Here is a 284,891-nt window from a genome sequence, read left to right as displayed (position 1 = left end):
TCTTCCTTAATCAGGAGCTGGTAATTGCCTGCTCCTGTCCTCCTTGGTAAGGATTCCAGGATGCTCCACAGGGTTTCAAAACCCCCAAATCCTGGGAAAATCCCCTGCACTGCTCTCTCTAAATGAGGGTGGCTTATTGGTGCCTCCAATATCTGCATCACAGAAGGGGAAGACTCCAGATCTTCCCAACAAACCTTGGGCAAAACACAGTCCACATTTCTTTAGAGAGAGGCAGAGATTCTCCAGGTCTGGGACTGGAGCATTCCCAACCCTGTAGACAGACAGAAAACCCAGGCAGTAACACAGTGACACGTGTCTAACCTCACAACAGGTGGTGTTACCCGGACTATTCTTTCCAAAGGCAAAAATCCAGGAGAAAAAGCAAATGCAGGGAAGTGCTGGCGTGACTGTGCCCCTGAGAGACAGCCCCGAGCCCGGGAAACACCAACAGCAGCAGAAAAAACAGTGAGAGCTTTTCCAGCAGCACATCCCCGTGTGGGAACGGCTGACCCCAGTGCTCCCTGTCATCGCAGGTTTGTTCGGAGCTCCTGCTCATCCAGCTTGCCAAAACCACTTCATGCAAGGTCACTGAACATCCCCCAGCAGGAAAACCTTGTGCTCGTCACTAACTTGGCTTAAGTTCAGACACAAGACCCGGGGGACAAAAGCATCAGATTTAACTACCTCGAGTGAAATAAATTCAAGCCTAAATCTCATTGTTAGGCATCTGGATCATCCCACTCCCCTCAGCTCTGCAGATGAATCAAACTCCCAAAGGCAGGAAGGGTAAGGAGGTCTGGAGAGCTGCTCCCATGCCATTATCCCTTTGAATCTCTCTGGGATTAAATGAACCTCTCCAATAATACTCCTGAGCACCCTGTCTCTGCATTAAGCCCTCTGCTATTTTCTCACACTCGTGTTTATTTGTTTAGTCCTCCAAACTGAGAACACAAACTTCTGCCCTGGCTCATCCTGTGTCCCCATCCCTGGGACATGGCCATGACAGTGTCCTGCAGAGGAGCAGAGCCAGGAGCTCTCCTGGGGCTCCATCCTGCACCTCTGACAGTTTGCTGTGGTCAAAGTAAGATTTAACCCAGTCCTGCAGAGCAGCTGCTGTGCCCAGGGTGCCACATTTCCTGATTAAGACAAGAAATGGCTCCAAGAAATCTGTTCCAATGCCAGAATTTCCCTTTATTTTTGCATGGAGCACGTGGTAACCCCCAGCCCTGCCCTTCCCAGCCTCCCTCCCCAGTGCCTCTGCCTGTGCAGGTGGCCCAGGGTGGCTGCAGGGTACCCGGAGCAGGCACAGGAGACCCAGGCCATCGACCTGAGCCAGAGAGGAGGTTCAGCTGTACAGCCATTAGCCTGTGTGTACATCCTAATTAATGATACCAGCTGTGATTAATTAATAGTAACTAACGGTGTGTCTCGCAGCAGATGAATCTGTACATTCCCTGGATCTGACCATGCCTCCCCTACACTACAGCAGGTACATGGTGTTATTCCAGAATAATCTGAGTCTTCCCAACACACCCCACCAGCAGCTCTGGTTTCCATCCCCCAGCTGGTCGTGGGCTTCCATCCAAATTTGGATAAATCTGTCCTGTAGCAACAGGATAAGGAATTCTACACTAAACCAGGGTTGATTTAGATAAGGAAGAAGAAGGTTTTTGCAGTGAGGGTGGTGAGGCCTGGCACAGGTTGCCCAGACAGGCAGTGGGTTCCCCATCCTTGGGAGCATTCAAGGTCAGGTTGCTCTGAGCAACCTCACAAATTGAACTTAGCTTTGCTCACTGCAAGGGGGTGAGAGAAGATGGCTCTAAAGGTCCCTCCCAAACCATTTTGTTGTTCCAAATCTCCATCTCTTGCTGGAATGGGGGTGCAGCACAAGTGTGACTTCTCCCCACTTCAGCCCTTGTCCCTCCTCAGGAGAATCCTGGCAGCCCACGCTGGGGCCACAGGGATAATCCCACCCTCCCAAGGCTAATTAGGTAAAAGAACAACATGCAAAGGGTTATTTTGTTACATCCTTAGTCATTTGTGCCATTAATAATGTAAAAGGACACCTCATTAGCTTCTGAGGAGAGGAAAGGTGCAGCAGTCTGTTGAAGGCAGACAACGAGGAGCAGCAGCCTTTCAAAAGGCAGCAGCATTTATCACAATGCATTTGAAGCTGAGCTCTCTGAGACGTGCAATGTTGTTTTACAAAACTCCAAATGAGCATTCCTGCGATTGTAAAACACATCAGGATCTTTGTTCTGCCTTTAATCTGTCAGCTCACCTTCACGAATTTAATGAACTCGTCTAGGTTACAAAATGTTTTATTCAAGACAAAGTCTGATATTATCATTTAAGATGTAAATCCTAAACTAATAGAAGCTGAAGTTGATAGTAAAACAGCAATTAATCCACGTTGAGAGTAACAAAAATTAACAAACTGCTGTTCAAATATTTATAGCAGGAAAGTTCTGTTCCTTGCTCATTGATGTCGGCTGACTTTGAAAGTACAACCCCAGCTTGCTGTGGAGCAGAAGTTTCTCCTGTCAGGAGCTGTCTGGCATTTGCTGCGACAGAAACAGCCCCAGTGACAGCAGAACCCCCTTCCAGGGGGAATCATGGAATATCCTGAGCTGGGAGGGACCCACAGGGATCATCCAGTCCAACACCTCTGCCTGCACAGACACCCCAACAACCCCACCCTGGGCATCCCTGGCAGCGCTGTCCCAACGCTCCTGGAGCTCTGGCAGCCTTTCCATTGACCATTCCCTGGGGAACTTTCATTTCTATTATGGACTCAATTTTCCTCCTGCTGTTTGTTGTCCTGAATATTTAACTTCTTCTCCATTGCAGCTGGAGAGCTGGGGCAGGAGGGGCAGGGAAGGGATTCCTGAAGAGCTGCAGTTGTGCAGCTGGTGGGTTCCACGTCCGCCTCACTGCACTTGCCTGGCCTGATTGAAACGTTTGATGTGCAATGCACTCAGAGCAACTTTCTAACCCTGGGGACAGACTTTTGTGTCTTGACTTTTGCAGACTCTGTGATTTTTGTTCATCTGAATTCCAGCCAGCAGGAGCAGGACAGGACATGGCGAATGATGCAGGTTGAGGGAATGCTCATCTTCCCATCCCATGCTTTTGCAAAGAAAAACAGGCAAGCACAGAGGGAAGGAAGTGTCTGTCCAGCCAGGAGCTGACCCCTGGAATTCACAGCCTCAGCTCATTGTTGAAGGAGAGGCACCAGAAACAGGTGCAGATACTGAAGAAATGGAAATATATGAAGAAGTCCACAAACAGGGAGGGTTAAAAAGGGTCCAGTTTCCATCTGCAAGGCAAAACCCAGGAAGAACATTCTTGCACAGAGCAGTTCCTCTGTTCCTCACCCACGGGCAGTTTCTTCCAGAAACACTGGAGACACAAAGCCTGGGAAGAGCTCCTTGGATACAGAGGTGTGTTGTGATGGCTCACAGCACCAGTAAGGCACTGCACCATTAACAGGGAGGGGAGAGGGGAGGGCATGGCTCCCAAAACTCTCCCCCAACCCTTCCCACCAAACCTGCCCCAAGGATCCAGACCACCAGCCCCAGCTGCTCCCTTTATTCCTTTGTGCCTCCTCCTGGATTATGCACTGCTCAATCCAAATCTCCAAGGCATTAAAAAAATCATCTGTGCACTCCCAGCCCCTTGCCCAAACCCTCTGTGGGAGTCAGACACACGAAAAACATAAGGGGGGGGGGGAAAAAGAGTTGTGTGCAAACATTTGCAGTGGCTGCTCACCAATGCATGCAGTCATTTCAGCCCCACCACTGCTCCCAAGCCAAAGTTAAAATTAAAGCTGGCATGTCACTCTGCAGCCAGATGTGTTTCATAATGCATGGGCAGGGTATATTTTATTAATTCTGTTTTTTTGTAGATCTCTGTTTGCATAAGTTTCATCCTCCCATGAAGCTGCCTGGCTCTGTGTGTTGTGTGTTGTCTTTTTCATTTATATGTTTTCTCCCTGTGGGATGCTCTTACAGGCTGCTGGGAGGGATCTGAGCAGGTCCCACAGTGGGACAGCAGCAGGAGGGTCCTTGGGACAGAGGGAAGAGAGTCCCAGGGTCAAGAATCAGGCGGGGAAGGTTGTTCTTGACATTGTGTGAGGCTTTTAAGCACGGAGTGATCTCTGCTAGACAGCAGCTCACAGCATTCCCTCGACACCAACCCAAAACCTGCTCGGGATATTCAATATTTTCCTTCAATAAGGCTTGTGGAAGTGTCATTTGCTTATGGGATCTGACTGGTGAAGGGGAAACAAAAAGCAGGGAGCTTTCGGTGTTCTCCGTGCTGACGGACGCGTGATGAAAGCCCCGCTCCCAGGAGGCTGCTGCGCTCTCCCCGTCCCCCTGCAGAACACATCCATGGTCCAGGCAGCCTGGCCAGCTTGGGGGCAGGGGAGAAGCAGCCAGGAGGGGCTGGAAAATCTAATGGGGTCAAGGGAGGGAATTTGGATGATGCTCCAGCCCCGTGTGTCCCACATGTGCTGCTCCAGGCCCCGATGGTGCCAAGGTGAGAGCCCACACGGAGAATCCCAGCCTGTCCTCAGGGAAGCTCCACGTTCTCCTGGTTGTTCTCACAGTTTTTTTCTGGCTCCTTCACGCAGTTTCCACCACTCCAATTCACCATCAGCCTTCTCACAGCCCTGGGAAGCTGTGGCTGCCCCTGGATCCCTGGCAGTGCCCAAGGCCAGGCTGGATGGGGCTTGGAGCAGCCTGGGGCAGTGGAAGGTGTCCCTGCCCATGGCAGGGGTGACACTGGATGGGCTTTAAGGTCCCTTCCAACCCAAACAAGTCTGGGATTCTGTGAATTCTGTTTTTTAAGTCTTGGTGAGAAAGATGGAAAAGAACCTTAAATACATCTGATTCACCACAAATCTCCTTTCTGATGTTGAATGACACAGACTAAAATATGTGGGCAAAATGGAAAAGGCAAAAAGCAATGATTACAAAGGAATGATGAATGAATGAAGCAGCACAAGCAGAAAGTTCATACAGAAATAAATATATTTTTTCTTCTATGGAAGTCCATAGATAGAAGGAGATTTGAAAAGAGAGTTTGGGAAATGAACTCTTTACAAAACTCAGGTTTTCCTGCAAAATATTCTCAGGGAATATTCTGGATGCCACACATTGCTGAGGAGCACTTTGGCTGCAAAATTGGAGATTTAACCATATTCCTACACTTTCTCAAACACCAGCGCAGGGAGTCAGGAGCACCAACACCACAAAGCCAATGACAGGAATAAATAAATAAAGCAGAGTGAACATAACATTAATTAAACCTCCAGACAAGTTCATGCAGTGAAATCAATGTCTGCTGTGCAGATGAACTTTAGCTGAGCAAGAAATAGCGGGGTGAAGTGACAACAGGTTACAGAAATCCATAATCCCCCGTGCCGTCCCATCCTTTCCCCCAAAAATGCTCGGAGTGGATGGAAAAATGAAAGTACACCTGTACCTGCCTTCAGCCCTGCATGAGTCAGGGTAGGGAAATGTCCCTTTCTGTCACAATACCATTAAATTCTGGCCCTGAGCACTCACAGGCTGCTCTAATATTTGTTTTCCCAGCGTTTCTGGGCTATTTTTAATGCTATATTTTAAATGCTGCTGGAATATCCAGGCAGCAGCAGCAAGACAAGGTAAAGGAAAACATCATCGTTCACTGCTGGGAGCAGCACACACTCTTCAACGTGCTCATTTTCAGGGCTGAACAGACATTTTTCCTGATTTTTTTTTTTAATGCAGAAAGCTATTAACTGTGCTGGGATGTGCCCTCACATTTAATATCAAAGAGTGAGCCTCACAAGCCAAGATTGTTTCTGATTCCCAGTGCTGGCTGCTCTCTGTATTCCTTCACTTAACAAAGTTCTGATGGAAAATGTCCAGGTAACCAAGTGTTTAGATCAAGAGGCCATTATTTTTTGAGTGACGGAAAAACAAACAAACAAAGGAAAAATCCAAGATAAAATTCTGATTGTTCAGGATAAATTAACATTCAAGATTCCCAGGGGGGAAAAAAAGTGAGGGGAAAAAGGACCCCCTGCTTCTGCACAGGTCCATAGGAGGAAACTTGTCAAGAAAAGAGATCTGTTTGTTCAGAATTCAGCCCTTTTTTGCTGTCACACCACGTACAAATAAATACTGGCTTTGAAAATCCTTGTTCTGGCAAACCCCGTGCCAGGAGATCATTCCCCAAGGCCCAGTCACCCCATCCAGCCACTGGAATTTCACTTTCAGGTTTCAGTAAGACCTTCCCTGGACTCAGCACTGCCCCTGTGTTCTCCACACGGAGCATTTTCAGTGCCTTGGCATTTAACCTGCTCTTTATTGTTACCTGCTCACAAAGACGACCTTCTTCCATGGGAACTCCGTAGGAATAGAAACATCCCCTTTCCCAGCCAGCCTCAGCTGCTCTGCCAGCCACATGCCCACACTAAAACCACCCAGGTTTAATGTACTGAAGGGGGAATAGGAATTGGGCAGCTCCACAGGACTGTTTATGTGGGGATAAATGAGGAATATTGATGCCTGGGGTGTTCCCTCACCAGCTCTCCAAGTGTTTTTCCTGATCCTGTTAAACTTCCATGGCTGTGACCACTCGGGTGGGCTCCGGTGCTGGAGGAGCCCGAGGGGAGCACAGGGGCTGCTGGGGCTTCCACCAGCTCTGGTGCTCAGAGGATTCTGAGGGGAAAACGAGCACAGAATGACAGAATAGTCCAAGCTGGAAGGGACCGGAGGGATCATCCAGTCCAGCTGCTCAGGGGATGGAACAAAACCTCTGACCTTGGCACTTGGACCGGCCGAGCCCATCTTGGGGTCACCTCCTCCTTCTCCCTCTCCTCTGCTCTCTCGGTGTTTCCTGCAGAGCACAGCCTTGTCTCCCTGTCACTTTGCTGCTGACTGGGCACAACACCAGTGGGATCATGGGGGTTTGGGGACAGGAACTGGGTATGGAGGAAAAACAGGAATTTTCTTACCTGCAAAAAGAACCACAGAATCCCAGCAGGGTTTGGGTGGGCAGGGATCTTAAATATCATCCAGTTCCACCCACCCACGGGCAGGGACACCCTCCACTATCCCAGGCTGCTCCAAGCCCTGTCCAGCCTGGCCTGGAGACTCCAGCCTGGCTCCAGCTGATTCCCAGCTCACACCTCCTGCCTGGCTAAGTTAAACAATGTGCAGTCAGCCCTTGGTGGGTACTGACTGAAGGAGATTTTAGCAGCACACAAACAACAGCATCTCCTTGCCCTCACTTTGAGCAGTTTTCCTCGCTGGGCAACTGCTGGGAGGGAGGACAACCTTCCCCAGCCCACTCACTCTTCTTTTCTGATGACAGCAATTGAATCCAGTCAGCTTCATGCTCAATTTGGCATTATTTAAATGACTGCAAGAGGAATAAAATGCTTGGAAATACAAATTCTCATGCACTCATGTGCTAACACACCGTGCAGATCTGACTGCTGCAAACAAAAGGCACATCTAAGTGGCAAGTGTTTATTACAGAAGTTCAACCTTCAGGATCTTCTTTGCTTATTTCCAGCCCCTTTGATTTAATTGCTTTATTTCAGTTTATCCATCAGCAAAGCTGTTGAAAAGCATTTCGTAAAGAGAGTTTTATCTTTAATCTACAGCTCGTGTATTTCTTGATTTGTCCCTTTAAATCTGTGCCCCTTCCTATAATCTCCAGGGTCTTTCTTGCCTGGAAAAGTGAAGGAAGTGATGTGAACTCCCCTAGTAACTGCAAGAACAAGTTACACACCCACCTGGGGATTTGTGCAGAGCAGTTAGGGCACTTTCCTGCTCAATTACACTAATTACCTGCACTGAATTAAAGAGCATCTTCACGTGTAACTGGTTTAGGATGGGGGCCCTCTGAACATCTCCTTCGGTTTCTGTCTATAGATATTTCCCTGGAAAGCCTTCACTGGTATTTGGGGCAGGTTTTTGGGGAGCTAAAGCTTCCTGCAGAGGAATCACAACATTCAATTAAGGAAAATGGACTTGCCTGAAATTTTCTTTTCCTCGAGAAGAGCTGCTTGAAGTTTTGTACAGCAGGTCCCTGTGCTGGTGAGCTGAGGGCAACAAAATATGGTCAAAATGATGACAGTGTCCTGCACCATCAGAGCATCACAGAAACACTGAGGTGGGAAAAGCTGTCTAAGAGTCCAGCCCCTAGGCCAGCACTGCCAGGACCACCACTAAACCTTGTCCCCAAGTGCCACATCCACGTGTTTTTGGAACGCTTCCAAGAGCAGTGACTTCACCACTGCACTGGGCAGCTGTGCCAGTGCCTGACCAGCCTTGCAGGGGAAAAAAAATTCCCAAATATCCAATCTAAACCTTCCCTGGTGAAGTTTGAGAAGGTTTTCTCCCATCCTGTCCCTGTTCCCTGCGAGCAGAGCCTGACCCGACCCCCCCCCGGCTGCCCCCTCCTGTCAGGGACTTGTGCAGAGCCACAAGGTCCCCCCTGAGCCTCCTTTGCTCCAGGCTGAGCCCCTTTCCAGCTCCCTCAGCTTCTCCCCATCCCACCTGTGCTCCAGCCCCTGGGGTTCTTTTCAGTGTCCTGGCTCTGGGAGCACAGGAATGTGAACCCATTTTCTCACACTGAGACATGGAGCCAAAAGTGCTTCAAAGGAAAACACAACGACTCGTCCTTTCAGGGCCTTTACTGCTGAGAAAATGGAAACTTGTGGCTGCCTCATCCCTGGAAGTGCCCAAGGCCAGGTTGGATGGAGCTCTGAGCAGCCTGGGCTAGTGGAAGGTGTCCCTGCCCATGGCAGGGGGTGGGATGGGATGAGCTTTAAGGTTCTTCGCTATCCAAACCATTCTGGGATCTGTGACCTGTCCTAGGAACCTCATAGAGTGTTTCCTCATTTGCTGCCTCCTGATTCATTCCCAGGATGGTTTCTACACAAAAAGAAGAGTCAGCACCAAAATTAAATCCAGCCCCAAGTTGCCCATCACCCCAGCAGCAGTCTCTGGGTGTGGAGGGTCCTCATGAAGACACTTGATGAGAAGCACACCAGTTCCCAACATTGGCATGTGAAGAGCAGAGCCCGAAAAGGAGGGGAAGACAAAGGACTTGGGATAAGAGTTTTGTGCATGCAGGGGAAAACCCTCTGAAAGGGATGGTGTGAGCTGGGGGTGGGTTTAATGCTCCACATCACACGTCTCCTTCCCAGAGCTAAAATAAGGAACTATTAGCGAGGCTGCCAGAACTGGCACAGGCAGGAGCTGCTCGTGGGTGGGAGCAGCTCGGGAGTGAGGAGCAGCTCCAAACTCGTGGCTCAGCCGGGGGACCTCACTGTCCTGTGGGGTTTAGTTCTCTGAAACTGGGAGGGGAGGTCACAGCAGAGCACTAAGGCCCAGCCTGGCTCAGCAGCCACCCTCTGGGAGGGCACACTATTGACTGGCTCCCTCTAATTTAGGTGCTGGGCTTTGGGATCCTTTTTCTCTGCTTCCCTCGACTCTTCTCCCATTCACAGAAAGCCTCATTTGGCTCTTGTTGTGAAAAGGAGAAAATGCATCCAGTGAACACAGGAAATTTAGGGGCACTTGGCCAAGTTTCAGGGTAGGTGTGTGGAAACTCAGTCCTCATTAAGAGCTCTTAAATCCTAAAGAAAAACCTCCCCAGGATCATCCACTGCCCAGGTTTGTCACTGACCTCCCTTCCCCTTTAGTCCACGTTTCACCTCATTGTTTCCTCCCTTCTGAAATACAGCATGACAAGAAATAAATTAATTTCCTTCTTCCTCAGAGTTAGAATTGCTCCCACAGCCCAAAGGAAACTCGGAGCACACACAATATCCAGTGGTAAGGACAAACCCTGGAATTGCAGCTTTTATTCCCCATTCACCTGCAAATGGAAGAAGTGGGGAAGATGGGAACTTACTTGGCCTTTTCAGAGAGGCCTCCCCTGGATGCTCAGGGGCTCCTGTGACCAAAGCCACGCTCCACAGCTGTGCTCCAGGGTGGGTGGCAGACAGTTTGATCCTTGCCTAAAGATTTTGAGGCTGCTGACACCTGGCATGGAAAAGCTGCTTGCACCAAAGATATCCCAAGTAACCAAAGCTCTGGATAATCTCTCACTCCCACTGGGGAATTTCGGTGCCCAGCTGGTGCAGGGATGCAGCAAGGGCAAATGCCAGACCTAGGAAAAGGCATCCCTCTGATCCAAGGTGGCTCTGGGAATGCAGGCTAGAAACCAGCTGAACCAGGGCTCTGCAGGTATTTGGGATTTCCCTCCAGAAGGGCAGTGAGCAGAAAAGCCAGGATGAGTTCTTGATCCCTGGGGAAGCGGGAGATACTAAAAGCAGTGCCAGAAGCAGAGGTAGGACCTGTCCCAGCTTTCAGCAGCTCCTCAGAACTGTTTTGGCTGCGAGCTCCCAGTGAGGCAAAGCACTTTTTTTTGCCACAGGATTCCCAAAAAAACCGAGAGAGAGAGAGAAAGCAATTTCCATGACAACACAATGGGATGAGAGAGGAAACCCTCATTTTCATGGAGAATGGTGCACACAAAAAAATTAGGGTAATATAATAAGAAAGGGGCTCTTCAAATCCAAATCTCCCTTTCAGAAGGAGCAGAGAGGGGTGAAATCAGCAGTCTCCAGTCATTCACACGATGATCCCCAGCTCCTCCTCCACAGAAACATGATTAGCCCATATATCCATGGGCACAAAGCACTGCTGTGAGTGAGGATCTCATGGCCAGCACATGGAACAATCCATTCCTCCCACAAAAGTGACAAATAAGGATAATTCCACCTCATTTACGAGACGGCTCTTTGGCCTGGCTGCAATAAAACTGCAACAATTGTAATGGCACGGGCACACAAATTATCTTTTGTGGAATTACAAACTTTTGAGGAATTGGGCATTTCACTGCATCAGTCTGCCTGGCTTTTATTATGGACTGTGACCCAGGACAGGCAGCACACAGCCCAGGGGAGAGCAGCCACGTTTTCCAGAGGAAGTGACTCAGTGGGGAAAAGGACCCTGGCCACGATTCAGGGTTTATCAATGGCAATGTCAATCTTTCCACCCTGGGAAAGATTTGTGATAAGGTTAAAGATACCTCACACTGTTCTTCCCTTCCCCTCACACAAATTTACAATCCCAAGGACACCTGTTAGGATGAGTGGAGATAAGAAAGGACAGTCATATTTCCTTATCTGGAGCTCTCTGCTTTATAGCCCTTCAGCCTCAGTGGGGAGGAGTGGTTTTATTCCCAGAGAACGTCCCTGGGAAGGTTGTGAACAGCTTTCTAAACACTCAGTGGCCTCCTGAGACAGCAGCTGTGATCCACACCATGAATAAAGGCCTCCTACCCACACAGACACAGACAGAAATCCATGGGAGTTCATCCAGCCCAGCCCCCCTCCAGACAGGGGGTCCCATCCCATAAATACTCCAGGCTTGTTTTGATCTGGGGTACCATCCAAACCCAGATTGCCCACCCTGGCTGTGCTGGAGGCAGTGGGACACTGAGCATCAAGATTTTATCTGTGAGGTTCAACAATCAGAGCCTGCATTAAATAATTAAGGTAATCAGAGAAACATTCCCAGGGCATACAAAGCCACAGGAGTGTCGACATCCTCTGCTACCTCCTTGTCTGGATTTTGAAACAGCTCCTGTTTGACACCCTGCTTAATCTATTGTTAATACATTCTTTCATTGTGACAGCACTTTATGAACAAATTCTTCTATAAAATCTTACAATGATGCAATCTAGTCCTAAGCTCCTCTGAATTTGCTAAATTTGGGCTTGGGATGCGACCGAGAATTTGTACTTAGGCAAGGTTTGAGAAATGCTGGAGCTTTAAAATTAGATGGCAGAAAAGCTGCATTTGTGAGGACAATATCGAAGTCAAAACATGGGAAATGCCGAGATTGTATTCAAACCTTTGTCCAGATTATTATTCTACACAAGGAATTTCTTTTTCCTTGCAACAATGGGCCTGTAATTAGGCTTCCTCCTGTGCTGAGCAGCACACGGCTCAGTGCCCAGGCAGCATGCCCTGCTCTCACAGCAGGATGTGCCAGGCATGGGTGGCAAGGGATTTGTCCTTGTCCACAGGGAAAATCAAGTGCCTTTGATGCCTGAAGAGGCCACCTAAAAACAGAGGCTAGGCAGGAATAAGGGAATGAAGGTAGTATTGATTTGAAGGGCCTTCAAGGTACACCCTGGGCAGGCCAAAGGCTGCACCCAACACAGACCCCAGGTCACGAGTTCTTCACACTTTGATAGGTTTGGTCCATTTGCATATCAGGATCAATTCTCCAATTAAAGCTTCAGTTAATGATGTAACTACCCCAGGTTTGCCCTCCTCCTCAGAGGCCTTAGTTTACACATTTTGGGGCCTGGGACAATCAAGGTGTCCCTTGGAGAGCAGGCCTGGAGAGGCTTTGTTATGTGTACCTGGCACGAGAGAGCAGAAGTGAACAGGCCACACGAAACTCCAGAGTTACACACCAGGCAGTGCAGGAGTTGAAAAATAGAAAAGTTAAAACCTAAGGCATCACCTTCAGGAGGCAGTGCAGGTTTTGGGGGGACTCTCCATGACCCACTGGAGGAGCTTCATGTGCAGGGACTGTGGCAGACGCCGGAGATGGCTCCGCTGATGTCTCAGAGGAATTGCTTGCTGGAAGGAGCTGAGCAGTCCCATTTAGATGATGAAAGCTTGGTGAGACCACTCCTGCCCTGAGGTGACCTGTGCACATCTCTTGGGCTCCTGGTACCATCTGTGCTGTGACCCTGCAGCTCTTGGCCGTGTTGGGCAGGATTCCATCTGCTGGAACACCCCCTTGAGCTCAGCCAACAGCTGTCCTGAGAGTGCCGAGCCTCAGGAGAGGTGGACATCCAGTTCCCAACTGCTCAGGAATTCTCACAGCACTGTGTGTGCAGGGAAATGTTCCTACAGTGCCTTTGGGATTCACAGAGTCATTTAGGTGGGAAAAGGATTCTGAAGCCATCAAGTCCAGCCATTAACCCTGCACTGCCAAGGCCACCACCAAGCCCTGTCCCCAAGTGCCACATCCACAGAGCTTCTGAGCTCCTCCAGGGATGGGGACTCCACCACCTCCCTGGGCAGCTGTGCCAGGGCTAGACAACCCTTTCCATGAAGAAATTTTCCCTATTATCCAATCTAAACCTTCCCTGGGGCAAATTGAGGTCATTCCCTCTCCTCCTGTCCCTGTTCCCTGCGAGCAGAGCCCGACCCCCCCGGCTGCCCCCTCCTGTCAGGGACTTGTGCAGAGCCACAAGGTTCCCCCTGAGCCTCCTTTGCTCCAGCCTGAGCCCCTTTCCCAGCTCCCCCATCCTCTCCTGGGGCTCCAGCCCCTTCCCTGGACACACTCCAACCCCTCAATGTTTTTATTCTTTTCCTGAGGGGCCCAAAACTGCCCCCAGGACTGGAGGTGCCTCAGCAGTGCCAGCACAGGGTCCGGGCACTGCTCTGGCCCTGCCGGCCACACTGGAGCTGGTCCAGGCCAGCAGGAGGTCTCATTCCAGGGTTGTTAAAGACATCCAGACACAGATTCTCCCCGTGTTCAGCCTGTGCCACCCGGCTGTGCTGGCTGACCCTCCACCCCTGCAAAGGCTCTGAGCCAACCTCGCCCCATGCAGCCAAACCACTTTCAACTCACCCGTGCTCCAGGTTTGGAACGTGGGAACAGGAGGAGGAAGAAGGAAGGCAAGAGATGAAGGGGAAATCTCTGCTATTTGATCTGCTGAAATGAAAATGTCTAAAGAGCCCTTCCTTGAAGTGCACGAGGATGAAAGGAGCAGGAGCACAGCTTCATGTGCTTGTTTGCCTGCATTTGAGAATAAAACTGAAATAAAAGCTGAAGAAGAAAACTCCTTTCTCCTCATTTTGTCTGAGGACAGAATGCAGACAGCAGGGTTTGTATTTACCTCTCATTTGGATTCAACAAATGTGTCCTGTGAATACATTTTTAGAAACTATTTTTCTTCAGGAATACATTTTTTATTAGCTGTTATTGCTCAATTTGTGCTGGTTTCTAAAGAAGTCGTGTGGCTGGTAGGGACAGATGAAGAGGAGTGATTCATGACTCACTGCAAGGATCGAAGTTTTTATGAAGCCTCATCACTCATGCATTTCACAGGTTTTTAAGCCCAGGTGAGCACACTGAAGCAGTTGTGGCCTGTCTGGAATGGTACCGGGAGTAGGCACAGGGATACAGATCCAGTTTTTTCCCAAAGGAGAGCCCGGCTGGAGGCTGACAGAGATCTCAGCACACATCCACGGCTTTTCAAATCCTTTCATTGCCTTCAACCCCCAAACCAATGGAGCTTTCCTCCCCTACTCCTCTCTTCCCCCTCCTCTCCCACCACTGTAGCTTACAGGACAAATTTAATCAGGTTGGGATTTCACTTCTTCATTCACAGGGTCATTTGAGTGACAACACCATTTTTTTTGACAGCAGAACAAGTTTTCCCATTAACATCCAAAGGGCAAGGCCAAACTGGGAACACAAGAGGAAAAAAAAGCCCAGAAAATGTGTTCAGGTCCCTGGTGCAGCAGGGTCAGGACATTTCAGGCTGCACAGGATCCCTGAATTCCTCCTGCAGTGATAACAACACCGTCACACTGATGCATAAGTAGATGCTCTGCAATGCACATTCTCCATACAAATATATTTTCTGGGTAGGGATATATGTGGAAAATATTCCATAAGTGGGGAATACATCTCTCTCCATCTAAAGATACCATTTGGGATTTCAGACCCATTTCTTTGGTCGTGCTGAATGACTTACCACTGAAATCAGTCTTCAACTAACCAAAATCCATTCTTTTCTCCCATTATCCACTGGAGGAAAGAAAAACAAGCGACTGGAACAATTGAAAGGGAACAGAAAAGAAAACATCTCCTGCTCTACCTACTCCTGCTTCACCACCTGGAGGCTGGAGGGCTTTTCCAGGTATTTTGTGGACAAACTCGCAGAGCAGGGAGGTCACACCCTGGGCTCCAGCAGCGCCAGGGGACGGGGCCCTGAGTTAAGTGTAAGGTTCCATCAGGAGTGGATGACAGCCTGTGAAGGGAGTGAAGACACGGCACAGATTGCAGGCAGCTCCCCCTCCCACACACGGAGGCTGGAGCAGGGAAGAGCCAGGCAGAGGAAGGCAGAGGATCACTGCTATTTCTCCCAGCCTCTGAATTACAAGGCTGAGAAAAACACCTTTTATTTCCTCTTTTCTTCCTTCTGAAATAATCAACCAAGCCTAGAGACACTCTAACAATAATTCATGTCCTTGCTTCCCTTTCCTGGTCAGCTTACTTGGGAAGTGTTACACAAATTGCATCCCAGGGATGTTCTTTTGTTCTCCTTTGAATTAGCTGGTACAGGGGCATAAACCAGGAGAGTTTTATGCTGAATATTAAGAACAAATCCTTCCCTGTGAGGGTGGGGAGGCCCTGGCACAGGGTGCCCAGAGAAGCTGGGGCTGCCCCTGGATCCCTGGCAGTCCCCAAGGCCAGGCTGGACGAGGCTTGGAGCAACCTGGGACAGTGGAAGGTGTCCCTGCCCATGGCAGGGGTGGGGCTGGATGGGCTTTAAGGGTCCCTTCCAACCCAAACCATTCTGGTTCTTCTATGAAACATCTTCTCATCCTTTTCTGGAGGAAAACCTAAACAAAAAGAGCATTTAGGAAATGATAAACTTGTAGAACACAAAATGCCCTGCATGAGGAAAACTGCAAAAGAGTAATTAAAAAATGATGACAAGGAGGATGTGGCCTTTTGCAGAATTCAGTAATCAAGAAGTTCATCTGCTCAGCACAAACCAAATTATTTTATTGGTAGAAATATCTAAAGTGCTATTGGATTTAAGGAGCCTGCAGAAGTAGGTACACATTTTAATTGCTGGGAAAATAAATTAAAGGCAAGCACAGTGCACTGTGCTGACTGATGGAGTTGGGGTGGAAAGGTGTCATTACATTGTTTTGTAAGAGTTCTATTATCTCAGAGAAGGTGTAATCTAAAAAACTGTGGGTGAAGGTGACAAGGGCTGATTCTTCTGCGCAGACACTTAGTCCTGTAAGGATGAGGAGTGTGTAGGGATGAGGAGAGTGCAGGGAATGAGGAGTGTGTAGGGAATGAGGAGTGTGTAGGGATGAGGAGAGTGTAGGGATGAGGAGAGTGTAGGGAATGAGGAGTGTGTAGGGAATGAGGAGTGTGTAAGAATGAGGAGAGTGTAGGGAATGAGGAGTGTGTAGAGAATGAGGAGTGTGTAGGGATGAGGAGAGTGTAGGGAATGAGGAGTGTGTAGGAATGAGGAGAGTGTAGGAATGAGGAGAGTGTAGGGATGAGGAGAGTGTAGGGAATGAGGAGTGTGTAGGGAATGAGGAGTGTGTAGGGATGAGGAGAGTGTAGGGAATGAGGAGAGTGTAGGGAATGAGGAGTGTGTAGGGAATGAGGAGTGTGCAGGGATGAGGAGTGTGTAGGATGTGTGTAAGGATGAGGAGTGTGTAAGGATGAGGACAGTGTAGGGATGAGGAGTGTGTAGGGATGAGGAGTGTGTAGGATGTGTGTAGGGAATGAGGAGTGTGTAAGGATGAGGAGTGTGCAGGGATGAGGAGTGTGTAGGATGTGTGTAGGGAATGAAGAGTGTGTAGGGATGAGGAGTGTGTAGGATGTGTGTAGGGAATGAGGAGTGTGTAAGGATGAGGAGTGTGTAGGGATGAGGAGTGTGTAGGATGTGTGTAAGGATGAGGAGAGTGTAGGGAATGAGGAGTGTGTAGGGATGAGGAGTGTGTAGGATGTGTGTAAGGATGAGGAGAGTGTAGGGAATGAGGAGTGTGTAGGGATGAGGAGTGTGTAGGATGTGTGTAAGGATGAGGAGAGTGTAGGGAATGAGGAGTGTGTAAGGATGAGGAGTGTGCAGGGAGTGAAGCTCAGCAGGAGCAGTGGTGGGCAGGGGTAGAAGGAGGGGCCCATGTCCAAGCCCCACTCCCCAGTAACACCAGTGCAATCCCCCCTCCTGTTTGGGGAACCTGCTGAAGCAGAACTTGCCCGTTCTCTCCACACCCCACAAATGTAGGAGTTGGGGTGTCTGACCCAGCAGGGCTTTGTTTTATCAGCTCAGCAATCCTTCAGTCAGTTCCTGTGGGGATTCGTGGAAGTTTCCTCCTGCAGTCACTGCAAACACACTGAGAATTTTTCAAGAGTGACAAGAGCACTCTTCAGCAGCAGTGTCATCAGCAAAACAGGCTGAGGAACAGATAAATATTGTGACAATGTCACTTCATCCACACGATGGAGAAAAGAAACCTGTTCCAGGAGCCCAGCATTTCAGAGAATACTGGTGTGTTTTACAAAACATTTTGGTTTTAACTTAGTGCCCATCATGGGATAAAATTGCTAAATCAAGCTTTGAAGCAGCTATTTAAACTATTGAAACACCCTGGGGGAGGTTAAAAGCCCTGCAGATGTGGCACTTGGGGACATGGTTTAGTGGCTTGGCAGTGCTGGGGGAATGGTTGGACTCCATGGTCTTGAAGGTCCTGTCCAACCTAAATAATTTTCAAGATTCTGAAGACAGAAGGGGCCTAGATCTCCCTCCTGGACTCTCAGAATCCTGGAGGGAGCCAAAAATCCATAAATCATCAGGGCTTCATCGAAGCCAAGGGAAACAGGAGACTCTACAGCACTTACAGACCTGCCCTCACAGGTTTAGCTCTTGGTAAGAGCAAGTAAAAAAAAAAATCTGAAATCTGAAATTCCTTTCCCCTGAAATCTGGGAAGAGCAACAGAACCAGAGGGAATTTTACCTTGAATGCTGTCCCTGGGATGAGGCGCACGAGCAAAGCTCCCAGGAGTGGGGTAAGAGCAGGTATCTTCTGAAATGCTCTGCACCAGCAATGGCAGCAAATAGGCTGAGGGGGCTGTCACCTGGGAACAGAGGACATCAAAGTCTGCAGGCAAAAGCTGCTTTTCTTCTGTTTCCCTCAAATATGTTGGGTTTGATGCCAGCCTTGGCAGTGCCACCTATTTATAGCTGTTGGCCAATGACAACAGCAAGATTTGAAACTCAAATGCAGAGCATCCCAGCCCTTTGGGAACAGCTTTTCCTGCACCTTGGGCTCCTTAAACAAAGCTGACTGAGAGGATAAACTGAGCTCTGTAAGGCAGGAAGGGCAGTGATGGTCTCTCATAGGCTGTCATTCACTTTTCTCCAAAAATATCTGAGAAGTCACAGCAAATCAAGAGGAACAGCCCATCAAGGGCGAGGAGGGATGCAAAGCCATCCTGGCTTCCCAAATATCACACTCCAGCTCTACCCTGAGTCACTGCTCATCTCCAGCCCGGTGAGATGAGGGTCTGCAGCATTTGTTAGACAGGAAATCGCTCCAGCAAGGATTCCCTTCATATCCCACAGCGTGGGCTCAGAAATGCTCCTGAAGGGTGCCATGGCTGGCTGTTTCTTTCCACTGAGACTAAAGCCAAGCAGGAGGCTCACGGGATTTGCTCATGGCTGTGCTGAGGCTGTGATTTTCTCCATGGATGCTTTCCTCCACCCATGCACAGCTCTGCCTGTCCTCAGGCTCTGTCAAAGGCCAAGCCTGCCCACACCTTGCATTTGTGTTCTCTTTGTGTCTTATCCTCTTAGGATCTTCTTTGTGTGCCTCTTTGGGGCCTGGCAGTGCTTTAGTGGGGCCTGGGAGAGACCTTTTCCCTGACATTCTCCTGGAAATGCCCTGAACAAGGGAATCTCAGTTCATTTTTCTTTCTTTTGCCGGACACTCCTGCTCTGGGATGGTGGATGCTTTAAAGAGTGCCTGTCACCAGTGCTGCTGCCCATGGCAGGGGGTTGGAACATGAGGATTTGGAAGGGCACAAACCATCCTGGATTCCATGAATTCCACAATGCTGTGCTCTTGGATAGCTCTCCAGGACAAGGCTGTCTCCTGTGTGGCCTCAAAGTGCTTCTCCAGAACCACTGACTCATTGAATGGCACCTTTGGTGTCCGCTGAACCCCGGGTTTTATACCAGTGACCTGTGATCAAAACTCCCAACAGAGGGTCCCTGCCCAGGGGATTTGGTCTTTCTGGGAAGTCCCATGGAAGCTTTTGACACAGGGCTACAAAATCCTTGTGCCAGCTCTGGCCTTTCATCCCTGATGCCAGATGGGCACAGCCACGGGGACCTGGAGGAGGGCAGAGGGGCAGGGGCAGCACAGGCAGCACCCTCAGCCATGCAAACACGCACTGGTGGTGCCAGCAGCAGCTCCAGCAGGGGGAAACACCCGGAGAACCCATCTCCAGTCCCCTGTGAGCACCCCAACCACAGGGATGGGCATGGGGGCAGGGAAGGGGCACAGGGATCTGGCACAAACCCCAGCACAGCCCCTGCTGCGTTCTCAGGCAGCCTCACGTGCAAAGGGGCTCTCAGCACTGCTCTGCTCCTCCTAATGAGATGTGATGGTCCCAGAAGCTCCTCACTCATTTTCTGGTGTTTCTCCACCCTTGTAGCCTCCAGATAGGCTGAGAGATGCTTTCCTTACTTTAATTTTGCTCAGAGACCAGGCAAAACAAGAAGCCAAGGCAAGCCCTGCTGTTCCAAATAAATGACAGAGCGAGGCTGTCCAGAGGCACAGAAGTTATGTGAGTGTGTTGTTTTTCTTGCCAGAGTAGAGTTTAATTTTCCATAAGGACGCTGCTGAGAAATGTTTCTGGGAAGATGTAGGGGATGAAGGATTTATAAAGTCACATTTTTTCTGCTTCAGCTGCTGGATGCCTCCCCACCAACCTCTCCCTTGCTCTCCCCTGGGCCCAGCCCCCCAGATTTACCAGGTTAGCACCGACTTAACATCTCTGATGTGCAGCAGCCGGGAAAAGCAGGAGTTTAACAAGATAGAGCAGGAAAATAAATACATTTCCTGCTGTTAGTGGCACTGCTGGTTTGAGGAGGGATGGGAAGAAGTGCTGTGCAGAGAGAAGACCTTTAGGAACATCCTGTTCTGGGCTGAATGCATTTCAGGAGTCACCAAACAACACGGAGAGTTCAGTGTCCAGCCAGCCAAGATGTCTCACGTGGACTTAGAGAATTCCTGCCCATTTATGCCCAAGGATAACCCATAACCATGCCCCTGTCCTTCAAGGACACACGGTGCTGGGGTCCCTGGTAGCTTTTTGGTTTCTTGTAGCAATTAATTTTCTTCCATAGGTGCAGATGCTGCCCAAAAGATTGGTAAAAGGGTCCTCCTGGCAGGAACTTGAGCTGGTGTGGATCCATTGGCACGAATGGGAGCTCTTAGAGAGCACCCACATGGACACTGGGCTCCTCTCAGCTTTGGGGCTGAAACAATGAGACAGCAGCAGAAGTTTAAACGCAGAGGTACTTTAAAATAAAGGAAATTAACACAAAATATAGAAAAGAAAAATGAAAACCTCTTCTAAACCACTGCATTTTCAGAGAGAGAGGTCCCAGGCTGGTCTTTTCAGCCAGATGACAGATTTCATTTTGAATCCTCCTCTCTCAAGCCTTCTCCTCTCACCATTGCTCTAAAAGATCATCCAGGCTCTTCCTACAACTTTTCCCTGTGCTCCTTCCATTGTCACCCAGCTGACAGTCAAGGATATTGTTCATTTTAGATTTTCCATGCTCTGCTTTGGGTCACTCACCAGAATTAACAGCATGCCCAGTCTCTCTTCCAGCTGCCAGCTCTCCTCACTCCCTGACACAAGATGGGATTTCATCCATCAGGTTCCTTCATTCAGGCAGCACAGAAACAAGCACAGCTGCAAGGAACTCCTCATGGAGAGAGGTGAGACTCTCTGGAAACAAAGGGTGTGGAAATGGCATTCCCATCTTTCCTTGTGCAGCATTTCCATATCCCTGTTGTGTTAAGCTATGGACTCTCCATTTTATTGGTTTGGGGTTTTTTCCTCTCACACATGACACTTTTCTTTAATTGGTTATCACACTTCCTTTCATTGGTTAATTATTCCCTTTCCACTCTATGCACAAGAGGAAACCCACTCATTTCATGGACTAATTGTGCAGGTAATCAGATCACCACCACTCACTAACGGTGTCAGCCCAAATTCCACACCCAGACGTGTCCTGGTCCATCTTCACTGGAAAATTGTCCCTTCCTGAGACCAGAGACCTCCTCTTTCCAGCATTCCCACTGCAAGTGCCTTCCCCAGCCTCCAGCAGGGATTCAACCCCTCAGCTCCATTTGGGGACCAGGAGAGGGACACAGCAGGGCAGGGACAGCTCAGTGACACCACTTCAGCACTTCAGTAGGTCTCAGCCTTGCCTAAAAGCACTTTTTGGCCCACATCCCACCTGCCCTGGGCAGGGCAGCTGATCCAGCACAGGCAGCTCTGGAATTGGGGCGGACACTCCGCTCTTCCTGCTGCTGGAGCAGGGGAAGCCCAGTGGGGGATCCACTGCTGGCAGAAACAAACTCCATCTGACTGCTGAGAAGTTCTGCTCTTCCCTGCCTCACTTTTCTTATCCTTAAATGCCTCCCTCTCTCCTCTCCCACACAGAGAGCATTTCCAGGAGAACTGAGCTCCTGTGGTGTCTCCTTGCAGTCAGCTTCCAGAGCAGCTTGGAATTTCAACACATCCCTCAGAGAACCAGAAGGAAAGGTCACCAGGAGTGGACTTCCTTTGCTTTTTTAACTAATAATTTTTTAGTTTTCAAAGCCAAGCCCTTATCACTTAAAAAAAAAAAAAAAAAAAAGGCAGAGAAGACATCAAAGTCTCCATCAGATTAGGCCTGAAACCTCAGAATTTTATTATAAATAAAAAGAAATCATTTCTCCTTTCTTGAGTGTGCAGATTTAAGAGACTGAATAAACATTTTGGCTTTTAATAAAACATCTCTTTTCCAGTCTTACGGTAGCACAGAGAATTTGGAATCATAGGCAGATTCAAAGCGGGCAACTTCAAGGTTGGATCAGGTCACCAAGAGCCTTGTCTGATTGTGTTCTGAAACCCTCCCAGAATGTTCATCCTTCATATTCATGGACAACCTGTTCTGGTGCCTCCCAACTCCAGGAGCTCAACATCTTCACCCAAGGCTCTATAAAAGGTTTGGAAACCTGCAGGGAAGTAAACGAAAATGGCAGAAGAAATTGCTTTACACAACCTGTATGATTGAGGGAGCCTTCACTGAAATGGAGGTGTAAAGAGAGGTGGCAAACCAGGTCAGGCTGGTTCAGCTTCCCTCTGGTTGTCAGGAAGAACTCCAAAGGGATAAATATCTGGTTGTGTCACCAGTTCAAGTGCTTTAAGGGTTGGTTCTCCTTCGGTGTTTCATTTTATGTTCAACCCATCTTGCCATGGCCAGGTCAAGTGGACACATCTCCATGGGAGCCTTCTGGAATCTCTCAAGTGCATCCTCGCTTTGGAAGAAGCACAGGGAATATTCTGAGGGCCCAGCTTCATTCTGAGAGGTCCCTGTCTGTCCACCCATCACCACAGGGCTGCTGCAGAGGCTCCTGCCCAAAGCCATCTGGTGGAAGGCTCTGCTGCCCTGGGAGACCTCTGGAAAATCCACCGTGGATTCCACCTCGCTGCATCCATTCCATGGTGCAGCTCCACACTCCAGAGCCTGTTTAGATGCTCTTATTAATGGCTTTGTTCTTTCACTTCTCAAGCTGACAGTTTATTTTCCCTCCTCCAGGTTGCTGCCATCACACCAGGGAATATTTACAGCCGTCTCTACCCCCTGGCCATGCATTTTCCAGACAACTGGCTCATGGGATATGCACACTCCCTGAGAGAAGAGGTAGAGAACTCTAAATTGAATTGAGGATGAGTCTCTCAGGGTGCACAGGCTCCTTGTGGCTCCCTTAATTTCCTCCCAAGCTCCCCAGCATATGGAAAATTAAGACCCCACATTAAAAGAGTTCAAAAGCCAACTCTAAAAAGCACCCCACAAGGTGGGGAGGGAATTCAGGGGGAATTTCTTCATGGAATGGGTTGTTAAACATTGGAAATGGCTGCTCAGGAAGGTGGTGGAGTCCCCATCCCTGGAGGTGTTCAAGGAAGGACTGGATGTGGCACTCAGTGCTCTGGGCTGGTGGCAAGGTGGGGATCAGGCACAGCTGGGACTCGATGGTCTGGGAGGTCTTTTCCATCCAGAATGATTCTGGGATTCTGGGAATCTGGGGTTCTGCTCAGAAGAGTCTGGATTCTTCTGACCTCTGAAGTCACTGAGTCCAACCAGCTCTGGCGCAGGTGAAGCTGTATCCTGGTGTTGGGCTGCTGGAAAAGAGCTGGGAGGGCCCTTGTTGGAGCCACCTGCTGTGCTCAAGCCCTTTGATCCCAGCCTGGCCTGACCACAGCTGAGCCTGGGCTTGGTCTTGCTGATCCCGGCTTGGCTTCCCAGCTGGATCCAGGGTCTGTCACCATGAGCCTGTCTGGACATGACTGGCTGAGCCCAGTGGTGGCTGCTGGACCTCTCCTCTCAGCCAGGACCTGGGGGCTGCAGCAGGACATCGCTCCACGCCTGCCTCACTGCTCCCCACTCTGCCTCGTGTTCCCCTTGGAGCAGCCCCCTCCTGCTGCTCCCTGCCAATTTCTATCCAACTGTACTTGTTGGAAAACACGGTGCAGAAAAGCAGGGAGACGTGGGAGAGCATCTTCCTTCCTCTTGTTACAAAACAGAGCCGAGTTGTTTCTGGGTTTGCAGAGCTTGTCGCTGATATTTTCCTTCCTATGCTTTCCCCTCAGGCTCCTCTGCTCCAACTGAAAAAAAAGGAAAAAAAAATTCCCACCATTTCATTGGAAAGGAGCCAGTTGCTGGGTGAATCATCGCTGTGGATTCACACTTTGGGCTGTCTGTCACTCTGCTGTTGGCCTTCTCAGCCAGTAATTGGGATGTGCTCTTTCCAGTGCCAGGCAATCCTGGGAAAGGACAGTTCCCCTGGGAGCTGGGACACCACAGAGCTCTCCATCGTCAGAACACCTCAGCCTGGATCCCAACCTCTGCTGCTGCAGATAGGGAGCCTGAATGGATGCTTTGTGCAAATAGAACATTAATTCTCCTGACAGGGTAATAATAAAGCCACTAAATCAGTACCGGGATGTTTTGCGTTACACACACTATTTAAATGACTTGTCATCCCTACAAATTGTACACTGGATAAATGACTGCTCCAATGTTTACACATGTGACTTGGAATTGAGACTTTTTAGCCATGAAGTGGCATTAGTGAAGAAAAATGTGCTGGGCAGTGATAGTCCTCGAATAATTCACTCTTCCTGAACAGGAACTGTCTCTCCTGAAGTGTTTTAATGCTGAGATCAAAACATGACCTCCTGAGCCACTGTTTAGTCGACATCAAAAGGTGAAAATTAAGGAATATGCTCCAGGATCCTGCCTCTTGCAGGTGCAGGCGCTCACAAAGCTCTGAGCACACAGCCATAAGATGTGAGCTCACGCTCTCCTCACCATCAAGTGTTTACCACAACCAGTGACTGCTCCAAGCAAAGTTCAGCCCCTGCTTCAGCGTGGATGGCTTGGACAGGCTTGCCAAGAGCAGAAGCTGCACAATATGTTCCAGGGAGATGAATTCTGGTATTAGGAGTTGCTCTCCAAGATCCTGAAGCTGTTCTGACCTGTGGCTGGGGTCTGCTTTGCTTCAGAGTGTGTCCTTTGGGAAGCCTCTGCCCTGCTGGAGGCTCAGCAGGGAGCACAGGCAGCACCCACCATGCAGTGCTGTGTTCTTTGGGTACATCTCAGTGTGCAAGGCAAGGACTCCTGGCTTTGGATGAACTGCAGAATCACAGGGTCAGTGAGGTCGGAAAAGACTTCTGAAGTCATTGAGTCCAACCTATGACCCAACACCACCTTGTTAACCAGACCATGGCAGGTCCAGTCTTTCCTTAAACACCTCCAGCCAGAGTGAAAGCAAGCATCCTGCAGGAACAGCTCAGGGCACACACATGAGGACTTATCCCACTCCTTTTGGCAAGGTCACACAGGATTCTTTCATTTTGTCTCCCTGTGGCCAAGTCTAAATTGTGAGCTGGGCTCCCTTGCACTGGAGGATGCCCAGACATGATTTGGACACACCAAACCAGTCCATTTTGGGGGCTGATCCAACCCCATCCATAAGGAACAGTTGGTTTTCCAGAGGAATGGGTCCTTGTGGAGGACTGAAAAGAAAAACTCCCATTCCTCCCAGCCGGCTGGACCAGCAGCTCAGCTAGGTGACAGGGAGTTGAGGATGGACTGACATTTATACCTCTTAATCTCTGCAATGCTCTCACAAAAGATCATGCCCTGAGATCTGTCCTGGTGTATGTGGAGGGCATTGGATGAAAGATTTACAGGGACAATACAAAGTCCTTTTCCATTGAGTGGATTTTCTGTATATTTAGTGTCTGACTCAAGTATTCCAGGAGGAGGTTTGCCTGAAAAAGAGCTGTTTCTTTCAAGCCTCCCATCTTAAGCCATAAGAGAGCAGCAAATGCAGTGAAAAGAGTGCCCTGTCCCAGGAGCACGTGTTTGGTGACAAGGGCCAGAGCTCAAATGGTTTTGGCAGGAAAGGACCTGACCTGCAGCTGGCAGGTCCCTCTCATATCCTGCACAATCACTGTGATTTCAAGATCCTTGTGTGGATAACACCAATTGCTCAGTTTGAAGCACTCAGAGCTGTCACAGGGACTGGAAGGTTTCACTTGTGGGATCAGAAGCTGCTTGCAAACCCTCTGCTGGCTCAGCTGAAAGGAGACTCAGAGTGCAGGGCTGGGCAGGCTGGGGGGAGCAGGTCTGCTCTGGAAATTCCTGAGAATTCAAGGCTTTGCTCCAAGGACAGCACTGGGACGTCAGGATTGGGACGAGGGTGGGCAGACCTGTGTGCCCAAGGATGGATGAGGCAGGAGGAACCCCTCCTTTTGCCCTTCCCTTCCCCACCCTCACAGTTAGGAGCACCCTGCCAGCTTTGGGACAGCCCCATGATGTGAAGTCCCCTCGAGTTTTCTGCCTTGCTCTGCCACCTCTCTGTGTGTGGCCATGAAACAGTCACTGTCCTTCCCTGCACCTTCAGATCCCCTTTCCTATCCCAGCCTGTGGAATATTCACTCACTGGACAAGGACTGCCACAAATATACAGCACCGTGGGGAACAGTCTTACCAGGCACAGCCCTTGACTGAACACAGGCAAATCATCCCTGTGGGAATCACCTCAGGACTCTCCTCTGCCAAATGAAGAAATCCTTACTCAGCTGCCCCTTTGGAGGGAGAGCAGCCATGGAAGTGAGTAATGCTGGGACTTCACACGGGCCCTGCACCTCAGGCCCTGCTCTTTTGCTGCCTGCTCAAAGTTTGTCTCCATATTAAGCTGCACATCTTTGATTCCCCAGCCTTCCTGGGAAGCTTCCAAGGCTTCTTGCTTCGAGGCTCATGCTATGGCAGTGTCCCTATTACCAGCCAGAAAAGTTTGGGAGTTCAGGACAAGGTAAAGTTACACAACCTCTATTAAAATAACACCACAGCAGCAAGCTCTGCTTTCCCCATCTCAGTAGCAACCACTCTGTTGTCCTCCAGAAGAAAGTCCTGCTGAAGTTTTCTGGCTGCACGAGCCTGAGCCCCTGGTGTTAATCCCCAGCCCTCTCCAACCCCCAGTCCCAGCTCCTTGCCATGCCTGGCAGTTCACACAGTTGGGCAGCAATGATTTTTCAGGACCATTCAACCACTGCGCTCAAATTCCCTGGAAAAGCCTGACTGGGAGACGAGCCTGTATTCCTTCACATGGCTGTGTCCCTTCCAAGGTGGGCTGTGGGGTGGTGGTAGTGACAAACCCTGCTCTGGGGTGGCCATGCAGCACAGCAGGGACAGGCTGGGTCTGAGGGGAGCACTTGCCTCCCAGTAAAGCACAAGGAAGCCGGAGCACTTCAGTACCAAAGCATCACAATTAAAAGAAGCAGATTTATCTTGGTGCTGTGCCACAAAACCAATGCAGCCTCTGCACTAAACAGCCAGGAGCGCCCACTGTGTTGGACAAGAGATCACAGAATTTCCTGAGCTGGGAGGGGACCCACAGGGATCACCCAGCCCAGCCCCTGGCCCTGCACAGACACCCCAACAACCCCACCCTGGGCATCCCTGGCAGCGCTGTCCAAACGCTCCTGGAGCTCTGGCAGCCTCGGGGCCGTGCCCATTCCCTGGGGGAAGAACCTTTCCTTGCTCTCCAGCCTGACCCTCCCCTGGCACAGCTCCATGCTATTTCTGCCCCTCTGACTGCCTCGTTTTCTCTTTTTTTTTTCCTTTCTCCTTGTTTTTTTCTTCTCTCGCGTGCAGCTGTTTCCCTTGAACAAACCCTGCACATCTCGTGCCTTCCAAAGCCCCAGCTCAATGCTGGGCTGGGATTTCTGAGCCCTCCCAGCTATGCCAGCTATTCCCTGAGCACACACCAACACATTCCTGGGGCCGGAGGATGAACCAGGCTGTTACTTACGTGAGCATCGTGTTACAGGCATTTGCAAAGGGCCACTGACCCCTCAGCTGTCGCTGGCTTAAAATAAGCAGAGTTGCTGGGTCTGGTGGCTCTGCACCTCACTGTGACTGTGGTGTATTAAAGACAAGGTCCCAACAAGGTTTTGATTCTGCTCTCAGCAAGATGCTGCAGAAGAGCTAAGCTTAGACATCATTTAATCACAGCTTTATAGGCCTCTTAAAGCACCATGAAAGAAATATGTTCCTCAGCCCAGGCAGTGCATTTTATTATACTCATCCAACAGCATAACCTTAGTTTAACTCCAGGTTAATGAAACTTAGGGTAGCACTGAAAGAATAAAAAGTGCCAGGGAGCAACACGAATCCTAAATCTACATTTTTCAGTTGTACAACCTTAGCTTTGACCTCAGGAACAGAGTTGCAAAAGCAAAAGCCATCTGAACTAAAAGTTTTACTGGAGAGGCCAGAATGAGGCTGAATGCTGTGGGAGTTCTTGGGCACGGACTTGTCTTTCAATCTGTCATGAAGGGCTCACAATGAGACTTGTGTTTCCTCTCTTTGCATCACAGTGGTGGGCAACAACTGCCTGCCAGGCTTGGAGCAGCTTTCTAGTGCACCGCTTCAAATAAATACACTCACTCCTTCCCCATTAAAATATGCTGGAGAGACTTTCCATGAGGAAATGCTTCCGTGGGCACTTTTTAGATGAGCAAAGCTCATGGGAACCATAAATTGCTGTGGCAGTGCAGTAAGGGCTGGGAGAAACCTGCCTGTTCTTGCCTGGGCCGGTGGTGATCTGAAGGCTTTTAGTTAAAAGCGTGAAACCACATGGCTTCAGATCCTCCCTGAGTCTCTCTCACCGTTGTCGCTGCTCAGGTACAACACCTGGAGCCCTGTGCCAGAACTCCCAGAGCTGCTGAGCTTCTGGCAGGAGAATAGAGGCACGCAGCTCAGGGAAAGCTGTCCTTCCCCTCATTCTGAGTCCTGAGACACAGAGTGTGTCCAGGGTGTCCTTCCTCTGAGAGGTTACACAATGGTTTGGGTCAGGAGGGACCTCAACCAGTTCAAGGACAGGGATGCCACCCACTAGATCAGCTCCAGTGCCCATCCAACCTGCCTTCCTAATTTCTGCCCACACCCTGTGACTCCTCACGCCTCTCCATCCCCGCCCTCCCTAATCCTCCTCTCAGAGATTCAAAACTCCAGAGTCCTGAGGTACCCCTTGTTCCAGTCCCACATCATCCTCTCCTTGGCCACTGAAGAGCCCCAAATTTATTCTCCAAACCACCTCAGATCCATCCTGGAGCCACCACTGTTCCCAAATCCATATCTGACCCAATGGAACTCCACCCCCAGCCTGGGGCACCAGCACCAGCTCAGCTCCACAGCTGCCCTGTCCTGCTGGGAGCAGAATTCCACGGTTTGCTTAGGCCTTGAGCATGGTTTGTGTGAGAAGGGGACTTGGATTGTGACCCACTTGGCTCGTCACTGATGTCCCCAGCGCTGTGGCTCCCTGGGAATGAGGGCCACTTGGCTGACACTTCTGTGCAGGAGTGCACAGCCCATCTCTGGGTGCAGCTGGTCTCCTCAGGCTGTGCAGGAGCTGGTGGAAGAGGCTGGATTGTGGATTCCTGCAGAAGATGGAAAGGAAAGTGGGGAGCGGCAGGAGTTCCTGCCCAGATCCTGCAGGCAGAGGTGAAAACAGCCCCAGCTTTGCCTTCACAAAACTACCCTGAAGCAGAAAAGGAGCCAGCTCTGGCATGAAAGATGCTGTGCTGGGCTCTGCCCAAGGAGGCAAAAGCCTTTTGCAGACCAGGAAATGCCTGCAGGAATCCTTCTTCCTGCTTAAGTCATACTGATGTGCCTGGAGAGGAGAAGGCTCTGGGGGACTTCACTGAGGCCTTCCAGTTCCTGAAGGGGACTTATGAAAGAGGGAGAGAAACTTTTTGTGTGGACAGGTAGGGATAGGACAAGGGGGAATTAAAATCCTACTATTCTGGTTTAATGAGTAGTTTTGGACTAAAACTGAAGGATTTCTGCTTTTAGGTGAAGTGAAAATGAACTTCTGCCCTAATTCCCTCTACTCTAGCCCTGTTCTTGGAGTATTACAGGACCATTGCCCTCAGAAACTTCCAGTGCCTAAAGGGGCTCCAAGAGAGCTGGAGAGGGACTTTGGACAAGGGCCTGAGGTGACAGGACAAGGGAATGGCTTCTAACTGAGAGAGTAGCTTTAAATTGGATATTAGAAAAAAATTCCTCCCTGTGAGGGTGCTGAGGCCCTGGCACAGGGTGCCCAGAGAAGCTGTGGCTGCCCCTGGATCCCTGGAAGTGCCCAAGGCCAGGTTGGACGGGGCTTGGAGCAACCTGGGACAGTGGGAGGTGTCCCTGTCCATGGCAGGGGGTGGCACTGGATGAGTTTGGAGATGCCCTCCAACCCAAACCATTCTGCAATTCTGGGATTCTACAACAATATCCCTGTTCTTTCACTACCAGTGCAACCCCTACATCCAGGCTAACCCCGACCCTCTTTGGGTGGTTTGATTTTTGCCGTGGATAAATACAAGCCGTGCAAGCCCTTCTGTTCTGTATTCCCACACAGGAGCAGCACAGATTTTGGGAGGCTGGTGCTCACCACCCAGCTGCGTTCCTGTACCTGCAGGGTGCCCACGGGTTCTGTTTGCCTTGAACCCCCAGAATGCCAACCCAAATCAAGGCTCTGCTGTGCTCACAGCCAGGAACAAACCCTGTCATGCAGAGTTTGCAGCCAATATAGGAGAGACAGTGCATTCCCCACGTTATAGACTAGAAACAGAGACTTGAGGAGCCTGTTTACAGCATATTTTAAGCTCCAGGAAAGACTCTCCTTGACTTCCCAAAGGTTTTGGATCACGCTCAGGGAAATTAAGCAAGTTGCCAACATTCACACAGTGAGTCTGTAGAAAAGCCACAACCCAAAAGCTGGATTTGCCAAGCCCCAGCACTCGTGCTCCAGCCAGCCCAATGCTGGAGGTGCTGGAATGGCAACAACAATCTGCTCGAGTGTGAAATCCTCGCTGCCAGCCTGGCAGTGCTCTCAGTTCCCTGACCTGCTCCATTGCTCACATCCAGGATTTTCCTTGAGCAGACGGGAATTACAGAGAAGAGCCAGCACTGCCAGGTCCGTGGTAACTCACTGGCCTCAGGAAAAAGGGGAAGAGGCTTTTTTCAGGGATTGAGATTCCTTGGCATCACCAGGGTGCTTCATGGTGCCCCAAGGAGGCAGCTTTGGGCAGCTCAGGCACCAGATTTCCAGGCTGTGAGCTCCCTGATGGATTTGCCTCCCTGTGGGATGCATCCCAGGGATGTTTGCTTTGCTGCAAGCCAGCCACAAGTCCTGAGGGTCAGCAGACACTCTGCCTGCTCCAATGACCCTCTCCCTCAGTGTGAGACGAGAAGGTGGTGGACACTGCCCAGACAATGCATTCATTTCATCCCACCAATTAAATCCTGAGGTTTTCCCCCTCTCTTTCATCCACGAGTGAGTTTGGCATTGTTTTATTTGTTTGTTAAGCTGCACATTCCAGCCAAGGGGCTTTCCCTAAAGAAAAATAGTTACTGCCTTGGACAATGGATTATTTGAAATCACTTCATCTATCAATAAAGTGCAGCCTTCTCTGCAGGGAAATGCAGCAGCAATTTAACAGCAGGGGCCAGGAATGGAGACAACTGCAAAGAATGAACAACTGCACCAAGGAAAACTGCAAAGAAAACTGAATGTACCTAGGCACAAACAGATGTTTGATTTTGGCTAAGGTCTAACAGGCAATTGTTAGAAAAGTCTCACTTAAGCTCTTCTGACTAAATGCCCCTTAGTTTTGGATCTGATAAAAGCATCTTCTGGAGAGAAGGTGAGATGGTGAATCTATTTGAAGTAACCAATTTGAAAATCAAGTATTCTGAGGGGATTTATTTAAAGATCTTGCCACTGTTCTGGGTTCTGAAGCTCTATTTTTATGCCTTTGTTTTCATTTGAAAGAGAACACATTATTCCAACTGCCCTATGACTAGCAAAGATGATTATGAAAAAGAAAAGAAATGTGCATTTCCTTCTTCTCCTAGCCAAGGAATTTGCATGCTGTAATAATGGATGTGAATTTAACAAAGCAGAAAGCCCAGACATCTGTGGTGGCACCATCCCCCAGCACTTTGCTGTGCGTGGGGGATGCAAGAGACCCCCAGCAGCCCTTGAGAAAGGCACAGATTTGGGGAGTGTGTTGAGGTTTGAAACAAGCAAATGGTCTGGGGTCCCAGCCCTGCTGCATCACAGCAGTGCCTCAGCCCTGGTTTTATAAAGATCTGGGACACACCGTGGGTTTCCTGCACTGCTCAGAGGGCTGTCAATGCTCTGGTTTGGTTGGGGCCGCCCAGGGGAGAGTCCTCTTTAAGAGACAGCCTTGAAATCAGTCGTTTGATGGTTCAGAAGTGCAGCCCAGTGGTATATTACAAGTTTGACTTCAACATTTCATTCCTTGACAGGAATTTGGTGGATGTGAAGAGCAGCGGGTATTACAGAGCAGTACAAGGTTCCAAAGCAAAGCAGCCCCTCAGCCCTGCCAGGACCTGCCTGGTGCCCACCCATGCCCAGGAACAGCTCACACTAGCTTGGCAGAGATTCACACAGCCCCAATGGCAAAGATTTTTTTTCCTCCTCCTACACAGAGAAAGAACAAACCCATGAATTTACCTCAGGAAAGGAATGAGCAGCAGGTTAATCAGAGTCCCGAGGGAGCGATGAAACAGAGAGCAAATACTTGTCTTTGCTGTTTTCCAACACAGGAACAAGTTAAAAAAAACCCCAGTGAAATCCTGAGTGTTGAACTCAGGAGGAGAATATCCTGTCCCAAATTACAGCAGCTCTGTGGGAGTCACAAACTCGGGGTGTCCAAGGTTTTGAACTTCAAACTGATACTTTAATGAAATATGAATTCTGCTCTATGGAGAATTTTTAAAGAATATTAAACCTTGTTTACAAGATGCAAACAGACCTCAGCTTGTAAAATGGAAGGTTGAGGACTTCATGAATTTGGCCAGACTTTCTTCCCTTGCGTAAGAAAAAAAGACAAATTGAGGGAACCTCAGGAGGTTTTTTACCATTTCTGGCAAAACCAGGGAAGAGGTGGAGGAGGTGATGAAACATGAAACTGCTGAGCAGAGTCAATTTTGAACCAGGGTGCAGCACCACAGTTTGTGGCTGCTTGATGTTATCACAAGATCTCTCTAAAAGTTGTTAGATTTGTTTTGCAGGGAGTAAATCATTCTAATAAAGTTTCTCACTGAAGAATTGAGAGCATCTCAATGAAGAATCAATAGCCAGTAATGTGTGTAAGTGTGAGCTTGTCACCAATGCAAAAAAAAGGTTAATATTTGGGAGGAAATAATATTCTCACCAAACACACAGCTTTAGAACACTCAAACTCACGTGGACTTCCACTGCATCAGCAGCTGGTCCTGTAAGAAAAAACAAAGGGGGGTGGATGGGTTGATGAAGCATTTCAAGCTTTTCTAGATTAAACATTTTGATTTTCTCTAAAGTGGATCAAAAAACGTTCTTACATTTGACAGACAGTGTCAGGAACAAAGCTCTGTATCTGCTGCAATTTGAGACGGGTGCTGTTGGTGAGGGAAGAGAGGGACACATCCTGTTTGTCTCCTGCTAAAATACTCCAGGTTTGGGCCACAGAGTGAAAACACCAGGAGCTCCACAGAAATATAGATAAAGGAGTGGTTGGGGAGGGTTTTCAGAAGAGTTGAACACTTAGAATCAGTGAATTATGGAATGGTTTGGGTTGGAAAGAATTTTAAAGCTCGTCCCATTCCAGCCCCTGCCTTGGGCAGGGACACCTTCCACTATCCCAGGGTGCTCCAAGCCCTGTCCAAGCTGGCCTGCCTCTTATTCCCAATGCTTCCTTGGAGGGAGGATCTTCTCTGGACAGGGAAGTGCTTGTAGGCACCCAGAGAACAGCAGGGTAGTTTTTGATTTACAGAAATGCTTTGAAAAAAGTGGAATTCCCGAGCCTACCTCACATTTCCCTACAGCCTTGCTTGTGCCTCCCACAGGAACTCTGCAAGCAGGGAATATCTGTCCCTCCCTGCCAAGCCATCCCCAGCCAACATCCCACATCCTGCCGCTCCCCAGGACCAAGCAGCGCACAATCAGGGTGCTCAATCCTCCTGGTTCTCCCATTTTCCCCGTAGGACAGACAGAACCACACAGGTTTTAGCAGGGCAGAGCCATTCCAGGCCACTGGGAGCTCAGGCCTTGCTACAGCTCAGAGGGAAGTACATTAGAAAGCAGAAAGAAAAGGCTTTCACAACCACCCTGAGGGTGTAACCCATCCCTTCCGAGCTCAGCCATCCTGGAGCCCTCTGGACCCTCCTCTGCTTTCCAGGACAAGGAGTTTGACAGGGAACCTCAGGACTCACCAACTCCTCCTGCAAAGGGCTGGAACCCTCTCTCGACTTTCAAACAGGCTCCTTTGAAAGCAGCAAACTTCAGAAACGCTGGTGAAGCCCAGCTTAGGAGGATTCCTATCTTCCTGCACGTTCATGTCTTCCTGAGGTTGGACCCAGGCTCAAAATGAACCTGCTGCTGCTCTGCTTCCAGCCTCTCCTGCTGTTTCCCAGCTGAAAAACCAGCAGAAACCAAAGCTCAAGGCAGAAATGGTGCTGGGATGGTGAAAGAAATCCATCTAATGATCCACCCATGAAATCCACAAAGGCAAATGTACTTCCAGAGGAGCAAGGAACCCTCTCAGGGGAAAGAGGAAATAGGGACAGATTTAATAAAGTGCATAAATCAGGTGCACGGCAGGAAGGAGCCAGAGCAGAATCTCACAGCAAGAGGAGCAGCAGAGGCAATTCTGGGGACTCAGAGGTCACCCTCCCTCCTGGAGCAGGTCCAGACCCCTCAGGCAATGAACCCCTGAGCCTCAGACACTCCTGCCATGCTCCTTCAGCCACCAGTTCCACAGGGCTGGGACAAGAGAGCAAAATCCATTGGCTCCAGGAATCTGCCATGTCCTTGGACACACAGAGGTCTCCTTTAATACACGGAAGTGTCAGCCTGGCTCAAAGCAGGGGCAGGAGGCAGGGAACAATGAAACACCTCAAAAATGCTCATAAAGGTGAACTAGAGAGAGCAGGATTGGTGCTCAAAAAGAGGCACAAGCAACTAAATTGTAAATAGTTTTGTCTTAAGCAAGGAATGTGACAGTACATTAGGAAAATTGAGGGGTTCTGCTGATTCATATCCAGAAAAGAGAACAGTCCAGGAGGACAAAGGTGGGGATTCTAAAGGATGGAAAAGGAAGCCCAAGTCTCTGTCTCCATACCTTGTCCCAAGCGAGTTCAAGCATAACAACACTCAGCAAGTCAGGCGAAACCTGAAGATTGAAAGCATTTACACTAATAGAGAGCACTTAGAGGTATCAATTACACCAACAGCACTGAGCAAGGGGGATTCTTCTCTGTTCATCAGGCCTGAAACTAAACGTTAATTGTTAAAGATGGGGAAGATACAATGTGTGGGTGAGTCCTGCCATTAAGCTCTCCTACTTTGCTCTGAAGGAGAAGCTATTTTGGTTTTAAATCACAACATAAACCTAAGCAAAAAGGGCCTGGTCCAGCCTGACAGTTCTTATGTTCCTCCACTGCTTATATTAATTCGAAAGCCACCTTTTAAATTTGCATCCTTCTCTCAGGACTGATCCTTTAGGTACAACCATGAAGCAAATTATCCATGCCCAGCCGTCTGTGAGAAGGTCAGCCCTTCAGATCGGCTTAGTTACACGGGGCCCTGTGCACATCTGTCAGGAAACATCTGATTTCAGAACTGCATTGTTTGATTTGAAGGAAAGGGCAATCCAAAACGGGATGGGCACAGAGCTTGGCGAGTGCTGCTCTGCCTCCCATTATTTTTTTTTTTTTCCCCTTTCCAAGCATTTATCCTTCTTTGGTGTCCAGCAAGTCATTTAGGAGAGGGCTGGATTGCGATGGCAGCAGAGAAGTGGGGCCTGGCAGGGGGCAGGGGTGACTGCTCAGCTCTGCAGAGGCTCCCTGAGTGCTGTTTGTTTGCTGTGCACACCGAGGCAGCTCCTGCTCCATCACCACGGCAGAGTATCGACATCCAGGCACCTCCACAGACCCTCTGAGCCACTTCCCAGGACTGCAAATGAGGGGAACAAAGGTGCCAGAAGATATCCTGAGTGAGGAACAGTGCACAGAGGAGCCAATGCAGAGTGGGAATACACCCAAGGGGGAAGCCAGAATTATCTCAGCACCTACAGCGAACCAGACAAGCCCAGGACATGCCACAGGCACCCTAAAATGCCAAGGAATCACAGCATCTTTCCTCTGCTGCATAAATGACATTCAGAGCACGCCTAACTTCTCCAGAGATCAGTGCAAGGGCTTGTCACGATGTGACATCTGTCCCATCACATCCCCAGCACGTCACCCACGGAGAGCAGCGCGGGGACGTGGTGGCTGGGGAAGGATTCCAGCACGGCACTTCCTGACCTTTCCTCTGCACGTCTGCTACCAGGAGATGAGGGAGAAAGTGCCCAGCAGAGCCACAAAGACAGAATCAAGAAAGATCTGTCTCACATTTGCTTCTTTTGAACAGCCCGAGACAGCTGCAGACCTTTCCATTCCTAAAAGCGCAAAATCTACAACCTAGAGAAGGTTTGGTTTTTTTCTGGTGGCACAACAGAAGCCTTTCCAGCTACAGAACTTGATAGGAAAGAACCAACAAAAAAACCCAAAACCCTTGCCCAAGTTTTCAAGTCAAGTCTCCCCATTTTCTAGTAAATCCCAGCTTTATCCTGTCAGGTGCCAACACATCCCAGAATTATGGACGCTAAGGAACGCTTCCAAATGCTGCCCCTTGTCCCCAGTCTGACACATCCCCTGTGCTGCTGGATCTAGCAGAGACAAGGCAGAGCTCCTTCATGAGTTCCCGTGGGATCACCGAGATCCCTGCTCGTCCTGCTGGGTTGTGAGAGGGCAGAGCAGTTGCAGAGAAGGTTATCCATATATCCATTTATCCAAATAAAAGCTAAAGAGCAGCAAACCCTGAGTTTGGAAGGCGTCACCACCTGCTCTTCCGCAGAGGTAAAACAACCAAACACTTCTGTCCCCAAGGCCAGCGAGCCACAGTCACTACAGCAGGTTTTTGGTGTTCTCATGCTTGAGCACAGCTATTTTTAGCAGGTCATTTATTTGAGAGCAGGCCCTGGGAATATCCATTTCCTACTCAGCTGGGCCAGTCAGGCTGTGTTTGCTGCTTGCTGAGTTTCTTTCTACACAGACAAAGCTCGTTGGGGCTTGGAGAAACGTGAGTGAGGCAAAGGGAATCAGCCTCCAGGCCCCAGGGGTGGCCCAGAGCTGTCACGTCGTCACCTAACACACCCACTCGCCTCCAAATGAGTTTCGCATGGCCAGTGACAACACTTTGTGTCTGGGCTGGTGTGGCACACACTGGGAGAGACTCAGCCAGCTGGAGGGACTGGGCTGTGCCAGCAGGAAGGGGGGGCACCATCTACAGCATCTCACCCCAAATCCACGGCTCACTGAGCTCCAACTTGTTGCTTCCCAGTGCAAATCCTCAGCTGGAGGCAGACTGGCAAAGATCCTGCACTGGATCCTGGAGGAGGACCCGACCCAGCTCTGTGGGGAAATCATTCCTGGCTCGCCTGATGCTTCCCCTGAGCACAAACCCAGGGCCCTAGGGGCTGTGCAGTCCCGGCCCTGCACACCCTGCAGCTCCCACCCCCTGGGAACTGCCTCCTGCTCCGAAATCCAAACCTCAGCATCTGCTGTGCTGCCCCAGGGAAGGGACCAACCACGGGACCCTTGGAATCTTGCAGGGCACAGGGACAAATTCCCTGTTCCATGGGCAGCTCCGAGCAGAGCTGGGCTGGGCACACACGGGCTCTGTTCTCTGTGCTGGTTTAACACCTGCAGAGCAGATCTCTGGCAGCACCTTTGGTGAGGTGGAACACATTTGCCTCAGTTTCCCATTTGGGTGCCACCAGGGATTATTGTGCCTGTTCTTTTATTTAGATTTTGATGGCACCCCAGCCATCCCTCTGTCCCTCCCTAAGTTGTCTCTGCTGTCTGAATGCCCCCATCCATCCCTTGTTATTTCCTCTCTCAAGCACATTTTGGCTTCTCCTCCAGGTCCTTCCCATCTCCTCTGAGATTGTCATGAAGGACAAAGAGCTCCCACACCTCAAGGAGCCATCCCTGCATCCTGGGGCTCTTGCTCCTCCTTATCCAGCTGTACCAGGGCCATTTTCTGGGAGCTCCCCCACTATCCCTGAGCAGCAGAAATCCCAGGCCACAGTTCAAGAGAGTTGCTCCTGCTGATCTTCCACTCCCCAGATTCCAGTTTTGCAGCTTATTAGTGTAGTTACTGAGCTAAAATTTGGTGCTGTTTTTCTGAACCTTCTGGGAAGAAAGAAAGAGAGAAGAAAAAGCCCCAAATTTCAGCCATGGTTTCCTGATTCAACACTGAAACCAGAGCAGTCTGGATGTAAAACTCGAGCCACGCTGAGGTTCAGTTTTCCATTTACACTGCTGCTTCTTCTTCCCCAGAATGACCCAGCTCTGAATTTTGACACCCTGAGTTCCCTTTGCTTGGCAAACACGAGCCCTGAATCCCACTGACACCTCTCATTTCACTTATTTCTGTATTTGTTGACACCACAATTAGGGCAACAAAAACCTTTTCAAACTCAGCTGATGGCAGGAGCTGTGAAGAGACAAAACCTCCCTGAGCCTGTGCAAGGCAGAGTCTGCTCCTCAGACACCACAGCTCTTTCCAAAACCCCTTGTCTCTCATGCTTAAAGCTTCTGGGGTCAGTGACATGTTGAAAATAGGGTCAGCTGCCACAAATGCCAAATCCTGCCACTGCCTCCAGACATTTCCCACCCTTTACCGCAACAGAAAACATTTAAGGCAAGCTTTCAAGCAGCCTGTTTGAATAAAACTCCGTGATCCTCCTGGCTTTCAGCACTGCTCACTTTGTTCCTGGCTCTGTGGCACAGCTCATCACCTCGGTGCTCACAGACGAAGAGGCATCATCTGAGCACAGCAGACTAAGGGCTAATTGAGGAGAGATTTTATAGAGATATATAGATAGATACATATTTATATGAACACCCAGGCAAAGGAAAGGATCCCACACAGCATCTGCCTACCCACAGTGGCCAGAAATTGTAAAAAAAATGGACCAAAAAAAAAGAAAAAGAGCAATGTAGAACTTGCAAATTACCAATCAAATGCAACCAAGGCTACTAAAAAGTCCCTTTCAGGAGAGAGAAAATGAAGAGGAAAAGCTGGAATTCATACTTAATCCCATTTCTGCGGGATGGGACATTAAAAGAGAAGATGAGGCTCTGTGCAGAGATGAACAGGGACAAGGACATTCCTACAAAGGTCCTGTACCTGTAGCCCAGGTGTGTTTTGGTCTCTCCTGCAGCAGTGGCAGTGCTGGGCAGTATGTGCCAGCCGTGGAGTCAATTAAAAACTCTCATCAGAACCTTTACAGAACTGTAACTGGACTGTTCTTGCTCCAGCCCAGAAGGGAAGGCTGGAGCTGAGAAATCCATGGGGAGCCAGCACTGCCCAGGGCAGGTCCATGGAGCCCATTCCCAGTGAGGCTCAGGCTGGCAGCTCCCTCAGCCCGTCCCGTGCCACACTCACGGCAGCCACAAACAGCCTGGCTCACCCACTCAGCCAGCCAGAGACAGAAATAGCCCAGAGCACAAAGAACAGGATCAGCAGAAACAGGCCCTGCAAGGGGAGCAGGGCTGGGAATGAGAGGCAGCCCCAGGCAGATCCAAAGGCAGCAGTGGCTGAGCGTGGGCTGGGGGTCTGCAGCTGGGTTTGTCTGCTTGGGACAGCTCTGGTGCAGCCAGGCTTGGCAAATCCCTGTGCCATCCATCCCCTTCCAGGTACCGAGGGCAGTACAGAAGCTTTAAAAAACCCCAACCCATGGGTGTATCACAGAATCCCAGACTGGTTTGGGTTGGATGGACCTTAAAGCCCATCCCGTTCCACCCCCTGCCATGGGCAGGGACGCCTTCCACTGTCCCAGGCTGCTCCAAGACCCATCCAGCCTGGCCTTGGACACTGCCAGGGATCCAGGGGCAGCCACAGCTTCTCTGGGCACCCTGTGCCAGGGCCTCAGCACCCTCACAATTCCCTCCCCATATCCCATCTCACGCTGCCCTCTGGCAGTGGGAAGCCACTCCCCCTTGACCTGTCCCTCCAGCTCCTTGTACTAAGTCCCTCTCCAGTTCTGTTGGAGCCCCTTTAGGCACCAGAAGAGGCTTTAAGGTCCCCTGGAGCTTTTTCATCTCCTGGCTGGACACCCCCAGCTCTCCCAGCCTTTCCTTGGTGGTTCCTACTGTGGGCACTTGGGTCATGGCAGCAGTGGGGGGCAGAAGAAAACTCCTCCAGGTTGGGAAGGGACCCCAGGAGCACGACTTGAGGACAGCCTGTCCTGATTTTGGCACGTAGGCACAAGCTTTGAGTCCATCCATCAGGCACAGCACAGACACAGACAATTGTCCCACAGCCTTTATGGCCCACAGGAGCACCAACAGATGCAGCAGCCCTTATCAGGGAAAGGGTCATTTGTGGCAATTTGTGGCAGCTGACCCTATTTTCAACATGTCAGTGACCCCAGAAGCTTTAAGCATGAGAGACAAGGGATTTTGTAAAGAGTTGTGGTGTCTGAGGAGCAGACTCGGCCTTGCACAGGCTCAGGGAGGTTTTGTCTCTTCCCCCAGAGGCTGCTGGGCACTGCCCAGGCTCCCCAGGGAATGGGCACGGCCCCGAGGCTGCCAGAGCTCCAGGAGCGTTTGGACAGCGCTGCCAGGGATGCCCAGGGTGGGGTTGTTGGGGTGTCAGTGCAGGGCCAGGGGTGGGACTGGATGATCCCTGTGGGTCCCTCCCAGCTCAGGAGATTCCAGGATTCTGTGACTGCCCCGTGCCAATGCTCTCCCACACATCACCCAACCACAGAACTGACACATCCTTCATTCCTGAACCCCTGCACCTACAGCAGACACCTGCAAACCCTGCCCAGCACACGAGGATCTGTTTTGTTCCTTACAGACTCGGCTGTCCCAGCAGGAGGTCAGTGCTGAACCAGCAACTCCCCCTTTTATTTAAATCTTTTGATGAGGAAGGTGCTCGCCTGCAGCTGCCAGTCAGGACATCAGGCTCCTCGTTGTGGTTTAAAATATGAAATAAAGGAATCCACTGAAATGTCAGGCAGAGTCCTCTCAGCCTGCCTGTTGTAAGTGTAAAATAATAAGCAACAATAAAGCCCTGTCATCTCTGGAGTTCTGTAAGGCTGAATGCAATAAGAACTTAGAGAAAGGAAAACCCAGTCAGAGACAACACGGCCTTACCCGTGGCCTTTGGTATTTTTATCACAGAGGGACCTTTGAGCAGCCCCTTATCAGAAGGACAGAGTGCAGAGACCCCCCTGCACCCCTGGGCCTTTGGGGATGTCACTGGAGCCCCTGCTCTGCCTCCGTGGGCTGGCTCAGACCATCCTCCCAAAACTCGTGCCACGTAATTCCAGAGCATGAGGAACTGCCAGCGTCGGGGTGAGATTAAACTGCTCCAACTCCCAGGAGGGGACATTAGGCTGCATGAGGTTTACAAATAGCCACGCTAATTACCAGCCACTGGGACAGTAAATCAAGTCCACCAGCTCCATATTTCAACATTTGTGACAATATAGGCTTGGCAGAAACCCCTTTTCTTTGCTTTTATTCCCATTTAATGAGATGGAAATCCAGCAGCAAGGCCTCAGGGCCTGATCCTGTGCTGTTCAAGAGGGGCACAGGGTGTTTTGCAGGGTTACTTAGTGAACTATCTGTGCTTTGGACATTTATTCCTTCAGATCCAAGCTCTCCTTGTTTAGCCGTGAAAGGAATCAAGGTATTGGAGGTCCTGGGAGCAGATCTGAGCTACCACAAGCACTTCAAGGGCTGTGAATTCAGCACATTAGTCAGGAATCCAAACCCCTAAATACCCTCAAATCGTTCAAATTACCAGAATGTTTAGATCAAACGTCAAAACAAGCAGTGGAGACAATTGAACTTCTTTTATGCTTCATTTCAAAGCGCTGGGTTTTTCGAACTGATAAAATTTGACCATTAGAAATTTCAGCTTTGTGCAGTACAGCAGCAAGGCATGCCAATTAAAAGATGAAAAAAAAGGGGGGGTTGTCATTTTTCTGGAGATATCAGAGTGGCAGCTTTCTAAGGAGAAGATGATTTGAAACAAAAATATTGTCAGAAGAAGCAACGTGGCCAAGCTTCAGCAGAACAGCCTTTGGCTATGGAAGCATCAGAGCTCCCGGGCAGCCCTGCTTTGGGAAGTTTGGAGTTTTAGAGAAGTTCAGCTCCAGCCCAAAGGTCTGCAAGGCCGAGGATCTGACTGACAGATCAGCTTCTCTTTTGAAGTGAATGTCAACATTTCCTGACTCACGGTAGACGTTGACAAGCACAAACCTCAAATTCACCGTTCAGCCGGAGGAGAAGGGACTGCAAATGGGGCATGGAGGTACATCTGTTAATCAGTGTTTCGTGTAAGTGGCTTCTCTCACAGGGATCCCCCAGGTGTCCTGCCTCCAGTGAGAAGATTCAGCCTTTAGTTCAATACTTTATGAGGAAGAAAACCCAGAAAATCAGCAGAACAGGACAGTGCTCCTAGCAGTGACAGATGCCTGCACAAAGCCAAGAAAAGCCTGGTGAGATTCGGCCACACACGACAGTGGTGCAGGTACAGGGGAAGGCAGTGGCTGAAAACAGAGGGGAAATACCATCTTAAAAATTGCTGAGGTTTGCAGCACCACACCTGAAGCTGAAATAAAAAGCACTGCTTGCTACTGGAGTCATTTGAAAGGAGGAATCTGTCAGAGCAAGGAAACATCTCTTTCATTGGGCTTATCTAGCACTGACTGGGCTTTAGCAAAAGGGGAAACATTTTCTTCCCCAATTGTACACATATCCCATGATTTATATTCTTTACAGTGTTTTTATTGAGCTTCTTTAGCACATCATCCAGTGTAATAACAGCATGGTAATTGTGTTGGCTTCATGTCCTGGCACTTAATTATAATCCTGTCATTGTCATTTCCCAGCTTGTCTAACAGAATAACCTTGCCACGTGGCTGACATCCAATTAAGGGAGAGGGGGGAGAAGGCGAGGAAAACCACACAAATATGATATCAGTATAAAAGACAGTTGCTTGATGGCTTTGTGATGAAGTCCTTGAGTTACAACTCTGCACCCAGTGCCCACCTTCACCTGCAGGCTTTTCACACGGGGTTCTGTGCACAAGGACCTCCTGCACTTCAACGTTTTCTTTAAGATGCCTCTTCTTCCTTTCCTTCTGGACCTGCACAAGTCAAGCTCCATCCTAACTCCGGCAAATATTTGCTGTCCTCACATGAGTGGAGATTTCTCCCTTCCCTGGGTACAGCCCCAACATAACAGCCTGAAAACACCCAGTGGATGATGCAGAAGGAGAAGGATGGGTGGAGAATGAAGAGACACCTCAGAGAAGTTTAAAACCGAGTCAGAAGGCAGCAATGAGTTAATCCTTAGTCCTCTGTGTTTTCTAGCCGAGGTTTCTGTTCCACGTCTCCTCTCCTGCTCCTGCTGGCTAGCACAGCTGATGGGGCTGGCACCCTCCTCCAATGCATCCTTACTCACCAGCTCCCACCCAAAATCCAATTGAGAAAATCTGGCAAATCTGCAATGTCTCATCTACCACCTCCAGGATGCTCAGCGTGTTCCAAAACCCAAATCACTCCTCAAGGCAGTGTCTCTTAATCAAAGCACCCGACATGCAGGACTAAATTCATCGTGTTCATCCAGCCTGTCCCTTCCTGCATGGGGGTTTTAGGGCAGTTTGCTCTGGGATCACTCACACAGGCAAGTTCCATTTAATGGTGCATAGACCGTGCTACTACAGCCAGTCATGTGTACTCCAGGTCACACAGGAGCTCCTACAACAGCTCCCAACACTCGTGGTAAATAACTCACTTGTGCTTCCTGTGCAGCCACACAGAGCCAGGGTGTGCTCTCTGGCACAGAGGGATGCAGTTTTTTTATTATCATAGCCAGGTATCAGAAGTTCATCATTAAATGATCATTATCTGATCCCACAGCTCAGCATCACAACAGCTAAGGAGAAACTGCAGCTGCTTCCCAGCTGTAGGAATTCTAGCCCTGGAAAGTTCAGTGAATGCAGGATTGCTGTGTACTCACTGTCCTGTTCTGCAGTGATTATTTATGTAACCAGGATTAGTAGGCAAAAAAAGGAGCTGTTGACAGCAAATACACCTGTAAAACAACAGCCTGCAGTGCTGTGAGGTGTTAGAATCCCTCAGTGCTGGGAGGTCCCTATGCAGAAGTTTGCCCTGAGAAATTTCTGTAGCTTTTCAGGAGAAAATTTCCTCTCCCACACTTGTGTCCTGTATTAACAAGAGATGTGAGTAACGAGGCTCTCCATGGGCTGCTCTTGCCTTGTTCCTGCCAGCAGGGCTGTACCCAGGGTAAGAGCCAGAGCGGTGTGACTCTGCAGTCATGGCTTAACAATTTCCCAAGTTGCTGTGTTTATTCTTCCTTGATTAAGAACAAAACCCTGAAAACCAAAGGAAAACAGGAGCTGGAGTGAGAACTGTGGGGTCTGGGGAGGCTTGCTCAGAGTGCCCATTACAGCTGGCACGTGGAGTCTCAGCAGGTGGAAGCAGGAGCAAAGAAGTGTCCTTCTTTCTTCTTCCCAGGGATGGTCATGGCTTTACTGTGAGTTTTGGAGCACTTGCTTCTCTCCCCAAGGAGCTGTGAGAAGTCCCCCAGTGTGCAGAGCAGGGCTGAGGGGGCTGAGGGAGAAACTCTGTGCGGGGAGGTTTAAGTTAACGGAGGGTGGCACAGAAGAAAGGCTGAGTTTCTCCTTTCCACCCAGAAAGTTTCACAAGGATAAAATCACTGAATCAAAGCTGGACTTACAAGAGACTTGAGGTGAAAGCAGCAGGATTTGGGGAAGAAAGGCAATCTTTGTGCCAAGGCACAGCTGACATGGTCAGGGATTTACACCTGCTTGTAGCTTGTGGGGTGTTACCATGGGATGCTTTGGGGCACGGCCCAACAGCTCCTGTCTCCTCTTGTTCTGCTGCTGAGGCACCTTTGGCTGGCCCAGTCTCTTCCCTAAAAGCAGGCTGTGCTCCTGATTCCACATTCAGCAGCTGCAGCAGCAGCTCCTCGAGAGAACTGCCCATGCTGGAGCACAGTCCTGCATCCCAGGGAGCCTGCAAAGGGTCACCGGGAATTGTTTCCTCTCCGTTCTTGTTTTTGTTTAAAAGGCAGTCTGGCAAAGTGCTGCTTTAATGTAAATTTTCCTACAACTTGCATTTAAATTGATTTATGAGCGAGCACACCGAGGGCTGCACCAGCTTAACCAAGGCAATTAAAAACCTGATGTTAGCTTAATTGGTTTGAGGTTTGCTACCAGCAAAGCTGAACGGCTGAGCTGCCTGTCCAGGGGCACAGTACGCCTGCATTTCCTGCAGTTCCAAAGGCACAGCTTCATGCTGATGTCCTTGGTTGCACATCACAGCAAACCGACCCCAAGGAGACACCTCTGGGGGAGCTGAGACTCCTCCAGGGTGCTCAGGGCTGGGACACTGAATTCAAGTTTTTCAAGCGAGATCCACGTGCCCCAGTTGGAATCAGTTCACCTATAAAATGACCCCAAGTGCCTGCCCTTTCCAGCTGCTCTGGTAAAACCTCAGGGGCTTCCTCAAACACAAACCAGGACACAGTTCAGATCCAAGCTCAGGAATATTCCCAATCTAATGTACAGAGGCTCCGATAAAAGCTTCGGACTCAGCCCATCATTCTTGGTAACTTGATAACCTGATTTTTTTGTTGTTAATCAATTCTTTCTGTCCTGCAAACAACTTTCCCTGCCCCCAGTATAACACAAGCACCTCAGTTAAATGGATCTGAACCTGCTGGGAGGGGTGAGCACACCAAGCTGGGAGAAATCCCATCCCCTGCTCCACTGAGCTCGTGCTCCTTTGCAGGTCTGAACGTGAGCCAAGGCTTTCCCCAACACGCCTTCACTGCTGTTGCACAGAAATTGCTGTGTAGCAGGGCACTCAGTGAAATCAAGCAGGCATTTCCCAACTAAACTACAATATTCTTAGGCAGAAAATGTTTTTATCTGTGTAGCTGATACACAGTCTGCACATGAGAGCACCTCCTACCATGAAATACCATTCTTTGCTGACTAGAAGCACCTTCCTGAAGAAAAAAAAGGTTTTTCAAAGCTAAGGTGGGTAGAAAGAAGCTCTTAGCCTTGGGGAGGGAGGGGGGAAGGGAAGGGAAGGGAAGGGAAGGGAAGGGAAGGGAAGGGAAGGGAAGGGAAGGGAAGGGAAGGGAGGAAGGAAGGGCTTCATTTGAGCCAAATTCAATCTTATTTCTTTAAGAATTCCTCCCTGATCACTGCCTGATGACTATTTCCTGTGTACACATTTCCATTTGATACAAGGATCTCATCTGATTTAATTCTGCTTGGAAAGCTGATGGTTACATGTTAGTGAGAGCAGGGCTTTGTCTCCATCCAGGCAGGCTGAAAAATGAAATAGCTCTGAAGAGGCCACTTCTTGAAGTACTCCTGGAAGTCCTTAAAACCCTCCAGCTCCTGCAAGATTGCCCATCCAAAATGCCAAGCAGCTCCAAAAAAGAATTTGCTTTTTCCATGTCTCATTCCAGGTCTGGATCTACAACACCCATGTCTTCAGGGATCTCACATTCACATCTCCATCCCCCACGTTCTCCTTGCATCAAGCTGCCTGCTTGGCAAGAGCCAACACATTTGCCTCAGTCTCATTTATCTTTGAGCAATCAGGAGAATTAATTAAAACACCAATGACATCAACACGCTCTTTATTGGACCAATTTATGGGCACTGGAACAAGAAGGAGGGAAAAGGACTAAAGCAAGCAAGGAGGGGATAAAGCAGCAGCTCATCTGTCCTCAGGCAGGTGAGGATGTAAACATCCACCACCTCATGGACAGAGCCAGGAAAGCACAATCCACTTGTCCCTAATAAAGAAGTTTTGCCATTATTTTGCATTGTGTCATAGTAAAAGCAGAAATTCAGCTTATACCAAAAGGATTATCAACAGTAATTTGTACATTGCTCATTTCAGCTTTTGCACTGAGGTCTGGTCTCACTCCAGCCCCCATCACCTCAGTGTTTGGGAAGCTCTCCTCACCCTGACCTTGCATTGATGATTTATTGTGTTTTGACCTCTTTGAAGTCAGAAGTTTTACTGTCTCCTACCAGCCTTGTTCTCCTCTTCATCCCATCTTCATCCCATCAACAAAAGGGAACTTCTCCCATCTGATCCAGGCAAAACCCTTTCATTTAGCAGCTGGAGATCAAAGTTAATTTACCCATATCAAAGGGCTTCACAAAAGCACAATTAAAAACACATCCTCCAGCTGGAGGTGCATCCTCAGACCCGCAAACAGGTGAGACAGGAGCAGCACAAGAATCCCCCACACCAGGATCCTGTTGGAAAGGAACAAACAGGAAAGGACAAAGGAAAAAGCAGAGGAGACCTCCATGGGAAAAAAAGTGATGGAGATCTCCCTCTCCACAACACCAACTTTCCTTTCCCTTCCCTTCCCTTCCCTTCCCTTCCCTTCCCTTCCCTTCCCTTCCCTTCCCTTCCCTTCCCTTCCCTTCCTTTCCCTTCCCTTCCCTTCCCTTCCCTTCCCATCCCCCAGATTTGTATTCTCAGTTACGCCATTTCAGACACAATTTTCCATTGAGAAAATCTTTATTTCAGCAGCCCCAGAGCTGACAGCAGCACAGAGGGTTTGCCCATCCTCGGGCACAGCCCACCTGTGTAACCCAAGGCCAGCCCCAGGTGAGGCTTGGCTTTTGGGGGCTGCTGTGGTTGCAGAAATCTGACATGAGATTCCCAGTAAGTGCTACTGAAAAGGGCTCTGTCCAGCCTGTTCTTGTAGCATGGCATTTTATAGAGTGAACCATGTGCTTTTTAAAAATTTTTAATTCAATTTTGTCTTTATTTTCATTTTAAATTAATTTAAATTTAATTTTTAATTTTTATTTTAATTAATTTTGGTTTCATTTTAAATTTTAGTTTCGTCTGATGCTGCCCCACCTGAGAGCAATTTTGGTAGGAAACCTCTGCACTGGAGAGCAGAGAAAATCTTATCAGCTTGCTCATCTTTATCTGCCACAAACCCACAAAGATCTCCATAGTGGGCCCCCTAAGGATGTGGAGACTCGCAGGAAAATGAGGCTGGATTCCTCCCACCTTGCTGTGGCCCCTCAATAATAACCCAAAGCTTTTTGGGGTCCCATGGACTCCAGGACCTGGAGATGTAAGGTACAACAGGGCTCCCCAAGGACAGGCCCTGCCCAGCCTCAGGGATTTGCTTCTGGCCATGATTTTCCTCCTTCTGAGCCTTTCAAATAAAAGAGAAAATGACAAACGCAGCGATTGGCCTTGCACCACCCTCAGGAGAGCATCAGCTCAACATCATGGGAAATGACCCTGCCATAGAATCACGGAATCCCAGCATAGTTTGGGTTGGATGGACCTTAAAGCCCATCCAGTGCCACCCCTGTCATGGCAGGAACACCTTCCACTATCCCAGGCTGCTCCAAGCCCCAGTGTCCAACCTGGCCTTGGACACTGCCAGGGATCCAGGGGCAGCCACAGCTTCTCTGGGCACCCTGTGCCAGGGCCTCCCCACCCTCACAGGGAACAATTTCATCCCAATATCCCATCTCACCCTGCCCTCTGGCAGTGGGAAGCCATTCCCTGTGTCCTGTCCCTCCAGGCCATCATCCAAAGTCCCTCTCCAGCTCTCCTGGAGCCCCTTTAGGCACTGGAAGGGGCTCTCAGGTCTCCCTGGACTCTGCTCTTCTGCTGTACCAGGTTGCCAGCATGTTCCAGGTACTTGCCAAGCACCGAATCCAGGGAATCGAGCACTGGTTTGGGGGATATTGAATGTGGCAGCTGTGTGTGTGTCCCTGGGTGACCCTGAGCAATCCATGCCACTCTTGTGTGCCTCACTTCCCCTACTGGTAACTGGAAGTCATTCCCAAGATCTCCTGAGCTTAGTGCTTACCTTGAGGAAAGCTGGAGGAAATCTGTTCCCACAGGTCCTGGCTGAAGTGAAGCAGCCTAACAGGCTCCAGAACAAACCAGTATAACCAGTCAGGGACAGGCCTGCCACAGCCACCAAACCAGGATGAGCAACACCAGAACCACAGCTCCCAGGGGAGACCCTGCCGATGGTTCGGAGCTGGGATGGCTCCAATCCATCCCCTCACCCTTCCTCATGCTCCAGTTTCCAGCTAAATCCCGGCAGCCCGTTGCTTCAGTGCACCCAGGCCTCCCTCATGAAAATGTTCTTTATGAACATTTTGCATAATCAATACAATTTTCTGTTTCTCTCCAAAGCCTTGACCGGTGTGACAGCGAGGAGTTGAGGTCAGGGCACCGAGTTCACCATCTGTAACAGCAAAGCAGCATCTTCAATAAATCCCAGAGTCCAGGAGTGCTCTGGCAGCCTCTGCTGAGCTGCCCCCAAGTTTACAGCTCGTGGTAATTTGCAGGTTTGTCCCTTTTCCCGTAAGGCTTTTTAAACAGGGATCTGATATTTATATCTGCATCCACTGTGCTTTGCTGGAAGTGATTAAACATTTCTAATGAGACAACAATAAAATGCATTTACTTTATTTGGTGCACTAACTATCTCACTTGGAATGATTCAGTACATGTTGTAATTTCTGTTTCCAAACACTGCTGCCTCCTTAGGAGCTCCCACAAGAGGTTTCTTCATTAATGAGAACAGGTGATCGCCAGGTACAAACAAGGAATCCTGAAATGCTCCCTGTGTGGGGCCAGGAGAAGGAACAAGGCCAAGAGGCTGTTGCAGGGGCTTCTTGGGGAAAAACGATGTTGGTTTATGAAAGTCACAATCCACGCTGTGAGCTTAGATCAGCACAGCTCTGCAGAGGCACCAGCTCTGGGAGAAAATGAAAATGCCCCTTGCCACGAGTTCAACACTGTGTGCACAAACATCTCTGTGCTTCAGCAGGAGAGTGGTGTGGTCACCCTGGGACAGAGGTGGCAAACCTCACCCTGCAGGTGTTTCTGGTGAGAAACTGTTCTGCAAGCAGGAGACCAGAGGGAAGGAGTGGGACCCACCAGGGCCCTGCGTGGAATTGTGACACAGATTGTGCCCACTGGGATCAATCCACTGAGTGAAGGCTGAGAAGGGGCTAAAATAGAAGCAGGAAATGAATGGGCTGGAGGCAGGATGCTCTGGCTTTGATTATCTCGTGGCAGAGAAAAGGAGAAGAAAATAACAAATAACAATGATAATGTTCCATGTAAATGATGTTAAAATCCTACAGGACTTTACAGAAGACAGCCCCATAAATTTTGGGGGTGGTTCTGAAATACTAAAGATTGATTTCATGATGGGTGAAGTCAACCTCCATCTGGGTTTCTTGAGCAAGACATGAGCTCCTAAAAATTGTCCCTTTGCCAGAAGATCCTCACTAAAAAACACTGCTCTGGGCACAGATTTCCACAGATTTCCAAACAACACCGTGCTCCCAGAAAACCTGGATGATCAGGGCTTGGGCTTTACAGGAGCACAGAACACAACAGCTGAGGCTTGGAAATAGATTTCCCACCCTGGTTTTGTATTCAGACAGCATCGTATCGCAATTAGTCATTGTTTCTTTCAGAAAACTCAGGTCAGGAGCCCAAAATACAGATTCTCATGATCACAGGGACCTTGCAAGTCAAGGCCCTGGGCTTCTTCTGGCTGCTCTGACCTCCAAGCCTTTCCTTTCACCACTTTTCCTCTGGATTCTGGCTTGCCAGACGGGATTTTGCAATAATTTCCCTCTCCTCCTCCCAGCTGCTCCTCTCCTCTTCCTGCTCTGGGACACACAGCCAAAGTTCTTGGAATAGCCAGGCCCTGGTGGACACTCCTTGACCCTTGCAGAGGCAAGAACTTGCAGGCAGCTGGCTTTTGGAAAGTGCAGTGAAGGATGCAGCCTCCTCTCTTGGAGGAGAAGGGATTTAGGACAGTGAGTTTCATGGATCTGGAGGAGGGAAAGAGCCAGGAAGGAAGAGGTGACCCCACAAGGCAAGGGCAAGCCAGGAGGAAATGCTTTCTGATAGTGACAGAAATGGGATAGGAGCATCCAGGAGGAAGAACTTTGGCAGGCAGACAGCTGAAGGAAGGGGGGCTCATGAAAAAGGAACTTACAGGGTTGGAAGCAAACACTACTGGAGAAGCCAGGCCAGAATTGTGGGGTTTGCCAGCTGTTCCTGCGGCAGGACAACGGCAGGGAGGAGTCTCAGGCCAAGTCAGGCTGGTGCAATCCCCTCAGTCACCCCCCCAGCAAACCCACCACGTGCATCTGGGTGCCACCCAAAATCCTACCTAGGGCCAGCTCTGCCCTTTCCATCTCTGTCTCACTGTTTCTGTGGCAGCTGCATAGCCCAGCACATGTGGAAACATCATCACAGCCCCTGCAGGAAATGCTGGCAGCAGGAACCTGCCCTGGGCACTTTTTTCCTAAAGAGAGGGCCCTCGGGAGCCAGGCTGCAGGAGCACAGGGTCAGCGTGAGGTGGGAGCTGGCTTTTGTTGAAGTGTCTGTACCGTGATCCCCTCCCTCTGTCCCTGCAGCCAGCCTAGCCCAGCTCCTGCTGCGCTGGAAGAAATATTCCCTTGCAAATGGACAGCAAGGGAGAAGGTTTTTGCAGGCAACCTGCAGTTTGGGACTGGGATCCCAGCACGTGGCAGGAGGAGACGGGCTTGTGATGCTTCTGGGTAGTCCCTGAATTTGCCCTGATGTGATTTCTAAAACATTCTTTTTTCTCAATACCACTTGGCTTTGTTACTTTTCTAAAGGAGCACAGCTCACCAAGAGCAGGCCAAAGGGAACAAACCCACTTCTACTGCTACCCAAGAATTTTTAAACCCACCTTTTTTTTATAGGTTCCAGAGGCACATTAAGACATTTTTCAGGAGAATGTTTTTCAAAGTTACCAGGGAAAACCAAAATCCAACAACTTGTCATTTGAGCAAAGAATCCCAAATATGACAAATAACAGGAGAAAACTGTGTGTTCTACCCAAATCCCCAAAGAAAACTAGGAGTGGGCAGAACAAGGAAGAGTGAAAATGATACCATGGGTGCTGCAGGCACAGCAGAGATAAAAATGCTCAAAGGAGATCCACCACAGAATATCCAAAGAAATAAGAAAAACTAAGAAGTTAGGATGTTCCCTCTATTCCTTGACTCTTGCAGAAAAGCTGGGAGTTGTGAAGGAAAGGAACATCCCCCATTTGGACACTCTCTGGGAGGTACTGCAGGATTCAGCTCCTGGAGTTCTGTGATTTCAACTACCATTGCTGCCAACTCTCATTTTCCAGTGCTTGCAACTGCAAAGAAACCTTCCAAAAGCGTTTCATTTCTCCCAGAATTCTGTGTCTGCCTCACTGCCAGTCCAGAAAGAACTAGAAAAACCCAGGTTTCTGTTTGTGTGGTCAGATTTGTCTGGAGCAGCCCATCCTGCCCACAGGCTCTGGGACCCTTCCAGATGATGAGGATTAAAGAAGCAAGGTAGAGTAGCATCATGATTATTATTATTATTTTCTTCTTTATTTCTTTAATTTAATTTCACGCTTCCCTTTTGTTTTGTTGGTGTTTTGTGCACTGGAACATTTATAATCAGTCATTATTCTGGTTGATAGAGAATGCACAATGTTTTAGGAGTGATACGACATTTACATTCACTTATGAGTTATTAGATGTCTCCTTACGAGCAATGAAGAATGTCAGATCTTGACATCTTGTATTTTGCATATCACTAAGCTTCCTTTGGAGCTACTTCCCAGTTATTCGCTGCAGAATCGGAGAGTGACAGAATCACACAATGGTTTGGGTTGGAAGGAACCTCAAGGCTCATCTCATCCCAACCCCGTGCCACAGGCAGGGAATCTTCCCCTGGAACAGGTTGTTCTCACCCTGGGACTGAGGCAATCACATCTTCCTAGCATGGACAGAAATAATAATTACAGCATCCCCTAACTCACATTGTGCACAATGCAAATGTAAAACGCAGCTCTGCATCTTTGTTCGTGTGACCGATGTCTTTAAAGTCAAGGATTCTCCTCCTGTGAGAAAGAGCTACTCAAGGTTGTGAAAACAGATCTCGGATGCCTTGTAAAGGAGAATTATCGTGGTATTTAATTCTCAGTTACAAGCTGGAGCCTACAGAGTAAAGAAACAGGCACTGTTCTCACTTAATAAAAAATTACTGTCATTACCAGCCTTGGCAATGGTTACTAAAATCCTTTAGGCACCCGCTGCTTCCCTGCATCCTGCTGCTCCCAGCACCAGCAGTCCAGGGATTGCTGCTCACCCCAGCAGCTCCCAGGGAATTCTTCGATGGGGATCAACTCCACACATCCCTGTCTGGTGCTGCACAGGCGCTTTGTGGGGACATCAGCTGTGTCCTGGTGAAAGGAACTCCTCCATCCCACAGGATCCAGTAACGAGGGATTATGGATAGGGAGCCTGCAAGATGGACAGAGACTATTTACAAGAGCATGACAGGACACAGGGAATGGCTTCCCACTGCCAGAGGGCAGGGATGGATGGGATATCGGGAAGGAATTGTTCCCTGGGAGGGTGGGGAGGCCCTGGCACAGGGTGCCCAGAGCAGCTGGGGCTGCCCCTGGATCCCTGGCAGTGCCCAAGGCCAGGCTGGACATTGGGGCTTGGAGCAGCCTGGGACAGTGGGAGGTGCCCCTGCCCATGGCAGAGGTGGCACTGGAGGAGCTTTAAGGTCCATCCAAACCAAACCACTCTGGGATTCTGTGATCCCTGCAGATATTTGAACTTCCAACCTCTCATCCCAGAGTCTGGGAAGTTAAAAGAGTCTTTCTAGATGGCATGTCCCCAAGAAACTTCCTTCCATTTAGGTCCTGTGTCCTTTCAGTAGTGCAAAAAGCCTCAGTGAAAAGAATCTCCTATTGTCTACCGAGTATCTGCCCTCTCCTCGGGGTTAAACCGCACAGAACTTTCATCAGAGGCATTGAAACCCAGAGTGGCAGGAAGGAAAACCACACACAAACGTGATGCACTGTCACTTTATCTCCCTGGGTTGCTGCACAGGGGGAGAAGCAGCGTTCCCAGCCTGGCTGTGTGTAAGCACTGACTCCCAGGTAGGCTGAGAACCCAGCTCAGCTCCCAGCCCTGCTGCACGGTGCCAGCACACACGGAGCACTCTGACAAAAGGCATTTTTCTCCATCAGGCAATTTTCTCCAGCCTGCTCCACTGCTCTGTGGCTTTGATTTAAGCCACTGCTCCTCCTCAGAGGAGCGCTGGAGCATCCTTCCTGCAGGCTGGGAATGCTGGAAGCACTTTGGGGCTGCGTTCCTCATGGGGACAAGCACAACAAACAACTGGGGGAAGAACAGCGGGCAAACAGAGAGCTGGGAGTCGGGAGCAGAGCACGAAGGAGAAGGAGAAGCAGCTCCGGGGATAATGCTCTTGTTACATCCAGGTGATCCCCTCTTGCTGCTGTTTAGGTATGGAAAAGGCTTTTCTCCCCCAAATCAGTCTGGCAAAAGCTCTCCCTAGTTCTGTGCCAAAAGGTGGCAGCCGTCTAAGCAGTTAAAAATTTAAACCAGTCTCACCATGTAAAATTTAATTTGGTTGTCCCTCATCCTGCTTCTATTTCCCAAGGCCCTGCAGAGAAAAGGACATACAAACCCCAGCTTATAAAGCCAAGAAAATACTTCCAAATGTTCCCATGAACTTCCCATTACATCAACTTTGGTCCTTCGGGGGACCCCCTTCAGTTGGGGCTTATTTTTTTATTATTTTTTTTTTTTTTTTTATTTAGAAGCACTTTACAAGCAACCTTCCCCAAGCAGACAGAATGTCAAAATCCACAATATCCACAGACAGCAGATTTGGAGCCTGTAGGTTCAGGAAATACAAGGAGGGTGGACCATGCGAAGGAGGAGCAGAAACAGTAATGGGGACCAGCTGTGAACACTCCTTCAAAATAAAATGAAACAGTTTGAAAGAGTTTGTCATTCAAAATAAGGAAAAGAGGCCAAGGACAAGCACTGGTTAAAAAGGAAACAAACTCTGCCAGAGAAGCTGTGGTTGCCCCATGCCTGGAAGTGTCCAAGTCCAGGTTGGATGGGGCTTGGAGCAACCTGGGACAGTGGAAGGTAGAACAAGATGGTCTTTGAAGTTCCTCCTAATCCAAACCATTCTGGGATTCTCTGATAAGCAAAAACAGGAAAAAAAGCCCTTAGGAAATTCTTTTGAAGAGCTCACTCCAATGGGAACACACACAGATCCAGAACTAGAGAGCAGCCCAGGGCGGTTGAGCAGAGATCTCACTAAAAATTCATCCCTAATTCAGATTTAGGTAGAAACTCAGGAGCAACCCTGTGCAAGATTGGAACTGAAGGCAGAAGGATCAAGAGCACACAAATGAATAGTACAGGCACAAACAGCAGCTCAGGCAGCGTTGGGATGATCACTCCACTGACTGGGGGAGAACGAGAGGGGATGGAAACACCTTGGCATCAGCCCAGCTGAGATCTGCAGCCGTGCAAACCAGGGAGACAATCCCAAATTCTAAACAGTTGATTTTTGTACTTGTATTAATACACAGATCTCTATTCAGAGAGTCACTGCTTTGCCCTGTTTGTGGGTGGGTAATTTTCTCCTTGGAAGCAGCAGACACAGCACTTCCTGGCCCCAGTACAAAACTCTGCACAGTTGCTTGGTCATAGGACTGAGTAATAAATTCAGCTCTATTTTCTTCACAAACTGAGCTCACAAGTTGTGCTTGAAGAGTTTAAGGTGAAAACCTGACCCTGTTGGGGTCAGCAGGTGGGGTTTTCTTCACTGCCTACCCTAATAACTCAGTAACTATTTTATTTATTTGTTTGTTTGTTTGTTTATGAACTAGATGTCGTAGGCAGAAGAGGTCTAAGCCAAGGATTTCCCCAGAGTTCATTCAGTTTGAGTATCAGCTATTTATTGCCCACAGAGCTTGATCAGTCACCTGATCCTACATTTACACCCGCTTTTGTTGCCAGAGATGTTGCAAAACTGTGCAAAGTCTCCCAAGATCACACGCTGGGCGATGGAGAGCTTCTCCTGCAGCTTTTACCCACACAGCTGCATGTCCCTTCTTGTAATTGCCATTAATATTCAAACACTCCTTTTCTCACAGAACTTTTCAGAAACACAATTTACTTCTATGAATGCTGATGAGGAATGGACAGAACGGAGCAGAAAGTGCTGGAAATTTTGTTACTTTGGTTGGAATGAGTGCTCACACACGTTACTTCCTTCATTCAGGCACCCACTTGCAGAAGTCATGGTTTTTATTACTAATTGGCTTTAGTTTCCTGTGTTTACTGAACCCACCTTTGTGCTGAGCACTACAAGCAGCAGAGTCAACATGACACCATTAGCAATAATTACAGCTCAGGTTTGGCGCCGAAATCACTTCTGATTCTGGCAGCTGCAGCAGAATGTGTCAGTCAGAGGGTTTCACCTCCAAAAGTACAGCAGGCAGGACCTGATCCCTGCAAAATCCCTTCCCTGTTCTACACCCCTCTGAGATCATCATCCCGCCGCTTCCAAGCCAGAGGCTCCTCCCAGGTCGCTGAGACACCACCCAAGGCTTCTGAGAGGTCACCCAGGAGGAGAAGAACCTGTGCAGCAGGATGATTGCCTTGGAAGGAAATGGAAGGAAGAAATTAGAGGCTGATTAAGAAAGACCATCAGCACTTCTGGGCAGGGCAGGCTGCGACACCTGCACGGATTCTTCTCAATCATCTGTATAATAACTGTATTTCAACTATTTTACTCACCCTGGAGAATGTTGAATTACATCCCCTGGGGCTCCATCTCGGGACACAGCTCCCAAACGTGCTGAAATAGTCACCACTCAAGAGAAGGTACCTGGAAGCCCAGTGAATCAGCCAGGCAACCTCCTGAAAACAGCTGATAGAAAAGAGCTGATAGCCAAGCACCTGCAGGGACTGTGCTGGCAGGGGCAGGGCAGCTCTTGCACACACAGTTCATTAAAGGGAATTGCATCCCACATAACCAGAGGTGGATTCAGGATGGACAGACAGCGGCCAGCTTCTGAGATCCTGACTTTGCCAACTGACAAATGCCCCCAGGTCCTGGATTCTTATAAAAACTAAAAGCTGAGAAGAAAAAATATCCCACGGTCCAGCAGCACTGATTTCTCACACAGTTAATCAGCAGGATTTGGATGTTCTGACCCACAGCAAGTCCTCCAGCTAAGCTATAATGAGGAGCAGTAGAAAGCTGCTGGAGCTCTCCAGGACCTCCAGGACAGAGGGCTGGAGATGGTGATTACCAGTTGTTTACTAGACAGCAGAGCTAAATGCCTGATTAATGCCTCAGGATACCTCTTGCCATGCCTAGCCTCTCCTGAAGTCCTCTCCAGCCCTTGCCCATGTCCTCTTCTGTCATTCTCAGCAGATCTTCCCAAACCACCTCCCACCTCCCAGCCTCTAGCCCCCAGCTCTTACCTAGCCTCCCTTTCTCTCTACTCCTCCTCAATAATCAAGCCCCAAGAGGCTGATTTTGTTGGCAGCTTCCTGCCCTACCTGGAACAAAATGTGCCTCCAGCCACCCAGAAGCTCCAAGCCTGATATATATATATTTAATCTATTCCTTGTGCTCCCTCTGATGCAAATGCACCCCCTCTGGGGCCGGTGTCAGTGCTCAGGCACCTGTCACCATTGAGTTGCTTTCCCCACGTGCTGAGCACAAGCCCTCACTCAGCTCCTGCTGCATCTCCAAGCTGTATTTGGACTTTTCCCAGCCTGTACATCCTCCTCCCGTAGCACTCCAGGGGGCTGGTTCCAGCTCCCACCAGGCCCTTGCTGGAGAGCAGCCAGGCTGCTCGGGATGCCCTCGGGAAGGAGCTCAGCGTTCCCAGCGCCCAGCTCCCCATCCCGCAGGAATTGGCTGCACATTCCCCAGTCCCGGACCAGCCTCAGCCAAAGGCTAATGGCCCATCCCAACCTGCTGTGTCTTTGTCGCTGATTTGGGTTCTGTCTGCCAGGCAAATGGGGGGGTTTTAACCCTTTCAGCCCTTTGGTCTGGGCTCTGCTTCTTGCCTTGCCTGCACTGGAAGAGGGTGAGAGCACATGCTGCTGCAGAAACAGCACCCAACAGCTGCTTAAGGTCTAGACATCTATTTTAGAGGATTAAAAGCAAGATTCCAACCTGGCCAGGAAATATTTAAAGGCTTCAAACACCTGTTTTACCGCCAGTTTGATGGGGGTGGCATGGGGGGGGGGGGGTCCTGCCATTTCAAGAAGCAGCTGGATCTCTTCACTTCCAACATGAAGCAGGCTCTTGGTTCCCAGTCTGCCTGAGCTCAGCACACACTGAGGACAAGCCCTTCCTTGCCCTGCCTTGCCCACTGTGCTGGGGGCGGGCATGGACTCACAGGGCTGCCTCCTCCTCCTCCTCCTCCTCTTCCCCAGAGCCACAGAGCTTGGGCAGCCCCAGAGTCTCTTTTCATCCAAAAGCAGCTGGGATCCACAAAGCAGGCACGGCTCAGCAGGACATGAGAGGGAAATCCAGGCTCTGTGAATAGATGCACTCCACGGCAGTGGTGTCTGCAAGGTCTCTGCTCCTCATCCTCGCCCAAGGCAGGGCTCTGGGCTCAGCTGGCTCTGCCGAGTCTCCCTGGGCCATCTCCCCCCCTCCCCTGGCAGGTGAGCTCTTCCCAAAGGGAAGTGGGCAGTGTCAGGTGCTGTCCGTGGTGGTTCTGGCCAGGTTACTCGGGTCCCTCACCCCTGTGACCCCACCACATCCAACTGCACCCCCCACCTTCAGGGGTGACAGGATGGCCAGCTCAGAGCTGCCCATGGTGGCCCACACTCTGGGGGGCACAACGAGGGCCAGGGAAAACCTCTTCTAAACCCAGTAAAATCAGAGTTAATGAGCTCTGGCCTCCAGTCCATATTCTGCCTAAGCTGAGAGGCCACTGAGCCCTGCAGAGCCTGTCCTTGGACATTGATGAGACAATGGAATTGATCTGCTCCGGTCTGGTTTGAAGGAAAAACCACAGGATCCAGCCCTGCGATCCTGCTGCCACAGGGATGCAGCGGGACCCCAGGTACTCAGGATATTTTTGCTTTGGCCAACATTGGTTTCAAATGAAAACCACACCACACCTTCCACAAGGGATTGGAAAGCAGGTGGGAGAGCTCTGAAGCCCAGCTCTAGGAACAGGCAGAGTTCAGATTAATGTCCATGAGGAGTACTTTATTTCCTTCCTACCCCGCATATCCAGACGTAAAGCTTCCATGGGAAGTTTGGGGACGTATCTTTCTGTGTGGTGAGGAGAAAGAGACTGGTTTTGGGCTTCATGAGCTCAGGTGAGCTGGGGAGGTCACAAATTCTAAACCACCAAAAATTAAATTCAGGCTAAAATAAAATTCCTTGCAGAGGTGCTGGAGAGCTGGTTACAAGCCAAGATCACAGCAGTGGAGTTTAGCATTTCCCCTACGACTGCATTTACAATAGGTCAGAAAAGGAGGAAATCACTTCCAGCTCCTATTTTGTAATATTTTCATTTGTAACTCTGAATCTTCTCTGGGCTTTCAACCCTGGCCGTGGTTTGTGAGCTGCTCTGGGCTGCTTGGACTTGTCACCTGCACCAGGGCCAAGGCAGAGAGCTCAGAGCTGCCTTTAGACTTCCCTGCAACATCCCAGAGATGCTGAGAAGGACAGCAAAGGACTGAGTAGGACAGACCTGTACTTATCATGGACCCAAAACCAGACTGGAATGATTAAAGTTCTTAGGTCTAATGCCCACTGAGCAAATTATATTTCTTTACATTCTAGGAAATTCACAGATCACTCTGAGGTTTCTCCAAAATCATGGAATCACAGAATATCCTGAGTGGAAGGGACCCACAGGGATCATCCAGTGCAACCCCTGGCCCTGCACAGACACTCCAACAACCCCACCCTGGGCATCCCTGAGAGCATTGCCCAAAATACCAAGAGAAACTGGGTTTGTTGAACTGAGATTCTGCTGCAGGCAGTGATGTCAGAACGTAACAAAAGCGTCAGAGATCCTTTCCATACATATTTAGTCAACAAATTCCTGTGCTCCTCCATCAATCCCTTATTGCTGTGTAGTGATGTCAGCATGTGGAGGGCTCAGAGGGACAAGAAGGTGCCTGTGGAGCAAAACTGTGCCAGGAGAGCACTCCTCCCTCTGGGTTTTGTGCCCAGAAACCTCTCAGAGACTGGGGACAGAGTGACAGAGCAGAGCCATGCTCGCCTCCGGAGGGGCGTGTGCAGGGAAGTGACAAATTCCTGCAGAGCATGTTCCTCTGGCACACTGCTCCTGAAAAATGGAGTCAGCTCCAAGCAGGTGGAAGGAGACAGATTGATGCTCAAAGTTCAGGAGAGACTGTCAGAGGAGCTTGACAAATACAACCCATCAGAGCATCAGTGGCATGTGAATGAAGGATGTAAAACAACGTTGGGTAGAACTCAGCCACCTCGAATGCAGCTGGAGAACTTTATGCAACCCCTGCTCTGTTTTCCACCGGCTGGGTTTCCTTCCCAGTGTGTCCAGTGGAGGAGGGAGAGCAGCTTTCTCATCAGATATTTCACATATCCCCTTATAAGCCCCTTTTCAAGGATCATCTGCTCTCCTGCTCTGCCTAAGGAGCAAGATAGGCAAATTATTTTCCTCTTTGTTTCTGTTTTCCCCCCAATAAGCCTCACTGGGAAAGGTCCCCTGTGCCCAGAATGGTCCTCAGTGCTCAGAGACAGTGCCCAGCCATTGGATTAATCTCAGCTGAGCCCAATAATTAACAATGGCCCATATGGGAGCGTGTCCATCTGTCACCTCCGCACACCCTGAGAGATCCCAGCAAGAGGAGGAGTGGCTGGAATCATGGAATGGTTTGAGTGACTTCAAAGCCCATCTCATCCCACCCCTGCCATGGGCAGGAACACCTTCCACTAGCCCAGGCTGCTCTAAGCCCCGTCCAACCTGGCCTTGGACACTGCCAGGGATCCAGGGGCAGCCACAGCTTCTCTGAGCACCCTGTGCCAGGGCCTCCCCACCCTCACAGGGAACAATTCCTTCCTAACAGTGAATCTAAATCTCTCCTCTTTTAGTTTAAAACCTTTCCTCCCTGTGCTGTCGCTGTCTGCCCGTGTAAGTGTGTCCAGGCAGTTTTCTTCTGAGGTGAGGCTCAGGATCATCCAGCCTGAGAAATGCTCTCTTCACTGAGGACAAAGGTGACTCTTCGTTCCAGGGGTCCATTATCCACAACACTCCTGACTTTGCTGTCCCTGGAACTTAGAAGCTCACCTGATCATGCACTTCCTGAACCTTTTTTTGCCGAAAAAGGTGTTGTCACTTCTCAGGTGAGGCCCAGTGGAGTCCCTGACCCTGGGGGCAAGGAAAGCTTCCCCCCACCCAAATGCAGGGCACCTGGGGATGCCACCATCACAGCATGGGCAGCAGCCACACAGCCAGACTGGCCCAGAGGAGTCCTGGCCATGCTCAGTGCTGCAGAGGAAGGCAGAAAAACCCCAGGGACACTTCCCAGTCCACCCAGTGGGAAAAGAAGCCTTCCTCCTCCCAGTGCAGGGCACAAGGACACCTCTGTGGTGTGTGAGCAGGCAGCAACCTGGCCAAAGGGAGCAGAGACCTGGCAAGTGGGGATGCTCCATGCTGCAGAGGAAGCCAAAAGGCCCAGGGGGCCAGTGCCAATCTGTCCCATGGGAAAATCCCTTCCCGACCCCAAAGCTGGGACCGGTTGTTCCCTGAGCATTGAGCAGGACCTGCCTCCCCAACCCACAGGCTGGTCACACCTCCCAGGAAATGCCCAAGCCCTGTTCCCCCTCAGCCTGGAGCCATCTCAGGACCTTCCAAGTGGCAAAATCCCCACAGTCTGATCGACCTTGGGAGCAAGAACTCCCGCTGTGCCTGGCGGGACACCAGTGGGTGCTCTGAAGCATCACTTGCACATCCCATTTCTCCCGTGGCTCCATGGGGGAGGATGGTGAGTCCCAGGGTGCTGCTCACGGCAGCATTCCCTTGTCTCACCACTGTGACCCAGCTCGAAAGGCTTGACAGCCTCAGGCACCTGCAGGGGCTGAAGTGTCCTCCTCACCCTGTGGGTTCTGCTCGTCTCCCATGGAGCTCCGAGTGTCCCCTGGAGGGTGACAGGACCACAGTCCATGGAGGGGCTTTAAAGCTGGCCCTGCCAGGAGCTGACCTTCCAGCAGAGCACCTCATCCAGCCTCCAGCCCCCCTCCAAGTCATTCCACGGGCTCCTCACAGAACTCCTCTGACAGCCTGTCTCAGGTTGCAGTGTAAGATGTAACCAAAATCGAGCATTCTATCACCAGCTGTTGAAACCAGCTGGGGCAGGGTTCTTTATCTCTTCCATGACACATCCCTGATAACTCCCTCCGGGCCATATCTTCTGCTAATGGGCCACCAAGCCTCACTGCATGGCCCATCAAGTTACATCATCCCACTGGGAGATGCTCCGCCCAGGGGGAGGAACCGAGCGTTCCTGCCTGGCTGTAAGCTGAGGTTTGGAACAGCACAGGCAGCCCTGACCTCCTGGCTTCCCAGAGGACAAGAGCTCCATAAGCAGCACTGGACCTGCAGGGGAACACCAGACCCTTCTACAGGATCACGGCTTCAGCAGAGCCACATCCATCACTTCAGCAGGGCTGCAGCCACCATTTAATGGGGCTGCTCCCAGCGCCCTGCCCGGCAGGTGCCAGGCTGTGTCCTGACTCTGGCAGTGTCTCTGTACCTCTGCATTGATTTTAATTTTCCCATTAAATTGCAGTTCTGACTTGGGATCTCTCCCTGCTTTGCTTTCAGGCAAGTACACAGCCCTCGGGCTGCCCCAGGCTGGCTCTGCCTGAGGGTGAAGTTTCCAGGCTGGCAGTGGAACGTGGGAGCAGATTCCCTTGTCCATGTGTAACCTCCTGCTGGACAGGACCTCTGGCTGCTCCTGCAGGAAGCAACTCCTTAAAGAAGGAAGTGAACCCCCCCTTTCGTCCTGGAGCTGGGGATGCCACAAGTGCGAGCAGCACAACAGGAGCTTCTCCTGCTGCAGTGACATTTCCAGTTCCCCACACCCGCAGGGACTGGGTCTGCTCTGAGCACTGGACAGGTGAACCTGCTCAGAGCCATTGATTTCATGGGAGATCAATGTGCTGAAAATGGAACTATCAGTTCCTGCAAAGGGTGACATACAGTGGCATTTTAAGGCAGAGCTAAGTGGAATTGCTCCTGTTGCATGGCACAGAATGCTAACAGGAATTGATTTCACTCTCTGGAGGCTTGGCTTTGTTTATTCAGTGGCCAAGGGGGTTTGTGATGGTTGTCCTCAATTTTGAATGCTTTGCCTAATCCCATGTTTGAAGCAGATGAGAGGGAGAATCAGGATGCCCTGTGTAAATCCAGCCAAGTTTGCAGGTGAGGAGGATTCAGCTCTAAAGACAGAAGCTGGAGTCCAAAGCAACTTCTACCTTTTCTCTCCCTCTGCCAGCTCAGTGCTGTCTCTGAAGTACGAGCTGCTCCAGTGGGGTGCACACAGCAGAGGACAGCCTTGGTTTATGCAGTCCCCAACACGTGCTCTAGACAGGCTGCTCATAAAGCCACACGCCTGGCCCAGCATGTCCTGAGGACTTCTGGCCTCTCCAGGCTCCTTGTTTGAGGTGGCACTTTCATCCTTGCTGAGAATTTTCCTTCCAGGATGCTGCAGGCAGGGTCTGACAAGCAAAGCCCACATAAAACCTGTCTGAGAGGGATCTTTTGACTCCCCAGCGAGGAGTGGGATAAACAAGTTCACAAAATGAGCAAACCATGGGCAGTGCTGGGCTCAGAGCACGAGGACTGAGCCAGGAAGTCCTCAGCTTTCCCATCTCTGGGTCAGCAAGGGTGGGAGCCCACAGAGCTCCTCCTGGGCATCCCAAAGGATATTGCAGGATGCACCTGTGTTAAAACCCTTACAGATACAATCCAGTGCCCACTGGGGTTGGTGGAGAGGCTCCCAGTGAGTCTCCAGAGTGTTTGCTGACTGCAGATCATTTCCTGGGTGCTCAGCTACCATTCATAGAATCCCAGAATCGTTTGGGCTGAAAGGGATCTTAAATCCCATCCAGTCCCACCCCTGCCACGGGCAGGGACACCTTCCACTGTCCCAGGTTCCTCCAAGCCCCAATGTCCAGCCTGGCCTTGGACACTGCCAGGGATCCAGGGGCAGCCAGAGATTCTCTGGGCACCCTGTGCCAGGGCCCCACTGCCCTCACAGTAAAAAAAGTCTTTCCAAAATCCAACCTAAATTTCCCCATGTTCAGGTGCCAGCCTCCCATTTTGTGGTGGAGATGGTACATTTAGGTCACAGCTGAGGCAAACAGAGTCCAGGTGGGAATTCACACTGCTGCTGTTAACCTGGTAACCAAAAATTGCAACTCTAGCCTCCTAGGCAGGGGGGAGATGTGTCTTGAGGTATTTTTTCTTTTTGCCTAATCTGACGATGATTTGCTCATCCTTTTGTTCAGAGAGCGTTCGTTGAACAGGGGATGGGGCAGGCCACGATCCAGGAGGGACTCGTGTCAGGGAAGTTTGTCTTTCCCTGCACTGTCTCTGTGTCTATTTAGTCACAGCTTTATCTCCTGAGCTGGGCACTGCTGGATCTCACTGGATGGATGTCCTTACCTGTGATTATGCACACATCTCTCTCCTGTGGTGCAAGACAGAGGAAAATGTGGTGTGCATTCCCCGGGCTGGAGGTTCACTTCAGCTGGGCTCAGAGAAGCCTGCAAAGTTTTCCTCGCACTTGAGGTTTTTGGGGAGTTGGTTTGGAGGGGGTTTTTTTGTTTCTTTTTATCCTGGCGCCCTTTAACTTTGGGAGTGATGGCATAGGAGACACGAACAGTGAGGTGGTGGTTCTGGTAAGTGGATGGTTCTGCAGCAAGAACAAAACTGAATACATGTAGGAATTATTGATAAATATCTGAACCCACAGAGGCATCCTAAAACCTTGTTGGGGCATCCTTTACTGACTTTAGGAAAGGAAATCGTTCCAATTCTTACAGTGATGTTGCCTTCAACAGTTAAAGCCTCCAGGGCTTCAGAGAATCTGTGCAAGAAAAGCTCCTCAACGTATTTGTCACTTTCTCCAGAATTAGTTCCACTCATTCCAGCCTGCCCAGGATCCAGGCAGATTCCAGCCTGCCCAGGAAGCCAGGCAGCAGGAGGCGTGGGTGCACACCTCTGCTGTCCCCAGTGGGTCAGAAGCACCCACTCCATCGATCACATCCCCACGGGATGGGAGCCAATATTGCCCGGTGAGCTTGCTGAGCGTTTTCCACAGACTGGGCTGGCTCCGCTGCTGCCGAGTGTTTCCACAGCTCAGCTCTGCAAAAGAAGAGAGACATCAGTGTCAGTGCTGAAAAATTCATCCTCACGCTCTCTGCTTCAGCTTGCCAGGGATTTTAAGGCCAGAATGGACCATTCTGATTATCGAGCCTGATCTCCCCGATAACCCAAAGTTCACCCCAGGATTTCTACATCAAAGCCGGACCTGGCAGGAGAACTGAGTGTTTGAAAAGGACACTGGACCTCAGTTCAAAAGGCTCCATATCCATCTCTCAGTAACCTGGCTCAGTGATTTAAGCACTGCCACTGCTCAAAAGTTCACTTTGTTTCTATTTGAATACATCTAACTTTCACTTTACAGCCAAATCACTCTTATTTACAGATTTTGCAGTGTAACTTCTATTCAGTTGCATCATTTCCTGCAGTAACAAATGGACCCACTGTTTTAGCAGTGATGGATCATCCCTGCTTGTCAAAAATAGGAAATTAGCAGGCATTTTGGCTGACAAAAGATGAGTTAGGGATTGCAGGACGCCTGTGCCAAGTGCAAGGACATTGGTACTTGAAGCAATGGCAAGTGTGGGAACTGTGGTGGCTGTGAAGATCATGATTGATACAGGTGTGATCCAGTGAACGCACAATGATTGATATGTTTATTATTTGAAGTTCAGTTTCATCATTTTGACTCATCCTTAAATGCATCAGGGTTTATTTGCACTTAAGGGAGACAAGCTCAGCTAATTGCTGGAGGCTCTGACTGAGTTTTCAGAAGGTCCAGCTCTGAGAAGCACAAAATAATTCCCAGTCAGGAATTAGTCAGGCTCTACAGCATCCCAGTCTGTTTCTGGAATGAATAATGCTCAAGAATATGCAGCAGCAGTTTCCTCCTAAATGGGATATTGTTTTACAACACAAAAAAAAAGTGAAATAGGAAAATGAAATCTCTTTTTCTACATTTGCAAAGCTTTTTAGCCAAACGATCTACCACAGCCACTACCAAAGGTTTTCTCAGACTAAATCAGATTTTCACAGCGGAAAAAGAAACAGACTTGGGTTAAAAGAGAAGAAATCCCCTTGCAAGGGTTAAACACCCATTTAATTTCTCACTGTTGTGCTCCCGGGGCCACTAAAAGCACAGAGTTAAAGCTGACCTGTTGATTATCCCCAGGGTTCCAACACTGACCTTCCCAGAATTTTAGGACAGTTCTCTAGGAATTCATGATTGATGCGTAATCTTCTTCAGGGAGCAGTTCCTCCCCAACATCCTCACCAGGGTTAGGCAGCTGAGGAGACTTCAGCCCCGAAGCTGGGGGTGGCAGGGAGGAGAGAGCTCCTTCAGGCTGTAAATGACTGCAAACAGAAGGAGGCATGGGCAGCAATTCCTCAGCTGATCTCCTTCTCCAGGAAAAACTGCTCGGTCTCCTTTAAGGATGACATCTCCATGACAGGATTCCTTTTTAAATGCTATTTTGTTTAATAAATCATGTAAATTCCAGCATGTAAACCAGAGCATTACAGACAGGCTGGTAAATAATTAACTGCTCGTTTGCATGAAGGGGGAGAAAATACCCAATTCAGCAAATCAGGCAGGAAGCTGAGTGTTTGCTCTCCCGAGGAATAAAGGGTTGGCTCCTAAAATCCTTGTGAGTGTGCTGGGGTGAGGGGAGAGATGGTTTTTGCTCAGGATATTGGTTGGAGATTGGGAACAGTGTGATTTAACCTGGCTAAATGAGTGCCTCTGTATGTGTGAGCTTTGCAATAAGTTTTCCTTGCACTTGAGGATTTTGGGGAGTTGGTTTGGAGGGTTTTTTTGTTTCTTTTTTTCCTGGCGCCCTTTAACTTTGGGAGTGATGGCATAGGAGACACGAACAGTGAGGTGGTGGTTCTGGTAAGTGGATGGTTCTGCAGCAAGAACAAAACTGAATACATGTAGGAATTATTGATAAATATCTGAACCCACAGAGGCATCCTAAAACCTTGTTGGGGCATCCTTTACTGATTTTAGGAAAAGAGATCATTCCAATTCTTACAGAGATGTTGCCTTCAACAGTTAAAGCCTCCAGGGCTTCAGAGAATCTGTGCAAGAAAAGCTCCTCAATGTATTTATCACTCTCGCAAGAAGCACCAAGGCCTTATGAGGCTTGAATTTCAGGAATGGTGGTGTTTGGTGTTGCTGGGTGAAGTGTTCAATCAATTAATACTAAAGCTACTCAAGATATCTGTGGTGCTGGATGTTCTCTGCCCTTGGGGCTTCCAGCCTTTGAAGCTGTTATTACAGGAGCCTCTTATTTGGGCAATAAAAACAACTAAATAGGGAGTTGGATAAACAGGGAGGAACAGTCTGCCTTGGCTTTGCAGGGCTCTCTGCATCAAGGCCTCTGGACATCCAAAAGTGAGATGTGCCAGCTCCAGGTGCCACCTCTATGGTTAAATCACTGTGATGTGATTTATTTGATGGGATCACAAGGGGCTACCAGGCCACTTACTGGAATGTCTCAGGGAAAATAACAAAATTATCCAGAAGCAGAACACATTAGCCAGAAAAACTTGCTGCTGCCTAAAAAACATCTTTGGCTGCCCCAGCCATCTCTGAGCTGACTCTGTTCCTGCCTCTTGGGCAGCGGCTGATGGCTCTGTGATGCTTGTGCATATTATTTGTACTGCTTGGAAACTGGATGTGGGAATGAAGTGTAGAATCATGCCAGGCTGCCAAGAAAATGGGCTGTTCGTAGGAAAAGCAGCCTCTTCAGTGTATCTGTGGTGGAACAGAGCTGTGGCTGTCGTCAGACAAAGCTTTGCTTCTCTGCAGTGCCAGGTAGCCGAGGGTTGAACAGCAGTGTCTGAACAGGGGTGAGTCTGGGGCTGATCCTGGCTCAGGCTGCTGGTCAGTGCTGCTGGTCAGTGCTGCTGATCAGTGCTGCTGATCAGTGCTGCTGGCTGCTGCCTTCAGGGGACACAAATAGGCCAGGGAGGGCATGTGGGAATGGCTCCCACCTGCTGCCCTGGATGGGATCCATCCCTGCCCTGCACACCTCTGCCCAGAGGGTAAAAGTGCTCCTCTGCCTCCCGGAGCATGTCCCCTGGGACAGGGAAGGTGTCCCTGGCAGGGAGAGCAGCCCCGGGCTGTGCAGGGGCACCTCAAGGTGGGGAGATGAGGTTTGTGCAGAGTCTGTGTGTCCTTAGCCCCCAGCTTGACGCGTCACAGCAGCCTCTGCACTGGATTCCTGGAGAATTCCCTTTCCTTGGGAGCTCTGCCCTGCTGGAGCCTGGCACTCTGCTGACACAAACACTGATATCTGCTTCTCCACGGCATTTCGTGCTTTCTCTGTTCCCTCCTTCCACCTGCTCTTCCAAGGGGACCCCAGTCCTGCCAGTGAGCTCAGTCTGTTGCTATGGAAATTGTTGTCACAAATGAAGACTTCCCAGCACGGCAGTGGTATTAAACCCAGACATTTACATATGCCTCTGGCTCCGGGGGGATTTGGGTCTCCTGGCTGAGCGCTGGGAAGGATGAGGCTGCTTTCCTGTTTCCTGCTGGCCAGGGACACACAAGGTGGTGGAGGGATCCTGTATGGGCAGCCAGGGAGCCCTTCCCAGTGCCTGTCTGCTGGAACGTTGGTCAGCAGACAGTCCTGCAGCATTAATGCCTCCTCCTCCTCCTCCTCCTCCTTCTCCTCCAAACGCTCCAGCTTTCCCTCTGAGTGCTGTGCACAGAGCGGCAGTGCCAGCAGCCAGGAGAGAGAAGTCAGGGAAGAGCACTGGAGATGAATGTGCAGGGAGGGCAGCCGTAGAAGCCAAACCTGCTGCTGGGGCTTGCAGCCTCCTGGGCTCACTGGGGGGATTAAAGCTTCCCCCTGGGAAGGGGTTTAGGGGTAACAGGAGTAATCCAAACATGGCATCTTCACCTTCCTTCCCCCTAAGCATTGCTAAGTTTAGCTGGGTTGCTTCCAAGAAGAACTGCTCAGCCAAATCCCAGGGCCTGGCTTTGAAAATTTCAGCACGTCCCCTGTACTGCAAAATCAAAGCCTCTTCCCTGCTGAATACACCTTTGATCAGAGCTGTGAGAAATATTTGCAACCATGTGAAACTTGAATGATTTGGGGTTTCATTACACACTTGAAACTCAGACCATTTTCATCAAAGGCATTGCTAAAGTTCACCAACCCTCCAACAGAACCTTTGATGCTTTATGGCTCGCATTTTGTGTAAAACTCGCAGGTTTGCTCGACTTTTTATAAGTGAAACTAGCTGAAAGTGGCTTTGACTGCATTTTGAGAACAGACACTCATAGAAAAGGCAGCCAGATGAATTTTATTGCCTTTAGAGGTGCTGCATGCTGTCATCTGGCAATAAAGGGTAATTCTGCTGAACCCAGCAGTCAGGGTTGGGGCTGCAGCTGGGTGAGAAGGTGGCAGAGAATGCTGGTGTGGCTGTCCTCTGCTCTTCCCTCTGGGCTGGACATCCCACGGCAGCAGCAGGGCCTGGAGTCAGCAAGTCTGGCATTTCTCAGTGCCCTGCCCTAGGTCAGCCTTCCATTGGAGCACTTAAGGAGGTGCCAGCTTTCAGAATGTAGGACTCCATGGAGAACAACCTATCCATGTCCAGGTTCTGTCCTCAACAGGGTATTTTATCACCTCCAGTGGTTCTGTTTCCCAGAACAGCACCCACTCCTTACTCTCTCATCTCATCAGTAATTTTTGCACCTCCCTTCCCAGTCTGCCACAGCCAGAATTACACAGAATTAGGTTGGAAAAGACCTTTGAGATCATCGAGTTCAACCTGTGACCCTGTCAGCCAGACCATGGCACTGAGTGCCACATCCAGACTTTCCTTGAACACCTCCAGGGACGCCACCTTCTCTCCCATGGCCCGTGAGCTGTGAGCTGTCCCTGCCTGTTCACAGGCTCCCTCTTCCTCTCTCTGGCAATGAGGTTCCTTCTCAGATTGGCAGCCAGGGCTCTTCTGGACTCTGCTCATACCACAAACAGCCTGGTCCAGGAAGATTGGGTTTTCCCTGTTCCTCTGTCCCTGGAGGGGAAGGGTGACTTCTCACCCAGCACAAAATTCTCCAACTACAGCATTGTATTGGTCCAGCTCAACTCCTGCTGCTAAGGAGCAGTGAGAGGTGTGAGGGGAAAGGAAGTGATTTACACTAAAGGGACACACTCAAAGATACACTAAGGTTGGAAAAGACCTCTAAGATTGAGCCCAGCCATGAAGCAGAAGGATAAATGTTCCTTTTGCCATTTTCCCAGGTGCTGGCAGTGTGTATATTGTATTTGCAAGTCTGTTCTCTCCTGCAGATCACTGGGATGTTCAGAGCACTGTTCCCCACCTGGAGGTTTTTGCAAACCTTCAGAAGCCAGCAGCCAGAGCCTCTGCTACGTGTTTCCATCTCCCCTTTTATTTTACGGATCTAACTTCCCTGTGCAAGAGCTGGAGCTTGGTTAGGGTTAACCCTTGGTCCAAAGGCACCTGATGAAACTGAAATGATCTCTTCTCTTCTGGGTTGGAAAGAGCTGGGAGAGTTACACCTGCATTACATGTGTCTGCCTGAGAAGACTTTGCATGTTTAGATACAAACTTTTGATCCAAATGAAATATAATCCTTGGAAGATCACCTGTGTAGCTGTGATACAACAAATGCTGCCCGGGGCAAGTGCTGCTGGGGTGACACAAGGAATGCCAGAAGTGTCCAGCGCATTGTGTTTTCTGTTCTAGGTGACTGGTAGGCCATGAAATGTGACTTCTGTCAAAATTTCATTCTATTCCATAAGCCAAGTAGCAGGACTTTGATTTAATTATGGGTGTGCTTGGCCTGTCTGAGTATCACGCTTTGAAATGCAGCACTGGGTTTCAAATGTGACCTGAAACAGTACCTCTGGTATTGATGGTGCTGGGAGGGCCCTGCTTGCTTCTTTCCCTACCTTTTCCTCCACTAATTTGACCACCTCACCCCACATGAGGCTTCTTCTCTCAGTGAGAGCAGCAGTGCATTACAGCTGATCTGAGCACTCCTCTGGTGGGAGCACAGCTGTAAAGCCCTAGGGAGAACACCAGCAGGCTGGATGTCCTGGTTTGGGCTCTGGATCACAAAACAGGATCTCTGGCTTGGAGAGGCTCCCTACAATGCCCTTCTCCCATGAGAAAAGGCAGCTGTGGCATGGCCACCATGGCCAGCTCCTCTGAGGAGTCACCCAGCACAGGCTGCAGAAAAAAAGGGAGTCAACAAGGTTCAGGATGAACTGAAACACCTTCACCTGCTCGTGGTGCTGCTGTCCCACCGCTCAGGAGTGCTGGGGTCCTGTCACTAAACCCATCTTCCCCAGATGTGTCTGTGCTGCCAGCCTGCAGCACCCAGGGATTAGGGAGTTGCCTCCGGTGAGGACATCAGGGACGGGACCTCCCTGCTGAGGAGGAGGACACACAAAGGTGAGGACACACAGAGCAGCCTTTTCCTTGTTCCATGGAAGCAAAGCTACACTGATACTGCCCCTAATCCCCTCAGACTGAGCCCTCAGTGCTGTGCTGTGGGTGAGCACGGCTTTGTATGAAGCCAGATGTAGCAAATAAATAGCAAGTGAGAGGGAAGAGATACACCAGGTCTTACAAAAAGCAAATTCAAGGCTGCACTTGTTGAATCATTGCTGGACCAGGAAAGGAATCTCATTCCTACCTTTGTCCACTCAGGGCATTGAATTCCTGGCGGATCCTGAGCTCACCTCCCCAGGACTCAGAGGAGACAGATGGAAGCCAGGCCGATGCTATGTTACGTGGATATGGCCAAGAACTTTTCCTCTGGAGGAAATTACTTTAAAATTACTTTTAAAATGTTGAGAAAAAAATTAAAAATTACTCTTTGGCCACATCTGACCAAGTGCATTCCCAGCTGTGCTTTTGTGTCTTGGAGATACCCCTTCAAGAATGAGGATTTTTGGCAGATGTCTGCACACACACACACAAACAGTGCACAAATATTATTGTGGAGGTGCTTTTTTAATGTGTGGAAGCAGGAGCCAGACTGGGACAAATTGTTCCGCACATCTAAGAGCGTGGGGAAATGCAGGCAGCAAATGTAAAAGGAGAGGGTCAGTCACTGCTGGTCAGGAGTGGGGGGCTGCAGAGGGACAGGGTCACCTCAGGGTGCTCTGGAGTGGCAAGAGCAATGTGAGGGCATGAGGGGATTTCAGCCCAGCAAGAGGGCAGAGAGCACGGTCTGACAGCCCACGGTGGCATTCAGGATGGATCCTGGCATTTAGAATCCACACAAGCCCCTGCTGTCACGGGCTCCTGTGGGTGTGAGCTGAGCTGGTGAGATCAAAGCCAGCAAGGCCTGGCTGCCTGAACTGCATCCCTGCCACATCCCGGCCAAAAGGTGGGATTTGGCCAAGCAGAGGCTGACCAAGGAGGAAAGGAGAATGCAGCTGCGGAGCTGGAGAGGGAGGGAGAAGGCCAGGCATGTGGGAGGCAGCTGGTGAGACCAGAGAGGATCCCAAGACAGCGGCTTCCAAGAAGGGTGCAAAGAGTGATTGGAATCCAGATCTGAAAACCGGGCCCAGGAGAGAATTTGTGAGGGAAGTTCTAGCCCAGAAGTGTTCGCTGACACTTGCAGCCAGGGCTGTGTCCCAGCACAGCGGCCGTGTGTCAGCAGCAGCCGGAGGCAGGGGAAGGCCCTGGCACCACACACGTGTGCAGGCTGGAAAATGGGAGAGGGCAGGGAAACATCTTTTATGCGCTGCTCACACAGTGCTGTGCGATCCCATCTGTGGCGGTTCAGGGTGAGGCCACCCCGAGGGAAGCACAGCTTTGGCTGCGCCAGGTTTTGCGTGGGTGTGCACACAGCGTGAGGGGGGGTGTGCTGGGTGCTAACGAGTGTGTGCAAACCATCCGGCATGTGAGAGCAAGTCAGCAATGCATCGTCGGGAGGGCACCCGCAGACAGCATCCGCCCTCCCCCTGGGAAGGGTTTGTGCCCTACCTTCTGCCAGAGGAAAGAAATTCAGCAGGAGCTCCAGGAAAAGCAGCGGGTCCTTTGGGAGCAGAGCGCCTGTCAGACTTGGAAATTAAATGGAAGCACGACAAATCTGGATTGTTCCTGCCAAAACCAACTTTCATTACTTTATAATTCAACATGTGTTACCAGCTCCTATTATTAGAAAGGCAAACTTCCTCCGCTGTGGGAAGAGGCTGAGATGGAGCTTTCTAGCCCTCTGTAAGTTAATTACAGTACACATGTTAAAAGCAGCATCTGTCTTAGTCAATCTAGTTGATTATTGCAGCACTTTATTTTTAGTTGTTATCAAGGTGGAGGATGACACTGATATAAGTGGGGAGCTTTGCACAGATCTTGCTCAACCGTGTGTTCTCCAAAACCAGATCTGGTGGCTCTCCTCTCCTGGAGCTGGGCCAGGCAAAGCCCTTGATGGAGTTGTAGGAAAAGAGTCCGTGCAAAGTGCTTTGACTGTGGGGTTACAACAAAGATACCGAGGCCTGGCTGTGAAAATCAGCTGTGGAAACACCACGGCTGGTGGCCCTGGGTGCTACTCCAGTGGCCAAAATCTTTGCTGCCTCACTTCTATTCTGAGCTCCCTCTGATGTAAATATTTCTGGCCTCATGACTGAATGCTTTGATTTAACACATCACAGCTCCCTGTTCATGCCCTTATGTCTAATTCTGCTGCTTGTGTTATTTCAACTTCTGCGCAGTGTGTGAGTGTCAGGGTGATGCTGACAGGACCAACAAAAGCATGCCAGGTGAGTTTTCCTTGGGAGTATGGGAAGCTTCTCCTGAACAAATGAGAGGTCTTGAGGTCATGGCTAAAAGTTCAAAGTCTGGCAACAGCTCCCCGCTCCTGCTGTAGGGCCAGTGAGCGCCTGTGGTGTTGGTGTCATGTAGGAGGTGTGGAATTAGCATTTGTGGTGTATTTAAGTGCTCTTGGCCGAGAGGCTGGCACTGACACCATTCCCTGTGGAATGGAGACCTGGGGAAACCTCGGTTTGCTTTCTTTTCACAGCACAAATGAGAAGAATCTGTCTCTTTCCTAAGCTAAAATGAACAGGTAAACAAGGAAGGAGAAACCCTGAAGAAAACCCCCCTTCCCTCTGGGTTTTAGAGCAGCAGCACTTGGAAAGCCCAGGGAATGAGCAGAGTGGAGTCTGGAGGCAATGGCTGTCCCCGGGGATGTTCCTCCTGCACCTGACCTGTGATCCAATGGTCAGGAAACGTGTTCAGTGTGATGGAGAATGGAAGGAGTATTAACAGACCCTCATCAAACCAGTGCTACTCCGTGGTGCTGTGTTTATTCCCAAAGGAGCACTTCCCAGAGGTCCTGGCCTCCTGAGCTTGTATCTGTAAGAGCCTGAAGCGGCTCACAACACTCTGTGTGCGGTTTCACAGAGGTGCTGCCGGTGCCAGCTGAGGATTTTGTGTGACAGACACCTCATGCAGCAGATCTGGTGCCTGTTTACCAGATCAAAAGGAAATCTAAATGGGCTGCCATCTCCGTGTCCTGTAGCAGCACAGCAGGCTGATGCTGTCTGATAAGAGAGCAAACTTCCCTGGGTTTTGTGCAAGGGCCATTACCAGTGTGGGTTTGTCACTCTTCTAATTCCTTTTTTTTTTTTTTTTATTTTGCCTTGCTCTTTATCTTCCCAGAATGACAGAACAAAATGTAGCTGGAAAAGTGCTGCCTGCCTTGTTCCTGTAAGGCTGGATGTGAAGTGTACACGGGTTATCTGAGGGGGGCCGTGATTCCTGGTGCTTCCTCCCCGCCTCAGCAGGAGGAAATCCCCACCATCCCCACTTTTCCAGAGTGTCCTGGGCAGAGTGGGAGCTTCAGACAGAGTTTTTCAGGGAGACCCTCCCACTGAGTCATGAGCAAGGACCGTCCTTGCTTTCCAAACTCCTTCTCAGGGGAGTTTAAAGAATTCTACAGGTGCAATTGAACCTTTGTCCTGCAGGAATAAGGATGGCAAACCAGATCTGTTTATATAAAAATATATTATTAATGATTATAATGATTAGACAAAAAGATCTCAATCAGAATCATTTGCTACTCAGGATAAGAGTTATAACTCTCAGTACAGTACAGTGCACTGGTTTTGAAGCAATTATATTAAAGATAGCAAAGCCAATTATGAAGTCGATTGATGTCCCTCACCCAGACCAACACCCACGGGCAAATCTAACTGTTCTCTCTCACCTGAGAACCCAGCAAGGATTTGTGGTCCATGTGTGATGGAGGGTGTGGTTTGATGTGGTAACAAGGGACCTTCTGCTGGTACCACAACTGAACCTCATCCCCAGGCCCCTCTGCAGAGATGAGAGGGGATAAGCAGGTCAGGTGTGAAGAGAAGCTCTTCGAGTATTTCTGACTCAGCTGGAGCAGTGGCTCTTGAAATACTCTGAGGAGTGATCATGAAACACTTTGAGGAGCCACGGGCTGGTTTCCAGACAAAATGAAAGGAAATTAAGCTGGTTGGGAGGGGGATTAATGTCCTTTGGAACACCAGAAATGTAAGACAAAGCAGCCCTGTCTCCTTTAGTCCTTCTGTTTAAATTGGGCCTGGCCTGCACACAAAGCGTATCTCTGGGATCAGCACCACAGAACAGCTGGAGAAAAGCTGGAGCCGCTGTGTCCAACTCCCACTGACCACTGAGGCAACGTGTTTATTCTGAACCAATAATGGGTGTGTGATTAGAGAGAGCTATTTCTCAGTGGAAGATCACTTCCAAAGGTCACGGTTGCTGTGTATTTACTCCCAGGAGGTCTGTGAAGCCACTCTGGCAGCAGGGATGGAGAACACCATGTCCTGGCTCTCTGGGGGATGCTCCCACAGCCCTGCCCAATGCTCCCCTCACCCCGCTCTCCCTCTGCCTCCAGCCTTGTGCTGGGTGACCTGAGCACCAGGGGAACCTGCTTTTCCCTTGTCTCAGGTGGTCTGTGCTGGCCAGGGCTCCCGGGGTGCCAGGCAGCAGCTGCTGGGGGGCTGTGTTTGTTTATGGGGGCTGTGTTTGGGGGAGTTGTGTTTGGGGACTGTGTTAGAGGGCTGTATTTGGGGGCCTGTGTTTGCAGGGCTGTGTTTGGGGATCTGTGTTTGAGGATCTGTGTTTGGGGGTCTGTGTTTGTTTGGGGATCTGTGCTTGGGGATCTGTGTTTGGGGGTCTGTGCGTGTTTGGGGGTCTGTGCTTGTTTGGGGGTCTGTGTTTGGGGATCTGCGTTTGTTTGGGGATCTGTGTTTGGGGGTCTGTGTTTGTTTGGGGATCTGTGTTTGGGGGTCTGTGTTTGTTTGGGGGTCTGTGTTTGTTTGGGGATCTGTGTTTGGGGGTCTGTGCTTGTTTGGGAGTCTGTGCTTGTTTGGGGGTCTGTGCTTGTTTGGGGGTCTGTGTTTGCACCTGAGCCCAGCACAGGAACTGCCCCGACCCCCTGCCCTGGAAGCTGCAGGCAGTGAGTGACACAGTGAAAACACCTCTGCTCAGCATGAGCCTTTGTAGAGCTGCAGCCCAGGGCTGGAGTGTTCCAGCACACCCTGAGGGAGCCTTTTCCCCCAACACGAGCTGGGGTTGTTTGCAGACACTCCTCTGCATCGCTGCATCCCTGCCCTGCTCCTCCCCGGCACTGCCAGGTGAAGGCAGATGAAAGGTGGCTCCTCACTCAGCAACAAATAACTTCCAAGCTCATCCCACAGACTTTCAACTTAACTCCTCTCTTTGCTCCTTTCATGTCTCCTCTTTATTTGGCGAGTGCACTAATGCAAGCCCCAAATAAGCATCTGCACTCATAAGACAAGAACAAATAGGGGAAGGATAATAATATCCCAAGGTTTTACAGGAGAGGTTAAAAAGGGAGCCAGACTACAGAGACTGCTCAACCAACAGTGGTTTGCTTGACTGATGTTACAAAGGCAAAAGACAAAAAAATCCTTGGAAAATATCTCTGAGCAGTGATTGCTTTCTCAGAAAGCCTCGCAATTAGGCATGAAAGGAGTCCTCCCAAGCTTCTCAGATGCATTAAAGACATTATTATGAAATAATTAGGCTACATGGAATAATTTGAGATCCACTCTGTCCCTTAGCTCCCCATCTGTTGAGGTCTTTATGCAGAGCTGATGTGAAAGGACTTGGCAGCCCTCGGGCCATTCAGCTGCTCCTGGCTCCAGGCTAAACTGGACAGGGGAGGTGACATGGGACTTGTGTGCTTATAACACATTGTAAGGTACAGCCCTGCACAGCCAGAGCCCTGCCAGCACTGACTCCCGGCCTCAGGGTCTGTCTGACACCTCGGGAGGCACCAGAGCTGCCTCCCCTTGCCCAGGGAGTCACACTGCACACGCCAGGTGAGTGTGCTGGCCAACATCGCCGAGCGTCTGCAGGGCAAGGCTGGATGAATTCATTCTTAAATCCATTCAGCAGCCGATTGGTATCTTCTCCAATTCATCTTTGCCATGTTTACTCTGCTGCTGAGAATGGGAAGCCAGTGTTTTCTCAAGCAAATGTTATGTGTGATTGTGTGTTTCTGGGAAGGTGAAAAAGAAAGATTTAGTAGCTCAAAACCCCACGATGGTGTCAGTGCTGAATTCGAGGAGTTTATTAGAGTAAGGCTTTGCTTTTCCTTCCTTTCTGGAAGCTCCATGGGGACCCCCTGCCCATGTCTTCCTGGAGAGGCACAGTCTGTGTAATCCTTCCCACTGTCCCCGTGTCTGCTCAGCTTTTAAATCCCACACAGTCCAGCCAGAACTCTGTAAATGGCCATGTTTGTTGACAAAAGTTGCACTTCACAGGTATAAAAATTACTGAACCTACAGAAGCCCCATAAAATCATGGAACTAACAATTAATATCATTTGACTCCTAAATCCCTTGTGGAAAAAGATCCAGGTGTAGGGCACAGTCCTGCTGGGTACAGAAGGTGAGGGGCAGTTCTGTTCATCCCATGGAGTCTGAGCTCTGGGATTACACTTGTGGCTGCTGCTGTTTCTTAAACCACCAGCCTGTTACAGCCTCTCCTTCTTCTGTCTCCTCCAAGCCCAGTGTCAATTTGCTCCCAGTATGTTCTTATCCTTATCCATATGTTGCTATCCCAGTATTTAGCCTAAATTTCAGTGTGAACCCAGGCATCACCTCCTCCAAAGAACCACAGAGGGAACTGGCAGATGAAGTACCTTATCCACTATCCATCACGTTTGAAAAATTGTGGCAGCCAGGTGAAGTTCCTGATGACTGGAAAAAAAAAAGAAAATATAACCCCCATTTTAAAAAATGGGGAAATGGAAGACCTGGAGAGCTGCAAACAAGCCAGGATCCCAAGGTACCAGTGAGGTATCCAAGCACAACTGCTGTGCTTGAGGAAGAAGTTCTGTGTTGCTTGCTCTGCACTCTGATGTTCTGCATCTCCAGCTGCACTGGAGGATCTTTCCCCAGCGCATTCCAATTAAAAGCAGTGGGGCAGAACCCGGGGTCCTTGCACGGGGTTTTCTCCCTCATGAGCTCAGTGGGCTGAGTTAAAAACAGGGTTTGACACAAAAGATTTGGCTTGAGGGGGAAAACAGAGAAGTTTCTTGCTGAGATTTGCTGCTAAGGAGATCTGTTACGGACCAAAGGAGAAGCGCAGGTTCCCTGATCTGATATTTTCTTTCATTCCTTGAACTCGACTGAACTCTGTGTATTGTCAAGTATTTCTTTTGTAGATGCATGGATTAATTAGCTGCAGGACTTAATAAATGTCCTGAGAAAAACACTGTCTGCCTTCTGACGCTGCCTTTAATGTGAAGTCTGTTTGACGGGAGGTTTCAGGAACATTTGCCTGGTGACTCATCTGAAGCACAGGGGGGAGCCTGCATTCCCATTTACCTCGCTGGAAGATGATCCCTTCCTGTTGGGGTATGAGCTGTGTTTGCTAGCTCCTTTGAAAGGAAACTTCATCCATCCAGAGGATCTTTAGTCTTTAGGGCAGGACTGAGTGGTCTAAACTAGGTCCAGCCTTCTTCAAGGCAGTGGTGATGCTCCCAAGCCTTGGGATGGGAACTGGAATGGGTTTGGCATCCCAAACCCTCCATGGAGCTGCTCAGAGCTGCGGGACCATTGACAGGACTCTGGGTGGTATCAACCCTCCTCTGGGACTGTTCTGCACAGCTTCAGGGGACTTTCTGCATCATCCAGGAGCAGAAGTCTATCTCCAGTTGAGAAAACGGGTCCTGGAGGGAGAACACCCTTTGTCTTCTCTTTAACCCTGCAGAAGTCCAAGCAAAAGGCAGAGAAGCAGCTCAAAGCCCTTCCCACGTTGGAATGGGATGGAATTGAGGACCAGGCACCCCTTGGCTGGGCCCCTTGGGACAGGGACAGTGATGGAGGGGCTCTCCATCTCTATCCTGTTTCCTCTGGATCTCACAGAGTTGGAGGACAGTAGCACAGAGCTCCTCGGTTCTCCTGCTCTGTGTGGGAAATGTCACGAGGATCGAGAGGCTGGCAGGGGCTGGCACTGGAGCCCACAGCAGCAAGGACTGATGTCCAACCTTGGACTTGTTATTCCAAGGTCCCAGATCACCAAGGGACCATTTCAGCAAGAGTCACTCAAGAAAGCTTGGTATTAGTTCAGATGAGGGAAATTAGTTTCATCATCAGAAGGGCAAGAAATCTTTCTCTTTTTCCTCTCTCTGCTTTTTTTTTCTTTCTAATGAAAGCTGCAAGTCTGAAACAAAGAATAAAATCCATGGGGATGCCCTAAACCCTCAAAACTTGTGGATTTTATCCATGCTTGAACATTTTGTGTTCCTCTGCCTGTGCAAAATGAATTAAAGGTTTCAATCCGGCTCCTGGTGGAAAAGGTGCTCCCATCACAACTGGCACTAATTGGCTCCCTTGTTAGCAGCTCGTTGAGAAGGTGAGGAGTGAACTCCACACCACCTGAACCCCCAGCAGCTCCCGGGAAGGCGGGGAAGCAGGTTCTGCTCTTTTGCCTCTTCCAGAGAACGCCAGCCGTCACTTTCCAGGCCTGCCAGCTTAGTGCTAAATTCCCTTAAATCTCGTTTGCGACGGCAGCGTCCCCCAGACGGATTAATTGAGCTGTGAGAGATGCAAAGGAACGTGAAGGAAAGGCTGCAGTGGCATTACCCAGGGTTAATGCAGCAAAGGGACCCAAACCTGCAGTGCTGGATGTCTGGAATGCCGAGGGACCACAGCCCTGCCTGCAGCAAACGAAGAATATTCATGGGGAAAAACCCATCAGTTTAGGCTCCCCTAGAGCTGGAGGAAGGGGAATTGCACCTGGGAAGTGGCTCTGTGGTGACTCCAGTGTTTCATCCATCAGTATTAATAGTAACACATAAAGCTGGGGCTTGTGTATTATCTCCCAATGAACAGGAGCCAGACACTGGGTTCCATGTAATTTAATTTCAATTAGTGCACTGGAGCTTTTTAAAGAATGGACTATATATTCTTCTGCAGTTACTCGCAGACTATTAAGCACAACGCAGAAAAATTTTTATGTAAATGAGAATTATCTTATTGGCTTTAGTGTCTTTCTCCCTTTCCCTTCCCCAGGTAATTGGGTAGGAAGGTGCTGGGGGGAAAAAAAAAAGCAGGTGATGGGAAATGTGAATAATGAAACCTCTGCAGCATTGCCTCCTGTTAGATGCACGAGCCCAAAATATATGTGTGTGTCAGTTTAATTTAATTTGCTGTTAATTAGCTTAAATGGCAGTCTTACCTTCGTGTGCTTTCACTGCGTTTCTGTCCAGGCTCTCATTAGGCAGCGGGATAAAGCAGGTGCTTGTGAAAAATACCAGAAGTGCCTATTTACATTACAAAGCTGCCCCCAGCACTTGAGGTGGAGGAGCTGAAATCTTGTCCCTGGGTACAGCTGGTGGGAGAGGGGAAGCAGCTCCTGTTTTCACAGGTTTCCACACTGGAACAGTAATTCCTGGTATTAATAAGATGGGAATTTAAAATACAAGGTGTAGCAGCAGAGAGTCATGGAATGGTTTGGGTGTGAAGGATCCTCAAAGCTCATCCCATCCCACCCCTGCCATGGGCAGGGACACCTCCCACTATCCCAGGTTGCTCCAAGCCCTGTCCAAGCTGGCCTTGGACACTTCCAGGGATCCAGGGGCAGCCACAGCTTCTCTGGGCACCCTGTGCCAGGGCCTCCCCACCCTCACAGGGAAGGATTCCTTCCCAGTATCTCATCCATCCCTGCCCTCTGGTAGTGGGAAGCCACTCCCCTTTGTCCTGTTATTCCGGACCTTTGTCCAAAGTCCCTCTCCAGCTCTCCTGGAGTCCCTTTAGGCACCAAACGGCCACAATTAGATCACTCTAAAGCCTTCTCTCCTCCAGGCCAGACAAGGCCAATTCTCTCCGCCTTTCCTCATAGGAGAGGTGCCCCATCCCTATAAATCCTGTAAATAAATAGGTGTGTAGCTCTCTCCAAAGCCAGGTGGACAGCAGGCACTCAGAAGAATGCCTGGAGGATTCAGGTGTTCACTTCCCACCTACTTCCAGTTCATGCAGAGGCTGACACCTCTACAGGGATATGGAGATGTCTTCGAATGCAAATCATTCAGAAACAAAGTTCCCAATTATTTAATTCAGGCCAACAAAGGAAATGTAAATTCTAGGTTTGATTTAAATCAGCCTGGATGAACCTGGGAGAGAAAGAAGAGGGAAAGAGGCAGCAGGGATGGAAAAGGGCACGGAGAAAGAATGCAGCGTAGGGGAGTGTGCTTTCAAATATTGATATGGAAAAGGTATAAATAGAAACAAGCACATGCTTGTGGAGCTAATAAAGGGCTTGTTTACAAGTGAGCAGAGAGGTTCATTAAGAACAGGAGCGAGCACCTGCTCTGAAAATAAGGGAAACACTTAATGAAAGCACAGAGAGGATGGAGAAAGGGACTGGAGGCCAAATTTGCTCAAGAAAGAGAAAAGTTCAGCACCTCTCATCGTTCACCTTCAGCATTTGTGTGCAGGGTCCCAGTCCATGGCAGGGGTTCATAGGAGAGCACATAGGGGGCACACAGGGCAGAGCTGTGGGGCTGGCACGAGGAGTTCAGGAGCAGAGGATCTGGTTCTCACTACTTCATTGCAAGAAGTATTAAATCCAAGCAAAGAAAACAAATACCACAGCTCATTTCTTATTTTCAATTCAGCTGCTTCTCCAGGTTTTGGGGTTTTTTTTCACTTTATCTATCTCCAACTGGAAAAAAATACAGGCAGGGAGCAGAGTCTAAATTCCCTTGCAGATGTCCTGCTTCCACTGGCTCCAGCTGATGTCTTTGGCTCTGCAGGGGTGGGGGATTAGGTTGTGGTGCCATCAGGTTAAATCCTTCCTTGTATTCACCTTCACAAGGATGTGTCCTGACTAATCCTTAAGGAGCGGATGCGATGAGGCTGTGAGACTTTAACCCTGGCTGAGGAGGGAGGATGAGGGGCAAATAACCTCAGAGAATCACAGAATATCCCCAGTTGGAAGGGACCCAAAGGGATCATCCTGCACAGGACGCCCCAGGAATTCCACCCTGTGTCCTGAAAATAAGTGTGGAGGTGAACATGGAGAGTGGTGAGAAAGAACATCCATCTCTGTCCTCTGACCTCCCTCCAGAAGAGCTCTCTGGAGCCTGACCTGACATTCATTTTCCTCCTTTTTTGCTTAGTAGGAGTTGGAAAAGACATGTAGGATGTGCCCTGGTATCCCCACAGCATCCCTGCTGTGAGAATTGTCTGCCCAGAGACTTCCTGCCCCTTCCAAGGGCTGTGCCAGCTCTGCAGCACCACTCCAGCACCCCTACACCTCTCACCTGGCAAAGGAGGACTTCTCTGGAGTTTGGTAGCAGTGAAAGACAAGAATGCTTCCCTGTTATATGGAGAAATATGCTTTTTCCTCCCTGCCAGACAGCTCTGCCTGGGACAGACTAAAAAGAATTTGGGAGAGCTGTGGCAGCTCCTGGGAAGGCTTTGCCACTGCTGCTTGGCACAGCAGGCTCTTCCCCAGCTCGCCTGTAAGGTGACATTTGGGGTGAGGCTAAGCAGGGCCCATGGCTGGAGAGCAGCCTAGAGGGAAGCATTTGCTTTCCATGGGGAATGGTTCAGTATTCCTTGGTGGCAGGCACTGCCCTGGGGAGCAAAGTCTGCGTGGGAGGGCTGGTGTCTGAGCCCTCCTTTCTTCCTGCACTGAGGGACAAAGAAGTCCCCTGCCCCAAGGTGACCTCTGCCTGCTTCCTGGCCAGGTACAGCTGTTCCAGCCCATGCTGTTCCCCCAAAGCCTTGAGGACCTTTCCAGCAGATGTATCTGGACAGTGGGTTTAGCACAGCTTGATCCTGCTCCTGGAGCAGAGCATGGAGCCCTGGAGCTCCTGCTCAACTCCTGCCTCAACTGGAGCTCTGCAGAGGGAGGGGAGCCCAGGCTTTGATCCCGGGAGCTGCACTGGCAGCTTGGCAGGGCTTCAAGTAGTCCAGCCCACCTCTCCCGGGCTTGTGCTTCCCCTCCCCGTGCAAATGCCCCCAGCCAGGCCAGCACACACTGTCTGTGTCCCCACTCCTCCTCTCCTGGGCTCTACCAGAGGTGTGTGCCTGCCTTTGGAGAGAGGAGCAGCCCTGCCTGCCCCAGCGCTGGGGCTGGGTGTTCACAGCAGTGGAGAGGGTCCCTTGCAATAACTCTGCCCAGTGTTTAGCACTAAGTGCTCCTGGTCTCATCAATCACCTGTGTCTGCTCAGCAAAGGGATTTTGCTCAGTTGCTGCCACTTTGAGAACTTGGACAGGCTTCAACTTGGTTTAACTTCCAGTGCAGCAGTGGAGGGGAAGGTGCTGATCTCCACTTCCAGGTGATGCCAAACGAGGAGATGGAATGAAGCTGTGTCAGGGGAGGTTCACAATCTGTCACAATCCCTCACAAGCCATGAGGAGGTGAGGGTGGGCTTGGCCTTCCTGCACATTCCCACCGGAATGGGTTTGGAGGGCAAACAGAGAATGAGCTCCCTAAGAGCTGTGCTGGGAGGATGAGGAGTAAAGAGCCCATTTGTTCTGCCAGCATGATCTGATTTCATACTCTGTGTTTAGCAGAGAAGCTGTTTCCCCTTGAGCAGAGTGATGCACTTTGCAGGTCCTTCTCTAAAATGACTTAGTTATACATTTGCTCCATGTTATTCTGAATTCTCTTGAAGATCAAGGACACTACAAAGCCAGCAAGATAAAATTAGCATCCGAGCTGTAGCCTTTGCTTGGTATAAGAAATGCAGATCAGCTTCACTTGCAGTGAATGCTGGAAGGTGAATTTCATTTATGTCTCCCTTCAGCAGACCCAGTTCTGCCATCCCTGTTTGTTTGGAGTGCCACCACAGCCCCTAAGCTGTCCTGGTATTTCCATACAGATGCTGCCAGAGAAAGTATCAGACCATAAAATCGGACCTCCAACTGATAAAAAATCAGTTTGTTCAAAATCAGTTCTTATCTCCTCACATTGTGATCCCTGGGAGCTTCAGCAGGGCAGCAGCCAGGCTCAGTTTGTTTGTGCACAGCTCTCCAAGCAGCAGCAGGTCCAGCACCAATGCTGGGGGATTAAAAGGCTTTTGGAGGGGAGGTTGTGCCTGGAGAAGAGCCCAGGAATGACCTAAAGATGGGAGAAGTGCTCTGAAGTGGGGCTGTAAGGGCCTGTGGGTTTGGGTGGTGCCCATGCTCATGGGGCATCTGGTTGTGGGGAAATGCTCTCACAGGGAAAAGGGGGGTGTTGGAGGCCACTCCAGCACAGCAGAGAGATGAACAATGTCTGGAGGAATCAAGGCACGTGTTTAAAAGGGAGATGAACCATCAGGAGGGTTGGCCAAAGTGGCCTTAAGACCTCTCAATCTCTTCTCCTCAAGGCAGGTTTCTTAGGCAGGTGCTTTTCAGGAGTTTCATAGGATCTCAGATTGTCTCAAGCTGGAAGGGACCCCCAGGGATCAGCAACTCCCTTCTCCTCACAGGAACACCCAGAACTAAACTGAGGATTAAGAGCATTGTCCAGGCGCTCCTTGAGCTCTGGCAAGCTCTGCCATGACCATTTGCCTGGGCAACCTGCTCCAGGAACCAACCAGCCCCTGGAGAAAGAACCTTTCCCCAATGTCCCACCTGAACTTTCCCTGAGGCAGCTTCATTCCATCTCCTCGTTTGGTATCACCTGAAAGAGGAGATCAGCACCTTCCCCTCCACTGCTGCCCTGGAAGCTGAACCAAGCTGAAGCCTGTCCAAGTTCTCAACGTGGCAAAAACTGAGCAAAACCCCACTGAAAGTACCAGAATCCAAGGAGAGAATCTGCCCAGCACCACTTTGGCACAAGCTGACCCCTTCCATGCATTCAGGTGCAGAGTTGGAGCAGAATGGGCCATGAAATCCTGAGCAGAAATTCAAGGTTTAGATCCTCATTTTTTTCCTTTGGCCACCATTAGGGCCTTTACCCATCATCTGTAGCCTTCATCCCTCTTCCTGTGGCCCTGCTGGTGACAGGCCCTGTTATCTCTTTGAAAACAGACCCAGAACTGACAGCCTTCACAGCACTGGCCCTCTTAGGTCTCACAGATGAAGCGTTATCTTCTCAGCCTGGACCAGGAGGTGACTGGAAGCGCAGCCACACGATCCAGACGGGAAATGAACCCTCCAGGCTCGGCAGCCTCCCTTTCCTGCAGCTCAGGACCCCAGAAGCAAAGGTTTCATTTGAATCTGGCACATCCTAATCTTTTATTCATGGTGGGTCATCCATGGTGACAAAGAGTCCAAGCAGGAGGAGGAGGAGGAGAGATTAAAAGAGCTACAAAACTGCCTAAAGATGCAGATGGGATCTCAGAGGGGACAGGCAGGATTAAGAGGCCCAATTGTCAAAACTGGCAAATTGCTTTAAATGCTTTACGTTTACGAATTCTGCACTCAGAACCTGAGGAGCTCCATATTTCCAGCAAATGAATTCCCCTGAAATAAGAGATGTATTTTCTGTCTCTGTGTTTGCAGGTGTTTCAGAGCAGCTCTGAGTTTTTGCACAGAATTTGAGGTGATTTACTAAGATCTAAGTTGGGTTGTCAGTATGCATAACTGGGTGTCAGTCCCTTGATCTTCATTGATTTGTATCCATTTATGCCAGCTCAGGATTACTCTTTCAAGAAGATGGCTCTGAGTACCCAAGCTTTAAAGCCCAAGCTGGTTTAATTGGGCTCTTAGGTAAAGTGTTTCATGTTTCCAGAGTGAATCCTCAGTAGGATGAACACAAAGACACTTTCACAGGGTTACCAATACAAGCTTAAAAGTGGGTGGTTTTCTGGGAATTGTGCTGCTATTTGTGCTCATGGATTCACAGTGAGCCAGCAGGAGACAAGGCAAACATGATCCATGATCCTCCACTCCATCCCAGCAACCAGGCAGATCTGGATTTTAAATAGGATCAAGTTCTTTGTTCAGGAAGTTAATGCTGTGCATGGAACCAAAGATGGATAATGCCACAAACATCCCGATCCAGAACTTGGGTCTTTGCATCCAGATCCTTTTGTTTGCACCATTACAGGAGTAAGACTGACGGTGAATTTTAGCTCTGGAGCCGACTTCTGCAAAGTGTGAAGGAGGTGGGAAGCTGGATCCAGGCTGATGCCTGTCGAATTTGCTGGAGGCACCAGAACACTGTGTCCTCATTCCCAAATCCCAGGCGCTGGCTCGGGGAGGATGCTCTGCTTGTGGAGCAGCCCTGCCCTGCCTGAGAGGGCCCCGAGCAGAGAGGATCCTGCTCAGCCCTGGAACAGAGGAGCTGTCACCAGCAGGGCACTGTCCCAGCACGCAGGGACAAGCAGAGCTGAGGACTGCTGATAGTGGAAGGATTTCTGTTGGTACAGTCAAGTCTCTTTTTTCCCAGGGAAAAGGATAAAGTCCTTATGGACTGTGGATGTCTGTAATTCCCCGAAAGTTGCAGCAGTAGCCAGGAGGTTTCCTGCCTTACTGTTTTATGCTGAGGGCAATATTCCCAAAGAAAAGGCAAGCAAGGGAGGAGCAGGACAAGTCACCTTCCACCATGCAGGACTTTCATTTGTGAAACACATGGAAAATTAAGGATCCTCTAGTTTTCCTGCCATCTCTTCCATGATTAAAACAAAAGAGGACGGATTGTATTTCACCTCTCTAACATCTGTCTAAACCCCCCTGAAACGGTTTGCTGCATCCCCAAGTTACTCTCATTTGAGGCTTCACACTTTTCTTTCTGCTGTTATTTTACATCTCATTATCTCAGTGTTTCCAGACGAAAATAGTCCCACTCCGGCAAATCACCGGATGTTTTTCCTCTGCTGCAAACAGATTGCTTCCCTGCCCCTCCTCAGCATCCAGCCCCTGGATGCAGCAATATCCCTTTCATTGGATGCATCAGGAGCATCCTGCATCCTCCGTATGGGTTTCCCCCCCAGCTGCTGGGATTGATGTGGTGGAAATTTCCATGAGTTCTGTTACCTGTCCTAACACAAAACACAGACACATGTGGGTGCTTTCACACGCTGCATTTCACCTCCTGCTTCCAAGCTGATGTGGAAGCTGTAGGGAAAAGATAAATGGTATTTTCCAGTTAGGTCTACTAATTACAGGACGTGTTTTTGGGAGGAAAAAAAAATTGTTTTCACTTGCAGTCTCTCCAATCTGTTTTGAATTAGGAGACACTTAGGATTAGAAAGTGTTTTCTCATTAGAACAAATGTCACAGATTTAAAAATCTCTTCATTTAAATTCCTCCTAATGTTCTTTGGCTTGAATGAGTGAGCTCTTAATGTTCGTTTTAATTAAAGCATTTCTGTGGGGTTTCAGCCTGGGCACCTAATGACAGCAGCTCTCGGAGAAGTGGATGTGCTCCAGCTGAGAAGGGGAACTCCTGGATGGCAGCTTCAGCAGAAACTCTCCTTTTGGGGCTTTTTAGGGAAAAGTGCTAAAGGACACACAAATTAAGATCTGCCTAAGAAATGATCCCACGCTTCCAGCAGGAAGAAACACCACATGGTTTGGGAGGCACTGGCTGGGTCTGCAAAGGGATTGATCTGTGTTTCCCAAGCCACTTCGAATTTGTCTTTTTTTGCTGCTGTTCTCCTGCCAGGCAGGGTCACTGGGCTCAGGTTTAGCACCCTGACCCTGCTGCCAGACTCCTCCTCTCCCCCACCCACTGCCCCCCATGTTTCTCCTTCCTATTCAGGTGAAGGTTTGGTCCTTCCCCCACTCCCCAGCAGCTCCCATGGTGCTGGATTCATTTATCAATGCACACCCACAGGAGCTGCCAGTGAGCAGCACCTTGACAGCTTTTCTAGGAAAGAAATCCTTTGAAACACCAAGTTTCACTGGGCAGGTGTCTGGTGGTACTGATGCCTTCTGGGGCTACCTAAAAGCAGAGGCCAGACAAAATTAAGAGAGTAAAAGAGGTTATATTTATTGAAGGGCCTTCAGGTACACTCAGGGCAGACAAAGCCCCCCCAGGGGCTGCACCCAGAATGGACCATGGGGTCACTGGTTTTCATACTTTTCTAGCTTTGGTCCGTTTGCATATCGGGGGTTAATCCTCCAATTACAGCTTCAGGTGATGAAGTCGTTCACCCCAAGTTTGTTCCCCCCCAACTCTCTGCTGTTCCCATTTCTCGGGGCCTGAGGCAGTCAGGTGTCCTTGATTCCCAGGCCTGGAGAGGAATTGTTTTGTCTGACCCAGATGGGAGAACAGCAGCTAACACTGCATATGGAGTTTAGAGTTACACACTAAAGAACTGCAGGATCACAAATATATGAGAGATATAAAAGCTAAAATCCTCAGGCATCAGCACAGGAAGGCAGGAAAATGCTGTAGAATAAATCTATCGTTGGATCCACATCCCTCTCCTGGAGCACGGCAGAGGCAGTGGGAAACATCCTGGTGGGGAATTGGATTATCCAGCTCTTCAGTGTTGTTCTTTTCCAGCTTGGACAGCCCCCACTTCTCCATTTTCCCTGGAGCAGCCTGGGACAAGAAGCTGGTCCCTGTCTCTGCCTCACCACAGGACTGCCATCCCAGGGGGATCCAAGAAGAAAAGGATCTGGAGGCCAAGAGCCATCAGATGGTGGGAGGAGCACGTGGACAGAGTTTCCTTATAGGCAGTGTAGGTGTTGAAAAAAACAAACCACAGAGCCAGATCTCACTGGTGGAAATCACACAGCTGGGGAAAGGCAGGAACCTCGCCTGGGCTCATGCCAGTGGTGCCTGGCGCACTCCCCCCCTCCTTCAGTGACAAATAAATCTGGAGACAGTTAATAATGAAAGGCCATTAAGATAAGATTTAGTCTTTATTGTTCTTGTGCTTCCTTCATTTGTCAGGCACTTGAACCAAACAGAGGAAACGTCGATGTGGGAAAGGCTGCTGATACCCAGCCAGTGGCAGATTTATTGGTGCTTGTGCCCAGGCACCATCTGAGGGATGAGGAGCTACCTGGGCAGGGTGGCCCTGTGTGATCAGTGTCCCTGCTCCTTTCCCTCAGGACACTCATTTAAAGCAGTCATCTTCCCTTGGTAGCTCATAAACAGTGTCACTGCTGGAGCTGGGCAGCATTTCTGGGCCAAAAGGTACCTTGACAGACACAGTGTTGTTTTCAGGAAGAAAATCACAGAATTATGGAATGCGTTGTGTTGTGTGAGACCAAAATATCACCTCATTCCAGCCCCACCTTCCACTATCCCAGGGTGCTCCAACCAGGCCTTGGACACTTGCAGGGAGGGGGCAGCCACAGCTGCTCTGGGCACCCTGTGCCAGTGCTGTTTAACCACCACACTTCAGGCAAATTGGTTTATTTTTAATGATCCTTGGAAGTAATATTCTTCATTTGCTCCCCCTTCCCCAACACATGGATTGTTCTTCTGTCTTTTCAGAGAGAATCCTGTTTGTGCTGTCTCCCATTCAGGGCCTGTGAGTCACTGCATACTCTGGTGAGGTGGAGGGAGTGCTTAGGAGCAAATCTTTGATTTCCTCAACATAACAGTAAGAAAAACATACGAAAATAAGCATAGGTTTTGTTTTCAGCACATTTTCAACTGCATGCAGTGTGCAGATCCTGGAAGAAAAGGCACCTGGATATACACAGGGCAGTGGGCACGGCCCAAGGCTGCCAAAGCTCCAGGAGCGTTTGGACAACACTTTGAGGCACAGGGTGGGATTGTTGGGTGTCCTGGACAGGCCTGTCCAAGGGTTGGACTGGATGATCCTGGGGGCTCCTTCCAGCCAGGATATTCTGATCCATGATTCTGTGATTCTTTGGCAGGAGCTCCTGCAGGCAGGAGACTGAGGGGAAACATGCAGCCCTTCCTGAAACAGCAGCGGTACGGATACAGCCACCCGTGAGGCATCTGCTTTTTGAGATCATGTTCCCAGAATTTTCCCTCCTTGCGGGAGCATGAAGTGGATGAGCCCCAGCTCCCCCCCTTCCAACATCCTTTTATTGCTTTTAGACTGATTTTGAGATGGGGTGGAAAAAGAAATCTGAGAGAGGTGAGTTCCAAGGTCAGCACTGCTCACCCGGCTCTGTCATCCCACTGAGCTCATAAATTGGTGTTAACACCTCCTGGAAAGAACAACAAATATAAAAGGAGAACCTTGCTCAGACTGGGAAGCAGACCCATTACTGGGGCAGCCACTGCTGAGCAGGAGTCTGGCATGACAGCAAATCCAGCCCAATTCCAACGCCTCTTGTGTCCAGATGTGATCCCAGCTCCTGGCAGCATCCCGGTCATCTCCCAGGAGACAGAGATGGAGAAAGCTGCCTTTTTAGGCAACTTATTTTCTTTAAACGTCACAAAGCACCTGTGTATTTCTTGTTCCTCTCCGATTAGAAATCTGCTTTGGCAGAGTGCTCTTTTTTATTTGATTTTTTTTTTCTTGTTCTTAAACAGCTCCTTAGAATGGGGTTTCGTGGTGTGGAAAGCACAAATTAGTTCAGAGCCTTTCATCTGCACCCCCCAGCCCTTCCACTTATGATTCCCTTCAGTGGGATTCACAAGATCTATTATTGCTGCTGTAGATTGGCCACGGTGTGATTTTGGAGAAAATTCTTTCTATGTTGACACTGTTGCTTCATTGTTATTCTTTCTGTACCAGTGAAACAAAATGAAAAATTCATTAAAACAGAGGGGGAAAAAAAATAAAGGAGAAAAGAAACCCACTGGTGTTACTCTATCTCCCAGCACAAAATTAAATGTGGAAGATTGAAAACAGGGTGATGGGAAGGGAAGGGTGAGAGGGTTAAATGTCTGAAGGGTCCAGCCACACGCAGTGTCTGGGACAAACATGTCAATAAAAAGAATGAAAAGGACCTGTCATCTTCTCAGAGTCTCACTATCAAATTAGGAGCCAGGGAAGGGTCTCACAGGTGGACATGCTTTCTTTGGGCAGTGACCCCTCAGAGGAGCTCTGGGAGCTGCACCATGGCCCCAGGGAAATCCCCAAGCAGGGGCTCTGCCCTCAGCCCTGCTGTCATGGAATCACAGGATGGAAATCCCGAGCTGGAAAGGACCCACAGGGATCACCCAGTCCCACCCCTGGCCCTGCACAGACACCCCGACAACCCCACCCTGGCCATCCCTGGCAGCGCTGTCCAAACGCTCCTGGAGCTCTGGCAGCCTCGGGGCCGTGCCCATTCCCTGGGGAGCCTGGGCAGTGCCCAGCACCCTCTGGGGGAAGAACCTTTCTTTCCCTGATACCCAGCCTGACCCTCCCCTGGCAGAGCTCCAGCCGTTCCCTGGGTGCTGTCCCTGGTCACAGAGAGCAGAGATCGGAGCTGCCCCTCAGGAGGAGCTGCAGACCCTGTTGAGGTCTGACCTCAGCCTTCTCTTCTCCAGCTGAACAAACCAAGTGATCTCAGCCATCCTCATATGGACCCTCCAGGCTCTCCCAGCCTGGCAGGACCCCACACTCTCCCCTTTCCAGCTGGGCTGGCACCCCCAGCCCCCACATGGTCCCAAGTCCCCACAGACATCACCTCCAGTCTGGTTTGCCCCACTTTCCCAAGCAGGGAGGCAGGGGCAGGAGATGGCAGGGAGGGGACAAACTGAGGGAAAGTGAGGCATAAACAGACTCTGCTGGCAGTGGGGCTCTGCAACCAGCTCCCCACCACATGGATGCTCTTCTGGGGATGGTGTTGGTAATGGGGGACTCTGTGCACAGCCCTGCGTTGACTTTCCCAGGACCTTCCATCAGCCTCAAGGACACCTATTCAGGATTGGAGGGACAGATCCAATGAGAAGGCACAGCCAGAGGAGCTGGGCCATGCTCTGGAGCTCCTCCTCACCACGGGGACCTCAGCAAAACTGTTCTGTGTGGTTCTTCAGCCTCAGAGCAGAGTGTGACTGTTCAGGGCTGATCAAGGGACTTGGAACAGCAGATCCTCAGCTCTGCAGGTTGGAGGTCCCCGTCCACTTTTTCCTGGGATGAGGCTGATAAGGAGCATCTTCTGTGGCTCCTCACATGGAATCCCACACCACCCCAGGGGCCTTGGTGCCGGGAAGGGCTTTGGTGTGGTGTCCCACATGATCCTGGCATTCCAAGTCAGCACCTCACAGTCCAGATGGGTGGCTTTGTAAAGGCTGGATAAGACCTGCGCTCCAGGGAGATTAGGGATGGGTTGGACTCTACCTGGGTGCCAGTTACAAAGGGCTAGACCCCTCAGGGGTCTTTCCTGGGACCTGCCCTAATAGCCATAGCAATGACCTGGGAAGGGGACAAAATGCACCCTCAAAATAAGACCCTGAATGCCCCTTCCAACCTGAGCTTTCCTGGGATCTTGTAGCTCCCCAATCCCCTTCCCAAACCTGCTGCAGGTTTGCTCTGTAGCTGCAGCTTTTTATTCTCATGACAGATTCTCATGGAGATCAGGTCTTGATCTCCACAATTAGCACCACCTTATTTTCCATCCCAGGAAAGGGACACCCCCAAAAATAATCACCTAATAATTTTTTTCAAAATAAAAATGACAAAACATTTCCCAGGATCTCTGCTGAGGAATGTCACAGGGGAAGAAAAACTCTTTTTGTGATCAAGAGACTGAACTTCAAAACACCCAAACTCTCTGCAGGGCACCTTTCTGCGGGGTTATTAATAAGAAATAATTGTTTTAAATGCAGAAAAGTCTGTGTACATTCTATTTCCTTCCAAAAGCCCGGCATCGCTTGTCCTTAATGAATAATGAAAGATGCTTTTGTATTGCTTCCCACCCATAGACTTTCAAGTGATTGTTAAGCAACAATAAATAGGACTCTAAAGAAAATCAGGGCTTGATGAAAACTTATTTCGGACTAAAAGAGAAGCACCTGATATTGCACAAGTTTACAGACATTCCTGGGGCTTTGGTGGGTGGAGAAACTTGGTGAAAGCTCTGAATGTTCCAACACTGGGAAAACATCACTAAATGATTCTGAAATGCTGTTGTGTAGCTCTGTAGGAATTAGAATTTGGAAGGAAACCGGGAGATGCCATGCACAGGAGAGGCACTTTGATGCCCTGATCACAGCACTGCTGTGATGTCCTGTCCTGTCTGATCTCATTCTGAGGGGGGATTTACATGGAAAGCCAAGCCCAAAGAGGACATTGTTCTCCGAGAAGAGAGGGAGAGCAACATCCTGTGTCAGACTGGGGAATTTGGCTTTCATGGAAAAACAGTGTATTCCACCAGGAAGCTGATGTGGCTTTCAATGCTGCCAAGGGAAAGCCCATGGTGTAGGTGAAAAACTGAAGCTTGGAAGGCATATCATGGGATAATGGAATGGGTTGGGTTGGAAGGGATCTTAAAGCTCATCCCATCCCACCCCTGCCATGGGCAGGGACACCTTCCACTATCCCAGGCTGCTCCAAGCCCCGTCCAAGCTGCCCTTGGACACTGCCAGGGATCCAGGGGCAGCCACAGCTGCTCTGGGCACCCTGTGCCAGGGCCTCCCCACCCTCCTAGGGGAAAATTTCTTCCTAATATCCAATCTTATCCTGCCCTCTGTCAGCCATGAGCTGCCCAAGAAAAATTGAGCTGAAAAAGCCAGTTAATTGCTCACATTTGGGTTGGTAGGTACCGAGTTCTTGCCTCCAGCTCACAGCCAGAGAGGTCTTGATGTTGGCAGGAGAGTTCACCTTACTAAGGGGTTTTTACCCAACCTTCAGAGGTATCTTCTGAGCACCTCAACACTCCCACCAGTCCCATCAGGAATCAACACTATGTTGGGTAGTTTTGTGCAACTGGTCACTTAAATACCAATATAATTCTCTTGGGATCAGTGGGGAAAACTTCAGGGGGATTTGCCGTGAGTGTCAATTAATCATTTGTGCTGCGGCACTATCCCAGATATGTAACAGGAATAAATTTCTTCACTGAAAGGGTTATCCAGCCCTGGCACAGCTGCCCAGGGCAGTGGGGGGGAGTCACCATCAATGCAAGGATTTAAAAGCTGTGAGGATGTGGCACTTGGGGACATGGGTTAGTGGTGGGTTTGGCAGTGCTAGGATAATGGCTGGACTTGATGGTGATTCTATGATTTATGCCTCTGTGCTGGGGTCGCTCCTGCTGGTGAGCCCTTGCCCTCCTCTAACAGGCTGTCGAAAGCGGCTGCATTAAATTATTTGCATTGCTGTGACCTGAACACCGCTCCCGTGAGCGGGGAGCACACGGCAGGAGCCTGTGGAACCCGTGTGCCACCTCCAGCTGATGCTGTCCCCAGCACCGCCGGCGCTGCTCCCCGCACACCTCCGCGTGTGCCTGTCCCTCTAGCGCCGGGCCCCTCAGCGTTCGGACACTGACGGGATGCCGGACGTTAATTTCGGTCAGGAAACATCATTTTCCCAAGAGAACCGTTTTCTTCCCGGTGAGTGCCAGGAGCAGGCGGACACAGAATGGAGCAGCCGAGCTGAGCACCGCTCTGCTAGCGACAGCCCCCGGGGCAGAGCGGCCGCGCTCCGCTCCGCGCTCAGCGGGGACGCCGCGGTGCGAACTTCGGCTGCGGCTCCGGTGAACCGGGTGTAGGCAAAGAGCGAGCGGTACCGGTGCGAGCGCTGGGAGCGGCTGCTCTGCAGCTCCCGGGGCCGGGACCCACGCACCAACACCGGGACCCCCGGCACCAGCCCGGCCCCGCCGCGGCCGCCCCGTCGGTCCCACACCGGGACCCGTGCCCGGAGCGGCCCCGCGCGCCGGCCCCGCCCGCGCCCGCCCCGCTCTGGACTCTTCCACCGCTCGGGCAGGCGAGCGGGAGGGAGCGGGCGGTGCGGGACGAGAGGCTCTGCCCCGGGCCGAGCCCCGGCGGCGCGGCCCTGCCCGGCACAGCCTCGTAAGGTGGGATCGGTGCGGGCCGCGCCGCAGCGGCAGCGAGGCCGGGCGGCGAGCGGCGGGGTGGCCTCTCCGCGGCGCGCGTGTCCCCCCCGGCGCGGAGCCGTGGTACGGTCGGCGGGAAGGAGCCGCGGCGCGGGGCGGTGCGCAGCACTGAGCCGGCGGCTCCCGCGGGCGAGGCGGGACGGGACGGGCCTGGCCCTCCGTCCGCACGGCACCGACCTGCCCGGCACCGACCTGCCCGGTGAGTGCCGCCGCCCCTTCCCCCGGGCTGCTCCGGGGGGCCGCTCCCGCCAGCCGGAGCGTGCGGTCCGTGCTGGCAGCGCGGGTCCCCCTGCCAATGACTTAGTGCCGCTTTATTTTTTTTTTTTTTCCTCCTTTCAATCTTCGCTTTCCCCGCCGGTTTTCTTGTGTGTAGTTAGGTTTTTCCGCCCCTGATGCACGTTTTCGCCGTTTAACGGGAAGGGGAGATGCCGGCGCCCGCGGGATGGGGAAGCGCCGCGCCTGGAAGCGGCTGCCAGGCGGGTCCGCCCCCGCCGGGGCTGGCGATGGCTCCGGGGCTGAAGCCCTCCGCGGGTGCCGGACACTTGGGAGGGATGTCCGCGGTGTGACCGCGCGATCGCGGGGTACTTTGTGCCTCCTGCAAACCGGAGATGCTCGACTGCTGTGCCAGAGGGGCCCCGGGCGGCCGGGAGCGGTTTCGTAGCGAGAAAACAGGCGGAATATCGAGCCCGAGCGGCTCTGAGCCGCCCCGCTCGCCGCGGGTCCGTGCGGAGCCCTGCGGGCTGCAGCGCGCGGTGCCGGAGCCTTCGGAGCCTTCTGTGTCGCGATTATGTTGGGGCTGCTGATTTCTGTCGGGAGTTGTATTTGGGAACAGGCTCCCCAGGGAAGCGGTGGAGTCACCATCCTTGGGAATGGTAAAAACGAGCAGATGTGGTACTCGGCCGTACGGTTTAGTGAGCATGCGGGGACTTGGTCAGAGGTAGGAATTTGATGATTTTGGAGATCTCTTCCAACCTTAGGGATTCCATAGATTTGAGGTGATGTATAAAACTCCATGTCTTACTCCAGAGCAGCTCTGGTGGGTGTGAAACATTCAGATCTGGCCGTGCCTTTGGAAGGGTGTCCGACGGCTGATGATTCCCTCGTGAGACAGCCCAGACGGCTGAGACACAAATTGCCGGGATGGAGAACAGGGTGGATGTGCACCTTTATTTTCCTGACTTGCTCCTGAAGAGCAAGAGCCCACCTGCAGGAACGACCCATCGCAGTTGTGCCTGCTGCAGTGCTTCAGCACAGAATCCCAGAATAATTAGCATTATTTAGGTTGGAAGAGCGCTCTAACATCCTAGAGTCCAGCCATTAACCCAGCACTGCCAAGCCCACCACTAACCCATGTCCCCAAGTGCCACTTCTACACCTCTTTTAAATCCCTGCAGAGATGGTGACTCCACCACTTCTGAGTATAATTCTCCCATGGTTTTGGCATGGGGAAGGGCTGGGAACCAGCCCGTGCTACTCTGGAGCTCCGGAGCCTTCCCACACTCCAGCGGCTGCTCAGGTCTCTGGGAGCTTGGGCTTTTGAGGAGACAGAAGTCAGTGGCATCACGACTGGCTTGAGCTGACTTTCAAGGCCAGAAGAAAAGACCCTTTCTTATTTCATATTGAGGAAATAGTTGTCTTTCCCCCACCAGTAAATCTGGTGTGGTGACTGATGGCTGGTGCCAGCGCTGGCCGGGCAGGGAGGGACCAGGGTGGCAGCACAGGTCGGCCACTGCTGCCGGCCCTTCCCGAGCTGGCAGGGGCAGCACAAGCCCTTGGCATTTGCCCTGGATCTCAGCACCCTGGCTGAGCCTGTTTTCCTTGGCCGTGTCATCAGCCAAGGAGGGCTGGGCTGAGTCACAGCGCCTCCGGATCGTCCCTGCTGCGGGGAGCAAGGCTGAGCTCTTCCACAGGTGCCTCCACTCTTGGTCTCCCTTTAGCAGTTAAGTGGGAGATGGTGCTTTCCCTTTCATTTTGCCCTCTCCTTTATTCTCCTGTTTGTTGGGATTTGGGCTCTTGGCACTGTTTTCTTCTAAAGGACAGGGAAGGAGCCTGGTTTCTAAGTGAGCTCCGGGATGAGGAGCCTGCAGGGATGGAGTGGAAAGGGAAGGACTGCTGTTCTCAGGGAGCTGAGGAGCCTGTGCCACGAGCAGAACCTCCGATGGGTGACCCTGCAGCACCCTTTCTGGGCTGCCTGCTGTGGGTGACAGCTTGTCACAAGGTGTATTGCTCCCGTTCCTGGAAGCGTTTTTGTGACTTGTTTTCGGGCGCGTGTGAGAGCTTCCTTCAGGAGGGGGGGTGTTCAGACATTCGTCCAGCTCGCTGTGCCGGGGAGGATTGCTGCTGTTTCACTTCTGTCAGGCTAATATTGGAGATGGATTTCAGGGGAGCGGCAAAGCAGAAGGTGTGTCTCTTAAGAACCACTTTCTTTAGAAAAGGCAGATAATAGGCAGTGAGTTTGGGGAGGATGTTTTATTTAGGGATTGAAAAGAGAGGATTAAAGCTCTTGACAGAGAACAGTTTGTGTGGAATAAGTGATGGGACTTGATCATTCAGAAAAAGACTCTTAACGTGTTCCCATCACCAAGAGAGCTTTCAGCTCTCCTTGTCCCAAATTATTCAATAAAAGCAACAAAACTCCTTTTGATTTGAGCTCTTTACTGGTGGTTGCATAAGGAGTTTTCAGACCTGGCAATAAACTTGTATCTGCTCAAAAAAAACAGCCTATGGGTATAAAAATCTGTGATATGCTAAAGGTACTGTGGATTTATCCAAGGTGTTAATTATAGACATTGCAAGTAGCTGTGTCTGTCTTGGCGAATTGCACCTTTTCCTTCCTTGCCCCCTGCCATTAAGTTGCTGGCACAGGGCTGTGCTCCTGGATTTGCAGAAGCACCAAGTCACTGCTCGTAAAATTACTGAAATAAAAAAGATTTGTGCAGGGGAAAAGAAACAAGAATCAAATTTTAGGCTCAGATTTTGATTCCAAAACAAGTTGCTCTTTCTTCTCACAGCTTGAGGTTTGTGATGGAAAGGTTGAAAATACCCAGCAAGAAAAACAGGCTGGGGAAAAAAAAAATCTGGAATAAGCTGAACAGAGTGAAATTCAGAATAAACTGTCATCAGAGAGTGTTTATAAACCTGCTGGAGAAAAGGGAGGGAGCAACCATTCAGATCAATAACAAGAATAACAAGTTCCTTTTTTATAACTGTAGAGCTTTAATCATATAGTTTAAAAAAATAATTCTAAATGTGTGGGTTTTATACCTGTGCTGGTAGCTGGGGCTAAATCTGCAGAGTTCATGCTGATCTGGGTAATCTCAATCAAGCTGAATAGTAAAGAGGCTCTTAGGAGGATCTGAAACCCAGGAGGCATTTTTCAAACCTGAGTTATGTCACTTTTTTTAGAGGTGCCTCAGGCAATTGCATTTTAAGAAGACAAAGCTTTTGTTTTCAAGCTGGCCTAGAAAAATGCCAAGGATGAAGCCAAAGTAAAGGCTTTCAGAAGTTGTCATTTGTGATTAAGTTGATTTTGCTGTTGTGCACAGAATGCTGCTGCCTTCCTCGGCATGCCGAGAGCTGGGTCTATTTTTATTTTTGCCACTAGTCCTGGTGTACCTGTTTAATTCCAGTGAGTAATAGTAGCCAAGGGGTGTCACCTGAAAGCGTGCATTTAATGAGAAGGTCAGGTGTCTGCCAGCTCCATCTCCAACAGAAAATGCTTTGGAAGTGCTTTATAAAAGGCAGAATTGAGGTGATACCAGGCAGGAGTTGACTTAGATGGGTGCTCTGCAGAATTAACATCTGTTTGTGTCTGGTTTAGTATTTGAGATGTTGGAAATACCAAAACCAAGGCTTCGAACCGTGAGCAAAGACTGTTTCCTTTCACAGAGACCAGCCTGCATGCACATCGTGAATCCAAAGCTTTTCTTGGGGCTTCTCATGTTACTTGCAGCCTGAAACAATCAGAAAGAGGATCCTGGTGTTGCCAGGCTGTGGGCAAACAAGAGGAGCTGCTCCTGTGGAGCCCGAGCTGGGGGAATATTGTGCAGGATGTAACAGATGATGCTGGAGCATGGATGTAGAAAAGTGCTGCCTGCAATCTGGAGTGCTGTGAGCTCCCAGCGAGACACTCCCTGCTAGAGAAAGGTGAAATCCTGCGAGTATTGTAATGACTACGTGTTCTTGACGGAAACGACAGTAGGTTTTGTCTGAAAATGTGACTGTCTGAAAGCAGCTCTGGCTGCACGAGCAGTGCCAGGGCTGTCTCACCTGGGCAGGAGGTGTCCCTGGAGCCCTCCTCTCCCTGGGAGCAGCTGATTCCTTAGCCCTGGCTCTGGGTAGCCAGGGAAGGGCTGTAAGGGCAGCCTGAGTCATCTTTTTGGCGCTTGTATAACACCCAAACAATGCCGTTTGTCCTGCTCACTGAGGGCTCTTGGATTGCCCAGCACAAAGAGATGTGGGACTGGATGGACCCTCTCCAGGGGCACCTCCTGAGCTGCAGCTTTTGGAGCAGCTGGATCCTGCAGTTCTCACCCTGGCACCTCATAATCCTAATACTTTATTATTGTTTTAAAGCGAGCCTTGAGAATGTGTTGCAGATGTATAGAGCAAGTGGTGCTGGCGATCTGAGGCAAGACTTGGCCTTGCCTTTGCAGGGGAGGTCCCCAGCTGATTTCAGGGCTTCTGGGCTTTTCCTTCCCCTCTGTTGCCAGAGCTGCCTGGCAGGATGTGCCCAGCAGGATGCCGAGCTCTGTTCCAGGAGCATCCCTGCACCTGCAGCAGAGAATTTCCTTTACTGAACATGCACAGACTTTGCCAGTGATGTTGCACAACTGTTCTTTCTTTTTTTTTTTTTTTTTTTAATTTGTTCCAAAAGATCTGGTTTAAAATAGAAAACATAATGCCAGGTTGCTGGGTTTTTTTTCTACCAAGAATGAGGTAAATAGATGGGCACCTCTGGGCTATGTCTGTGTGAATTCAGTGACTGCCAGGTGATATCTGCAGCATCACCTCTATGTGGGGATGGTACCAGACAAAAGGAGCTGAGAAGTGCCACGGCTTTATCTGATGCTTTTGCAAGCAGCTTACATTTCAACAAATACAGCCACGCTGGGAATGAATGTGAGCTCATTTTCGGGTTGCTAGGACAGGCAGAATAAGCATGGCCGGGTTAAATGTGTGAGCAGAGTAATAACTGAGGCAGTGCAGCTCCCTCTCCTGCTGGATCAGGGTTCCCGGTGGCTCCTGCTCTGTGCCACCTTCCCTGGAGGGACAGCATCCTTCCCCTGGGGCTCTGCCTGCCGGCACTGAAACACAATTGCTGCAAGATAAGGTGTTGAGGGGAAGGTGGCAATGGACACTTGTTCTGGAACCACTGCTGCTCGTTTTAATGTGTGAATTCCCGAGTTCTCATAGGCTGGCAAAGGTCACAGAGTGGACAGAGGAGGTGGATGCACATCTCCCCTGCCAAGGCTCTTGATGTCTTCATTAGTGTAAATCTTGTGCTGCCCTTCTGTCTTTAGCAAACTTTCTTTTGGAAAACTGTCTTGGGAGCATTTGTGAGGGAAAAGGTTCCTTTGGAAGGATGTGGGGAGCACTGGCTCTGCCAGTTCTCCTGCAGGGGGGTGGCTTTGGCTGTGGCTGCTGTGTCACTGGCACCTGCGTCAGTGCCCTCAGTGTTCACGGTTGCCTTTCACGTGGCCTTCAGTGACATCCTACGCTTGCCAGGACTTCAAGGTGACTCTTCTGGCCCGGGATGTGGCCCCTGTGTAGACGACTGCAGGTGGCTGGTGCTCAAATATAGTTTTTTTTTTCAAATCTAGAAAAATCTCAGTGGTTGCTGTGGGACAGACCTTGCAGAGCTGATGGTGCTGCCTGGCCTGAGCCCTGAGCTGTGTTCCTGCTGAGGGGCAGCACTGGGGGGGTTTGATGGTTCAGTACCTCCTGGTTCCTGTCCCTGGAGCTCTATCTGCTGTCAAACAGGTATTTCTGTTGGTGCTGCAGCAATCTGCAATGCTTGGAGCTCTTACAGCTCCTGAAGCTCCTTCTGGAGTTGGTAAAAGCTGTTAAGCACTGCAGAAATCCTCTTGAGCTCTTCTAGTAATTTAAACTTAATTTTTTTTATTTATAATTGTTAACTTTTGCTCCAAAGCGTGCAGCTCTTAGGCTCACACATTTCAAGAGGCCAGTAAAACCTTGCCCATCTCTGTGATGGCTCTGAGAGAATCCCAGAATCGTTTGGGCTGGAAGGAACCTTAAAGCTCATCCAGTGCCACCCCTGCCATGGGCAGGGACACCTTCCACTATTCCAGCCTGCTCCAAGCCCTGTCCAGCCTGGCCTTGGACACTGCCAGGGATCCAGGGGCAGCCACAGCTTCTCTGGGCACCCTGTGCCAGGGCCTCAGCACCCTCCCAGGGAACAATTCCTGCCCAACATCCCATCCAACCCTGTTTTCTGGCAATGGGAAGCCATTCCCTGTGTCCTGTCCCTCCAGGCCCTTGTCCAGGGTCAAGGAACTGGCTCTGAAGTTTCTGTTTATGATGAAAAACCCTTGGTGCAGCTCACGTCCTGCAGCCAATGTCCATCCTGTATCTCTGGTGGCACCTTGGCACCCTCAAGGCACAGGTGAGTGTGAGGAGGAACACCCCTTGGGAAGTTCCCCTGGCAGGAAATGCTGTGCAGGTGATGCTGTGGAGCATCTCCAGTGCTTGGGGAGTGGCTGCTGCCGCTGCTGCCACTGCTGCACGTCAAAGGTGGGATTTGTGTGTTCCTCCTGTTAATGAGGAGCCGAGTGCTTCCCTGCAGCTGGGCTCCCCAGCCATTTGACTGCAGCATAAACAGCATTTCCAGGGAGGCCACGGTAATAAGGCCAAGTTTGCTGATACCTCCTGTGAGCACAACCACACCTCGTGGCAGGAGAGAGGCAGGGAGGGCTTAGATGATTTTAATTAACGTTGTTGTGAGGAAGAAATTAAATTTGGTCTCTCACCCTGCTCATATTACGAGGGAGTGAGCACAGCCTCTCTGAACTAAGCCATTCTTTGCCTTCTGTTTGCCTTGGAAAAAAGCAATTTCTCTGTCAGCTTTTAGCCTGGCTCCTGGGCCCCAATTGCTTGTTTATCTTCAGCAGCTCCCCAAATCGCTTTGAAGATGGGCTTAAACATTGATCATCTCTTACAGGCCTTCATCTTTGTTCTGCCAGCAGACATTAGGAAAGATATTTTAAATTACCTCTTTCCCTCCAAATGAACGGGCTGTGTGTATGGGCTGGGAGAATTAAAGCTCTTTCAGCCAAAGTATAAATCAGCTGCTCCCAGGTTTTCGCCCAGTTCTCCTGGATTCATCTTCCAGCCCAATCTGCAAAGCAGCAGGGATTCCAGGAAAGATAAAAGCCAAAGTGCAACTTAATTTTGAGGGAGAATCTCTCAGTGTTCCGTTTTGGGGAGCAGGATCCTGTTTTAAAGATGACTTTTTCTCCCCTTACTGCAGCAGTGGGATCTTTCTTCTTGCTGCTCCCTAGGGAAAGGCTGGGGGGCTCCATGGGGTGATGCCATGCAAACCATGGGATGCAGAGGTGAGCTAATCCCTGGCAGGGGAGTTTGGAAAAGAAACTTTGGATCTCTTCCTTTGCCATTTGAGTACTGAGATCTGGGGAAAAAAGTACTCACTAACAGCAGGACATTTATTCTGTGTCAAACAGGCAGCAGACAGCAGAGGTGGTTAATTCAGCATGGAAAAGCCCAGAGCTACAGCTGAACAGGCAGGAAGGTTTAATCAATCATTTGGAGCAGGTTTCTGATGCTCCTTTATGCAGACACAGTTCTTTGTGGGGTGGTGTTAATGCTTTGATGGTAACAGGTCACAGCAGCCTCCTTCCCAAGCAGACCTGGAAGGGAGCAGGTTATTTAGATGCACAATCACCCTTATTCCTGGTGCATGCCCCAAAATGCTGGTGAGAGGAGGTCCTGGAGGGCTTGGCATGAGGAGTTTGGCTCAGTGAAGGGGGATGCAGCAGCCTGAGCTGTGTGTGGGTTCATGATCCAGGCTGGTCTCTGCATTCATTAATTTTATTATCATTTATCATATCCCAGAGTCACAGACTGGTTTGGGTCGGAAGGGGCCTTAAAGCTCATCTCATTCCAATCTCCTGCAGTTCAATTTGCAGATTCCATATCCCCAATCCCTTCTGTATGCTGATGCTCTGCCTTTTCAATGCCTCGTTTGCAAGAGGGGGAAAACTTTATATGTAGCATAAACATCTATATTTTATAATTTGTTGTGAGGCATTGGTGCAGGGAATTCTGGCTCAGCGAGTCTGAGGCTTTTACCCACTCAGTGATGTGAGTAATTTATGGCTTGCCCCAAGTCTGCGCAGCTGGCTTGCCAAACTACAGCATGTTGGGGAGTAAATATTGCATGTTTACACAAAGCCTTTTCTCTACAAGTCCCCAAAAAGAGGATGAACCACTTTAACAGGCTGCTCAGGCTGGGCAGGTGCCATATCTTGAGGCAAAATGCAGTTGGGCAAAGCAGCCCAGCAGCCTTATAAATATAGTGAATTTTGATTTCTTTCCTGGGTTGTAACAGAAGGGGAGCATTCCTGAGCATCTCTGCAGTAATGTGACAGTGATGTGAGAGAGAAAGCTTTGTGCAGTGATGGCAAACAGCCTTTAGAGCCACTGAGTTATTGTTAAAAGAAACTGGTTTTGGAAGCTGATGCCTTTGGAAGTAGATGCCCTCAGCCCATGCTGGAATTGTTGTCTCTGTTGGTCCCAAACAGGCTGATGCAGCTGAGGTGCAGGGAGCCAGGACTTTTGCTGCCAGTGGCTGCTTTATAAATTTCCAGGTTAAATCAGGCAGTAAGTTTGGATTTTATATTTTTTTCTCACCGTGAAGTTCGTCAACTTCTTATTTTACTCTGAGTCTCACAGTCGTGAGCAAGAGGAATCTCTAGCTAATAGACCAGCTGATAAAATTAATGCAAACCAATTAATTTAGTTTATTAGAAATATGAAATACTCCGAACTGAAAGAGCCCCACAAGGATTGAGTCCGACTCCTGGCCCTGCAAAGGACACTCCAACTATCCCACCCTGTGCCTAAGAGCATTGTCCAAGTATCCCCTGAGCCTCTGGCAGGCTTGGTGCTGCGATCACTTCCTTGAATTCTTGTTCATCCCTTGAATTTTGCTTGCTCGAAGTTTTCTAGGGAGAATAAAGGCAACCAGGAGGTATTGATAAGGCTTCCCACCCTCTAGAGTCGCTTTTTGCCCCGTTCCTGAAAAAAAACCCCAAATTTAAACAACTATGAGAAATCTGCAGGACTCGGTAGCCAGCGCTGACATTTCCCCTTGCGGCAGGGTGGTATCAGGAGCTCTGGGCTTGGTGAGAAGCAGTCATGGCTCTGGCGTTGATGCTCTGAATACACAGCAGGTAGGAGGGCATGTGACTTGGCTGGACCTTGGGCAGCAGCAGAGCTGGGAACAAAGCCAGGCCTGGGCTCCCCCAGCCCCTGCAGATCCCTCACCAGCCCCAGAGAGGTGCAGGGTGCCCGAGCCCAGGCGCTGCTGCTCCCGGCCATTCCCACCCCATTCCTGGGGCTTTGCCCTGTCACAGCTGATTTTCTTGGAGGTCCTGGATTTCGGGGAATGCCTGGCATGTGGGGTTTAGCTCGCTGCAGCTGCATAGCAGCCGTGTTTGCCGGGCTTAGTGTTGGCCTGTGAGGAAGGAGCTGGCCCTGCTCTGAGCACCTTCCTTGGCAAATCTGCCTGCAGCACCTGTTTGCTATTGCTGCATCGACTGCTCTTCCTGCCCTTTTTTTGTCTCAGGGTTAAACTCTGGGAGGTAACAGACACCTAAAATTACAGAATCCCTGAGGCTGGAAACGACCTCTAAGACCATCGAGTCCAGCTGCTAACCCAGCACCATGGGTTAACCAGCCACTAACCCATGTCCCCAAGTGCCACATCCACATGGTTTTTGAACACTTCCAGGGATGGGGACTCCACCACTGCCCTGGGCAACCTGTCCAGTGCTTGACCACCCTTTCAGTGATGAAATTTTCCCTAATCTGCAACCTAAATTTTCCCCGATACAACTTGAGGCTGCTTCCTCTTGTCCCATCGCTTGTTCCCTGAGAGAAGAGCCCGACCCCAACCTGTCCTAATGGACTTGGACTTTTGTCAGGTCACCTGGGTGCTGCAGGAGTGTGCAGCTTATTTCAAGAGAAGAGGTTTTGCAGCAGTGCTGGCAGAGCTGTGGTTGTCCCCTGATTCAGCAGCCCCAGGGCTCTGTCCCTGTGCTTGTGCCATTAATCATCCTGTGAAGATCCCTGGGGGATGGATGTCAATCCTTCACACTCCTGCCCAAGGTTACAGGGCTTTCAGTCCTGGGAACAAAAGCTGTGTCCTAATTTTGAAAATCAGAGAATCCTGCCATGGTTTGGGTTGGAGAGACCTTAATGATCATCCCATTCCACCCCCTGCCATGGGCAGGGACACCTTCCACTCTCCCAGGTCGCTCCAAGCCCTGTCCAACCTGGCCTGGGACACTTTCAGGGATGGGCAATCCTGGGAAGTGTATTTAAACAAAAAAAGATGGACATGCTGCTCCCGAGTTCCCATCTGAGTCCTGGTGCAGCACTCCTGTGCACAGCTGCCTTTTGTTCCTGCACATTCCCAGGCAAAGCAGGTGGTGTTTAATTTTTTTTTTTTGCATTAAAAAAAAAATAATCTGTGGCGTGCTGTGCGAGGCTACTCACATCTGTGCACTCTATGTAGGTCAGATGTGTAGTTGCTTCTTTATGAAGACTAAACTTGACAGCGTTTCCTCGCTGCAGCCAGTGAGGGAGGATCACAAAATTCACATGCTGCCTCCATGAGAAATGTCCTTAGGGAAGACCCCCCAGGGGCTGTGTGTGCAGGTGAAGTTTATTGCCTTCCTGGTGTGCTCCAGGTTTGTGACAGTGAGCTTTATTGATGAAAGATTTATCGGAGCTGCGTATCCAGGCTTGATTCAGTGTCGTATCAGATTAGCCTTGCAGCTGGAAATGCTAAATGCTTCCATGCCCTGCTTCCAGCAGCTGCCTCTTGCTCTGCTCTCACTAAAAAGCCTGTTCCCTAATCTCTGCAGCCTGTGTTTCTCTTGCCTTATTTCTTAACATGCAAATGCCTCTCCCTCCTCTTTCTTCCCCCCAGCCAATCCTGTTCTGGGATTCCTTGACCTCTTCTGACTCTGGCAGTGGTGGAGGAGAGAATGAGTTGGGAACAGGCAACCTGTCATGCCCAGAAGCAATTTAGGGACCTGATCCAACACCTTTTAGTTGAGAGTCTCCCTTTGCTCATGGACAGTCTCACATCCAGGTGTGTTTGGTCTTGTGGGAGATGCTCCACTGAGGTGAGACTAATAGGGATGAAGAACACTGTTCCTGCTGATCTACCTCTCATCAGGGTCCTCTGATCTCCTCAGTCTGATCCCACCCCATGACATAGGAGACCTAAACCAGTCTGGCTGGTTTCTGTATGTTGGGGGTTTCTTCTGTCTTCAGTCCTGAGGTTCTGTGGGCAATGTAGGAACTTTGTTTCTCACAGAAGGGGCTTTTTGGAGGGAGAACTTGAAAACATGTCCCTGAACATCCACTAAAAACAGATAGATAAACAGAGGACCTAAAGTTCATTTTAAATCTGAACAGGGAACTGGCTTTGCTGCCCACCTTACTTTTCCTTATCTGAGATGACCTTGGAAGTGACCACGATTGGAGCAGTAGCAGAGGGGGATCAGAGCAGATGAAGATGGATATGTGGATGTCCTTATGCAACCCAGGCAGGGTGGAAGATATTTCCAGTATTAATGTTGTTCTGTCTGCTCCACAAGTCTTACCAAGAAACATTTGAACTGAAAGAAGGGCTCCACCTGCCACCTCCTCCTCTGAAACTGAGCAGCATCTGCAAGCAAAGGAAGGATTGTCTACAAGCATTAACAGCTTTCCAGGAGACTCCAAATAGGATGTGAAGTTGTGTCCTGAAGCAGCTGGATGAGCACCCAGGAGCTTGGGACAGTGGCAATGAGCAGCTCCTGGTGACTGCAGCAGTAAATGGTGGTAGGTGGAGCACTGATCTGGTCATGACTGGTCCATGGATTTGGGAGCATTGCCCTTGGGTTGGAGTAGGCTTTCAGTGTGAGGAAATGACTCTGGAATTCAGAGTCACACAAAGTTTCATGGAAACGAGCAATGTTGGAGTGCTTGAAGGGAAATTGGAGTAACTGAAGATTGTCGTTCTGTTGTGCGAGAATTGCGGCTGCAGTCCTGATCCTCGGTGTGGAAATGAGTGTGAGGACATCCCAGTGCAGACCTCTCTGCTGCAGAGACCACCTTGCTAATTGCTCTGCTGCTGTGTTCAGCAGCAAATCCAGGGATGAGACGTTTCCCATGGCTGCTCCTTCCCTTCTTCCTAAATAAGATGAAGAGTGTCTTGTTAGGGAAGCTCCAGAGTGCAACCAATCTCTTAAGCTCCTGCTGATCAACTGAAACTAAGAGGGAACTAATGAAATCCCTATTGCCACAACACATTTGTTTTGACCTTTGAAAGGAAAATGTGCTGGTGAGTCAGGAGTCCCACCAGGAAATCTGGGCTTGTTTTGGGCAGGAGATGGAGTGGGGACAGTGGGGGTTTAAAGTGGAGGCAGAGAGCAGAGCAGCAGGTGAATTTGCTGTGCTCTGGGTTCTGGTGAGCTCGCAAGTGGAGTCCCCTCAGCTTTTGGGGGTCTCTCAGCTGTTCTGGTTGTGAAGCAGACAGAGGAACTCAGCATTTTGCAGTTTTCTCCGGACTTGATTTTAAAAGCAGGGTGTAAACTCCTTATTTTTAGAGATGAGAAAAGGGAGGGAGGAAGGAAGGATGCTGTGCCGTTCTCTGCATCCACAGCAGAAGTGAAATGGCTGCTTTGGCCAAAACAATGAATCTCAAACATTTTCATGGCAGAAAGTCCTTTTGAGAAAGGACTGGGGGAAGTTTGTGCCTCAAGGGGAGTGAGCCTGGCTGAGCCTCCCAACAGCTCATCAAGGCCTTTATTAATTTGATGTGAACTCAGGTGGGAGAAGATGGGCTAGGGCTGAGTTCAGTGCTCTGAGGAGGTTTTTCCTCCTGAAAGTTCAGAGGTAAAGGGGATTTTGCATTCACCAGGACCTCTCTCCATGGACAAGTGGCCTTGTGAAGGACTGACTCTTCAGCTCTTGGGGCTTCAAGGCAAGCACCTTGAAGGTCTCATTTGCCAAATACACCAAAGCTCAGGTGTTTGGAAGGCACAGGCACACTTGTGGGTCATCTCTCCTTGGCTCTGGTGGGTGTCCTCCTCTGCCTCCAGAGGAGCACATGCAGCCAGTTCCATACTGGTACCAGTGCTGTGGTGGTGGTGGACACAAGCTGTGCTTGCCCTTGAGGTGGTGGGCACCATCCTGCCCCGAGGATCCCAAAAAACAAAGAGCCTCTCCCAGCCCAGGGACTGGGCCCAGCTGCTCCCGTGGTGCCAGGGAAGTGATGTTTGTGTGGCAGCTGGAGGCAGGAGCTCTGCATTCTCGGAATTGTGGGATGGGTTTGCTTCCAGGGCCAGGCTGCTTCTCCCAGCAGCCTGGCTGTTCTCTCCCTCCTTAGAACTGGACTGAAATCGGTCCTCTGCCTGAGCTGTTGGAATGGTTTTTGTGACAACCAAGTGTGACAACTCAGGAGGAGCAAAAAGGGCCACAGAGGTCCTGGGATTGTCAAAAGTCTGCCAAACTCTCTCCCTGACCCTGCCACCACCCTGTGTGCCTCCAGTCCTTTTCTAAGAGGAATTTATTCACGTTCTGCAGTAATTTTCTGTCTGGCTGCTTATTGTCCAAGGCAGGGTGAGGCTGGGGGGAAAGCTGAGGTGGAACTGCCCCTGGGCCTGCTTTTGGGCTGGACTGCACACCCTGTCTGCCTAGAGAGCTTTTCCATAGGGTGCCTCTCCATAGGGAGCCTTGTCCATCCTTGTTGCTGATTCAGTAGCAAACCACCCTGGTCAGAGTCCAGGAGGCACTTCAGGGTCTCCAGCACTCCACTGAGGTTGTCCCCATTAACTCGTGGTGTTAAAAAGGAGTCTGTGGTGCCCAGTTGGGAGGTGCTGCCTGTCCCTGTGCTGCCACCAAGGCTGTGCTTTGATTTGCTTCCATGCACACACGGATTATTTTGATCTTAAATCACCCGGGAATGCCACACAGGAGCTGGGAATCCTGCGTCCCCCGCTTGCTCCAGTTTATTAAAATCCCCCATCCATAAACAATAACTCTTCAAAGCTGTGTGCTGCAGAAGCTGCAGTGCTGGGTCATGTATAAAACATGACCCTGCCAAAACCAGCCTGCTCCTCTGTGGGCAGCTCAGATCTGGCCATCCTTGAAATAATGCTCCAAACAAGGTGTCTCCTGCCTGTTCAGCAGAGCCTGAGACTCCTTTAAATAAAAATGTGACACTGGATTTTGTCAATGGGATCTGATTTGTCCCTTGGAATGGGAATTATTTCCTGCCTGATGTCAGCAGTGCCTCTGGGATGGTGGGATTTAGCTGCAGGTTAGCATGAGTTGCTTGGTTTAAAGGAAGGCAGAAAACATGCCAGCCCAAGCAGTTTGATCAAACTTCATATTTACCTGTGTTGCAGGGATGGTGGGGAGCTCCCCCAGCCCAGGCTGGAGCTGTCAGTGCTGGTGGCTCTGTGTGGCACCCTGTCCCCTTTGGAAAGGGGCTCAGGAGATGGGAGAAGTCACCTTTTATGCCCCTTTCTGGGGGAGAAACGTGATGGTTCCATGGTGACTGAGTGGGGGAATTGGGGAGGGTCAGGAGTCAGGCATGAGCCTCAAGCAGGAGCCCTGCACGTCTGGACTGTCCCATCACTACTGCACATTCCCCTTGGGTGGAATTGCAGCTATTTCAAGGTAAAAACCTGGCACAACCAGCTATAAAAAGTTCAATCAAACCCCTGAGTAAAATACCTTTCATTAAACTTTGGCTCTCCATGTACACATCTTACATTCGTGGTGGCTTTTTGTTACCCTTTTCTGTCCCAAGGTAAATATCCCCCAATGAGTGGTCTCATGATTTCAAATTCTGTATTATTTTGTTGAGTGTTGCACCTTTTCTTTCCTCTCTGCCTTTTGCTGCCTGGCCTCCTCCAGGGATGTTGTTTTCAAGATTTATTCTTGCAGCTATTTCAGCAGGAAGGCCAGCAGCAGGCTTAGGGGGAAAAAACCTCAAAAACCTCAGGATTTTCATGTTGCTTGACCCCAGGAGCCCCAAGTGTCAGGAACCCAATAATAAACACGGCCAAATCTTGGAAGGTGGTGGGAGCTGGTGACCTTGTAGTGCATGTTTGGAGAGACTTGTGCTGCAATTTCAGGTTCCTGATGGTCTCTTCAAAAATGCTGTGCTGCACCTTTGGATCTGATGAAGGCATGGGAGTTTTCTCTTATTATTTTTTAAAATTATATTCTGATTTGGGCGCCAAAAGCCAATGGAAATCCTTGAGGTTCCTTGTGGCTCCCCTGTTGTGAGTGTTTTTTATTTCTGTCTGCTCATTCACTGTTACAGCAATGAACTTGGAAAGGCAGCACAGGAAAGTGATTATGATAGTAAAAAAATTCATAACTGGAGTTTGAGGAGCCTTGGGGTGTTGTGGGGGATACATCCTCAGCCTTGGTCTCTGTAGGACCAATGTGAGGTCTTCTCACACTTCCTGGGCCCTCTCATATCCCTGCTTCCAGCTTAATTCCACTGTGTGCTGTCTGTGAGAAGGTTTGGGCTGGAAGGGACCCTAAAGCCCATCCAGTACCACCCCCTGCCATGGCAGGGACACCTTCCGCTGTCCCAGGCTGCTCCAAGCCCCATCCAACCTGGCCTTGGACACTGCCAGGGATCCAGGGGCAGCCACAGCTTCTCTGGGCACCCTGTGCCAGGGCCTCCCCACCCTCACAGGGAGCAATTCCTTCCTAATATCCCATCTAACCCTGCCCTCTGGCAGTGGGAAGCCATTCCCCTTGTCCTGTCAGTCCAGGCCATTGTCCAAAGTCCCACCCCAGCTCTCTTGAAGCCACTTCAGGACGCTGGCAGGGGCTCTGAGGTCCTAATTTTTGAAGATGTCCTGACTTATCACCTTTATCTTTCTGTCAGTCCAGTTTGTCTTCCAAACTCGCCAAGTTCCTGATCTTTATGCTGGGATCTCTTGGGAGATGCCAGGGATGTTCCACAGAACAAGGTATTTCCTTGTATCAGGAAGATTTTATTCAGTGTGCAGCTTTTCGCTGCCAGAACACTTTTGCAGCTCATGAGCTGAGCTTGGCTTGCTGATATTCTGGTACGAGTTGGGAGTAATTCTGGTTTCACTACAGCTGTTTTGATACACCATAATAGAAGAACAGAGCTCTGTGATAAATGGAGCTTTCACAGGGCAGGACTATTGGCAGACAGCACATGTGGACCCCATGGCTCAAAAGAAACCTTCTTGACCTCAGGAAGTAACCTTAGACTTCATTATTCCTGCAAAGAAATCGGGTTTCTCTTACTCCTTGTGTTCTGCAGACCTGTCTGAAGGTTTCCCTGCAGGGAGCTCGGCCATGTGTTTCAGGGAGTTGGACACAGACCTTGGGGTGCTCCCTGTGCCCTAAGCCTGTGGGGTTTTGTCACCTCGGTGGGTTGTAGGAGGCTGACCCCAGCTCAGTGGTGGCACAGGGACCTCACAGAGGGCATGTGCCCAGGGGGATGCCCAAGCCTGGGCTGTGGGTCAGCTCTTCCCTGGGGGTTGTGCAGGATCAGTCCTGCTGCTGCAGGAGCTCTGTTTGTCACTTGGGTGCTCCATGAGCTCCCCTCTGATGGGCTCATCCTGCTGGTGTTGGACCAGCAGAGCCAAAGGCACTTCCTAAGCCTTTATTTCGCAGGATTATCTAATTCCTTGTTTTGTATGCACTGCAAGTGTGTGAGAGTCCCTCTGATCCAAAGCTGTTGAAGCCTTTGGAGAGTCTCTCCCTGGTTTACTGGTTCTTGGATGGGATTCTAGCTGTTTATGGAAAATTTGAGGATCTTCTGCCAAGCCAGGGCAGACGGGCCCCAAGTCCGGGAGCAGGCGTTCTGCTTTCCCTCTCGGAAGCCTCATCCCCAGCATCCCTGGAAAAGGCAGGACAAATCAAGCCAGTTAGGTTTGACATATTCTGTGTTTTTCAGGAGCAGCTTCTTCCCTTGGGCATCTTGGATATTTTCCATGATGAAGAGGGCCCATCCTCAGTGCCATCAGAGTCTCTGGAATGTGAAATCCAAGAATTAAATCCCCCCACGCTCACAGACACTTCTGCTGCCCATCCAGGGCAGCTCTGCTCACAGCCCTGTCCCTTCTGCTCCTGCTCATGTGTAATGCTGACAATCCAGAGCTATTTTTGCATCTTCAATTCATTAAGGAAGGGTGGTTGATTGTTTTCTAAATATCATCTTTAGGAAGAAGAGACTTCAGTGAAACTTCATTTCCCTGGGTGCCTTTGTCCTGTGGTTGATAATTATTTTTAAACTACCCGTCATGTTGTGAGTGGGGTTGTTGTAGGGTTTTTTTACAGTTGTCAAAATGTCAATTCTAATGAAAATCTCCACAGACACGCTGTACCTAAGTGATTTAAGCCTGTAGGCTAAACAGGCTGCTGGTAAAATGCTGCTCATTTTCAGATGAGTCAGAAAGGTTTGTGCATGTTTTTTTTTTTTAATATATTTTTGTTTGGTTGGAATGTCTTCATCAAAATTGGTTGTTGAAGGGGTTTTTTTTCCCTTTTTAAAGGCTAAGCAGCTGCCTGTCAGCTCACCCCAGAGCTACTTGGAATTCAGCATCTTACACAGCAGTCACATTTGGGAAAAAGGAACTTCCTGTGTAATAACAATAATTGAAAATTAATAGTAGATTAAATTAATACATAATTAGAAAACACTAATGCTCCCTGTGAACAAAGGCTGATTCCTACAGGAGCCTTATGAACTGTAGAGGGAAAGTGTATGATGCTTTCCCTGGGCCCTGTCTATTCCAGCCTGCAGATCATTAAAGCAATTATAATTTCACAGCGGTTTGATCTGGAATTGATTTCTTTATGATAATTCAATTTGGAGCCTTGCTTCCTCTGGGGGAGTGAATGACAGAAGATGAAGTGTGTAATTCCTGAGCTGTGTCCTCAGGGCTGGGGGAGGCTGGAACCCACCCTGGGAGGGACCTGGATGGACCTACCTCTCAGAGCTTAAGGAGGAGATCATCAATGGCAGCTTCCTTTGGGTGGGAGGTGCACAGGGGTGGAAGTGGGGTTTGGGTCCTTAACATCCCTCAGCTGTGCCAGGGGAGGGTCAGGCTGGGTATTGGGAAAGAAAGGCTCTTCCCCCAGAGGGTGCTGGGCACTGCCCAGGCTCCCCAGGGAATGGGCACGGCCCCGAGGCTGCCAGAGCTCCAGGAGCGTTCGGACAGCGCTGCCAGGGATGCCCAGGGTGGGGTTGTTGGGGTGTCTGTGCAGGGCCAGGAGCTGGGCTGGGTGATCCTTGTGGGTCCCTCCCAGCTCAGGATATTCCCTGATTCTCTGAGCCTTGCTAGGGAATGTATCCCTAGAATCTTTGCCCACCCTTTTCACAGCCTATGATGAAAAATTCTTGAGTGTGTTCTACCACGTGAGCGCAACTTGGTGTTTCCAGCCTGTCAGCTGGTTTGGATTCATCCTGATCACCAAAAAGCCTCCATAACCTTGGCTGTAGCTGGTCGAAGCAGGGCCTTTGGCCCTGATGATCATGGAATCATGGAATGGGTTGGGTTGGAAGGGACCTTAAAGCTCCTCCAGTCCCACCCCCTGCCATGGGCAGGGACACCTTCCACTATCCCAGGCTGCTCCAAGCCCTGTCCAGCCTGGCCTTGGGCACTTCCAAGGGTATCCAGGGGCAGCCACAGCTTCTCTGTGCCAGGGCCTCCCAGGGAAGAATTCCTTCCTAATATCCCATTTAACCCTGCCCTGGGCCAGCCATGCCCTGGCCATGGAGGAGCTCTGGGGGATGCAGGAATGTACTGTCCTGCTGTTCCACTCGGGGCACAGGAGGAGATTTGCTGCTGCCAGGCTGTGAGGGGCTTGTGAAGGTTCTTTTTCAGTGGCCAGCCCTGGGGGTTGTGATAAAACAAACAGAAAGAGGAGGAGGAAGAGAGGAAAGAAAACGAAGCACAGGACAGGAAAATACAAAGAGGCAAAGCAAATCCAAGGCAGCAGGGAAAATTGGGACCTCATGAAAAATAATGATAAAGTTTGCTAAGCTGCTGCTGAGCTCCATCCCTTCCCTCCCAATTAGGCTGCATTAGTGGCTTGTGGGAAGCACCACAGCCTGCTGAAACTAATAGAGGCAGAAAGAGCTATTCCTTGGTGAATTTGCTTTCTTCTTGGCCCAACACAACGTTTAACTTTTATTTTTGTAGCTTTGTGCACAAACCCCCGCCATTTCCCTAATCTCTGAGGCTGTGTGTTTGGGAATCCTGGAGGAACAGCTACTCGGGCTGGGGTTTTGTTCCTGATTCTGTTTGTGTGAGTTGTGACTTCAGCTGCTGCTCTGTTCCAGGGCTTCAGAATAAAAAAAGAAAAATTGGAACCTGTTCAGAAAGGAAAGAAATTGAGAGACTTCTAGCTTTAATTACATTCATTAGGCTTGGTTATGATAATAAGGGAATGTCAGGGAAAGATGAAGAAGAAAAACCTATTATTTCAATCAAAGGTAGGCAGGAAGGGTTCATGGCTGGTTCCATAACACTTCTCAGTAGCGAGTGCTTATTCAAGGAGTGTATTTATTTTGATCTATCTTATCTCTGTATTTAGTGAGAGGGGTGAAAAGCCATCTCAGCCCTGCTTAGACAGGTTTGGGTTGGAGGGAACTTACAGCTCATCCCATTCCACCCCTGCTGTGGGCAGGGACAACAACTTCCATTATCCCAGGGTGCTCCAAGCCCCATCCAGCCTGGCCTTGGACACTTGGAGAGTTCCCCCCTGCCTGCTATGGGCACACAGGGGGGTGATATCCCGATTATTTTTCACGTGGTGGGTGCTGTTGATGTGGGGTGCTGGGGTTTCCCCGCTGCAGTTACTGGGGGGACACAAGATGTTTCGAGTCTTGGGGTGATGTGGGAAGCCCTAAGAAGGCATCTCAAGCCCCAAGCCCTGGGATTAGGGGTTATCACTGCTCCCAGTTACCAGAAGAAGGGATGTGACACCTCATAGGGGCTCTGGTTCTCCACAACCCCCTGACATGAGGGTGCAGCCGGGGTGGGGTCTGGCTCTGCTCTCAGGAAATAAGTGACAGGACAAGAGGAGATGCCCTCAGGCTGTACCAGGGGAGGTCTAGATTGGATATTAGGGAAAATTTCTTCCCTGAAAGGATTGTCAAGCGTTGGAACAGCTGACCAGGGCAGGGGTGGAGTCCCCATCTTGGAGGGATTTAAAATCCCTGTGGATGTGGCACTTGGTGACGAGGTTTAGTGTGGCCTCAGCAGTGCTGGGGAATGCTTGAACCTGATGATCCTGGAGGTCTTTTCCAACCTAAATCACTCAAGTGATCCTTTGGCTGTGACACCTCCTCGTTGTGATCCTGCTTGGGGTGTCCTGGTCGTGATCAAACCAAACTGGCTGGACCTGCAGCGAGGAATTTGGGGCTGGGTGGTCTCTAATCAGAGGGGAACCTTTTTAATCACCTCTCCTGGATTCCTTTGAAGGCATCTCCCACAGAGCAGTGCCCCAAGCTGCAGCTGGTGCCAGGTGTGATGAGCGGCTCCCCACTGCTCCCTGTGGAGAGCTTCTGGAACTGGGAATTTGTCTGTAAGAAATTCTAAATGCTTCAGGATGTGACATCTTGACAAGAACATCTGACAGACTGAAAGTAGTGTTCACAGAATAAAAACAAATTTGGAGAATTTGGTGTTTTCCACGTCACTGAGGGGGTTTGCAGTGCCATTCACATAGCTGGGGATGTCAGTAACATGACACATTAAATGGAGGTTGTTTTGATGCTTTGAAATACTGGTTCAAAAAAAAAGTCAAACTTTTTTTTTGCTTTCACGTGTCTCGTTAGAAAAGAACCCCTCTAATTGTACATTTTCTTTCAGGAAAAGGGAAAGTTTTGTTGAGGATTCTTTCATTTTTGTAAAACCCCAGCTGCTGAGGTTGCTGCACACGTGGGTGCTGTGGCTTGGGCTTTCTCTGATCTGCATCTTTCATTCTTCCAGTGAAAAGGGACGGAGCAGGATTAATTCTTTTACAGAATCCCAGACTGGTTTGGGTTGAAGGGACTTAAAGCTCATCCATTTCCACCCCCTGCTATGGGCAGGGACACCTTCCACTATCCCAGCTTGCTCCAAGCCCCATCCAGCCTGGCCTTTCTTTCTGCAAATTAGATGTGTCCAGAAAAGGAATTCTGGTCAACTCCAGGTCCACTGCTGGAGTTAATGTGGTACCAGGGCAGTGGTGGCTCTGTAGCTGTCCCTGCTCGGGCACAAAGTTATTAAACATTAAGTTTAGTGAGTTGTTAATAGCAGGTCCCACGTGGAGCAGGTGGGCTGGCAGGAGGTGGGGGGTGTCTGGACATGTTTTTCCTCAGCAGGCAGTGGACACACAGAGGCTGTTCTGGCTGGAGCAGCTCCGGAGTGCTGGGCTGCAAACACCAGGCCGCTCTCTCCTCCTGGGCTCTCTCCTGTTGTCACCCCCAGAAAGGATTAAAATGTGTCCCAAAGGGTCACACCTGCTCTGACAGCTCATTTTTCACCTGGCACCGAGATGAATCTGTGTGATAACAAGCTCCAATAGACTAGAGAAATGTTGCTTAAAGCAGCTGGGTCAAACTGAGCTAATTGGCTCTGACCTCACTAATTCAAGACCCCAATTAATTGGGTGTGTTTTGAGGGCTGGGCTTTGCTGCTCTCCAGGGCACAGCCTAGTTCTGGATCATGGACAAGCAGCTGGATGCTGGGCAAGGACTTGGGGACCAAAATGGGTGATGGCTTTGTTCCTAGAGCTGCCTTTGGCTGAGGAGTGACTCCATCAGACCTGCTCTTTCATGAAAGGCAAAGTGTTGGTGATCGTCTGAAATAAAAAGTTTGGGAGGCTGTTTGCTCAGAGGTTGGGATACCAGCACTCTCAGCAGGTGTTAACTCAGACTGGATCCTCCCCAGCTTGGGAACAGGATGAGCACAAGGCTGCCCCAGATCCTGTCTTGAGCTATTCCAGATTTCTCACCCTAGAAAGTCGCTGTGAAAAGAAGTTGTCATTGCTTAGAGGTTCTAATTCTGCAGAGGGATTCACATTTGTAAGGACCAGTCCTTGTAGGTGGAATCCCCAGACTCCTCGTGGAATTTCATGCTTGGAGGCACCACAGTTGCACTATCCCAGGAGCTGTGGCTGAATCACACCTGAGCCATGTGCACACAGGTTCTTTCCAGTCCTTCCTTCAAGCCTGTTGGGCACATGGCTCCAAACCCTTCCCCCCAGTGCTGCACCCAGCCCATGGAGTCAGCTGCTAGGAATTTGTCCTTTGCTGCTGGAGCCACAGGCTTTGTTCCTTCCCTGCTCTGTGTGCAGGGGTGGAGCTGCATGTCTGGGTTGGATTGAAACAAGATATTGTGCTGCTGGAGGCAGAGTTTGAGCTGGATTCATTCACCATTTGGTAAAATGAGAGGTCAGTTTGTTTTGGGAGAGATCCCTGGGTGGATGCCCCGTCCCAGCATCCTGGGGAGGGAGGGGTGATGCTCCTGCTGTGTGTTCCTGTATCCCACTCTTGCCTTGCTCTGACCCCCTGATAAGGCACAGTGTGGTTCCATTTAGGTGATCTGAGGTGCTGAGCTGCTTTTAAAACTGTGTAAAGGTGAGGAGAATCTGGAGATTGTAGGTGTAGGAGCTGGATCCTGGCTGGCTGGGTGTGAGGCAGCTGAGCTTATGGAATTTGGGTAGGTAAGGGCAGCAGTTCCAGGACCTCACAGGGATGCTCTGCTTGGCACCAGCACTGAGCTGGGAGAGGAAGAAGGAGCATGTGGATTTGGGAGCTGGGATCTCAGCCTGTGCTCCAGTAATCACAGAATCTGGGAATATCCTGAGTGGGAAGGGATCCACAAGGATCATTGATCCAACCCCTGGCCCTGCACAGAGACCCCAACAGCCCCACCCTGGGCATCCCTGGCAGCGCTGTCCAAACGCTCCTGGAGCTCTGGCAGCCTCGGGGCCGTGCCCATTCCCTGGGGAGCCTGGGCAGTGCCCAGCACCCTCTGGGGGAAGAACCTTTCTTTTCCTGATATCCAGCCTGACCCTCCCCTGGCACAACTTCAGGCCATTTCTTCAGGTCCTGTCACTGGCCACAGAGAAGAAATTGGTGCCTGCTGCTCCGCTGCCCTTCGGGAGGATGTTGAAGAAGGATAAAGGGGAAGGAAAGTCTCTCTCACATCCCTTCTGCACACAGAGCTGTCCTCTTGGACCAGTCTGGATCAGTGGGACCAACCCTCTCAGCACAGCCCCCTGTGTCCTTGGGAAGGGGTTGCTTTAGAGGCTGCTTAGAACAGCAGCAGCCCCATGGGATGCTGCACGTGGTGCTGCAGGAGCCAGTGCCTCTGTGCTCTGCTCCTGCTGCCCCTGCACGCTCAGCTCCCTCCCTTCTCCCTGCCAGAGGCTCCTCTGGCCCCCAGATCTTCTGTTTCTGTCCTTGCTTCACAGTGGGCACCTCCATCTGCAGCCAGGGAGGTGGCATTGCCCATGCCAGGGTCTCTGACTTGGTGGGTACCAGTCCCTCCGTGGTTCAGCATTGCCCTGTTACCTGGTACTGATCAGCCTGAGCCCTACTGGAACCTTTTCCTGGTGTCCCAGGGGACCTGCAGGCTCCTGGCGTGGGGGAATTGCTCATCTGCACAACTTGATTTCTGGCCTGGTGGAGAAATGGCCATTGGAGCCTGCTGAGCTGGAGTGAGAAGGGCACAGATGCACTGGGCACCGCTGCAGCCTCTGCATCACTGATGAGACAGGCCAGGAGCACAGGGAGTTCAAGCTACACTGGCCCAAAAAGCCCCAGAAATCCTCTGCTCTGCTGCAGATTTTAAGGAGACATTAGAGCCATGGTCTGGGTGAAAAGGAAGTGGAATACTGGATGATCTTTAGGGCTCAGGACAAATTGAGCAGCATTTTTCCTATGAGAGAGGTGAGGTGGAAAGCATCTTTCCTACGAATGGGAAGAAATAAGGAAAATTTCCAGGTGTTGGGAAGCTGGTGGGGTCTCTGCAAACCTCTCTGGGTTACAGAGGAGACGTGGTGGAGCCTGCAGAGGGGATATGAAGCCTCTGTGTGCTTTCTCCTGCTCCTGTGAGCCCTGGGCTCCAGGACTGTCTCTGGCTGCTTTTCCAGGCACAGCAGTGCCACAAAATCATTGTCTCTGCTCTCTGACCTGTTAATTTATGGAGCAGCCCAGCATGGAAGAAGGGCTGATGCATTTGGATTTTTGTCCAGTTTTGAACTGGCACCATAGTTCATAGAGACTAAAGGTTTATGTTGTAGAATGAGAGAAGAATCCTCCAGGTCCACATGCAAGAGTGGATCCTGGTGCCAGACAGCTCCAAACCACAGCTGGAATCCTGTGACTTGAATGTGGCCAGTAACATGGAATTCAAATGAGAAAAGAGGGGAGCAGTTCTGTGGATTTTAATATTGTCATTGTCCCAGTGCTTCATCTTTAAACTCAATGGAATATAGACCCCATAAAAGCACTGTAGGGTTTGGATTTCATTTTGTTTGGGGTTTGTAAGAGGAGGGAATAGCTGTATATCCGTGATTGATATTCCTCCTTGCCCATACATCCCAGGAAGGAAGCCAGGCTTGAACTGCTGGGTTGGGTTTCTGTAGAAGAGACTTTGTGCCCAGTGAACAGAGGGGTTGGGAAACTTGGCTGGGCATAAACTGTCTCATGGAAACTTGTTCTTGTGGAAATATGATGGTGGTTTTTTTTCGAGAGGAGGGACCACAGAGACAGCAGGACAGCAGGTGGGTGAGGGATGCTGTCCTGGTGGCACCTCCTCTGTGATTCCGGGGAAGTTGTGTGGGATGTGACATTCTCAGTGCAGATATGGTTCTGCAGGTGGAGCCAGGGCAGCTGGAAAAGTGGTTTGGGCTCCCTGGAAGTGACAGGTGTAATATGGAGGTAAGACTGTCCTTAATAAACCATGTTTAACATGGTTTCAGTGGTAACATTTAAATGTTGAACAGCCAGACTTTGCGTGGAGCCCAAGTGTCTTCCTGACTTGGGTCTCATCTGCAATCCTAATGAATTCCAGGGCTGTTGGACCACCCACATTCCCCAGGTGTTTTTGAAAAGCCAGGCCCAACAGCAGGGGGGGATGAGAGAATCCCAGACCGGTTTGGGTTGGAAGGGACCTTCAAAGCCATCCAGTGCCACCCCCTGCCATGGGCAGGGACACCTCCCACTACCCAGGCTGCTCCAAGCCCCGTCCAGCCTGGCCTTGGACACTGCCAGGGATCCAGGGGCAGCCACAGCTTCTCTGGGCACCCTGTGCCAGGGCCTCCCCACCCTCACAGGGCAGGATTTCTTCCCAGTATCCCACTAACCCTGCACTCAGGCAGCGTGAAGCCATTGCCCCTTTTCTGTCACTCCAGGCCCTTGTCTAAAGTTCCTCTTCAGCTCTTCTGGAGCCCCTTTAGGCCCTGGCAGGGGCTCTGAGGCCTCCCCGGAGCCTTCTCCCGGCTGAGCAACCCCAGCTGTCTCAGCCTTTCCTCAGAGCAGAGGGGCTCCAGCCCTCGCAGCATCTCCGTAGCCTCCTCTGCACTCCCTGCAGCAGCTCCAGGTGCTTCCTGTGCTCAGGACCCCAGAGCTGGGGACAGAGACATTGAATGGGGGAGAAGCCTTCTCTCCACACACACAAGTAGGAATCCCAAGTTGATATTCCTGCCTCAACAAGACCTTTACATTTTTGAACCAGCACAGATCTGCTCCACTGCAGGAATCAGAAATACTCTTCCAAGCCGTTTTCCCTTAAGCTAGTGGGAATGGGAAATCAATTTAGGACAAATTGGGCTAAATCAATCCAGGGAGGATGCTCTTTGAAATCAGGGAAGTTCTTGTATCTCCTCCACTGGCACCTTGGCACGGAGGTGCTCACGAGGATGGAGGGCTGGGGACTGGTGAGGGGGTCAGGGTGTGCTGAGCCCTTTGTGGAGGGTACCACAAACCCTGCTGGTGTTTGGGGAGGTGAGGGCATTGCTGCTGCTCCTGGAGGGCAGGCACAGTCCTTTTGAAACATAGATTTAAAAGAAACATAAAGGTTTTAGTTATAGGCTAGCTGTGTTGAAATTAGTTAGAATAAGAAGGAATTCGGGCCCAGCTAGAGTTAATTAAAATAGTTAAGAGAGCTGGACCTGAACCGGTTTTCAAGATGTTAGTAATTGATTACAGAATAATTGATGATCTGTCATTTGTATGTTTGGTTAGCTGTGCTTAGAACAAGGAACAGAAATATTGATAAGTTGGTGTAGGGAACAAGGACAATTACCAATTTCCTCCCTCTGTGGGAACCCATCCAAAAGTCATGCAAGAGGAAATTTGGAGGTCACTAAAATAATTAGGATTGTTAAAGTTCAGAAAGGTGAAAAAGGTCAAAAACAGGGAGATGAGCTTACTTCATCTGTCTGGGACCACTGACCCAATTCAAGACCACCGACTCAATTCAGAACACACACTACGCATGCTTAATGACATGTAAGCTCATTTCCATACAAAGCAGAGAATGGGAGGTGTTAATGTTATGAATATGCATTTGTATTTTGGATATTAATAATTTTTGGAAATAAAAAGCTTTGTGTTTGCTTGGATCAGAGCCCTGTGTCTTAGGGAGCTATCCCACACAGTGCCTGGCACCAAATAAAACATTCACTTTCTAACTCTAAACTGTTAGAGAGTTTTTGTCCATCTCAGTTGGATATTGATACTAGATCGGTATTCATATTTTAATAAATCACTTTGAAGGAGGTGTGGGCAGGTTTTCCCTCTTGGGACAACACTGCCCAGGACAATGGATGTGGCTGTAGTCTGAGGGGCGCAGGTGTCTGACCATCACTGTCAGGGTAATTCCAGAGGGGATTTCAGCTGGCAGTATCCATTGCCAGAGCCAGACATGGCTGCAGCCCTGTAAGGCACCTTTGCCCTGTAATTACCTTGAAGGCAATTACCTTTCTCCTGTAATTACCACCATGTCACACCCCCTCCCATCTCCCTGTGACTCTTCCCTCCCACCACACAGACGCGGGCTTAGCATTGCTTTCATTGCCAGGAGACAAAACAGTGTTGGACGGTCAGCCTCCTTGGGAGGGGTGGGGAGCAGGAGGGATTTGTGTCAGGACCCTCTTGGATCAGGTTTCCATATCTGCTGGATGCAGCAGCAGAGCCCAGCAAGTTCCTGCTAATCCGTGGCAGCTCCACCTCTGCAAGGGCACAGCAGGAGTGTCACTGCAGACATGGCAGCGGGGAGGCTCTCCCTTCCCACTCCCAGATCCTATTGCCAGGATCCAGGCTCTCATCTGTGCATGGGCTTACACAGCCCTGTGGGAAGGACCACAGTGAGCACAGATCCCCTGCTTCGTGCTGAGGAGGGGTCTGCAAAGCAGGAGTGCTCAAAATGGGGGATTTGGGGGGAACTGGGGTGTGGGCAGAGCAAGGGGAAGGTGCTGGGGCTGTTCCAAGGTGCTTTGGCAAAGGAAGGAGCTCAGGACCTAGGTTAGATCTTTCACAGTGTTGGTAGGTACTTGGGACAGGGGAGAAGCCCGTGTTGGGCTGCTGCCTAAGGGAGACCCTCTCCAAAACCTTTGGGGGTGTTCTCAGGCCGTTCCCTCTGTGCACCCACCTGCCTCCCTCTGTCTGGGCCAGGAGCAGCCACGTGTGTCCAGCAGTAAAGTGAGCCAGGAGGGCCCTGCAGAGCTGCTGAGCCAGCAGGGGACAGCTCCAGCTGCCTCGAGGCTTTGCTGACCCCAGCTGACCCATCAGGTTCCTTGCACTGTGCTGGGGACAATGGGGTAAGAAGGGACCTCCAAAGGTCCCTTTTTGTCAGAACTGCTCTATCGTGGAGCTCAGGAGAACTGTGTTGGGATGCAGGTGCAGAGCTGGATTTGGAGCCACTGTGTGACCAAGGATTCACATCCCACCCCTTAATCCCAACCACCTGCATCATCTGCCAGGGAGCTGAGGGGCGTGGTAAGCAGCTCCTGGGCTTTTTGTGCAAATTTTGAGTTGCAGAAGCTGGTGAGGAGCTGCAGGGATGCCCACAGTAGATGCTGCAGATAGAATATCTGCCGTTCTGGTTTAATGAGTAGTTTTGGACTAAAATGGAAAGATTTTTGCTTTTAAGTGAAGTGAAAATGAACTTTTGCCCTAATTCCCTCTACTCTAGCCCTGTTCTTGGAGTATTACAGGACCATTGCCCTCAGAAACTTCCAGTGCCTAAAGGGGCTCCAAGAGAGCTGGAGAGGGACTTTGGACAAGGGCCTGGAGGGACAGGACAAGGGAATGGCTTCTAACTGAGAGAGTAGCTTTAAATTGGATATTAGAAAAAAATTCCTCACTGTGAGGGCTGTGAGGCCCTGGCACAGGGTGCCCAGAGAAGCTGTGGCTGCCCCTGGATCCCTGGAAGTGCCCAAGGCCAGGTTGGATGGGGCTTGGAGCAGGCTGGGACAGTGGAAGGTGTCCCTGTCCATGGCAGGGGTGGCACTGGATGGGTTTGAAGGTCCCTTCCAACCCAAAGTGTGCTGGGATGATGCACTGGGAGCAGCTCTCCAGGAACTCAGAGGCTGCTGTTGGATGCAGGTTCCTCTGCACCAGCCCCTGCTCCAGAGAGGAGGTTTCTCCCAAACTTTTTCATCAAGTGGTTTTGGTGAAGAGCTCTCCGAGCTGTTCAGCTTCAAGCAATGTTTGAAATTCCAGCTTTGCTGCCTGTTTGTGATTGACCTGAGAAGTTGGAGGGTCCCTGAGAGTCACTCAGGGCTGTGATTGCAGTCACTGAGCAGTGATAGCCTGACAGCTGGAAGGGGAGCAGGAAAAGTGTTATTCCCACAAACAGGACTGGGAGAAATTTGAGGAGCAGGGACCACGAACCTAGGTGAAAGCTGTGGAAGAGGAAGAAAACCAGATTTTACTGTATAATCTGACTCTCACCTGGTTGTGCAGTTAAACATTTTGTTAAAATTTGCTCCAGACATGACTGCAAGCATGTATTAGGGTTCTTCAGATGTTTGTGAAGGACCTCCTTTAAAGTGCCACTTAATCAAATGCTCTTATCCTCATGAGTCACTTGTTTGTGTAACTGGTTCCCCCTTTTCCCACCTGCCAGAAGCAGTTTCATGGAAAAAACTCTTCAGGACAAGCCATGATTTTTGGGGCATCGGTTATCTCCACTTTTAGACCTGCTGTTTTCTCTCTCTTCAGCTTTTTTCAAATCCTGCTGCACCTTGTCCCAGCTGGATTTGAGCCAGTGTAGGTGTTCCAGGTGTTCCCTTCTCAGAGGCTCCTTGGTGGCCCTTTGGCCACCCCTGACCCAGCCAAGGGAAGGTGTGGAGCATCCCCTTGGCTGCCACCTGGTCCCTGAGCACAGCCTGGCCATGGGGGCTGTGCTACACAGCCCTGCTTGGGTGGGAGAAGCTACTTAAGGTGCAGATACTGCTCAGGGTAGTAATGCAGCCGTGTGTACATCTGATAGCAGAGCTGGCTGTTCACTTACCAGTAAATAACTCTGTGGCTGGAGGCCATTTCTTGCTTCTTGCTTCATTTCCCCATCTGTAAAAATCGTCTAATGGAAAAAAAAAATCAGGCTTAGGTCTCTCAGGAGAGCATTTTCTTGCTGCTTCCCTGAACGTTTTGTGCTTGTTGGTGTTTTCCTGTGGGGTGCAGAGAGCTCTCAGCCCATTACAGGTGCCTGGTGCAGTGCTGTGCCAACAGCTATCACAGGAGGAAATGCCCAGGGAGCTTTTCAAAGCTGCAGGTGCCATAGGGTGAGTCCAGATCTGCTCCTGACCATGCCACAAGATGCTTTTCTGCCCTGAAGTGAATTAAAACGACTTTGGGTTCAGTGTCCCCCCCTGGCTGGAGTGTAAAAGCATCTGGTTGCAACCTGGTCAGGCCAGGCTGGATGGGGCTCAGAGCATCCTGCTCTGATGGGTGCAATCCCTGCCCATGGCAGGGGAGCTGGAATGCCATGGTCTTTGAATTTCCTTCCACCCCAAACCATTCCCTGATTTCTCCGTGTGGCAGTTTCTCTTTTAGCTCAGCTGATTTTCTGTCTGACCTGACTCCTGCCCCTGTGGAAAGCAGCCTGGATCACCTCTCAGCTGTTGTTTTCTAGGAAAACCCAAAAAGAGCAACCAACTTGCTCAATCCTTCCCACTGATGCTCCTCAGCTGGTGCAGCAGTGGGGCTGGATCTGAGTCATGTGGGTCTGTGTGGGGGAGGCACCCCCGCCTGCCTGCCTGGCCTGCTGCCAAAGCCTTCTGATCCCTTAGGATTTTTCCCAGTGACTTTCTCTGTCGTTGGTACATGAATATTTCATTCCTGTGTCCAAGCCAGAGTGGTGACTTGGGGACATCCCATCTCCTGGTCCCATCCACCCCAGTGAGCCCAGCTGGGTGTCTGGGGCTCCAGTGCAGCACCAGGGGCTGCAGCATTGGTCTCCTGATTGTGCTACTTGAATATCTTTGCAGGAGAAGAAAATACTGATAGGAACTGTCATGATATTTTTCCATGTGGTTTTGCCTGATTTCTGCCTTTCAGCCATGCAAAATCAGCCTGATGTTGAGCATTAGGCACACCTTGTGGAGGTCCCAAAACTGGAGATGTCATTTGTTCCAGGTTATCAGTCAGCTCTGGAAGCTCCAGAGGAATCTGTCGCTGTCTCGTGTAACTCCACCCAGGCAGGACGTTTTCCACTGTGTGAAATAACTCAGTGAATTTCTAATTACACAAATCTAATTAAGTGCTGGATGTAACGACTGTGCCTAATCATAATGATTCACCCACCCATTCCATTACAGAAAAGGAACTGATTGTGTACAGCAAACCGCCCAGTTCAGTGCAGAATGAACATCCCCCTCTCCAGCTGGGTGGGGCCTGGGTGGTGGGGACGTCCCTGGAGGTCCCCAGGCCATGTGGAGTGTCCTGTGACTGCATTGGGATCACTGGCTCCTTTGGGAGGAGGCTCTCGAGGTACCTGTGATGATGAGGGTGAGGAACTGGTCAGAGCTTCGAGGCACCATGGTCTGTGCACCGTGACCTAGGGTCCAGGTGGCTGCTGCACTGGGATTTATTGGGTTTTGTGTCAAAGCTCAGCAATGATAGAGCAGCAACAGCACCTTCCCTTCAGTTTCAGACCAGCTCTACCTCATCTGATGTGCTCTCAGAGGCCAAAGTAGCACAAAAAATTAATTAACCCACATTGGAGATCGTTTGTTCTGTGGCTCTCAGTGCTGCACCAGCACCTGAAGCCAACAGCATCTGCTGGTGGGAGCCTGATAGCTAAAATTTGGATCCTCTTTTCCCGTGAGGTTCCTCTATCATCAGCCTTGAAAATCAAGTACCTGCTTATCCAAGAGCTCCAGCAGCATTCCTGCCAGAAGGACACGGTTTCCTACAGCAGGACTTAGAACTTAATCCATGCACTGGAGTGCAGTTTGCAGAGGGATCAGCTGCTCTTACAAGTGTGGAGTTTTCTATTCATATTTTTGCAGTAGTTAGTGCTGAAGTCGCTCTTGCAGAAGGAACTGGGATGTTATCCCTTCTTTACCTTGGAAGTTTGTCCTACAGCGTGACGAGTGTGCCAAATTTCTGTCAGGCCTGCGAGAAAGGATATTAGAGGGGAGCCAAACATGGGACAGAGGGAATGATAACATGGCAGTGAGGTTAAAGAGACAGATAATTGATTTTTTTCAGTTCTGGTTTGGGTGTAAATCCATTGTGGTTAATGAAGGAAGGCAAATTGAATTGAAGAGCCCTGTGTGGGAGGCTCAGCCTGGCATGTAGCCAATGCCAGAGGCTCCTTGTGGTCTTCCCTTGGTGTTCCAGTGGCTCCATCCTGGTGTCACATGAGGTTTTTTTATGCCAGGTGAGAGGAGCTGAGCTCTGACAGGTCTGATCATGGAACAGGGTGCCCAGAGCAGCTGTGGCTGCCCCTGGATCCCTGGCAGTGTCCAAGGCCAGCTTGGACAGGGCTTGGAGCAACCTGGGATGGTGGAAGGTGTCCCTGCCCATGGCAGGGGATTGGAGGTCTTAAATGTCCCTCCCAACCTGAGCCATTCTGGGATTCTGTGATGATTGCATCTGGAGCAGGCTCAGGGAGCATCCCTGTGCTTAGGTCTGCCACTGCCAGCCGTGAAGTTGCATCCCACTGCTTTTGGCAGTGGAAACTTTCCTTGGACCTCTGGGCCTGGGCTGAGGAGGGGCCAGGCCCCACCTGTGGCCAGTGTCCGGGCATGGTGCAGGGCAGGAGCCCTGGGGAAGGTGTGGTGGGAGCAGCCCAGTCCTGCTCCGGGTGTGGGATGTGTCCCACCACAACCCAGGCTGCTGGTAAAGGCTGGTAGAGAGATTTCCATCTTGGATCCCACTGACTCTGGACAGGTTCGATCACAAACCTTGATAAACTTGGATCCTGACTCCCTGTGGTGGTTGCAAGGCAAGAGCCTGCACCAGGGCCGTGCTTTCCATCATTCGCCTTGTCCCTCTGCTCCTGCACGTTACCCTGCTTTGTGCAGCAGCTAAAAAGAATGGCAAGCAAGGTGTGAGGCTGCCCTGGGGGCAGGGGACAGGAAGGGAAGCCCTGTGTGTGCAGGAGAAACCGGACTCCTCCAGCTGCAGCAGCCTGTCCGTCACGCAGGCAGCAAGTGCCGGGGGCTCGGGCTCTCTCTGGATGTTCACTGGCTACAGAAATAAACAGGCTCTGTTAATGCCTCTTGCTAGCCTTGACTTTTTGGCTTGTCTCTGTATTTTTAGCCTCAGGACACTCCGTCCCCAAGGCTGGAGAGGACCTGCGGTGTCTCATACCTCTCCCAACATGTGAAGCCAGCTCTCACGCTTCCCTGCTCCCAATTTAGCAGAGGGGAGGGGGGCAGTGCTGCTGCTTCCCACTGGCACTGGTGCAAGTGAGGACCTGGGATGTGAATGTCCCTTTGTCTGGGAGTTTATTTATGGTTCTGATAAATAAGATGGTTGTTTAGTGTGGAGAAAAGGAGGCTCAGGGGGGACCTTCTCGCACTCTCCAACTCCCTGACAGGAGGTGCAGCCAGGTTGGTCTCTGCTCCCAGGTGACAAGGGACAGGATGAGAGGAAACGGCCTCAGGTTGTGAGAGGGGAGGTTTAGGTTGGAGATTAGGGAAAATGTCTTCCCAGAAAGGGTGGGCAAGCCCTGGAACACAGTGCCCAGGGCAGTGGTGGAATCACCATCCCTGGAAGTGTTCAAAAAACATGTGGGTATGGGGCTTAGGGACGTGGGTTAGTGGTGGGCTTGGCATTGTTGGACTTAATTATCTCAGAGGTCCTTTTCAGCTTTAATGATTCTGTGATTCCAAGTGAAGGAAGAAAACCCCACACTCGATTACATCCAGCACATTGCACAATTTCTTTGTGTTTCACTGAGAGGGGGATGAGTTTGGGAGTTTATTCTCTTTTATTTAGAAGTACAGAATGATTTAGCACAATGCAAAATTAAATGTAACTTTGAATAAAGGTTCAAATGTTCTTTCATTTGCCAAGTGCTGGGATGAGCACACGATTCATGGTGTGGTACTTCAGTCATGCTGAATCCACCTTAGCATCCTTCTCTGCTTCTGCAGAGCCCTTGGATTAACTTAGTCCTGGATTTGGAGCCTCGTGAGTATCTTCACCCTGCCCCTTGTCACTGTCTTGGTTGGCTTGAGGGCTTAGCTGCTCTCCATGCCCTCTCCTTCCTGGCTGTGCTCTGAAGGGCTCTCTCAGATGCTCCCTTAGGCCTGGACTTCAGCTGAAGTGTGTGCAGGGCTCCCTGGGTGGGATTCAGGCTCTTTGTGGGTTCCGGATGTGCTGGAGCACTTTGGATGGAGCACAAAAGCCCGGGAGCTGCAGCTGGGCAGTAGCACAGGTCTGCCCAGCACCGGGGCTGCCAGCCCTGCTCCCTGTGCTGTAAGCTGAGCTGGGGTTGTTCCTGCTGCCAGCTGTGCCAGCCTGGCTGGCCTGAGCTCTGTTGTTTGTGCCCTGCTGATGCGTGTCCCTGTGGGATTGTATGACCTGTCCCTAGGGAGAGCCATGTGAGGGCACGGGCTGCTGGAAAAGCCTCAGCACCCCTACTCCTGAATGGCTGTGGAGATGCAAGTTTGGCTCATCAAGGGGTCCCAAGGCAGGCAGGGACCAGGGGTGCTGGAGTGAGTCCCAGCAAGGCTGTCCCTGCATTCCCATCCCCACCTTGCAGGTGATGTGGTGGGAAGTGACACCTCAGGGTGGCAGAGGGTAATTATTTGGTCAGACAGATGAAAAGCAAGACAGAGCAGATGCTGGTGCTGGTTTTGGTCACCATAAGCAGGCCCAGCTGCTCCTCAGGTCTCTGGGAAGATGGATCACTGCTGGGTGGTGCTTCTGTTCTGGGAGATTTTGACAGCTTGAGCTTTGCGCTTCTTGTCCTCTGCCAAGAGAGGGTGGTGTGGGCTTAGCAGAGAATTAGAAACCCCAGGATGGCTGGGGTTGGAGGGGCCTTAAAGCCCATCCAGTGCCACCCCCTGCCATGGACAGGGACACCTTCCACTATCCCAGGTTGCTCCAAGCCCCAGTGTCCAACCTGGCCTTGGGCACTGCCAGGGATCCAGGGGCAGCCACAGCTGCTCTGGGCACCCTGTGCCAGGGCCTCAGGATTGTGCTGTTATCCCACTGCACACCAGGCTGGCAGAAGGCACCGTGTGCTGCACAAGGCTTGGCTGATTTTCATTAAACCAGAACTATGTACAGATTTTGGGGGGCAGCCATACAGTTCCTTAAAAGAGGCTGCTGCTGGATTTTCCTGGGTGTTATTCCCTGCCCTCCCTGTGCAACTGGTGCTCCCCCGGCTCATAATTCTCTGTCCGAGTGCTGAGCTGAACAGCTGAGAGTTTTTGCATTTTTTAATGACTCTCTACTGTGCCTGAATTAATGGAAAAATGAACTGAAACGAAGATGAAGGTATTGAAGGGAGAGGATGACAAATTGGCTTTGGAGCATGGCAGCAACGAGCACTGTCAGGGGTTCACGCACTGACCTTTATCTAAACAGAACTGTGTGTAACAGATAAGAATATTTAACAATAATTAATGTCACATCAGCGCCGAGAACAAAATGACTACATCAAACGGGCAAGAAATCCACTGCAAATTACTCAAAAGAGAAATGTCAGCTCCTCCATATCTGCAACCTGCCTCGTGCTGATGGAGCTGGAATGAGCCGGAAGGGCACGCGAGGAGAGGAGCTATTAAAAATGATTTAGGGACTGGGTGATGTGTGCAGGAATGGAAACAGCAGCAGCTCTGCTGGACCAGAGTCGTGTACAATCAAACACCAAACCGAGCTGGTAATTGGGTGTGAGAGGAATGTGTACAAACCAATTATCCCCACTGCTGAAGTTCTGACAGGCTGCTCAGGGCTTTTCCTTCCTCTCCCATGTTTCTCCGGGGTGTCCCGGTGTGCTGGGATTCAGCAGGCACTGCCCTGCTCACTGAGCCCCCCTTCATGTTTTATAGACAGGAAAAGCTGTCTGGCTGGGGATGTCGAGATGTTTTTCATTCCCTGTCCAAGCTGGGGTTGTCCCAGCTCCCCAGGAGCTGTGGGGGTGTCTGGGGCTGGCACGGTGCTTCACAGGCGGCGTCAATGCTGGGGAGGGATGCAGGGAAAGCAGCTGGGCTCCAGGGGATGCCTGTGCTCTGTCTGGGACAGGGAGGGCACTGTGCCACCCCTCAGTTGATTTCAGAACGAATGGTGGTCCATGGACCATTCTCCAGTGGTGGATTTCATCAGTGTCATGACAACAGCAGCTCAATGAGGAGAGGTTTACCCCCTCCTGACCTGCCTCCTGCTGCAGAGCACCCCTGGCCCTGGGCATTTCTACAGTCAGGGAATGAGTTGGTTTGGAAGCGCCCTTCAAACTCATCCAATCCCACCCCCAGCCATGGGCAGGGACACCTTCCACTATCCCAGGTTGCTCCAAGCCCTGTCCAACCTGGCCTTGGACACTGCCAGGGATCCAGGGGCAGCCACAGCTTCTCTGGGTACCCTGTTCCACTCAATGTGCTCAGCCCAGACATTGTGAGAATATTGGGAATATCCAGCTAATGCACAAGTCTAGTAAAAAGCTTGACCAGGTTACATTTTTATTCTAAATGGACCTTTGTGCCCATCCTAATGAATTATTTCCTCACCATAAATTAATTTACTGGCATGGCAACATCTGGGAAATGTTATCAGCCTCAGTGGGTAGAGATGAGCACAGAGCTGGAGCCCAAGGTCATGAAAGGAGTCTGGGGAAGAGCCATGAGATGAGCTGCTCCTGAATCCCTTGAATTTTTGGGTGGTACAGTAAAGGCCAGTGCTGTCACCCACCCACAGTCCTGCTGCCCACTAATAAGTTCTGTTGTCGGCATTTTGCTGGTGGGAGGATGCAGCCAGGTGCCTCTGGATTAGCCAGGGTGTGTAAAATGGCTTTGCAGCTGGCCTGGTGACCTTCTGGCAGCAGGAGAGAATTCACAGGCAGAAGGTGGAGACATCAAGACATAAAATTAGGGACAATGGGGAGTTGTGTCTTTGCCCCTTTGAAGTGAAACAGGAAAACCTGTCCCTGCTCCCTGCCTGGGACGTGGTTTAGGGTTTCATATCTCCCTTACAGAAGATGCTCCTGTTTGCCTCATGCAAGGCACATCCTGCTCCCAGCCAGGCTCTTGGAGCAGGACAGTGTGAGACAGGTGGGAGCAGAGCCAGCTCCCAGCACAGTCCCCGAGGAGCATCCTGGCCGAAGAGGTCGGTCAGGAAAAGTGTCTGATGTGCTCAGGGGCTAAAGAAGCCCAGCCCAAGGTGGGATGGGCAGAGAAGTGATAACTGAAGGATCTAAGCAGCCTGCCCATAGCAGGGAGTTGGAACGAGACATTTTCAAGGTCCCTTCCAACCCAAACCGTGCTGTGATTCTGTGAGTATGGATCCACTGGGGAGAAAATGTGACGTTAAAGATCACTTAGGACTGGAGCCAAACTGAGATCTTGCTTACAGTGAAAGGCTGTGAATTTGCATCAGAATACAGGAGCAGGGCTTTGACAGGACAGGCAGTTAATTAAAGTGCATCAATTAAACGGGGCTCCTCCTTCTTTTGTCTGCCATGGGAGGAGGTGCAGAAAAGGTACTTGTTAGAAAAATAGATTTCAATAAATCCACGGTGTTACAGATAACATCTGGAGAAGCACAAAGGGCAGGGACCTCTGCTCTGATGCTTCAGGCCTCTCTTTCCCAGGAGGAACACTCAAGCTTCCAGCTGAGCCACTCTACCTTTGGCGTGAAGTCAAATGGTTTGGTTTCTCCAGGATTCCTGCCAGTCTCTCCCAGTGTCTCCCAGTGCTCAGGGGTCATGCTCACCCCCTGGGTTTTTGCCCAGGCTGGGGCACTATCAGATCCAAGCTCCCAGCTCACATGGAAAGCTGGAGAAGTTCTCAGCGCAGAGGGACACATGTGAGGATTCTGATTTGGGGCTTCTTCAGATGGAAAAGCCTCAGCCACAGAAGCTGTTTTGGGAAGGCTTGAGCCCACTGAGCTGCCTTGAACTCCATTGGAGACTCCCCAGCAGCTCAGAAGATGAACTCCAGGTTTCCCTTTCCTTACAACGAGGAGCATAATGCATCCATAAGCTCTCCTTGCCCTTCTTTGACTCTGCTCTCTGCAGGTCATCTGAAACCCTGAGCATTAAAGGGATTTATCACATTGCTCCTCCTGGTGCTGGAGCACAGAGAGAGGGGCTGGGAGACCCGAGGGAGAGCAGAAACCCTCTCCCACCTGACTCAGCTCCCAAGGCAGACATCAGCACCTTGATGTCTCTTGATCAGGGACAGGAAGGACCCCAGGGAATGGCTGGAGCCGTGTCAGGGAGGTTTAGGTTGGGTATCAGGATCACCTGAACCTTGGCTGTGCTGATGATTTTCCCTTCTCCCTCCTTGACTCCAGCACCAGCCCTGCCCCACAATTTCAGGGACCATTGCTGGGACCATTTCAGGGGCCATTCTCTTCCTTTCAAACCCCTTGGCTTCCCTGAGATGCCATTTCTCTTTACCCGTTTCAAAAGTCAATTTGTCAGAGAAGTTTGAGGGGAGAGAGCAAGAGAGAACCCAAAGGGAACAGGAGTTTGGAAGTTGCACCACCTGATTCTCTCTGAGGCACACTGCTTGTGTCAGCCTTTTTTATGGACATGCAGAGCTGGTGCTATCTCACACCTGCTCCACACTTGTTCTTAAATGACACATAATTATGATAGGCACTGCAAAGATGGAGCTTTATCCCCAACTAAATGGCATTTCGTGTCTTCCATCTCCTGCCCCAGCTGAGGAGCAAAGCCCTGGAGAGCAAGATCTTTAACGAAGTAGGAGGCGCCTGCGAAATTAAAGGTGAGCTTGTTTGCTAGAAGAAAATCAGTGCTGATTCCTGGTATTTCCAGAACAGTGGGCTTGTGTGTGATGCCCTGGGAGTGTTTTCAGGTGGCTGGAAGTGCTGATGGCAGGATCCCAGGTCAGATGCCAGAGCATTCCATGTGGGATAGCTGCTGCTCAGAGGTGTCTGGATGCCGCTCCAGCACTGGGATTTACTTTTGCTCTTTCCTTTTCCTGGAGTCCCCAGTTGATCCTGGTGTCAGTGGCACAGCCCAGGGGAGGGAGAGAGGCAGCCCTGGCCCCATGTGTCCATCCTGCAGCCCTTTGGCTGAGCAGGAAGGGCACTTCTTGGAAACCCCCCCCAAAAAAACCCATCTTCTTACAAGTCTCTGCCCTCAGCAGTGGGTATGGAATCGTGGCTTTAGGGAGGTGAGGAGGTGTTTTTGTCAGGATGTGATGCTGGGCTGACACTCACTGTGCTGTGTTGGACACCACACTCCAACCCCACGGCTGTTCTGGGCACGTTCCCTTTGCTGCTCCATCGAAGTTTAGCCCAGTGTGTGGAGTCCCTGCCCCAGGGATGAGTCCTGGGTTCTGAAGGGTCTGTGATAAATCTTAGTCAGTATCTGCACTGTTCCATCCCTTCTTCCCTCCCCCAGCTCCCTCGGAATGCCATCCAGCCCCGTGATTTATTGCCCTTCAGTGCGTTTCATTTGCTCTTGGAGAACTTCTGTTTAATTTTTATGCCCGTTATCATTCAGGGGGAGAAGGGAAAGGCTTGGGGAGCCCAGAGTGAAAATAAACCAGCACATTTCAGTGCAGTTACTTTGTTCAAAAGATGCTGTGTTCTGGCAGAGTGCTTGCCTCCATTCTCCTTCACTTTTGCATTGTGGGTTGAAGTAATTCTACAAAAATCATGGGATGGGGCACTCGATGGATCAACTCCAGCCTTGCAAGGGCTGGGCTCAGCTGCTTTTGCTGCCCGAATTCCATAGGACTTGCACAGTAAAGGGGAATTCAGTGTAAGAGCAGGGAATGGCCTTAAACTGAAGGAGAGTAGATTTTGGTTAGAGATTAGGCCCTGGCACAGGGTGCCCAGAGCAGCTGTGGCTGCCCCTGGATCCCTGGCAGTGCCCAAGGCCAGGCTGGACATTGGGGCTTGGAGCAGTCTGGGATAGTGGAAGGTGTCCTTTTTTCAGCTCCCTTGATTTTGCTCTTGGTGAGGTTTTTCTGTGGCACCTCTTGGCTGCTTTCACTCCAGGTTGTCAGTCAACTTCTTAGACCTCACCCAGGTGTAACTTAACATCCTTAGGGGCACAAAGGGCTGAGCATCCATGCTCTGCACCCTTCCCTGTGAGGAGCAGCACTGGACACCCTGTCTGGACCAACACTGCTGCTCCAGGAGCTTCTGCCTGGGGGTGCTGAGGGTGACCCAGTCAAGAAATGCCTTAGAAAGTCCTGCAGTTTCCACTTCTGAATCCTGGGTATGGTCCCACCTGGCACATCTCTCATGCTGGGCAGGTCAGCCAGGTATGTCAGCCATGGCAGGGAAAGGAAAACACCTTAATTTGAAGTTCCAGGGGGATTCGGGGCATCTCGGGGGATGCAGGGGAACTGATTTAAAGCACAACATTTCAATTCCATCAAGGAATAGTTTCAAGTTGGCCCAACCCAAAGTAAAATCTTCAGTTTCAAAAGCACATTTTCCAAATATTAAATAAATAAATAAACAAAACTATGAAAAAGTTTTGCTCTGGGATATTTCACTTTGAAGAAACTCTGTTTTTTCCCTGAGCAAATCCCAGCCATCGTGACCAAAAATCCCTGCCTGCCTCTATCCTTGTTCTCTGCCAGCATTAACCTGATGAAGCAGTTTTTGTGGGATTTCTGGTGCCTGAGCCAGCCTGAACCACCCCCCCAGTGCTCAGCCCTGGGAACATAACCACCTCTGTCTGCTCCGCTTCCAGCTCCGTGCTAAGCAGCTCAGAGTCTTAGCTCAGAAAGTCCCGGCTCTGATCCTTGCAGACAGCAGCAGCTTTGCTTTCCGGCACTGCACACCCTCACAGAAAGTCGTGGATTATCTGCTTACCCTCCCTCCATGTCCTGGTTCCTGCAGGGTGAAGAAGCACAGAGAGGAGCTGCGCCTGCTCCCGCTCTGGGAACGGGGAGAGCGACAAAGCCCAAGTGCCCAGCCAGCCCTGGTGAGTGACCGTGTCTCCGTGTGCTCTTGGATGTGAGGAGTGGTGGGGGAGATGCCTGTGATTCCCAGCTGTGGGACTCAGCAGTGGGATTTGGGGCAGGAGAGGTACAGCTGCTTTCGTTCTGGGATCGGTCTGAGGATTCCTCCCTTGGAGGCTGCTGGGAGAGGCTGATTTTCCCTCCCCCTGGCCTGGTGTGGGTGTTCAGGGAGTCAGAGGTTGATGGATTTGCTGAGCACCTGCCCCTGTCCCTGGTGCTGTTGGGGATGGAATCGGGAGCACTTTAACCGCAGGCAGGTGGTGGAGTCCCCACCCCTGGAGGTGTCCCGGGAAAGTCTGGATGTGGCACCCAGTGCCACGGTCTGGTTGACAAGGTGGTGTTGGGTCAGAGGCTGGACCCAGTGATCTCAAAGGTCTGTCCCAGCCTAATTCTATGGTTCTGTGAGTCTGTTATTACACCCTGTGGGTTGTTCTGGACACGGGTTTGGGCATGTCTGCATTTTAGATTCACTGCTTGTGGTGCTTCTCAAAGTTCTGTCTGCAGTTTGTCACGGTGGAGGTGAAAACAAGAATGACTCGTGAGTAAGCTGGAGGTGGACTCTGCTCCTGACTCCCCTGTGCACATCCCAGAGCAAGGGGGTGGAAGTGCTGCCTGTGGGGAAGGCTGTGCTTGGGGCAGGCGAGGTGCAGAGCTGGTGTGTGGGGGCTGGGTGTGCCCAGAGTTTGGTCAAACCTCTGGTGTTGCCTCTGCACAGGGGGAGCAGAGCAGGCAGCCCCTGGCACATGGGCTGGGAGGAAACATTCCCGTGGTATTTCCTGGAGCACCAGCACGATGGGACTGTGTTTGTCAGTGCTCAGGCCAGGACGGAGGAGTTCCTCATCCCCAAAGGGTACGGGGGTGTCCTCAGGCCACAGTTTAGGAAGATAACCAACTCCAAATGCCAGCAGACTGTCAGGACATGAGTTTAACATCCCCCAGACCTAGCTTGGCCAGGGGGGCTGAGCTGAAAGCACCTCTGTGAAGAAGAGGTTTTATGGAGGGATGGGAAGGGATTTAGGAACAGGTCCAGTGGCAGCATGACCTAAGGGTTGGGAAATGCTGGCCTGGGAATGACTGTGGCTGTTGGAAACTTGCTGTGCTTCCTGAGCAGTGAGGTCAGGGAGGGCTGGAGCTGGGAGGGCTCTGCCTGCTCTGCTGGGAGTTTTGTTGAGGTGAGAATGGATTAGCAGGGATTAAAACCTCGAGTTTGCTTCAGCAGAGGGTGAAGATTTCAGGGTGTCCTCGTTCTGTGCTCAACTCATGGCAGGAAGATGCAGCAGTGTAAAGTTTTCAACAGTGGATTTTCTCTTCCAGTTCCTGGGCAGATGGATGAAAGCAGAAATTACAGATTAACAGGGTGGTTAAGGAAGGGACCTTAAAAACCATCCAGTTCCACCCCCTGCCATGAACAGGGACACCTTCCACTATCCCAGCTTGCTCCAAGCCCCGTCCAAGCTGGCCTTGGGCACTTCCAGGGACGGGGTTCTCAGTTTCCAGTTCAGCAGGGTTTGCAGAGCTCACATTTTAATTGGTATCACGGTTGGAGTTTTACTTTGGAACTTGCAGAGAAGAAAGGAAAAATAAATGTGATCAGATAAAAGTTCTTATCACAGAGGCAGGAGCTCTGCTGTTGTGTGATGGACCCCCAGAGATACCACACACAGTAAATAAGGATCTTAGTTGGAAGTCTAATCCAGGAAACTCCAAATAACAGCAGGGAAAAGATTCACTGAACTTCTTCAAATCAAAATGAGGCAGTGGAGGGAGAAAGGGAACTTGGGTTTCATCAGATTTGTCCAAAACCATTTTCTGTTCCAGCTTAGTGTACCTGCCCGTGGTGGTAGGGAGGATATTTTGACACAAAATATTCTGGCACACAGATATGTTGAACAAATGACCTGGCTAAAAACCCTTTTGTGCATGACTAAGACAGCTCCTGTACCCTAATTCCATAGACCAGAATTTAACTCAGCAAATGAAATTGCAGGATTTGGCAGCATTGAAGAAATACATGTTTTTTACTTCGAAGATACTTTTATTAAGAACACTGCAAGAAATTTTTCCAAGTTTTGTTTTGGCTGTTGGCATATCCACTAGAGTTTTAAAGTGTGGACCCTTCTTTTTGTACAAGGTACTTGCTGTAAGGGGAGGAAGTCTTTTATCCAACAAGTTCTTCCCTTTCTCAGGACTCCTGAGCCCCTGAACACTGCTGGCTGATCAGTTGCTCTTTCATTTTTCACTTCTGCCTGCACTTACTGGTGGCACACAGAATAAAGGTTGATTCCAGAAGGAGCTGCAGAGCTCCCTGTTCCTTGGGAAATATATCAGTGGGGAAATATCTGTCATTCAGGCAATGGGAGAAGAACACAGAGAGCGACTGGAGAACAAGGAAGGCTGATGAAAATGCCCATTACTCCAGGAATGCAGGGAAATTGTTGGAAATAGCTGGTACTGAGTCCATCCTTACAGGGCTGGGAGTGCCCCGTAATGAGAGGGCACAGAGCATCCTTAGGTGGCTCAGCAAAAACGGGATGGCTGAAATTTCCTGGCTGTCTCAGAAGAAGCCCAGGGTGGAGGGGGCCAGCAGGGCTCTGAGCACAGATAAATCCAGACTCTAATCACCTGCTCAGGTTGTTACCAGCTCGGGCAGTTCCTGTCCTGCCAGGATTAGGGGGGCCCTGGCGGCCCTTTAAGCTACGATCTGTGTGACCTTCTTAGCACCCCGTGGGCCAAGGAAGGAAGCGATGTAACAGGTTCTTAATTTAGAGAGCACCAGGTCAGGAGGAGGTTGCAGATCCTGGAACCCAGTGGGGGCAGGAGCTGGGAAGGGCTGCAGGACGTGACCCTTACAGGGCTCGTGGTCAAGCCTAAAAAAAGCCAAACTCTGGGATTGAGTTCCCCTCTGTGCCTAAGGTGCCTCTGTCAAGGGATGGGTGGTTGGATCACTCAGGTTGGAACTCATTCCAGAGGCCCCACAGGTGTCGTGAACCATCAGAAACCATCAGGCTGCGGAGGACATGAGCAGAAATTCCCCCCAAAACACACTCTCCCCAGTCTTTATCTGCTGTAAAAAACCTCACAGACACAGTTAAAGCTCACATTCTGAGTAGGCTCCCTGGAAGGACTGCCCTTGTCTGTGCTGGGAATGCTCTCATGGCTCGTGCAGTACTTGGGCGTGGTTGGCTGGAGGATGTTCCCAAGGGTCTGGGAGAGGTTTTGGCTGGGACAGGTTCACTCTTGTCCTGTGGGAGTGAGCTGTGGAGCCCACCTGGCAAAGGCAGGGTGGGAGGAGAGCTCTCCTCACACAGAGATGCCGGTCCCTGACCACTCTCTGCAGGGAAGCAGGTGAGTTTTGGGATGTTCTTGGCACAGTCTGTAGTGAAAGCAAAGCGCAGAATCCCACAATGGCTTGGTGTGGAAGGGACCTTAAAGCCCATCCAGTGCCACCCCTGCCATGGGCAGGGACACCTTCCACTGTCCCAGGCTGCTCCAAGCCCCCTCCAAGCTAGCCTTGGACGCTCCCAGCATGAGGGGTTGTTTTGTTTGAGGATGATTAGGGGTCATTTAGTGTTCCCACACACCAGGAGTGGGGTCTGCAGGCTCAGCTCTGAGTGTTGTCCAGGGGTGGAGCCATCCCCTCCCTGTGCCCCCACTGCCTGGGGGAGCTGAGCTGAGCTGGGCTGGCTGGGAGCTGGGACCCAGGCAGTCTCAGCAAGGATCAGGTTTTCCAGTGAGAGCCAAGTCCTGACACACTGAGCTGCCATTTTTGATGCTGAAGCCTTAGGAGCGGGACACTGGATGAGTGAGGGAAGAGGAGCTGCTAATTAACCCATTACAAACACCCTTGTGGCTCTGTCCCTGGGCTTACTGGGGCTTGGAAATAAGCAAATGAACTGCAAATGAACTGCCTGAAGCTCTCAGCTGCTCTTCCCAGGCAATAGGAGAGATGCCAAGTGATGGATGCAGGACAGGACCCTCCTGCTCAGGACCTTGATGGTGAGTGGAAGGTTGTGTGGCTCAACAGGAATCTGGGAAGAGCAGAGTACTGGGTGTTATTTAAGGGATGTAAGGCTGAACAGAAAATCAGCAGAATCATGTTTGATTCCTCAGACATGAGTTCCCCCAGCAAACACAATGCAGTGCTTTGCACCACACCTGCTTTGGGATGGAAAACCTGGAGAAAGCACAGAAACTCGAGCACATGTGGAACTGTAAACCTGTACATTCAGGCAAAGCTATGCTCAAAGAAAGCCATGGGTTAAAATAACACCTATCCAATGATTCATCTCTAGAGCTGAGATGGTTTTCTGTGATCAACCCAAATGTTTGATTCTTTGAAGAGCTGAGCAAGCAGATCATAATGAACACTCAGTTTTCTGCAAATCTTGATCTTATTGAAATATGATATCGATTTAAATTATCTGACTGGGGGATTTTTGGTTTTCCTTTTTCACTCCTGGATTTCCTTTTCGAATTCATCTGTTTCTCAGAGCTTCTCAAGACTTGGAGGTTAATTCAGCTTAAGGTAGTGTGTGAATGAAAAATGTAAAATCTTTTCCCAAATAACTGCTTGTGCAAACACCAGACAGATGATAGCACGAGTCCCTTCTTCTGCCATGGCTGTGCTCAAACTTTGGGTGAAAGTGAAGTGGCAGAACATCCTCTCCTGACTGGGTGCAGCTTTCTGGCTGCATTCCTGAGTTCTGGAGCTGGAATGTGAGTCAGAAAGGAGGGAGTCAAAGGGGTGCCTTAAAATGAAGGTACAAAAATAGATCTCCCTGCACGTCTTTTCTCAGCTTCCCCTTACAAGGGTGTATTGATGTGTGCTGGATGGGATATGATGGCTCTGGCCTTGGCAGATGCATCAGCCACAATGTGTGAGCATGGATTTTAGGGGTTTTTTTAAGGAGACAAATAAGGGTTAGCAGGAAATGCAGAAAAGGTAAACAGTGAGGTGGCCACAGTCCTTCATCTGTAGGAATCCAGGCCTGAGATTTGCTTCCAGCTCGGCCTGAACTGGAGATTTCAGGAAATGAGCCAAAAAGTTGCTTATTTTGCCATTTCATCATTAGATGTGCTGCTTCCGTGAGGCACTGACCTTTCACAGGCAGTGCTGTGACAAAAGATGTGGGGAAGCCTCCGGGACCTTGTGCTGCCTGGAGAGGTTGGGCTGTGCCATCCAGAGGATGGGAGATGATGCCACAAGCCCTGTGTTTATGATGAGCTGTCTGAGGTAGGGTGTTGGGGTTTTTTTCTGCTAAAATCCTTTCTTTTTAGTTTCTTCCTGAGAGTGGAGGTTCCATTGGAAAAACAGGGTCAGTGGATCAGTGGGGCTGGCCTTGGGATGTGCTGGGCAAGCTCGGAGGACTGATGTGGGTCCCCAGCTTTCCTCTGGTAGGTGAACTCTGTAGAGGCTCCCCAGGGAATGGGCACGGCCCCGAGGCTGCCAGAGCTCCAGGAGCATTTGGACAGCGCTGCCAGGGATGCCCAGGGTGGGGTTGCTGGGGTGTCTGTGCAGGGCCAGGAGCTGGGCTGGATGATCCTGTGGGTCCCTTCCAGCTCAGGACATTCCATGATTCTTTGGGACAAACACTTGATCATGGGCTGTTCCCACCCCCCTTCCCAGGGGAGAGATGCAAAGGGACCAGGGCAGCCTTGGTCTCTTGCCTGTTTTTCCTGTTGTACTGGGGGAAAAGCCTTGTAATCAAACCTTGTTCCATTCCCCTACACCTATCCCTAAAAGCCTGGCCTTGCTGTGCTGTGTGGAGCCAGGACACCTGCACCCTGTTCACCTTCCATGGGTTATCTCCCCAGAGAATCTTGGAATCATTACGGTGGGAAAGGACCTCCAAGATCACCAAGTTCAACCCTTAACTCAGCACTGCCAAGCTCATCACTAACCATGTCCCCAAGTGCCACATCCACATGTTTTTTGGATACTTCCATGGATGGTGACTCCACCACTGCCCTGGGCAGCCTCTTCTGATGCCTGACCACCCTTTTAATGAAGAAATTTCCCCCCATATCCAATCTGAATCCCCCCTGGCACAACTTGAGGCCTTTTTCTCTTGTCCTGTCCCTTGTTTCCTGGGCAGAGCCCAGGGAGTTGTGGAGAGCCAGAAGAACCCCCCTCCTTTCCCCTCTCTTTACATCACAGCTTCCCTGAGCCTGTCTCTGCTGCCTGTTAGGAGTGGCGTGCAATGAACCATCCCTCAGCTTCCCACAGTTCTGGTCCGAAGCCAAGGAGAAGTTTGTCAGGGCAGGGAGAGGTTTGTGGGCCACTGAGCTTTCTCTGCTGTTGTTAATTATCCATCACTTCTTGCCCTACTTTCCCTCCAAGCCTTCCCTGCCTGCTCAGTGTCTGCTGGGGCTCGGCAGAGTCCCTGTGCTTCTCTGGGCTGGGTGGCTCAGCCCCACAGAGATGTTCTGAATCTGTTCCTTGTCCGACTTTGCCTGTCACTGTCTGTGCCTTGATCTTCCTTGTACCTAGATCCAAAAAGTCTGCTTCATTCTTTTTTTTTTTTTTTCCCCCATTTGCTTGTCACAGCTTTGAATGCCTTTATTATTCCTTCTTCCCTCCTCTGGCAGAGGTGTCTCTGCTTATAATCTTCTTAGCACTGAGGCAGCCTGTTCATTTCAAAGAAAGCTGCTTTAAAGGCAGGTGTGAGCCAGACTTGGCCGATTCTTTCTTTTCCCCTGTGGCTTGAAGGGCCTGAAAATATTCCTGTAATCATTTCACAGAATCCCAGAATGGTTTGGGTTGGAAGGGAGCTTAAAGCTCCTCTCATTCCACCCCTGCCACGGCAGGAACACCTTCCACTGTCCCAGGTGATTCAGGGAATGGGCTGCAGGGCTTTGGGCTGGCCCCATGCAGCTCTTGGGTGATGGGCCCAGGACACAAATGGGACTTCAGGCAAGTTCCCCATGCTCGAGGGAGGTGCCTGAGCTGTTCTCTCTCCACCCAGGCCTTGTCCAGCCCTGGCTCTCCCAGTGCATGGCACTGCTGTGTTCACAGTGCAGCAGCTCCGTGTCCAAGGGCTCAGCCCAGGGCAGTCCTGGAGGGAAGCAGGGTGTCCCCCTGTGCACTCACACCTGCCATTCAAGCCCTGATGGCCGCTGGACCAGCAGGGATGTGGATGTGAGGCTGTGCTTGTCCTGTGGCCTCACCCAAATGCTGCCTGTCCCACCAGCCTGCAGAAGGCAGTGGGATGCATCCACCCCATGGATGGGCCAAACTGGGCTGCAGCAGCCAGGGCTGGTGAATTCTGCTCAGGAGCTGGGGGATGCCTGCAGGGATGGCTGCAGGGAGCCTGGGGGTGCATTTGGGAGAGCCAGGGGGGAGTCCTGGGGGCAGCCAGCTCCAGTCTGCCCTGCCCAGCCCTTCCCTGTGTCAGTGCAGACAGTGGGGAACACACCCAGGGAAAATGCCCCACCCTGCAGCAGCCCCGTGGCCCTCCCGTGGGGCAGAGGGGCAGGAGACAGCAGCAGGCAGATGGAGGGACTCAGCACCCTGCTGCATTTTGGCTACAGAAGCCAAGGAGTGAAGTTTGCTATGCCAGCACCTCCTTCTGCAGGAGATTTCTTTTCTTCTCCGATGCTTTGCTGCTTCTCAGAGTCTGGAAATGCATCTGTGTTGTTCACCTGACCCTTCCATGCGGTCACAGCCTTTACAGCCTCTGCCTTGGCTCCTATTACACTTCCCAAAGCCTCTTCATTGCCTGGCTCCTCTAATCTCTCCAGAAGCACCCATGTTTTATGCCTTGGTTATGCCTCCCTTCCTTTTAATTAATTTTTTACAGTGCCTTGCTCGTCGCCATTGCCCTTTTTGATTTAATTTATTGCTCACTAGCCATCACAGCACTTGGGCAAGCCTTTAATTTATCTCTTCCTGTGTTCCGTGCCCCCCCTCTGTCCTCTCCCAATATTGATTTCTCCAGTTTGATTTCACCCTGCGCTTTCCAGCGTCATCTCCCACCCTTCCCTCCCACTCAGAACTGCTTGGATGATTCCCCCCCCCATTAGTGACCTTGCTGCATTGTAATTCCTGGCCTAACAGGGCTGGGATTGCTGCTTGTTGCATCCCCCACTTCCTTGGGCTTGGCTTCCACCCCAAATGTCTCAAAATTAACTCTGGCTGATTCCCATCCCATTGCTGTGCTAAGGTAAAGGTCCTTTCCCAGATGGAAGGGCCTGATGGCCATGACCTGGTGTAGCTTCTCTGCTGAGTTTCCTTCAGGCAGGGAGGTGTTCCAGGGACAGGGATGGGTCAGACTTCACTTGGTTCCAGCTCTGAGCAAGGAGGGAAGTCTGTGCTCCCAGCAGCTCTTTGTTCCTGCCATTATCCTGGAGATGAGGAGGTGCAGCCAAACCTGCCCTGGGGAGGCCTAGCTGCCCCCAGCCCAGCTCTCCCGCTGCTCTGGAGCTTTTTCCTGCTCTGCATTTAAACTGTGAGGAAACTGTGGAAGGAAAGAGGGATTAATTACTTTTCTTCTGCCTTTTAGCTGCCCTGTGGCTGCCACAGTCCAGCTCCCCAGAGCTCAGACAAAGAGGGAACCCCCAGATTTGCTTCATGGCTGTGAGGAATTGAGGGCTTTTATTGGCCACCATAAATGGTCCATTTGCTTAGAGAGCAGTCCCTGCCATTACCACAACGGCTTTGGAAAGCACAGTACTGCAGAGACTCAGGTTGTTTTGTCATCTGTGGCCATGTGATTTGTCAGCTGAGCCCAGAAGTGGGAAAGGGGTCAGAGGATGGGAACCATATGTTTGTTAAAAACACACAGCAAGGCAAGATCATGAGCTGTTACCTGCTCTCCTGTAGAACAGGCACAAAACACAGCAGGCTGAGGCTCAAAATAGTGGTTATCTACATAGTTCCCTGTTCCTGCTAAAAAATACTTTGGTTAGAGCTGTGCTTGTATATGGGATTTCCATTTTCATGGGATATTGTGTCACCGAGCTGGTTCTGTCTGATGGAGGACCAGGCTGTATAAAGGGGGTTGAAACTGTCTTTGGCAATGGACATGGTTGGATATCATGCCTTTGGATATTGGGAAAAGGTTCTTCTCCCAGAGGGCACTGCCCAGGCTCCCCAGGGAATGGGCACGGCCCTGAGGCTGCCAGAGCTCCAGGAGCTCTCAGGGATGCCCTGGGTGGGGTTGTTGGGGTGTCTGTGCAGGGCCAGGAGCTGGACTGGATGAGCCCTGTGGATCATCCCTCCCAGCTCAGGGATATTCCATGATCCTATCATTCCACCTCCTGACTCCCAGGGCATCAAAGTGGTAATCCCTTGAGTGTAACAGCCCTGGGATATTATCACCTTATGGAAAATGAGGGAATACAAAGGGCACTGCATGGGTCATGTAAAGTTTTGAAGATCTCAGGCAGACTCAGAGGAGCCAAGGGAACATTGCTGGTTTAATTGGTGGCTGGTTATAAATACTTGTAGTTCCACAGTGGGGTATTGGCATGGTTAGATTTGGTTAGGGAATAAAATGTGGGAACTGTAGGATTGAAATGCCCATGTCCTGGAGGAGCTGGCTGCTGCACTCAGCAGAGGTGTGTAGGAAACCTGGGAACATTGACTTGATTCTATTAACTCTCTTTTAATCTTTTCTCTTCCTCGTTCTCCCTATTTCCCATTCTCCCCTCTTCAGCTGAGTTTGGCACTGCAGCTAGGATCACCCTCTAACTCCTGAAGGTAGGTCAGTTCCCTGATGCTGCCAGGGAAATCTGTAGGTGTCTGTGAGGTGCTGGCCCTTTTTCCAAATTAAGAAGCTCTCCTTGTCCATCTTTGACAACTTTTACCAATGCATGAGAAAAGGAGAGCTGCTCCCTTCTCCCTCTGTCTCCAGATCCAGAAATACCCTTTTTTCATGGAGGAACAGCCCCCCATCCTACCCACCCTTACCTTACCCTGCTTTTTACAAAGGTGTGGAGTGATAGGAAAAAGGGGAGAGGCTTTAAGCTTAAGGAGGTCAGGGATAGATGGGATATTGGGAGGGAATTCTTCCCTGTGAGGGTGGGGAGGCCCTGGCACAGGGTGCCCAGAGAAGCTGTGGCTGCCCCTGGATCCCTGGAAGTGCCCAAGGCCAGCTTGGACGGGGCTTGGAGCAGCCTGGGACAGTGGAAGGTGTCCCTGCCCATGGCAGGGGGTGGAACAAGAGGAGCTTTAAGGCCTCTTCCAGCACAAACGCTTCAAGCATTCCATGGTAGAGCAGTTTGCAGCACTTTGGGAGGATTTGTTTCCCAACTGTCAAAGGAAACTTTTAAAGAAGCTAGAGACCTTTTTTGGGGGGTCAGTCAGTGACACAGTTTGAGATTCAAAGTGAGACTGCAACTTGAGCAAACTCCAGAACTGGAGAGGAAAACTCTGCTTTACTGCTAGACCTCAAAGAGGGGATCCTGCTCTATTTCTTGTGAAGATTGTTTGGAGACAGTAACTGACAGACAAGGATGTGTTCGGATCTGTTTGGATAATTTATCTTCCATTGTGAATTGTGGTTCTTTTGTGAAACACCCCAGGCCCCTCCAAGTGGTGATTGATTCAATCCATCTGCCTTCCCCTGAGAATGACATCTCTTCCCCTCTCCGTGGGCTCTCTGCAAACAAGGAGCTATAAATAAACACCAATATCTCTGTTTGCAGGGGGTGGAAAACTGCACTGGAGCTTTGCCTTTGTACTTGTAAATAAAAATGGGCAGGTAGGAGATGCTCCAAGCCAAAGCCAGGCAGAAATTGGGAGCACACATAGATGCTGCTTTGTGGCACATGAAATCTGCAGAACTGTAAAATCAGGTGATATTATTTTGTAATTTGAGGGAAAAGTGTGTAAGGGGTGGAGAGTTTTTGATACGGACCCAGCCGAGTCTTTTAGTGAACTTTTTCTTTCTCATGCTCACAAGCAGAGAAGAAATGCTGGAGTTTGTAGTGCTGGGAGGTCAAGGTTTGATGGGCTGGCAGAAGTGATGCACTGGGAGGGGGTGGAGGAAGCTGCACTTGCCTTTCCTGGCTGTGGAAAGTCTGCTGAGACCCATCTGCAAGGAGATTTGGGGAAAAACCTTCTTGTAGGGTCCTGGTGCCTGGGTGGTGCCTCTGGTGCCCTGTGTGATGCAGGGAGGAATTAAGGGCTGGACATGGTGTAGCAGCATTCATTGGAGCTGCTGGAAAGCTGATGAGCAATGTAAAATTTGGCTGGATTTTGGCTCCAGGACTCTGTGGTGAAGGAATTCCCGTAGGTACAGCTCACAGGCACACTCGGTGTGGGAAGCGTGTCCAGAGATGGGAACAGAGCTGGGAAAGGAGCCCCAGGAGTGACTGAGGGAGCTGGGGAAGGGGCTCAGCCTGGAGAAAAGGGGGCTCAGGGGGGACCTTGTGGCTCTGCACAACTCCCTGACAGGAGGGGACAGCCGGGGGGGTCGGGCTCTGCTCCCAGGGAACAGGGACAGGAGGAGAGGGAACGGCCTCAGGCTGGGCCAGGGGAGGTTGAGATTGGATATTGGATATTTCCTTCCCTGAAAGGGTGGTCAGGCATTGGAACAGGGCAGTGGTGGAGTCCCCATCCCTGGAGGTGTTCAAAAAATGTCCTTGGGGATGTGGGTTAGGGGTGGGCTGGACAGTGCTGGGTTAATTAATGGTTGGACTCATGGATCTTAAAGGGCTTCTCCAACCTTAATGATTCCATGGTTCAGTGAGCCTGAAGGATGAGTCCATGGGGGTTGTCCTGCTCAGAGCCAGCTGCAGAGTCCCTGGTGCTCAGATAAGAGCTGTTCTGTCACTCTACAGGGCAGTTTTTCTAAGAGGAATGACCCCAGAAAATAGTCCCTGGGCTTTTCTCTACAGTGGTGCCATTTCTTCCTCCTGAGCATTTTTCCTCAGAGCTGTCTCCTTGGTGAGCTGTGATCCATAGATCAGGAGCTCCATCCTAGAGCCACATGTGGAGAGAAAATCCTTCACCATCTCTTACCGACATCGATGGAATCTCGACAGAAAACCCAGCCCCAGGAGGGGCTCTGCCAGCTGCTCTCTGCTGCCCTTTCCATCCTGCCTTCTAAACTCCCATCCAGGGAGGGATGTCCCAGCTCTGGCCACAGGGATCCAGCTGGTCTCAGCCCTTCCTGCACACTGGTGAGTGTCCTTGGACAGCCCTGCTCTGGGGCCAGCACAGCTCCTCAAATGTAAGGAGAAGTGTCCAGTGTCAGCACTGGAAACCATTCCTGAAAGGAGGACGGGAAGTGGAGATGGAGCTCCTGCCTCTGGCCCTTCCTGGGAGCCCCCTGCAGAGCTGGGGGGGAGCAGGGAGTGTCCTGAGGGCTGATCCCAAGGTCCCTCCACCCTGAAAGCCTCTGCTGGGACTGGTGCTGCAGCAGCCCCAAGGGTGCATGAGGTCTGAGATCATGGAATCATGAATGGTTTTGGAAGGGACTTTAAAGCTCATCCAGTCCCACCCCCTGCCATGGGCAGGGACACCTTCCACTATCCCAGGCTGCTCTAAGCCCTGTCCAGCCTGGCCTTGGACACTTCCAGGGATCCACGGGCAGCCACAGCTTCTCTGGGCACCCTGTGCCAGGGCCTCAGCACCCTCCCAGGGAACAATTCCTTCCCAATATCCCATCCATCCCTGCCCTCTGGCAGTGGGAGGGCATTCCCTCTTGTCCTGGCACTCCATCCCTTGTCCCAAAAAAAGCTCTCTTGGAGCCCCTTTAGGCTCTGGAAGGGGCTCTAAGGCCTCCCTGGAGCCTTCTCCTCTCCAGGTGAACACTCCCAGCATTCCCAGCCTTTCCCAGAGCAGAGAAGCTGCAGCCCTTGGAGCATCTCCGTGGCCTCCTTGCCACTTGTTCTATCAGCTCCATTTTCTTCATGCCCTGGGGGCCCCAGGGCTGGAGGCAGCTCCGCAGGTGGGGTCCCACCTGAGCAGAGCGGAGGAGGAGAATCCCCTCCCTTGAGGTGACCGTGAGCTGCCATTGCCATTGCGACAGAAGTAGGGCACTGCTGCACCTCAGACCACTTCTGATGGGCTCAGTGAGTCCTTCTCACATGGGAACTTCCTCTCTCCCTCAGTGCCCGTGCTCTGCCTCACCTCATTTCACTATTTCCAGAGTGCCTGCAACAGTCCTGCAGTCCCTCGGGATGTTTGTCCTTCTTTGCCTTCATCTTCTGCATCCTCTGTGTGTGCTCCAGTGCCAGGGCTGCTGTGCTGGTGCAGAGCAGCTGTTCCCAAACTGGGATAACATCCCCCTGCATTCAGCTGACTTGCATTTCCTCCTTACCCTTGGTATTAATCCCAAACTTGCAGAATCACCAGGTATTAGGATTTGATAGAGACACTGCTCTTTGTGTGGCGAGACAGCTGATGGAAGTCTTTGTACTGCAGGTGGTGAGCTGCCAATCCATCTAAAGCCAGGCTGTATTAGCACTCTGATATCAGAAATATCCCTCCTGATAGCAGGAAATCTGCTTGGGGAAGCAGAGTGCCCTGCCTTTGTGCCTGGGCTCGTATGTGTGCCCTGCCTCGCTGGCTCCATCCGAATCTGCCAAGTCTGGCACATCCAGAATGCCTCCCGTGGATCTGGATATTGCTGTGAAAGGAAAAGAGAGGACAGCATCCCATTTCCAAAAATGTCAGGCTGCAAGGGAGGAGGCAGGAGGAGGGCCGGGGCTGAGGGAGCTGTTTTGGGGTGTATTTGCAGGACTGGGGGCACTCAGGAAGTGACACCCACCCAACAGAGGTGCTCACTCCTTGTTCCTCCACCCTCTCCCATATTCTTCTTCCATGCTCATCCTCTCCCTTCCCTGGTGTGAGACAAGGCCATGACCCTGTGGTCATTGTAGGGTCCTGAGCCTCCCCATGGCTCAGGGATGCCATATCCAGATCCTTTGCCAGGGCTGTGAAAGGGATGCATGGATGTCTGAAGTGTGATTTGGGCTGGTAACTACACCACTGGTATTTAATACCAAAAACCTACCTTCTGTTGGGCCACTTCCATTTTTCAGTCCTAGGAATAATCAGAACAGTAGGCAGGAAACAAAATGCATCATTGATAAAATGAAACTCTTGGGGTTATGGTGGGCAATAACGTTTGCAGGAAATCCTTTTCCCCTTTTCTTACTCTAATTCTCCACAGTGACCAGGCTGGTTTTCCCACCTGGTTCCAAAGAGCAAACACAGCTTAGTTCAAGGTAAACCCTGCTATCCCTCCAGGATCCATCATTCCCTTGCCCTGTCCCAGATCCATCACTTGTCTGGTGTTTCCAGCCAGGTGCCCAGCTGAGACGAAGGGCTGGGAAGGAGGGATGGGCTGCTCTAAAAACCCCAGCTGTGATGATGGAGCAGCATTCCATGTGGTGAGAGCGGTCTGGGCAGAGCAGGCAGTGGATAAATATGGAATATATTCTATGAAGTAACTTGGTGATTCCCAATTAATACCCTAATTGCCCCTTTTTTTAATTATTGACTCCAAAATTACTGAGCTGAGTTGCAAATGCTGCAGAATATAAAAAGGAAGAAAGGACTTTTTATTGATATTTTGGAATTACAAATTATGTTTGTTGTGAAAAAATGAGAAACCATCTGTTTAATTGGTCGTAGGATGCAATTTGTGAGCACTTAGGTAAGAAAAATACAGCTATCTAGGGGATCGTTAAAGATCCCTTTCCTCTGAGTCAGCAAAGCTCAGAGCTGGGGAGGAGACAGATCTATATTCCATAAAATTCAGAGTAACAAGGAGCTCTGTCCGAGGGATTGCTCTTGGCAGGGAGAGAGGTGCTGGCTTGGGTGGGATGGACAGACAGGAAGAGAAGGTTTGGGGGCTCAAAAAGAGAAAGAAGAGGGTCTCCTGGCTAAGGTGGCTTGATCCTATTTCATATTCCCTGCTGGAATGTGGGGCAAGCCCCCTGGGTCACAGGAAGTTTCTGGCTGCAAACAGAAAAAAAAAAACCCCTGGGATTCTTCTAATGGCTTTTAGAGGACAGAGGGTAGATTTAGATGGGATTTTGGGAGAGAATTCATCCCTGTGAAGGTGGGCAGGCCCTGGCACAGGGTGCCCAGAGCAGCTGTGGCTGCCCCTGGATCCCTGGCAGTGTCCAAGGCCAGGTTGGACAGGGCTGGGAGGGAATGTGATGCCGGTGTCATTCCCACAAAGCCCTTGGAAAAACAGCACTGGGAGCTTGCTGTTGCAGGCAGATTCGTTAACAGCAGTAATCAGAAGTGAAGCCTGTACTGCAGGTGGCAGAAGCCTCTGGAGATTCAAGATCACATTCGGACTGAGAAAGGCTCTGATCTCACTCACTGGATGAAGGACAGGATTTGGCACAGGATTTCTTTGTGGAGAAGGACATCGGGGCTGTCTGGTGCCATCATTTTCCATCGTCAAGGGGGAGAAGGGAGATGCTGAGGGGGTGGATGGCACTGAACTGAGGGGATGTGGGGAAGCAGGCAGGGAGAGCCCAGGGAAAGGCATGCAGGGATAGAGACCTGGATCTCGTGGCTGCTGTCCCCTCTGCAGGCTTTTCCTCCTTGTGTCTCCTCACCTAGAGCCTCCTGTGTGCCCTGTGGGTCTGGCAGCTCCTGCCTGCAGCTCCTGCCTGCCCTGCATCCCCCCTGGAAGCATCTCTGTGGCCTGCTAAATGTGATGGCAGATCAGGTGTCTGCCATCCCTGCCCCACCTCGTCACCATCTCCTGTCCTGGTGCCAGTGAAGCTGATGCTGGCTTGGACACCCTCATGCTCACCAGGTGTAGGTCTTGTAGCACCAGCAGGGCAGACCTGTGCCACCCCAAGCTTTGCAGTCCCCCCTGGCTCTCTGCTGGCCCCCGGGCTCTGAGCCTGCTGTGCTTTTAAGGGCTTGGAACTGCACAAGGAATGGTGGTGTTGGAGCAGGGCAAAATTATAGAATCTGGAATGGTTTGGGTTGGAAGGGACCTTAATGATTATCCCATTCCACCCCCTGCTGTGGGCAGGGACACCTTCCACTATCCCAGGTTGCTCCAAGCCCCATCCAAGCTGGCCTTGGACACTGCCAGGGATCCAGGGGCAGCCACACCTGCTCTGGGCACCCTGTAGGTTGCTCACCCTGTAGGAAAGGTCCAAGTTCCAGCCGTCCCTGTGTTCCTGTGCCATGGCCAGCATGGGAGAGGCCACCAGGCACTCTGCAAAGAGGTGATGGAAGGAGAGATTGCTCCTGGTCTGCACTGGGATGCTGCTCTCACAGTGCTTTTCCTCACTGGAAAAGGTTTTGCAGCTTGGGGACCCGTTTCCCCCTTTGGACTCCCCATTTTCCTGCTCCTTCAGGCTATTCCTGCCTCTGTCTGGCTCAGAAACTTTGTCCCCCTGACCCTGCAGCCCACCCTCAGCCAGGGCTGTGCCACCCACTCCAGTTTTTATCGTGCCACAGCTGGGCGGTGTTAAACCTTCACCGTCCCACTGCAGCACCTTGGAAACACCACCATTTACGGGAATTCCTCCCCCCAGGGCTGAGCTCGAGTTGAGGAGCAACTGTAAATCCCTCCTGTAGGTTTTTTTTTTTCTTTTCTATTTGTTTTACCCAGATCTAATCAATGCTATAAAGGGCAAAGCAGCAGTTTTGTTTATTTATCACGGGGAGCAGCACAGCAAATAGTCCAGCACTTGGCAGTTTGCTGACCAATGCTCCCGATAATCAGCATTCTTCAGGCTCTTTGCAGGGAAGTCCTGTGGAGTGGGGATACATCAATAATGCCACGATCACAGAATTTGATGGGAAGGCCACCTTTTGTAGATTTCATAGCTCTCCATAGCAATGGCGTCGGGGATTCTGTTCTACAGAAGACAAATGAAAAAGGTGAGTTTTAATTCAAGTTTTTTAGGTTAAAAATTCCTTTTTCAGTGCAAATTGACATAGAATCATAGAATCACAGAGTGGTTTGGGTTGATAGAGACCTCAAAGGTCATAGAATTGTGGAATATTTGGGTTGGAAAGGACCTAAAAGCTCATCCCATCCCACCCCCTGCCATGGGCAGGGACACGTTCCACTATCCCAGGGTGCTCCAAGCTGGCCCCGGACACTTCCAGGGATGGGGCAAATGTCACAGAAAGTTTTTTATTTTGGAGTTGTCATGCTTTTAGTAAGAAGAATGAAAGCTGTAACCTTTACTGAGAAACAGAAAATTGTAACTCTTGAGTTTTAATCTAAGAAGAGGGGGCCACAGTTGATCAATTTTTCTGTAAGCTTTGTGATTTCATTGCACAAATTTCATGGCAAACCCTTTCCCCTCCCTTTCCAGCTGCTCTCCAGCACTGTCAGGGGGTAATTTTCTGATAGAAGAGAGAGGATTCCTTAGCAAAGCCCCACTCCCTGCTGCAGGCGCTGTGTCCCTCTCCCAGAGACCTGAGAATTCTACTCCAGGGAATTCCAGGGAAGCCTCGTGCATCTCATTTGGCTGGATCTCTTTTCCCAGCACATTCTGCTTCCCCAAGGGCAACATTTTCTTCCAAGCCCTTCCAGACCAGCGTGGGCTGCCGGAGATAAGGGTGACAAATTGGCACACGGGGAATAAACTTGGATCTTGGAATAAACTTGGGTCCTTGAATGCCATATCCAGCCTTTCCTGGGGTGAAACACAACCAGGGCTCAGCACCTGGGCAGGTCACAGCTTACTAAATGTCCTCCTTAAGACGCTGAAAGCATTTGCCTTGGTTCCCTGACAGGGATGGTTCACCCTGTCCCCTCCATCCTCAGTGCCAGTCCCTGTCCCAAAAGCCTTGCTCCTCAGCCACTCCCTATTTTCACCTCCTGATCAGCAGTAATTGCTTGATCTCTGGGATTGCTGAGCTGGAGTTTTCCCTGGACCCCAAATAGAAGTTTTCATGCTCTGTGGCAGGGCAGGATGCCCTGAGGAGCCTGATGTGGTGCCCAAATCCAGCAGGTGAGAGGAGCAGGGGCAGGGCTCACACCCCGCTCACCCCGCAGCCAGCGCATGCAAGGAGGACCCTGGATTGCAGCACGAGGGTCTCACCCCTGCAGCTCCCAGATCAGTGCCGTGGTTTGTGCAGCAGCTGCTGTCAGTAAAGTGTGTGGATGAGCCTCATTAGCGCTGCCTTACGAGTGCAGTTGAGTGTAATTGTTCGCTGTGCTTAAAAACCAGAACCAGGGGGAATTGCTGAAACACGGAATTTTAAAAGAAACATAAAGATTTAGTTAGAAGGTCAGCTGTGCTGAATTTAGTTAGAAGGGAGTTTAGGATTGGTTAGAATTAATTAAAAGTTAGTTAAGAAGAGCTGGACCTGAAATAAGCTTTAAGATGTAAGTAACTGATTGCTAAATAACTGATTACCTTCGCTTCTATGTTTGTTTAGCTGTGCTTAGGATGAGAAACAGAAACATTGATAAGTAGATCTAAAGAAATGTAGACAATTACCAATTTTCCCCGCCTGAGAACCTATTCAGAAGTCATGGAGAGGAACTGGAAGGTCACCAAAAGTAATTTGTATTGTGAAAACTCAGGAAGGCAGAAAGGTCAAATCGAGGAAGGCTATTTTTACTTCATCTTCGAGACCACTGACCCAATTCAGAGAGCACTCTACGCATGCTTAATGACATATAAGCTCATTTCCATACGAAGCGGAGAATAAGAGGTGTTAATGTTATAAATATGCATTTGTATTTTAGATATTCATAACTTCTGTGGATAAATAGACTCTGTATTGGCTTGTACCTTTGCACTGCCTGTCAGGGAGCTATCCCACGCAGCTGCCCGGTGCTGGAATAAACATACGCTTTCTAACTCTAAACTGTTAGGGAGTCTTTGTCCGTCTCAGTTGGGTGTTGGTATTAGATCCATACCCATATTTTGGTAATTCACTGCCAGGATATATTCTCCGGGTGTGAAATGCGGGAAATAACGGAGCTGGGGGCTGGAGCTGGTGTTTAGAGCAGTGTACGGAAAGCAGAGCTGGGATTTAGGGGGGCAAATGAAGCATTTCACCTGGTGCTGCACTTTGACACAGACAGGCGGGGTCTTCCAGCTGCTTCTGCCAAGGGTGTGGCTCAGAGCCCCATGGCAGAGGGGGTGGGCTGGGCATGGATTCCCAAATCTGAGCATCCCACAGCAAGCTGGCATCTCCCACGAGTGCAGTGTTAACCTGCTGCCTCTGACCAGCAGGAGGGATCCCTGGGGATGGATTTCCTTAAGAAGAAGCCTGGAGGGTCTGGGAGGTGTTGGGATCAGCCTATCACTGTCATTCCACCGCTGTTTGTGCCTCCTGGTGCTCGCTCCCAGTCCAGCCCAGCACGGAGCCTGGGAACCTGAGCGTGATTAAAGTGTCTCTTTCAGACAGAAATGCAGTTAAGATGTCAACAGTCAGACTCCCCTGCCCCCCTTGTCACTTGTGCCAGTGGTTAATCATCTCCCTGCTATAATTTGTGCCCTTTATCTCATTTGAATTGGTCGGCCTCCAGCTTGCAGCCATTATTCCTGTTGTGTCTTTACCCTTTTGATTAAAGAGCCCTTTGGTATCCGGTATTGTCTGCAGATGAAGGTTCTTGCACACAGTAATCACATCACCTTCCCATATCCCTTTTGATAAGCTAAACAGAACAAAGTCTTTAATTTTCTCTTTGTCACGCATTTTCTTCCACCCCTGAATCATCTGTGGGGCTGAATGCTGTACTCTCTAATTTTTTTTTTTTTAACCTGTGGAATTTAGATCTTGAATTGAGTGTCTCAGTTGTCAAATTGGAGGTGCAAAAGTCCGGCCAAGCCTCAAGCCCTGAGTTTAGAGACTGACCCATGCCCTGGACCTCACTCTCCTGTGGATGCTTGTCAAGCAGGAAGCCCCAAAGCCTGGGATTTAGGATCTCTGCTCTGGAGCCAGGCTGGGAGAGCTGGGGTGTTCACCTGGAGAAGAGAAGGCTCCAGGGGGACCTTAGAGCCCCTTCCAGGGCCTAAAGGGGCTCCAGGAGAGTGAGTTTGGACAAGGGATGGAGGACAGGACACAGGGAATGCCCTCCCACTGCCAGAGGGCGGGGCTGGATGGGATCTTGGGAGGGAATCCTTCCCTGTGAGGGTGGGGAGGCCCTGGCACAGGGTGCCCAGAGAAGCTGTGGCTGCCCCTGGATCCCTGGCAGTGTCCAAGGCCAGGCTGGACGGGGCTTGGAGCAGCCTGGGATAGTGGAAGATGTCCCTGCCCATGGCAGGGGTGGAATGGGATGAGCTTTAAGGTTCCTTGAATCCAAACCATTCTGGGATTCCTTCTGTGGTTTACCACACAAGACACCCAGCAGCCCTCAGAGCAGGAGTGTGACTCTGCACAGAGCAGTTCTCAGCAAGGTGTCTGACCTGGTGCCTCCCCAGATGCTCCAGATGGATCCCATTAACCCCTTCTGGGAAGGCAGCTCAGGGTCAGGCCAAAGGCAGGTGCACACAGGGTTCATGTGGGTCTGAAGTTCGTTTCTCCAAGCCTTGCTCCTGGTGCCTTCCTGGCATGACTCCCTTCGCTGAGGACACCTCCAGCTCTGCTTGGCCATTTGGCTTTCTGATCCTCCTATCAGAACATGCAGAAGAGAAAAAGAGACACCTAAAGGGACTCAGTTTTGTGAAACTTTGCTGGAATTCCCAGCACAGCTGTTGGCTGCTTCCTGGCTCCCCCAGCTTGGTCCGTACAGGTGAAGAACCCGGGGAAGTGAACTGCAGGAGGCAGCTCTCCCTATAGCAGATGGAAATCTGGGATACCCTCTTGAAATCAGACAAGCTGAAGTCATTGAGGATCAAGCCCTGTAATCAATATTCCTGTCACTGTCTCGGAGCCATTCCAGCAATGGTGCATCCTCATTTCCTTGCAGCAAACCTTGCAGTCGACCCAAAGAGGGGTTATATTTGCATAGTCCTCACTTTCTTTTATCGCTCTCTCATGTTTTTTGAAAGCTTGGATATCTGAAGCACTTAGCTCTGCGTTGAGTGTCTCATTAAATTGCAGAACCCTGCTTTTCTAGGCTCTGTTAATTAAGCACTTGATTGAAAGTCTAAATCTGAAGGCTTGGGTATTGACTCCAGCTTTGCTAACCTGAGGTGATCTGTTCAGTGTAGTTACAGCTTGCCCAGCCAGTTTCTGAATGTCCTTCCCCCTGCTCTCCCCAGGCATCCCAGATTGCTGCAAACCCTGGTGTTTCCACTGCGTTGGCTGGAAAGTCTCTAAGATTTATTTTAGCTCTTGAGCTCTGCTGTCACTGGAGTTTGCTGCTGCAGTTGTTGGTTAATAAAGACTGCCTGGCCATTTAGCAGGCAGCTGTTAATGACCACCAAGGATTTTGGCCTGGATGCTCGAGCAGCCTGTCAGTTTTGTTGCTTTATTCTTAAATTTTATAGACTATTTCATGTATTTGCGTAACCAGCAGCCTCCCTCCAGATGCCAACGTGTTTTTCATGTCAGCAGTTTGAACTTCAGTATTTTCATCTGTCTGGCATGGGGGTGTTCAGGGCCAGTCTCCCCAGGGACACACAGCTTTCCAGGTGGGAGTCAGGCACCTGCTGACCCTGACCCTGTAGATCCCACATGGGCAGTTCTGGGGTGTGGAGCAAGGACACTTCAGCCAAAATACAACAACCTGGCTGCCTTGTGCTGCTTCTCCACCCCGTGCTGCTTCTCCATCAGCTCCTGAGGGAAACCAGCAAGGGAGGGGAGCAGATGGAGGGGAGAGCAAAGGACAGGAGGTCTGAGAGGTTTGTGCTCTATGCTGAGCCTGCCCTGCAGGAAGGAGGCAAAGGAATGTTCCCAAAATGAGCTGTCCCAGGACAGACAGGAGCTGGATTAGAAGAGGATGGCACAGAACTCCCAGTCTGGGCAGTGGGAGACCTCCAAGGCAGTGAGTCAGGGAGATCTTTGCAGGTGGGTCACTCGTTTGGGTTTGTGCCCTGTTTCTGTCAGCCCCGGGCCAGCAGCACACAAGACACCACTGGGGCCGAATCCCTGAGGAAATGCTGGTGCCACTGCATTGACTCTCCAGCTTTCTGCTTCCCAGGGCTGCTCAAATCAAGTGTGATTTGTAGCTCAGGCTGTACTGCTCACCCTGCTGGGCACCACTTGCTGCTAACCCTGTCTCACCCTCTCTTTTGAAAGGAATGAATTTCTGGGGTTTGTTTTTCTACACTCTCCTTGTCTGTCTTGTAATTCCTTACTTTAAATTGCCTCCTGCAACTGGTTTGTTCCAGCTGCTCCAATATCTGCTCTGGGTCCTGCATCTCCTACCTCTCATCCCAGGATGCTTTTCCTTCTTGCTCTTCTTCCTTCCCCAAATGGCACCAGACGGGCCCTCCTTGGGGTGCCCATTGCATCCCTGCAGAGGGGGCACTCGGGGTAGACTGCCATTTAATTGAATTTTCTTCTGAAGCTGTAAGTGGGATAATCCTAAAGCTTAGCTTTGCCTCTGAGTCATAGCCTTTGTGATCTGGGAAAGGTTTTCTTTATTAGTTTCTTGGTCTAATCAGCATCTCTGGTTGCTGTCTTTGCTCCTGAGGAGTATTTCTGACTTGCTTGGAGGTGGAGGATTGTTGAGAGCACACAGCTCCACTCAGAGCTCCCTGTCCGTGTGTGTGCATAGGCAGGGAGGCTCAAGAGTGGATTTGGAGGGGAACAACATTCCTGCTCCATGCCAAAGGAGCCCTTTTATTGTCTGAAGGAAACAGACACTTGCTGTCCTTCTCCACCCAGTCCCAGAATTCAGAACTCATTTAAAGGGACAGTGTGCAAGTCTGTTACAAGGTACAAATCTGCACAGAAAGGTGGCCAAAATGGAAAAGGAAGCACAGGGCAGCAGTGAGTGCCACAAGCAGTTCATGCATTAGCAGGGGCTGGGGACAGCTGCCTGGGCTCTGTTTGTAGATGGCCCTGCAGAGGTTAAACACCTGCCCGCATCTCCTGGGGCTGTGGCTGAGCCCAGAGCTGGATGCAGATCCCGCTGTGCCAGCTGGGATGACTGTGGGGCAGTGATGCAGGACCCCCAGGGGCTGGTTTGGGATGGCACAGTGTTAATTTTCCTCGCAGGAGCTGGTTTGGGTTTGTGCTGGAAGCAGTGCAGGTCTTACAGGGATGTTGCAGTCACACCTGAGCAGGGCTGGCTCAGAGGTGACGTCTGCTCTGCTCCTTGCCCCACCAGTGGAGCAGCTGGGGGAACAAGGAGTTGGAAGGGGACAGCTGAGCCCCATTGTCCCCAAGGATATTCCAGGCCACGGGGGATTGTGCTCAGCATGTAAAGCTGGGGGAAGAACGAAGGAGGTGATGTTTGGAGCGATGGTGCTTGTCTTCCCAAGTCACTCTTAGGGGTGAAGGGGCCCAGAGATGCTCTGGAGGTGTCCAAGGCCAGGTTGGATGGGGCTTGGAGAATCCTGGTCTAGTGGGAGGTGTCCCTGCCTATGGCAGGGCATGGAACAAGATGAGCTTTAAGGTCCTGTGGATACAAAAATGTTGCTAGCAAGGATTTTCTTGCTGTTTTCTAAGTCCGTGAGAGACTTTCCTCTCTCACAGAAGAGGTGGCAGAGTTCTGGAAACAACCAAACACCTGCGACCTTGCCGAGCTTTGTTTATGGTACAGTAGGAAAATATTTTGACAATGGATGTTTTAGGATTTTAGCCAATCACCCCCAAGGGGTGGCTGATCCTTGTCCAATTAGACTATGAAGAAAAAAGTCTATAAAAGAGTTTGTAAAATAATTAAATAAATCAATCTTGCTGCACAATTCCTGCCTGCTGGATCTTCTCCCTATGGCTACGGGACATGGTGATATTTTACGGTGTTAATAAGGTCCTTTCCAGCCAAACCATTCTATGAATCTGTAATGATCTTGAAACCTGCCTGCCCATGGGAAGTGTGGAATGGATTCCTGGTTTTGCACAGCTTTTGCTTTCCCTATTAAACTGTCTTTATCCCAACACACTTTCCTCATTTTTACCTTTCCAATTCCCTCTAACATCCCACCCAGGGGAAGCAAGGCAGCAGCTGTGTGGGGCCAAGTTGCCAGCTGGGGTTAAACCACAGCAAGGTGAAGTGGCGCAGAAAGTGGCTTGGGATGAGCAGAGAACTGGGAGGCAGATGAATTCAGAGCAGCCACATTTGGGGAAACGCGGTGTTATTGATGTGCAGAGCTTGGCTTCCAGTTCAGTGCTGACCACCCACCGCCACAGTGTGTTCAAACAGGCAGCAGCCAAACCCCCTCCAAACCAGCTGCTGGCAAAAAACCCTAGGGAAATCCTGGTGGAAACATGCAGGAGGAAGTTGCCATCTTGTGGAAGCTGGGAGTTTCCAGTGCTGCTGCTTTGGGATGTTTCTGAGTTTCCATGGCTTGATTTTCAAGGCCAGGTTGGACAGGGCTTGGAGCAACCTGGTCTGGTGGAAGGTGTCCCTGCCCATGACAGCAAGATAGAACAAAACAATCTTCAAGGTCCCTTCCAACCTGACCAATTCTATGCTTTTTGGGGAAATAGGGGGGTTTTTTGAGGCAGGGTTAGTTGAAGCTCTCAGCAAAGCCCGTGTTTTTGGCGCAGTCCTGGCAGGGCTGGCAGCAGTGCTGATGGTGGGTCATTAGCAGGTCACCACCATAGCTGGAATCTCTAAAGCTCTGCAGGCTGAGGGAAAAATAAATTGTGATTTTGGTCATTACAGGCACGTAGCTGTGCAGCCAGGTCTGGCTGTGGAGGATTTTAGGGGGTTGATTCATATGAGGAGGGCTGGGACAGAGAGAGCTGGGGGTTGTTGGTGGATTGGGATAATCCCCCTTTGCCATCCTGGCTGCTGGGCAAATTCAGCACCTCCAAATTGGGCAGGAACCCATTGTTCCACATGGCAGTGTCTTTCCTTTGTCCTTTGCATAGCTCCAGGTGAGGTTTCCTTGGATCTGGAGGTGGTTCTGCCCAGCTGGACCTGCTCCCTGGTATCCAGGAGCTCCTCCTGGGAGGCAGCAGCTCAAGGACCAGCTCTCTGCAGGTGTGTGCCAGTCCTTTGGGGGCATCCAAAATCAGTGGGAAAGCCTGAGTCACACAGTCTTGTCCCTCCTTTGAGGAAGCACAATCATTCCATTTTTCCCTTTTTGACTGAAAAGATAAGATAAGGTTGATTCCTTTTTCAGTTCCACCTCAGCTCAGCATGGTGGGCAGGGGAGGACGCTCGCTGCAGGCGACACTGATCTCCTCCTTCCTGCCTTAAGACCACAGCTCTCAGCTTTTTGGAATATCAATTGTAAACTGAGGAGGACATTCAATAAAGGCTACATTTCTCCCTTCTGCCTTCCCCATCAGAAGAATTTAATCCAAATCCCTCTGTATTCTGCACAGAGCCCCTGGCTTTATATTTTATACCGGGGAGCTGGTCCAGCAAAACACTTAAGCTGGAGGGGTGTCCTGTTGCATCTAATTAGGCTGCTCTTGGGCTCAGATTTAAACAAATAATTAACTGAGTGCCTGGACCAGCACCAGAGTACTGAGCACTCCCACAACTGCCCCTTCTTCTTGTTGTGGAGCAGAGGATTTCACACGGATGGACCCTGGTGACCAGGGACAGCACCCAGGGGAGGGTCAGGCTGGGTATCGGGAAAGAAAGGTTCTTCCCCCAGAGGGTGCTGGGCACTGCCCAGGCTCCCCAGGGAATGGGCACGGCCCCGAGGCTGCCAGAGCTCCAGGAGCGTTCGGACAGCGCTGCCAGGGATGCCCAGGGTGGGGTTGTTGGGGTGTCTGTGCAGGGCCAGGGGTTGGATCAATGATCCTGTGGGTCCCTTCCTGCTCAGGATATTCCATGGTTTTTCTGTGATTCCCTTCTGCAGCTGTGCTGGCTCATAGAGAATTCCTTGCGAACCCCTCCACTTCTTGGGCTTCAACCTTCACCCCAAGGGCAAACCTGTCCTTGTGGGGGCAAAGACAAAGCTGCCTTGAATGGAATATCAAGAAAATCAGAAATTTGGGAATTCACTCCCCCAAGGAGAGGTTTGGACCAAACATCACTTAAGCCCATGTCTTTCTTTCCTGTTGAGTCTAGGGCTGTGTTTCATTGTGGAAGTTGCAGGAGGTGACATGCCGGGAAGTTTTGAGGAATGGATGTCCTGATTTTTAGAGCATCCTACTGGGCAAGGAGTTGGTTTAGCAAACTGATGCTGTGTCGCTTTGGATCAGATGTGTTCTGTGCCAGAACAGCACCTGGACTTGCAGATGGTGAAATCAAAAACCATGTCTGTGGTCTAGAAACTGCAGTCTGGAGCCCAGGTCCCTCAAAAAGCTCCATGCCAGCAGTTCCCAGGCTTTTCCTGCCTCTCTGGATGACAGTCCAAGGAGGAGCAGCAGGAAGGGGAGGTCAGGGAGTGGTGTGGGTGAGGGCAGAGTGAAGAGGGCAGCAGTCACTTCTGCCAGCTTCCCTGCCGTGTTTCAGGGAATCCCAGAATGGTCTGGGTTGGAAGGACATGAAAGCCCATCTCATTCCACATCCCTGCCATGGACAGGGACACCTTTCAGTCTTCCAGGTTGCTCCAAGCCCTATCAAGCCTGTCCTTGAGCACTTCCAGGGACGGGAATGTTTCTCAACTGTTTCTTCACTTCCTCTGTGAAATTATTGGATATATTCAGTATTACCCTGCACACACTGTCCCCTGCCCACAGAGACAGGTGGGATGGATCTTTGGTTTGCCCTGGGCCGGCAGTTTGGATGTTTCTGTGGTTGGTGGTGTCAGCAGCAGTTGTCACGTTTCTCTAAGAGGTTTGGAAGATGACTTCCAACTGGAATTTTGGGGAGCTGATGGCTGTCACAGCAGCCACTCAAGAGCAGCTTGGATCCTGTCCATGGCCACCTTTTCCAGTTACCCTTACTGGGATCATTTGGCTGACATGGTGTCTGAAATCATGGGCATGTTCTCTGTGCTTTGGGCCAGTGCTGTCCCATGTCACGCTGCAGAAGGCACTGTGGTGAGCTGTGTAGATATTCCAGGAAGGATCCCAAATAAAGAGGAAGAGCTCCTTGTATCCAGACTATACTGAACATCTCTGCTTGCAAAAATCCCTGGATAGTTTGCCAAGTCGTGGGGAACTGTTCACTGTGCAGGACATTTATCTTTTTCTTTTGTGAGTAACAGCACCAAAATCTGTGTTATCAGCCAGAAAGGGAAAGCTGCTCCCCAGAGCTCTCAGCTGGGGCATTCAGCCTCTTATCTGAGTAAGCGAAATCCCAGATATCCAAACACAAGCAGGGTCAGGCAGCCTGTGAAGTGTCTGGGAAATGCAGAGCAAAAGCCTCTTTGCACTCCCAATAAATTGGTCCCATAGGAATTTTGCTTTGAAATTCTAATTGACCCAGGGAAGAAAATTATTTCATGGACTTTGAACTCATTAAAAAACTCCATCATTCATCCATAGTTTATTCCTGACACTTAATCAAAAGCAACGTAATGATCTTTCTAACAAACGTGATGTGATGGTGGTGGGAACGTGTTTACTCCCAAGTACACAGCACGCTGGAGGAGTGGAAGGTGCTTATTAGCTTCTTTATTACAGTTACCAAGCGCCTCTCAGGAATTTCAGAAGTTTCCAGAGTTAGGAGCAATTGTTTCAGCACCTTTTAATCACAGATTTTGGTGAATTTGGGGAATTCCATCTCCTGTGCAATTTCATGTCTTTAAAACCTTTTATGAAAATGAAAAAGAAAACAAAGCGGCAAACCCCTGATTAAGAAAATTCAGAAGATATTTTTAAAAATCAAACTCGAGTGACCATTTTCAATCAAACTTGGTGTGCACAGATGTTAAATTACAGGACATTCACAGCACACCAGCAAACCCCCCCAGAGGTGTCAGACAGCACCTGTGTTCAAGGAAGCATTTTCTGATGTAACACCCTGAATCCTCACCATCTTCAGAGAGAGAGAAGATGGTTTCACTCAGGAGGGTCTTCAGTGAGGTAGAATTTGGGGGAAGAAATCACATTTCCGACTCAGACTTGGCAGACTTCCAAGAGCTTGTTTTTAAGTGCCTTCTAAGTGGGGGGTTCTCTTCTGGCATAAGTTATGTCAGGCTTAGCCAAGGTCGTGGTTGTGGATGGCCTGAATTCTGCAGAGCCCTGGATTTTGGAGAAGTGTAATTCCTCCAGTCAAACTCCCAGGATGTGTTTCACCCCAAATCACGATCATCTGCTAACCCTGAGATCACAAGGTGTTCTGGAGAAGGTGCTTAAAATACAGACCTGTGGTTTCCACTCATCCTGACAATCAAATCCTTTGGGAGTTTGGAAGTTTGTAAATCCTACCACTTCTGTAGAAATTTCTTACTGAGCATTGTCACCTGGCAGTGTTTCCCACAGGGGGAATAAAACCAAGTCAAGTCATCCTGGTGTTTCCTAAGGGACTAATCCTGCTGCACTGAAGTTAATTATTACTTATAGTTAATTGTCTTCTGTAAAAGCAGGGCAGAACCTGGAGTTCCACGAGCAGCTGGTGCTGCTGCAGCTCGTGCAGGGCAGCTTTTGGTGTCAGTTCATGGACTTCCCCACAGAATTGTGCCAATTTTCAGCACGAGCTGAGCTCTTTCTAGGTGTGGGTGGCTGTACACGAGTATGGAACGTGAGTGTCTGGGGGTAGGAAGAGGCTCAGCCCTCACACCCTGCCAGGCACCAGAGAGTCTGGGCAGGAGATGTCTGGCTGTGCACTAGTTTGAAAACAAACCAGTGGGAGATCCCAAGTCAGAACTACAATTTAAGAGGAAAATTAAAAATAAAGGCAGAAAACATTGGCTTAAACTGCCAGAGTCAGGACACAGCCTGGCACCTGCCGGGCAGGGCGCTGGGAGCAGCCCCATTAAATGGTGGCTGCAGCCCTGCTGAAGTGATGGATGTGGCTCTGCTGAAGCCGTGATCCTGTAGAAGGGTCTGGTGTTCCCCTGCAGGTCCAGTGCTGCTTATGGAGCTCTTGTCCTCCGGGAAGCCAGGAGGTCAGGGCTGCCTGTGCTGTTCCAAACCTCAGCTTACAGCCAGGCAGGAACGCTCGGTTCCTCCCCCTGGGCGGAGCATCTCCCAGTGGGATGATGTAACTTGATGGGCCATGCAGTGAGGCTTGGTGGCCCATTAGCAGAAGATATGGCCCGGAGGGAGTTATCAGGGATGTGTCATGGAAGAGATAAAGAACCTGCCTCAGCTGGTTTCAACAGCTGGTGATAGAATGCTCGATTTTGGTTACATCTTACACTGCAACCTGAGACAGGCTGAGACCTGGCTTTTCTCATGTGCTGGGCTGGAAGGTTTTCTGTAACTGCATTGTTCAGAAGCTCCCACTCCTTGTACCTTCTCTGATGTCTAAAAAGGGTTGTGCTGCTGTCAGAGTCTTACCCCAGAGGCTCTTTAAGGCCTTCCTAGAGGGGTTCTCTTCCCAGACACTCATTGGTATGGAATGTGTTGGAATTCCCACCTGAGATGCAGTAGCATGAGCAGCTCTCAGGTTTGCCAGGAGCAGATTTGTAATACACACACTGTCCCAGTGTCATCCTTCTGTCCTGGGATGATGTTCTTGGCCAAGGATGTCAAGGACAACAAGAAGGGCTTTTTCAAATACATTAACAATAGAAGGAAGAGTAGCGATGAGAAGAAAGGAGGTGGTTCCTGGAAACCCACCCAGACCCCAGAGAGGCTCCCAGCACCTGGTGACCCTCCAGTGCAGGTGTGGGGTCACAGCCACACCTTCCTGGGCACAGCAGATGGCCTCATCTCCGTTCCCTCAGCTGTGCCAGGACTCGCTCAGCAGCACCTTGCACACCAGTGGGAGACAGCCCCAAATCCCCTCGAGATCCCCACCCTGTGTCACCACGGCTGTCGAGGTGGGGGAGCAGCCAGTGCAGCCCCAGAGGGCCCCTGTGTCCAAAGGAGGGACACAAGGATGGAGAAGGGCCTGGAGGGGAAACCCTGTGAGGAGGGCACTTGGTCTGTTCAGCTGGAGGAGACTGAGGGGTCCCAGTCTGCAACTTCCATGTGAGGAAGAGGAGGGATAGGCACTGATCTCTGCTCCCTCTGACAAGGACAGGATGCAGGAAACAGCTGGAGCTGTGCCAGGGGAGGGTCAGGCTGGGTATCAGGGAAAGAAAGGTTCTTCCCCCAGAGGGTGCTGGGCACTGCCCAGGCTCCCCAGGGAATGGGCACGGCCCCGAGGCTGCCAGAGCTCCAGGAGCGTTTGGACAGCGCTGCCAGGGATGCCCAGGGTGGGGTTGTTGGGGTGTCTGTGCAGGGCCACTCCATGATCCTTGTGTGTCCCTTCCAGCTCAGGACATCCTGTGGTTCCATGATTCCATGTGTTTGCTTTGGGCCATCTGTTGGATTCCCTCCGTTTGAATCTCTGGATCTGCTCTCTGGAGGTGCTCCCAGGTGATGTGCCTGTCCCTAAAGGCTCTGGGGTCCCTGATGGACATATTCCACTGGGGTGCTCAGGAGGGACATCTGGATTTACTCCTGACACCTTTAAAATCCCCTGAAGGCATTAAAGGCACTGCTTGCCTCTAATCCTCAAGCTGGGTTCCTGCAAGTGCACGTGCAGATGTGAGGCTGGAAATGAGGTCAGGAAATAGAAAATGACACATTTAAAGAAAAGAAAGTGCATAAATCTCATAAAGTTTCCTTCCCCTACCCATGCCTGTAAATCCTGCCAGTGCTGGGAAGCAGCAGGGCTCCCTTCCAGTGTCTAAGCCTCTCAAAATGCTGAAAATCCCTCAGTGGCAAATCCTAAAATTATTGGGGCAGGGGGAGTGTGAGTTGCTTTGCAGATCCACATTGTCATTGTGGGGTCAGGAGGCGCCAGGGCTTTATTCTGCCTGGCAGGGGGGTGTTGGATAGATGGATGTGCCCTGAGCACCCCAGAGAGGAGGACAAGCCCTTGGCTACCATTAGCCACATGGGCTGTGAAATGCAGAGCTGCCCCTTCCCCCAGCGCTGGGAAGGTGTTTCCTTCCCAGAACACAGAGAAGGCTGACCTGAGGAATGCCTTTGGGAATGTGGTTTGCTCTCCCTTGGAACACTGATGCCTGGCTTTGTTCTGGATTTCTTGTCTGGATGTCTTTACCCAGACAAATTAATTCATTTTGGACCTTTGTGAGAGTGTGGCTGATTGGGCAAAGGAGCCGTGGAAGGTAACCGGGCACAGATGAGCCCTGGATCAGATGCAGGCTGGTGTTGGCTGTTCCCAGCAGCAGATCCCCATCTGAGCCCTGCCAGCTTTCACCCCGAGGAAGATTGTCCCCACAAAACCAGCTGGGGTCCTTTTCACAGCTCCCTTTGTCTAATCCTACTCATCCTGGATAAAACCCCAACCCACTTATATTTCCTCTAAATGGAGGCATTTCTCATCCACACTCATCCCCCTGCAAAGCAGCGTCATTATCCATGTGTGATTGGGCACAAAGCTCTCAGATATATTTTGAACATCTGACATTTTTCCAAGAATAAACAGTAGGAGAGTTGGAAAATGTTTGCACACTTTTCCTTCCCACTTCCTAACCTCCAGGGAGCAAGCAGAGATATTCAGTCCTTTCGGATGGTAATGAAATTTTGTATTTTGAAAGGAAAAAGTAACAAACAGAAACATTTCTCTCCCCGGCTGATGCTGTGACTTTGTCTTTTCATTTGCCATTGCCTTCACTTTGTTCCTTTCATCTTGTTGAGAAGTTTGTCCTTTTGTCACACTGGGTGGGTGGAGTGCCTGAAGTGCTTTAAACAGAAGATAATAAAGTTTCTTCTGATCTTTCCAGGACCAAGTGAGTCCATAGTGGAGTCCCCAAGAGAGGAGTGGTGTGGAGTGAGGAGCGCAGCTCTGGGCTGGGCTGGGCTGGGCTGGGGACTCTGAGACAGGGCCTGTCCTCTCCTTATGCCTCATTTACCATCTTGGCCTCACATCCGTCATTCTGGCTCCCAAAATCACCATAACCAATAACCAACAATAAACTGGAGTGTGAAAACTTTTAATTCAAACTGTGAAGAGGAAGCACTGCTGGACATGTTCATCTGCGTCCTCAGTGCTGAGCAGGAAGGAAATTGGATTTATCATCATTTTATCATCATTTCCATGTGGGTGTGGCACTTGGGGACACAGTGGACTCAGCAGTGCTGGGGAAGCATTTGGACTCAGTGATCTTAGAGGACTTTTCCAAGCTAGATGACTCCATAATTAGGTTGAGTCCAGGCAGCGTGCTGGTGCTGGTGCTGGTGCAGGTGGTGGCTGTGCATTCCCAAGTGGAGCATCTGGGCTGTTCCCAGGGTTTCAGCACTTTGGGATCAGGTTTCAGAAGTCAAAGCAAGCTCCAGGAGAAATAAATCAGGGCTGCTTTGGGAAGGGATTATTAAGCATTATTTTGTTACTATTGCTGCTGCTTGTCTGGTTCCCGGAGCTGCTGCAGGGTGGGAATGAGCAGCAGCCCGGGCTGGTACCGGCAGGTTGGACTGTGCTGCCCCTGGAACTACCCATGGGAAGAGCCACAGGCTCTGTGCCAAAACCCCAGCCATGATCCCACTCCTTTTCCAGCCCCTAAAGGATGTCCATGCGCAGGTGTCACCCCACTGGGGGACAGTGACCTCAGCCCGTGGTACGGGAGGGAAAACCAAAGCACGGAGCTCTTGAGGGACAACCCAGGGTCCCCAGGGGGGCAGAGGCAGAAGCTGAGTCAAGTCTGTGTCTCATGGGTCTCAAGTCAGTCCTTTATTCATTTCATCCCACTGAGCATGGAATCGTATTGTGGAATCCCAGACTGGTTTGGGTTGGAAGGGACCTTAAAGCCCATCCCATTCCACCCCCTCTGCCATGGGCAGGGACACCTTCCACTATCCCAGGCTGCTCCAAGCCCCATCCAAGCTGGCCTTGGACACTGCCAGGGATCCAGGGGCAGCCACAGCTGCTCTGGGCACCCTGTGCCAGGGCCTGCCCACCCTCACGGAGACATCTAACACTTAACCTAAATCTCTCCTTTCAGTTTAAAACTGCTCCCCTGTGCCCTATCAATCTCTGCCTGTGTAAAAAGTTGCTCTGCCTTTTTTTCACAAGCCCCCTTTAGGCCCTGGAAGGGGCTCTGAGGTTGAACACCCCCAGCTCTCCCAGCCTGGCTCCAGAGCAGAGGGGCTCCAGCCTTGGAGCATCTCCGTGGCCTCCTCTGGACTCACTCCAGCAGCTCCAGGTCCTTGTACAACGGAGCTGGACACGGTGCTACAGGGAGGGACTCACAAAGGCAGAGGAGACTCAGCTACAGCCCTTGGGTGTAAGTCAAAGCTTTAGGCTGTTTTGGCCTTGGAAGAGTTTTGTCCAAGATTCTGGCTGGGATCTTGGGAAGGTCTGAGCCAGTTTTTCGAAGCAGGATCCTTTAATCCAGCAGTAAACAGTGCATGCCTGCTGCAGATGGTGTCTAACCCATTAGAGAGAGATCCCCACACTGCTTATTTACCTCTGTCAGAGCTTATGAAAGAAAAATAAATGCTGTGGGATTAGTCCCCTAATGAATAGACCCGTGTGTGCATGCATGTAGTGCAGCATCTTACAAGTCCATCTCAGTAGTTTTTAGGCCTGAGAATGAAAGTTGTAATGAGGAAAATATTGATTTTCCCATAAAAGGGCTTTAATCAAATGCCCTGACACCCCAAGGGGGACAGAGCTCTGCTACAACACCAAATTGCGCTTCATCCACCATCTATTTTTCAAACACTGTATAAATGAGCCTGCCCACTGGATATATGAGAGTTCCCAGGTGTCATACATCACAGGAGCAGGGAGAGCTGGAAGGAGAGCCAGTGCTGCTGGCTCGGGAAGGGAGTAGTGTGGCAAAGCCGCTGGGGAGCCATGGGCAAAGCAGGCTTGTTCTTCCCTTGGGCAGGACCTGCAGCCAGATGAGGTCTAATAGAGGGGTGCTTGCTCAGCCTTCAAAGTCCTGATGGGCCTGTTTGGCCCTAAATGAGGCTATTTGTTTCTTCCTTGGGGCTCTAAGGTTTCCCTGGAGCATTCTCCCCTCCAGGTGAACACTCCCAGCTCTCCCAGCCTGGCTCCAGAGCTGAGGGGCTCCAGCCCTCAGAGCACCTCTGTGGTCCCCTCTGGACTCACTCCATGTCCTTCTGATGGTGGGGGGCCCAGAACTTGGAATTAACAAACCTCTCAGGGTCTGGGGTTTGCTCTGTGCCAACACAGGGGCAGAAGGATGTTCATTGCTGCTCAAATCAGCAAACTTGAAAGGAGCTTCAAGGCGTTGGCCCTGAGGGTCACACTTCTCTTGAGAAAAATAACAGAGCGGTGGGGACCCAGATGAAAGCTTTGCCTTCAGGAGCCAGTTCAGGCGTTTCTGGTAGCCAGTCAGTCTCAGCAACTTGCATGATTAGCTTTAGTTTTCATTGCTTCCATATTTCCTCCCCACCATCCTCTTCTGCCTCACCTCACCCTACTGTTGGGAAGTTCTTTATTTATGTTTTGGCTTAAATCAAATTGCCTTGGCTTTGTAGCAGGGAGGCAGGAAATACTAGCACTAGGGAATCAGTATTCTGGAGGTGCATGGCACTGCTTTCTGAGTGCTTATTTATCCATCCTGGAGGAGGGGAGGGTGAGCAGTGTCTGTGCCTCATTGTCCTGCCAGGAGCATCCTCCCGGCCCAATATCTCCCTCCAAATGGACCTGGGTGCCAGGGTTCTTCCAGGAGTTATCTGAACCCCTGCTGATTTGATTAGAGCAGTTTGTCCTTCCCTGCCACACATAATTCCTGTGATGATGGCTCATTTTTCTTGGCTGTAAGTGGAATTGCAGCAAACAGATCAGTTGTCTGGCTCTTCCCCGCTGATGGATCATGCTGCTTCCTCCCGGTGCCTGCGCTCGCTGGCTTCACTCCTCTGCTCCACAAGAAATACTTCCCTACGCCCAGTGCTCTCTGTAAATCTCACCTGGGGCCTGGAAAGTTTGGCAAGTGCTCTGTCAAGTCACACTGTCCTGGTTACTGAAGCCTCCTCTCTGAATCACCAGCTTTGCTGTGCTCAGGCTGGGGAAGGCTGAGTCCTGCTGGCTCCAGGCAGGATCTGTGGGCACACCCTGGGCACACAGAGGGGCAGAGAGGCACAAAAGCCACCCTTGTGGGCCCCAGGGCCACCAGCAGCTCCTCTGAGGCAGCCAGAGGCTGCTTGGAAAGCGACAGAATCACAGAACAGTTTAGTTTGGAAAAGCCCTCTGAGAGCATCGAGTCCAGCCATTCCCCCAGCACTGCCAAGGCCACCTCTGACCCATGTCCCCAAGTGCCACATCCACAGGGCTTTTGAACACCTCCAGGGATGGGGACTCCACCACTGCCCTGGGCAGCCTGTCCAGTGCTTGACCACCCTTTCAGTGATGAAATTTTCCCTAATCTCCAACCTAAATTTTCTCTGGTACAACTTGAAGCTGCTTCCTCTCCTCCTGTCCCTGTTCCCTGGCAGCAGAGCCCGACCCCCCCGGCTGCCCCCTCCTGTCAGGGACTTGTGCAGAGCCACAAGGTCCCCCCTGAGCCTCCTTTGCTCCAGGCTGAGCCCCTTTCCCAGCTCCCTCAGCCGCTTCTGGGACTCCAGCCCCTTCCCAGCTCCATTCCCTTCCCTGGACACACTCCAGCTTCTCAATGTCTTTGTCATGAGGGGCCCAAAACTGACCCCAGGATTCGAGTAAAGAGAGGTGGCCAGTGCCCTGGTCCTGCTGGCTACACCCTGGCTGATAACTTGGTGACAACCCCAGAAGTAAATCAGGAGCAAATTACAGAAAGCAGCAAAGTACACCTCCAAAATTAGGGACTGAAGGAGAACCGTATCAGGAGCGTTCCAGGGTATGATTACAGTGATTGTTGATTTTTCTGCCGGATTGAACCATGGACCAGATTAGGAAATCCAATCCCTCTCTGGAAGGCACAGAGCATATGATCCGAGGGACAAACTAGCTCAAAGACCTTATGATTGTGGTCAGGCTATTGGGAACTGGAAACCCCAGTGCAGCATCCTTGCTTCCCACCTTCTCAACTTTATGGATGGGATTTTGGAATTTAATGGAGGCACCGGAAACTACTGAATTCCATTAAGAGTCCTGATCTGCCTTAATTTAACTTTGCACAGGGGGTTTGAAGTTTAAGTAGGTTAACAGGCTTAATACTCCAGTTCACAGCCTCTGGTGTGGCCCTGGTTTTGTTATGGTTTATGGCATTGCAGGGGAGGCTGAACTACATAAAAATGCGTGTCAGGATTTACACTCTCAGACTGTCAAGCATTCACAAGTGTCACAGGGTTAATTACAGAGACCCAGACCATTCTCACTTTCTCCTTCCCTTCAGATATCATGTTTACTCCCTTCTCTGCGCTGACGTGTCTGGACTTTGGGTGGATTTTACGAGCAGAAGTAATGTGTGACTGTAGAATAATGTGTGACTCCAGCTCTGCTCTGTTCTGTGAGAGATGAGTCGGTTAAGATGCATCAAAAATCATCCAAAATGGCTTTTTTGCCTGGCCATTACACACCATGGAAGGTAGAGGAGCCCCTGGCATAAGTGGCCACTTGTGAGGGTGGGGAGGCCCTGGCACAGGGTGCCCAGAGCAGCTGGGGCTGCCCCTGGCTCCCTGGCAGTGCCCAAGGCCAGGTTGGATGGGGCTTGGAGCAGGCTGGGATAGTGGAAGGTGTCCCTGACCATGGCAGGGGTGGGAATGGATGAGCTTTAAGGTCCTTCCAACCCAACCCATTCTGGGATGCTGTGAGAAGTGAAGTGGAAGCAGAGCAGATGCCTCCAGAGGTAGGAACCCCTCCAAACTGTCTCAGGAGTGTTGCACACAGGGGTCTCACTGTGAGTCCTTTATGTGCTGGGATCTGAGGGGGTTTCTGGATATGGTGCAGCTGTGCCCACAGTCATGGTGGGCATTTGGAGATGGTCTCTACAAACCTACAAGGATGGTGAAAGGCCTGGAAAGGCCATATGAGGAGTGGCTGAGATCACTTGGTTTGTCCAGCCTGGAGCAGAGGAGTCTGAGGGGTTGCAGCTCCTCCTGAGGGGCAGCTCCAATCTCTGCTCCCTGTGACAGGGACAGCACCCAGGGAAGGGCTGGAGCTCTGCCAGGGGAGGGTCAGGCTGGGTATCAGGAAAGAAAGGTTCTTCCCCCAGAGGGTGCTGGGCACTGCCCAGGCTCCCCAGGGAATGGGCACGGCCCCGAGGCTGCCAGAGCTCCAGGAGCGTTTGGACAGCGCTGCCAGGGATGCCCAGGGTGGGGTTGTTGGGGTGTCTGTGCAGGGCCAGGGGTGGGACTGGGTGATCCTGTGGGTCCCTTCCTGCTCAGGATATTCCAGGATTCTGTGAGAGTGAGGCTTTCACTGCAGGCACTGCCTGGATTCCTGGCATTACAGAATTACCTGGGACACACAAGACAGCAGGGACTGAGGATGGAGAAAACCATGCTTGAAAGGGCCAGTACAGAAAGGAACCTACCCTGGGAATTACTTCTGCAGGAATTGCATTCATGGCCAAGAAGAAACCTGCAGAAACAAGCCTGGGGAGCTTTTATCCAAGTGTCTGAAAGCTGTTAGCCAAAGCCAGGATCCTGCAGCCTCTGCAGCAGCACCCATCCTGCCCGTCCCTTCTCTCTGCCTGGGGAGAATGGAGAGGGAAGAACATATTCTTGACCTGTAAACCCTTCCTTGGAAAGCCTCCAAGAGCTCTTTCCACCCCCTCCTTGTTACAGGCTCGGTTAAATTTTGGTTTAACCAGGGCTGGGTACTAAACTGGCCCAAGCTGCCCGTCAGTGTGGGAATAGCACAGCCCTCCCAGGGCAGGATGGAGGTGAAAACAAGGAGAGAGCCCACACTGCCCACATGTCTGTGAAAATAAAATATCTGCACTTTACTCCTCCTGCAAGTGCTCCACCGGGACGTTTTGGGAGTAATGCTCAGCGTACCCCAAAATACAATTTGTAGTCAATGAACTACTCATGTGGAAATGTGCTTCCCGACTTTGCTCCAGCAACACTTCATTCATTGTGTTCATGAACCCATGTCCTCTGCCATCCTAGCAGCCCCCTTCACTCTCCTCACCTCACTTGTAAAGAAGAGATGCTTTTTGTCTGCACTGTATAAAATATACATTGGTACTTCCACATGGGATGGGCCAACCATTTTACTGGTCAAATAACCTTCCCTCACAAGGAAATCTTCCCACTGTCCTGTGGGAGAAAATCCTCACTCCATTCATTTTTAAACATCCTTTGTAAATTAAGACCTTGGTATTTTCTAAAGCCCCTCACTTCCCTGCCTCATCATTTATAAGCTTCTAATCCCTTTAATCTCTCTAGTCAGGAGGCGTCCAGGCAGCAGGGAGCTTTGTAAAGGTGTGGAAATCTCCCCAAATTCCTGTGTAATGCCCTCCTGCTCTGCTGTGACACCTTCCCCGACTGCGGGGAGCACAGAAGGGCAGTGCCCAAAGGGTGGGATCATGATTTCATAAGCTGAAAGCTGGTTAAGAAGAAAGGGATCTCTTTCTAAACCCTTCTCCCACCTTCTGGGAGTTTTACCCCTCTCCACCACGTTCTGGATGGATCATGCCCCTCTTTGGCTCTGGCACCAGCACAGGGCCAGGACAGTGCTGCTGAGCTGCCCCTGGCATGTCACAAACTCCACGTGAGGAGCTCAAGGCACAACCTATGCAGAGCTTCAAAGTGGCCAAATTTGAGCTTGGCTGAAATTTTTCCACCTGTACCTATTTAATGCCTGTATTTGCCTATCTCCTCCCCACTGAGCTCCACTGCATTTTCCAGAGGCTTTAACTGATGATTTAAATAGAGTGAACAGTGCAGTTTCCAGAGCGGTTTTGTTGCCCAGATAGACAACTAACTCTGAAGAGTAGAAATGAGATGTGATGGTGGCATGAATTGTGTCATCCATGGCTTAGCCACAGTGCTTCTGCAGAAGTCCACTCAGTCCTTTGGTTTCACAGCGTTAGATTCAGAAAATCATGGAATTATTTGGGTTGGAAGGGACCTTAAAGCTCATCTCATTCCAACCCCTGCCATGGGCAGGGACACCTTCCACTATCCCAGCCTGCTCCAAGCCCCGTCCAAGCTGGCCTTGGACACTGCCAGGGATCCAGGGGCAGCCACAGCTTCTCTGGGCACCCTGTGCCAGGGCCTCCCCACCCTCACAGGGAACAACTTTCTGGGGATATCTAACCTAAATTTCTCCTCTTTCAGTTTGATCCCATCCCCCCTCGTCCTGTCCCCACAGCTCCTGAGGAAGAGTCGCTCTCCTGCTTCCCTGCAGCCCCTTCACACACTGGGAAGGTGCTGGGAGGTCTCCACACAACCTTCTCTTCTCCAGGCCGAGCAGCCCCAGCTCTCTCAGCCTGCATTAGGTCTTCGCTTTAGCAAAGCTCAGTCCCAAATCCTAGGGACTTTGGCCTGAGCGAGGATCACAGATTTGGCAGTGCTGTGCAGAGTTTGCCGAGCAGGCTGGGCTCAGAGGTCCCCTCATCCAGCCTGGCAAGTTGCAGGGGACACATCAAAGAAGCACAAGTGTGACAAGGAAGCACAGGAGCAGTGCTGGGGACATGAGGAATGGGAGCCTTGGTGGGGACATTGCCACGTCTTGGTGACCTGCTGGACATCACATCTCCCTTTCATATCTCCCTCAGCCCTTCAGGCCCTGTTGGTTGTGGGACCAGTTGTAAGGTGCCATTTCCTGTAGGAGCTTTGCTGGGCAGCCACACCAGGAGCTCTGACACCAAGAACTGGCCAGGAAGAGCAGCTCCTGGGGCAGCTGAGACTGGCTTTGCTGTCCTGGAGCTGTGGGAGCTCTGGGCTTTCTCTTTCAAGCAGAGGCTCTGGGGAGAATCTCTTGTGGCCTTGAAGGGGGCCTGTAAGAAAGGTGGGGAGACACTGGTGCAGCAGGACAAGGAGGAATGGTCTAAACTGCAGGAGGGTAAATTGAAGTTTGGTATAAGGAAGAAGTTTTTTACAAGAGTGGTAAAACACTGGCACAGGGCACCCAGAGAAGCTGTGGCTGCCCCATCCCTGGGAACATTCATTGCCAGGCTGGAGAATGCCCTGAGCATCCTGGTCTGGTTGAAGATGTCCCTCCCCATGGCACAGGGTTGAACTAGGTGACCTTTGAAGGTCTCTCCCAACCCAACCCAGTCTGAGTCTATGATCTCAGTGAAGCAGAGGTCTGTAATTCCATCAGGAGCCGGTCTCTGTGTGGGCACACAGGTAGGTGACAGCTCATGAACCAGAAAAGGGGAAGTTCAGAGCACCCATCTCATATTCTGTACCTGGCCACCTCAAGTTTAAACTCCCAGGTTTTGGTTCACAATGAGAATTGAACCTTGAACGAAACACCAGAGTGTCTCTTCCCTGCTCAGTTTTAGTAATGCCAACTTTGCTGGTGCTGGACTGAAACTGGGATTCGTCTGGTGATAGTGGCTGTCCAAAAATGAACAAAAACATGGATTTAATTTCAAAGAGAATGGAAAGTAGGTTCTAAACATCCTTTAAATGGGGGAACTTGTAGTTTAACAGCCAAAGGCACATTCTTAGATATTTTAGATGAAGGGTTAGAACTACCACAGGCTTTAGCAAGGCAACTAGACCACTTGCTTCTGCCAGGATGTCCTGGTGCTGGCAAAGGGAGAAGAACCCCTCTGGATGTGAAGCTGGAGGGAGACAGCACCATGTGCATGAGCTGTCATGTGTGTGATAAGTTGCTGAATAAATTTATTAAGTCAAATTATCCCTTAATCTGACCACCTGTATAAATCAGGCCCTAGGACTGCCCTGAATTCCATATTAAAGGAACACGTAAGAGGCAGCAGGTTTTTTAGGAAGATCATCTGCCTTGCTTTAAAAGCAACAGAGGATCTGTCAGAGCAAGAAGCCTCTCAGGCTGATTACCCCCAGCATGGAGTGTTTCACCTGGTTTATAATCTGACTTTGTCTGGCCTCATCCTCCAGCTGCTGGGTGTTGTCATGGCTCCATAATGGCACCTCCAGCCCTCGCCACCTCTCAGAGTCGATGTTCAGATCTCAGAGTGAAAAACACACGCCCCAAGACAAACATCTTAAAGAAGTCTAAGTTTATTGATACCTCTTTATCTCCAAAAACCCATTTTAGGGGTCTTGCTCTAAAATGATCCCTCTTGACTGGACAAGCTGTATCTCAGACGTCTGTGGGGTGATTGGCATTAATGACCCTACAGACGTTATCTAGGGCAGGTATCAGTGCCATCCCTGGCATTTACAGGCTGCTTTTCGGGTGATTCACAGCCATGAGCAAACATTCATGGCTTCATCTTGAACCCAGAAAGCAACTCCGGTGGGCTATGGCATGGGGAGGTTAAAGAGAGGTGACAAAAAGAGGGTTTTTCCCAGCTTTCCCATGGAAGGTGTTCCCATGGGTGCTCCAGAGGGGGAGGTTTTCATCTCCTTGTATGAATGCTCGTCATGCAGAGCCCTCCCAGTCTGAAGTGTCATCCTGAACTGGCAGCCAGTCCCAGAGCCTGTGTGAGCCACAGAGACGAGCCACCTCCACTAACTCTGGAGGAGGTGACTGCAGGGATGTTCCCTCCTGTCTGCTCGGGAGCGAGAGGTCGTCTGGGCAGGGAGTGCTTTGGCCAATGCCTCTGCAAAGCCAGGGAGACAAACACCACCATTACAAGTTCTTCCCTCACCCTCTTCACTAGTTTGGTTTCTAACAAAAAAAAAAAAAAGCATTTTTTAAATGAACACTTTTTATTCCTGTCATGTCTAAGGGACATGGACTAGGGGTGAGTTTGGCAGTACTGGGGTAACAGTTGAACTCGATGATCTTAGAGGATATTCCAGCCCAAGTAATCCTAAGATTCTGCAATATTTGGGGTACGTTTGCTGAACGTTTGCAAAGGCATCGTGGGGAGTTGTGGTTCACAAAATAAAAATGAGTTTCACAAAGCCACCTAGCACTGGGAGAAAGTGCTGGTCACCAGGGAGTTCCCAGTACAGCCATTAAATGGGAATGCCAAGTGCTGCCATTACAGACCTCACCTGCAAAGAACCAAGCAGCTGTCACTAATTTAGCAGAATGAAAGCCTTGTGGATGGAGTGGGGTTAGGAAAACACTTCAAAATGGCATTTTCTTCATTTTTCTGTCCCTAGTGTTGGCAGTGTGCAGCAGTGAGTTCCTAAGCAATAACCACAGGTGGTACAGAGGTGTTGGCATGTCTCAGACTCTTCTGTAAAGTATAAATGCATAATTCCCTGCCTTTCCCAGAACCAGAGCGTGAGCAGGAGTGTCACAAGGATTTATGGGTGTCGTGGCTGTGGGTGCATCAGGGGGGTGTTCCCATGCACAACCAGCACCCTGGCAAAGTGGAAGATGAGGGAAAGGCTGATATCCCACTACAGTGAACCACGAAATTTCATAAACCAGCTCAATTTCCCCATTCAACTGCATCAGCTTCAGTTCATCACCGAGCCAGGGCCGGGCCCCTGGTGTTTGTGTGGAGGAACAGGGGCACAGTTCACAGCAGCTCATTTAGCACTTGCAGATGAGCACTCACCAGAGGAAATGAGTTTGGGTTGGCTGCTCAGGGTTTATCCATGAGGGTCAGTCCCAGATTCCCTGGGGGTTCATCATCCTTCACACTGGAACAAGCCCTGGGCATCTGAGAGCTGAGACTGAGCCTTCAGCACGTGTGGAAGATGCTCTGGAGCAGGAGCAGCGTGGGGCCTGCATTCCTGGGGGATGGAAATGACAGAGGCAAACTCATCCAAGCAGGGCAGGGGGAACTCAAGGTTACAAAAATGAAATCATTCTTCTTCTGCTACTTTCCCAGCGACTGCTACTGTTAAAATGAATAATTGTGGAGCAGCCGTGTCCAGACAGATCTGTTTCTGCTCACAGCTCTTTGTGACAGTCAGAGATGCCCTGCACAGCCAGGAAAGCAAACAGAGCTGAAAGTCACGCTGGCTTGGGTGAGCCCCCAAGGGTCTGTGCATCAATGATGGAAGGCACAGTCCCAGGCAGCCAGGTTTGCTGGTAAAAGGTCAGTTTTGACTGGGTTAAATAGGATAATACAGGGTTAACAGGATAAATCCATGCCTGCTTTCACATGTGGTCAGTGAAGGTGAATGAAGAAGGATGATCAGTTTTGGGGTGTGAGGATGTCAGGCACACATGGGGCAGTCAAAGGCTGTTCTTTGTCATCTCTGCTGGTGTCACAGGCAGGGCTTGGGTGTTGGCCACTGCCAGATGCAAGACAGAGCTCCTGACCTGTCTGGTCCATCGTGGCAGCCCCACAAGTGCAATGCCACATCCCTGCTCTGATGTGGCTCCCCCAGGACACCTCAGAGGGCTCTGGGAGAGGAAATTTGGAGAGAAGCTGGTCTCAGAGGTTTTAGTGACAGGTTTTGTTGCCTAGGAAAGCAAGGTTTGCTGTTGTGAGTGCTCCCTCCACCAGGCCCAACAAATTAAAGCCAAACAGGAAATGTCCATGGGCCATTACCCCTCTCCCAGAGGAGGCTGAGTGTGATGAGGGCCAAATTGCCATTTAATGGGATCTAATTGATTTTATAAACTGTTGTGTCAACAAGAAGCTCTCCAGGGTCCCCTGGCAGTTTGACATGTGATGTGTGGCACTGGGAGAGGCTGGGAGGCTCCAGCTTTGTGTGTAACCCCACACTGGGGCTGGACCCCGGGGGAGGGCTAGAGAAAGGATCTGCAGAGACCTGGAGAGCTGCCAGGACTCGGGGGCCAGCAGCCCGTGGTGTTTGGAGCCTTTATAAGTGGAAGCAGGAGGAGAGCCTGCCTGGTGTGGGGAAGCTGCTCAGCACCCCATGGGAAGGGCAGAGCTGAGCATCCCGTGTTGGTGAGGAGCTGCAGGGTCCCCACAGAGCCTGCCCTACCCTGGCAGGGAAATCGGGCTTTACCGGGATGCCTCCATCAGGATGATCCATGGGGAGCCACCTCCATCCCAGAGCAGAGCCAGAAGGGTCCTGCACCCTCAGCACTGTGTACACCTCCAGCTGCTCTCCCAGCAAGCTCTCCGTGCTCCTCATCATCATCAGGAGGAGCTTCCCTGGATGGGGGACACTCGCAGTGGCTGCAGCCCTCAGCTCCTGCAGCCCTTCAGCCACATCTCCTGCGTGGGAGATCTCCACCTCCCCAAAGCTGGGCCCAGTGCTTGCTTAACATCAATAAGGCCACATGTCCCTGGTCCCTGAGGCCGGGGCTGTGGCAGGGAAGTCACCAGCTCTGAGGGATGGTCCCAGCAGCTGTGAGGACATTTCTGTAGCTTTTGTTTATGGATTCCGGGGGCCCCTGGTAATTGGAACGTGGCAACTCCTAACACATAACAGATGAGGTGCTGGTGGAGGGGATTTGTCATTGCTTCACTCCCCTACAGCGAGAAGGGCTCATAAGTCACAGCTGAAAAATCTGTTGATGACTTTTAAACTTCATTTACAGAAAAGAATGACCATAATCAACAAACAGTGATGGGCTACTAATCTTGCTGGATTATTAAAGGGGGGTCTGTGTCTTCAGCCCCTGCTGTGGGAGCTGAATGCAGTCCCCAAGAAGGGCTGGCAGGGAGTGAAGGGATGAAAGCAGCATCAGCAGAGAGTCCCAAGAGCCCTCCCAGCTGTGACCCATCATCCTGGCATGCACGACTGGCAGGCTGATGCTGATGGAGCATGAGAGCAGCAGATGACGTGCTTTGATCTCAGCTTTGGCCCAGAGCCCGCTGACGTCGCAGGGAAATCCCCAGACCATCAGTCCCCGAGGGGAGCACAGCGCCCTCTGCAAAGCCAGGCTTTGCTTTAGTCCTTGCATCCATGTAGAACTGGGAGAGGCAAAGGCCAGTGGATCTGGAGCAGGATTTGTTATTTTTCAGGAGAAAAAGGAATGGCTACCACCATAGGCCTCGCTATAGCTGGCCCCCTGAGCAGCTCAGCCACTCTCCAGATCTTCTTCTCCCACCTGAGATGCTTTCCATGGAAAGAGAGTGCCTCCCCAATCTCTGTGGAGCCTCAGAGATTGAGAGATTTGGCATTTAGACAACCAAACCTCAGCAAATCCAACCAGAAGTGAAGTGGGAGCCACATCCCAGCCGCTCCACAGAGATTTATGTCTTAATACTTCATGTCATTCTGCATATTGGAAGTGTCTGAAATAATTGTGAAAGGCAATCAGCTGGTAATTAACTCAGAGAGAGGAAAGGAGCAGGGCAAAACCCTCAGCTGGTAAACGTTCTCAGTGAGGCTCCCTGAGGCTCCTCACCCCATGTCCTGCTCCCCCTGGCACCAGCCCAGTCTCTGGGAGTGAGTGGCTGTGGTGGCACCTGTGACATGAAGTCTTTTAGCAGGTGGGAGGACAGTCAGGTGGTTTTCCCTGCAGGAGAACAGGGACAAGCATTTTGAAAGATCAGTCTGGTCTGGGTCCCTGGGACCCCTTTGGTCTGGGTGGTGACTGTCCTGCTGTCCTCAGCTCATGATTTTGCCCAGTCTCCTGGCACTTGGGGCTGTGCTAAAATCCTGAGGGACGGGAAATCCCTGATTTCTGCTCATTCATTCAGAAGGACCAGCCACAGCCCTCCTGGCTTGGCAGAGGTGGCCTGGGGGATGAGCAGGACCAGTTTGGCTGGGAAGAGCAGCACTGGAGTGCTAAAGAAGCTGTGGCATCACGATGCAGGACCTCTGCTTAAGAGATGAGGTTAATGGTTGGACTCGGATGATCTTGGAGGTCTTTTTCAACCACAGAGGCACCGGTGGAGCTCAAAAAGGGATTCCATCAATGAAGCTTGACCTGCAGCAGCTCCTCTTTGGGAGCTGGGTGGCCCTGGAGGCAGTTAAATTAAATTAATTGGCAGCATGAAATGGGGGCCTTCCTGCAGCCCAGGTTTTCCCTCTAACTCAGCATTGCCCTGTGGTGAGAGATACACATGTTCTTCCCACAGGAACCTGGCCTGGGAAGGGTAGGATGTGACCCAACCCTGGAGCCTGGGGGAGCTCTCGGATATGGCCAGAGGGGTTTGTGTGAGGAGAAGGAGAGCCCTGGGCTCGTGGATCGGGGCAGGAGGCTCCTCTGTGGCCAGGCTGGGAGCCCTGCTCATCCTGCCACGTGTGGGAGGTGCTGAGAGCAGCAGCAGCAAGGCCATGTCATTACCAGCCAGGAAAATTCCCAGAAACTTCCCTTGGTTTTCCTCATCAATAAATCAATCACTTGCTGTTCAAACAACAGTGAGGCCGGGTGGGGGGGTGTTCATTAAGGAACATCAGAACCCGTGGGAGTGGGAGAGGGGGATGGAAACATTGTGGTTTTCTGTTAGGCTGGGAATGATAAAGAATTAAAGAATAATTCTCAAGAAATTAGTCGTGACCAGCCATTAATGAGCATCTCGGTTACACACTAATGAGCTGCCTTCAGCTGCCTGTAAAAAAGGCCTTTAATTAGATTAGTGCATGTAGCATTGTCCAGTGCCTGGTAGGTAATCACCAGGTTTTGCACTGGTGGGATTACGGATGACATTCTATTTAATTGCTGTTTCCTTTTCGTTTTCTTCCCCCCTTTTTTTTTCTTTCTTTTGAAGATTCTTTCCTCCAAAGAATTTTGTTTCTGTTCTCCAGCAGAACCTAAATGTTATCCATGGAATTCTGCATCTGAAAGGGCTGCCAGACTGGGCTTATCTGATTCAATTGACCTTTAAAATTTATTTTGCTTCTGTCAAAAAGAACGTTGTTCTGTTCACAAGAGATTTCTGCGATGATTGGAAGCAGAGACTGCTGAAAACTCCACTTGTTGCATATTCTGCAATCAAAGGATGCTCCTGTTTGGGGAGGGAGGGCTTCTAGGAGAAAAGTGCCTTAATTTAAAATACATTTTCATGGAGAAAATGTTTTCAAAGACAAAACTTCAGCCTTGTCAAGCAGATGGAGTTGATGGATGCCCCATCCCTGGGAATATTCAAGGCCAGGTTGGATGAGGCTTGGAGCAACCTGGGCTAGTGGAAGGTGTCCCTGCCCGTGGCAGGGGGTGGAACAACTCAATCTTTAAAGGTCCCTTCCAACCCAAACCATTCCCTGGTTCTCTGGGGTACAGCACAATCTCCAGAGGGGATGCAGATGAGCAGCTCTGGCGTGAGCCCACACCTGTGCAATGAGTTGTGCAGCATTTGGGGCAGCCCCAGATGTCTAGGCACAAGGCAGGGTGAGGAGCAGGGATGCTGCAGGGGCTCCTTGGATGCCTCTCACTGTCCAGCTCTAGGTCATCCTTTATCACACTTATTAGGAAGGATTTCAGGCTCTAATGAATAGGTTTTTAAGCTTCTACAGACATAAATAATATATAGGACAGATGGTAACGAGCCACAGCTATAAACTAAGTGCTGACCCGATAGACTTTGTGACCATTGTACCTTTAACAGCTGATTAAATACTTATTTAGGCAGCTATTGATTATTTATGGCTCTGTTATGGAGCATTTCAGACATTTAAACCGGAGCCAGCTTTTCAAAGGATTGGCAGGATTTCTCCAGTTTGAAATGACTTGTTTTAATTAAAAATTCAAAAAGGAGGCTCTCTGCACAGTGAGGTGGAGAGTTGAAGGAAGGCTGGGGGGGAGCCAATTCTGTCCCCAGTGTCCAGGCACAGACAGCCCTGCATCAGCCAGCACTGAATCCCAGATTTGTGGGGCCATCACTGCTCCTCCTGGGGGTTAAAGGAGCTGATGCTGCCGCTGGCACAGAGGCAGCAGCCCAGGTGCCATCAGCCAGGTGCCATCAGCCAGGTGCCATCACCCAGGTGCCATCAGCCCAGGTGCCATCACCCAGGTGCTGTGGTGATGCTGTGCTGGAGCAGCTCCAGGCCAGGATGCTCCCAGTGCAATTCCCCGTGCGTCGGCCGTGCTGGGAATGAGGCAGGATCAGGGGCTGGAGGCAGCCCTCCTGCAGAACCCACATCTGCCTCGGGGGTCAGGCTGCATTATTGCTGATGTCCTGCAGGGAGTGTGTGTGCCCTGAGGAGCCAGGCCTGCCTGGTTGCTCTCCCTTCGTGTTTTCAGTCTGAGTTTGGGATGGTGCAGCCTCCACCTGAGCGTGGGGAAGGGGAACAGGGTGGGGAGCAGCTCCCCCCCGTCACCGACCCCATAAACTGAGTGGAGCAGGCAGTGAGGTCAGGTTATGAACAGGGATGGGAGCCCCAGTTCCCTGGGAGTATCCAGGTGCCTGCAGAGGCAGGAATGTCTGGGAATGTCTGGCTGCTCTCCCATGACCGGGGGGTGCAGAGGCATCACAGCCCCTGTCCCTGAGGGCTGTCCCCAGCCTGAGGAGTGCCAGCTGACCCTGCAGGTCAGGTGTGAACAGCATTTCCTTCCTCCAGGGAAAACACAGGGTGGCAGCTGGGCTGAACCTGAGCCTGCCTGCTCAGGGGGCAGCCCCTGTCCTCGGGCAGGACGTGGTTCCCACATTCCCAGGAGGTATCTGGGGGTCAGTGGGGATGCACAGGGGCTGCATTGGTGCCTTCTCCATCTCAGCTTCAGCCACACAGCCCTGATGGGGTGGGCTGGCCATGGAGAGGGGGTAGGGGTGGGGGGACAGCCAGGGGTTCCCAGCAGGGGCTTGGTGCACCTCCACGGGACCAGGAGGTCAGGGACTGCCACTGCCAGAGCCTGAGCCTCTGGAGTGATGCTAGAGGTGGCCTCAAGTAGTGCCACGGGAGGTTTAGATTGGATGTTAGGAAAAATTTCCTCATGGAAAGGGTTGTCAAGCACTGGGACAGGCTGCCCAGGGCAGGGGTGGAGTCACCATCCCTGGAAATGATCAAAAAGCATGTGGATGTGGCACTTGGGGCCATGGTTTAGTGATGGGCCTGGTGGTGGTGCTGGGTGGATGCTTGGACCTGATGGCCTCAGAGATCTTTTCCAACCTTAATGATTCCATGGTGTGCAAGGTGGAGCCCTGGGAAGCGTTGGGACAAAATCCCAGGCCCTGTACAAGGAGCCCCTTGTCCGATGGGAGAGGGGACAGCCCAAAATGGCACTCGAGGGACCCGAGGAGCTGCTCTGTCTGCAGGGAAGGGATCCTCCCTTACTGGGATGTGCTTGGTTGCACTTTACAGGCGGAACAAGGTTTGCAAAGAGACCCCACAGCTTCACAGTCTGGCTCCTGCTGAGCTCATCTCCAGCTTTCCGGCCCTCCCAGCTCCCAGCACAGCAAATATTCCCCCAAAAGACAGCCCTGGGCCTGCAGAACCAGTCTAATAATTGTGACATCTTTGTCTACCCTTTTTTTTAATAACTTCCCAGTCCTTTAACACTCGTGTTTGGGAAGATTGAAGCTGTTTTCCCCAGAAACCCCAAGCACTGGTTTCCTGCCAGTTTATTCTGTTTATTGGAGCACACAGCAGCGAGCAGGATCTTCCTGCTCTCTCCGAGGAGGGCTGAGCCCTCCAGGTTTCTGTGCAGGACTTGCTGGGGACTCAGGAGTTATTGAAAAGATTGCAGGGTTTGTGTTGGTTATTAAACCAATGCTTCCGAGCTCGGCTCTCATGTTTGGGGACTCACTAGGAAATTACTCAGGGCTCTCCAGGGAGGAATGATTGGCACTGGAGGTGGCAGGGACCGTGCTTCCCAGGGCTTGTGCAGCTCTGTGTTGCCAATGGAGCTGAGCAGGGCAATCCCCTGTCTCACAGCTGGCTGTGTTTCTCTTCAAAACTTCCTTTTTTCAGCTTAAAGGGAAAAACCAAACAGGAGCAGGTTGCCCAGAGAAGCTGTGGCTGCCCCTGGATCCCTGGAAGTGCCCAAGGCCAGGTTGGACGGGGCTTGGAGCAGCCTGGGACAGTGGAAGGTGTCCCTGCCCATGGCAGGGGGCGGAACAGGATGATTTTTAAGGTCCCCTCCAACCCAGCCATTCTGTGATCCTGTGATTCTCCTAAACCCTTCAGAGCCAAGGAGAAGCTTGATGGCTGCCCGAAGTGAGATCTTCCCTGTGGGACAGACCTGCCAGTTTGTGCTAGGGAATGTTAACTGCCCAGGCCTTCCCTAAAAATCATCTTTCTGGCCACTTGCAAGAAAGTGCAAATCACTCCCTTGGTGGATTTTTGTCTTCCAGTGTAATGCTTCTGATTAAGTCTTTAAATTCATAGAAACACAGAATGGTTTGAGTGGGAAGGGACCTTAAAGCTCATCCCATCCCACCCCCTGCCATGGGCAGGGACACCTCCCACCATCCCAGCCTGCTCCAAGCCCTGTGCAAGCTGGCCTTGGACACTTCCAGGGATCCAGGGGCAGCCACAGCTTCTCTGGGCACCCTGTGCCAGGGCCTCCCCACCCTTACAGGGGAGAATTTCTTACTGATATCCAATATAGACTGACCCTCTTTCAGTTTAAAACCATTCCCCTGTGTCCTGTCACAACAACCCTACTTAGAGTTTTGTCGCCATCAAATTCCAGAAGTTTTCTGTGCTGCTCCCTTGCAAGTGGCAAGAAAGATGTTCGGGAAAGATTTGGGATGAAAGCAGCGAGGGCAGCCTCCAAAACGCAGTGAGGTCAGGATTGGGGTGTGCCCTGTGCTGGAGTACCTGAGATGGTTAAAAGGACCTGAAACAAGGTGCACCCCACTCACACTGGAGCTCCACAGGCTGGAGCATCCATCTGTGCTGGCAAGACAGGTTGCTGGTGCTTTTTCCAATACCCCAAATGCCAAATCTGCCCCAAACCTGGCAGGGACCAAGTTTGTCCCTCTGCTGCGTGCTGGAGGTCCCTGTGGGATGTCTGCATTCGTCAAACCTCCAAACTGGAAAAACGTGTTGCTGGTGTTACTGGGAGGGGAAGTGGGCAGGATATAAAAGCACATCTCCCCTCCTGTGAGCAGATGTGATGAGGGGGGGAGAACAGCCTGGCTGCTGCTGCCACAAAGAGCTCCTGCAGGACACGGGGGTGCCGAGGCTTTGCTTTCCCTTCTCCTCCCGTGACAGTTCGTCATTCACACGGGGCCCCTGGGGTTTGCAGCCACCTGGCTCTCAATTAACCAGCTACTCTGGCAAACAAGGCACTGAGAGCAGCGAGGGGACAGCTTATCAGCACACCAGTGCCAGCCTTGGGCTGTTTCTGGGTGGAATAGAGGTATTTTTAAGGGATTCCTGCAATGCTGGCAGCAGCAGGGACAGTGTGTGACATTGGTGCCAGGTGTGCTGTCACGGGAAGAGAGGAGCAGCAGAGGCAGGGAGAGGAGTTTGTTGGCATCCATCCCCCTCCCAGCATGGAACAGGGGTGTGTGCAGGTGGGCACAGCCTGTCCTGGGGTGTGGGTGCTCGCTGGGACCTTGGAGTGGTCCTCAGCACCTCTTAGAACTGGCACAGGGGGTCCCTGACTCTCTGGGGTGCAAAGCTCAGTTAATCCTTGTTGTATTTTCTTCTCACCCAGCAGTGGCACACAAGGTGCCCTTGTGCCCAGAGGGCTGAACCTTTGGAGAATCCTGGGTAAATCCCAGGCTGCAGGGGTGTGTGAAGGGTCAGGGTGCAGGGATGATGGTCTGAGGGTTCTGAGAGCCCAGCCTGGGTGCAGATGGATGTGCTCCTGGGGCACCGTGGTGTGGCTTCACTGCTGTCCCCTGAGGACTCACAGGGGCTCTCCCTGTGCAGAGGGGGATGGCACGGGCAGGAGGGAGGGAAGGAAGGAACCAAGGAAAAGGGAGTAGGTGTAGGTTGGATATTAGGAAGAAATTGTTCCCTGGGAGGGTGGGGAGGCCCTGGCACAGGGTGCCCAGAGAAGCTGTGGCTGCCCCTGGATCCCTGGCAGTGTCCAAGGCCAGCTTGGACGGGGCTTGGAGCAGCCTGGGACAGTGGAAGGTGTCCCTGCCTGTGTCAGGGGTGGGATGGGATGGGATGGGATGGGATGGGATGGGCTTTAAGGCCCCTTCCACCTCAGATCATTCTGTGATTCTAGGAAGGGTAGAAGGAAGGAGGGATGGAAGGAGAATTCTTACTCCTGGCAACCTCATCCTTAAGTCTTCTTGTGTCTTTGGGGGCATTTGGAGCTGGGAGTGCCACTGTAATGTCTCTGGAGGCTTTGCTGAGGCTGGGGGCACACACCCCTTCACCCCACACCTCTCCTGTCTGGGCCTTGCAGAAAACAGGGATAATCCTAATACTCTGTCCTTGATGTTCTCTGGTGTCCTGGAGATGAAGAACCTCTTTACACGTTCATTTATTCATGTCCAAGTATTATTCCTTGCTGCCTTCTGTCTTTTCTCTTTTCCAACTCCAGCCCATCTTGTGGCAGTTGCAGGCTAGGGGCTGAACAGTGAAATCAGAGCTGTGGAAATGCTGCCGATGGTTGTTGGAATCTCTGTCTGAAAGCAGGAACATGTGTGTGTGCTGTGTGGGTGTTTCTGACCAGACACATCACCAAGCTGCTCTGCTCTGACCCAGCCCTGCTGGATTCTCCATGGTGTATCCAAGTGGCTGGAGAGGCCACTCTGCTCCGCAGTTGTGGAGCTGGGCTGTTCCCGAGCTGATTTCCAGCTCTGCTGGATTTCACCTGGACATGGCGCAGAGTGCCCTGCTGGAGTGCAGGGAGGGGGAGGATGAAACATTTATAGCCATGGTTCAAATGTCCTTTTCCAGCTGTTACTCTAAGGAGGCCAGTAAATGATGCCAGGTGACTGCTGTGTTTAAGAAGAAATCCCAAATGAGTGGAACAGGGAGGCTGATTTCTCCAGGGAACGCCTGGCTCGTGGGTGGGAGCAGCAGAGCACAGGGTGCTGGAACACGCAGTGCCCAGCGGGCTGTGAGACACCAGCGGTGGGGCCCAAACTGTCAGAGCATTCCCCAGCCTTGGCCTTCCCTTCTCCCTGCTGCCAAATCCCTGCTGCCTGCCTGGGCAGGGCCAGCAGAGCGTGGGCAGATGGCCCTGGAGAGCTCCCGTCTGCAGAGACGCCGGGGTCCCGTGGCTCCCTCCCAAGCCCTGCCCTGCGGTGTCGCTGTCACCTCTCCTGACCTTGGCTTGGCCCTGTCCCATCTCCCATCAGCCCAGGCACATCCCCTGCACAGAGCTGCCGTGTCCTGAGCTGGCCCTGGAGCCACTGGGAATTCCAAGGGAAAGGCCATGCTGAGGCATGGGGATGCTGAGCTCCCCACTCCATCACTGGTCCCTGCAATGCGGGGTGGAAGTTGCTCATCCCACATCCAGCTTTATGGGATTGTTGGGATGCAGGTGGGCAGGAGAGGACACAGCACAGGGAACAAGCACAGCACGTGCTGGTCCAGCTGCAGGGAGCGTGGGGAAGGTCATGGGAGCCAGACAAGGAGGGTGCGAGCTGGGGATGGGCAGCAGGGACCTGGGAGAGGCCCAACCCCCCCCAACTCCACGGCAGCCAAAATCTTCATCTGGGGAGATGCCTTAGAAGATTCCATTCTCCAGCTGAAGATCCCCCTGGGGCCTTCCTGCCCGCACCTCATCTTCATCCAGGTCTCTTTTTCTTTATAGCAAACCCACATGGGGAAGGGTCCAGAGCTGGCTCGTGTGGCACCTGCTGAGAGCCCATGAAATTTGGGCGAAAACACAGTTTCATACCCCCCCCCCCCCCCACATCCCACCTGAACCCTCCAGCCAGCCTGTTCCAGCCCAGGCACAGAGGCAGCTTAACCCACGTCCCTCCTACACAGGCTTGAGGAGCTCAGCCCCTGATGTAGTTGGGGTTTGCAGCTGCAAACAGCTGGGCAGAGCTTCAGGCTCTTGTCAATAATACCTGGCTGGGGTGATCAGTCCTTGGGAAGGCTTTGGGCTTTCCCTGGTTTGGGACTGGGGGGTAGCAGCAGTGAAGCTCTTCAGTGTTGGGCTGTGAAAGGAGAGCCAGGGGTGAATTTGATATGAGTGCTGTGTCTGATTTTGAGGAAGAGAACATTCCTCAGCAGTGCCTGCAGCAGGGCCAGACCTGGCAATGCTGCAGCCAGATTTGACCGAGCCACTTGTTTACTGTGCCAAAGTGACATGGGTGGTGTGTGCCCTCACTGCAGGAAGGCTTTGGACATGGTCTCCTGCAGCATCCTGGCATCCAGGTGGGACACAAGCCTGGATGGGCGGCTCCCAGGGCAGTGCAAGTTGCATGGTGGGCTCCAAGGATGGGAGAAGGGCTCAGGCTCTGCCCAGGGACCAGGGAAATTTCTCTGGAGGCTGGGGGAAAGGAAGGCAATGGGTGGGTACAAAATGTGTTGGAGACTTGCACAGACTCCAGCAGATGAGGATGGAAAAGTGGAAGTGCATCCTGTAGAGGGGAAGCAGCTTAGAGGGACCAAGGATGTCCCCATGGCATGGCCTGGGGTGGGGGAAAGAGGTGCCAGGGCAGGTTGGCTCTGAAACAAGACAAAATGGGCTTCAGGAGCTGGAAACTCCAGGGCTCACCAGGTGTAAAGCCACGTGCTGGAGTCACTGGCGTGGCATTGCTGAATCCGCAGGGAAAGGAGGACCATGGGTTCACAGCAGGTCTGATGTGTCCTCGGGGTAGCAAGGCCACCCAGGGACCCCTGGCTGCAGACACCCCACCTGTGTGCACGCTCTCTGAGGGTCCTGCACAGCCTCAGCCCCTCCCAGCACGATCAGGATGCAGATTCCCTGGGAACTGGCCACCCTGGAGCAGCCTCCAGCTGGTTGTGGTGCAGGTATTCAGGATTTCTGTGACATGAGTCCTTGAGGCTTAAGCTGGGTACCCAGAGTGACCGAAGAGCTGGGAAAAGCCTCCATTTCTCCCCATCTGCAGCAGGAAAGGGGCAGTTTCCTTTGGGAACCTCTTCCAGGTGGCACTGCAAAACTAAATTCACACAGAGAGCATTAAACAAGGGTTGATATAGGGGTGGAAGTTGGAGCAGCACTTGCCAAAGGTTGAGAATTGAATTCACTTAGATTCCTTTGAAAGTCCTCTCCTTTGGCTATTCTTCCCAGTGTTTTTAGGAAAACTGCCTGCCAGGAATTGGTTTTAAAGTAATAGAAGAAAAGTCTCTGGCTCTTTTAATCCATAAGCGTGAAGGGGAAAATACAACGAGCCAGACTCAGACAAAGTGTAACTTTTTTTTTCATTATTATTGGATTTAGCAGGAAAATTATTTCCAGCCTCAGTGGCAGGTTAATGGAGTCGCAGGGGCTGGAGCCAGAGGAGATTTATTGTGGAGTCACATCCTCACAGAGAGGCTCAGACTTGCCAGGTGTCTCCAGTGCTCTGTGTGGTCTGGCTTTAAATGGTGCAAGGGATGGAGTGTCCAGCTCCTTGTGCTCCCAGCTGGAAAGGTGAAGGAGTGCCCCTGGCACAGAGCCCACTGCTGAGGGATTGTTCCAGCATCCTATGGCTCCTGGGTTAGGCTGCAAACACCCTCTGCCTGTGGGGATGGGGGAGTGTCCTCCCATGTCCCTGTCCTGAACTGAAATTTCAGATCCTGGGATTTGGAGCAGTGATGGTGAGCCCTGACACAGTGATGCTTGTCTGTGTGGGCACCCTCGGGCAGAGTGGGACTGTGGCAGGAGCAGATCCCAAGGGACTGGGAGCTCAGAAGGGAAAACATCCACCCCCTGAGGAGCCGAAACGGGGCTCCCCTGGCAAAGGGTGAGGTGGGTGTGGTGATGTTCTCCCCCTTAACAAAGAGAGAAGCAACCAGAGATTCGTGTCCTGTGGGGAATCTCTGTGCAGGAGATCGCAAGGAAGAAGCAGGACTGGGGCTTTGGAAAGTCTTGGATGCGACCCCAAAATACTGTGGCTTTTTGCCAGGCTCTGCCTGCCAGGGCAGGAGTGTAGGAAAGGAAACTCTGTGCTTTAGGGCTCAGCAGAGCTGGAGCATCCCACACTGCCCTGCCAGTGCCTCGGGCAGGCTGGGCTGGGGGCAAGCAGAGCCTGCCAGGACTTGGGGACCAGGGGGACAGGGTCCTGCCACTGTCCCCACCTTGGACCAGGCTGCTCAGACTTGGGCTCTGAGCCCAGAGAGCCAAAACCCCAAAGCCAGGCAGGGTCCAGCTCTGCCCAGTGCCAGGGCAGATGCTGGGGACCACCAGGCAGGGGACACCAGGCCCTGTGGTAGCAGTACAACCCCTGTGGCAAGCTCAGGGACCTCCAGGAGTTGTGGATGCACTGGTGGAGTTGCCCTTGGGAGTGGGAGCAGCTGTGGGTGCTGCTGGAAGGGGCTGGGGAAGAGCAGCACCTCCATGTGCATCACAAAACACCTTGCTCAGCTGCCGGGTAAATCCCACACCGTGTGTGTGCAGCACAGCGGTGACCCCAAAGCATCCCTCGGGGTCTGGGAGCTGCAAATCAAGCTGATCTCTCTGGACAGCTCTGGGTTTTGCTGGAGTTTGAGCAGCCAGCTCACACTGCCTCGGATTTCACACAACTTCCAGCCCTGTCCCTTGTCCTCAGAGGGCAAAGCTGTCCCCACAAGCTACCCGGGGCATGAAGCTCGGCAGATCCTGCCTTGCAGCTGCCGGAAGGGGCTTGGAGTGGCTTCCAGCTGATGCAGCTGATGGTGATTTCCAAGCTAACAGTGACACCTCCTGTTTGCACAAAATCCAGCCCAAAGCCCGGCGTGCAGGCAGGGCAGTGCAGGTGCCATCAGGAGCACACGGGCTGATCACTGCTTACATCATTTATATCCAGAAATCCCAAGTACCCTTCCAGGTGCAAGTGTGGCCCCACAGGGATACAGCCATCCCTGAGCGCGGTGAGGGCTGTGCTGAGCTGGGAGGTGCTGGCAGGGAAAAGCCTGGAAAAGTGGGCATCAACCAAGGTGCTGGATGCAGACTGCTTCAAAAAGAGCAGTTCTTTGAGTTGTGATTCAGCAGAGAGAGGTAAAAGCTTTGGTATGACAGCATTAAACCTTATAAAACTTAGATGTGAAATTGATTTAAATCTTGGTTTCTCCCCTACGTGCAACTGTAGAATCACAGAATACCCTGAGATGGAAGGGACCCACAAACATCATTGAAGTTCAACTCCTGATCCTGCACAGAACTGACTGGGCGTCAGCCTGATCAATTATTTGCCAGCAAGAATTTAGGATTGACTGTGCCAGGGGTCTCCCAACACCCAGGGGCTCCTGGAGGTGGGTTCTGCCCCACTGTGACCAGTTGAAATTGAGGAGCTGCTCCCTCTGCTGCGAGATTTGTTCCCCATCCCTCCCTTTATCTGGGAATTCCCTTGCACACCTTCCTGACTCCTCACCTGTCCTTGCAGGCATCCAAGATGTCCTTGAAGGTGCAGACGAGCAACATCACGAACAAGAATGACCCCAAGTCCATCAACTCGCGGGTGTTCATCGGCAACCTCAACACGGCGGTGGTGAAGAAGTCGGATGTGGAGACCATCTTCTCCAAGTACGGCCGCGTGGTCGGCTGCTCCGTGCACAAGGGCTACGCCTTCGTCCAGTACTCCAACGAGCGGCACGCGCGCGCCGCCGTGCTGGGCGAGAACGGCCGCATGCTGGCCGGCCAGACCCTGGGTGAGTCCCCTCGCCGGGGTGTCCGGGGCGGGCTGGCTCGGCTGTTCCGTAGGGGATGGGGAAGGGATGGCCAGTGCCCGGTCCAGCCGGGATGTGGGGTGCGCAGAGCGGCTCAGAGAGGAGCCGGTGAGGACCGAGTGATGAGGCAGGATGAGCAGGAGGTGTGGCGGGGCACGGAGCTGGAGAGCAGCATTCCAACAGCACCCCCAGGCAGGAGCTGAAGGCTCCCAGCTCCCGTGTGGGATGGGATCAAAGGCCTGTGTGACATCGTGGCCCAAAACCTCGGCTGTGGGCTGTGATTGTAGAAGCCAAACGGCAAAACCACGATTCTGGATCATCCCATGGCCTCGTCCTTGAACTGCTGGGGAAGAACAAGGGTGGGGAAAAGACATTGCCTGGTGTTAAAGACATGGATAGGACAATGGGGAAGGGCTTCCCCCTGCCAGAGGGCAGGGTTAGGTGGGATATTGGGAAGGAATTGTTCCCTGTGAGGGTGGGCAGGCCCTGGCACAGGGCACCAGAGAAGCTGGGGCTGCCCCATCCCTGGAAGTGTCCAAGGCCGGGCTGGACAGGGCTTGGAGCAGCCTGGGAAGGTGTCCCTGCCCGTGGCAGGGGGTGGGATGGGATGATCTTTAAGGTCCCTTCCAACCCAAACCATGCTGTGATTCAGTGATTCCCTTCCAGGACAGGCCTTACCCTCAGCCTGTCAGGAGAGCTGATATCCAGACCAGCTCAGCCTGACTTCAGCCAGCAGATGTGAAATGAGAGAACTCCCCCCGTCTGCACTGCTGTGGGATGAGAACTAACAAGCAAATCCCCCCCAGCTGCACCCTTGCTTTGCAGATTGTTCTGAGGAGTCATATTGTGAGATGTCCTTGTCACCAGCTCCAAGCTGAGAATTGGAACTGGGGACAGGATTTTTAATGAAAAATGGTGATTTCCAAGCCTGCTGCAGGCAGTGGGCACCCAGGAAAGCAATTTGCAGCCCATTCCCACCCTGCTGCTGGCACAGCAGTCCAAGGTAAGAAGTTGTGCTGAGGCTGTGCTGCTTCCTCTGAGGTTTATCTGGATACCAGAAACTTCTGCTCACTTCTCTTGTGCTCCAGAGAGCGGAGCTGCAGACCTGGCAGAGCTCAGTGTGCCAGGAATACTTCCAGCCCAGATGTTGCCCACATGTGCAGTCTGAGATAGGATGGAGAGGGCCTTGGGGAACCCAGGAGCTCCTTGTGATGCTCCAGACAGATACAGGAGACGTGGCCAAGGGACATGGAGCACTTGCTCACTTAGCTGATGAGAGACATGAAAGGTTTGCCATGAGAAAAACCTTCTGTCAGAAAACCTCTGAAACCTCTCATCTCTGCTGGTCTCAAAGGGCTGGAATTCCAAAAGGAGGCGAAAGGGCTGTGTGATAGCTGGGTGTCCTGTCCATGTCCTGGACGAGGTGCAAACTCAGCTGCCTTTCATCTTCCCGCCCTTCATGGGCCAGTCTGAGCCCAGGAGAGCTCATCAGGCTTCCTTTTGCTGTTGCTGGCAGGTGTGAGCACTGGGATGCTCCCCTTGCAGGAGAACCAGCAGAGAAGATCTGTGGTTAGACAATCAAGGTGGAAAGTTTTTCTCTGAAAAGAGGAGGGATGGCCAGGTAAGAATGTGGAGAGGGAGGACAGGCTGGGACCGCCAGGGGACACAGCAGACACCCTGCTGAAGGGACTGTCCCTGCAGGTCCTGGCAACCTCTGGAGTGCCTTCTGCAGACACTCCCAGACACCCCAGTCATCGCAGGAGGCACTGGAAACTAGATCCACACCGTCCCCTCACCCTGCCATGGGGACTGGACACAGCACAACCTCTCCATTTCCAGGGAGCAGGTGCCTGGATATGAGCAGGAGGGATCAGTACTGCCTTGGGGTAGGCAGATGGAGTCAGCGATGCAGAGGAGGGAGCCAGAATGGGAATGAGATGCAAAAATCTGTCCAGGCTGATGTGCATGCTGAGCTCTTGTCTGTCCTTTTTCACTCTCAAGGGAATGCTGTGGGATCACTGCCCATCACCACCATAGCTGAGAGTAAGAATTCCCTGCTGTTGGCACGTGCCAGTGAGGGAGGGCTCCGCAGGGCTCTTCATAGCAGTGGGGACCAGCAGATGGAGCTAATTGTTGTTCTTCTCACCTCCTGGGTTTCCCGTGCCTCTCCCTTGGAGGGTGTCCCCATCCTGGCGCTCTCCAGTCCGCAGGAGCACTGCGTGGCAGCTGGAGAGATGCGCCCTGACAGCAAAAAGGGTTCCCAGCCAGGGGGCTGCAGCTGGGCAGGGGTGTGTTCTGGGCTGCACCAGGGAAGGATGGGTCCCTCTCTCCCCTGCAGTGCCAGCAGCCCTGGTGGCTCTGCAGGCTCAGAAAGGCAACCGTGTGTGAAATGTTCCCGCTGGCTGCAGCTGGCCCTGGACCTGCCCTATGGCCACGTGCAGCCTCTCAGCATTCAGGCTCAGCACTCCCCTGCAGCTGGGGATGGCAGGATGGAGGGAGGGAGGCAGCAAGGAAGGTGCTGATGGGAAGGTGCCTCCAGAGGAGCGCTCGGTGCGATGGCTGAGCCCCCCCAGCCCCCCAACACCACGCTGGTTGTACAAGCTCAGGAGGAGGCTGAGCTCCGGCTCCAGCAGGAATGAGGTCTCTTGACAGACAGCCCAAGGAATTGCCCAGCAAGGCACTGGGCAGTGGGAGCAGGTCCATGCTCCTCCAGAACTGTGTCCTGCACATGCAGCCTGTGCTGCTCCTGCTCAGCTCATCCCAGCAGTGCTGCAGCCTTCCTGTGCTCCTGAAGGTGATTTTCCTGGTTAATAACTACGTCAGGGTGCTCCTTTGGATCACTTTTTAGGCTCTTTAGTTTGATGGCGTGTGGACCCCCCCATCCACATTTCTCCATAAAGTCCCTTCATGAAGCATAAAAAAATAAAAGTTTTAAATGGTCTGATGTGCTAAAAGCTGGTTGGATGCCCCCTAAGGTGCAGGTAGCAGAGAGCAAGGCATCACTGAAGAAATTCTGCCCTGTGAGGGTGGTGAGGCCCTGGCACAGGGTGCCCAGAGAAGCTGTGGCTGCCCCTGGAACCCTGGAAGTGCCCAAGGCCAGGCTGGATGGGGCTTGGAGCAGCCTGGGACAGTGGAAGGTGTCCCATGACAGAGGGGTGGAACTGGATGGTCTTTCAGGGAAGATCTCTTCCAGCCCAAACCATTCTGGGATCTTTTTCTCCCACCACATCTCTGGTCCATCCCAATGCTCCCGTGGGGCACCGGTGTCATGGAGCTGCAGCATGTACCCATGGGTGGGACACTCCCAGCCCCTGGTTCTCTGAGGGGAACCAGTTCCCTCAGGGCAGGTCAACACAGACCCCTGAGGACCAAGACATTCAGTAGGTGACCCACATGTGCTGAAGAGTCTCCTGAACCCACCCAGCCTTTTCCAGAAACACAGATGTGGTTCCTCCGAGCTCCTGGACGTCACCTGCCTCACACCAGCTGATGAAGAGGATTCTTGCCAACCCCATGGACTCAACAGCTGGTCTTTGACTCCCTCACCTTCCACTACTTTGATTTTTGAAATATGAGGGGTTCTTTTACATGAATGCTCCTTTCTTTTTATTCCTGCCGTGTCTGATGGCCCTGGTTTCATGGTGGACTTGGTCCACATGCGGAAATCCTGTCTTGCCGAGATCTGACATGCCCAGAGGTCTGACATCTCTTTAGATACACAGGACCAGAAGAACCAACAGGGTTTAGGGCTGATTGGAGAAGCCAGCAGGGCATTTGCTCTGTCTTGGGCTCAGAACAGAGCAGTTGCTCACCTCTCTGAGCTCTGGCTCCACACCCCATGTTGGATTGCCGGGCTCTCGGCAGCTCCATGAAATTGGCTGTGTCACTTTATTCTCACATCAAAAGCACATTTGGCACCAAGGCCAAGGAGCAAAATTTCCTCAGGGGATTAGAGGAGCTTGTTCTCCCCTCCCCTGGCAGAAGATGCTCCTCCAAGAGCAGCTGCAGGCACGGGCACCCCGTGCAGAGTTTAACGCAGCCAAATCCATAGCAGTGCCTGGCTGGCTCATGCCAAGCATTCCTCGTTATTCCCAAAGGATCAAGGGGTGGATTGTCAGCAGCCAGCAGTATGGAGCAGGTTTGGATTTTGCCTTGTCACACCAAGTTCTCCTGAGAAAGCTGTCCTGAGTTTGTGTGTGTGGATTGGAGCACGGTGCTGACTGCCAGCTGAATGGTGAGCGGCTCTGGAAAGGAAAAGGAAGAGGTTTGCCAACACGATGTATTTGCCTTCCTGTGGAGCCCCAGCAGGCCCCAGATGTGCCAGAAGCAGGTGGGAATGGGTGGGGGTGTGGGAGAGCTCGTTTCTCTCTGGCAGGCTTGTGTGCATCTGCCCCAGCTCCGTGCCCAGGTACAGGTGAAGGTGACAAGGGACATGCTGTGTCACAGCTGCGTGTCCCTTCCTTGCAGACATCAACATGGCCGGGGAGCCCAAACCCAACAGACCCAAAGGGCTGAAGAGAGCAGCCTCTGCCTTGTACAGGTAGGTGTTCACCTGGGTGTGAGGTCTGGGCTGCTGTTTTTGCCTTCCAGCACCCCCTGACCACTGCCCTGAGCTCCCTGCCCCCAGCAGCCTGGACACTGCGCATCCAGAGCTTCTCCCAGGGGCTCCTTTCCTTGGCAGTGCCCTTCAGGCAGTGGCAGCCCCAAGGTTGGCCAGTGCCTGTGGTGGTGTGGGAGATTTCCTGGGCATGGTCCCACCTGTGCAGGTGCTGGACCTGGAGAGGGCTGGAGAAGGGTGAGCAGTACCCTGTGCTTTAACCACACCGGAGGAGGGGGAGCAAGAGGAGAACCCCCCTCCAGCCAGGCAGCAGGAGTGGGCACAGAGGGGCTGGGTGTGGGGGAAAAACAGGGAACAGGGATAATTCAGGGAAAGAGAAGACTGACTGTCAAAGGGAGAGGAGAAGGGAAGAAAGTGGGAAACCCTGGGAGTGACAAATGGAGGTGAAGCAAGGAAGAGGCCGGGGGAAGTCCCGAGGGAGCCTGTTCTGAGGAGCAGCAATGAGGGATCAAGGGAACAGGAGGGACAGGAGGGACATGGAGAGGTGTGTGGCACATGGAGTGTGTTACAGATGTCAGTGAGCCCTCAGCTCAAGAGAATTTATCATGATTTCCACAAGAGGTGAAGATTTTCATTTAAGCCCCATACTCTGGAGTCAGGGGAATGTGGGAGAAACTCATTAAGTTCTTGCTTGTGGTTGAAAAGGTATTTCAGGAGTGACCTGCAGGTTCAGGAACCCAAAACCAAATAACAAGGTCCCCAAATGTGTTTTATTTATAAATTGTCACAATTTTGATGCCAGTCTCATGCTGAATCACGAGTTGGAAGGTGTGAGGTTGGGAGGAAAAGACTAAAATCAGTATTGGGGTTATAGGTGGGTGTAGCAAAAGGGGAAATCATGGGAGAACTGGAGACTTTTCCACAAAAAGAAGAAATAAGTGCAAGGGGTGAAGAGAACCCTGTGATTCAGACTCAGCCGTGTGGTCCTGCACCAGTGTGCTGTGGAATGGCAAATCCTGGTTGGAAAGTGCAGCTCTGGCACATCCAGACCCCCCAGAGCCCCAGCAGCCTCCCACCACCCACAGGGCATCTCTGGGTTCCTTCCAGGAGCCTCTCAGCTGAGCTCCCTCTGTGCAGCTTTCAGGCACATTTCTCCCATCCTGGGACCCTTTGGCCCTTCACAGGACGTGGCTCTCTGGATTCCCAGGGGATGGCACTTGAGGGGAAGGAGATGGGAGTAGAGATGATGCAACTCCTGCTGTTCAGCTGCACGTGGACTGCTCACATGGGGCCAGGGCCATAAGGCACACCAGCTCCTTCCATACATCTTGCACTAACGAGCTTTTCATTTACTGCTCACCCGTGCCTGGAGCACTAATCCCTTCCTCTGAAATGACCAATGTTTCAGACTTCCAGCCTGCTGAGAGAGATGTTTGCTCCCTCCCACAAATATGGGTATGCTAAAATATGGGCCAGAGAACTGCACTGCTCCGAGCTCCAGCAATGTTTCATCCCAGACTGGCTGTCAGATTAAAACTTTGCCATCTGGGCTGGCAGAACTTACGATATCTCCTGGAAAGCGGGGAATCCAGGTTTGCAGCGAGCTGTGCTTACAGCTTCCCGAACCACCATCAATTTTTCTAAACGTTAGACTTCAAAAATCACAGCACTGTAATTTATAGAGGCGCTGTTACACACAGCAGAGGATTTTTCTAAAGGCCGGGTTTTGCTTTGCCTCGCTCCAAGTCTGCATGGGAGGGTCGAGGGGAAGGCAAGGCAGGGGAAGTTCCATTTTGAACACAGAGGAAGCAACAGTCGTGACATTTTTAGCTGTCCACCAGCCCGAGGGGGGGTCCAGGTGTTCAGTAGAAATCCTTGGGGATGTAACCTCCCATCCAGCTCCACCCAGGCTCATGCCACTGTCAGTTTTCTCAGGTGTCTCCACACGAGGCACCTTCAGTTCTTACAAAGCCTCGCTGCCCTCACTGCTCTCCTCCACACCTGGATCTCTGGACCTTCCTCCCTCCCTCTGGCACTTCCCAGAGCATCCCTTTGCACAGGGAAGGCTCCTGGATGCTCCTGCCCGGCATCCCGGCCACCGCCACAAGCGTGGCCATCCTGCCCGTGGGGCTGGCTGGGAAATGAGGTGCTGTGACCATGTCCCCAGGCCGGCACTCACTGTCTCTCCAAATCTGCCTTCTGGCAGCACTTTTTTTTTTTCTCCTGCACAGCAAATGTCAGGACAGGATTTCCTGGGGCATATGGGGCCATGTTCAGGTTGGTGCCAGCGATCCCACCTTGCTGTCAGCTGGCTGGGAAGGGAAGGTGGCTCTGCCAGGGCCCCTCTGGGCTTCTGGAGGGACAAATCTCTGCCCTGCCCTGCAGTGCTGGGGCTAAAGCTGCTCCATGGCCAAAAGGACAGAGAGGACAACCTGAGCAAGAGCTGCTGGTGTCTGCAGCTCAGTGGCCCCAGGAGGGGTCTCTGAAATGGTGACAGGGACAAAGCACTGCTGACTGACTGTCACAGCTAGTGAACACCGGCATCCATCCCGTTACACCCCAAGCTGGTGTCAGCCCATCCCTGAACACCCCTCCCAGGCCCTGGTGCTGGAGCAGTGACATCCCAGTGCCAAATCCACATGGACAGGGCTGAGAGCAGCTCTGGGGCAGAGGGGGAGGTGAGCAATGATGTCCCAGCGTACAGCAGCCCCAGCACTTTGGGAATGCCGGGCTTCATCCCACATTCCTCTATTTCCCACTGCCTTGGCTGTTTGCAGGAGGAAGGAGTCTCACAGAGCTCCACCAGATCACTGTTTGATCAATGCCACATTTTCCAAGCAGCTTTCCAGCAGGTATTCCTTTGCCTGCTGCAGTAATGCCATGGCAGCAGGGTGGGAGCTGAGCTCAACATGGCACTCGTGATTAGCAGTATCAGGCAGTAATTAAAGCACAGGTGCTCAAATGCACATTTGCTGTTCAGGTACAGGCTCAGAAGTGGCCCCACAAATGTGATGGAGAGGCAGCACATGCAAACAATCCCCCTTCAGTTATGAACAGCTGCATTTTGAACCTGAGTCAGTATAAATGTTGTTTGATTGCTAAAGGCAAACAAAGCCAAGGCAGTGAATGCAGCAGGAGGTGTTCCTTGAGGCCTTCCTGCTTTCCAGCCTTTGCCTCTGCTTGTCCCTTATTTTGAAAGGGTGCAGTGTCACCGGCCGATAGAAAAATGGCAAAAATTATTCCTGTACACAAAGACAGACCTGCCAGGTCGCTGAGAAACAACCCCTCAGTCTCACGATGCTTTATCCTACATGCAGTGAAATTTTCAGGATAAATCACCCATGCTAAGGCACTCCCTTGTACCAGCTGTTTTCCTGGATTCATCTGGGAAGACCTGCCCTGTGCTCATAGCCCGATTCCAGGGATGCTGCTAAAACCATCCAGCCACTGCCTCCCTGGGATCACCTGCTAAGCCACGAGTGACTGGTGTGTCACAGCAGGGTCACACAGCCCCAGACTGCCCCAAACCCCTCATTCCAGCCCCCTGCCTTCCCTGAGGGCTGTCCCATGGTCAAGAATCAAAGCAGCACTGCAGAGGCTGGGGTTCGTGTTTTGGGAAGTCAGGACCAGCTCCCTGGGATAATTATGCCCTTAATTCCTTTTGAAAGGATGGAAGTATCTCCAATCCCACAAGGATTCAGGGCCAGGGCAGGAGAACCCCCACCCTCGGGCTTTGCACCCACAGATGCTCTGGGGCCCCTGCCCTGCAGTCCAGGCAGGGTGTGACCCCCCACTGCCTCTGGGAATACCCTGCAGAACTGCCAGGAGCAATTCCCACCAGGAAAACCCAGGGCTGCCCAGCTTTGCTCCCACATTCCCCATGGAAATAGGGAATAACAGAGTGTCATAACATTGCCAGGGTTCATTGGCCACTTCATCCAGCAGATTGACTGCTCTGGGAAGAGGCTTGGGGCTTCACATGAGCTTTTGGGCCTCTCTATCTTTGGATCTACAGATATTGGAGGCTGAGCTTCCTCCTGTTGGTGCTGGAGCCAAGCCCAGGAGCAGGGCAGAGGTGCCCAAATGCCTCAGGGCAGGGGCAGTGCTGGAGATGGAGGTGCCCAGGCCATCCAGGGCTCCATTCCTTGTTTGCAGGTGCCAGGCTTTGCCCAGGGCAGTGCTGTGTGCTGGGACTGAGGCTGCAGCTCCTCTCCATCCCCATGTGTCCATGGAGCGGCCCATGTGTGATCCCACAGCTCTGCCAGGGAGCAAAGGCTTGGAGGAAAAGCTGGCTCAGACCAGGAGTGTGAAATGGGGTCAGGTAAAAGGAATTTGGGCATCTCAAAATTTTGCCAAACACTCCCAAGCTTTGTGTTGTTTATGAACAAATCCTGCCAAGCTCCCTCGTGGTCTCCAAGCCACGGGGAGCTTCCAGCAAGAGCAACACCCCATGGAGGGTGTGGATAAAGGCACTGCTTCATCCCACTTGGAGCCCTGGAGCTGCAGGGAGATGCCACTGTCTCCTCTTGCCTGGGACTGGGGAGAACATTGTCTCTGCTGGAGAGAGAGCCAGAAGCACTTCACCAGAGCCTGTCAGGATTGAAAATATTACAAAATCACAGCAATTTCATTTGAGTTGCATCTAAGGAGAGGGAGAAAATTGAAGAGGGAGAGTCTGACAGTGTAGAAGCATCCTTCTTCAATTTTCCTTTCAAATGGCTTCCTGTTTTGATGGTATTTTGTATTTATTGGATTCAAACAGACCTGGAGTCAAACATCCTCGGTGATCAAAATAAATTGGCAGGCTGAAGGGAGCTATTTTCTTGGAGAATTTTTGCATCTCCAGGTTTCACCCCAGGTGAAATCAAGTTACCAATCATGAAAAGCTCCATGGAAGTGCCTCGTTCCCTGCTGTCCATCCCCTCAGCCCCACACACAGCTGGGCTCATTCCAGCAGCAGCTGCCCTGCGAGGAAGTGCCTTTCCCTTTCAATCCAGAAGAGGGAATAAGTAAACACAGATCATGCAGTGGTTGGGACAGAGGCTGTGGGATATTCCTGTGTCCTCTGAGCCCAGCAGGAATGTTGGCTACAACTCAGGTCTGAAGGGGAGGGCACCTGAAAAGAATCTGGAATTCATCGGTCAAAAATGGCTGTTTTCCACCAAGCAGTGGAATCTGGAAGGGTTGTGGTGATAACACCTCCACAGCCACATCTCCCCACCAGTGCTCTTTCCTCAGGAGTGCAACCCTGCTCTCCCCATCCCACCCTCAGCCAGCTGGGAATGCCACAGGCAGCAGCTGCTCAGAGATAAAGCCCAGCTTTATGGAATATCTCCTCACTGAAGTCCCCATGGCAGGGCACTACTGGGGCAGGAGGTGCATGAGCACCCTGGCACCAACTCCTTGGCCCCAAAGCAGCTCTGGTGTATCCAACCACCCTCAGGTTCCCCCAGGGCACAGGCTGGGTCTCCACATGCTGCCACAGGCATTTGGGGAACCCAAGGAGTGTGGAAAAAACACATTTAGGAAGCCAACCAGTTACTGAAACTTAACACTGGCTGGGACCTCAATGCCAGCATAGGCAGGAGAGACTTCCTGCTCCAAACCACACCCCACCAGCCATCCCAGCCAGCCTCACATTGTTCTTGTCGCTTCTGTCAAAGATGCAGGGCACCAAATTTACTCTCAACTACACACTTGGGTGGTCATCCTTCCCTCTCCCCTGTTCCTCCTGGCTGAGCCCGTCCCTCTCCCCGCATCAATCTATCATTCTTCCCATTCTTTTCAGGCAGTTCAGGAGGCAGGACAGACTTTGCTTTCTGGGGCTGCACTAATTGTCTTTGTTCAGAGCAGAGAGGAGAGACCACCAGCATCACCTCTGTCTTAGGCAGTGTGAACTGAGCCTCAGCACGCCAGGGAAGGGTGCTGTGTTCAGCTGGGGCAACTGATACCAATGTGTGGGGTCAGACCCCCTGGTTTTTGCTGCCTTGTGAAAAAACAGCTGCAGCAAGGGGGGAATGTGTGTTACTGGGTCTCCGGAGAGTGGGGAATGCTCCTACTTTAGGTTAAAATGCAGCTCAAGCTTAAGAGAACAGGACGTGGGCATTGCCTGGCTGGGGGGAGAGAGGTTTAAATTAATAAATATCCCCATAAATATGCCCTTCGTCCCGACTTTCCTCCACACACATCTTGCTCCTCCTTGAGATAACCAGGCTAACACCCCTCTGCCAACATCAACCTCTCCAGTGCCTTCAGCCCCCCAAATCTTCCTCCTGGGCTCAGCCCATCTCCCTGCAGCCAGGACTGTCCATGTCCTGCTGGATGAGAGTCCCTTATGAAGGAGGATCAACCTATTTACCCTTGGTGGCCCTGGGGGCACTCAGCAGCCCGTGAGGGGGCAATAATAATGAGTTACCAGCACTAATTAACCCATGATGCCCTGATGTCTCTGCAGTGGCTACGACTTCGATTATGACTACTACAGAGACGACTTCTACGACAGGTCAGGCGTCAGCCAGAGGGGCTTTGTGGGGCAGGGGAGGGAGGGATTGGGGTGCATGGGGTCCAGCCCAGCCTGTGGGGTGGGATCCGATGGCCGCGATCAGCGGGAACGCTGCGGGGGCTGGGGCTGGGGCACCCCACGGCAGGGCTGCCACGTCCTTCCTCTGCCTCCCCCTCAGGATCTTCGAGTACCGGGGCCGGGTGTCGCCGGTGCCGCGGGTGGTGCCGGTGAAGCGGCCGCGGGTCACCATCCCCCTGGTGCGGCGCGTCAAGGCCACGCTCCCGGTCAAGCTCTTCGCCAGGTCGGCCGCCATCGCCAACAGCTCGGCCAAGCTCAAGTGTGAGTGTGTGCCCGGGCTGGGGACACGCGTGGGGCCTCCCAAAAAACCCCTCAGAAAGCCCCGAACGCCTGGAAAGAGCAGCCCGGCTGCGGGGGGTGCGGCTGGGGAAGTGCAGGTGCAGCCTGAGCGCGCCAAAGGCCGGCCTCGGCCTCCACAGCCTGCCTGAAACAGCGCCCACAGGCTTTTTTGGGAGCAGCCCCCCAGCTTCCCTGCCAGTTTCCCAGCGAGCTGCCAGCCCGGGATTCCTCCGTGGTTTTTCTGTCTGCTCAGGAAGTGCCCTGGGGCAGGCGCGGGGTGGGGCTGCTCCGCGGGTGCTCTGCAGGGCACTGAGTGCCTTCCTTTCCTTCCTTTCCTTCCTTCCTCCCTCCAAGTGAAGAGCAGTGAGCTGCAGACAATCAAAACTGAGCTGACACAGATCAAATCCAACATTGATGCTCTCCTGGGCCGGCTGGAGCAGATTGCTGAGGAACAGAAGCTGTCTGCAGGTCAGTGGGGTGCGAGGATGCCTCAGGGCTGGCCTTGGCATCACAACTCCCTCCAGGCTTTGACAGGGAAATGTCAACCCCCAGGTTCCAGGGTAGAATCACAGGCCAAAATTACACACCAGAATTCCTGAAGTTAATGGAGTTGGGGTTTAAAATGATGAGATTTTTTTTTCCTTTGTCATATCGTTTATATTTTTTTTCAGTTTGCTTTTTTGTTCTACTATTCTGTTTTACTCTGTCATATCCTATTGTATTGTATCCTATCCTATCCTGTCCTATGTTATTCTCTCTCCCTTTCCTTTCCTTTCCTTTCCTTTCCTTTCCTTTCCTTTCCTTTCCTTTCCTTTCCTTTCCTTTCCTTTCCTTTCCTTTCCTTTCCTTTCCTTTCCTTTCCTTTCCTTTCCTTTCCTTCCCTTCCCTTCCCATTCCCATTCCCATTCCCATTCCTTTCCTATCCTATCCCTATTTTATCCTATCCCTATTTTATCCTATCCTATCCAAGTTCTATTTTAGTCTGTTCTCCTCTCTTCCATCCTATCCTACCCCTATCCTACCCCTATCCCTATCCCCATCCTATCCTATCCTACATCCTATCCCTATCCCTATCCCTGTCCCTATCCTATCCTGCCCTGCCTGGCTCCCACAGCCTTGTTGGGGGATGTGGAACCTTCTCTGCCCTCTCCATGGTCTCCCAGGCCGCTTCCTCAAGATCAGCAGAGCTCCCCGCTGCAGGAAGCCTCTCCATCACTGTTATTTCCCCACGGCCCGGGTGTGGGGGCCATCTGACCCCGGGGTTCAGGCTGTGGCCCCCGTTCCCAGCCCTGACCCAGCTGTTGCCCTGCAGAGGCCCGGAAGAAGGCGGAGAGCAGCAAGAGCGAGGTGTCCCAGGAGGACACGGCATCCGAGGCCGAGGCCAACGTGGAGGAGCCGCTCAACGGGGACGAGGGCGAGGAGGAGGGACTCGCACGGGAGGAGTGTGAGGATGAACTGGTAAGAGAGCTTGGGTGAAACATCCCTGCAGCAGAGCAGTTCAGTCGTGGGGCACAGCTTTACTGGAACTTGCTAAATCCCCAGGAGAAGTAGTTTTTCCTTCCTTCAAAGAAATTGCTGTATTTAAATCCGATTGTTGTTCACAGCTTATTCTTCCAAACCTCCCTGCTGCCTGCAAAAGCACTGCCCATGCAAACCTGTGGAGGTGCTGAAGGAAACATGGTTGGCTCTTGAAATTCAGACATTTATACTTGATTGCACAGCTAGGAGTGGTTTAAACCACACTGCTCTGCTCCCAGGTGATTCTTAGATGGATTTAATCCCATGGCAAAGACAGGCTGTGTTAGATGAGCTGCATTTGCAGTGCCCTTGCACCTGACCGGACATCCACAGAGTCACAGGAGGGTTTGGATTAGAATGAACCCTAGAGAACTTCTCGTTCCACCCCTGCCATGGGCAGGGACACCTTCCACTATCCCAGCCTGCTCCAAGCCCCATCCAACCTGGCCTTGGACACTTCCAGGGATCCAGGGGCAGCCACAGCTTCTCTGGGCACCCTGTGCCAGGGCCTCCCCACCCTCACAGGGAAATTCCTTCCCAATATCTCATCTAACCCTGCCCTCTGTCAATGTGAAGCCTTGTCCTGTCTCTCCAGGCCCTTGTCCAAAGTCCCTCTCCAGAGGCACTTGTCCCATGGCACAAACCAAGGTCTGACCGAGCCAGGGCACCCCCAGCGAGGGCAGTGCCAGCACCGCTGGTGCCAGGCACACATCTGCCCCACTGCTCCTAGTCCTGCCCCAAGCAGGGGTGTTCCTGGGGAACCCAGTGACAAATATGTGCCTTTGGATGGGAGCCCAGTGTTTGGGTACATCACAGGGCATACCAGGCTCTGTGTAACCACTGCCAGCACTGTCATTTATCCCAAACCAAACCTTTGCTGAGAACAGGACCAGTTCCAGATCCAGGCTGAGGCCAACAGGGCTCCAGGGTAGAAGGACATGACCTGCCCTGAGTGGCCCCTTGGCACAGCTCCAACCCATCCCCACTCCAGCACTGCTGGTGGCAGAAGTGAGGATGAATCTCAGCCTCCCTCTCCTCTTCCTCACCTCCCCTCCCTGGGGTGGCCATGCTGCACATCCACAGCATTTCCCCAGGCCTAAAAGCTCCTCCAACCCCAAACACTCCCAGCTGGTTTGTGCTCTCCTGCTCTGTCCTGCTGGAGCCATGATGGGTGAGGGCTCTGAATAGGGTCCTTCAGCTGTTCCAGGTTTGGGGCCTCGTGGCTGGAGTCCATGAGTCCTGCCAAATCTGGGGGGAGCTGCTTGAGGGGAGACGTCATTCCAGGCACTGGGAAGAAGAAAGGCACAAGCTCTGTGCCAGGAAAAGGAAGTCCAGGTTTGAATTACATCAAGGGAAACAGAGGGTAGAAATTAGGGGGAAACTTACTGATGTTAATGCTGATAAAGCAGCACACAGCCTGTCACAAAAAACGGGCAGTTGTCTGCCATTGCTGGGGTAAGAAAATAGTGGAGAGACATCTGCTGGCAATGGTTTGGGAAGAGCTGGTCCTCATTATGAGGAACAAGATGTCTATTTCAGCTCACTTACATCTCTATTTTCTGTAACTCCCTGGTCCTGATGTGGCATCAAGACCAGAAATATTTCACTGCCAGCTTCAGACAGGCTCCCAAGTGCTCTGGATGGTCAAGTCAATGTGTGCAGGCCATGTGCAGGGAGCTCCTCGAGCCCTGCAAGGCAGCTTGCCAGAGCCAGCCTTTGTATTGCTTCTGACCTCAACTGAGCACTTTTGCACCAGCACTGAGCACTTCTGAAGTGTCCCCAGTTCCTGGGGAGTGACTCCTTTGTCCCACATCTCTCTGGCTCACACACAGCAGTGTGGCTGTCACCATGGACACTGCTGTCCATGGACACGGCACCCAAATGGGGTCCCTAAAATCCCTTTGGCACTGAGGGGCAGGGGAGTGACAGGAGAAGAGTCAGAGGTCACTCAGAGCTGATGGAGATCATTGAGTTCTGAGCCATACATTTGGGTATGGAAAATATTTAGTAAGTGCAGTTGGATTGGTGGTCGGTACTGTTCACTGCACTTACTATGGGATACAAAGATCATTGTGTACGTGCCTTAAATGTCACACTTGTGCAAAAAAGGTCACCTGCCAGCCCAGCAATGCCTGATGTCAGGTGAGGGGTGTCTTGAGGGATCTGTTCAAGGGGAGATCCCTGCACACAGACAGCTGCTTTGGAGGGAGAGCTAAAAGGTATCCTGATGTGTTCAGGTATTCACAGCACACAGTGGTTGATTTGCAGTCAGATTTTCTTCTGTTTTCAGGGAGGTTTGGTCATTTATCTGCCCAGTCTGCATCCAAATGGTTTTTGGGGTTGATGCTGGGGGCTCAGTGAAAGTCTCACACAGTAAAAGCCCAGATGTCCTGGGCCTCCTCGGCCTCCAAGGCAGTCTCACATGGGATTTTGCCAAGCAGGTCCCAAAACAACCCAAAATCTGCTCTCCTAAGTTCAGGGATTTGATCCTGCTCTTGGTGTTGGTCACTTCTCTCAGGTTACTCAGGTTCACAGTCCCATGGGCTCTGCAGCCAAGGCTTCTCTCCACCTTCACATCCCTGACCAGGTGTTCCTTGGCCATCAGGAATGAGAACAATGTTTCCCCTGGTCAGCTGGGTCAGGAACTTACTCTTGAGGCTCTCCAAAAGTCTCCTGTTTCTTGCTCCAGCCCTGCTCCTTCCCCCCAGATGCCAGGGTGGTGGAGGTGCCCCGTCCTGCAGCCCTCCAGAGGAGCCTCTGTACCCGTGGTGTGAGGAGATGCCTGCCATGGTGTCAGCCCCATTGGGCTGTCCCTGATCCTTGCCCCCAGCAAGGACACCTCCCCTGGCTTTCAGGCACAGCCTGTTTCCTTGCCTTTCCTTTTGGACTCCCTCGTGTCCCCTGCAGACAACTGCTGGATCCATTTCCATCCCTGAAATGCTCCCCCTGTGCAGGAGGTTGAACACTCCTGCTGAGCACCCCATTCTCCCAGCGATGCTGCACTGCACAACAGCTCCAGCAGGAAATTCCAGACAACCACAAAGGCTGGAAAAGACTTGCAAGACCATCAAGCCAGTCCAAAAACATGCCATGCTTTCCAAACCCCCTGCATGGGGAGCAGTTCAGCACCATTACTGTGGTATTTGTAGTGATGAATGTGTGTTACCATTCTGGAAAATGAGTTCTGCTGCAAACTGGGACTGCTGCAAACAGTTCCCGTGCTCAGCAGCAGAATCAGGACTCTGATTTGCCTCTGTGGACTGATGCACGCTGGCATCACGGGGCAGTTCCAGGGAACAAGAAACAGGATGAGCGGAAACGGCCTCAAACTGTGCCAGGGGAGGTTTAGATCAGAGATCAGGGAAATTTCTTCACTGAAAGGGTGGTCAGGCATTGAAACAGTTGCCCAGGGAAGTGAACACGGAGGTGCTGGTTAATGGTTGGACTTGATGATCTTGGAAGTCTGTTCCAATCTAAATGATTCTATGATTCCATCACTTCCAAGCCCAGGAGGGAATTACACACCCCAGGTCTGTTTGGCAGAGCCGTTTCAGAGTAAGGAGCCAGAGGAATTGTGTGGTTTTGCCTGGGCCTCTGTTGTGCCAGCAAGCACAGCCCTGGCCCCTGGTGTCCATACCAGGTGTGTTTTGTAGCTCCTCCATCACACTGAGCACCCTGGCACTGCTCTCCCACACCAGGGGACCAGCTGGTGGCCACATGCGAGGTGTCACAGCGCCCCAGGCAGGGCAGGAGGGACACGGGGGTTTACTGTTTGTGGTTCCTTTTCCCTGCAGGAGAACAGCCATTACACAGATGTGGAGGATGCCAGACTACAGTAACCAGGTACAGCTCCCCTGCTGCTGATTCTGAGCCAAAGCTCTTGTTCTGTGCATGTTGGGCTGGGGGGTTGCTGCTTCAGGAGAGGCTCTGTTCCACTGATCCCCTATGTGGAGACATGGAGCTTGGCTGCTCAGCTGGGTCACTGGCCAGTCCCTCACCCTCTCTCCTAAATGACAAATCTGTGGGGTTCAAGGACAGTGCTGTAGCTCCCCTTTTCTCCTTGCAGCCCACCCAGAGCAGCTGTGAGCAACAGTGTGAGGAAAGCACGAGGCTAAACCCTGTCCTGGCACGTTGAGCAAGACAAGCTGAATGGAAGTGCTGCTGTCATCTCTACCTGGCATTCAAAGAAGAAACATGGCCCAACATCTTCCATCCATCTGTAAAGCAAAGGCAAAGAAAACTTATCCTCCCAGCGGATCCCCACCACCCCTGCAATGGATTCGGAGCTCTGCAGCCAGAGGCAGGAGCCAGACCTGCACAACCCAGAGCCACCACAGAGATCAGGAGAGCAGCTGTGTCCCCAAGGGAGCCAGAGGTGTTCTAGAGCTGCTTGCAGGAGAGCAGAGAGAACTGAGCCCAACCCAATAAAGACATTTTTCCTGTGCGAGGTGAGAGCCAGAGCATTTCCTGACTGGGGGAAAAGTACTGTCTCAGTTTGGACAATCTGTGTTCCTGTGCTGAAGATCTTGTTGAGTCAGAGGTGTGGGGTGAGCTGTCCCCCAGCACGGCCACCTCCTGTCACGTCTCTTGCGCCCCATGAGCTGCTGTGTGTCCAGGGTCACTTCCAGGTGGAAAGGAGTCGGTGCTGGAGCAGCTGCTGCGCTCTGGGAAGCTGCTTGAAGAGGGGAGGGGAGAGGAAGCTGCAGGAAAGCAAGTGATCCCAAGCAGGAGAAACCAAGGACACGTCACCCTCAGTGATTTGGTGTCCTCATTCTCCACCATGTAAGGGCTGAGCAAGCCTCTGCAGAGTGAGGGGTGCCAGCAGCTGTGGATGAGACCCTTTCCTTGGACCAGCTGCTCCCTGGAAGGAAGGGAGCTCCTCCTGCAGCCTGGAGCCAGAGAGATCAGCCCCTTCCCTGGCTGCCCACATCTCCTCCTGCCCCGGTCAGGGCACATCAGGAGAGTGGTGCGACAGCTCCTGCTTCTGCCTGAGCTCCATCCCCGGGGTGACAGCGTGCCCGAGGCTGGGGACAGGGAATACCCCGAGCACGATGCATGTGGGTGTGCCAGCACCCCCCTGCTCCCCAGATCCCAGCTGCTTTTGCCCCCTGCCCGGTGCTGTGAGCAGAGGGCTCATCGTGGGACCCCCGCACCCGAGAGGCCTCAGCCGTTCTCGTTTCTCCTTGCTGGGCTTGTCCTGTTTTCCCGGGGTAGACGGGACTGAAACTCCCACAGCACTTTTTTCATACATGGTGTGTCCTGCCCACCCCCTTCCCCTCCAGAACACACACACACATCAGTGCTTGGAACCCAGAGTGCTGTCCACACCTTCCCCTTGGCCAATCCCTCCCACACCTGGCCCTGGGTGGTCCCAAGTGCTCCAACCTCATCCACGGCATCTCTTGGAAGGGTGAAGGGAAAACAGCTCCAGGCTGTTTCCTCTCCCTGGCACCATCCTGGAGCATGCATGGCCCTTGAAGCACAAAGTTTCCTTTGCATTTCTTAGTTTGGGCTGCTTGAGGAGGGCTTGAAGGGAGAGCCCATCCTTCCCCTGTGGTTCCTGTGCAATGTCTGCACCGTGCTGTCCTGAGCTGTTCTCCAGGCCTGGAGAGATGAGCTGCAGGTGTGGCTGTGAACTGACTGTGATGCTGATGTTCGGGAGAGAGGTGACCTTGTACATACAATCCTGTATAATAAAAGAAAGAAATCTAATCTGCCTCCCCTCTCTTCTGTCTGCTGTACACACACACTTCTTTCTTCTGTTCCAGACAAGGCTTTTTTCCCTTTCCAAGCCTCCGCTCTCCCCACAGGATTTGCTTTCCCTTCCACAAGGTATATCCCACTGGGCTGACCAAAACATCTGCGTTCACAGGGGCTCTGGGATTTTTCCCTGGAGGCTTGGAAACTTCTTTAATGCAGGAGAGCAGGGGCCAAATCCTGGCCTTTAATCTCTGGATTTTTCACTTGTCCAGCTCATAACAGACTGGAAAAATCTGGCTGCTTTGCCAGTTTGCACAAGCCAGCAGTGCCAAAAACTGCTTCTTAAGCACAGTGTTGCTCTGGTTGGCACCAGAGTGGTGTCAGGAGGGACCAGTGACCACATGGGGAGAATCCCAGAATGGCTGGGGTTGGAAAGGACCTTAAAGATGATCTCTTCAGGACACCTTGCACTGGACCAGGTTTCTCCAAGGCCCATCCAACCTTGGTGGGTTCTTTGTGGCTGAGCCACCATCCAGCACTGGAGGGCAAAGCTGCCTGAGTTTATGGTGAGTCTGAGATGTTTCAACATCCATCTCTCCATGCATCCTGCCATCAGTCAGCAGTTCCGTTCAAGGTGAGAAAAGCAGCAGCATCAGACTGATGGCTGGGTGTCTGTGGCTGGAAGGAGGAACAACAGGAGGGGGAAAAAAAAAAACCCAAAACCAAACCAAGTCAAACTGGCTTTCAAGAAGATGGAAATCAGCCCGACCTTCAGTCATGTTCCCAGCTCTGAGGTGCTGCAGTGCCTCAGGGGCTGGGGCTGGGTCACTCCACGGCCAAAGTCTCCCAGCAAACAACTGGTTTGATTTTGTTCATTATCTTGGGAGGAGAGTGAGGGACTGGGGGAGCTCTCAGGCCCCTGTAGGGCAGCTCACTCCGCTCCTGGCTGTAGGTGGGGCCCCAAGGAAATGAGTTCTGGGGTTTTGGTGCTCACCAAGGTCTTTCTGTGACGGTGAAGAGAACCCACACGGAGAGGTGAGGGGGCAGCAGGGGGTGGGAAAGGGACACCCCTGACCCCTTCATGCACCCTTTGGGCCATAAACCAGCTGCACAGCTCCCTGCTGGCTCCAGCAGGAGAGGAATGGGCAGCCAGGAGGGGTCACCCCTGCTCTGAGGGGCTTTCCCACATTAGGTTCCCACATTTCCATTTAGGTGGGAAAATCCCTCTAAGGCCACCCAGTCCAACTGCCCCCAGCTCCGCCAAGGCCATCACTGACCCATGTCCCCGAGTGCCACATCACCTCTTTTAAATCCCTGCAGGGATGGTGACTCCACCACTGCCCTGGGCAGCTGTTCCAATGCCTGACCACCCTTTCCATGAAAAAATTTTCCTTCATATCCAACCTAAACCGCCCCTGGCACAGCCTGAAGCCATTTCCTCTTGTCCTATCCCTTGATATCTGAGAAAAGAGACTGGCCCCCAGCCACATCCCATAAAGGAGGGGGATTCTCCTTAGCCCTGCTGGTGGTGCTAATGTATTCACAACAACGGTTTTTATTGTCTTCTGTGGCAGTAGCCAGATTACGTTCAAGCTGAGCTTTGACTCTTCTTATTTTCTCCCTGCATAGCCCCATGACACTCTTGTAGTTGTCCTAAATTGCCTCCCTGTTCTTCCAAAAGTCATAAATTCTTTTTTCCTCAGTTCCAGATAGAAGTTAAACCAACCCGTTTTTCTTCCCCATCTCATCTTCTGGCTCATAGGCACAGCCAGCTCCTGGGCCTTTAGGGTTGGCCTGGCTAACAGAAAGATGTGTGGGGTCCTCCCCAAGGCCCTTTAAACATCCATGATGCAAAAAAGATGTTTCAAATTCCGTGAGCTTTTGAATGAATGTAAAGGGTCCCACCCCATATGCACCCAACCTCCTTTTCCATGGTCCAGCATCCCCAAGGAGTCGCTCCCTGTAAATCCCCCCTGTCCTGCTGGCATGTGGGAGGACAAGGATTGGGCCAGTCCATTCTCTCCAGAACAACCCCACAGGCAACAATTAATTCAACATCTGCATAGTCTGAAGAAAGCTCATAGTCAGAAGCTGAGTAGCTCAACTGAACACGTACCAGTTGCCACGTGTGAGCTTGAAAAAAGCTTTTGTTAAAGACTCCTGACCACCCACAGAGAGGATGTCCCATTCCCAAGTGTCCTGGACCTCACCTGGCTTCTCACTTGGACTGCTCTGTTTGCTGCCATCCCATCAGTGGCAAAAGCAGCGTGGTCTTGGTTAGAAACAACCCCAAAGTCTCAGTGCCTGCTGCCTTGCCTGCACCTCTGCAAAGGAAACGGGAATGTCTGAGACTGGTGACACACTTGGGATGGGATGGGATGGGATGGGATGGGATGGGATGGGATGGGATGGGATGGGATGGGATGGGATGGGATGGGATGGGGTGGGGTGGGATGGGATGAGATGGGATCAGCAGATGTGCCGAAAGTTTTGGTGCTCTGGTTCTCCCATGCTGGCCTGGGCAGGCATTAGAGCAGCAGAGCAGGGTTACTCCAGTCCCAAATGCTCCTTCCAGGTGCTTCTGGACACAGACAATCAATCACAGGGGCCAAAATGCCTGCAGTCATGCACTGTCTGACTCAGGAGATGCCACAAAAACCCTCACTGACTTTAGTAACTCCCATTAACTTTGATGAGCATCACAGTTCCAGGCCGTGCAGCACTTTGGGAACATTTCAGTTACTGCAGCTGTAACGGGACTGTTCTTTGGGGAATTTGTAAGAGCCAGTTGCTGTGTCTGTCACAGTGGTCGTATCCCTCCTGCATTGTCTTCTTGCTACCTGCAGGAGGTTCAATTCCCTCTTTTTCCTCTTATCAGTCAAGTTTTGCAAACATTTGGAGATGTAGTCAAGATCCCCACAGGTTCCTGGTGGAGTCTGTCCATCCTCTGGCAGGAAAACACCCCCGAGCCTTGCATGGGGACAGTGGTGCTGAAAGGACTCAGCCACATGGGGAACGCTCTGCCTGCCCTGGACAGAGCCAGGTGTCAGGATGGACACCCTGCACTGGCTCAGCAAGAACACGTCCAGTTCAGCACCTTCCATTGCCCAGATGTCCTCCCAGGCAGGGGATTGTTTCCTCTGACAGGCTGGCCCAGGCACGAGGGTGCAGAGCCCCAGCACTGCAAACACTCAGAGCTTCCTCCTGCTGGGTGAGCCCGAGCCAGATGGGGTGAGGAGAGCAGGCCTGGCAGCTCAGCTGGGACATCTCCTCCTGCTCTGCGCTCTGTGCCCCAGCTTGGCTCCTCCCTTCCTGCCCACACTGGCCAGAGCATCCCTGTGCTGAGTTGGCCCAGCTCAGGAGTGGCCACGGCATCTCCAGAGGGACAGAGGGGCTCCAGCCTCAGCACACTCCTCTTGATTCAAGCCACGGATTTTCTTGGCCAGGGACAGGATTTAAAGGCCACCTCCTTCATTCAGAACAAAGAGTAAAGGGAAACAATGTGCTTCAGCACACAGTTTAAATGAATTTTGGGGAAGTGGGGAAGGCCTCAAATTAAAAACAAAGTGCCATGTACAGAGTATTTGAGACTCCCCAGGCAGCCCCAAGCAAGGGCTTTCCCTCAACAGCACCCACAGCCTCAAGCACAAATCACATCAGGAGAACCCCAGGGCTGCCTGCACAGCTCCTTCAGAAGAGTAGAGAAAGCAACATCTCCTCCCTCTGTTGTCTGAGGCTGTTGGGGAGTGTGGGGACAAGGCAGCAAAGAAAAACGTTTTAAGCTTCATTTCAGATGAGCTCACATTTCTCAGAACTTATTTTATCACAGCCTTGGTGGGAAAAAAGGCAATTTTGGTGCTGAACAAAAGCAGCACAAGGCCTGCAGCAGGGTCTGAGGGCAACGAGCAGCATAGAGGCATTTCAGTCCACAAAACAAGAAATGTAACTGCAAATTTATTTTACATTTGCCTTCTGTGCCTTATTTTCAAAATTAATCACATCCAGCTTTCCTCACTGTAATAAACCACCTGACACTGGTGACAATCAGGGCACAAACTGCTTTGCCATCAGTCCCACAGTCCTGCTCCCCCCCAGTGCAATGCTCTCACACTGAAGAAAGAAATACACCAAACTCATGGGATAATTACCCAAAGCAGGGCTGGGGACAGAAACAATTAATTTTAAAAGTGATGTGCTTTACTACAGAATGTAGAATTAAGGATGCTGCTTTTGTTAGAAAACACAAAACTTCTGTGACTCCAGAGACCACTGTGGGAGATGCAATGGGCTGAAAAGAGAGGGAGGAAGGGATGTACCACACACTTCTGGTGGGTATTGGGCAGAAAAATGCTTCCCACCACAGAGGTAAAGTGTTTTATTTCAGAATTATGCAGGTGTTTGCAATATGCAAAAAGGAAAAAGGATGAACAGCAAGCTCAGGCAGCAAGGAGTGAGCCTGGGCTTACAGACAAGGGCAGAGGGAAGTGAGAAAGTGTTTTTCTTCCAGTGAGGAAAACCCAGTTCCTCAGGTCTGTTGGGCAGCAACACATTTCCAGGGCCAGCTGGAATTTCTAGTTCTGTATAAAGACCTGTTCCCATGGGTTTGGGGCAGACTGACAGACTGACAGCCACTGGGTACGGAGGATGTGTAGGAACACACAGGGTTATGCGTGTGATACCTAAGGCAATGTTTATGTGGAGCTTATCTAAGTCCACGTATGGTGAAACACCTGCAGGAAAAGCAGCGTTCAAGCTAATAAAAACTAAACACTGGCTGAACAGCCTCTGGAGGCGCTTCCCTGTCTTCATCACTGAAATAGATAAAATAATGAAAGAGCTGCAAACACCAAACTTCTTAGCTCAGGGACTGGTGAGGTCCCTTCAAAGCAAAGGCTTGTCCAGGTGAGGTAATGTGTTAAGGATCAGCAGCAGCCCTGGAACTTGTTTCTCTTCAGGAGGGTATTTCCCTGTAACATCTTCCTTCAAAAGCCTTTTTCCTCCTCCTGTCATGAGATCCTTTAAGCAACTGATCAGATCAGAGCAACCTTTCTGCTCCCTCAGCTCTCTGCGTTTGAGGGAAAGGACACAGGGAATTGTGCTCCTTTCTCTGCCATAGGATTTTACTGTTCACCCAAAATCCTTTTAGCTATTATCCCAAACTGGAGCCAGTTGAGTTTTCCCAAGGTGCCCAAACCCCTGGAACCAGAGCAAGCTGTGAACTGCCAAATGTCCCTATAAATGCAGAGAGCAGAATGAGGAGCAAAGCCAGACAGGTCCAGCCTAACCCTGGCTGCTCCCATGGCCATTGAGAGAATCCCACCCTCTGCAGACTCCAGAAGTGGGCACTGCTGCCAAAAGCCTAGGAAAGGTTTTCCCCAGGACAGGCTTGTCCTGATCCCCCTGGGACCCGGGTCCTCTGCTACTCTGGCAACAAGGCACTGACCTTCACCATGGCAGGAACAATTCAGAAACAGAAAATCCAGCAATTCTTTTAGGAGCTGGAGAGGCTTTGCAGTTTGCTCTCCATCCAGCCTGATTCTGAACTGGTAAATTCTTGTGCAGCTGCTGATTTCTGTTCAACATCTGTGTTCACATCCTTCTCAAAGCCGGGCCTCTCCCCTTCTTGGATACTATTCCAGTAATCAGGAGTAAACCTCTAGAGAAAAACTGAGCACAGGGGCAGAATGGAGAGCTGGAGAAATGTTATTCACAAGATGAACAGATAAATTCTAATGATTCTCAGCTGTCAGCATCACACTCAACTTCCCCTTTTCTTGACTTTCAGGAACTTCCTGCTGTTTCTATTCCTGTGCCTCCTCCACCAGCCACCACCTCAGGTCTTTTCACCTGATTAAAGCTCAACACCCCCTGAAATTCATGACAAACCCTGTCCTGGTAGCAGCAGCTTTGAAAATCTGGTTTTTAACTCTCCTTGCAGACAACCCCAGGTGCCCCAGTCTCCCTGAGAAGCTGCCCCAAACCAGGGATCTCAGGGTGAGGTGGCCAGTCCTGGATGACACACTGCACAATGTCACAGGCCTGGGACCACCAGAAACTCCCAGCTCTCGATGGAGGCATTTCATAAATGCTCTTCCTTTACACCAGTTGTGGTTACAAAAAGTGATTAAATTCTTGTTCTGGCCAGAAACTCCCAGCAATGGAGTTTATTCTCACTGATTTTCATAGTAGCCACCAGTGATTTCAGCAGAACAGAAGCACAGGAACCCCAAGGCAGCTGATCCCACTGGATTTGTGCTGAATTAGGGAATGAGATGTTCCCATTACCCTGGTTACTGCAGGGATGTGAGCAAGGTCCTCAACCCTTCAAGCTGCAACCACCTGACAGTGGAGATAAAAGCATGTCCTGGCAGAAGGGGGGGGCATAAAGAGATTATTCTTCCAAGACATCAGTAAATCTCAGGCTGACTGACCACAACAGCAATTCTCCTGTCTGGTTCTCCCAACTCCTCCAGGAACAAATCTCAGATGACTTTCTCTTGAATGTTCTGGGCTGGAAGGCATCTCACCTTCACTGCTGGGAAGGAACAGTTCTGCATTGCTCAGATTACTTGGATCAGGTGGAGAACTGGGCATAGCAAAATCCATGGAGAGGAGCAGCTCAGCTCTTGCTCACCCAGGGCCTGTCAGTACCCAAAATCTGGCTCCCACATCTCCACACTGCCGATCTCCAGCTCAGAGAGAAAAAAAACATGGAGAACACAGCTTTGTCTCCAGAAAGATGTCTGCACACAGACCCAGGGCAACCACAGCTACCACCTCCTTCTTCCTCTGTTAAGAACACCATCCTTAAGCTGTTTCTCACAGCCAGCTCAAGTAGAAACTCTTTTGCCTCTGAGCACAACTGCACTTCAAACTCACATCAGCCTCCTAAGAGGCATTTGTGTTCATACAATACTTTTTGAATGTACTCTGGAAGTTTTTTCTAAGAAAAATAAAGCCCAACCAGTATCTGCTCCTAGACACAGACTTTTCCTGCATTAGGGAGGTCATTCCACAGCAAGATCTGAGCCTACAGCTCAAGATGCTGCACTCAAATGTTAGTCATTAAAAGCCCTGAGGGTTTCATGCACAGGCTCAAAGCACATCTACAAAATACACCTATGAAACTCTCCTGTGAGCCAGAGCTCACAGCTGAGAGGTTGGAGCAATTATTTATTCCTTTATTATGCAACTTGGATCTTTTTGATCCAATTTCACTAAATGGAACTTTTCATTTAAAGCACTGAAATACAGCACCAGCTCAAGGCCACACTGTATTTTTCTGAAGTATGTTAAAGGTATTTGACCCAGGGAAAAACAAGCATTTTAGAACAAAGTATCATTGTTCTTCAACTATTTCAGGGTGTCCCACCAGCAAGCCACCAGAACAAAAAGGCAACTTGCACTTCTCCAAGGTATTACTCCCAACAGGAGACTCTTTGCTAGAGGAAGAAACAATACAACAATGATGTTACAAGAGGCACTGATCCTGGCTTTATTCACTTTAAGATACATCCAACATTGTTATAGCTCACTTGAAATTCAAAATGCTTTTAAGAAACCAACCATAAAACCTTGATTTTTCACCTTACAGTGCTGTCAAAGTTTTCAAATAGCAAGTGAGTGACTTCCCAGCAGTACTGTGCTCTGTGTTAACATACAAAGGTTAAAACTTAGTAGAAACCCTTCAAGTTGTGGTGTTTGCTTTATTGCCTTCAGAAGGACCAGTTCCTCTGTGGAGGAGGCTGCTCCCCTGACCTGCAGGGGTGGGTGCCTGGGGCCCTGAGCTGCTGCACCTTTCCCTCCCCCTGGGACATTTTAGCAATCAAGTGACAATTGTCCCCACTTCTGCAACCCAGGGGGGAATTTCACTCCCCATTTGCATCTTTGTACTCCCCAGCTGGAACAATTTCTACACAAAACCCAGCGAGGACAGCACCAGGTGTCCCCTCGAGGTCACTGCCACTGCCAGCAGACGAAGGGCATGGGAAGATCCTGAAGCAAAAAGTGTTAATTTGGAACCCAAATTACTTGGCAGTGTCCCCTGCAAATTCGAGATTTATAGAAGACTGTATTGCAGCCACCATACAATGACATTTAGACCTACTATTTGTTTTTTGCTGCATTTAGATTCCTTTTAAAGTGATGAAGAGTGCAGGACTTCAGAAATATAAACGTTTCTCTATTAGAAATTGCAAAATTTAGTACTATGACACTATGAAAACTTACAGTACAGTTTATTGATTCTGTGTTAAGATTCAGCATCAATCTGGTGTCTGAACTCTCTCAGAGCTATTTTTGCCTAATTAAGCAGTACCAGCATGCCCTGAGCCCCTGTCTGTGCACAATGCACCCACGGCTGTGCAAGCAGGAGCAGGGCTCGTGTTGGCCTGTCAGCCCTGGGACTCTGTGACTGCTTTCTCTGTTTCATGACAGCAGAACTAAAATAAGTCTGTTATGTAAAAGCAAAATAACCTTTATCTTAAAACTTCATTCTGGGTCTTGGACATAGCTCAGTGACATGATCTGCAGAACAACACGCCAACCATTCCCACCAGTGTTGGAAGAGGAAACTGAAGGAAAAATCCAAATCCAAGACACTCACTGTTATAGTATCTTTAATTTATCTCGTGTTTTACAGAAGTCTGAACGGATTAAAAAGCACCTCCTTTCCCATCACGCTCCTTACAGTTGGTAAAATATATTCAATGAGCAAATGTATGTGAACAGCTTGAGGATCTGCATCTTGCAAGGATTTCACAGACCAATCAATCAAAAGCCAAATTTCTTGTCGTTTTTACAGCCTTGCTTTAATACAATGGTAAATCCACTCCGATTGTAAACCTGTCCAGTCCCATCTCCCCAGAACACTTTGCCACCTCCAGTGTTGATTAGCAAACCTAGTTAGCTTTGGCACGGAGCTGTGCTCTCTTGCCTGTGACAGCCTGGAAGCCGGTTTTGATGCTGGCCACGGAGCAGCGGGAGTGGCAGGTCTCGCACTGCAGGAAGTATAACCTGGTGTCCTTCTGCAGGATGGTGTCGGGGGAGCGGCACGTGTGACAGGTGACGTACTCCTCTGCGGGGAAGGAACGGGCGGTTAATCGAGCAGCAGCAGCTGTGCAACAGCTGTCCTGAAAAGCTGTTCAAACACACCTACTACCTCAAAGAGGCTGATTATGAAAACCTAAAAATTGCCCCTGGTTAACAAAGAGGATGTGGTACATCCTGCACTGACACGGGTGTTTGAAAATCAATAACCAGGACAGACTTCCCACTGCTGTTGCCCGGGTTCCTCTGCTGAAGCAGCATTCCCAGGTGTCAGCAACGCTGGTACTGACACAGCACTGAAGCAGGAGCTCTGTGACACATAATCTGAGTCCTCTGCCCAGCAGTGACACACACACACACTGCATCTGTCAATTCATGGGTACAACAGACTACAAAATCAACAATTACTGTTGTTGTCCAGAGTCCTCATCAAAGCCAAGACACGAAACTGAGATGAAAACAAGCAGTTCTCAAATGCTCTGTTTTCCTTGGCATGTTTTAGTGCAGGACTGAGTACAGCCCATGTGGCCTAACCATGGCAGAACCACCTGTATTTGCATTATTCCATGATAAAGGGAAGTTGTGGCTCCTCAGCCTTTTCCATGGTGGGCACACACCTGGGCCATACATGGGCCCCTGGGCATCACAAGGGACCTGATTGAAATTTTGAGTGGGAAAAGAGGTTCTACTTACTGATATATCTTCTCAAGACATTTTCTATCTGTTTTTGCTGGAATCTTCCTTTGATTACCAGTTGGTTGTTACCATCTATTGAACCACTAATTGAAAAGAGAAAATTAATTATTTCATTTGCAGGTGTGAAGTGTTAAAACAAATCAGGAACATGAAGCAAGGTAAGGATGTGTTCTTCAAGAAAAGCACAGCCAGAATCACTTTGTGAGGGAAAAAAATGCAAAATTCTGAGGTATTTAGAGCTACTTCCTACAGGAAGTTTTGCCCAGGCACAACCCTCACCTGCTTATCTCATGGGAGTGAACAAGACCATTCCCTAGGACTTGGAAGACTTGGAAAGGAGGACTCTGTACCTCCTCACTAAAATGTTCTCTCCTCAATCACCCAACACAGCACTGAAGTGCAGGGAACAAAAGCCCCACGTTCCAGCACATGTATAAAGATCTAATCCCAAAAATGTTATATTTGATCAATACTGAGCCTAAGCACACCCACAGCCCAGCAGCCTTACCTTGTACCCAATTCTGCCAACAAAAATGCCAGGAGATGTTTTGGCTGACGATGTAATCTAAAAATAAAGTAAGGAAATGTTTAACCTTTCCCTTTCAGAGAAATTTGGTATTTATGCAGGACTGGCAGGGTAAATCCAATTTAAGTTACCAAGTTTCAAAGGGAGCAGTGCCAGAGGGCCTGCACCAAAGAGTACACACACACAATGACTGAGGACATTAGAAACCTCAAGAGTCCACACAAAAAAACCTCCCACCATCCCCACCAAACCAAACTCAAAATTACAGCAACTAGGGAACAGAAGTTTTCTATTAGAGATTTTTCATTCCAACTGTCCCATCCCCTGGAAAAATGTTAGTAGCTACCATTAAAAACTCCCTGGGTTTTCTGGCACATTTATGACACCCATAGATCTGCATTCCCAGAAGTGCTCACAAAGAACAGATCTGTCTTCACAAGACATAATTAAGACATAGATATCTCACTGCAGAAAACAGTGGGAAAACACTACTGGAGTCCACACCATTTACTGAGAGAACAGTATTTGTAGTCAGCTCAAATTAGAAAGAACCTTTCCCACCCTTCTCCTCAAGGCTTGCACATAAGTACCACTGGTGACCCAGCTTGACAGAAGCCAATGAACTCACCAAGTTTCAGCCCAAGAGCCCATGTACCATTTTCGTATTTTAAGTATAAAATTAGAAATTATCTCAATAAATTATTTTCAGAAATATCTTCTCACAGAGCAATGTAATGAGCTCTCTGACTGAAATAGCTTCCACTCCTGGCCACAGCCACTTGCCAGAAAACACTGCTTTCAACACAGGAGCACAGAGCAGTGTATCCATCTGCTATTCCTGGGAAATCCAAAGAGGAAACTTACAATTTGCAGATATCTGTGAAGTTGACAAAAGATGTTTTCTTGGTCCCTACTCTCACAACCTGCGGGGGCTTCATGACAAATTTCCGCTTCTCTCCAGCCACCATGTCCGGGTTCTTTTCCCGCATGATATTAAAAACTCTATTGAGCAACTGCAAAAGAAGGGATTCACACCCGCGTGAGCATTTTCCATGTCTCAAAGTACCTCACCTCTAAAAGCCACCTGCAACAGCATTCACAGTGAATATCAGAGTACCTTTGCCTAAGAGCATTTCCCCACCTGCTTCAGAACACACTTAAAACGTTCTGATAAATGCAAAATCCCAACACTGTTTCCCCACGGATTTGCTCTGCCCATGGCAGAGGTGTCTGAACTATGACCAGTATTGCCCCATATGAAAATGACTGCGATAGAAGACATGCTTTGTTAGCTGTCTGCTAATGAGCTTCTGACTGCAAGTCCTTTACTTTGAAGTTAGAAATAGGAAATACGAGCATAAGGCTCTACTGATGCAGATGAACATAGCAAATATGTTTTAAAAGTCTCTGGAACATTACCTCATCATATGTGTAGTCCCTTTCTGAGCCTGCCCACGCAGGTCCTGACTGAAGGCTAAAAGAAATTCCATCATCTTTTTTGCTATCTTCATCCTCAAATGCTGTAAAGAAAGTTTTTGGGGATTCATTAAGAGACATTCTTTAACCTCATGCTTACATGAAATAAAATTCCACTAAGATGTGGACTCAAGTCTCCTCTGTTTGTCAACAGGGGACACCAGCACTCATGGGAAATTTATACAGTGCTTTTAAAGAACACTTTTCTGACAAATTCTGGAACTAAAAAGGCACTTGAACAGAACTTATTCACATACAAGGTAGAATACATTTCACTTGCAACATCTCACTGAGCTAGGTTATACCTTCATCCTTTTCCATTATCTCATCTTCATCTGGAAACTTCACATTCTTCTTTTTCTTCTTTTTATTGCCCAGCATAATATCAAGGTCATCTTCAGGTTCTACTGTCTCTGGCACATCTCCTTCAATTTTCAATTCCTGCAAAGAAGTAAGGCTGTAGTTTATCCAGTGTTAAACACAGACCTCCACTGCACAGCATCAGAAATAATACCAGCTGCACACTACAGAGGTGAATATGGGTAACATCCACCACAGCCCTGGAACCCAACAGGTAAGAATGGAATTCCAGCATGTTCAAGAGAGCCCTGTACTGCTGCCAGGAGCAGGGCCAGATTTGCACTTTCTGGCTTAACTTCTGGCTAGCCAGGAACAAGGTCAGGCTATACTTAAGGGCAGCAGCCATCTGAGGGCAGGAGGGAACAAAACACCCTTCGTGGCAGGCAGTAAGGGAAAGCAAAGCTGTGCTACTCAAGTTTGCTATCACAGTTCTGCACTCTGAAAGAACACAGAGCAAGTATTTTGTCTTCTGGGCTAGATCAGAGGAACATTTTCTTCCCCAAAAGGCAGAATCTGAAGAGGAGGTTTATACATAACGTAACATTTCTCTGTCCTCTTGCTCTCTGGGCTTGCCAGTTACACTGACATGTGATACAAAAACACTACTTGGAATAAAACTTGAGAAGAGTAAAAATATCTTGTACACCTTCAGGAACACAGCACAGTAGCCAATCCTTTCTAAAGAAAACACCAGAGTGAAAACAGATTTCTTGGCAGATATGTGCACTTTATTTGAAGGGCTGGCCTTTAGAGGACTGTTCTGTGTGTGGCTTCTGACATCCAGTTACCTCTCCAACCCCAAAAGACAACTAACCTTGAGGTTAACCAACCCTTCCTACATACTGCTGAATTATTTGCTCTTTGTGCAGAGCAGGCAGGTTTTTCCACTTCTGGACAAAAAGCCCAGGCAGGAGCAACACGTTCATCAAAAAAAATGAAAGACACGTAAAGTTTAATTATGAACTGCATTAAGACACAATGACAGACTTGAAACAACTCCTGTACTGCTAAACTCAAGAAAATGAAAGCAAGAGAGTTTTCAGCCATAGTCAAGTTATGTAAACAAACCTTTACACCTTCTTCTGCTTCATCTATATCAAATATCTTTTTTGTTTTTTTCTTCTTTTTCTTTTGATTGAAGAAGTTTAAATCATCCAAGTCATCTGTTGTATCTAAAGAACAAAGGATTGCCTAAAGAAGTGTAACTGTAGAAACAGTTCAGACATTAAGGTTTCTAATTTACATCCAAACCTTTAAAACATTACAGTAAGACATGAGCAACAATGTGTAACCCCTGTGGATATCCTTCAGGTTTTGAAGAGAACATTCCCCGCTGCCCCCAAATACTGTTTTAGTTTCTGCATCTTCTAACTGTGTCTTTTGATTCTTTAAATGTTTCATCTTTCCTTCTGCTGTACAAGATAAATTAGTTACTTTTGTCATTAGATATGCTTGGACAAAAAAAATGAGAAGAGAACTGCAGGAGGAAGGTACAGTTTCTTTGGTCTACAGCAGGAGCCAATTTTATCAACAAACGGATTTAAGTTAATGGCACTCTCTGAATTAGGTAATCTTGAAATGACATTGGCCTCAATTTAAAAAGCAAGATTTTATACACAATCACACACTTACTTCCTGAAAGATTCCAAAGAACACTCTGGTTTGGTTATAACATTCAGAATTGTCCAAAAACTAGAAACTCCTTTAACCATGTTTCTGTTATTCGCGCTATCGCTTAATTGTTCAAATGATGAAGAGCCATATTTGTGGAATTACTGCAACACCTGCACGTGGAAGATTTAAAACTCCACACTATTTTAGAGAGTCTCTTTCCACTGCCTCACACAAAAGACTGTTTGAGTCAGAAAAATGGAAATTACATTAGCCCCTGGGAACTTGGTGATGTCTGTGAATGTGATGCCAAGCAGGAGAGCAATCTGCCCTCCAAACAAGCAGCACAGATTACTCACAAATCTCCGAACAAACCGCGGCTCTGACATTGTACTCTGGGATGCCAGATTCTTGAAACAGGCCTTGTAGTCTCAAAACAGCACCTTTGAGAGTTTATCTACATGGATTCACTTTACCTTTCTTCCTGCTGTCTTCTTCATCTGCTTCAACATCTTTGTCTTCTGTTGGCTCTGGTTCAACTTCCTTTGTTTCTGATTGCTGAGTCTCTTCCATTTGTGTGTCTCCTCCTCCTTCCTCATCCAGCATGAAGGGCTTCTTCTTTTTCTTCTTCTTCTTGCTCATAGTAGGATCGAAAATCATCTGTAAAAGTCAAGAGTTCCTTAGCAGCTCAATAATCACCCCTCATTTAATACTTATAACACTCTTCCCAAACTGGTCCTCAGCCTCAACCTCAACTGTGTCAATTACAAGGGAAAACTGACAGAGTTCACAGCTTCTGCTACTCTTCCTGTAGTCCAAGTTTCCTGCCATCTACTAATTAGTGCAGCTGAAAATATGTTAAAGCTGTGACTCTCTGACAGACTGGCTACCGTCTCTATTTTATGACCATTGTGGACTCCAATTTTGCAGTAATACAGCACCACCCAACATCAGAAGAAAATTTAACCCCATCAAAGCACACAGTCCAATCACACATCGCTTCCACTTGTGAGACACATTCATTCCCAGATTTATTAAAGGCAAGATTTGCCAACTGTCTTGACAAGAACAGTCTGGATGAGGGCGAAACCTAGAAGGGGCTGGTGATACAGCAAGACCTGCATCAGCTCTGAAAACCGTGAAATGGCAAAGGTCTCATCCTTATCCCTCCCCAGAGGTGAGAAACTGAACCTCAGACACCAAGTGATTAAAAGCTGTTAATGCGCTCTTCAGCCAGCAAAGCAGCTTAATTCCCCTTGTCTGACTGTGAGGAAGGCACTAACCCCAGACTCACTTTTAACCTATTCATCATCTGCAGACCTGAGGGATTTTTTCCAACACATTAAGGCCTTTTGTTTCACTTCAGACACATGCTGACATCCCAGCTGTTGGTCAGTTTGTTACACACATCTGCCTGGACTGTCACACCATAGCATATGTTAAATACAACAATTTTAGACACTTTTTCCAATGTTTTTTATCCAGTAATGGAAGAATGTTCTCACCGAGTTGTAGTTCACCATCATGAACACCCTCACTCAGGAAAGGACCAGCACTTCACCAAAAAGCAGTTGTCCAACTTCCTGCTCAGCTACACCCTGAAGTCTGCTGGTTGCCCTCTCCCCACAACGGAACCCTTCTTTGCACTTCTCATTCTCCTACACATGCTATTCTTGTGATATTCTTCCCATTTTCTGAAACACACGTTTCATAAAGGCTCTACTAAAGGCAGCAAACTGCTCATATGGGTGTCTGAAGCACAACATCCCCAAAGCCTGCACAAACACGGGACACTGAGGCTTTCAAACTGCTGAAGCGTGTCTTTAGTTGCATACGCTGTGCTGGAATGATCTTCAAAGGAGTTCTGCCAAAGGGCTTTCCTCTGTTGCTTCCTTAGATAGTGGTGTGAATCACACTCCTGTAATGCACAGAAATCACAGTATGTCCAACTGGTTACACATCTGCTTCCTCCTGGTCCTCCCCAGCCTGCTGGGACAGCAGGAAAGCTGCCTGCATGGACACAGTCCACAGCCTTGGGAACAAGCACAAGTGGCTGACTCATTTCCATGAAGATGCTCTTCAAGACGCTGGAGAGATTTTTATTCTCTCACGTGAAACAAACCTAAAATCATGCCTCGATCGGATGTAACAGTTTCTAAGAAGGAACCAGCCCCCCTGCCCCAAATCACTCTCTTTGTGAAGGAAAAGACATCTGAACCACCATAAAGGATCTCTTGTGCCTACAGAGACAGAGTGTCTGCAGCCTAACCACACTGAACACACCCAGACAACTCCTGGATGCAGGAGATGGGTTTTCAGCATTAAACCCAGGGGGCCTTGAGCAGGGCCACCCCAGCCAAGCAGGGCAAGCCAGGCTTCTGCACACCCAACACCTACTCAGAACACATCACACTCCACAACCTGAGGAGGAGGCCTAAGCCTGAAATATTTTGTTCACCAAGGGCTTCAACAAGTACTCAGCAGGAGCCTTAGGTCACATTTGCTTTAACAAGTCATGACATAAATGAACCAGCCTGATAACCCGGCTGTTCGTGTTCTGGCTTTCTGAGGTAGGTGTTTCCAAGTTTTCTTTATTCCTTTTCTCTGCTCAGCACATTGGCTTAGTCCAAACTTTCTGATACCATTTAAGCTCTGACAAACTACAAAGCTGCAGGTTTTCTACTGAAAGAACTGCAGCCTCTAGTACAAACACAACAAACATGGATGCTTTTCCTGTGTGAAAAAAAGTTAAAAATTCCTGTCCTGTTTCTGCTCTCAGAGCCAAATTCCCATAAGGGGTTTTCTCCTCTGTAGACCACATGGCTCCTTCTCACATCCATCTCCATATAGCTGCTCCTTACTTCAAGTGCCTACACAGTCAAAATCCCAACTTACAGAAAATTAGCAAGTGAACAAACAGACAGGGGGGAAACACATCACTTTCATAGACCAAATGCAACTCAAGACTGAAGCCAATGATCCTCTGAACTGCTGTGACAGTGGCAAACGGCAGGGATTCCAACAGAAGTCACAAATAAATCCCATTTCCTTAGTCTGAATAAACACAGGCATGTCTAGGAAGCAGACATCACCCCTGCCCTGATCAAGTTAGTTCAGGTGTCATTACACTACACTGACTTATGTCTATGGTGAGATGCAAAATTACTAAGATCAAGCAGCACTCAAATTTTCTGGCTGCTCAAAGCACAGCACTCTCTAATATTATTGCCTGAAGCTTCACAAAACTGCAGGATTCAAAGAACTTTCAGATCTTCAGTAGGATTATGTACATTTCAGGATTTTTAATAAACTGAACAGACATTAACAGACTACCTCCCCTCACAAAATAAGCCTGTGCCACCCCTGCTGTGCCTCAGCTCTGGGCACGTTCCCACCAATGAGTTTCATTCACACACAGCTCTGAAAATTTTAAGCTGCAGTTCAACACAACGAAGTTCTTACCATCTATCCCAGTCTTCATGTGTCTTCACTCTCCTCAACTTCACAGGCTTTAAAAAGTTTCACCAACTTTACATCAGTATCAAAGTATTTGGCTCCCAGCAACCAGAGCCACAGAAGTTCTGGAAGGCACCTGCACTCACACTCATACCAAAGCCTGAAGAACAGTGACAGCTCAACTGTGTTATCTGCCATCATCTTTATTCTCTGTCATGCCCAGAGGTGGAACTTCACTGCAGATCCCAGGAATGACCCCAATGTCAAATTAATTCACTGTGCAAGAAAACCAGTTTTACTGAATACAAACTATATTCAAACCAGGACACTCCATGAACTCGTCCCTGGCCCTGTGATCACCTGCGTCAGACAGCAGCTGATGCAAGCATTCATGAGTGCAGAGAACAGCCTAGACATGAGAACTGCAGCTCCCATGACACATTTAGGCACAAAAATGCAACGTATTTATTCTAGATGTTAAAGCAGCTGAGTAGGTCAGTCACAGCTCCTACTACAGTAAGTCGTAATTACACCAGTTCTTTATGATGTAGGACAAGCCTGTCTCCAAGGCTTGAGTGACCACCTTGCTCTGAAGGAAACAAGCCACACAGGTATTTAAAACAACACCAGAGCGAACATACAAGGCCAGAAGCAGCCATCTCCTGGATCCAGCCAGGGCAGCTTCCCACGAGCTACACCAGCCTGATAAGCACCTCACACACGGAAAACTTTCCTTTTCCCCATGAGAGCAATGGAAATGAGGCCACTAAAGCTGCCAACGCACGGCACTTAAAACAACTGAAAAATTTTTCAGACACGGATGTATCAACTTCCCTGGTACTGGGCCTAGACTAACACCACCAGATCCGGAAAACGTGAAGTAATTATTTGTTCAGATGTTGCTATTCGGCTCTCAAGGTTAAAACCCAAGCTAGTAAAGCTCCAGGAAACGAGTGGTAACTGCCTAAACGCTGCGTTTCGCTAAATAGCGCAGAACACGATGGAGAATCGGTGGCGGGGCCATCTGTCTCCCTCTCCGGCGTCCCCGTGCCAGGGGCGGGCGCCGGCAGCACACCGGGAGCTCCCGGACAGCTCCAGGCCTTCCCAGGACTCCCGGCCCCGGCACACACCCACGGGCCCGGCGGGGCTCCGGGCAAGGCGCCGGCCCCGCGCCCGGCCCGGCCTGCGGCCCCCGCGCCGCCTCGGCCCCGGCCCGGCGGGACCCCCGCCCGTCCCGGCCCCTCGCCCTGCCCCGGCCCCGCGCAGGGCGGAGGCCGCACTCGCCGCGGGCCTCAGGCCCGGCGCCCACATGGCGGCGGCCCCGGCGCGGCGCAGCCACCGGGCGCGGCTCTCCCGCGGGTGGTAGTGGCGGCGGCGGCCGGCGGGTCTCACCTCGTCGCCGGACATGTCTGCGGCCGGTCGGGGCCGCGGGCCGGAGGGGCCGGGGTGGGTCGGTGCCGCGGGGTCAGTCCGTGCTCGGCTCTTGCATCAGCGCCGCGCGCCCGCCCCGCCCCGCGCCTGCGCGCGCCCGCCGCGCCGCCTCGCCTCGCGCGACTTGCGGCGTTCCCGCGCTGCGCACGCGCCAGGCGGCGGCGGGATGGCTGAGGGCGGCGCTGGGCGGCGGGGAACGGAGCTCCTCCCGTGCTCGCAAAGCTGCGGGATGCCAGCACGGATCGCGCTGGAAGGGACTGCGGTGCGGCATCTGGTGCCACCTCCCAGCTCCGGCAGGGCCATCCATCCCAGAGCACATCGCACGGGATTGCGTCCAGACGATTCTGAAATATCACTAGTGAGGGAGACTTCGCACCCTCCCTGGGCAGCCTGTTCAGTGCTCGGTCACTGCACAGGAAAGAATTTCTTCCTCATGTCCAGGTAGAACTTTCTGGGCTCAGGCCCTGCCCGTTGCTCTGGTGCCATTGCCGGGCCCCGGAGCAGAGCCCGGGCCCTGCCCTGAGCCCTCCCTGCAGCCAGGGACACCCAGGGCTGAGGGCCCCTCTCAGCTGGGGCTCCTCTCGAGGCTGAGCAGCCCCGGCTCCCTCAGCCTTTCCTCATCAGAAAGATGCTTCTGTCCCTTCCTCAGCTGCGCAGCCTCCGCCGGCCCCGCTCCAGGAGCTCCCTGTCCCTCCTGTCCAGAAGAACCCAGAACTGGACACAGCACTCCAGATGTGCCTCACAGGGCTGAGGAGAGGGGCAGGATCCCCTCCCTGACCTGCTGGCAATGCTTTTCCCAGTGCTTTCCAGGATCCCAGTGGCCACCTTGGCCACAAGGACACACTGCTGGCTCGTGGGGAGTTTCTTGTCCACCAGGGCCCCCAGGTCCTTCTCCACAAAGCTGCTTCCCAGCAGGTTGGCTCCAGCCTGTGCAGGTGCCTGGGGCTGTCCCTCCCCAGGTGCAGGACCCTTGTTGAGTTTCAGAAGGTTCCTCTCTGCCCATCTCTCCAACCTGCTGAGATCCCTCTGAGGGGATGCACAGTGACCCTGATGGGGAGCCATTGGCCGCCTCATCCAAGTCACTGATGAACAAGTGCAAAAAGAGCAGGCCTAGGATTGAACCCTGGGGGACACCACTAATAACAGGCCTCCAGCTGTGCCACTGTTCTCTCTGACCAGCTTGGTGTTGGGATGTTGTCATTCCCATGAAAGTATCCCTTCTCTTGCTGAGCTTCTCCTGATCTGGTTCTGAACAGAGATTTCCACCATATCCTAAAAGTGAGCCCTTGATGTCTCTAATGGGACATGCCATTGTAAATACCCCGTTGTCAGGACATCGAGGGCTTTTTGTATGTGAGAATGTACATTCTTCTGCTTTTTAATAATGTGAAATAATCTCTCACCTTTGGAGATAATGGCTCCTGGGACACAGTCAGTTCCTGTGGCAAGGAGCCTGTCCTCACTCCTAAATGCAGAATCACAGGATCAATTAGGCTGGAAAAGACCTCTGAGATCATCGAGTCCAAGCTGTGACCCAATACCACAATGTTAACTAGATCATGGCACTTAGTGCCGCATCCAGTCTTTCCTTATGCACTTCCAGGGACAGTGACTCCACCACCTCCCTGGGCAGCCCATTCCAATGTCTAATCACCCCTTCTGAGAAGAAGTTCCTCCTAAATAGCTTGAACCCCCCATGCAGGTGTCAAGTACCAGCTGGAAAAGAGACCATGATCTGCATGAGCTTGTGCTGGTAGAGGTTGGTTGGTCAGCTGGATTTGGAGACTTGTGGGTGTAGGAAAGGGCTCTGGAGAGTGTCTGGTCCAAGCTCCTTGCTCATACAGGGGCAACGGGAACAGATTCCTCAGGACGTTCTGCTGGGTTTTGAGTACCTCTAAGGATGGGGTCACCCCAACTCCTTTGAGCAACCTGTTCCATCTTAATAATAAAACCTCTTTTTTCTGTGTTTAAGCAGAATTTCCTGTATTTCAGCCTGTGTCTTCTGCCCCTTCTGTCACCCAGAAGAGTCTGGCTGTCTTGTTTATTCACCTCTGTACACACTGATATGATCCCTCTGAGCCTTGTCTTTATAGGTTGAACAACCAGGCTCTCTCAGCCTTGTGTGTCAGATCCTCCCATCCCTTTGTCATCAAATCACAGAATGTTTTGGCTGGGAAGGGACCTTTAAAACCATCTAGTTTGAACCCCCTGCCATGGGCAGGACCACCTTCCTCGTTCCATTTCCCTAATACTGCTTAATAAAAAAATACAGCACTAACGAAAACACTTATTTACAACGAGGTGTTGAAATTTTGCCTCCCAACCAACTCTGACATTTAAAGGTCATCTGTTTCATGCAAGATACAGTGTTAAAGCAGGCAGAGCCATCAGCCCAAGCATTGTTACAGGGTTTGTTTTACATTTTAATATTTCCAGACCGTTTGGATTCTTGAAGGCCCATAACTTCCCATTAGGTGATGTAAACTTATGCACACTCTATCATTTAACTTTGTCATCACCTACAAGAAACATCTTGTCTATCCTTGCTCTTCCTTTCCTCTGCCTTTCCCACTTGCCTCAGTGGGCAGTGAGGGCCCCCAGCATGCTCTGTAAGCAAAACCATCACTTTGGAGACAAAGCAGGAGCCAGGAGAGGACTAGTTTTAGCTTTTCCCAAGATGACTACAATACTTTTCTGTTAAAACCTGAAACCCAACTTCAAAGATTACTTTTCTTGCTTGCTTCAGTTCCACCCTGTTTCCCTGGGTATTTGCCCCATTTGTGCTGTTGGGTTACAGGGATGCTGCGGATTTTCAGGTACTGCAGGCAGCTCTTTAATCAGAGAGTCACAGAATATGCTGAGCTGGAAGGGAGCCACAAGGATCACCCAGCCCAGCTCCTGGCCCTGCACAGACACCCCAACAACCCCACCCTGGGCATCCCTGGCAGCGCTGTCCAAACGCTCCTGGAGCTCTGGCAGCCTCGGGGCCGTGCCCATTCCCTGGGGAGCCTGGGCAGTGCCCAGCACCCTCTGGGGGAAGAACCTTTCTTTCCCTGATACCCAGCCTGACCCTCCCCTGGCACAGCTCCAGCCGTTCCCTGGGTGTTGTCCCTGGTCACTGGAGAAAAGATGTTGATCAGCTGAGCAGACACATTTGGTGTTGCTGTAACACTGAAGATGCTCGCCCACCAAATTCTTCTTCCTTCTTTTGCTGCAGACTTTTGCTTTGATATTCCTGTCATATGAGACTGTCCACTCTGGGACATTTTTCCTTGACATGAAGCTGGAGCACATGGATTGCTGATGGCTGCACCTGCACTGTCCCAACACCTTCCTCACTGCTCAGGGCTTGCCTAGACAAACCTCCTGTCCTGAGACAGGATAATGATATTTTTGTATCATCCCCAGCTATGTGTGTCTATGCTGTTCTTAAAAACCACCATGGACAGAGATTCCCTCTGCAGCCTCTTCAAGTGCCTGACAACAAAATTTCTTCACCCTTTTTGCTGTGACTTAACCCAATGGCTGTTGCAGTGTCCCTGAGGACACAGCAGCTCAGTGCTCCCTTTGTGATAACCCACAGGCTTTTGGAATATCACTGTGCCCGTTCTTGTCTTACCCCCATAGCCTTCTTTTTTCAAAACATCCAACCTTTTTGTTCTTGTTTCCGTTGCTGTCTCCTGCACCTCACTTAATGTCCATATTCCTAAAGCTCAGTGCTCAGTTCTGGGCATAGCACTTCCGTCAGATTTCTGGGCAGTACCAGACAGAGCCGGATAATTCCCTAATGCCTCATCCATAACATATCTGTTAACACATTCTAGAATAAGTCTCTGCTTTCTTTGTCGGTAGTACTTGGGCAATGTGTTTTATTGATGACAAATACCCTGAGACACTTGGTGATCAAAAATCCCAAGACACCCTCCAGTTGGGCTGCCTAGTGAATAACACATAAAATGTTGTGCAGGATACTTGGAACACCTCAGGAGAAAAGGAGCTGCCAGGAGTGCTGGCCTGGGCTTTCTCCAACGGACACCGAAATGCTGTCTTTGAAGCTCCTGGCTGCAGACACACAACATCAAAGCACACCTGGGAGATCACCTTCTATTAATTTTTCCCCTTCCCATGCCAACAGGCTGTTAAGGATGCAGGACTGCCCTGTTCTTTCTTCTTCTATGCTTTCCTTGTGAATTAATTAAATTCCAGGAATGGGAGAGTGCTGGTGCATTAGTTGTTAATTAGTTGTTACTGATTACATTTTGCCAAGACTAGGTGGAACTTGTATCTTTGATCTGATATTTGGGGGAAAAAATGCTACATGAGTTTTGGTAAGAAAAGAACAGGCTGGGTTAAAGAGCTTGTTGAAACACACAGAATAAAAGGTTTCTTCTACTTTTTTTCTTATTTTATTGAAGAGCAAAAGTTGTGACAATAAGGAAGAGGCCTATGAGGCAGCAGGTCACGTAGAATTTTAACTTCAGTAACTAAAGCTCAGATCCTTAAAGCTCAGAATCTGAGTGCACTACAACTATTGTGCAGTTACCCAAGTTACAGGGACGAGCAGTCACAGTCTGGGAGTAATAAACTTCAAATGCAGCCTTGAATTTGGGGGGATGGCACAGCAGAAATCCCAATCATGGGAAACACACTTGTGGAGGTTATGAGTGTGGTTTTGAGTATTACCCAGCCCTCCAAACAAATTCCTTGCGAGTTTGCCTGGCTGAATGCCGAGCCCTGCTCTTGGGCTCGCTGTGATGCTGAGGCCAGGCTGTCTCATGGTGCCAATACCTGCAGACATCCCATCTGTTTGAAGTAGCCATTACACACCTAAACTGAGGTTATGGAATCATACATGGCTCCTGTTCAGCCTGAAGAGGAGAAGGGTCCAGGGAGACCTCAGAGCCCCTTCCAGTACCTAAAGCGGCCTCAAGAGAGCTGGAGAGGGACTTTGGACAAGGGCCTGGAGTGACAGGCAAGGGGGAATGGCTTCCCACCGCCAGAGGGCAGGGATGGATGGGATATTGGGAAGGAACAAGTGGTGCAGCCCTGGCACAGGGTGCCCAGAGAAGCTGTGGCTGCCGCATCCCTGGAAGTGTCCCAAGGCCAGACTGGATGGAGCTTGGAGCACCCTGGGATAGTGGAAGGTGTGTCCCTGGCAGGGGGTGGAACGAGATGGGCTTTAATGTTCCTTCCCACTCAAACCGTTCTGGAATTCTGTGATCCCTGTGGATTGTGAGTGGGAAGAGCCATGGACACAACAGTCATCCAGAGGGCCGGGGATCCGCGTGTGCCCCGATCCGCGAGGGGATCCTGAGGGAAGGCCGCGCCCGCCGCGCGGGAACTTGGGCCAGAGGGCGGCCGCGCTCAGGAGCCCGGGCCCGCGGTGGCGGGAGCGGGGCCCGCCGTGCCCGAGCGGGGACACCGGGATTCCCTCCGCCATCCCCCGGGGAGTGCCCGGGCAGCGCCGCACAGCCCCGCACACAGCCCGGACACGGCAGCCTGGGCCCCAGCAGCAGCGCCAGCAAAGGGGGTTTTCCCTTGCTCCTGCACCGCGTTTAGAAAGGGGGTGAGTGGGGGCGCAGCGGCTCGTGGTAGAGCTCACAGCACTCTTTTTTCCAGGACATCAGAACATCAGTCAGCTCTCAGTTCAAATCTGCCAGAAACAGTGAATCCAGAGGTTTATGGCTGAAACCGCTTGTGAATTCCTTGCAGAGGGAAGTTTAAACACACCACGCGTTATTCCAGAGGCAGGACTTCGTTCTTCTCCTGACTGTCTCCAGCTCTTTGCTATATTTTGAACGTGGTGTTTGCAAGCATTTTCAACAGTTCCTGAACAAACCAGGTACTCCACATCCACCGAAAACTGTGGGTGTAGAGAGCCCAACTCCCCTCTATCACAGCTCAGTTTGCTAAACCTTCTGCCTGGACAACCACACAGAGAGTGTCCTTTAAAGTTAGCACTTTGTCCAGTGTGTGAGGAATGTTCATGTTGGGAACTGTAGCCTTTGTCATGTAACTTTTATAGTCGGATTTCTGCCAGCCTGCTTTGCTAGCCACAGTGCAGAGTCTGTCCAGGAGCTCCCTGGAGGCCTGAAGCACAGATTGTTGCTGTTGCTGTCCCTCCTATGATATGTTGCTGTCCCTCCCTGCATGATAAAAATCACAGAAAAACCCATTTGGGAATAAAATAATATGCAGACAGAGCTGTTGATAGGTACCGTTTTCAATACAGATGGCAAAAAAAGAAAGAGAAAGAGAGGAGACATCTTTGGGTGTTAAAAAAGCCAGGAAAATGAACACACAGCTTGGACAAGCTGTACATGTGATTTGAGAAAGAGCAGGTGAAACCAGGCTTGGTCCAAGAGCCAAGAACAAGGTTCATGTTCAATCCCTCCTGCACACAAGGAACAGAGGACTTTGTACATAATCAAAACTGCATCAATATTCCCTGTCTCCATCAGCCTTTTCTCCTCCAATGGAAAACAGGTGCAAGACTCATATTTGTAGAGGCATCACTTTTTTCACTGAAGACTTTCCTGCCCTTGAATGTTATTTGAGATCAAAAGCATTTAAAGCACCGCTGAAGTTCTTGAGTCACATCTCACTCACGAAACATTGTCACTAGCTTTGGTCCAGACCCACCCTGTGTACACAACATTTTCATTGCATCCATTTAGGGAGGGAGTAAATCCTGGCTGAATGGCCAGGAAACACTCCGTTCCAAAGATATGTCTAGGAATGATACAGGAATATAAACAACCTTTTCCCGATCTGACGGAAATGCCACCTTCTGTCACAAGTTGTGAACAGGAGGAAATGGATACACACGGACATATGGTTTAGGTTATTTTCTTGTGGCAGCCCCTTAACTGGAAGTTGACACATACCTACTGGTGATAATTGGCAATATGAATCAACACTGGGGTTTAAGTGTTAACAGACCCAAATTACATCTTGGGTCTGGAATTCCAACAAAGTCCTTGAAGAAAATAAAAGCAATTAGATCCATTTCTAACCCGTCACACTGGCACAGATCTGTGAATGCAGAGATTTCACTGAAGCAGCACCTTATCTTCCTATTACCTAAATTTAGAAGTGATTGACTTAAGCCCAGTCAAAATAAATCTCCAATAAAGGAAAAAGAAAATGTTGGGAGGGTTTTAAAAACCCATTTTAAGCCATTCTCTATCTCTCACAGACCGCAGATACTCCGTTCAATGTGCAAGGCTTGCCACTCTAAGCAGTACCCACAGTTTTGCAGGGACTGATCAGACCAGGTGACTGCATCAGCAGGCGCTGCACACACAGGAGGGGGCTGTCAGCTCTGGGAGAAAAGTGCGGGGGATTGGTAAAAGTTCCACTCAGTCTTTTTTTAATTAGCACGTTATTGCACAAGGTAGGAAAGAATTGCGAACACTGGACCAGCTGGGTTAAGTGACACTGTGCAACTCACCCACAGTCCTAAATAAGATTTCTGTATAGTCATGGCTGGAAAATGAAGGCCCAGTGGTTTTTGTACACAGTGAAAAGAAAAATGAAAAGCGTTATTCTGGGCATATCATGACCTTGCCTCCAACACCTGAAAGTTCAGTTGCTGGCCTCAAAATGAACTTTTTTTCATCATTCTTGTTGCAATCTGGTTAAACCCAGAAGAGCAAAGAAAACTAAGTCCTGTGTATAAAACAGAAAGAACTTTGAAGGTTCAAAATATACCCAAAAAACATGATTAAAACCAAATGAGGTTAGGTATTGGTGCCAAAAAATTGATATGTTTTATTTATTAGTAAAAGAGGCAAAGAGAAAGAAAGAGAAAAGAAAGAAAGAAAGAAAGAAAGAAAGAAAGAAAGAAAGAAAAAGAAAGAAAGAAAGAAAGAAAGAAAGAAAGAAAGAAAGAAAGAAAAAGAAAGAAAGAAAGAAAGAAAGAAAGAAAGAAAGAAAGAAAGAAAGAAAGAAAGAAAAAGAAAGAAAGAAAGAAAGAAAGAAAGAAAGAAAGAAAGAAAGAAAGAAAGAAAGAAAGAAAGAAAGAAAGAAAGAAAGAAAGAGAAAGAAAGAAAGAAAGAGAGAGAGAGAGAGAGGTGGGGGGGTGGGGGGGTCAGGGAGAGAGTGACAGGGGTTAGGTGGAAGCACATCACCCTTCCAGGGGGGGCCCCAGTGATGTCTCGTTGCTCCCCTCCATCGGTTCTTCTGGTGCTGAGGGTCCCCCGCTGCCACACCAAAAAGTATCAAATCCCATGGATTAACACACGCTTTGGGCAGGTGGGAACACCCAGGTGCCTCCCTTGCAGGGAGCTTGGTTTGACACTGTTCCTTGCAACACTGAGGGTCTGTTGCATCATCTCTGGTGGCCTTTGATGGGCCATGTCACCCCCTCTGTCCTTCATGTGAAGGGGCCCCTCAGCTGGGCTCCTCTGCACAGTGGAGGATGGGCTCTCACTGAATCAGTCTGGTTTATCTGCAGGAGCTGATGTCCCCTTCCAGCAAGGGACATGGCAAGGGAGTGTGGCTCTGGCTGCTGCTTCTCTCCTCAGTTTCTGCGGGTGATGGACAGCTGCAGAGAAAAATATTCTGTGTTACAACAATAAGCCAAATAGAAAACAAATTACTGGTCACAAACCAACAGTTTGGTCACAAACAAATAAACAGAAAAAGAGGTTAAGACAAACACAACTGAGACCACTCTAAAGCAAAAAAAAAGGAGAGAAAAAGAGGAAAAAAAAGGTAGCAATTAGCCATGTCCTGGTGGGCACTGGAGCAGAGGAGGAGACTGCCTTCTTAGGGTCTGTGGGATACACAGCAAAGGGAAGGGCAAAGGCTTTAGATAGCCCAGGGTTTCTGCCCACCCATCTAATGGGGTTTGTCTTTGAACTACAAGTACAAAACTAAATACAAATTGGTTCCCAGCTCTGGGTTTGAACATAAGGATGCAGGTCCAGAAAAGAAAGACATTAGGTGAAAAGAAAGCAGGCGCCCCTTCTGATCTGCCAGTAGCACCATCATCTTCCCAGTGCAGCTGTCTGGAAAACTCTGGACTCCCAAAGAATAATCTGAGGTTTTCCACAAGTATTTCTTTCATGGTAAGAGAGCTGTGACATTCCTAACAAGTAAAGATCTGCCTTGGTGTTGAATACTTTTGCTTATATTGAGACAAGTGAGAAAGAAAACAGAAGTCAGGAGGCCAAGTTTCAGAAGTGAAAACCATATTTCTTCTCCAGATACCTTGATCTCTAAATTATCTGACAGCATGGGCAAAACAGCTGAAGTGTGCTGAGATTTATGAAGCAGCGACTCACACCCAACTGCTTTGTTGCCCTCACACTCTCATTTGGCTGCATTTTCCACTCCACACAATAGATTATAATTTTCAGTTGGGTATTATCATAAGAATATGAATGCCACAGAGATTTATTCATTCCCATCTACATCTTAAAAAGGATCAAGCTATTTAGTTACTAAAATGTGCTCTAAGAGGCTGGGAGGTTTGCACAATTTGAAGGCCTCTAGCAGCACCTTTGAGAGCACCTTTCATTTTTGCTGACTTCCAGAACAAGGGTGCAACAGTCATGACCAAGTCTGGACCCAAGTTCTCCAGGAAGATGATGTTTACTTGAAACACTCACATGATTTAGCCCAGAAGGCTGGTTTGAATCACACCCTGGTGAAGGGGCAGATTTTGGCTCAGTGGAGAGAGACTGTTCATTCTATAATGAAACCCTTTCCCCAGAGAAGCCCCTTTGGAGACAGCCTGACTTTCCAGCATATGACTGCTTTAGCCATTTTTCCCCTGACCTGTGAGCACCACATCTTTGCAGCAGCACTGGGAAAAGAGTAAAGTCCCTTTCCACATACCTCTTTCCCCTGAAAAATTTACCCAGAGTTGGGAATTCCATGCACTAAAGCATCTTGGACCATCTCACTTCAATTCCATTGCCTGTCAGAACAAACCCCAGCTTTGCCACGGCTGACACTGGGTTTGTGGCTGTTTTTCTGCTCTGGATTACACATTGCTCCCAAACCACAGGCTGCAGAGCCCAGGGACCCTGATGTTCAGTACTTCCCTGCCATTCACATTTCCTTCTCTTTGGCCCCCCCTTGAGGACACAACTGAAGTGATTTTCTGAGCTTGGTGCCACAGTTCACATGGACAGGGCAAGCACAGATTTGTGCTGTAACTCAAGATAGTGGATGGAAGGTAAGGGACAACACAGCCAGGGAGCCATTTAGAAAGAGGTATCGGAGGGGGACAGAAGCTCCTGCTCTCCCTTCTGCACAGGAGGAGCTGGGAATCTCTCATTTGTTGAAAGACTTCTCCAATAATGCACTCAATCCCTTGCAGTAAGCAGTCTGCTGTCCCAAAGTTACTTCACTTTCTTGCGTGGAGAGGAGGGGAGAAAATCCAATTCTCTGCCTATTGTTATCACTGCTTTTTTCTAGGAGAAACAGACTGTCCTGTGTCATGACCAAATTTATGACTTATTACTGCTGCAGCAGTGACTAAGCCAAACCACAGCAGACAGCAAGGAACAGTAACCCAGGACAGAGGTAAATCCAGCCCATAAGTCATGATTAGCTCACCGGCTCACTGGTAACTTGGAGATTTCTTTTCTCCCTGACTCTTCCCTTTCCCTTGCACATATCTCGCTTTTAAACGCAATCTGGAGCTCTCCCCACCCCCAGAGATGAACGAGCACATGGTGGGCTGGCCCTGGCTGGACACCAGATGCCCATCAAGTCTCTTGGAAGTGCCTGAGACAGCATCCACATGGAGCAATCCATGAGGTTATTCCTTAGATTGATTCCCTCATGTCCATGGCTTTTTCACAGTGTGGGCTCTGTAAGTACATTGGAAGACAATTCCTGCCCTGAGAGATACAGGAACAAATCTGTAGAGTCATTCTGACCATTTTCTCTTTGGGGATGCATCCTGTGCTTGCAGCCATGTGTTTTATCCAGGTCTAATCCACAGGCATAAATCCTGGGATGGGGCAGTTTACCTGCCTGCTCTACCTGAAGTGGCATTAAGAAAGTTCTGACAATTGCTGTAATTTGTAATATACAGTGAAATTTAGAAAGCCCAGAGCAAGAGTTGTATTCTTTCTGAACTGGTAAAAGCAAAAAGGTTCTCCCTGGAAAATCTAGAACAACGTCTCTTAATATCAGAAAATAAAAATCCTCTTTTACAGTGATAATTGAAGCCATTTGTTGCAAGAATCTTTAACCTGAAATGAAAGTAGAAATAATATCCTGATCCTACACTTCCTTAGAGAACTTCAGCTGGCAGACAGGAAGCAAACACTTGCTACAACTTAAACCAATAGCAGGTTTCCTCAAAAACGTAGCTCCTTTCCACCCACTTGCCACCAAGATCCATTTTTAAACCTCACTATGAAAAAATGCAGCTCAATGTCATTTTACAGGAGATCTGAGGGTTCCCAGTGAGTGGTATTCATCATCTGGTAATGAAGTAATTTTTTTACCAAGGAACATTTTTCATTCTTTTTGTTGTCATCTGTGTCCTCACAAGACAACTTTTTGCTATAGCTTTAATACATCCATGATATGGTTTTAATGAGGTTTACATGCAACTTGGAGTCCTTACAGAAAAAAAAAAAAAAAAAAAGATGTAGCTGTTCAAGGAAAATTGGAAGTACCTTAGTCTCAGCTAGTACACTTCCCATACTCTGAACCCACTGGTGCTGTTTGAAAGGCAGACACTTGGCCTATCTCCAGAGCAGCATTTCTGCCAGCAACAGGATCATACCAGCACGACACTGCCTGGTGCAGGTTTGGTTGTGAATGGGTCAGTTCAAACAGGGTACCTGTAATAACAGTTTCTGTTGGTCTGTAACAAGGATCACACCAGCAAATAACCATCCACCTTGTAGGTTACGGGACGGCCGGACGTAGACGGTGACGAGAGATCTCTATAGGCAGGTCTTGGGACACAGGCGGTTTATTGTAAAGGGCGTGGGTATTGGGGCACTGCTCAGAGCTGGTAGACTCAGCTCTGAGCAGGCCCAAGAGAGCAAGAGAGTGAACGGGTGAGAGAGAGAGAGAGAGAGTGTAAGAGCGAGAGTGGAAGTAAGAGCAAGAGAATAGAATGGAAGAGGAAGAAGTAGTAAGGAATGGAGAGAGAGAGAATGGAAGTAGAAGTGTCTGAAGTCCTGGTTACAATACAATAAATCATCTTCTGTACTGAATATTCTAATTGTCACTAACCAATCTAATAGAAGATACAAATCCTATAGCATTTACATACAGCCTATAAGAGTTCTTATATTACCATAGAGTGTTACATCTTAACTTCTAAAAACTACTCTTTGGACCCCTTCTGCTGAGCTAGTAGGGTCTGCTCTGACCCTTGGACCTGCTTGCAAGCAGAGGGTATTGTTCTATCAAGAGGGGATTACCTTCAGTCGGCCATACCATTGTTTTCCAGTTGTTCAGTAACTAAGATTTGGTATTTCAAAAGTGGCTTTCATTTCGATGTTGCCTGTAGTTTTCATATTCCCAAAATCTTTTGTCAGGCAATCATATTTATAAGGCTTTCCTGTTTCATCTTCCCCAACACCACCTCATCCTTGACCACTAACCATGAGCCAGCATTGTCCTCAGAATTGTGCCTTGAGGCCCCAAAAGGCCATTGGGATCCTGGGAAGCACTGGGAAAAGCATTGCCAGCAGGTCAGGGAGGGGATCCTGCCCCTCTCCTCAGCCCTGGGGGCACCTCTGGGGTGCCGTGCCCAGCTCTGGCTCCTCAGCACAGCAGGGCCAGGGAGCTCCTGGAGCGGGGCCGGCGGAGGCTGCGCAGCTGAGGAAGGGCCTGGAGCAGCTCCGTGCCCAGCACAGGCTGAGGGAGCCGGGGCTGCTCAGCCTCGAGAGGAGCCCCAGCTGAGAGGGGCCCTCAGCCCTGGGTGTCCCTGGCTGCAGGGAGGGCTCAGGGCAGGGCCCGGGCTCTGCTCCGGGGCCCGGCAGCGGCACCAGAGCCACGGGCAGGGCCTGAGCCCAGGAAGTTCTACCTGGACAGGAGGAAGAAATTCTTTCCTGTGCAGTGACCGAGCACTGAACAGACTGTCCAGAGAGGGTGTGGAGTCTCCCTCACTGGAGAACCATCTGGACACAATCCTGTGCCCTGTGCTCTGGGATGGCCCTGCTGGAGCAGGGAGGTGGCACCAGATGTCGCACCGTGGTCCCTTTCAGCCTGACCCATTCTGGGATTCTGTAATAGAGCATTCTCTACTTCTGCCTCAACGTTTTCTCTTTCTGTCTGCTTTATCATTTATGCATTGCAATACATAAAAGATTCAGAAGGTGCTTTTGTGCATAACAAAGACACTTAAACCAGGAAACCAGACATGAGGAATTTAGGGCACAGGTGGCAAGTTACCACATCTGCTGAGCTACTGTTCATTAGAACATACTCACTAAAATCCATAAATTGTGTGTTTAAAAGTTTAGACAATGGTAAGTGCGGAGTGACGCAGTTTAGCTGAAGACTCTTCAATGAGGGATGAAAAAAGGCAGCACCATCACGGTAGAGAACATTCACATGATAATCCCCCTGACTCTGTGATGCACACTGTGAGATATCCCGGATATCCTGCTGGCCAGAGTTGGATGCTTAAATTAATGCTCCAGGGAGAGCCAGTCCTGAGAGGGGGATGACAAGATTGCACTGAAAGCATTACAACAAATGCCAGCAGAAGCAAGCTGTGTCTCCTGCCCTGGGAGCTGCATTCCCACACCTGGGGCTGACAAGCCACACGGCTGGCACAGCCTCCTGTCTGTCACCTCGCCAAAATGATCTATCCATTAAAGAACAGCAGAGTCTTGCAAAGGTGTCTGATCAGGTGTTGGGTTGGGATTCCTGAATTACACTTTGCTCTTGACTCTCTCTGGGAGGCTGTCCAAGTTGGTGAGGGTTGGATTCACAGCAGCCTTGAGGAAAAGCCTGGCTGGAATCAAACTCCTGAGTCATGTGCCTGTGGTGTCCAGTGCAATGGATCAGTGCAGCCAGATGGGCCTGAGCTTCAGGGCCTGGACAAGGATTTTGGGAACAACATGTTCTGAGGGAGCACCAGAGTGATTGGGGAAACAAAAATGTACTTTTCCAAATCTCTCCTGCAATCTGCTGCTTGGTTGAGCCCTAAATATGTTTTAATACAAGGCTGCTGCATTTCAAATACTGTGTTTGATTAGGAGGAAAGCCCAAATGTCTTAACAATTGCAGTACCATTCTGCTCAAATATCCCAGTGAGTCATAATTTGTACTTCACACAGCCCCCCCACCCTGCACCTCCAGGGAAATTTGAGGTGCTTATCTTCAAGATGAGCTGACAAAGCATGCATAAAATGGGCAGGGGGTGGTGGGGCACCCAAAGGCTTTGGAAGTCCCTTCCTTTTCGGGCCAGTTGTGGGGATCTCTTAGGAATGATGGGAGAAGATTGCCTTTGCAGACCCAGCAATTCCAAAAGGTGACATAATTGAGGAGAAATATCACTTCCTTCCTCAACAAGCAGCTAGGTGCCATCTTCCTCAGCCATTTTCCACATTCCTGGTTATTTTTGACTTCCATTCCTTCACTTTTATCTTTTTGCTTTGCAGTTTTTCCTTTGAATGTTCCTGCTCCTCCTTTAGCTTTCACATAACTTAAAATGGTGTAAATGGCTTGTAGGATAATCTGCAACACTGAAGAGGATCCCAGGTTGCAGTAATAATCCTGGCATTGTTTTAAAGGACAGGATTGAGGGCAGCAGATGGAACAAGAAGACACAAATGACACTGGTTTTCTTTATCGAAAGTGCAACCTTCAAAAGGAAGACTTCGGAAGAGAGATCTGGGATATGGAAAAAAAATATTCTTATGGAAACTCTCAGTATAGTGAGAGGAAACCAGAAACAGGGGTAGCATGTCTGGGGAGCAGGAGGAGCTGGAAAGCAGGTTGTCCTGCCTGAAGACATTTGATGTAATTTACCCCATCTGCAAGCACCATGCACTCCTGCAAAACTCTGTTCTGGGGATTATCACATTATCCCTTGTGAGGTTTTGTCTCACTAATGACTTGGTGCTGTTGCTCAAATCCTTACCAATGGCTCTGAGAAGCAAAGGACTAAGACACCACTGACACTCCAGGCTGAAAAAAAGCTCATAATCATGCCTTGAGATGGTTACACCCAGGAAACTCAAGATGTTTGCAGTTGTCTGTCAAGAAAGAAAGAAAAAAAGAAACGTTAAGCAACATATACCCTACCACAAATAGAATTGTGTCCTTGATCACACATATTGCAACAAAAAGCATCTGCCCATCCCTTAGTCTCATATGCCATTAAGACCCTAAAAGTTTGGGTGGCTTCTCCATAAAAATCATAATTATTGTGATTAATATTGAGTTTCTGGGCAATTTTCCCCTTATGATCAAAAGTAGGCTCATATAATTCTTCTGGGTTTGAGAAAAGATTTAGTGTCTTTGTAATTGAAAAATTGCAAAAGCAAATGGTTCTCCAGGCAGTGACATCTCTTCTTCTACCAGAAAGACTTTAGGGAATGCAATAATCTCTGTAAGGTTTCTATAACAATTGAAAATTTCTGATTTGACAAAAAGTTCCCAAACATGAAACTTGATTTTCAAGTTGAGACAAAGCTAAACAGTCTCAATTTTCATTCCTCCTTTAATTATCTTCTACACAATTCCAACCACATTGTTCGCTTCAGTGCAATCCTAAACAAAGCTTTATTTATTGAGATTTCACAGAAACAGAGCCATCTGCAAAAACAGTATTTCTGACTATAAAATATATTCCTTCTGTTCAAAGAAATGTGAATGTTTAGACCAACAAATTATGAAAAATATGAAAACAGCCAAGTTTCTATAAGTTCTTTGCACTGAAATAGCTTTCACATGTTTGTTACATAAATTGCAAAGGTACAGCTATGCTCATTCATTCATTCATTCATTCCAGTAAGAAATTAAAGAAGAGAACAGGTGTAAATATGACAGGCTAAGACAAGATTGTGCCTATTACTGGGGAAAATCAAGTTATCTGGAGCATGTCTGAAGGGAACAGAGCTGGGGAAGGGGCTGGAGTCCCAGAAGCGGCTGAGGGAGCTGGGAAAGGGGCTCAGCCTGGAGCAAAGGAGGCTCAGGGGGAACCTTGTGGCTCTGCACAAGTCCCTGACAGGAGGGGGCAGCCGGGGGGGTCGGGCTCTGCTCCCAGGGAACAGGGACCACCTCAAGTTGTGCCAGGGAAGGTTTGAATTGGATATTAGGGGAAATTTCTTCATGGAAAGGGTGGTCAGGCATTGGAATAGCTGCCCAGGGAAGCAGTGGAGGTGTTCAAAAAACATGGATGTGGCACTTGGTGAACAGTGGTGCTGGGTTAACAGTTGGATTGATGATCTTGGAAGTCTTTTCCAGCCTCAGTGATTCAGGTTCTATTCTGTTTAATGAAAAATCAAGGGAAGACACAACAAAGTGAAAGGCAGCAGGTTGCAAACAGATAAAGAATGTTTTCTTACCTCAGTGATATAGATTGAAAGTCATAGACATGAAATAAAACCATAGTTAAGAATTGAAGAGGATCCAGAAAAGGGCTAGAGAGTCACAAGACTAACAGGAATATTTGTATTTACCAAGAGGAGGACAGACATTGAGAAGCTGACTGAGAAATTCTGCTCCCTGAGCTGAGCCCTCTCCAGGTGTCAGCATGAAGCTCCTCTGACCTGGTGATATCCCCTGGGCTGGCTGAGTCCCTGGCCTAGGGCACAGCAGTCCATTTTATGCATTTACAAATCATGTGCCAGCTGACCCTTCTGCACTTTTCCATTTCTTCAGATAAGGAAAAAGCATCCCCTCACTATCTGTATCATCTCCTGGGTCACTGATTTGGCAGTAGCAGTAGTACTAAGGTATAGTCTGGATTTTTCAGAAGGGATCCTAAAAATCAGATGGGTTTTCAGTGCTTCATTGGATGTGCTCAGGTCTGGTCAGGTTATTCAGAGCAAAACGGGGGACATAAAAGCAACTCCTGTACATTTGTTCTGTGTAATGCAGAGAAAAGAATTAATTTTCTGTTCCTGATGCAGAGGACAGAGAATTGAGAACAGAAGCATGTAATAAAAATAGCATGCACTGGAATGAAAGAAGTCAAGACCTGTGCACCACCTGAGGTTACCCCAAACATAACATGGAAATGGTTTGCTCTTCACTGCCCAGACATTTTTAAAAGTACACATTTGTCCACACCACGATCTTTACATCTTGTATCTGAAAAGAATAAAAAAAGTGGTCTTTCATAGCTTAGCAAAGAACTAAACATATTATATACATTAGATATTAGCTACAAAGGATGTAGCAGCCTTGCCTCCATGTTTATTAAATATTTTATGATATAATATCTCTCCTAGTTGACCTTTTGGTTTTAATGTGGTTGGGATGGCTTGAGTATGGCTGCAGCAAAACACAGTTCGATTTTTGCAATGTGTGAGGGAAAAACACAAGAGGGGATCAAAACATCAATGTTAACTGAATAAATCTGCAGTAGAGTTCATCCTTACTCGCTGGGATATAGCACCTGGAAGCATGTGGAGTGGTTTGGTTTGGAAGAAATATTAAACATCATCCAGTCCACCCCCTGCCATGGGCAGGGACACCTTTCACTAGCCCAGGTTGCTCCAAGCCCCATCCAACCTGGCCTTGGACACTGCCAGGGATCCAGGGGCAGCCACAGCTTCTCTGGGCACCCTGTGCCAGGGCCTCCCTACCCTCACAGGGCAGGATTTCTTCCATCTTTATCTGTAGGACAGAATCGTCAACAGCAAAACCTTAGGGAATCAGAACAATCACAGATGAAAAATAATGAACTGTGGTCAATCACCCAGTGGAAATGCCCCCGGTCATTAGACCATTGTCTCCCATTCATGAGAAGGCAAAGAGCCTAGAACAAGATGTAATAATTATATTATATTATATTATATTATATTATATTATATTATATTATCTCTGCACAGCCATACTGCCACAGGTAAGTGCAGATTTTTGAAATCCAAGTCTCTACAGGAGAGGGAAAAAAGAGATAAAAATATGGATGGTGTAAAAGAGAAAGAAAGGAAGAAACAGAAAGAAGAAGGAAAGACCAGACACATTCTTCTGTAATGAATGTAAATCCCAGCAGATTAGAGAATCTAATGAATTCCTAGGAAGGAGAAGAAAGAAAATTTCTGGGTCCTTAGAAACAGAGATGGCGAAAAGAAGCCCAGCTGCAAAAGGTTCTCTTTCCCACTAAACCCTGCTGCTCTCCACATCTCCACTCCTTTCCAAAGCCTCCTTGCTGACACGAGGCCCTTACAGCCACACTTGCCATGCTGGCACAATTCTCTGCAGAGAATTCCAGTCTGGGGGTTCAGAGGTTTGCTCAGGTCTCACCAACCTGGCTCACACTCCACAGATGGTCTGAAGTGAGTGTGTTTCCAGAAGAGCTCCTGCAAAGTCAGCCTTCCCACCCAAATCTACTTCCAGGCATTTCATTTTGTTCTGTACCAGGCAGGTCTCTTCCCAATTGAATGCTGTTTCCATAACTGTAACTAACACTTGGTTAATTCATTGTTTATCTTGTATTTGAGTGACCATGAAACACCACAGCCACATATGAAACACAGGCTTTGTCAACTTAGGATAACTTCTCCTGCATCCAGATGATGCAAGGATAACACAGCTGGGCACTGTGAAACCCTTGGTGAACCCAAGCTCTGCTGCTGTCTTTTGCCAAGACAAGCTTGTAGCAATACCCCTTAGTAGCAGGGTGGGTAAAGTATCTGCCAAGTTTACTACACTTTGTCCCAGCCCCTCAGGGCTGCCAGCACAGGTGTGAGCTACAACAGGTGTTTGGTACGTAACAGCATCGAATCCTAAAAATCATTGCTAAAAATCTTGTTGATACAAATTCCCACGTGAAAAATTAAACTGTAATTGTCAATAAACAGAAAGAGGTTTGCTGGGGAGCCTTGCCAGCTGCTTTCAGGACATGCCAAACAGGATCCCTACAGGAATGTGGCACTGTACCACCAGTCCTTGCTCTAACGAGCCTCTCTAGGTGGGCTCCCTGCTTTCCACTGTGGCCAAGGGTATTCAATAAACCCAGAATTAATTCAGTTTACCACAAAAAGGCTGGAGGCAGAAGGTCTTGCTCCTGCTCTTCTGGCAGTAGCATTAGGCAGTGCACAGGATGTTATAATTCCCCTTCTGCAGCCAATATGTAGTTCAGTAGGTCAAATTCCTGTGGATTTTGCTGTGCATCCAGTAGCAGATTCAAGCTTGATGGTTGTTGTGGTAGTCCCACGTGCTGGAGGTGGGGATCCAGGTGCCCTGCATTCCCCATGCTGGTGGGCACACCAGTACCCAGCAGCATCCCTTAATTGCCCTGACACCTTGGGAAGTCCCTGCACCTGCAGGATCCAGTCCCTCACCTGCTTTTCCAGTGCCTGTGTCATCCACACCTGACAAGATGGAGGCCCTGGGCTCACCTTCCCTTTTTCCATCCTGATCTCTGCCCAGGGATCAAATAGAACACATCCTGAAGCCTTGTCTCGTATCCCTCCCCATCCCTCAAGGCCATTTCCATACTGAGCTGATGTTTCTCCTATTGCAGATCCATTCCTGCATTATTTATCTAAAGCTCCCCACAGGATTATATTATTCTTTTTACCCAGTCACCCTCCTCCTATGTCCTTCCCCAAGAGAATGTGCCAGGGAGTTATAGCAGCAAAGGCCATTCTTTATCCCTACAGTTTCTTTTTTTTTCAGCAGTATTCATTATTTCAATCTATTCCTGCCTGACCCAGACCTTCTAACACATCCCATGCTGCTCCAACACCTACCGACCTTAAGAGTAGACACATGGACACATTTGTGGGGTCCAGCCATCTACTAAAATTGTTTTAGATGCCACCTGGTTATAATCTGGAGCCTGTCAAGCTCTTATTTAAAAGACCACAAACAGAAGCTTTCAATCCCAAATGTATTTCTCTGCTTTCATTGGACTTGTGCTCCTCTAGATAATTTTTTCTGGTTTCTTTTTTCTATTTTTGCTCTTGCTTTTGAAGCTCACATGGAACCCTGGCCATTCGCTACTGCGGGAGCTGCATTTAATTGAGATTTTACAACTGCTGGGTCAGAAGCAGCAGCACTGCCTTGGCAGGGCTCGCTGGGTCACGCCTTGAGCTCCTTCCTCACCTAACAGCAAACAACACATCTGGTTTTGCTTTTAATTGTTTTGGGATCAGATCCGCAGGAACTTGTCTCTTCCCTGAAAGTCTGAAGAATTGACATTTTTATAGATTCAAAAATACCTTGAAAGTATTGAAAATAATGTGGTATTTTCACATTTTTGCCTCTTGCTCAACCCTTTCTACTTTTACAGCAGCCAATTAGTAACTACCGTTCCAGGGTTCATTCACTGGAATATTTCCAGCTCCCCTAAACCAGGAGTGCAGTTCTTTAGGTCCCAGTCTCCTTATTGAAAGAGCTCTTCCTAATCTCTCCTGCACCCTTTCACAGCCCCCCATTTTCTTCTCTCAGTGTCCAGCACTGGCTCTCTCACTGCATCAAGGCCTGAGCACTGTGTGGAGGGGCAGGTCTGTTCCTCATTTGTTTTACACCATCCAGCTGCATCTTCCCAGTGCAATTCCTGCCTTCCCACTGTGCTGTGATGCCATTGGCACAGGGACTGTGATGGCTCAGAAGCCATTGGTCCCCTGGTCCAAGTTTTAGGAATTGATTATCCCTGCTGCACACTAAACACCCTCCATGCATCCTTCCTTTTGCCAGGGAGCTGTTGTCAGAAAGTTGCACACAATCAGGAGTCTCTTCACTGAAAATCTGGGTGCTAAAGGGAGGCCTGGTTTGAACACACCTGCTCTTACCTTCCTTCCATCACTGCCTCCTGCTTCTCTGGTTCTCATTGCTTTAACTATAAAAAAAAGGTCATCAGTCTTGTTTATGCAGGAATATTTTCCCAGGCAGTATGCCCTTCATCCCAGAGGGGCACAAGAACCTGAAAATTCTCTTGAACATGGGGAAACCCCTATGCTGAAACACAAAGATTGGGTGTTCTCCTCTGTCAGGACTGCAGTCAGTCCACTTAGAGGCAGAAAATGGAAACACAGCAGTACGTTGGAGATCAGGGAGCAAACCCTGGTGGGAAGATGCACCCCCTGATGCCTCCAGGCACAGCACTGCTGCAGGAGGAGCAGGTCCAGGTGTTCCTGTGTAGGACTGATCAACAGCTTGGATCACATATTGCAAACCTTTACTGCAGGATTACGGTTTATCATCATCTAAAAGGGTAAAACCAGAGTCACATCACATCTATAGATTGCCCTTACAATTTTTGCTATTAGCAACTGGTATTAATTGTTAATGCTATTAACAATTCAATAAAATCCCTTAGGTAACCTTTTCTGATGAGTATTTTTCCATCCATCAGTACTCTGATTCAGAAAAACAAATCAGCAGGAACAGACACTAAATAGGAACCAAACCAAAGCTTTCTTTCATTAAATGCTTTTATTCTTCTTTCACTATTCTTCCTCAGTACTAAGATGTTTGGCTCATTACAAAGTCAAAGTATCTCTTTTTCAGCACTCATGATCTCTTTTTTGGATTAATAATTTTAGACTGGGATTTGGGCATGTAATCTTAAAAAATCTGGATTTTCTTAAAGTTACCTTAACCCTTGTATTCTGGACAGAGTTACATTTCTGTGTTAACAGACTCATCTGCTGCAGCTGGCCCAGCTGTCTCTCAAGTCCTCACTCCTGCATCAGGTAAAAGCATCCAAAGGCAACTGCAGATCATGCAAGTCTTTTCCTTAACTGAATTTCTAAATTCTTCTTGTGCACCCCATGATAGAAGGAAACGAAAACAGCCCCAGATGAACGGGGTATGGCCAAAGCAGCTTTGAAAATTAGTTTTGACATGTTCATAATCTCCAAAGTGCAAAAAATTAAAATAACATTCTGGAAGAGTCTCTTGCTTTCACAGGGCTTCCTATAAAGGAGCCTTAGGGTCTTTCATTCATCTAAATTTGCTTCTTCTTTTTGACTACAGCACTGAGAGGCCAAGGTTGAGAACCCACAATTCTAGGATTTGCCTTGCACACAAGGGAATTGTTTGTGTTCAGTGAAGGCATTTAAAATAACGTTTGCATTAAGTGGAGACAGATTCTTACTGGCTTTCTCACAGAAAATCTCTGTGGCTTTTAAAATTTGCCAAAATGGTGGAAATAAGAAGCCTAACTAAGAGACTTGGTATTTTCCTCCCTTGCACTGCTGTAGGAACTCAAGGTTTCTGGAGGACAGCAGTCCTGATCTGGTTTTGAGTTATTGGCATGTGGGGCAGAAGACCTCAGTGATTTCCACATGTTGCACATTGTGTGAGGAGCACAGCAGCAGCGCTGAGAACCAGGGAGCTTGGAGCTTGCCAAAGTCACAGTCGGAGCATCAGGAAGCAATGACTGCTGAAAGTACAGAGAATGTGCTATAAAATACCCATTTTTAAAAGCCGAGCAGAAAAATGGGTGCATTCCTAATTACACAGCAAACAACTCCAAAGGCCACAGATTTTTTAATCGCCTTGGAACTATAAATGTAGCTGGGCAGAGCTGAGCTTAATGAATCACTGCATTGTCAAAAGAGTCACTTTATGAAAATCCTTCATTTTTCTAAGATTTAGACTGTCCTTTGTCCTACTGAACTTTAATTATGACAGCTCTTTCCATTCATGATTTCTCAGAGTGTCTCTGTATTTAGGGCACTTTCTGTCTGGACTGCAGTTCTACTTCATGGTATAGAGTTGAGTATTCTTCTCTTGTCTGTCAGCTTTGTTTTCTTCTTGTTTGGCTTTTGTTGAGTTTGGGTTTGGATTTTTTCTTTTCCTCTGGTGGTTTTTTTAAGCCTTTTCCATACTTTAATCCTTTTGTCATAAATACCTTTAATAACACTGGAAATGCAAAGCACCCATTCTGTTCTCAGGCCATATCATAGTTACCTTCCATATTTCTTTAATATCATACCTTTCTTTCTTTCACCTCTTGCAGGTCACGTAATTAAGTAATCTTTCATCATTTGGAAAAATATTCTTTGTAAGTTTTACTTCATCAGCCCCAGGCAAATGCTTCATCTACACAGTACAGACAGGCAGAGCTTGAGGCTTGAGGTCTGTTCATCCCAGGCCTCCTCCTCTTCCTCCCTGTACAGGCGAGGGGCTCCTGTGGCTCTCCCAACACCTTGCATCAGGCAGACGGTGCTTGAAACCACTGTGGAGATGGTTTGGACTCAGCATCTCATCAGTGACTGAGTGTCACTTCCTGCAAGCTCAGCTCTGGGAGCGGGTCCTTACCCAGCACAGGTTCAGTGACAGGGGCCACAAAAGCCTTTGCAGTGACAGAGTGACCAACCTCTGATCATTGTCATCAACCCCGAGGAGATGCTCAGTTTGAATTCTTGCTCCCCTTACAGTGGCAGCATGACCTGAAGGTGAACCGAGCACACTTTAGAGAGAATGAGCTTCAGAGCAGCTGAACCACAAAATATCTCAGCTGTCTTCTGCTACAGCTATCACCCTGCTGGCTGCAAGGCCAGAGAGAGAGACTGGTCACAAAACACCTGTTTTATCCTTGCTCTTCTGTTTTCCATCCCAAAGCAGCTGCTGTGGGATCATGCTCCACTCAAACACAAGCCAGAGGGCAGCTTGTAACACCACTGGAAGGCAGCAGTAGTTTACTGGAACTCCAAAATGAGGATTTTGCAACAAGATGCATCAGAAAGCAGCAACAACGGGGCTTCCTGGGGGGGGGGACAAGCCAGAAGCCAAGGGTGGCCCCAGTGCAAGTCATGCCCTCAGTAGCAAGGTACAGTCCCACAAGGTGCAAACAGGATCCATCAGCAGTCCTGGACAAGGAGAGCAAGGAACCAGCTCCAGGGTCCATCCAAGATGCCCCAGAACTGTTAAAATAGTGGTGAGACAGTGTTGCTACATCATGGTGAAATTTCCATAATTAGGGCTAGACCTGCAGATTCCCTCTGTTCCATTTGTTCACACCATACCCCATGGGAATGTGCAGCTGCTGTGACAGGACAGCCCAGGGTTTCCCACCTCCAGCTGCAGGACCAGGGATGAGGCTGACTACATCCCAGATGGCAGCAGACTCTGCAAGCATAGCCAGGACTAGAGTTTGGGGAGGGTTGGTAATGTCTTGGGGAGGCAAGGAAGACAACAGCATGGATTTATCCACAGAAAATTTTATTTTAAAATAAAAGAAGCAGAAGAGGGAAAGAAGTGCAATAAAGTCCTGACAATGGCACTGCAGGAGAAAGTGTTGAGATCCAGCAACACACAGTGAGGAAAGAGTAGGGGCACAAGAACAAAGATTTAGATGGTATTGAGGGTGAAAATCAAAGCTTGGGCATGACCCCAAAGAGCACAATCCTTGCTTTGGTTCCAAGTGTCCTGGGCTGCATCAGGCTGGTTGAGGGATGTGAGTGTCCCACTCTGCTCTGCACTTGGGGCCCACCTTGAGTACTGGAGGCAGTTTTGGGCACCACCTTCTAAAAAAGATCTAAAGCTGTTAGAGATTGTCCAAAGGAGGGACAGGAGGAGGATGAAGGGCCTTGAGGGGAAGCCCATGAGAAGCAGCTGAGGGCACTTGGTCTGTTCAGCTGGAGGAGACTGAGGTCAGACCCCACCTGGGGCTGCAGCTCCTCCCGAGGGGCAGCTCCGATCTCTGCTCTGTGACAGGGACAGCACCCAGGGAACGGCTGCAGCTGTGTCAGGGGGGTCAGGCTGGGTATCAGGGAAAGAAAGGCTCTTCCCCCAGAGGGTGCTGGGCACTGCCCAGGCTCCCCAGGGAATGGGCACGGCCCCGAGGCTGCCAGAGCTCCAGGAGCGTTCGGACAGCGCTGCCAGGGATGGCCAGGGTGGGGTTGTTGGGGTGTCTGTGCAGGGCCAGGAGCTGGACTGGATGAGCCCTGTGGGTCCCTCCCAGCTGAGCATATTCTGTGATTCTATGATTGTAAGTGCTCTGCTTAGCTCATGTTCAACACTCTTTAACATTCAAAGCTAAAACTTATGCTCTCCTTTTTTTTTTTTTTAACTGCCCATAATTTCCTAGTGAGGATGCTGGGGATGGTACCAGTATAACCCACAGCTCCTCCAGGCACAGTCTTCCCAGCACAGTCCTGAGCTCACAACAAAAACTGGAACAACTCTACTTCTTGCTGTTGACACGCATGGAAGAAATTGTTTGAGACTGTCTCAGGTTACAGTGTAAGATGTAACCAAAATCGAGCATTCTATCACCAGCTGTTGAAACCAGCTGGGGCAGGGTTTATCTCTTCCATGACACATCCCTGATAACTCCCTCCAGGCCATATCTTCTGCTAATGGGCCACCAAGCCTCACTGCATGGCCCATCAAGTTACATCATCCCACTGGGAGATGCTCCGCCCAGGGGGAGGAACCGAGCGTTCCTGCCTGGCTGTAAGCTGAGGTTTGGAACAGCACAGGCAGCCCTGACCTGTTACAGCAGGGATACTGCAACACGTGTATCAGACAACGAGGCCCATGGAAAAGAAATATATATGGACTGATTCTTGATAGCTGTTTCAGAGAGATGTTTATTTCTCCAACCGCATGGCCGGAGCTCTGCCAAGGAACTGTTCAATCACGGGACCTGAGGGTCCTTGCCCATGCAGGGGAACACAAAACAACCAACGGGGAACGAGGCTGACCAGGGCCAGGGGAAACCCCATGCCTCCCCTCCAGGGCCCCTCTCCCAGGACCCCACAGCAGGGGGGAGGGTCCCAACACTTCACCTGTTTATTTTTAACAAAAAGAGATTTAAAACTTAACATTGAAAACAACTGGAAAAACAACAAGAACAGTTTTAAAACAAAACAAGCCACCCTCCTGAGTCTTTAAATGTCCAAACGGATTTTTTCTCTGGAACATCTTAAGGCTGACAGAAGGGAGACAGAAGGGACTCTCCGGGCATGCTTTGTGGGGAAACTGAGGCAGGAGAGGGTTTCTTCCATTTGTACCTGTTGGAACTCTAAACAACAACAGATAATTTCTTCTCTCCCCCTCTTCATCCCCCATTCGGCATTGGAAAGGGATTTTTGGGGAAACAATTGGCAAAGGCATCATTTTGTGAGGGAAACCATGCGTGAAAAAACAGATTGGGAATACACTGGGGGTAATAGGATATAGGGTAAAAGGGAAAGGTGGGATTAGGAAAGGGAGACTGTAGGGGGGGCTTATAATGAAGATATTGTCTAACATGACTATGATTTTTAGCATATATACTGCCTTTCACAGAAACACCATCAGGCACAGTGACATTTGCTGCTTGCAGGCCTTTCCTTCCTTGAATAATCCTGAACTCTACCACTTCTCCATCTCCCAAGCTTGGGATGCATTTTTCAGGGTTATTCTTTTTAATAGCAGTTCTATGAATGACTATGTCTTCTTGGTTGTCACATCTTGTTATAAAACCATAATTTTGTTTAACATTATACCATTTTACTATTCCTAAAACCTTAGCTACAATGATTTTTGCCTTTTTCCGAGTGGCTGCTGTTTTCTGTCTCTCTGCGTTCTTGCTTTCTCTTTCTCTTTCGCTTGCTCCCCTGTTGGAATTGCCAGGGCTGCTGGGGCCGCTGGAGCTGCTCGTGCCTGTGCACTCTTCCTGGGGTCGCATTCGGGGCCGTGCGGGCCGGGCCGGGCTGTGCTGCTCAGCTCCCCGTGCGCTGCCGGCTCTGCTCTCAGCTGTGCTGCCGCTGCCTGGGGCCACGCCCACATCTTGGCCAGGCCCCTGAGTGACAACCCCTCTGCGCCCTGCCCCAGAATTTCGGCTAGGCACGGCTCTGCCCCGCCGCCACCGCTGCCAGCTGCCGCCAGCTGCCGCCCCTCTCTGCCGGGCGTTCCCAGGGCTCGCTCCACCACGCGCTGCGCGGGGCCGTGCGGGCACCGCCGGGTCCCGCCGCTCCCGCCGCGCCTCGCTCCACCACCGACACTGCGGCTCGCGTGGCTCCGCCTGTGCGCGGGAACTGCCTCGCTGCTGCTCGCAGAGTGCTCGGTCCACGTGGGCAAGGCCGCACGGTCCCTGCGCCAGGCTTCCCTTCGCCAGGACACAGCTGACATTGTTCAACAGTCTTGGTAATTAAATAATATTCGCGAAAATATTCTTCCATCGGCATATATTTTGATTCAGAAATTAACTGTGTCCAGTCTTCCAAAAGTCTTTGGTAAGAATTAAATCCCAAGAAACGTAGAAAAAGTTCTTAAACAACCATGAAAGGAAATGTTTCAGTTCCTTTTGAGCTTGAATTAAGCTAAAATTTACAAATCGTTGTTCAAGAACCTTTTCAAGTTTAAGATAAATGTCCATATGCAGCTCTGAGAGCCAAGAGTCTTTCCACGGTTCCTCCATAGTTTAGAGATGGAACAGCAAAACAAAACAAGAAGAGAAATCCAGAGATTACTCACAAATCAGTCGCTGTAGGGATCAGGGATCGTTCTGCTCGCAGTTCTGCACCATTTGTTACAGCAGGGATACTGCAACACGTGTATCAACAACGAGGCCTGTGGAAAAGAAATATATGGACCAATTCCTGATAGATGTTTCAGAGAGATGTTTATTTTCCCAGCTGCATGGCCGGAGCTCTGCCAAGGAACTGTCACAATCACGGGACCTGAGGGTCCTTCCCCATGCAGGGGAACACAAAACGACCAACGGGGAACGAGGCTGACCAGGGGCTCGGGAAACCCCGTGCCTCCCCCCCAGGGCCCCTCTCCCAGGACCACATGGCAGGGGGAGGGCCCCAACACTGACCTACTGGGTTCCCGGAGGACAAGAGCTCCATAAGCAGCACTGGACCTGCAGGGGAGCACCAGACCCTTCTACAGGATCACGGCTTCAGCAGAGCCACATCCATCACTTCAGCAGGGCTGCAGCCACCATTTAATGGGGCTGCTCCCAGCGCCCTGCCCGGCAGGTGCCAGGCTGTGTCCTGACTCTGGCAGTGTCTCTGTACTATTGCATTGATTTTAATTTTCCCATTAAATTGTAGTTCTGTTTTTGAGTCTCTCACTGGTTTGCTTTCAAGCTAGTACAAATATATACAGATTATTATTAAAGTATTAGTGCCAAATGTCACACATACAGAGAGGGATGCAGCGTGGTGCAGAACAGTGATTAAGAAACTACAATCATACAAACCAACAGTGGCACACTACATAGCTTTAAAATGAGCAAAAATGAAATTAGAATCAAATGCAGCTGGAAATTGAGAGTTGTAAATCTGGCCATATTTTTGTTTTCTTTTAAGTATGTAAACTGCGAAAGTATAAATCGGGATGGAAGGAGGAGGACAGAGGAGAAATAATTGGTGCAAGAGAAGATGGAGCTGAGAAAGATCCATCCAAGGTAGTTTTAGAGAGCTGAGCACAAATCAACAGCATGATCAGCAGCTCCCTGTCTGTGCAGGACACAGAAAACCTCAGCACTTGTCAGACATGAAGATGGCACTGAGGGACATGGTTCAGGGGTGGCCTTGGCAGTGTTAGGTTTATGTTTGGACTCAAATGTCTTTTCCAACCTCAGTGATTCCATTATTCTAAACCAAATGAAAATAACATGGTAAAATTATATAAATGAAACACAGCACAGAAATAGGCAGAAGAATACACAGGGCCCTTCCAAGACATTGGGGCCAGATTGAAGCAGTTAGAAGAGCTTGTAACCAAAGTTTTAACAGAAATATTTTATAAGGGGCCTTCAGATTTAATTACAATTGTTTCCAGGAAAGAAGCGACAACAAAACTGGCGTGGACTTAAGAAATGAAGCATTCAGATGCACAACAATAACACACAGATCTCTGCCAAAAGCCTGCCCAGGTTCAGGGGGATGATCATTTATGACCTTGGGCATTGCTTCAAGATGAACTGGAATAGAGTGAAAGGAATGAGAAGTTGTCTTTACAAACAAACTGTGGGCCTGCTGTAGATAAAGCCAGATACTGAGAGGTGAAAGAAGCAATGGGAGGAACCAAAAATTCCATAGGAATTCCACTAATGGACACAGACTGTTACTCAAGCCTGCGTTAAATCCCTGGACTTAGAGAAAAAGAACAGAAACACAAGGAAAAAGAGTAAGAGGGGTGTACACATTAGAAGGGGATCTTTATTAGGCGATTTGGGAAGTCTGTACCTCTCAAGCATGTAGAGAAATGGCTGAGTGAACAGGGACACGTCTACATGCACAATCCAGGCTATATTAGTGAACTGTCCTTGACTAGGGAAAAAAGAGAAGAGCAATGCTGATGTGGCAAGCCGACAGGATGTTGGGAAGGGGGATGCTGACCATAGAAAGAGAAAGATTTATGTTAGTTAGTCGTGTGCATATTAATCTGTAACCAATCGCTCGCTATTAAAGGCCGCGTGAACAGTAGCTGTACCCCAATAGTATGGAGCTTGCTTATGCGTGCTTGGGGAATTAGGGTATAATTATGAGACTGACAGTAGAATAAATGGAGTTCCATCATATCTCTGTGAGAAGCGTGGTTCATCCCGGCAGATCTCTGGCTATTCAAGTACCTCAGCCAGTGGGAGAAAGACAGAGGGAAATGTGGCCGGGAAATTAGGATAAAAAGGAGGCTGCATCCTCCAACAACTTGAGAGACCCCATGGGAAATGCCCATGACCTCTCTCTTTATTTGCATAAAGTAAGAGGACTCCTCTGTCTGCCTTTTGGACATAAACCTCTGTTGGTTTTGGATTAATTTTCCTGGCAAGAGCAACACCAGGTGATACAGCATGGATAGAAGTTCTTGGTGGAGCTGCAACAACTGTGGATTGGATTGCTTCTGCACAGAGGTAAGGATGGATCCTAGAAAAAAGATATTTTCCCTAAAAGCCTCTTTATGGAGGGGGAAGAAAAAAATCCCAAAAGCACCACCACCAAACAACCAGTCAAGCATTTCAGATCACTCTTCCAAAAAAAGCACAAAGCCAAGGCAAGAAGTCATCAAAAAAGCAGGCAAGAGTTCATCAAAACCTGTAAGTACTTTGGAGAGAATTCATCAAAATTCATATATTTCTGTAAAACTTTTTTCAGAAAGGAAGCATTTTCTGATTTATGCTTAACTGACACAGTATTTCCTTTCCCTCATGTTTAGTGCATACAAAGAGTCAAGTTCTTGGAACCTCTGTGCTTCAAAATCTTCATTACGAAAAGCATAAAATAAATCTCTTTAAGTGATTACTGCTTAACGCAATAATTCCACCCTTGCTGGTTTTAAAACAGAACTCAGAAAAGAATAGCAGAGTATAAAATTACATCAGAAGACAAAGAGATGGGGTGGTAAACATGCAAAGGACTAGTGTCTTAAGATTGGGAGTGGAAAGTAAAAAAAATTAGAGATTATTGCTGCAAGTCCAGAGAGTTGTAAACACCAGAATCACTGGCAGAAGAAGCAGCAGAAGATTTATAAGAAACCAAAGACATTTTAATTTGGAGGATTTGGAAATAATGGTCCTCAAGTAATGTCATTATATTGGTAAAGGAGTAGCCAAAAAGAGATTTTGAAGTGCCTGCAGTAATGTGTCCAAGTGATCTTTTTAGCAAGGTAACAACAGCCACAGGAACAGCCTCGGTGTTGGCTTTTTCCTGAAAAGTTCTCTTTTCAGAAAAGACTCCAAATCCTTGTGTGAAATGTGTATTAAGCAGAACACCGATTTCTCTTTCAATCTGGCAAATACGTGCTTATAAGATGACCTGACCTGGACAGTACTTTTTCAAAAATTTGCCTACAGGGACAAAATTCCATGCAGGCTGCCTGTGTGGATGAGGGTGGGTACAATCACCATGACCCCCTTCTTCTATTCCTGCCTCAGGAAGCCAATGAAGAAGTTTTTTTTCCTTCCTTTGCTTTTCTCACAGTACGTGAAATAAAACGTCATGAACATGAGTTCAGTGAAACCTATTCCACATTTTCTATAGTCACAAGGAAGATCTAAACTTGGTGTATTTCTTCCCCCAACACCCGTTTGGTTTTGGTGGTTTTTTTTAGTAAATAAATAAAAATAATATAAACTATTGAAAAAAAAATTAAAATATTCTACCTTCCTAGCCAAGAGAGAAGTAAAAGAAATAAGAGCTACATCACAGTCACAGACTTTAATTTCCCAAATCCAATGAATGTCACCATATTAACTGATTAACATCAATGCAGATCTACTGGAGAAAATCTGGCACATCTTATGTCTACAAACAGAATATTTCACTTAGAGACTTTACATCCCAAAATCTGCTTGCTGTGAGCATCACAAGCTTGGGGGTGAGGGGTGGGTTCTGGAATTTGCACAGCAGTGTCACTCTGCAGCATTTAAAAGAGTCATTAAAGTCATTAAAGGGCACCACTTTAAAAGACAACGTCTTCCAGCATTACAGCTCAAAATTACATCCCACCGGGGTCCAGATCCCATCTGTCCACATCAGAAGATCACTTGTAGAGTCCAAAGCTTCCCCCCTGCTCTGCCCCATCTGCCTTTATACTCTGTCAATCAATACAGAGGTTTTACTTTAATTAATGACCGTTGTTAGGATGCTCCTCTGCTTTCCCATTGCTGCAACGATTGCAGAGCCTTCAGGAGTAGGAAGTGTTTCAAAAATATCTCCTTGCTGCTGAAATGCTGTTCAAAAGGCCTATGATTCCACTGTGATTTTTGAGCTGTTTTTCCCTTGGAGCATCAGCCATTGCAGATGGATAATTATATTAAGATCAACACTGCAGATGTCTGGTTTTATTCCCATTACCCTGTCTGTCTATAGCAGTAACTACAGCTTTTAACTCTCCCAAATTGTCTGGCTTTGACCTTGAAACTGGGGGTGTTTTAATTCCCACGGTCAGATATGTGCAGAGATTTTCTTGTCTCTTTGTATTAGCCCAGATAAGACTGAGAGAAGACAGAAGAGAAGCGCTCAGGTCAGAAATACAGCTGAAACACAGCAGGCAGGGAGTGACTTCTGTGCAGCTGGATGCAATCTTTGCTCCTGCCAGAGCCCCTCCTGAAGGAAGACAATCTCCAGCTTCCTCCTGCACCCATGAGATCAGTGTCTTTGACAAAGGGTTCACTGGGAAGCAAACAGTATCCACTGCTCTCATCACATGAGATTTTACAGTGAGAAGCACATGAAATAATTCTAACCCATTCTGTTTTCAGACCTGAAGTTTTCCCTTTACTTTTTTAGCTCGCTGATTCAATTCTCGCCACAGACTTTCTTTTTCCCTAATTATGTGTTCAAACAATGTGAAAAGAGGTTTCTGTGAGGTTGTTAAATGTGCTGACAAGTGACAGATGCCACCCAACACTCCTAACTCCATCCCCCACAGATGCAGGGGAGCCTCACCCTGCCCACCAAGGTGTGCATTTATGAGCCTATCCTCAGTAACATCCCTCCAGTCAGGATCTGGGCTGCAAAAATCAAGACACAACTTTCCCAGTATCAACAAGAACAACTTAAGGAACACACCTTCACAGTAAGCAGCATTTTTAGTTTCACAGAAGGAGGATGATATTTGATTACAAGCTGCAGTTGGACCACCAGGAGGAAAAAGAAAATTAAAACAAAAACAAAAAAACAAAAACAAACCACCACAAACTAAAAAGTCTGTCTTTGGAAAGGAGCCACCAGAGCCACTTTTAGACATGCAGTAGACTCTTCATCACCTTTTAACACATCTAGGCACTCAAATGATTGAGGGGCAAATTGCTTTTACGTGGCAATACAAAGACAACCAACAGAAAGACCTGTGGGTTGCAGTGAACAGTGGGGTTTGTATCCAGCTCTGCAAGAGCAAGGTGTATTCTTTAAATTATACTTGTTTGATTTACAAGAAGAAGTGGAGTTCAGGTAATGCAGACACTCGGTTTTCTTTCTCTAAAATAAACCAACAAGCCAACAAAAACCCCAATGAACCAACCAAAACTTCTCCACCAGCAGTGAGGCAGAAAAGCCTGAAACCAAAATGTAAGTACACACTAAAGGCTTGAAATATGGAAGAAAATAATCCAGTATTTTTCAAGTTCCCGAATTTCTCACAAAACCACCACTTCAGAGTCAACAAAATATTGATTCCTCTGTGTTTCTTGTCAAATATTCCCTTAGGAAGGAGCTCTGCAGCTGGTAAGCCTCAAATGTTGTTGAGTGCAGCGGATGCACTCAGAGTTACAAGAAAACACAGAGAGTCAATCGAGCTCCAAATTCTCTCCATGGAAAATAAGTGGAATTTGTGATAAAGATTCACTTCAGAGCTGAACCATTGTGAGTCAGTGAGAGAGAAAAGGGCAAGGCATTAAACTGCTGGAATGGCTTCAATAGATATATGGAAATTAAATACAAGACACATTTGTGGTAATAAGTGATATATTAATGCGTCTGAGAGAGGCATCCAGCCTCTGAAGGGGTTTTAGTGACATGTGTGCAGGCACAGCTTGCTTTGGCTTGTACTCGGCAGTCCTGAATAGAAGTTAATTGGATGTTATTAAGGGGAGAAATACAATAAGATGGAACAAAGCAGTGTTACGATAATCACCTGATGAGGCCAAGAATTAGTGCCGCACACAGCTGTGCACATGGAGCCGAGTGACTGCCCTGCTGTGCTCCTGCCAGGCTCGCCCTTGCTGCCACTTCCAAATGCCAAATTTCCTATCACCACACAGTGCTGTGGCTTTAACAGAAGGCACAAAAGCCATGGCAATCCCAGGTACCTTTTCTTTTCCTGTAAGGATGTCTCAAAATTAGTCCAACTTTCTTCACTGGCCATCCCCAGTAACTTCTCTCAGCACCAATTAATTTTGTCTTTAGCACTTTGTGATAAAGAAATTCTCTCCTGCCTCAAGCTGTTTTCCTTTAGCATTGGAGCTTTGCCTACATGTGAACAAGACCCATTTTCCTCTATGGAGATCAGGCCATCTCTGAAGGCAGAGGGTGCCAGAAATACCAATCCCAGCCCATAAAAAGCATTTCTGCCAAGCTGTTCCTTGGAAAGGATGTTTTCTTCTCTTGTTCTCTTTGTACTGAAGGAGGTACCATCAGTTTGGCTATGTGGAATCCCAGTCTGCAGGGCTATGTTATAACCTTCATTCTGAATTCCACTTTGTGCACAGAAACTGCCACAAAAACCTTCAGGTCACAGGAAATCTGTTCAGGGCTCTGAAGTTCCAGGAAACCAGATAAAGTTCAGATCAGGCAGCTGGAATATACTCCCTGTTGCATGTCTAAATCAGGATATTGAACTGTGGGGCTTGTATGGATGAGAGATAGATGAACTGGGTGTATCAGTCAGTTGGGGTTTCTTGGGTGCACTGTACTGCCTGAAATCAGCCAAGCTAGTGAAAGGGACTCCCTTGGGACACTCATGACTTAATTCCCAGTTCTCTTGACTATGAGCATTTCAGCACATGCTGGTCAGCACCAGAGGGGTGTCTCTTTCAAGCAGAGAGCAGTTTCCTCCTGACAGGTATATTTTTGTAAATGAATGCTCTTAATTCTAGCAAAACTTATATCATAGTTCAATTTAGGATGGGGGAAAAAATAAACCAACTCAAAAAACAAGCAAACTAAAAATTCCCATCACACCATAGTTTCACAGAACCACAGGATCTCCTGAGAAGGAAGGGACCCACAAGGATCACCCAGCCCAGCCCCTGGCCCTGCACAGACACCCCAACAACCCCACCCTGGCCATCCCTGGCAGCGCTGTCCAAACGCTCCTGGAGTTCTGGCAGCCTCGGGGCCGTGCCCATTCCCTGGGGAGCCTGGGCAGTGCCCAGCACCCTCTGGGGGAAGAACCTTTCTTTCCCAATTTCCAACCTAATTTTCCCCTGACACAGCCGCAGCCGTTCCCTTGGTAGCTTAAACCACTTCGTCCTGACAAACAAAAACTGAGCTGGCGGCAGCAGAGTGACCGTGAGGCTGGGATTGAGGAACAGTCAGCAAATGCTGGTGGCTAAATGCTTTTTTTGGGCTCAAATTGAATTCTATGAGTGTGTTGACCCCAGGCTGGGGTGAGAAGGCCAGACAAGGCATCTCTGCTCCCATACCTCTCACTGCACTAGGTGACAAAATATCAATATATTTATAAATTTATAGATATTTGGTCAGGACTCCTTCCTTCTTCACTGCTGGAGTCAAAGAAAAATGAAAATTCAGACTAAGAACATGTCCCATGGGTGATGCTTAGAGAACTTAAGCTTTCAAGAGGACGGAAACACGAAGTAAAGCTTTGTACCTACACAGCCTGGTGTTAGGAAGGGGAACATGCCTCCAGCAGCAGGTTTAGAGCAGTTATTTGTTGGGCTCAGGCAGAGTGTCCCTTTGCTGCAGTGCAGCTCAGGTTGCTGGGCAAGTCCCGCATATTTCAGCTCCCACTATTTCATTTCAACCTCTCTGCCAAGCCTCATTCAAGTGCAGCTCCTCAAACACACCAGAAAGCCTTTCAGTTTGTGTTTTGAAGACAGAAGGCTTCATAAGTTATATGAACTTCACTCATCCTCAGCAGTGGAAAAGCTATTGGAAAACACCAAAAGGTTTCAGGGCTTGCTCATTCACACACCAATGTGCCAATAGAAAAAGGGCAACAGAAGCAGTCACAGTACTGAGCAGCTTTCCCATGATGCATTCCTTGCACAGATACCATAAAATCTCATTTCTCCACAGGCACACTCTGCGCTGTGTCACCTCCAGATGTTGTGCTGCTGTGGTCCATGTTCAGCTCTCAGCTGCCATCCACCAGCAGATGTTTCTCTTCATGCTACAGCCTGGATACATTTTGCCTTCAGCACAAATCCATTTAAGCAGTATTTTTGAAGTTCAAAGAACTGCTTGATTTCTTTTCCAGTCCTGTGTGTGTTTCTATCTGTGGGGAGAAGCAGGGAACTGTAATTTCTTTGTCATTTGGTTCATATGTCACCATCAAGCCTCTATTTCTCTCTCAGCTCAGCCTGGAGTTACTACAAAACTGACTGAGGTTACATTTTTTGAAATTGCAAACAATGATCAATTTTCAAAATGTGTATTTAAAACCCCTTGAACTTCTCTCTCATTGAGGGAGCACACAAAACAACAGAAAGCTGCTACTTGAACACAAGCTCAGAGAAATAATGCAGGAGTATTCTTTGATGCTACTATCTGCATCCCACAACTACTTTAGGAGGTTTTCCCATCTCCATGAGAAATAATTTCTTTCACAGTTTGATTAAAAGCAAGCCTTTAATAGAGATATTAGAAGACAGATGTTATTTAACTAATTAGTATTTTATTTCCCTCACTATTCTTATTTTTCCTGAAGTTCATTAAACTTGCTTCAGAAGTTTTTTGTTTATTTTTTATGGAAAAAAACCCCTTCTAATAAATTATTAGAAGCTTAATAACTTAGTAAATTTTCAATAAGTTATTAAACTTCTCATGAGTTATTAATATTATACGCTCTCATAAAAAATAATAGGCATAGCAGAGGGTAAATAAATAAACCCAATAAAATAATCAACAAAATAAACTTCCAGTGAATTTAACTTACTAGAATTTTATTTATTTCCCCCCTGCCATTTTTATTATTTATGAAGTTTAATTTATTGAATTCAGCAAGAATTTTCTACAGAAAACAATATATTTTGTTTCAGCAGAAATATAAATGGATGACACATTCTTTTTTTCTTTTTTGTGTATAATTTTGTTATTTCTTCACAGACAAATCTGTGGAATAAATGTTGCGGTGGCAAAATCCACTTTACACCCCCTCGTTGCTTTGAAAGTGGTCTCTCCATAAACCTCTGCGCTAGACAGCTCTCCCTTTACCAAGATTCCACTGGGTACTGACTCTCTCCTCCCTCCCATCCCTTCTCCCATTGGCCCCTGTTATGTCACTCACCCTTGCCTCTGCCCCCTAGCCCTCAGACCATTGGCTTCTGATGCTCTGCCCGCCCCTGGGACCCTTTGGGATAAAACCACGCGCACATTTCGTCCTTGGTTCTTTGTCCCTGCTTCCTTTGAGTGTGTTAGTTTCATTAAATGCCGTGGGATCGCATACAGAGAACCCCTCTCGCCTTTTTGTCTCTGGTTTGTGCTTAGACTGTGTGTGTGAGTGGCTGTTTGCGACTACCTGCGAGGGTGAGATCGAGTACACGCGTGGGTGCTGGCAGAGTGCCACCTAAGCATCTCCACGAGGGACCCTGTGGAATAAACGCGGCATCGATCCACCAAAACTCTCTTTCCATAATAAATACTTCAAGAACAGATGCAATAAATGAATTTGTTACTATTTCTAAATGGCAGTGTTTACTGATCTTAAATAATTGGTTGTTTTATATTCAGGGAAATACTGCAACCTCTCAAACTGTCATGTTGAAAAGTTGTAATTCTGAATATTTAGGCTTAAACCCCAGTCATTATTTCATAAAATCAAAGTTGTATTTATGCAAACAAGGAGGAGGAAATTCTAGAGGATGCTGATTGAGGAGATTAACAGCTGGACTAACAATCTCCCAGAATCAGACCTGAAACCAGTCAGAATTTACCTGTGAGAATATTACAGTGAAATTTTGCAATTTTAGTGAAACCCACAGAGAAGGACAAGAAAGTAATCAATGAGAGAAGATGTTCTGGACACGAGGGGAGGATGTTCTTGTTATGGGACATTGAGAGTGTACAAGGAAGAGCTCGTGGATAATATGTAGCAACTATACTTTTGCTTGTATAGCTGATTGTTTACTGCCTGAATGGTCATTGTTTGTTAGACAGCCTTGTCATTGTTAGCTAAGCAGCCAATCTTAAATTAGGCCACAGGCACTGTGAAGAGGTATAAGAATAGCAGTAGAGAAAATAAAAAACCTTCTACTTTTCTCGACGATGGATTACAACTAGTGTGTGCTTTTATGTCCACCTCGACTATTAGCACTGGCCTGGTTCCTAGGGTATATCACCGTGTCCCGCAGCCATAGGGAGGAGGAGGAGGAGAAGATCCAGCAGGCAGGAATTGTGCAGCAAGATTGATTTATTTAATTATTTTACAAACTCTTTTATAGACTTTTTTCTTCATAGTCTAATTGGACAAAGGACCAGCCATCCCTTGGGGGTGATTGGCCAAAATCCTAAAACATCCATTATCAAAATATTCTCCACTATACCATAAACAAGACTTTCCAAGGTTGCAGGTGGCTTGGTTGTTTACATTCCCTGCTACCTCTTCTGTGAGAGAGAAAAGTCTCACGGACTTAGAAAAATAACAAGAAGATCCTCACTAACAGCATTTTTGTACCTACAATTCCCCCTTTTTGTTTTATAAGATAACAACCCTACTATTAATCCTAAATAGAAATCTACATCAGTTATTAATTCTAAATATGTCCTTAAGGCTTTATCTGACTCCATAACAAGAAATTTAAAGTTCAGTCTCTGCTTGTGAAAGGACCATCCCAGTCTCTGCTTGTAGAAGGACCATCTGCCTGATGGTTGACATCCTGGTCATCATCAGAAGAGTCATTAGGCTGATGATCTACATTCTGGTCGCCATTTGGATGGTTGGTGTTCTGGTCATCATTTGGAGGTTGCCTGTTCTGCCTCTGCTGCCGTAGGTCAGGGCGAACGCATTTTGCAGGTAGCCACCGTATCCCAGTATCTGTGGAAACGCAAGCATACCCACGACCCCAAACGATAAGCTCACGCGGGCCTTCCCACTGGTTAGTGAGTAAATTCCGTACCCAGACCTTTGCCCGGGGCAGCTGTCTGTTGCCTGCAGACTGCAATGAGAGAAAATGATTCAGAATAACAGGATTATTTGAATTTTGTGGTACTGTAAGGTGATTAATTGTATACAAAGCTTTTGCTAGTCGGCTCTGTGGGGTTTCTCCATGCATTCCCCTTTTCTGTTTGTCCAAAACATGCTTCAAGGTACCATGAGCGCGTTCAACAATGGCTTGGCCAGTAGGAGAATGTGGGATACCAAAGGTATGGTCTACACCCCATAGGTGTAAAAACTGCCGCATCTTCTCCGAGGCGTAGGCAGGACCATTATCGGTTTTCACAGAAGCTGGCATGCCCAGGACTGAGAAAGCCAATTTCCAATGGGCAATGACATCACGGCCCTTCTCTCCAGTGTGAGCAGTAGCCCACATAGCCGAGGGGAAAGTGTCAATAGACACGTGCACATATTTCAGCCGACCAAATTCTGGGATGTGAGTTACATCCGTTTGCCAAATCTGCAAGGCTTTTAGCCCTCTGGGGTTTACCCCCACTGGCAAAGGTGCAGCGAGTCCGTGACAGTCAGCACAAGCACTGACAATGTTGCGCGCTTTGGTTGGCATTAAATGAAACTGCTTCTGCAGGGTATGTGCACTTTGATGGAAGAAACCGTGTGATGCCTTGGCTTGTGCAATTTTGTCAGGCTGAGGCCCTACCCACGCAGGGTTGGCCAGCATGTCAGCCCTGGCATTGCCTTCTGTTAGAAACCCTGGTAAATTGGTGTGGCTTCGAATGTGCAGAATGTAATACGGATGCACTCGAGCTTGAATCGCAGACCACAAGGTTTGCAACAGCGAAAACAGAGCCGCATTGTTCACCTCCTTCAGAAGTGAACAATCTAAGCGTTGAGTTATATCTGCTACATAAGCAGAGTCAGTAACCAAATTCAAAGGTTCCTGTGAGAATCGCTGAAAAGCCATGGTAACAGCCCTTAATTCAACTAACTGAGCAGAGCCTGACTCGTGTTCCTTCAGCACCTGCCATTCCAATCCCTCCTTCCAGGTAACAATGGCTTTCCCAGTTTTCCCTGAACCATCCGTAAAGACGCTGGGTCCTTGCACTGGCACTCGGCTATTTCTTGGCCGCAAGGAAAGTACGGTCGATTTTGCCAGCTGCAGTAATTTATGGCTGGGCAGATGGTAAGTGATCTGCCCTGAAAAGTTTTGCAGCGCGCTTTGCAAAGGAGCACTATGGATGAGGCTCCACTCAAAGTATTCCTTTGAGATCGGAATGACAATTACTGCAGGATCCGCAGCCATCAGTTGCAAACACCGTTGACGGCATTTGATTATCAGAGAAGCGACCAATTCAAACACTGTGGTCACTGTCCTTTTTGGCTGGTGAGGCAAAAAGACCCATTCTAGGATATGCAAAGGATCAGGCCATTGTGCATTCCACTGGCCAATGATACCTGTAGGATGGAGGTCTGGAATAGTAATGAAAACAGTGATAGCAATGGAGGGATCCCCTCGATAAACCTGACAAGCGGAAACAGCCCGTTGGACCTCTTGCAGCACTCGTCGCGCTTCCGGAGTCAACTCCCGAGGTGAATTCAGACCAGGGTCCCCTTTTAATGTATTAAAAAGAGGGGAAAGCTGCTTTGCAGTTAGACCTAAATAAGGTCATAACCAATTGATGACACCCAACAGCTTCTGAGCATCATTCAAGGTTTTAATCGAATCCGGGAATTGCACCTCTCGGCGTTGGATAGTTTGGTCCAAAATTTTCACTCCTAAATATTTCCAAGGAGGATGCTGTTGAACTTTCTCCGGAGCTACCTCTAATCCATAGGCATGCAGAGCAGCGAGCAGCTGAGGCTGTATTCTCAGCAGCTCGTCCCGAGTGGACGCTGCCACCAGGATATCATCCATGTAGTGGTAGCAGCGTGCATCAGGAAACTGCTTGCGAACTCCGGCTAAAGCTTGGGCGACATACCACTGACAGATAATTGGGCTGTTCCTCATCCCTTGAGGGAGGACCTTCCATTGGTATCTCTTAGCAGGTTCAGCATTGTTAATGGCAGGCACAGTAAAGGCAAATTTTGGTTTGTCATCAGGATGCAAAGGAATTGTGAAAAAACAATCCTTTAAATCAATGATCAGGATGTCCCACCCCATAGGAATCATGGTGGGAGAGGGCATGCCAGGCTGCAATGCCCCCATACCTTCCATTACTGCATTAACTTTCCGGAGGTCCTGCAATAACCTCCATTTCCCTGATTTCTTCTTAATTACGAAAACAGGAGTGTTCCAGGGGCTAGTAGAAGGTTCAAAGTGCCCCTGTTGTACCTGTTCCTGAACTAGCTGATGAAGGGCGTCTAACTTCTCTTTTGGTAGGGGCCACTGCGGCTCAAAGATTGGTGTGTTAGTCAACCACCACAAAGGCAGTGTAGGATACTGTGCACCCTTACACACAGTGACCTCTGCTAAAAATTTGTCCCAATTCGTACGCCCCAAGCTGCCAACACATCCCGCCCTCAAAGGTTAAGGGAAGTGGTAGCAACATAAGGCCTAATTGTAGCTGTGTGCCCCTCTGAATCCTTCACCATCCCAGGCCATTCGCTTAAATAGCTCTGTGTGGTTCCTCCTAATCCTGAGATGGCCGATCCCACAGGAGATGATAGTTACATCAGCACCCGTATCAATCAAACCTCGAAGCTGAGTCCGGGGTGGACGGGCGTTCGGCAGGATCAGGGTACATGTCATCTGTGCCCTTTGGTCAGAGATGTCTGCAGTCCAGAAGGCCTGCGGAAGTCCCGTAGATCCACTGCCGTTATCTTCGTGAGTTTGTTCTATCCTGGGGACACAAGACTTAAAAGGCACCAATTTAGCAAGGCAGGTCTTTTCAGGAATAGTTACAGGGGGTTTTTGCGTGGAGACCATAACGCAAATCTGACCTTTAAAGTCAGCATCAATAACTCCTGAGTGCACTAAGATTCCTTGATGGGCAACATCAGGTTTTCCCACCAGCATCGCACTGGATCCCTGGGCTAAGGGTCCATATACATCCAAGGGAACCTTATAGATACCGCTAGAGTCTAAGACGACTGCGGCTGCAGTGTGGACGTCAAACCCGTCTGATCCGTGGGTGCCGTCTGATCCCTGGGTGCCGTCTCTAGGGTGGCTGGGTAGGCCTGTGCCTGTACCTGTGCCACTCTCTGGGGGAGCGACTGCATCGGAGAGCAATTCCCCCTCCTTGCACCCCGGCGGAAGTTTCCATACAAAGGCTGACCATTGGCATGAGTCCGGGATCTACAGTAGCCCGTGCAATGCCCTGGCCTGGCACACCTCTTGCACTGGGGGATCGGTGTGTTCTCCTTTTGGCTCGGCTTAGGCCGCTTCCGTTTCTTCACCTGTTTTGGTTGCTTTGGTTCACAACCAGAGGATGCGTGAACAGGCTGCAGGAACGCAGCCAAAGCAGACCTTCCCTGGTTCCCAGATCCCACCTTAGCGCAGGCTTCGACCATGTCTGTTACCTCAGGATCCCCTGGCAAGGCATCTATGATTTTTCTGCACTCCTCGTTTGCGTTATCTCTCACTAACTGCCTTAACAACAACTGTCTTAACCCGTCATCCTCAACCTGCTTCTCGAGAGAAGCAGCGACTTTCTCTACAAAAGAAAGGAATGACTCTGATTTCCCTTGAACTATTTCAGTATATCGCTTTCTGGGTGCTGACAACTCTATGGTTTTCAACAGGGCAGCCATGCTGACCTGTTGAGCTTGCTGCAGGACACTAGAGGACAAGGCACCCTGTAGGCTGGGATCAGAGAAGGGACCAGTCCCCATCAAAGCATCCGTTCCCGCTGTCCGTCTAGGATCAGCAGCAGGGAGCTGCATATTTGCTAATGCAGTCTTGCTGGCCAGCTTTCTCCAGGTTTTTTCAAAAATTGTAAATTGTACAGGTTGAAATAGAATTTGACCTAAGTGTCTGATATCAAATGGAGAAAGCAAGTCCGTATTTATCACCCTTATTATTTGCATAACCTCAGCAGAACTTAGCCCATATTGTGCCACCTTGGATTGGAGGTCCTGGGCAACTTTCCAAGCAATTACCTCATGCTTGTCATGTTCCCCTGAATCTGGGAGAGCCTTATACACTGGGAAAGCTTGGATCTCTTTTGGGGAAGCAGTACCATCCTGAACTTCTGGCACAGCCTGCAGATGGAGTGTAACAGCTCCCCGGTTACCCCCAGAATCCTCAGATCTATTTGGCATTCCAAGGATTTCTAATAACCTCCAGTCACCCTCCCCCAATGCTTGCACCTTAAGAGACTCTAGGAAGCGATTATAATGGGTCGGACGCACTGTTACTGTGCAGTCTGGAAAGGTCCAGGGGCGAGACCGGCACAGCCTTTTTCTTCACCGCGCAGCTACAGCCGCCTGACGACCTGGGGCCAGAACCTCATCTGCCTCACTGCCTGACGAGGAATCATCAGGCAAAGGCAACTTTGGGGTGCTGGGAGGGAACAGAAATGTACGGGGGGGTGGGGCACTTTGGCTAAGTTCGCCAGAGCCAGAACAGACAGAACAGACTGCAGCTGGCTGCGCGGCAGTGTTTACAGCAGTCTCTTTACGGGAGGCCGTCTCAGCCAGGTCCAACCGAGCCGGTACTGAAGCTGCAGCCAACTCTGGGGCTACGGCTGCGCTCGGCGCCACGGCCGGCGCCGCGCTCGTCTCTCGCACAGCAGCCGCGTTCGGCGCGGTCGCCGCTTCCACTGCTGTTTCGCGCTCCCCGGGCGCGCTCGGCGCCGCCGCTGGTCCGTTCTTTGCGGACGCTCCCGGCGCCGGCGCTGGCCTGTTCTCCGCAGCCGCTGCCGCTTCTGGGTTTTCCCGCGGCAGCGCTGTTCCCGGTTTCGCCGCCGGCCGCGCCGTTTCTCGGCTCGGAGCTGCGTCTCCCGCTTCTGGCAGGGGCGGCGCGGGCGGTGTGGGCAGCGCTGCCGGCGCGGGCTCAGGCATTCGCCGCTCTAACAGGCTGAGCAAGTCCTCCATCCTTCGGGATAGGTTTCGTAGCTCTGACAGAAAGGGCAGATGCTGCATAAAAAGGTCCATGGTTCGGTTCTGTGACTGCGCAGAACAGTCCAGCGCCAGGGAGGGCAGCGGGCCATAGCCAGGCAGTCCCGGGGGGGGCACGCCCGGCGCTACGCCCACTAAGTTAGATCCAGGTGCATACGGAACCGAACTAGGACGCTCTCTGGGCGTCCAGTTGGCTAAGCCGCTGATCTGCGGCCCTGGATAAGCTGTGGCTGCTGTCCAGCCGAACGGCAAGGCAGGCTGTGCGTCCTGCCTCTGCTCTGACCCCCCCACCTCTGGCGGCGCGGGGTCCCTGGGGGCCACGGAGTCCTGCGACTGTGCAGGGTGAGCCAGCGCAGGCTCTGCCTGTGGAGCCGGGGGGGTTATTCCGAATCCACCATCACTTTCCCCGGAAGCCCAGTCAGCGGGGCCCCCCTCGGACATTCCTCTGTCACTCATCACCGAGATAGGCGATCCAGCCCTGCTATCACAGTCAAGGGCTGTCAGCAGAATAAATAACGACCGCCAGGTTTTGTATAATTCTAATGCTGCCGGCTCCCCTGTCGGGAGCTCGTGTCAGACAGTGCATCCGAGCTCTTGCCACAAGGAAAAGTCCAAGGCACTATCTCTGTCCATGGAAATCCCTTTTAAAGTAGCCCAGTCTAATAATTCCCGAACTGAGTTCTCAGGAATGGAGGTGCGCAATATGCTAAACACACCTTTCCAGACCAGTACCACAGCGTCGTTCTGTGAGCCGCTGTTCGCCATTTCTCAGTTCTGTCGGACCTCCCGGTCCCGGGGGGGAAAGGGAGCAGCGTACCTCTACAGGAATTCGGCTTGGCTCGCAGCAGCAGGACACGTCAGAGAGTGCAGAATCACTTCGGGCAGCACGAAATATTAGCACTGGCCTGGTTCCTACGGTATATCACCGTGTCCCGCAGCCATAGGGAGGAGGAGGATGAGAAGATCCAGCAGGCAGGAATTGTGCAGCAAGATTGATTTATTTAATTATTTTACAAACTCTTTTATAGACTTTTTTCTTCATAGTCTAATTGGACAAAGGACCAGCCATCCCTTGGGGGTGATTGGCCAAAATCCTAAAACATCCATTATCAAAATATTCTCCACTATACCATAAACAAGACTTTCCAAGGTTGCAGGTGGCTTGGTTGTTTACATTCCCTGCTACCTCTTCTGTGAGAGAGGAAAGTCTCTCACGGACTTAGAAAAATAGCAAGAAGATCCTCGCTAACAGCATTTTTGTACCTACACTCGACAAAAGCCACATGTGGTGACCCCGAGACGTGATCCAAAGAGCCTGCCTGGAGAGCAGGAAGCCTGCGTGGAGAACAGGGGACTCGACGGGAAGGAGAGTAGCGAGGAGAGCTACCAAGATCTAGATCGGACTGCAACCTTTTAAAGGTGACCCCGTTGATAACAGAATGGGAGCAAATACATCCCAAGAGGAAAATTCAGTAGTTAATATATGAATGTGGATGTTAAAACGACGTGGCATAAAATATGATAAGCTGACATTGCAAAGACTGTAGCTTTGGTGCAAAAGTCAAGGGATTGAGACCACATGTGTCAACACTTTTAGTATACGGGAATATATATTATATATGGGAAGCAGTGGGATGGCATATTCTCGACCTTGCTTCTAGGGCAGATGATACTGTTAAAGAATTTATGACGACATGGAGGTTAGTTTTAGACACTTTGAAAGAACTGAAAAAAGAGCAAGACGCTGCAGCAGCTGGCACATCAGAGAGAACAGAGACAGATAATGCTGGTGGGACTGGGAACATTGCAGCGGGAGGGGGTGGCAGGGCACAGGCTGGCAAGGAAAAACCTGTATTGTTTCCAGTATCCAAGCCACGGAGGGTTTTGCCTCCTCCCTTTTCGGATCCTGTTTCTCGCTCCCCTTCTCCCCCCCGTCCCTACAAATCCCTTTGACCTACCTGTACCACCCGCCAGGAGGGGTGACAGTGATGAAAAAGGTGAAAATGAGAGCGTGCCATCAGCACCCCCGCTGCCTGCTGCTGCACCTCCACTGTCTGCTGCTACTAATCCTTTTGTACAAGGTGCAAAGGAATCCGTGCCAGGGGTTCAAAATGATAGCTTGCTTTATAGAGATACCTTAATGTTGCAACCTGTATCTGTAGCTCAGGGCATGCAAGATCCTGCTGCTGTTTGAGAGATATCAGACTCCAAGCGCTATCTGATAGAGATTTTGAAGCCGCAGAAAGACTTAAGATCATTCAGCAATCACCAGAGTCAAAAGAGCCACAAGACTCTGTAATTTCTGCTTTCCCAGTTATCAGAGGCAGGGGTCAAGTGCCTGATCAGCATGTTCCATTTAACTGGCAGGTATTATCTGAGCTACGCCAACTTGCTACTAATTACAGTTTAGGGTCCCCTGCTGTGACAAAAATGCTGAAATCCATAAGAAGTGAAGAGTTAACTCCCTTTGATTTAAAGCAGATTGCTAGATTGCTTTGTACACCTGTTCAGTATACCATGTTTGAGACAGAGTGGAGAGCTTTTTGTGAAGAAACTGCTTTAAATAATATGCAATTGTCAATGACTGATCCTCGGTTTGGTGCAAGTTTGCCTCAATTAATGGGGTTGCACCCCTTGGACGAGCCTCAGCTGCAGGCTCTCCTACACCCTTTAATCCTAGCGCAGTCCCATGACCATGCTTTGCAAGCTTTGTTTAAAGTAGTAAGCATGTCAGCTCCTGGGAAAAGCTACACAACTATTAAACAGAGCCCTAATGAGACTTTTATGGCCTTTTTCGATCGCCTTCAGGATGCGATAGAAAAACAAATCGCAAATGCAGATGTAAAAGAAGCTTTAATTTTGCAAATGGCACAAGACAATGCAAATGAGGAATGTAGGAAAGCTACATATGAAAAAGCCCTCACTGAATGATGTGATTAATGCATGTGCAAAAATAGGGACTGCACCACATCAAATGGCTATGCTAACTGAGTCTGTTACTACGGCTGTTGCTGAAGCTATTAAAATGACACATAATTGTTACAGCTGCGGACAGCCTGGTCATTTTAAATCTCAGTGCCCGCACAGAACTCTGTCCTCTGGAGCAACTAACAAAGGTGCCAATAACAAAGTAACTCTGGGAGCAGTTCTGTGTGATCGATGTGGTAAACCAAGACATTATACAAAACCATGTAAATCCTGTTTCCGTGCCAATGGGCAGCCTCTCAAAAATCAGGGAAACTGCCGACCGAACACGAGGGGACAGTGTGTGCAGACAAAAATGCTTCCCCAGGAACCGCTGCGCCCAGCAGAGGTTGTGTGAACGGCTTGCCGGTGGAACAAAAGGCTCAGCAGGGATGGATGTTTGCACCGCCAGCACAGTGATTATAGACTCTCCTGCAGTTCTTAAAGTGCCTTTGGATGCACATGGACCTATAGGACAAAATTTAAGTGCTTTGCTAATAGGAAGATCCAGTGCTACTTTGCAAGGGATTTTTGTGCATCTGGGAGTAATTGATGCAGACTTTACAGGACAAATCTGTGCAATGGTTTCTACACCCACCCCTCCTGCAGTCACACCTGCTCAAACTCGTATTGCTTAACTTGTACCTTTCAAGTCTTGTGTTCCCAGGATCGGATTTAACGAGAGAGGAGACCAAGGCTTCGGTTCTACCGGCGCACCTCAGGGTTTTTGGACTCAACAACTTTCCGAGCAGAGACCGCAACTGATTTGTGAGCTAACACTGAAGGGGGCACAGCCACAGACTGTTAAGATTAAGGGGCTGATTGATACGAGAGCAGATGTCACAGTGATTTCACATCACGACTGGCTAAACTCGTGGCCTGTCACTGCAGTGGGAAATTCAATTGCGGGTCTTGGGGGAATGACACAAAGTTATTTAAGTATGCATTTTGTGCTCATAAAAAATCCAGACAGCCAGGTTGCTGCAGTTCGCCCATATGTGACTGCTGCGCCTCTAAATTTATGAGATGTGATGTTTTGGCCACTTGGGGAGTTACAACTGGCACAAATTTTTAATAGTGGTCACTGTGCAGCAGGGCGGTTGCTACCCAGTAACACCTCTACGATGGTTAACTGACCGTCCCGTGTGGCAGGCACCATGGCCTCTAACACAACAGAAACTTGCCGCCCCGAACAATTTAGTTGATGAGCAGTTACTGCAAGGCCACATAGAGCCGTCTGTCAGCCCTTGAAATACTCCTGTATTTGTGATTCAAAAGAAATCAGGCAAATGGCGATTGGTGCACGATCTGAGATGCATTAATGCAGTCATGGAAAGCACGGGTGCACTGCAACCAGGCATGCCATCTCCTACCATGATTCCTGCAACGTGGGACATTTTGGTTGTTGATTTGAAAGATTGCTTCTTTACAATTCCCTTACACCCTGATGACAGACCAAAATTTGCATTTTCAGTACCAGCTGTTAACAATGCTGCACCTGTAAAACGATATCAAAGGAAAGTTTTACCACAAGGTATGAAAAACAGTCCAACTATTTGTCAAATGTATGTGGCCCGAGCTCTATTGCCTATCAGAGAACAATTCCCTAACAGTTATTGCGTCACTATATAGATGACACATTGATAGTATCTCCTTGCAAACAGGATTTGCAAAACATACAGCCAGAGCTTTTAAAGGCTCTGCACAAATATGGATTACTGATTGCACCTGGAAAAATCCAAACAGAAGCACCCTGGAAATATTTGAGATTAAAAATATTTGAACATACCATATTGTCCTGGGTTGCAGTGTATCCTATTACCATCCTCATGAGCTGTTGAAATCAGGTGGGGCTGTGTTTCCTTGCCTCCTCCCCCCAGACTATCTTTCTGTTCATGGCCCATCATTGTCCTGCCGAATGACTCAGAGATAACTCCCTCCAGACTATCTTCTGTTAATGAGCCCAATCAACACTTGGCCTCATGACTCATGACCCCATTGTGAGATGCTCCACCCAGAGGGAGGAACCAAGCATCCCATCCTGGATATAATCTGAGATTCTGAACACCAGAGACAACCTTTCCACTGCATTTCCAGAGGACAGGAGCTACACAGCCACCACTGGACCTTCTGAGGAAGAGCAGACCCTTTTTTCTACAGGATCACCGCTTCAGAGGACTGCAGCCACCATTCTGCTGGACTGCTACCACCACCCTGATTAACAGGGTGTCAGGTTGTATCCTGACTCTGTCAGTTTAACCCAGTGATTTCTGCCTTTATTTTTTTTCCCTCCTTTTATTTCCCTATTAAATTGTTACTCTGACTTGGTGTCTCCCACTGGTTTGTTTTCAAACTAGGACAACCAGTTATGACTTGCATCTTGTTTTACTCCTTGCAAGATTCTGCTTATTTCTTGTGTGTCATGATGGATGGTGACTAAGGTCTTTTTCCCATTCTTTCAGATTTCTTCTAAAATCTCAATTAGGTCCTGATGTTTCACTAATTGCTTTACTAATGTGAGGTCCATCCCAGTAGGGGTGGGTAGCAATTTATGGTATATGGTGTAGTTAGACCTTATCAATTGATGAGACACAACCGATGCTAAATACGGTAAGTCACACCCAACAATCTTGGTAAAATTACAAATACAAAAATTAGAGTGATTCCTGGTGGCTACATTTATTTTACTGTCATCTATCATCATAAAAGTGCAGATAGTTCTTAAGCATACACAACCTTGGCCAATCTATACAAGTACTGGTTTTGGTGAAGTGTCTGGGTGGATCTCAAAGTGACGCATGCCTTGTTCTGCATCAAGACATATGTCTCTGGCATCAAGTGTATTACTTGCTCAGATAAATCCTTGTTGTTCCCGTGTGATGCAAGATTCTAAATTTACCGTTTGCCACTTTCCTCTCACCATCCGAGCCCATACTCTGTGTTCGGAGGGGTAAAAAACTGTCCCTTTATGGTTTAGTCCCAATGCGACGATAGGATGAATTACATCAACTGTGGCATTCCGTATCGTAAGCACGAAGGCAGTAGCTATGTTAGTCATTGGGTCATAGGTGAAATTTACCAAGGTCCACCAGGATTGGAGCTTTCTTTCTAATTTAGTAGCATTGTCCCAAACAGCTCCTCGGATTTCAATAGGAAAAACACCTTCATTACCTTCTCTTATGATTAAGGAAGCTGCGGACTGCATCCATAATTGAGCTTGTATGCAGCTAAGGGCTAATGAGACATTGTCCTGAGCTGTGCCAAGTGTGTTTAGTATCATTCGTGGTCCAGGTCGCTGAATTTTGCGAGGTCTGGCAGTATTTTTGAGACTTGCCACTGGCTGTTTCCCAATGCTAATAGGGAAGATTGTAGGGGCTGTTTTAATTTGGTCAGGTCACTGGTTGCTGTGGCCAATTTATTCATCAGTATCTCTGAATCAAATCCCATTTACGACTCCCAGTCCTGTCCCCAGCATGCCAGTCAGGTCTCTCCGCATTCTGCCCTTGAGGGGGCTTTGCTCCTGCAGCCAGGCTGTCCACCCTTCAAAGGATGTTTGAATTAAAGGGGAGCAGGCTGGTTGGATCTCAGAAATGTTAATTTGCATTAGTAGTTCTACACGCTTAAGAGACCACTCTGGATTAAACAGCAGTAATTGCTGGCCTGTGTTTCTCACTACATAAGGGCCAATCTCATAAACCTTTGGCTCAGATTTAAGTGATGTGACCTGGGTTTGGATCTGATTGCCAGAGTAGGTCGTAGTAGGCCTAGCCATGGCATTTATCTGGAATTTGAATGAGAGTCCATTACTGTCCTGGGCCCAAAGACAAACTACTTCAACGGTCTGTGCGAACGTAAAATTATACCGACAATCTACTTCACTTGAATGACTACAGATTTCATTATGTTTGTCTGTAGGAGTAGTTGAGACACTGATTTGGGTTGCTTTTTTATGAGTAGTTCCGTTAATCATTCAGCATCTTATTTTGATTTCTTCTCTTACAGTTCCCTGAAGTTGCCAAGTTTTTTGTTTTGTCCATTCTTGCTTTATATACACTTGGTTCCCATGCATGACCACAGTCAGCAGGTTAAAATCCTTTAAATCAGAATATTTCCCCAGGAGTCCAGTAAACTGCATAAAGGCTTGGGACCATATGTCTTCTCTCCTATGAATAACTTTTCAGCTTAAGGCTATAATTATGACTGAAAAAACCCCAATTTTCTGGGTTATACTTGTGTGCCACCGTAATATTTTCATTTTGTTTGGTTAAACTTCAAATTCAGTTCATCATCCCCAGGGGTCACTTTCCAAGGGGCCTCTGGAGCCTTCTTTACCCAAGTACGGTGAATCCATGCACTCTGCTCTCTGATCTTAATCGCGGTGTAAGTGATGAGAAGCACCTGGAATCGTCCTCCCCACTGTGGTTCCAGAGGTTTTTCTGTAAGAGACTTAACATATACATAATCTCCAGGCTGAATGTCATGTACAGGACTGTCCAAGCCTCAACTTCGGGTTCCAGCCACATTTTTCAGTTTCTCTAAGCTGTTTGTCTAAAGCAATCATATAGGTGGTTAAGGTCTCCTCCCCAATTTAGGTAGATATTCCTTTCTGGACCCCATATGGTCTCCCATAAAGTATTTCGAAGGCACTTAGGTTTTTTTTTAATTCTGGCCTTGGTCCAAATTCATAACAATGCAAGTGGAAGAGATTGGGGCCAGGGTAGGTTAGCTTCTTGCCCTAGTCTCACAATTTGCTGTTTAATCAAATGATTCATTTTCTCTACTTGGCCACTCAACTGGGGGTGGTATGGAGTGTGGAGTTCCCAATCTATGCCTAAATGTCGGCTGGTTTGTTGTACCGCCCTTGAAATAAAATGTGGTTCCCTATCTGAGGATATTGTGGCTGGAACTCCGAAGCGTGGTATTATTTCTTGTAGTAACGCTTTGGTTACTTCCCGAGCTTTAGCGGTCCTAGTAGGAAAAGCTTCTGGCCATCCTGAAAAAGTGTCTGTCAGCACTAGTAAATATCGATACCCCCCTTTTCTTGGAATTTCTGTAAAATCAATTTGCCACTGCTGTCCAGGCCCATGGCCCCTTCCAATTTGACCCATTTTTAGTTTGGGGGTGTTTTTGGGATTAGTCTGAAGGCAAAGGTTACATTGTTGGGTTACCTGCACAATGGTTTCAAATAAATATCTAGCAATAATTTTCCCAATTTAGCAGTTATATAAGGCATTTGTTTCCCAACGTGTTTTCTGGCGCTCTTCTTTAACTAGTAACCATAGCAAATGGGAGGGAATAACCAATTTTCCTTCTGCAGTGATAACTCATCCTTCTTGGTTAAATGTTCCCCTTTCATCTTTAATCAATTTCTTGTCCCTTTTGTTCTATGTTGGCTTACCCTCTAGGGAAAGTTGTCCATCTGGGATCAAGGCTCCAGTTGTTGTTACCTCACTTTTTGCTGCTTCTTTTGCCTCTCTGTCCACCAGATCATTTCCTTCTTCCAGTTCTGAGCTCACCTTTTGATGTGCCTTGTGTGCATGATTGCTACCTTCTCAGGTAGCTGGACTGCTTCCAACAGCCACATTAGTTCTTGTGCACGTTTGATGTTCTTTCCCTGCGAATTTAACAGTCCTCTCTCTTTCCAAATGGCCCCTTGTGCGTGTACAACTCCAAATGCATACCTTGAGTCTGCATAAATGTTTATTTTCTTTCCTTTTGCCATCTCTAAGGCACGGGTTAGGGCGATTATTTCAGCCTTCTGCACAGAGGTGTTTGTTGGCAGGGGTCCGGATTCTATCACCTCCCAGCAGGTGGTAACTGCATACCCAGCATGTCGCTTTCCACTGATGACGTAGCTGCTCCCATCAGTAAACCAGGTCTCTGTGTTGTCTGAAGGGGTATCCTGTAGATCCGGGCGGCTGGAAGAGGTGCCTTCGATAGTCTCCAGGCAATCACGGCGTACCGGTTCCCCTTGATTTCCGCTGAGAAAGGAAGCTGGGTTGACAATGTTAGTTACCACTATTTCTACATCATCTTGTTCTACCATGATGGCTTGATATTTCAGGAGCCTTTGTGGGGAGAGCCAGTGCCCACCTTTCACTTCCAGCACCGCGGACACCGTGTGGGACACCAGCACAGTCATTTTCTGACCCAAGGTGAATTTGCATGCTTCCTGGATGTTTAGCACGACTGCTGCAACAGCTCTGAGGCACCCAGGCCATCCTTTGGCTGCTGCATCTAGCTGCTTAGAGAAATAGGCAACTGCCCATCAGTATGGGCCCAGGTCCTGTGCTAGTATTCCCTGGGCGATCCCTTGTTTCTCATGGGAAAATAGAAAGAATGGCTTACTCACGTCTGGAAGTCCTAGAGCTGGAGCTGACATGAGGGCATTCTTTAGCTGGCTGAAGGCCCGCGTGGCCTCCTGTTGCAGTGGGGATCCTGCAACACGCATATATCAAACCAGGAGTCCCGTGGAAAGGAAATATATACGGACAGACAGATTCTTGATAGCTGTTTCAGAGAGATGTTTATTTCTCCAGCCGCATGGCCGGAGCTCTGCCCAGGAACTGTTCCAGTCACCGGACCAGGGGTCCTTCTGCCCGCGCAGGGAACACAAACCAACCAATGGGAACGAGGCTGAGCAGGGGCAGGGAAACCCCGTGTCTGTCCCCTCAGGGCCCCTCTCCCAGGGCTCCATGGCAGGGGAGGGACCCCAACACCTCACCCGTTTTATTTTAATAAAAGGAGAATGAAAACAACTGGATAAACATAACAAGAACAGTTTCAAAACAAAACAAGCCACCCTCCTGAGTCTTTAAATGTCCAATCAGATTCTGTGGAACATCTTAGGGCTGACAGAAGGGGGACAGAACTCTCTGAGCATGCTTTGTGGGGAAACTGAGGCAGGAGAGGGTTTAACTTCTTCCCTCCCCCTTTTCACCCCCCACTCGGCATTGGAAAGGGATTTTTGGGGAAACAATTGGCAAAAGCATGGTTTTGTGAGGGAAACCATGGATGAAAAAACGGATTAGGAATACACTGGGGGTAATAGGACAT

The 284,891-nt window shown here is 50.0% G+C and overlaps 2 protein-coding genes across 3 annotated transcripts; one reads left to right on the top strand and one right to left on the bottom strand.

The window, feature by feature from the left end:
• The first annotated feature begins 95,535 nt into the window (after nt 1–95,535).
• On the top strand, nt 95,536–212,416 carry RALY (RALY heterogeneous nuclear ribonucleoprotein). 2 transcript variants are annotated; one of them, XM_048321669.1, is made up of 10 exons: nt 95,536–95,636; nt 136,215–136,299; nt 193,487–193,751; nt 198,237–198,309; nt 204,782–204,829; nt 205,008–205,168; nt 205,541–205,654; nt 206,499–206,644; nt 210,499–210,547; nt 210,771–212,416. In XM_048321669.1, exons 3-9 carry the CDS (start codon nt 193,496–193,498, stop codon nt 210,541–210,543), a joined length of 843 nt encoding a protein of 280 aa, XP_048177626.1. In that variant the 5' UTR covers nt 95,536–95,636; nt 136,215–136,299; nt 193,487–193,495; the 3' UTR covers nt 210,544–210,547; nt 210,771–212,416. The 2 variants fall into 2 exon arrangements, with proteins under 2 accessions (XP_048177626.1, XP_048177625.1); XM_048321668.1 differs by lacking the exons at nt 95,536–95,636; nt 136,215–136,299 and adding an exon at nt 148,440–148,462.
• An 8,589-nt stretch (nt 212,417–221,005) lies between these two features.
• EIF2S2 (eukaryotic translation initiation factor 2 subunit beta) lies at nt 221,006–231,098 on the bottom strand. Its single transcript, XM_048321946.1, has 9 exons — nt 230,970–231,098; nt 226,598–226,781; nt 225,579–225,682; nt 224,456–224,591; nt 224,094–224,194; nt 223,539–223,687; nt 222,657–222,713; nt 222,146–222,231; nt 221,006–221,480 (listed from the first exon to the last, which is right to left on the bottom strand). The coding sequence occupies exons 1-9, from the start codon at nt 230,982–230,984 to the stop codon at nt 221,305–221,307; spliced, it is 1,008 nt and encodes a 335-aa protein (XP_048177903.1). The 5' UTR covers nt 230,985–231,098; the 3' UTR covers nt 221,006–221,304.
• Nucleotides 231,099–284,891: the final 53,793 nt, after the last annotated feature.

The sequence above is a fragment of the Corvus hawaiiensis genome, chromosome 17, assembly GCF_020740725.1.
Source record: "Corvus hawaiiensis isolate bCorHaw1 chromosome 17, bCorHaw1.pri.cur, whole genome shotgun sequence".
In the NCBI taxonomy this organism is placed as follows: domain Eukaryota; kingdom Metazoa; phylum Chordata; class Aves; order Passeriformes; family Corvidae; genus Corvus; species Corvus hawaiiensis.
This window is presented reverse-complemented; position numbering and strand designations above follow the sequence as displayed.

What these genes read in the sequence shown, in the direction of transcription:
- EIF2S2 (XM_048321946.1), bottom strand. An exon ending in AAGCAGAAGAAGGTGTAAAG is followed by an intron (nt 224,592 to 225,578) that starts GTTTGTTTACAT and finishes ACTTCTTTGCAG; the next exon opens with GAATTGAAAATTGAAGGAGA. An exon ending in TTGGCAGAATTGGGTACAAG is followed by an intron (nt 222,232 to 222,656) that starts GTAAGGCTGCTG and finishes CTTTTCAATTAG; the next exon opens with TGGTTCAATAGATGGTAACA.
- RALY (XM_048321669.1), top strand. Translation starts at nt 193,496, where the DNA reads ATGTCCTTGAAGGTGCAGACGAGCAACATCACGAACAAGAATGACCCC. An exon ending in GCAGCCTCTGCCTTGTACAG is followed by an intron (nt 198,310 to 204,781) that starts GTAGGTGTTCAC and finishes ATGTCTCTGCAG; the next exon opens with TGGCTACGACTTCGATTATG. An exon ending in AGGAGTGTGAGGATGAACTG is followed by an intron (nt 206,645 to 210,498) that starts GTAAGAGAGCTT and finishes TTTTCCCTGCAG; the next exon opens with GAGAACAGCCATTACACAGA.